Genomic DNA, 243,793 nt, shown 5'->3' with positions numbered 1-243,793 from the left:
ATCTATTCTCAGCACACTGCAGTAAAGTAATGACATTCTTTTGTTCTTCCTCATTCAAAAACATTTTTAAATTTGTATATTTAATCACTATCATTTTACACTCTAGGCATTCTTAGATTACACCATCTCAATCTTTATCATCTATCTTTCTTTGTGATTTCATTTATGCCCTGGCCCTCCTCCCTCTATCATTCTCATATGCAGTTTCATTCAGTGTTTTAACATAATTACATTACAGTTAGGTAGTATTGTGCTGTCCATTCTGAGTTTTTATATTCAGTCCTGTTGCACAATCTGTATCCCTTCAGCTCCAATTACCCAATATCTTACCCTCTTTCTATCCCCTGATGGTCTCTGTTACCAAGGAAATATTCCAAGTTTATTCACTAATGTCAGTTCCTATCAGTGAGACCATCCAGTATTTGTCCTTTTGTTTCTGGCTAATCACACTCAGCATAATGTCCTTAAGGTCCATTCATGTTGTTACATATTTCATAACTTTATTCTGTCTTACAGCTGCATAATATTCCATCTTATGTAAATGTCACAGTTTGTTTAGTCAACTGTCAGTTGATGGACATTTTGGCTGTTTCTATCTCTTCGTAATTGTTAGTAATGCTGCTATAAACATTGGTGTGTAAATGTCCATTTGTGTCCTTGGCCTCGTGTCCTCTGAGTAGAGATAGCATATAGATGGGTCCTGTTTTTTAATCCATTCTGCCAGACTATGTCTTTTGATTGGAGAGTTTAATCCATTAACATTCAGTGTTATTATTGTATGGGTAGTACTTTCTTCTACTATTTTGCCTTCTGGATTTTATATGTCATATCTAATTTTCCTTCTTTTTACCTTTACTCATAGGCTTCCTTTCTACATTCTTCTCCACACCTCTCTCTTCTGTCTTCGTATCTGTCTCTAGTGTTCCCTTTAGTATTTCTTGCAGAGCTGGTCTCTTGGTCACAAATTCTCTCAGTGATTTTTTGTCTGAAAATGTTTTAATTTCGCCCTCATTTTTGAAGGACAATTTTGCTGGATATAGAATTCTTGGTTGGCAGTTTTTCTGTTTTAATTAATTAAATATATTATCCCACTGTCTTCTCGCCTCCATGGTTTCTGCTGACAGATCTGCGCATAGTCTTATTGGGCTTCCCTTGTATGTGATGGATTGCTTTTCTCTTCCTGCTTTCAAGATCCTCTCTTTCTCTTTGACCTCTGACATTCTGATTATTAAATGTCTTGGTGTATGTCTATTTGGATCTATTCTCTTTGGGGTACCCTGCACTTCTTGGATGTGTAATTTTAAGTCTTTCATAAGAGTTGGGAAATTTTCAGTGATAATTTCCTCCATTAGTTTTTCTCCTCCTTTCCCCTTCTCTTCTCCTTCTGGAACACCCACAACACGTATATTTGTGCGCTTCATAGTGTCTTTCAATTCCCTGAGTCCCTGCTCATATTTTTCCATTTTTTTTCCTATAGTTTCTGTTTCTTGTCGGATTTCAGATGTTCCGTCCTCCAGTTCACAAATCCTATGTTCTGTCTCTCGAAATCTACCATTGTAGGTTTCTATTGTTTTTTTCATCTCTTCTACTGTGTCTTTCATTCCCATAAGTTCTGTGATTTGTTTTTTCAGACTTTCAGTTTCTTCTTTTTGTTCTTTCCTTGCCTTCTTTATATCCTCCATCAATTGACTGATTTGGTTTTTGATGAGGTTTTCCATGTCTGTTCGTATATTCTGAATTAATTGTTTCAGCTCCTGTATGTCATTTGAATTGTTGGTTTGTTCCTTTGACTGAGCCATATCTTCCATTTTCCTAGTGTGATTTGTTATTTTTTGCTGGCGTCTAGGCATTTAATTACCTTAATTAGTTTATTCTGGAGATTGCTTTCACTTCTTTTATCTAGGGTTTTCTTGCTGGATGAATTTGTTGTCTATCTGTTCTTTGACATTCCATTCAGCTTTATCTGGACCTTTAGCTTAAGTTTTGTTTAACAGAGGAGAAATTTTCAGTTCTTGTTTTTTTTGTTTCTTGCCCTGCTTGTGTGGTGCCTTCCCCACCACACACTTAGGAAGGTCTACTCAGATATTATAGACCCCAGCCAGATTTTCCCAGGCCAAACTGGCCTCCTATCAGGAGGAAACAGTCACCTGTGTCCGTTTTCCCTGAGGGTGAGACCCAGCAGGTTGAAAGACTTTCTTGTGAAGTCTCTGGACTCTGTTTTTCTTATCCTGCCCTGTGTGTGGTGCTTGTCTGACTGCAGGTCCCACCAGCATAAGATGATGTGGTACCTTTAACTTTGGCAGACTCTCCCTGCTGGGGGCATGGTGGAGACGGAGGAGAGGTTGTAGGCTGGTTTTAATAGCTTCAAATTGCCAAGCCCTGGTGTCTGAATTCCTTGAGGGAGGGACTCCACCTGAGTTGGGCTTCACCCCTCCCCTGGGAAGGCACAGGCTCCAGACAAGCCCCCAAAAGAGCTCACTTCTGCCTATGCCTGAGGCAGTTGCAGCCTGAAAATTCCTGCCGCTGTATCCAGAGGCAGTCAAGCCTTTGTAGATACACAGCCACAAAAACCTGTTTCCTTCTTTTTTTTTTTTCCCCTCTTTTTCTGTCAGTCCTGCCCCCTTGGGGCCGGGGCAAAAATGAGCAACCTATGCTTTGATCAGGTTCACCTAAGCTGGGGGCCTATTTTTAATAGTCAGAATTTGTTAATTAGTTCCACAATTGGCGTTTGATTGTGCCCAGTCCCTGCTGCTGGTAAAGTCCTTTCCTTTCCCCTCTGGGAAGCGGCCTGTGGGGGAGGGGTGCTGGCTGCCATAGCTTTGGGAACTCACAGTTCTGGGGGGGCTTGCAGCTGGTCCAGGTGGTCCAGACTGGGGTACACTGTGTGTCCGGTCACTGATGTGGCTCCAGGAGCTGTTCTGTACTGTTTCTGGTTATTTAGTAGTTGTTCTGGAGGACAAACTAAAACGCGCATGTTGTTAAACTGCCATCTTGACCCCTGTAAGCTCTTATAGCAGTCATTTTTCGTATCAAGTGGTAACTGTTATTTCTAGATTTTGAGAGGCTGTACTATAAATGTATAACCTGGTATTTCCCTGGAACTTTGGGTACCTGTGTGACACCTAAGACTCAGAACAGGAGTTCTGCAGTTCTGAAGGTCAGCATTGCCACATTCAACTCTCCACCCACTCCCTCAGGAAGCGCATTTCCCCGGTGTGCAGAACGCTCGGATCCTGCTTACACATTTTCATGAAGGCCCGAAGCTCGCTCACTTTGCCAGGATCCATGGTTTGGAAGCAGCAGGAAGCAAAGGGTGCGGCCGAGAAAGCTGTGGTCTGATCCCAGGTGGGAGTGCTAGCTCAGAGTGACCGCATAGAAGGGGGGCAGCTTCCTTGAGGCAGAACAAACTAGACCACAATTTTACTTCTAGCAGCTCTAAAATACTGGAGATTAAAAGAGTTATCAATTTAATGATTCCACATTCATATTCATTTGTTAAATCCTATCTACTCTGTATAACTCCACCATCACCTTTGATCTTTCCATCCCTCTCTTTAGGGGTGTCTGGGCTATGGTGATTCTAAATTTTTCCTATTGGAAGGATGTGTCACTAATATGGGGTAGGGAGATGGAACTATCTAATGCTCTGGAGAGGCTGGGGCCAGGTTCCAGGATTTACCTGGATAGGGACCCATCTGGAGATTGTAGGTTTCTGGAAAGTTACTCCAGTGCATGGAACCCTTGCGGAATCCTATATATTAATCCATTTACATTTAAAGTCACAACTGATGATGAAGGATTTTCTTCTGCCACTTTACTGTTTAGTCTTTGTAAGTCTTATGCCTATTTTGTCCCTCACTTCTATTAATGCCTACTTTTATATATATTTGATTGCTTGCATTGTATTATACAGGGAGTGCCTTCTCATTTATATCTGGATATATTTGTCACCTATTTTCTTTGTGGTTACCACGGCTTAAAATTTAACATTCCTAATATACAACAATCATATTTGATTTGATAACCAACTTAACTTCAATAACACGTACATATACATTTCCTATATCCCACTGTCCCCTTCCCATTTTTTTGTACTTTTATCACATCTTCGTATATTGTATGTCACAAACCATAGATTTATCATTACTTTTTATGCATTTCCAATTTAGCACATTTAGAAAGTAGAAAGTGGAGTTACATATCAAACAATATACTACAAATTGGGCCTTTATAATTACCCAAATGGTTACCTTTACTGCTGGTCTTTATTCCTTTATGCCACTTTGACCTACCATTTAGTGTCTTTTCCTTTCTGTCTGAAGAACTCCTTTTAGCACTGCTTGTGGGCAGGTCCAGTGGTAATGAACTCTCTCAGCTTTTGTTTATCTGAGAATATCTTATTCTTTCCCTCATTTTTGAAAGAAGTCTTGCCAGATATAAAGTTCTTGGCTAGCAGTTGTTTTCTTACAGCACCTCAAGTATTTCAGCCACTGCCTTCCTGCCTCCGTGGTTTCTGGTGAGGAATCACGTTCACACTCCTTTGTAGGTAACATGTTGCTTTTCTCTTGAAGCTTTCAGAACTCTCATGGTCCTTTGGATTCAATAGTCTGATCAATATACAGTGGGGCGTATTTTTCTTCATATTTATCCTGTTTGGTATTCTCTGGGTTTCTCTGATGTGTTTTACTCACATCTTTTGTTAGGATTGGGATGTCCTCTTTCATTATTTCTTTGAATAACCCTTCTTCCCCTTTGACTCTCTTTTCCTTCTGGGACTCCCACAATGCATATGATGATGATGTACCAGAGGCGTCTCAGGCTAATTTTGCTTCTTATATTTCTTTTTTCTTTCTGCTTTTCAGCCTAACTCATTTCAAGTGTTTTGTCTTCAAGTTCACTGATTCTTCTGTCAGTGAAGAATCTGCTCTTGAAACCCTCCTGGGCATTTTTCATTTCAGACATGGTGGTCTTCAAATCCAATGGTTCGGTTTGGCTTCTTCTAAGCGTTTCTATTTTTTTTACTAAGTTTCTCATATTGTCCATTCTTCGTTTTCCAGATATCCTTTAACTTTTCTTGGTACTTTGCTTAATCTCCTTGAGCATTCTTAAGACCATTTTTAAAAGGCTTTGTTCAGTGTGTCCATGCTCTTCGTTGGTGTTGCCTGGCTTTTTATCCTCTTCCATTGGCTGGGCCGTCACTTCCTGTTTCTGTCCGTCTTCTGCACTCTTTTGTTGTATATTGCACATTTTAATTTTTAAAATGCTGACTCTGTGATATATTCCCTGAGATGGTTTTGTAACCAGTTGGTGATAGAGATTTTCTTGAGGTCAGCCCTCTCAACAGGAACGCCTGTCCAAGGTGAATACGGTGTGTAGGGTTTTCTCTTTCTGGCCTCAGTCTTCACCTAGACTTTTGCTTGTTAGTTGTTTTGTAGTTCCCCTGTTTACTGGAGTTTGGTTGTCCTCTGTTTCCCAGGAGACAGATTTCCCTCTCTGGGGTGTTTAAAGCAGGTAGCCCTTTGTTCCGGACAGTCTGCCTCTAAGTTTTTACACTCCTTTTGTTTTCTCAAGACTCTTTTGCCTGGAGAGCAAATTCTTAAGAGGAAGGTGCAACAGAGTTCTTTTCTAAGTCAGTCTTTCCCAGCTAGAAAAGGGCCAGAGACCCATGAAGGGGGTGCAGACTGGCTCCAAAGTACCCTGTAGAGGGGTTCAGGAAAGGCACCAAGGGCCTCTCCATTGGCTCCCCAAAGGTGAGCTTTTCTGGCCTGCCCAGAAAATGCATCCTTTCAGCTAATTGTCCCCCACAGCCCCGAGGAAAGGCAGTATCTTTAAGTTTCCAGTGCCAAGCTTGTGTGCAGCAGGTTGAAACAATGGCTGCCCCCACCTTTGTCCAAGGTGGGGTGAAACAACAGTTGCCCTCAAAGCAGGTCCCCCAGCAATATGAATTTGCTAATCAAAAGCCACCATCAATGATCAGCCATGCCTATCCCTGTTCTTGGGGAAGAGAATTTTTACATCCCTTTTGGTCACCATCAGCTAGCTAGGGGCTAGACTCCACAGTGGCCTGCCGTGAGAGCGGGGGGATGGGTGCCAGTAGCCACGGCATGCAGACGGTAATCTGTTCCCTTTTTTATAATCTATCAGCCTCCTCCTCTTGTTCTTCTCTGATTGTTAGTGTTCTCCTGGTTTCTGGAGTTTCAAATGAGTTGTTTCAAACAGCTCCTGCTTGTTTAACTATTGTTTTAGTGAAGGACTAAGTCCTAGAGCTCCCTACTCTGTCATCTTTCCACAATTCTCTCCAGTACATTCTTGGTTACATACGTTCAACAGACCATGGCAGGGTTAGGATTAAGCTACAATAAAATCCAAACGGAATGTCTAGTTGACTTTGGAATATACCATTGCGTGATCTTTTTCTCAGCCGATAACCCTTCTAACAGTGAAGTAACAAGATTGTGAGATGCCACACAACAAAGTAAGAGAGAAGTTGTTTAGAATGTTTTTTTTCTTCTTTTAAAATGTATCCCACTTCTCATATTTAAAAGTACCACAATAGACAGAAATGTGTGCCTTCCAGATATCCCCTCAGGACTGAAGCACTTACTGCCCCACATACATCACACATGCTGCTGGAAATTTTGGTGGCCAACAGTTTTTTTGTTTTTGCATGGGCAGGCACCAGGAATTGAACCCAGGTTTCTGGCATGGCATGCAAGAAATCAGCCTGCTAAGCCACCATGGCCCTGGGTGACAGTCTTACTGAGTTCTCCTGTAAGAATTTTCCTTGACCGAAAAGTCATCGAAGGTCCTACCTCCATCCTGGGACAGCCTGCATCTAACTGCTGGTTACTGTGGAGTATGAATCTGGTCTTCTAGTCTCAATGGGGACACTTCTGCAGCGCCGCCAAGCCCCAAAGTTCCTTCTAACAACACTGCAAACTTCAGTTCCTCACAGATGTTGATCTTGAAACACCTTTAACAAACTCCTGGTACTGAAATCTCCATCTCTTGGTATATTTTCCATGGACCCCAACCTGGCGACAGTCAATGCCTATGTGCTGAGGAAGCAGATTCTAGAATGGGATATTAAAACGGAATGATGTCTGCCATAAAAGGCATGTCTGGGGTCTCAAGCCCTGGCCCTGTGAACACGGTTCCATTTAAACAGGATCTCCTGATGTCACTTCGGTTAAGGTGTGGCCTGATGGACTCAGGTTGGGCTTCAATCCATATTACTGGAGTCTTTTATAAGCAAAATGAAATTCAGACAGAAAGCCACCGGAAGGAGTAAGAAACTCAAGTTGAGGGAATCTGCAATTCAAGATTCCCTGCAATCAAGGGAATCTGCATCCAAGAAGATGCAGCCAAGCACATTGCCAGGTGACAGAAAAGCCAAGGGCCAAAGCTCACCATCAGCCAGCCCGAGGTCAGTGCTCGAGACTGAGCAGATCAGAGGAAAAACGCTGTTGGGTTAACGTATAGACTAACAGAGGTGGAAATAAGCTGAAAATAGTGCCTGTAGCTACACTATAGGCCCACTAAGACAGCAGTGAGAGGAAGGCTTCTCAATGGGCAGTTCCAGGGAGTGCACCTTCTCAAAGGATGAATACATATAATGACTCCTAGGAAATAGTAAATGGCTTGGCCAGTTGATGAGGACCTTGGCAACTTTTTTCATCTGTTCTCTGGGAACTGCATTTGGCTGAAGATAACCACTCTGTACCAAAATCACACCACCTCCCTGCCCAAGGCGGAGTATTCAGGTCTGGCTTGGTTACCTCTAACAGGCCACATCTCTGTGGAGCTTTCCCAGCCTGAGTTTCTTGCAGGACCGGCTTGAGGCCTTCATCGAGACTGCATCAGTTCACTTTTTCTCTTTACACGATAATACTGCATTCACTGTCCCACAGATGCTGATCCTGAAGACTTCTCCCAATAAACTTGCTGCAAGCAAATCTCTATCTCGGTGTATTTCACTAGGAGCTCAGCTTGTGACAAGTACTTAACATTTTTTTAAATTAGCCCTGTGTGGAATGTCTTGCTTTTTGATGAATTTCAGAGTGCTTTTTGATGACAGGGGAATGGGGAGATGTTGTGGTGAACTTTCCATTTCAAGGACAGAAGGGATCAGGATCACTGCAATGGCAAGTTTCAATAGTACCAGGGCCAGACCCGAATTATAACACTCTAGGAAGTATGAGGTAGGGAATAGTCAGCACTGCGAACTACTGAAAATGACAAACCTCTCATTTGCTGGGGTGGCTCACATGGATAAAAGTGTAAGTGCTTAATTGGCTCTGGGAGTGGTAGTGGAGCTCAAATAGGATAATAGAAACCCAACTCCGAGTTCCTGGTAAGGACAGCAAAGGAGTAAAGCATCCCACCTTTACCCTGCCTAAACATGACCTCACATATTTGAGTGACCTTAGCACAATCCATCTGTCAACGGCTGGTCTTTTTTCCACTAATGGACCCTAAAACCATACAGAACTATCCACACTTCCTTTACCTCCCTTTGAGGCACCTACTCCAGATTACATGACTAGCCTCACATCTTAACTTTCATCTGAAAACCAAGGTATCTTTTTTTTTTTTCAGAATTTCAGAAGTCTAGGTCAAGAAACAAAATAGAAGTTCCCTTTTTAAGTTTCACTCACATGTAGCTTCATTTTTCCCAACAATTACTCTTAGGCCACATTCAGATCTCCTTAGAGAAATAAAATCCAGAGTGGTTACTCAAAGGACACACCTTTTTATTTGTTCTTTGATACAAATGCTCTTCTGGGTGACGAGGATGAGTAAGGTTCTAAGCAGTAAACACAGCAGCTAGCTCTTTCTTACTGTCTCCTTCTCCGAGGGAGGAGGAAAGAGGCTAGATGGGACCTGGACTGTCCCAGTCCATTAGCTTCCAGCTTTTCAAATTTATAGCCTGATACTTCTTCAGCAGGACTGCCCCAATAAGGAGGGATGTGACGACAGTTCAAGACTGAGCTGGCAACATGGAGAACTCAACACGGACATGCAGTTCAATCTCATGTGTTCTCTAAAATTCCATGTATGGAACGTCCAGTCAGAGCTGAGAGTAAGATCAGGGTGCTGGCCCATCTCTGCTCCACTGCTTCTCTGACTCTGCTTTGGAGAACACTGGGGTCTCAAAGGCATCTGGCTGCCTTGGAGGGAGGGAAGACTCAGAGCTTCTAAGAGCTGGTGGGGGCCATTCTTTTGGCAGCTTTCTGAGCTAACCAATACTTATATCTTTTGGTCTTAGGCCTCTCAAAGTTCACCACAGACAGAGGTACCCTCACAGTGTCAAGTCCATTTACCTGTAGACAAAACAAGAAGAATCCTCAGAGCTCAACTGGGCAGATGAGAGAGCGACCACCGCCAACCCCAGCTTTCTACTTTGGCTTTTCACCCATCAGAAAAACAGGTAGTAGTGAAACACTCACCGTCACCTCACACCAGTACTCGCCCCACTGTGTGATAGACTCTTCTGGTAACTTTAATGCATGTGGTGCTACCACAACACCAAGCTGAAACAGATCACAACAGAAATGAACTGTTTAATGGCTTCCATTTTACACAACCTCATAAAGTGGATTCTCGAATTTCCTGTACAGGGTGAATTAAACAAGGGAATTTATTCTGGCTGACTGTTGGGCTGACAAAGACCTCCAAAGGAGATGGCAAAGAAATTCAGTTCCTAAGTCCAAAATAACTTCATCCATAAAACTAATAAATTCTCCAGTGACTCACATTTCCACAGCTTTTCTCTAACTAGAGGGAAAATGAAGGAAATCACCATTCTTTCCTTTCAGTCTTCAAATTCTAAGTGACTACTCTTAGTCTTTAGTCATTTCCCTCCCATACTCCTGCAAACCAAGAACATTTTTGATAACTCCAGCCAGAATTTTCCATAACTCCTTTCCTAAAAAAGGGACTGATCCTTAGATATACCCTTAGGGGTGCAGTGATATTTGGTGATCACTCACATTCCTGAGGAAGTGGCGGGCAACTATTTCAGGATTTAGCTCCCATTTGACGTTCTTCTTCATTCCCACCTCCAGGTGACAGGTTCTTAAAAATTTCACTGTCTGAGAGGAATTATAAATAGGAGTTGGGTTAGAGTTCAAATCCAAGGAGAGGAAACAGGTTACTAAGAGAGGCAAGGTCTGAGAGCTCAAAAAAATCACAATTTTTGCCTCACAGCCAAAATAGGGTAGGCTAAATGGGAAGGGTAAAACATTTTTACTGTCTCAAGGCTAAGATAGTGGGAAGATGTTTTAGTAAGACTTTGCAGGGGGATGTCTCATATCTGGTTGCTCCTAAGCAGGGAAAAATGGGACATGTCAAAGTTAGGCCCGTCAATGGGGCCACTGGCTTATCTAAGGATGGAATGACTTTCAAGAACAGTTTTAACCCAATACTTTTGGTCCTGCAATCCCACTCCCACCTCATTAATGGTTCCTCTCTACTTACACAATGAAGTATAGATATATCAGTCCATTATCCAAGATATTTCATAATTCTGGCCCTAATCTCCACACTAGCCATGCTTCTAACATTACACTATATAATTTCTTTTTTAGCTAAACTAATTTTCTATGCTAAAACATGCCTTAAATTTCTACTTAAACTTTTCCTCCCTTAACAACACCATCCTTGACCTTCTCGCTTATCCAAAGCCGACTAATCCTAGGCCTAATTCAATCCCATTTGCCCCACAAAGCCCTCCCCACTGACTCAATCCATTTTGGTCCACATCACCCTCATAACTTATTGCCTTGAGTTTACAGATCACTTTCTCTCGTGTCTAAGTTCTCTCTAAACTGTCTGTAAATATCCTGAGGGCAGAGCTCTCACTGACTGTTTTTCCATCAGTAACCCTGTGCCCAGGATGGGGTCTTCCTTAGCAGGTCAAGACCTGCGAAGAGGTCTCCATACCACTTACAGTGGCCACAACACTTCTCCCACCCTTATGTCTGCGATCAGGAAATTTCAGGACGATGTCCGCGACTCCTGTAGGTGACCAGAAAAGTCTACGTTCTACTCACCGCCTCACCTGCCTTGGTCTGGAGCTTCTCTAATTTTCCTTCTTGTCTCAGCTTGAAAAGAAAGTTAAAGATGAAAAACAATAAAAGAAAAGAAAGCCCATAACAAGTAATATCAAACTCTTACGACTGGGCATGAGAGCTGGGCTTCTGAATTCCTGTTCTAGTCCCTACTTCATCTTCAAATTAAATGTCGATCTCAAGCAAGCAATCCTCTCCTTCTGGGAATGAAGGTGCTCTACAAAGCCTTAAAGTCTTACTCCTCCAAGCTGTTCTGCCTTTCCTTTGCGCTCACCAGTTTCTCCTCTTCAAACAGCTTCTTGTTTTCTGGGGATGCATATACAGCCAGTCCTTGAGACAGGAGCTGATTACGGCCCACAGATTTCTTCACTGAGACCAAGTCACCCCGGATTCCGAGCTCTGCGGGTAGGAACAACAGAGACACTGGATCAGGAAAACCGTGTAGGAGCTCCTGAAGAAACGGAGACGATCAAAGAAAGCAGCATCTCTTAATTCTCTCACAGTGCGTTATCTCCCTAGAAGAAACATTAACTCACGTTCACTAGAAACATCATTTAAGAGACCGCTAAACAGTGTTACGGTCTGATTTCGAGATGCATCATTCCCTCAGCACGTCTGCATCCGCGGGCACATGCTGTCAGGCCTCTCCTCGCACAGTCACGTCCCGAGTCTCCTCGCGGGACGAGGCCGCCACAATCACAGCCCTCTCTCCCCAAATACGGAGCTGGTTACTTCCCAAAGTAGAAAAGACAAGGCGAGCCGGGGAGGGACGAGGGCAGGGAGAAGGTGATGGCGGGGATGGGACGTGCCTGGGCCCGGGGCTTACCATCCACGGACTGCGTGAGGAGGAGCTCCAGGTTGTCCTTGGGCCGGTGTTTCGTGTCCTCCAGCAGCCTGTAAACGCGGTGTCTGCGGCGCAGCCGCGGCGTCCGGCCTTCCCCGGCCAGCGGCACCTGCCACCAGCGCTCCACGATGACCGTGCCCTGGCGGCCGGGAGGCGAGTGAACGGATCTCCGCAGACACATCCCCGCCCCGCACGCGGCCGCCAGTACCTCCAGGGAAGCCCGCCAGCCCCGGGCGGGGCCCAACGAGTCTCAACGCGGCACCCTCCACCCCCAATCCTGGGTTTAAACAGCGCGCCAGGTCCAGGGCTCCTCCAACGCCCACCCTGCCCTCACCAGGCCGTGAGACAGGCTGAAGCTGCACTCCGGGCCGGGGGTGCCCGCTCCCGGTCGCGGCTGGAGCAGTTCCCCGACTCCTCCTCTCAGCGGCAGTGCAGGGTGCGCCCGCCGCAGCGTCCGCGCCAAGCCCGTGGCCGCCATCTTCCCGGCTCGGAGCCCGCGGAAGGCCCCGGCGCGACGCAGGCGCAGGAGAGGGACCGCAGGACGCCCGAGGAAGGCCCCGGCGCGGCGCAGGCGCAGGAGAGGCTCGCAGGGTGCCCGCGGAAGGCCCCGGCACGGCGCAGGCGCAGGAGAGGCTTCTCAGGACGCCCGCGGAAGGACCCCGGCGCGGCGCGGCGCAGGCGCAGGAGAGGTCCCTCAGGGCTGCCCGCGGCGCGCCGGCGCGGCGGGAGGGAAGAGGGGCCCGGCGCCCTAGAGGGGAGTAGGGGCCATGCTGGGTCACGGAGGCCGCCTCGGACCTCAGAACTCACAGCGCCGGGGCCTTGGCCGCCGGGACGGCTAGCGGAGGGAGGTTATGTGCGCAGCGGAGAACACATCTCCGCCTTAGCCTCACCTTTATCTTCAAAATGGGAGCTTTGGTTTAGCTCCTCCGCCGCAGACCTCTCCTGAACCCCAGGCGTGAACAGCCCCCATTGCTGGTCATCTTCCTTTATATGTCTAGTGGTCATCTTCCTTTAGATGTCTAGTGGTCATCTTCCTTTGTATGTCTAGTGGTCATCTTCCTTTGTATGTCTAGTGGTCATCTTCCTTTGTATGTCTAGTGGTCATCTTCCTTTGTATGTCTAGTGGTCATCTTCCTTTATATGTCTAGTGGAAATCTCAAAGTTATCGTGTCCAAAACGGAGCTAACCTGCGCGTGCACACCCCACCCTGCGCTGCCCGCCTGCAGTATTTCCCGAGGAGTTGACGGAAAGCCCATTCTTTCGGTTCTCGGCCTCACGCCCAGCTTCTCTCCTCCTCTCCTGCTCCACCAGCTCTCGGCTCTACCTTTAAGATACAAGCATTCCAGCTCCTCCAGCGCGCCGCCTGGAGTAAGACCCCCTCTTTCTCCTGGTTAGCGCAGCAATCTCCAGCCAGGTCTCACAACAGCTAGGATGGCCTTTCATTTTCAACGGGGCCATTCACTACCCCGTAATTCACAGTGAAAGAAAAGGCCATACAATGAGCGACAAGGCCGGAGTGGCCGGGCGCCTTCCGCTCTTGACCTTCTCCTCTGCCTGCTGCTCACTCCTCTTCCCGACCTGTGCCTCCCGGCTGTTCGCTCACAACTCGGGGCGCACTCCCTACACCTCCTCTTCAGGCCGGGCCTGTGCACTGGCTGTTCATTCGGTAGCAATGCTTTGACCCTCAGGTGTCAGCTTGCTAACTCCCTCACCACCTTCCAGTCTCTGTCGCCCTTTCAATGCGGCCCCCTCGGAAATACCTGTAACTGAGACCCTGTCCCAACCCTGTGAACACTCCTGACGCTCCTTTGTCCTGCTCTATTTCCCACCCCCCCAGAGCAGTTATCTTCTAACATAGTAAATAATTTACTGATGTTTACCGTTGAGGTTTGAGTCACTTAGAAGATAAGTTCCACGAGACAGGGGTCATTGCTTTTCTCACTGTACCCCAAGCACCTGGAACAGCGCCTGGCTCTCAGTAGGCCTTCATTCAATACCTGTTGAAGGGACGAGGTCAAATTGGTGGCTCCAGAGCCAATCTTGCCTATAATGTTCTAATTTCATCAACAGTTTTAATTTTTTTAGAGGTCAAACAATACATATATTTTAATAAAGAGATTAAAAAAATCTGTCTTCCCAGGTTCTGTTAAAAAAAAAAACAAAAAAAACGAATATATTAGAACAGGCACCACAAAATCTGCATTCCTACATGGCAACACTGTATGGAGCCAAAACGTGTCTTGTGTCTTTCTAGACTGAGTGTGGGGTTTCCTTTCTGCTGCATCCCCACTCTGCAGCTCCACTGTTTTTATTAGGTGTCCCAGCCCCTGGAGGCTTATAGTTTGCAGTTCCACATCTACAAGGCAATGCAGAAAGTTCAACAATGCAGCTTCCCTGGTGAAGAGCAGGGATGATAAAATTTCACTAGTAAAATCTGTTGGAACCAACTAATCAGATTAGATGTTGGATCAGGCTCCTTGGAAGCCTCCTGCAGGGTCAGACTCTAACCTTTAGTTGCTGTATTGTGGGGCTGGGGGCGAGGGGGTGGGTCGCAGAGAGGGGCCAAGGCCATGTGGACACGGGTGTGCCTGCAGAGAAATTAGCCAAACAGCACAGTTTTAAAGTGTTTTAACCACTGGTAAAGCACATATGGGTTGAACGTGAGCCTTTGGTCAAGGTGGTAGGATGACGCTGGAGAGCAGCAAACTCCGAAGTGGCTTAAGGCTGACTCCTTGCCCGTGTCATAGTGCCCGCCGGGTCACAATGCACCAGGTTGCTTGAACCCCTGCCTCCCATCTCTGAACCTCACTTTGCCGCAGGGAGGCACTGAACTGAGAAACTGCCTTGTAACAGATTGCACCCCTCTGTTTACTCCCTTTCTTATATCAAGAGGGGAAGAACACGGAACTACCTCTACCCGATCTGGTCTCCATACGCCTATTACCTTTACTGCTACAAGTACCGCGTCACCCTCCGGGAGAAGATGCTGCCTTTTTATAAAAGGTACTTGTTTTCATCTCTATGTGCATTTGTTTATATAAACTGTAAGGAAAAATACAATAATTTGGAAGAGCTTTCCAAGTAACAAGAGATGGTAACGGCAAAATAGAGTGCAAGGCTGGTAAGGAACTTTAGAATTTGTCCACGTCTGGCCTGAGAAAACAGAAACAGGAGCGCTGGCCCAGAGAATATATAGAAAATAGCGTCTGAGTTTGGTTCTGTGGACGTTGGGAGTTGCGAATCTCTTCCCCCAGACCCTGAGATAAGCTAATTTGGGTCTCTTTTCCCAACCAGCATCACTTACAGGGAGCAGGAGGACCTGACGTTGCGGCCGCGCTCCTGTCTCCAGTGCTCCTGAGTCCCCGGCAGGTCGCCAGGTGGGCAGAAGCGCTGAGCAGGGTCACCACGGCCAGCTTAAAGAACTGTACTCGGTAAGTGGCCCGTGGGCTGGTGCTGTGACAGAGGAGCCCTTGCTTGCTGCAGGGATTCCCTGTGGAGGAGAAATGTTGGTTGGAAAATGAATCGCAGGACATTAGAGCTGGATGGGGAACTCTGAGCTCATGTGTAAAAGCTACTTCTTTTATAAGCACAGGATTCTGACCCAGAGATTTACAGACCAGGCCACACAGATGTGGGCAGAAAGCAGGATGGAAAAGGAAGAGGAGCAAAAGTAGAACAGACTCTAGAACAGACTCTCAATGGAGAATGCAGTCTTAATATCCAGGCACCTAAGCCTGTTCAGATGCTGAGCCGTGTGCGCTCTTGCATCATACTGCAGTAACATGCCTGGTTGTGATCTCTGCATTTTAAATGTGAAATGGGAGAATTGAGAGAAAACCCACTTGAAAAAAGTGGAAGAGAACCAGTGAGAAGGAAAATTAAATGGTACAGCTATTTTTTTTTTCACAATCACACAGTCACATTGTGACAGCTGTATCATTATACCATCATCCTCAAAAAACATGGCTACTGGAACACAGCTCTACATTTTCAGGCAGTGCCCTCCAGCTTCTCCATTACATCTTGAATAACAAGGTGATATCTACTTAATGTGTAAGAATAACCTCCAGGAAAACCTCTCAACTCTGAAATCTCTCAGCCAGTGACACTTTGTCTCATTTCACTCTTCCCCCTTTTGGTCGAGAAGGTTTTCTCAAGCCCTTGATGCTGAGTTCCAGCTCATTCTAGGATTTCTGTCCCACGTTGCCAGGAAGGTCCACACCCCTGGGAGTCATGTCCCATGTAGAGAGGGGAAGGCAGTGAGTTTGCTTGTCGTGTTGGCTGAGAGAGAGAGGCCACATCTGAGTAACAAAAGAGGCTCTCTTGGGGGTGTCTCTTAGGCCCAATTTTAAGTAGGCTTAGCCTATTCTCTGCAGGGTTAAGTTTCATAAGAACAGACCCCCAGATTGAGGTATCGGCCTATTGCTTTGGTTGTCCCCACTGCTTGCGAGAATATCAGAGATTCTTCAAATGGGGAAGTTGAATTTTCCCCCTTTCTCAGCATTCCCCCAAGGGGACTTTGCAAATACTTTTTATTCACTGTTCAAATCACTCTGAGGTTTATTGGGGCATCACTCTGTACAAACCTACAAAATCTAAGCCCTATTCAAAGTTCCATGTACATATGATGTTCAATTAAATTATCCATATAAATTATATTAGGAAATGCACTAGTCAAAATATAAATTTTGTACTAAATAAACTTTTTTTTGTTTTACTCTCACACATAAGTTAAAGTTTTAAAATATTACTATTTTCAGCACCCTGCAATATTGACATTCCTTTGTTCTTCCTCATGCGAAAACATTTTTAAATTGGTACAGCTATTTTTAAAAAGAGAAGGCATTCTGTTGTCCGATTTAAGCAAATCTCTGAGGGGTTAGTGCACCCTGAAGCGATGTCAGCAGAGTGAGGTTATCCTGCTCCTACCCCAGATGCTAGACTGAGTTTGATACCAAGGGGGAATCCACAACAGGGATACCGTTAGGTCCTACCTAGGAGTAAAGCTCCCCATCAGCCCCCTTCTTGCCTCCAGGGACACAACCAAATCTGCCTGAGACTGGATTCTGAGGACTAGAAAAACTCGGAAATGGGAGACTACTACTCTGATTTTGCCTTCTGGTTCCTTCCAGGCCGGGAACCTGACGGTGCTGTCTACTGACCTCCTGCTCCACCAGGACCCAGTCCAGTTAGACTTCCACTTCCGCCTCACACCCCAGACCTCTGCCCATTGGCACGGCCTTCTCTGTGACCATCGCCTCTTCCTGGATATCCCGTGTCGGGCCTTGGATCAGGGCAACCGGGAAAGGTGACTGAACCTGGCCGGGACAGTGGGGAAGGGGGAAGGGACTGCTCCCTGCCACCAAGTCACAGTCAGGCGGTGGGTATACTAATGGGAGGGCTGATTCAAGGGCTCCCCGCAGGCACAGCACTCGCAGACAAGCCTGTGAACTGTGCCAGGATCTGGGGTTCCAGGGACAGTGTGGATGGGAGGCTGCAGGACTTGGAATCAGAAGCCGGAAGTGGGGATCCAGAAATCATTGAACAGGAAATGGTTTCCAGCTGTCTGTCTCTCCAGAGCAGCGCCCTCCATGCCCGGTCCAGTGGCTTCGGGGCTAGTCCAGTGGTCGCAGGCCTAGGCTTCAAAGAAAATTTGACCACAACTAATTGACCAATAGGATTTCTTTTGCTCCAAGTAGATGTCTTTTTGGGTTCTGAGTTGGTTAAACATTTCATTAACTGTGATTTCTCTCTTTGGCTTCTAGTCTGACCGCAACACTGGAGTACGTGGAGGAAAAGACCAGCGTGGACTCTGTGTTTGTCAATTTCCCAAATGATCGGAATGATAAAGGTGGGGATCTGCCCTGTCCTTCTCCTTTGCAGGAGACCCTCCTCTCCCACTCCCTCTCTACAAAAGACCCCAAGGGATTTTTGTCGCCCCCCCCCCCCCCATGCCCCAGGGAATCAGAGACACCTAACATTCTGTTCATTCGAGTTACAAATGGACTGTCCGGAAGCACTCCAGGCAGACTGTAGAGGCCAGACTGAAGGAGCACTGATGAAATTACAGACCCCATTCAAGGGATGTGAGTGTAGGACAGACAGGGTCTCAGAGGCACTGGGCACCTACAGCACGAAGGGACTGGGCACAAGGCCAGCAGGAGAAGACTACATTTAAAGCAGATACTTGGAACATATATTATAGAAACTGTAACCTTTCCCCCTCAAGTCATATTCTGCTGGCTGTTAGCCAAAGGATGGTCACCAGTCGTCATTTGTAAGTAACATGAGCTAACTATGCCATCATCACGCTCGACACTTCAAAAACATCCCATTTTGTTTTCAGTCCTGTGAGGAAGACTCTAGACTCTCCATTTTACAAATGAGAAACCTGAAATTCACAAGTCAGAATACAGAATAGTACAGAGCTAGTTAAGCATCACAGACGGGGATAGAGTGTAGGTCTGCGACTTCAGAGCCCGTCACCCTCATGCCTGCGCAGCGCTGTGCCCCGCTGCCGACCCTGGAGGACACCAGCTGTCTGGGGACAGACCCACCGCTCTAACCGCCCCCTTGTCCCTCCACAGGGACCCTGCTGCGGACCTTCAGCTACATCGGCTTTGAAGTGGTGAAGCCAGATGACCCCACCCTCCCTCCCTGGGGCGATGTCATCTTCATGGTGTATCCCCTCTTCAGGGACCCTGGCCCTTTGCCCAGTGAACCTCCCTGACCACACCTACTCCCACGCTGTGAGGGCTGGCAGCCCTGGCACGTGGGGCCAGGAGCCAGGGGCCAGGATGTGATCCAGGACAGCTTCCTCCATCCAAGGAATAAAGGGTAGTGCAATCCTCAAGTCCTGCCTGTTCCTGGGGGCTGCAGTGGAACCGGGTCCTCGGGCGAGCACACCATCCCGGAAATGCCCAATGATAACCTGAACTAGGGAGTTCAGATCCTCTTTGCCTTCTCCCCTACCCCAAAGCCAATTTCCCATTTATTCAATAATCGTTCACTAAGCCCTTGCCAAAGAATTTAGAATAGGGAATCTAGAATAAGCCTTGTTGGCAAGTTTTCAAGATATTTTTTAGTTTAAATTGGAGACAAGTGCAAACTGCTCTGAATGTGGAAGAAACCAGGGAAAGCTTCATGGATCCCTCACTTTTAGCTCAAGGGAAGGATTTCATCAGATAAAATAATAGGTGGCACAGAAAAGGGCATTCCAGGCAGAGGAAAAGGACACTGCAGCAGGAGAATGACACGTATTCCCTCAGAATGGGATGGAAACTGAGAGAAGTTGAAGGTCATGTTAAAGGAATAGACTTTTATACAAAGTAACAAACTGCCTCTAGCAATGACACTACTCCTTTTCCGGAGCATAAAGTCCTGTGAACTCTATCAGGAGACAGAAGCAAAGGCTCCCTGGAGAATTGAGGAAGCTGGGGCCAAACAGCAGGGCAGTGAGGTAGCTCCCATTGCAGGGCTGGGCATGTGTCAAGGAAAAATTTAGTTCCCTGCAGCCAAGGCCTGAAATGTCAAATCAACAGAAGCCCCTCTTTGATTCCTCCAAGACTCTACGAGCTATCAGTACATCACATCTTCTCTTCACCAATGCTTTTCTGTTAATTGGTTCCAAGATATTTCAGGTTATGGGAAAGCATTATAGCTGCTGTGCAGTAAATAAGGAGGCCTTAATGATGTTTGATTTAAAAAGTCCTGCATAAGGCATCTTTATGTGCTAACCCAGTTTACCTTGTTTGATCTTTATTCATTAAGGCTCCTTGTCATAATTCTACCACCCACATTATTCACATTTATAATATTTACTTTCAATTCTCACTGGATCCTCAAAATACCATCAGAAATGGACAGATGCAAGGAAATGAGCTATCTCAAGTTTTACAATAAGTTTGCAGTAGAAAGCTATTCCTGGAATTCAGCCTTTTCCTTCAAATAGTTTAGGCAGGGCTTTTATTTACAGAGCCAAAACCTAAACAGATTCTGATTCTTGTGAATGGTTGACTCTGAAGTAATTTAGAGAAATGAGTGCGTGGGAGAGACACTTGTTTCATAGGTATTGACTCAGAAGATACTTTACCCACAAGCCTGTTTTCACCTTGAAATTCAATTAGCATTTGGCTTTTGATATTTTCTTGAAATCTTTATTCCGTAAATAATCCCCTAAATGATTTAAACAGTTATATATATATTCTTTCTCTCCTATGGGTCTAAGTGTGTATATACATATAGATACTACACTAGCAACATTTTAGTAATATTTCCTGAGCATTCTCTCTCTTCCATCTGTATTTCAACTGAAAGTCTACAGGGAAATAGTTGGAACACTGCTTCAAAAACTTCTGTCTCCTGTAACATCCATGGTTGAGCTTGGGAGGCAGTATTTTCTTCCCAGTTCCCTGGGCTTTTAAATCTAATTATGCCAATTTTTACCTTTGCCTCCTGACTCGCTGCAGTTTTTGTGACCCCCATTCACCACTCAAAAACCTCCCTCCACTGCAGCCGCCTGAGGAGGTGAGTCGGGCGTCCAGAGTCCTCACTTCCAATGACCCAGACCCTGGGTGCTTCCGCCCAAAAGGACACAGCCCGGCAGCACTGTGCATTATGACCAGCACAGGAAGGAGACTGGCAGCAAGCACTGGGGGACAACGAGGCTGTATTCAACACTGGAAAGGGGTTCCGAGGGGTGGAGCAGGGGTGTGTTTGTCTCCTTGTACCCCACACTCTTTCTGGTAAGTCCAGAGGAGCAGACAATGCGTGTGGGCCACGGTGCACCGAGCGCGTGTACACAAAGGAGCGGACAATGTGTGTGGGCCACGGTGCACCGAGCACGTATACACAAAGGAGCGGACAATGCACATGGGCCACGGTGCACCGAGCGCGTGTACACAAAGGAGCGGACAATGCGCGTGGGCCACGGTGCACCGAGCGCGTGTACACAAGGGAGTGGACAATGCGTGTGGGCCACGGTGCACCGTGCGCGTGTACACAAAGGAGCGGACAATGCGTGTGGGCCACGGTGCACCGAGTGCACGTACACAAGGGAGCGGACAATGCGCGTGGGCCACGGTGCACCGAGCGCGTGTACACAAAAGAGCGGACAATGCGTGTGGGCCACGGTGCACCGAGCGCGTATACACAAAGGAGCGGACAATGCGCGTGGGCCACGGTGCACCGAGCGCGTGTACACAAAGGAGCGGACAATGCGCGTGGGCCACGGTGCACCGAGCGCGTGTACACAAAGGAGCGGACAATGCGCGTGGGCCACGGTGCACCGAGCGCGTGTACACAAGGGAGTGGACAATGTGTGTGGGCCACGGTGCACCGTGCGCGTGTACACAAAGGAGCGGACAATGCATGTGGGCAATGGTACACCAAGCGCACGTACACAAGGGAGCGGCCGCATCGACCTCTTTATCACACCTCCTTCCACAGGCACCAAACCCTGTGCCAAATCCTGCCGGAGACACACAAAGACACAAAAAGCTTGAAAGGGCTCAATCTGAGGGCGCGGGAAGCTGCAGGAAAGCAGCTGCAGACACAGGTTAAGGCAGGGAAGAGGGAGGCGAGCACGGCCGTGTGGTCCCCGCTCAGTGCTGCCCTGCTGCCCCAGTGCTGTCCGACAGCTCCACCCCACGGCAAAGCGGAGGCTCCAGCTGAAGCCGACTTCAGAGCAAGTGGTCATCCTCAGGGCTGTCGCTGCCGGACAGAGAGGCGGCTTCTACTGAGCGGAGAGGAGGAAGTGAGGCCCAGCCCAGGCCGGCCAGTGAGGGCCAGGGGAGAGCAGGCCTTTGGCGCTCAGCAGTGTGACTGAGAACCAAGGGCCAACCTCCCTGGTCCGAGATGCCGAGCGATGGTGACCGGCCACTACAGGAGTCCGGGCAGGAAAGGCTGCTGTACCTGACAAGCTGAAGCAGGACGCAGCATGTGCTATTCCCCCGGGGCTCTTGGTCCCAGTCGGCAGGCTGCTTGCAGAGCCGGCTGTTTCTGCGCCCTGTGGGGACGGAACCAAGGAGAACATGCTGGCTGGCCCGAGAGGAGAGGCCGCCCCTGGACCTGGCTAAGGCAGCTGAGTGTGGCTGCTGAGAGGGATGCAGAGACTCCTGTGATCACTCAGTGGAGCAACTCTGAGAGGCCTGAGGAAAATTCTCTGTAAAATATCAAGACTAGGAGCCCTTGTGTTCCAAGGCACCAGGCTTGACCCAAAGAAGCACAGAAACGACGACGATGGCTGACTCACTGCTTCCCGCAGCGCGTCTGGGACGGCTCTGCTCCCTTCCAGGTCTCCAGGAAGCTCGACTGCATATCCTTTACGGACCAATTCCAACCCGATGTCAAGTTTCTGAGAAGAAAAATTAGAAGGGAATAATGTTCTCTCTGTAAGGAAGAGAAAATCTGAGGAAACAGGGCAAAAGGGTTTGGATCAATACTTTACAGACACTCCTGTGGGGTCAGGAGCTCGTCAGCAGGAGTAACACCGTTTAAGAGCTTCTAGGAAAGGGAAGTGGACGAGGCAGCGCGTGTGCTGGACAGAGCGAGGGGTGAGTGGCGCCGCCTCACCTTCCCGCTGCTGGTGTCGTATAAGTCGACTTTCGGCCACATCGAGACCCCGGTCTGCAAGTAGCTGGAGATCTTGGCTACCAGGGGCTTCCAGCCTGCGCAGTGTGTGAGCCTGTCAAACTCGTCCAGCGCTGCCTCTTCCCACTGCTCACCTGGCGGAAGACCGTGCGGGAGGGCTCGGCTCAGCGCTGGGGGCGGCCCGGGGCGGTCAGAGCCACCCCTTTCTCCTCTGTGGGCACGGGCTGGGGGCGGCCCGGGGCGGTCAGAGCCACCCCCTTCTCCTCTGTGGGCGCGGGCTGGGGGCGGCCCGGGGCGGTCAGAGCCACCCCCTTCTCCTCTGTGGGCGCGGGCTGGGGGCGGCCCGGGGCGGTCAGAGCCACCCCTTTCTCCTCTGTGGGCGCGGGCTGGGGGCGGCCCGGGGCGGTCAGAGCCACCCCTTTCTCCTCTGTGGGCACGGGCTGGGGGCGGCCCGGGGCGGTCAGAGCCACCCCCTTCTCTGTGGGCACGGGCTGGGGGCGGCCCGGGGCAGTCAGAGCCACCCCCTTCTCCTCTGTGGGCACGGGCTGGGGGCGGCCCGGGGCGGTCAGAGCCACCCCTTTCTCCTCTGTGGGCGCGGGCTGGGGGCGGTCAGAGCCACCCCTTTCTCCTCTGTGGGCACGGGCTGGGGGCGGCCCGGGGCGGTCAGAGCCACCCCCTTCTCCTCTGTGGGCGCGGGCTGGCTGCCAGGCAGGTTCCTGGCTGTGTCCAGTGCTGGTGAGGAAAAGCGCCTGCGCCCCAGACTTCAAACAGCCTGGGGACGTGACAGGTCCTCCCTGGGTCCTAAGAACACTGTTCCACCCAGAGGCAGGGCCACTAAGCCGTGGGGTCAGCTTACCTGCGGGGGCAACCCGGGCCAGACTACACTCTATGGCTTGAAATGGAAGGCTTAGGAAGTCACTCCTACAGCCAAAGAAAAGACTGAAATTAGAATCCTAAGGCCAAGAAAGGCATTCTTATATTCCTTGCTTTTAGACAAAAACGATCCAGAAAGAATGCAATCATCTGCTCTCTGCAAATACGTGGTCTTCCAAACCCCCTGGTGATGCATGCCAACAGCTCAGCCCCTGCAGCCGGGGCTGAGTCCACAGCTGGGCCTCCGGTCCACCTCCCACCCGCCTCCCACTGACCTGAGAGCTCTGAGGTCCTTCAGTGGGCAATCCCCATTGTCTCCGAAGTCCACAAAGTACAGGTCCAGGTTCCCGTTCTCCAAGGTGCCTAGGACGCGGGCCCGATACCAGGAGCCGTTTGTGGGTAGAGGTGCCGCCACGATGTCTCCGACCTGCACGGGCAAGTCTTCAGGCTGCACACGGGTAGGGAGCCAGGGATGGGCGGGTTACTAAGCGAGTCACAGGCGTAGCAGAAAGAAGAAAGGGGAAGCTGTCCCGTGGGAGAAGAGAGACACCACCACCATGAAAACAACGTGCTCCTTCCGTGAGACCCTGGCCTGTCCCTCTGGCCACTCACCAGACTGTTCTCGTAGTGCTGGGTCATCTCCCCGACAAGCTTGTCCAGCTGGAGGCTGCGGGAGCCAATGATCTGGATCCAGAAGTGGTTGGGGTGCTCAGAGGCGGAGACGTAGACGTCAAGGTACTCGTCGGCATGGAAACTGAAGTCAGGACTGGGGACTGAGCACAGGGACGGGGGTGGCCATGTCAGAACCTCTGGCTGAAGAGAGGAGGGTGCACTGGGGGGTGGGAGGTGCAAGCAGGAAGTGGCTGTCACCTTTTAAAAACCGGCTTGAAGGACAACTGGATGAATCGTATAAGAAATATCCTAGGGAAGGGCACTACACTATTTTCTGTACCTCATAGTAACTGAGTAATAAGAGAACTTACGCTCTCAGTCACGGGCCACATATTCCACAAAGGTGAACCCTCCCCATGCTGGCTGCAGCACGGACCAGCGAGAGATCACACACAGTGGCAGCGGCGTGAGGGGCTCCCCCAGATCCCAGGCCGGCGCCTGCTCCTCTTGGGGCCTGGCCTCCCCAACCACCCCAGCACCTCTCCAGGGACAAGGGCTCGCACAGCCTTCTCATTCTTAAATAGTGAGGGTTCCTAAGAGTGGTCGTGAGACAGGCAAAAACTCAGGCTGGATATTTACCTGTTTAATCAGTGCGTTTGTGTGGAGAAGGGCTAGACGTAAATTCAGTGATGTGGTGTGTGACGACTCACAGGCGAGTTTCCCTATGCCAGCAGACTGCTCTCTCAATCTCCCTTACTGTTAGCTGGTTTGTGTTCAGAAAACTATGACTTACGTTTAGTACTAATCCAAGTAAAATATTATCAGGAGAACATCTGTATGACAGGCTTGTACATAATCAAGAAAGTAGAAATGATTTTTTATTATGTCCTATTTTGAGCCTCCCACAGCTAGTGGGGTCGTTCTGTTACGTACTTTCAAACATGGCCATCTCCGGGCTGGCCTGGGCTCCAGAAGCCTCCTGGAGGTCGTCACCACGCGGGTTTTCCTCCTGCTCGCCGGCCACGTGGCCACCCCTGCTGCGCGGAGGCACGGCCAGGGGCGCCGTCTGCTCCTTGCTGGGCCCAGTGCTTTTCCACACGGCTGGGTCTCCAGCTCCACCCAGGTCTGCCACTTCCTCTCTTCTTACGCTAATGGGCTGCTTGCGTGGGATTCTTGTTTCTACAGAATGAGCGATTCTCTTCCGAAGTTCTTCATCTTCTGAGACTTTCTCCAGGATCAAATGCTGTGGAAAATGAGAGAAGGGATGACACCCGTGTGGCCAGATGCTCTGAGCCAGGGCGGAGTAAATGTTCTTCTCATTCCTAGGTCCAATTCAATTCTAAGCTACTCACCTTGGCTGCTGCCACCTCCTTCTGTGTTCCTGAGATTTTTATCAGTCTTGATAGTAGTAATGTCCCCTCGGATTCTTTGTCGCAAGTAATTCTGGCTCCAGAGGCCTTACAGATAGAACGAATCGTCTCGCCACCTCTCCCTGCATTGAATGATACACAAAAATCTGCTCTTCCCTCCCCGCCAGCCTCAAGTGCCAGAGAAATGACTATTTTGCACATGGGAGAAGAGAGTCAGTTCTCATTTCCAAACTGAACAGGATGCAAAATGTTAAATGGAAACCAGGAACTGCTGAAACCCTTTGTGTGGGGAGGACACTGCCTAATTATTGCTTTTTTCCATGTTAAGCTCTGCACCTCAGCCAGGTTCCATGTTCTGATGCTCAGCACAGCCACACTGTACACCCAGGGCTTAGGGAGGACCTGCTACCTGTACGTCAGAGCTCGAGACCAGGGGCAGGATGCCGCGTGGCCTCTCGGGGACGCCCTACGTCGCACCCTCTGCGGCCACCCTGAAAGACCAGGGGCGACCTCAACTTCCTCCGTGTCCCTTTAAAGCTCTGCTGTGCGGTAAACACCTGGACCTGAAGCTGCTGGAGCCTATTTTCAGGTTTCAGATCATACAACTGCTTGAGGTACTGGACGTGATCTTACCACTGGTTGGTAAAAAAGTAAGATTTGGGTCTCCACATCCCTGTCTTTATCTCTCAGCGAGGTGGATGGGGGAGGAGACCAGGGGAAACCTCTGGGAAGGCGCGGCGAGAAAGGCAGAGATCAGGAGTAAACACAGCAGAGGGGAGGCCGCCAGCGGTACCTATGATCCTGCCCACGGATCTCTGGGGCACGGACAGCTGCTCGGACACGGTGGCGCTCTCCGTCAGGATGTGGTGGATCGCAGCTTTGGCCTTGCACACCTGGACAGGGAAGCCACTGATAAGCAGCACCCGCTCGTCGCCGCCTTCCTCCGTGTCCACGTCAATCCGTGCGCCCGTCTGCTTCCGAAGCTGCGGAGGAGAGGACAGATGGGCGCGTGGAGCACGCGTGGAGCCTGCGTGGAGGCGCTCCCACCTGGGACAGCTAAGGACACTTGAAAGCAAATCCTGGAGCAGCAGATGGAGGTGGCCCCAGCTCTCAGTTAAGTCAGAATGCCAGACTCGGCCCTCAATGAACTCTACTCACAGGAGATCAGTGACGGCAATCCAAATAACCGCCAATTCTCCGAACAGTTTCTCTTTGCATTTAGAACTATCTTTCCCCTACTTTTATTTGACTAGAGACTCAACTATTATGTTTTCTTGATGTTCCAACCGATCACTGGAATGGTAAGCACAAGAAGGCGAGACCTTCCATATGGACTGGCAAGTAATGAGAGTCCATTAATTCCACAGGAAAAAAAGAACAGTTCAAGTCATACAAAGCTGAGACTTGTCCAACCAAAAGCTGATTTCAACCCAAGTCTCCCTTTCTTCAGGGAGCACGAGGACTCCTGTAGAAGGAAAACGGCTTAGTCTGCTCAAGTTCTGTGCTTTTTCTTGTTAAAACAGACATACTGTGGGTGTGTTCTGTGGACGAGAGGCTGGGAGGGAAGATGGAAAACAGCAATACACAGAGCCACCCGGGACAGCCCACCGCCCCGCTGCACACGTGCCTGTTTAATGTTGGCTCCCTGTCGGCCGATGATCAGCTTCACGGCCTCCTGGGGGACCCGCATCTCCAGCTCGATGTCATCCTCCCCAACGAACGTCAGCCGCTCTTCTGCCAGATTACGCGCGTGAGGTCAGACGGGGACCTGACACCCAAAGCCGCGAGCAGCCCTCCCCAAACCTCCCTGCACCGCAGTGCTGAGCTGACGCTCTCAACCAGACAAGGACAAGGAGTGTCTGCGCGGAACGAGATGGTCCCAACCGGAAGACGGGTATTCTCTCTAGGGTGCTTTTGCAGATGCTAAAATGGGAAATGTAATCAGGGCCTGCAAGGAAGTGGTGCTGGGCTTTGGGCAGAATCCCAAGATACATGCAATTTCTGAGAATGAAGCCTAGACGTTGGCTGAGGAGTCACAGAACTTCTGACTGATCTGTACATAAATCGCTTAATTCTCTAGGTCCAGAGTGTGGGGAAACTGCCTTCTACTAGCAACTGAGTAAAGAAAAGGAACACGTAAAAAAGATAACAAAAATGCATACATATACACACAGCACATCCCATCACAGCGCTGATACTGCCAAAGGAAACAGACCAATGAAATTATAAAATGACTTCCTCATTTCCTAGTCTAGCTTTACAGTAAGAACATACGAAAGAAGAAACCAAACAGTTTCAAAGACCCCTCAGAGAAAGCCAACTACAGGCCAACAAACAAAACCAGGTCTGGCAAGGAAGAGTTTTCACTGCAATTCAACATGGCAGGAACGCAGCCTGAACATTCTTCACGCGAGGTGAGGAGCTTACATACCTCGGCTCTCCCTGTACCTGCGGTAGAGGATGTAGGCTACCACGGCACCAGCTGGGATCCCAAGGCCCAGTGCTACTTTCTGAATAGTGGACAGGCTTGTCCAGGAAGACCGTTCGGTGGACATCTTCTGCTGCACGCTGATTACATCCTGAAACAAGCAAATGAGGGAAAAGAGCATTCATCTGACACTTGTGAGACTGGGAGACAGGTATGGGCCTATATTATAATGTTATTGAAAAGAATACTATCCACTTTCTCATTTCAAAAGCTTTGTACGCTCAAAATCTAATTCATTTAAAAGGTCTAAGAATATATAAGAAAAGTTAGCTGAGGGACACATACAACTAAAGAAACATACTTCACTACCCCACTCCCCGAGAAGAAATACAATACACTCATCAATTTTAAAAGACGAAGTTACAAGAAAGGTATTAAATGAATCACACTTTTAAAATAGGTATTTAGATTTCTTAACAAACTGTTTAAAACTCCTCTCTGTGCCCTTCTGTCTCCAGGCCGCTCCAGAAACTGCTGTTTTGGCATGGAACACCATTCGAGGCCTTGCTACTGACATTTCTTGGAAGTACAGTCGTTATATACCCTTGTGACTTTTGATTTCTATTTACTCCTCAATGAACAGTTAAACGGTTCTGCTCTGCCCCTCATATAGGCGAGACTGCACGTACAGAGCCTCACCTCATCCCACCCTTCGGGGCAGCGGGGAGGCAGCCACTCCCCCCACAAAAATCTTTCCTTAGATTCTGTGACCTCTTCTTTTGGCTTCTTCTGTTTCCCTAGGGGAGCCTCTGAGTTTGAGGCGTGTCTTTCTACATCCTCTATCCAACTGCTATTGTTACTGTGTTCTCTCCAGACAACCTCATCCCACCCGCAGCTTCAAAAGCTATCTGTATACTACAGATTCCAAACTGGCCTGACTCAGATGCTTAGCACATCTCAGGCCATTTCGATGACCTTTTTTTCTGGCCTTCCTTGCCATTAGTCTATAAAACTGTGACTTCAGTTTGCTGCCAAGCAAATGTTAACGTCCCTCACCGTATTCCCTTATTCCATATACCTTCTCACCCTCCTAGATCTCTCTCTCAAACCTCTAGCGCCTCCTTCCCAGCCTTACTTTCAACTGATATCCTTGCTTCCTATTTCACTGAGAAAGCAAAGCAGTCAGAAAGATTATCTACAAATTCCCAACACATTTACCCACCTACCTCCATTGGCACCTAAGTCCTCTACCCTTCCTTGGCCACGGAGGAACTCTGCTCCCAGCACTGGCGCTGCTTCACTCTCCTGCAGCGTTACATGAGTGGTTTCTTCTCTCCCGGTTCTTTCCATCGGCGTGCAAACATGCTATTCTTTCTCTCTTTTCAAAGAAAACACTTTCTTGACTCTACTTACTCCTCCAACTACTTCCCATTTCTTTCCTTCCCTTTACAGGAAAGCTCAAGACCAGCCAGTATTTCTGTCTTTAATTTCTCTTCCCGAGTCCACCCTAACGACTTCTGTCAGTGTCACCGATGACTTCTCCCTGCGAAACGCGATGATTAGTTCCCAGTCCTCCCTTTCCCTCCCTCACCACAGCTTCTGGCACAGCTCGAGACGCCCTCTTCTCACACTGTTCTCATCACCTTCCACGGCATCACTCTCTCCTGATTTCCTCCTCCGTCTGGCTCCTCTATCAGTCTTCTTTCCTGGCTCCTTCTCGTTTCCCTAACCCCAAACACTGGAGAGTCAGCTCTGTGCTTCACCGTCTTCTCAGTTCTCCTGCTACCGCTTCCTTGGTGCTCTCATGCAGGCTTATTCATGGCTTGGCTTTAAATCCCATCTATATGTTGATAAGTTCCAAATTCACAGATCCAAGTAGGACCTTTCTTCCGCACTCCAGGTTGCATATCCAACTGTTTACTGTTATCTCCACCAAGGTCTATGAAGCATCTCCAACTTGAAACCTAAGGTCCTCATCCTAACACCTCGTCCTACAGTCTTGGCATCTTTTGGTTGATAGGGCTAAAAAATCTCAGTGTCATCCTCTCTCAAACTGCACATCCAGCTATCAGCAAATCCTATCAGTGCTGCCTTCAGATCATCCAGAATTTGGCCACTCTGTTTTACCTCTCTACTGCTATGACCTACTCTAAACCACAATTATCTTTTGCCTGGATTGTTACAACTGATTCCTAATTATCTTCCCTGCTTCTGCCATTGCCCCTTGGCTTATTCTCAACATGGCAGCTGGTGTTAAGTCAACTGACTTTACTTATCTGCTCAAAACCGTTCAGTGGCTTCCCATCTCATCACCTTTCATTAAAAGCGAAATCATTACAATGGCTACTTCAGTGTCTTCCCGTTAGAATGTAAATTCCACAAGGACCAGAATTTGCTTTTCTATATCCCTAGTGCTTAGCACACAGGAGCTTCTCAATAAATATTTGTCAAATGAATAAATTTCCTCCTCTGCAATTATATTGCCTAAATATAATCTCCTTAATGGTACAAAAGTCTTTTTACATTTGATCTCTGCCTACCATCTCCACAGCCTCATACTCTGGTCCCACCTCTAGCAGTGAACACAATGTGCTTTCTTATATATCCTTGTTCTGGTGCATCACTTCTGTTTTCCTAGTCGTAACTCCTTATCTCATCTGGTTTTGTGGCAAAATTCTACGCCTTCTTCAAGTCTCAGCTCTAATGCCACCTCCTCTTCTGCAGCTTCTGGGATTTCCCCTAAATGACTTAGGACATTCCTTCTCCTGAGTCCATACCTCCCCGCGTCTGATACCTCCACTGCAGCCCGTTTGCACCGTAATGGAATCCATTATGTCTGTGTCTTTGAGACATCACCAGTACAGATCAGCCAACATTTCCCGAGCACTTCTATGTGCTAGATATGACGGCAGCACTAAGGATTCTTAAATAAAGACATATGTATTGAGTAGCTACTGTACCGCACATTTTACATACACGATTTCATTCAATCTCCATACAACTCTGTAGCGTGGGAAATACTGACCCCATTTTAACAGCAGAGCACACACACTCAAAGACCTAATCTCTTGCGCAGAGTCAGGGTTATTTCCTAATTAAAAATCTTCTGAAGTCAGCACAGAAGTCCCCCTCCCCACCTCTTCCCTTTACCTAAACTCTCAGGGGAACAGTACCAAGTATCTTTATTATTTATTTTGATCAACACATTTACTCAGAATGAATATACAAATACTGGTGGAAACCGCTGTAAGTGCTGGAAAAAACTATAAAATAAAAAATAAAAACTATGCAGTTTTTATTTTCATATATTACAATCTAGTAGGGACAAAACACAATGTGGCTTTTTACTAGGTTTGCTTGAAAGTGAGAAAAATGTAATTTATGTTAAAATTTGCCTCCAGGTACAAAAATTCAACTGAAGTGAGTATGATATACCTCCCCTCTCAAAAAAAGTATTTTACCTTAAACACACACACACACACACACACACACACACACACACAAACCTGACTGTATCCTAGTAAGGCTAAAAAAAATACTAATATAGAACTTATTCAGAAACAAAACTTTGGTTCTAAATGGGCATTACTTAAAGCTTATCAGGAAGAGAGTGAAGAAGCAAAGAAGAAGCTTTAGCATCGTACTCTTACTCTGAGGAGCAGGTAAAAACCACAAAAGAAGAGGGCGGTGGATTTCTTACCCCTGTCACACACAAGACCATAATTTGCAGCTGATCGCAGAGAGCTTTACCCACCTAGAACTGAATAATGTTCTTTAGGAAACTGCCAGAAGTTTGCTAACTCTATTATTTCCTAGTGGATAGTTTTAAATACACATTACATCCACCCTCTTTCCAAGCCTCATGGCCTCAGGGGAAAACCAAAATCTCCTTTATTTTGGCTGGGAGCTCTTTTTAAGTGTCCTCTTATAGGAAGTTACTCAGCAGATCCAGTATATCACTTTAAGGACTGAGTCTCAGCTCGAGGGAATCTTTTCCTTCATAAGGAGTAAGAAAAAAAAGTTTAATGTATGTTTGTTCTCAATTATGATGTTCCATTCCTTAAGTCAATGGATAAAAAATTGTTTCTTTTCCTTTTTTTTAAAACAGTCTGTAAATAAAATCTTTCACCACTCTCTGAGAAAGTTAGGGTGACATCATGTAAATATGTCTGCATACAAAGGAAAGGAAACAAATTTGGTTCATGTAGGAAATTTTTTGGTTAAACAATTTTTGAACAGGGACTTCAAACTGCTACTTTTTTACATGAAGAGGTGGTTTATCTGGGGTGTCTAGAAAAGATCTGATTTCTCACATTCTCCTGCTCACTTCATATCTTTTCATATGGTCTTTAATGTACAAAGTTAGTCTTCACTATTAATGTGCCTCAGTTAAATAGTGGTATCTCTTCATCATGGGCTGAGTATGATGGGATGCAAGGAAAAATAAGGATTCTTGTACTGAGACACTCACAATCTAGCAGGAAAGATAAACTCCAAACCAATTACATGGCCATGCAAACCTAAGTGCTTAGTTAATACAGCAGCTGGAAGGAGTGTGAACTTTTTTTCACATGGTACATAGTTGAAAACCACCTCATTAAAATGCAAATCATTTATCTTCTGCATTCAAACCAATAAATATTGATTTGAGTCTACACTTTGTGCATGGCCCTGGGGGACACAACAGTCAAGAAAGATTTTGCTCTCGTGGAACATTTTGTCTAGCAGGGAAGGTCTCAGCCTGATGGGCAGGGGTCTCTATTTGCTCTGCTATAGCAGCCCTTTCACTGTTTCCTTAGAGTTTGTAGGTGTTAAAGGTTTTGGGAAACAAAACCTAGCTCTGTGAAAAGATGAATAATCTGATAACCACTCTAAGGCTGTGTGCTGTTATCACCACCTTTTCTGGTTATAATTCATGCTTACAGCACAAAGCAATCAGAATTTTAGAACTAGAAGGGACCACAGAGATCATGTGATTCCATTCATAGCACTGCAGTAGGGGAAACTGAGGCCCAGGGATAGGAAAGGATGGTCCCAAGATCACAAAGCTAATTGGTCATTACTATATACTGTGGTGTGCCAGGGAAAGAAGTCTGTTTTGAAGGCCAGTGCTGTTTGCCTCTGGGAGGAGGCAGAAAGGAGCAATGGCGTTTTCAGTTCAGAGCTATCAAGACCACGGCAGAAGAGGAGGCACCATGCCCTGGCTCTGCAGCCACCCCCATCCCAATCCTGGCACTCCGCATGCCAGTGGGTCCCCTTCTAAGCCTTCCCTAGTACCCAGACAACCTTTCACAACACGTGCCATTCCCGTAATTCTAGATCCTTCTGACTATAGACACAGATCTATAGTGTTTATGGTGCAGCAGAAGTGGGTACACCAAGGCTGATCTGGAGGCTGGTCCGTGTTGAGATGGACCGTAGATGGGTTAGAGGGAATGTTAACAGGCTGACTCCAGAAGACCCAGCAAGGGGTCTATGGAAAGGCAGACGGTAGAGCCAAGGAGCTGGCTCTCAGGCTTCTTGTTTGAACACCTGGTAGATGCTGCTGCTTGGAACAGAGAATATTAGTCACGTGCTGGTTGTGCTAAAGGACGCAGGAAGGCGTATGCCCAGGACAAGGGTGGATTCACTAGACAACTCCTATTTGAGCCAAAAGCTAAATTTCACTAGCTCCTCTTCAAATGAACTCTGGGCCAACTGAGTTATCAGCTGGTATCTCATAGAATGAGTATCTACTTGACGAATCAAGTACAGTTTTACAATTTACATACTCATTCAATATGTTAGGTTTCTCTTTAAAAACAGAAATAAAAAAAGTAGGAACTATAGTGCAAAAAAAGGGATAATTCAGTACATAGTCCAGAATGCTAGTTTGTGTTTGATTTTTTCTTTCTTTCTTTTTTTTACTTAAAATTGAATGGGAAGGGGCAGATCACCGTGGCTCATGCAAAAAAAAATTGAATGGGAAAGAAGAGACTAAAACTTGAGACCCTAGACCTTGTAGGCAGCAAGGTAAAAAAAAGAGGACACTTGGGGATCATCTCGAAGTGAAAAATGTAGCAAGACAATGGTTTTCAGTAAAATCTAACCTTGACACGGTGGCGATGGCAGCACAACATTGCGTTCGTGTAGTACTGAAATATCTACATGTGAATATATATATATATATATATATGAATGTGGTTAAAGGGGGGAAATGTTAGGTGACACATATGGTTACCGGATAAAACATTTTAAAAAAAGTTCATGGAACTGCACTATGCAATGAATTCCAAGTTAAACCACGGACGACAGTTACTTGCATGATTATAAAAGTGTGCTTTCATTAGCTGTCACGATGCTCCGCACACACGCACGGCGTGGAGAACAGGGTGGTATGCGGGAATCCTCTCCGCCACGCGTGACCGTCCTGTAAACCCACCACTTCTTTAACAAAGAGAAAAAAATTAAAAGCCAGCTGCTAACAACGGCATGACTAAGGTTGACTTCGGAATCGTTCCAAAACGACGCAGAATCCCACGCGGGCTCGGCGCGGGCCGGACCCGCGGAGCAGCGCCCCCGGCCCTGAAACTCGGGCCCGCGCGGGCCGGACGCGGCCGGGTGTCCGCGCGCTCGCCCGGCTCCCGAGGAGCAGGAGCGCAAGGGCCTCCGCCACTCTCGCTAGAAAAAGCGCCCGAAGCCGGTGGCCCGGGGGCGGCCCCCCAGCCCCCGCCGCCCGCACTGCCTGAGGACCACGGGCGACGCGGGGCACCAGCAGAAACGCCAGCTGGTCGGCGGCGGACACAGCCTCCTCGTGGGCGCCGGGAAGGCGCGGCCCGCGGGCGACCGGGCGCTGCTGCTCCTAACGGGAAAAGGGGCCCGAGGCGAGCCTCCACGGCCCGGGACGCGGCCACCGGCCGCGGGCGCTCGCGCGCCTCGTCGGGGCTCCTCCGCGCCCCTTCCCGCCCCCCTGGGCCCGGCCTTTCCCCGCGCCGCGCCCGCCTTTACCGCGCCGCGCCGGTCCGCCCCGCTCCTCGCCCCACGCCTCGCCGGTCCGCCCCGCACCTGCCCGACCCGCGGCTTCGGCCCCCTACTCCCCGCCCCCGCGGCTCGCCCGCACCAATCAGAGCCCCGCTCGCTGGCCGACCAATCGCTTTCTCGGTCACGGCCGAGCTTTCCACCGGCTGCCCTGAGCGACGTGGCGGGTGCGGGTCGACATCCAATTAGCAGGAGGGGATTCCAAAGCCCGCCCACCGGGTGGGCCAATCGGGCTCAGGGGACGCGCCCGCGTGGACGCGGCTCGCACCTGCCGGGAATCCGCAGCAGCGTCTGGGCCGGTCCCCGCGAGGCGCGCTCCGTAACCCTGCGGGAGAAGCCCCTCCTGCGGGCCCGGGGCGGGGAGTGGGACCGCCGTGCGCGCCCCGTTCCTGCAAAACCAGCGCGGCGCTGCCCAGCCGAAGCGGCTCCCGACGCGGCGCCCGCCTCGTCTGCGCCCCACGCGCGGCGGGGCCCGAGGCTTGGACCCGTTTTCCGGGAAAACGTGAAACAGGCCCCTTCGGTGGGGAGAAGGCCCGGGGGGCGCGCGGACGGCCCGGGGCGAAGGCGAGGCGGACGCAGAGGGCCGTGCGCGAGGGACCCCTGCACCGCCTCTCCCGGGGCAGTGCGGGCGTGGGGCCTTTCCTCCCCGGAGCGGGCTGGAGTGCGGGCGTCGGGCCTTCCCCGGGGCTTGGGGGAAGAAACAGCCTGCAGGGCTCAGGGCAGAGGTGACCCACCGGGCGTGCCTGCTGCCGGGCGAGAAACCGGAGGGGGGGTGGGGGTGCTGTTGGAGGCGACGGTTGGCTTTGTAGGTTGAATTCCAGCCCCTCCCCGTCACTCCTCCGCTCCCACCCAGCCCCCACCCCTGCCCCGCGCGGACTCCTCTTGCTGGCCTTGTAACTCCGAGGTCCTTCGCACTGCGTGTCACCGTTCCTGGCACATCGTAAGCACTCAGTAAACGTTTGTTGAATGAAAGCTGAATTGCATCTTAGGTCAATTTAGGGAGATACCTTTGAGTCTCAGGCTTTCATTTTCTATTAATTAGAAAAAACCAAACTATTTTGAATAGAGAGTGCCCATTGCACAGAATTCGAAAGGTGCCAAGAGTTACCGCCGAGAAAGAAATCTCGCTCCTTTCCTTATCACCCCACAGCCCACCCCAGCACCTGTTCACCACCCCAGAGGCAGAAGTTTTACCAGTTTCTTGTGAATGTTTTACGAGATATTCTGTGATTAACAAGCATATATTTTATATATTCTTCCCAATAGCTATTGTAAGGAAGGATTTTATAAAACTTAACAGTAGCTAACTTTTCTTATGTAAAGAAGGATTGTAAAGAAAAGAGTTATGGGCCCCATCAGGCTAAGAAAAACAACCCGGAACTTCCCAGGGGCGGTTGTCTGCTGCCTTTGTTATGCAAGGTTTTCTGCTGCCTTGGTTATGCAAGGTTGTAACTGCCGGAGGAAGTTTATCTAAGAATGCAGCTGAGAAGGTTGAGTAAGGGAGTTTTGCAGGAGACAGCTGCTTCTTGCATGAAGCAGCTCCCATGACTCATGCGCGAAAAATGTTTGTTATCTGCTTCTTGCAAAATGTTTGTTATCTACTTCCTGCATAAAGCAGAACCTATAACTCATGTTCAACCCTCAAACCCCACCCCCTTATCCTGGCCCTCAAAAAGCTTCCCAAAACCCAGGCTCGGGGCTCTCTGTTCCTGCGTGTTCAGTGAGCCCCACGCATGTGTGGTAAATTAATCCCTTGCATGTTGCATGAGAGAACGTCTCTTGGAGTCCTCCTTTGCGTGGCAAAACTCTCGAATTCTTACATTTGGAGGTCCCACTGAGATCGGCTGGAGGCTCCAACAGCTCTTTCTCTCGGGGTAAGTGAGGCCTTTTTGTCTGAGGTGCAATCGCTTAGTCTGTCAGACTGGCAGTGACTGTCGGAGAGTCGTGTGAGCACTCCCCGACCGCAACCGGCAGACGTGTCCAGGGGTTGCAGGTCACTCTCCCGAGGGACGCCTCGGGATTGGGGGACCTCCGGGGACGCCTGGAGGCTTCCTACAGGGCCGACTCTGATTCTGACTGGGGGAGACTCGATCAAAGTCATCAGGCCGGTCTGAGCTGTGTCTCTGAAACTGTGTAAACATGGTGTGCCGGCTCTGTGTGTGTCTGTCTGTATTTGTGTGTTAGGAATTGTTTTTGTTTTACCAAAGATGGGTCAGGGAACGTCGACTCCACTTTCTCTGACCTTAAGACACTGGTCTGAGGTCAGGAAAAGAGGTCAGAATCTATCTCTTATTGTAAAAAAGGCAAATGGCAGACCTTCTACTCGGCCGAGTGGCCCTCTTTTAACGTGGAATGGCCTCGTGAAGGAGCTTTTCATCTACCCTTGATTTGGGCCGTCAAGTCAGTCGTCTTCTGCCCTGACCTGTATGGCCACCTGGACCAGCAGTCCTACATCATGGTTTGGCAGGACCTGTGTGAAAACCCACCTCCATGGGTAAAGCCGTTTCTTACTCCTCTTGGTCAACATGACTCTCCCTCTGTACTTCCAATCAAGGAGCCGGGTCCTTCTCAAGCTCCGAAACTCTATCCTTCCTTACCTCCTGCAGTCCTACCGGAATCCCAATTGGATCTACTCCTCTTCGACGCAGGTCCTTCTTCCCCTCCTCCCTACCCTTCAGCTCCGGTACAGGACCCCCCTTCTCTCAGCTCACCTTCTCCCTCCTCTAGTTCCCTCTCTCCGCCCTCTTCCATTCCCTCTCCGCAGGTTCACCAAGAGACGATCCCAGATGAACCAGGACCGGCACATAGTACACGAAGCAGACGAGCACAAAGCCCATCTGATGTAGCGGTCACTCTCCCCCTCAGACCGTACGGGCCTCCAGTGGATGATGGACACGGGGGAGAAATGCCCGCTCTACAATACTGGCCCTTTTCCTCCTCTGACTTATATAACTGGAAAAATAATAACCCTCCTTTTTCCGAGGCTCCCACTAGGCTGACTGGATTGGTGGAGTCCCTTATGTTCTCTCACCAGCCCACTTGGGATGATTGTCAACAACTCCTGGGGACTCTCTTCACCACGGAGGAGCGAGATCGGATCCTACTGGAAGCCAGGAAGCAAGTTCCTGGACAAGACGGGAGACCCACCCAACTCCAGCATGTCATCGACGATCGGTTCCCGCTGCGCTGCCCTAACTGGGACCCGAACACCTCTGAAGGTAGGGAGCATCTGTCCATCTATCGCCAGACTCTAGTAGCGGGTCTCCGAGCAGCCGCACGCCGGCCCACCAATTTGGCCAAGGTAAGAGAGGTTATTCAGGGAGCGGACGAATCGCCCTCAGTCTTTTTAGAAAAAACTAATGGAAGCATACCGTAGGTATACTCCCTTTGACCCTCAATCAGAGGATCAAAGAGCCTCAGTGGCCATGGCCTTTATCGGCCAATCAGCTCCAGACATTAGACGCAAGCTGCAGCGCTTAGACGGGTTGCAGGACCTAGCCTTGTAAGATTTAGTCAAAGAAGCTAAAAAAAAGTGTTTTATAAGAGAGAAACAGAGGAGGAAAAAGAACAAAGGAGAGAGAGAGAGAGAGAGGAAAAAATTAGTAAGAAAAAAAAAATAATACAGCTAATTAAGGACCAAATTAATTCTGCCCCAAGCAGGCCCATTCAAGTGCGTTATCACCGGCTTCATCTCGCTAACCAAGGTATGAAACCAAAATATCTGACTGCTACCCACCCTCTCGGGTAAGAATCCCCCCTCCTACGGGAGCAGCATACAACTCGAAAATATGCTTCTAGCTTATGCTATGATTGGTACCGCTGGGTGCAAGGCAAAGCACTGCAAAGGAGGGCCAAAACAATTAAAGGCCATTTTCGAGCTCCTTGAGAAGTATGCCTCATCTTGCATAGAGGTTCACTCTGCAAAAATTCCTCTCCCCAGAAAAACAGAGCCACAAACAACCTGGGGGATGAGGCCTCTACTTCCCCCAGCAAAGGTTAATGCCAAAAGAATGCTGGATCAGCATTCTTCCTCCATCCTTTTAAAAAAAAAAACAAAGGGAGGAGATGTTGGGGACAATTAAAATAGCATGTATAAAATCCACCCTCAGCGATGCCGGAAACATGCAACATGGCCGCCAGGGCTGAAACAAAGAACTAGCCATTGTCCACTGTGCTAGCCACCAAAGAGGCTCGGACCCAGTAACCATGGGTAATAGGCGAGCAGATAAAGAAGCAAAAGCGGTAGCATTAAGGGACCCTATAAACTTGGTCCTAATAACCAAAGAAAACCAGCAACCCCCTGAGACACTATCTGAGGTTACACCCCAAGGAGAGTCGGAAGCCCTAGCTTACATACAGCAGGTCCACCAGCTCACTCACCTGGGGACAGGGAAACTACAAGCAGCTCCTGCAAGACCAGAGGGAATTGTACCCTCTGGCAGCCTCAAAAAGGAAAGAACTGGCAGATTGCGTAGCCAGAGAGTGTCAGGCGTGTCAAATCATAAACGCCTACCCCACCAAAGCTCCTAACGAAAAAAAAGACTAAGGGGAACTCGACCTGGGCAGTTCTGGGAAGTCGACTTTACTGAAATTAAACCTGCAAAATATGGACTTAAATACTTACTAGTTTTTATAGACACCTTTTCAGGATGGGTTGAAGCCTACCCAACTAAGAGAGAAACGGCCCAGGTTGTAGTCAAGAAGATTATGGAAAAATTTTTCCCCGGTTCGGTCTACCAAAGGTAATAGGGTCAGATAACGGATCCGCATTTGTAGCCCAGGTAAGTCAGGGTGTGGCCAGGATATTGGGGATTGATTGGAAATTGCATTGCGCATACAGACCCCAAAGCTCAGGACAGGTAGAAAGAATGAGCAGGACAATTAAAGAGACCCTAACCAAATTAGCTATAGAGACTGGCTTGAAAGATTGGACCATGCTCCTGCCTTATGCCCTATTCAGGGCCCGGAATACCCCCTCTGCTCTCTTGTGTCATCTAACCCCTTATAAAATCTTATATGGAGTGCCACCTCCAGTCAAAGACATGTCCTCCATTCTAGAGATTAATAGTTCCCTCCATACCCCCTTGCTTGACAGGCTGCGAGCCTTGGAAAAAGCCCAGCGGTTCCTGTGGCGGCAGCTGTCCACCTCCTACCAGCCAGGAGATAACAGAACTCCGCATCAATATCAGGTGGGAGACTTCGTCTACGTCCACCGCCACCAGGTACAGACTCTTGAACCTCGCTGGAAAGGACCATATCAGGTACTCTTGACCACCCCCACCGCAGTCAAGGTCGATGGCATCACATCCTGGATCCATGCGTCTCATCTCAAACCTGCGCCTTTGCCCTCTGAGTCCCAGTAAAAACTGGAAAGAACTGACAATCCTCTCAAGCTGCGGGTTCATAGGGTTACTACTCCTTCTCCTCCTTCCCCCACGGGAACCCAATTCCAACCCGCATAAGCCTTGGAAATGGACAATAACCAGATGGGATGATGGGAAGACTATAAAAGCTTGGGAGGGAGCAGGGGAGCCTTCTTTTCTCGTGACCCCTTGTAATCTTACCACTCTGGGGAACGAGCCCTGTTGCGACCTGACCCCCATCTACCTATGTCCCGCATCCAATCAGGGAAAAAGTTACTGTAACAGCCCAGGACACTATTACGCCTTGTGACTGGGACAGCGACCATAAACACACCCTGTCTGAGGTTACGGGACAAGGAACTTGTATAGGTAACCCTCCTCCCCACGTTAAAATCTTATGTGCCACCATTAATCAAACCCAAGATAATGATAAATTCCTTCAACCTCCCCCAGGTTTAAAGTGGGCATGTAACACTGGAATTACCCCTTGTGTATCTACAAAGGTTTTTAACAACTCTGTCAACTATTGTGTGTTGGTTTCTATATACCCCCGAATTCTCTATCATTCAGGGACAGAATTAGAAACTATACTATTCTATTAAGCCAAACCAGATACAGAAGGGAACCAATCTCAATAACCCTGGCAGTTCTTATGGGGGTAACCACCGCTGCCGGTATAGGCACAGGGACTGCTGCCATTGTACATAGCAATCAACAAACCAGTCAATTACAGGCTGCGATAGATCAAGACTTAAACGAAATAGAGAGATCTGTCTCAGCCCTTCAGAACTCTCTAACCTCCCTTTCAGAAGTAGTTCTGCAAAATAGGCGAGGACTTGACTTACTTTTCCTTAAAGAGGGGGGACTATGTGCAGCTTTAAAAGAACAGTGCTGTTTCTATGCGGATCACTCTGGTGTTGTTAAAGAGTCCATGACAAAACTCAGAGAGCGCCTTCGTGAAAGACAAAAAGAACGAGAGGCGCAACAGGGGTGGTTTGAATCTTGGTTTACTAAGTCCCCCTGGTTGACAACGCTATTATCTGCTCTCGCTGGGCCTTTAATTGTGTTACTTTTAATAATAACTATAGAACCATATATTCTAAATAGAATTATACAGTTTTTACAAAGGCAGATTGGAAATGTCAAATTAATGCTCATCAGACAACAGTACTCAGTATTAAATAACCCAGAAAATCTCTAAGATTAGAGATATGTACAAAAAGGAGTGGGGAATGTAAAGAAGGATTTTATAAAACTTAACAGTAGCTAACTTTTCTTATGTAAAGAAGGATTGTAAAGAAAAGAGTTATGGGCCCCATCAGGCTAAGAAAAACAACCCGGAACTTCCCAGGGGCGGTTATCTGCTGCCTTTGTTATGCAAGGTTTTCTGCTGCCTTGGTTATGCAAGGTTGTAACTGCCGGAGGAAGTTTATCTAAGAATGCAACTGAGAAGGTTGAGTAAGGGAGTTTTGCACGAGACAGCTGCTGCTTGCATGAAGCAGCTCCCATGACTCATGCGCGAAAAATGTTTGTTATCTGCTTCTTGCAAAATGTTTGTTATCTGCTTCTTGCAAAATGTTTGTTATCTACTTCCTGCATAAAGCAGAACCTGTAACTCATGTTCAACCCTCAAACCTCACCCCCTTATCCTGGCCCTCAAAAAGCTTCCCAAAACCCAGGCTCGGGGCTCTCTGTTCCTGCGTGTTCAGTGAGCCCCACGCATGTGTGGTAAATTAACCCCTTGCATGTTGCATGAGAGAACGTCTCTTGGAGTCCTCCTTTGCGTGGCAAAACTCTCGAATTCTTACACTATTACACATACATATTATGCATACAATTTTGCAACTTCCTTTTATGTATCTTAGAACTCTTTCCATGGCAGCACATTTGTCTCGTAGATACCTGAGGGGTATATAAAGATGCATTTAAGCAGTCCTCTAACATATTGATATGCAATCATTTCATTTCGCTGGTATATGATTTCATCTGTATGATAAATACACATATATGAGGTCAAAAAGGTGTTTTTTTTTAATTTGGTGATACAATTTTGCAAATCGCCTTCCTTCCACTGAAATTGTTCTCATTTTTGTTCCCGCCAGCAATGTTTGAAAGGATTTTGGTAAGCCTGGTATTGGCAGATGCCACAGAAGTTTTACTGATTTTTCTCTCCCATTAGCAGTGTTTAAAAATGACCCGTTTAGAGCCGAGAGGCTACATGTAAGCTTCAGTTAGACTTTGCTACCTAACATAATTTACCAAACCCCAACCAAAACCATTACAGCCAATCCTAAAGAACACCTCGGGCGTCATACAAAAGGTTCCATTGCTAGGGTAAGTTTCCAGAAACCTACGACCTCCAGATGGTTCCCTGGTCCAGATAAGCCCTGAAATCTAGCCCAGCCTCTCCAGAACATCAGATAATTCATCTCCCTACCACACGTTAGTGACAGCCCCTTTCAACATGGACAAGTTAAAATGGCCATAGCCCATTTTAATCCCCTAAAGAGAGGGAGTAAAAAGATCAAAGGTGATGGTGGAGTTATACAGAGAAGGTAGGGTTTAACAAACAAATATGATTGCTGAATCATTAAGTTGATATCTCTTCTAGTCTCCAGAACCTTAGAACAGCTAGAAGGAAACACCTAAAAATTGTGGAATTGTAACCCATAACAAACTCTGAGATCTGTTCTACAGCTAATTGTTGTGCTGTGCTTTGAAATTTATTGCTTTTTTGTCTACTTGTTATTTTTCACAGAAAAGAAAAAGTCGATTGTGATGCTAAAAAAATATTCATTCCTTCTAGCCTCCTATATTCTGGAACAGCTAGAAGAAAAAACCTGAGAGGATCGTATGGTAGCTCATGACAGATTCTGGAATCTGTCCTGTAACTACTTGTTGAAGAGTGCTTTGAAAACTATTGCTTTTTTGTTTCTTTGCTCTGTATGTATGTTATATTATACAATAAAAAAGAAAACAAAAACAAACCAAAAATGACCTGTTAACACCCTTGTACATTATGTTATCAAACTTTTTAATTTTGACAATCTGGTATCTTGTAATTTAAGTTTTCATTTCTAAGTAAGGCCAATCATTCCTTAACTGTGTTTAAGTGGGAATTGCAAAATATTTGCTTTATCCTTTGTTCATATTTTTATTGATAATTGATTGAGTTTTTTTCTTATATTTTTGCTCTTAGCCCACATATGAATTAAAAATATCTTGCTCTTTTCCCAGTTTGTCATTTGTCTTTTAACTCTGGTTTTGTTTTGCTATACAAAACATTGTCTCATTTCTGTCTTGCCCGTTTTGGTCAAGCAAGCTTTCTCAGTCCCATGATGCAGGGTTCCGGCTCATCCCGGAAGTCCTGCCCCACATCCCTGCGGGATTGTTATCCATGAAGAGTCCAGTGGAGCACCCAAAGTTCTCTCCGCTTAAGTGAGACCACGTCTAAAATGGAAGAGAGGGTGGGTGGGGCCAGGATGGCATGTCCTCAGGGAGGCCCCGCCAGGAGTGGGCAGGGCAGAAAAGTGGGCAGAGCCAAACTCTCCTTGAATCTAAAGCAGTTCACAGATTGCTGAGGCTGCTGGGGAAGCCCTGAGCAGCTTCTCTCTAATCTACGAGGCTGTTGAGGTTAGAAAAGGAATGAGGAAATCTGGAACTTCCGCTATTTAACCAGAAGAAAATCTTTGCAGGAAACCAGGCATTTCAGTTTAGTTTACCTGGGGGTATGATACCGATTCTGGGAATTTCTGCTCCTTTATACTGGTCTCTGAAGCAGAGGCAGTAAGGACTTTGGGAGAGGGGAAGAGACTGAGAGAAGGGAATGAAGACAACGAAACCCCTCAACTTCCTGAATGGGTTGGCTGCTTTAGTTACCATAGATAAGGATTCAGCAACTCAGTCCAGGTCCCACTGAAGAGTTATTTAGAGAGCTGGTGGGGTAGAAGATGACCTTCAGCTTTCACTTATCTCACAAGTCAGGTCCTGGAGTGAGAGGCCTTGGGGACCGGGTTATAGGGGCCCCTAGTGACTATAGCAGGGCGGTGGAGAGGCTGGGGGCTTTCAGTTAGACAGCTCTGGGCCGAAGGCAGCTCTCTCACTAACTAGCTCTGGGTCGAAGGCACCTCCCTCATGAATTAGCTCTGGGCACCCCAGCTAATGAACCTAACAACCTTGAGATGCCTCCCTACCTTGTAGAGGCAGAATGGGATTAAACAAGAAAGCACATTTAAAAGCTGCTGACTTAAGACTAAGTCTTCAACAAGGTATTTCTATTCCTCCCTTCTGTCCACCATCGTCCCACCCTGGGCAGAGAGCTCACCCTCATCCCGATAGCTCTCCGTGTGCGCGAGGCCCACGGAAGTGCACACATGCCACACTCACACACGCCCTTAGCTGCCTTCACATACTTATCGCACGCACCCACAGCCTGTCCTGCAGGAAATGACCCGAGGGCGGTCTTCCTGGATGGTAAGTGTGGCATGGGTTCAGGCGTCAGCTTGGCCGGGTGATGGTGCCCAGTTGCCTGGTCAACAAAGCACTGGCCAAGCTGTCACTGTGGGGACATTTCGTGGACTTAAATCATGGTCACGTTGGTTGCATCTATGGCTGATGACATCTGTCGGCTAAGGGGAGCTTCTTCTGCAGTGAGTGACATTTAATCTAATCACCCAAAGGCTCTTAAGGGGACCTCAGAAGAGAGGCTGTCTTTCTCCGCTTCAGTCAGCCTCTCCTGGGGAGCTGGTTGAGGACCTCGTTGGAGCTGCCAGCTCGCAGCCTGCTCTGCAGGTCCCAAAGTCTTGCGACCTCATGGATTCTATAAATCTCACATTCACAGGTGTCTCCTGTTGTTTCCCTGAACACCCTGATGACCCAGTAAGGTACAAGGCGGGCTTGCTGATGACTGGACAGGCTGTGAAACTGTTCACCGCAGTAACCTCAGTACATCCACCTGCTTTGCCAGCGAAGCTTGGGAAAGGCTGTGAAAGGAGAAGAAGGGGGGTAAATGCCGCAGACACCTCCCAGAGCTGAGTGTGCTTCTTGGGGGGCGGGAGGGTATTTTGCTCACCTCTGCCAGGAAGACCCCATCTCTGCGCAGGGTAGAGCGGGTATAACTCTGCTGTCCAGTAGGAGCCTGCTGGCCACACGCCGCCCACTTCAAAGGAGACTCGTGTTACCAAGGAGCGGAACCTCGAATTTACTTAATCTAAATTTAAAAAAACCTGAGACTTGTTTCAGTTACTGGAAAACTTTTAAGTATGTTCGGACAACTTGAGTATCCAACTCTACTTGTCCAATAGTAAATTTTATGAAAGGCACATACAGATCTGGTGTTTCTGGTAAAAATTTAGTGACTGAATTGAGAGGTGCTGGGAGAGTAAAATATACACCGCCTTTCAAAGACTTAGCATGACAAAAAAGAATAGAGTAGTTCATTAATGATTTTTCTAATGATTACATGCTGAAATGTTACATTTGGATGGATTGGGTTAAATAAAATATTAACATCTCCTTCTTCCTGTTTCTTCTTACTTTTTAAAAAACATAGCTACTTGAAAATTTGAAATGACATCCGTGACTCGCATTATATTTCTGCTGGACAATGCTACCTTGAAGACTTTGGAAGCGTGTCCCCGCTTCAGCCCCATGCCGCACGGGCCTCCTGGAGGAGACGGCGGTGCTGCCCTCGCCCTGGCCCGCACTGCAGAGGGACCCCCAGAGACAGCTGCCAGCCCCCTGCCCGTCGGTGCCAACGCACAAGCTGCTGGTGGAGGGTTTAGGAGGGGGCGGGAGGGCCATGCCCAGGGGAAACCTTCCTGGCATCCTACCAGCTGGAGAGGGTAGGTCTCTGGGAAGCCGAGTGAACGCGCGTGCCTGGTGGGGAGGGGGGCTGGAGGCTCAGCGTCACCCCCTTCTCAGGAGCATCCTTGGTTTCCTCCAGCTCCCTCTCCAAGGGGCTGGAGTGTCGCATCCCTCTCTGGTCCCACCCCCATGCCCCCATCCCTGCACCACAAATGAAGTCCAGATTCCTCTCCTCGCGCTGCTCCGAGTAGGGGCTCAGGGGCAGGTGGGAGCTCCCCAGGGTGGAAGGGAAATGAGGACGCCAGGCGAATGCTACCGCAGAGAGAGAAAGGCTCCCCAGGCTGCGTGAGTCTGCTTCTCAGTCCCTTCTCCCGCTCCTCCCTCTTCTTCACGCCTGCCCTCCCGCTGATGCCCGTCCCCTGAGCGCTCAGCCTCTCCCGTTTTCTGGCTCTGCTCTTGGCAGTCAGCCAGCAGCTGCACCTCTGGCTCCACCTCACATCTGGGTCTCAGCTTCCCGGCGGCGCTGCCCTGGACACAGAGGGAGGGCAGCTGCGGAAGGGGAGTGGAAATGAACCCGACGGGCAGTTCCCGCTGCTCCCCTCTCCCCTCTCTACTTCTCACTCCAGCTTGCTGCACCTCATTTCTCCGCCCCTCGCTCCTGCTGTGTGCTGGGGCCTCTCCTTTCACAGCGGCCAATTCTTGCTGCTGTTAGTCATTTTCTAGGAGTTTCTTTCTTGCTTTTCTCCAAGCGCCCTAGGGAGCTCTGATATGGGAATGAGAGGGAAACCCTATCAATGCATGAGAAGGCAAAGGAGCAGGGTATCCTGCGTTGGGATTTCCACAGAGGGATCCCGTGCAAGGCCAAAGGGTGGGGGAAGGCTGGAGACTGGGCTCGCAGCTGGGGGAGCCGTTCACGCCAGGCTCAGCAGACCTTTTTCCGTAAACCTGTTTGTGAGGCTGCTGCAGATGGAGGCAGAAGAGCAATCAGGATGCATGCTCGGTGGAAAGGCAGAAGCTTAGGAGAGAGGAGATTTGACAGAAAGAAGGGGTGGAAATAGATGGAAAGAAAACTCGAGATCACGTTTCGTTCTGACTTCTACTGCCACGGCCTTGTGGCGGCAGGTTTAATGGTCTGACAGCAGAGGGCCAGCGTGGAGACTCACGCAGACACAGCGCCTCCCTGCCCCACATCTGCAGTGGGGCCCTTGGCTCGAGTTCTTGCATCCGAGCAGGGAGCAGGGCAGAAGAGAGAGGGAGACAGCCTGGTCGAGGAGAAGAGCAGACACTTCAAGAAGTCAGTGGTATTTCCCAGTGCAACCTCTGAAATCATCTTACAGCGCTGATTGGCAAGTACTATTGGTTATTAAAGCATGTGTGAAGAGCGCTTAGCGGTTGTTCTAACAGCCAGAGCCTGGACGCCTTGGTTAGGTTTCCTGCTTTGTGTGGGGGGGACGAAGTCTCTGTCCTCAGTGTCTGGGTGCCTGTCGGGGAAGAGCGACGAGCTGTCCCCAGAGTGGCAGAGCCCCGGGAGCCGGGCTGCCAGGAGGCAGGTTTGCCGGCAGGAGACGCTGACCGCGCCGCTTGGACTCGGCTCTGGCCGGGCAGCCTCGCTCCTCTCCTCCCCTTTGGCTCCTGAAGCCGGTTCAGCTGGGTGCCCAGCGGGGAGGGGAGGTCAGAAGAGCTTGGCAGTGACCCGGTTACCCCCAGTGTTCTTATCCCCCGAGGGCCGTGGCGCCACAAAGTCAAAGGTCGTGTGGTGTTTGACCCGGCCCTTGCCCTTGCTCCAGAGGGCAATGAGGCTGAAGCAGAGGGCGACGGAGGTGAGGAAGGGGAGAAAGCCGACCGCCAGCACCACGACCACGCCTCTGCCATCCAGGAGGAAAGGTCCGGGGCCCCCCGGCAGCGTGGCGTTGGGGTCGGAGGAGGTGCCGTTTGCTGGGTCACCTTGGATCACCTCCAGCCAGGCCTTTAGGGAGTCATTGCCGGCTGCGTTGCTGACCACACAGACGTAGGTCCCTCGATCCCGCAGCTGCACCGAGCGGATCTCCAGCGTGCCGTCCGCCAGCACCCGGACTCTCCCGGCCCTTCCCAGCCAAGCGCCCCGAGGCCCCGCCCAGGACACGGTGGGAACCGGGACCCCCTCCCCGGAGCAGGAGAAAACAGCACGCCCCCCCTCCTCCGCCAGGACCCAGCGCGGCCCGGACTTCCGGATCAGGGCTGGCGTGCAGGTGAAGTGCCCCGGGGGGAGGATGTCCGAGAAGTCCCTCAGGCTCTTGCCCTGTACGTGCGGGGGCCCGGCGCAGGCAGGGGGAGCCGGGCCAAAGTCCAGACGCCGGCGGAGCCGGAGCAGCCAGAGGAGGCGGCAGTCGCAGGTCAGGGGGTTCCCGGACAGCCTGAGAGTGACCAGCGCGTCCGGAGAAGGGAAGGCGCGCTCCTCCAGCGTCTGCAGTGCGTTGTCCGCCACGTCCAGTCGCTGGAAGGAGGCCGGGCCGTGGAACGCGTCAGCGGCAACGGAGGTGAGGGCCGCCCCCGACAGGCGCAGCTCCTGGAGCCGCACCAGAGCGCTGAGCCCCCGAGCCGGGATGGCCGAGATGGGGTTCTGGGACAGGTCCAGGACCCTGAGGAAGTGCAGGGGCCGCAGTGCCTGGGAGGGCACCGAGCTCAGGTTGCAGCGGGTGACAGCCAGGCTGCTGAGGTTGAGCCCGGCCAGGCTCCCAGGCTCCAGGAGTGCCAGGGCCGGCCAGCGGTGGATCTCCAGCTCTCTCAGCCGCCCCACGCCCCGCAGCGCCCCGGCCGGCAGCCTCCCGATGTCCAGGTCCCGGAGCCGTAGGGCCACGAGCCCAGGCAGCCGTGCGAGGGCCGCGCCAGGCACCGCGCTGAGGTTGCAGCGCTCCAGTGTGAGGCTGCCCAGCTGCCCCAGCCCCACGAAGGCGCCCGGGGCCACGAACACCAGCTGGTTGTCCCCCACCTCCAGCTGCCGGAGGCTGCTCAGCGTCCCGAAGGTGCCGTCGAGGAAGAGGACGATCTGGTTGAGGCGGAGGTCCAGCAGTGTGAGGGCGGGCAGGCCCGAGAAGGCCCCCGGCCCCAGGACGCGCAGGCGGTTGCCCTGCAGCCGGAGGACCAGCAGGCTGTGCAGGCCGAGGAAGGCTCCGGGCTCGAGCGCAGACAGCTGGTTGTAGCTGAGGTCCAGCTCCCGCAGCAGGCCCAGGCGGGACAGCGCGCCCCGCTGCAGCCCCCACAGGCGGTTCCCACTCAGGTCCAGCACCTCGGTGTCCGGCGGGAGCCCCCCAGGCACGGCCTGCAGCCGCCTGTGGGCACACAACACGGCCCGGGGCTGGGGCCCGCAGTCACACGCCGCCGGGCAGCCGCTGCAGCTCAGCCCCGGCAGCGCCAGCAGGACCAGCAGGCCGAGGAGGGGGCCCCACCGTGGCCGGGTGGGCTCCGGAGTTGTGGCCACATCCATCCTCTGTTCGGTCCTGGAAGAGAGGATGGCACAGCCCTTTGGGGAGGGGGCTCCGGGTAGCCGGAGCTCTGGGCTTCCCTGGCCCTCCTGCAAGGAAGGTGAGCCTGGCCTCTCTGTGATCACGTCCCCGAGCCTCCTGTGGCTACCCTCGGGGGCGCCTCTGTCCCTCTCCCCTCCCAGCCGCGGGTCGCGGCCCAAAGGACCTCCCAGGTGAAGGGCTGTGGGCAAGCCTCATTTCTGCAGGGAAAGCGGTATGCGGGCAAAGGAAGGAAGCGGCAGGGAAGTGACTTGAGGCTCCGTGCAATGCGCTTGCCCCGTGTCTGTGGGACTCAGGGTGATCCAGGTCCCATCTCCCTGATGCCTGCTCTCCCCAGCTCGGCTCCGTCCTCCTGCGTCCCCTTTGCCTCCCGCCACATTCAGTGTGCAGCTGGGATGCTGCATTGCCGCGTCTGCCCATGGCTTTGCCTCAGGCTTGGGTGGACCCTGACCTTGGCCAGGAGTCCCTTCTTGGTGGGAGAGGCCCCCACCTCGACTGCCGTTCCAGCCTGGGGAGCTGCACACCAGAGCTCTGCCTTCCGCCTCCACCTCCACCCAGTGCCCCTCCTCCCGGGGCCAGCAGGAGCCGGTCCCCCCGGGGATGAGCCACAGTGCAGGTTGTGGGCAAGGGCTGGGGAGGTGGGGGCGGAGGTCCCTCTCAAGAGCCCTGAAGTCATAGCCCCAAGAGCAGCCCCTGCTCTCAGGTAAATGAAGGGTGGACTGCGTGAGGGACCCAAGGCTTCCAAAGCTCTGAGTTTTATTGCTCGGCCTTGGTGTCCAGCTGCTCTCAGGCCCCTCACTGGTGGTGTTTGGATTCAAGCCCAGTGTGTGCGCCGGTGGGAGCTCTCCTGGCCTGAGCTGCCCGGGCAAGACATAGGAGAGTTTGGGTGCTGGGGACCCATAGGTGAGCAGAGGCCAGCGGCTGGGCAGTGGGGAGGAAGGAGCCCTCGGCCACCTGCGGACCAGGCTCCCGGGCAGTACTAGGGAGAGGGGGACGCCTGGATGCTGGCTTGGGTCATACAGAAGCAGGTGTCCCCAGCTTGGCAAGGCCTGCCCCGCGCCGGTGGAGACCACAGGGGAGGACATGCTGCAATGGGCAAGTGATGGCTGAGGAGCCAGGGGAGACCTGTCCTCGGCTGCAGGTCTGAGCGCCCCGGGTGGGCCCCACGGCACCAGATGTCCCGGCCCCAGAGCCCGGTTTCCACCACGTGCCCTGCTTTCTCCACAGACCTCAGCAGCGACAACTTGAGAGATGCCTTACTTCCCCTTTCCTTCCCACTCTACGCCCTCTAAAGGAGGGTCTGGCAGCATTTTGAGCCTCTTCAGAGGACTGTGCAGTTGGGACACTGAAGGAGGGCGAGGGAGCAGTAAGAGGAAAGCAGGACAGAGCCCATCCAGGGGAAGCGTTCAGAGGCCCCTGAGTGAGGAGGGGCGGGTGGGGACAGGCCGCCAGCCACACTCCCTCCTGCCCTGTCCCAGCTCACCAGTATCCTCGGCTTGCTTAGATTTCCCCTGGGAGAGCACTGTCGCGGCCCCCTCCTTCTGCCTGTGCCTGTTCTGGGAAGTCCACCTGACAGCTAGCTCTTCGTCACTGCTGCTGCAGTTCCTGCTCATCCTTTTCCCTCTGCATTCAGCAGAGGTGCAGTGAAGCATGTAACCCAGCTTCCCTCCTGCTCCTCCCCAAGCTTCCTCTTAGGCCTTAAAGCCTGCGAGACTGGGGGCCAGGGGCTGGGGGCCAGGGGCTAGGGGATGAGGGGCTGGAGGCCAGGGGATGGGGGATGAGGGGCTGGGGGCCAGGGGCTGGGGGATGAGGGGCTGGAGGCCAGGGGATGGGGGATGAGGGGCTGGAGGCCAGGGGATGGGGGATGAGGGGCTGGGGGCCAGGGGCTGGGGGATGAGGGGCTGGGGGATGAGGGGCTGGGGGCCAGGGGCTGGGGGCCAGGGGCAGGGGGTGAGGGGCTGGGGGCCAGGGGCTGGGGGGCCAGGGGATGGGGGATGAAGGGCTGGGGGCCAGGGGCTGGGGGGCCAGGGGTCAATCCTTTCCTTTCTTTTGATGGTGGCTAATTTAATCACAAACTTTCTTTGCCAATCTCCATGGCTACAGGCCTGGATTCCAGCCACTTTGCAGGAGGAGATGCATGTCAGAACCACTTCTACTGAAGTGGGGTGGGGCGTTATGCCTCAAGAAATAGGGGTCTCTCTTCGTGGTGCCAGACTTGAACGTGGGCACCCTTGTTAAAGAAGGCCTGGCTGGGGCTGAGGACTCGGGAGGCGTGCGGAGAGGGACTTGTTGGGGGAAAGATTTCTGGATCATCCACTCTGGCCGTGAGGGGCCCTGGGGAGGCGGGGGCAGAAGGAAGAGAAGGGAGGTCGCCTGGAAGCCCTGCATGTGTTCAGGGGTGCCTGGGAGTCAGGATTAATGGGGGGCTCGGAGAGGGGCCCGTGCTGGCAGGAAGGGACCTGGATCTGGCTTTACCTCTGAGAATGTCACGGAAAAGGGCAGCCGTGGCTCTGGGACAGGGCTGGGGGCACTTACCGGAAAAGCAGGAGGGCGGCATCCAGCCGGGCACCACGTCTGTCGGGGGCTGGGGGCCCTGGTCCATTCGGCCGCACCTCGGGGCCCTGTGCCTGCTCCGGGTGCCCGCTGCCCGCTGCCCGCCCGCCTGCTGCTGCGGACACTGCTGCCAAGACTGAGGTAGAGAAAAGAGCCAGAAAGCATTTCTTCTTTTTTTTTTTCTCTCCCTCTTTTTAAACCAAGCGAGAATGAGTCTGCAGCAACCCTGTTGGTGCAAAATAAATAAATAAAGCAAATAGGGAGGGCTGCAGCAACTCCCACTAAGGGGTGGCTCCGGTGCCAGGGGAGGGGCTGGGCAATGGAGGTAGCTGGGAAGCTCGAGAGGACCTCCCTGACAGCTGGGGAGCCCCAGGGCTAAGCACAGAGGATGTCTCTGGATCAGTCTCCCAGTTGCAGCAATTCTGTGCAACCTCTTAATCTAAAGGTCCCTGTGGGATCCCTTCCGTGGGGAAGGTTCAGCCCCGAATGTCCGCTGTGAGCTTAATGTGAGGCTCCTCCGATGGGGAGACCTAAGGGCTCATCTCTCAGTTCACAAGGCTGGGGGGGGCTGCTCAGCCCCCTGGGAGAAGCTGTGGGACTTGGACCCTCCAGGGTCATAAAGCTGATGGATTGCTGGACTGGAGACCCGGGTCTCGACGCAGGAAACAGACCGGAGAGCAGGCACGTAGGTGATCTTATTTAATGACGCCCCACCCACCCACCCACTTCTTACTCTTAAAATTATTTTTTAACGAGTGGCACAGGTTGAGGTTTATATTTAACCACGTAATTCCTTCCCCTGAGATAAAAATGAAATAAAATAAAATCCCCCTCCCTATCACTTGTTTATCTCTCAGAAGAGGGTTCACAGCTATTTACAAAGCCAGGAGAAGTTCTGGGGCTAGGTAGGGCCTTGGTCCTTGCCCGGCCTGGAGGGACAGTGGGGGCATTGCGTCTGCTTCCTCTCTCCCTTCCCAGCACAGGGCTGGAGGGCAAGGCCGAGGAAGTTCTCCAGGGGGCCGTCCCTGGCCTTCTGACTGAGCAATGTCCGGCCATCTCTGCTTCTCTTCAGCTTCTTGTGGCTGACGACAGGGTCAAGGGTAGACTTTGGGCCTCTCCAAGTCTAACAGGGTGGCCTGGAGAATGACGGACGTTTCTGGTGACCCTCGGGCTTAGGACTTTCCCGGAGGCTGCTGAGGCCCTCTGAGGGGGCCCCGAGGCCGAGAGCGATCGTGCCAGATGAAATGCGTCTACAGAATTGCATAACTGTAGGTCGAGTCTGTGGCTGGGCTGTGGGTCTGATGGGGCTTGGGCTAACTCCGAGCTTTAAAGTGCACAAAGGAGGCGTGACTTCTGATCCTCCTTTTACATCTGTCTGTGACGCGCTTGGCCTTCGATGCGCCCTATTCCCACCCCCACATCCCATAAAACAGTTCCTCCCCAGCCCTGTGCCCCGTACCTGTCCTCACTCTCTACTTATCTAGGTTTTTGTTGTTGTGGTTGTGTGTTTTTAGACCCCGGGAAAAGGGAAGGGTACCCCACCACTTCCTTGCTGAGCTGGGAGAAAAAGGGAAGGCAGGAAATCCAAAGATCCAGACTCATGTTGTGTGCAGGTCCTTTCAGGCCCAGCCATCAGGCTCTGAGCTCCACGCGCCTCCCCAGCTGGGGCCCACGGGACAGGCAGTGAGGTATGTCAAAGGCCAGTCTTCGCTGCATTCCATTCATTCAGAGCACCTTGGGTTCTCCACATCGTCCAGGGGATGTGGGCCTCCTAGAGGTCGTTACATCCCAGCCCAGGCTTCCCGGCAGCTGGCGGGGAGGGGGCATGGGAAGGGACCAGGGCTGAGGCTGGAGCAGGGCTTCCTCTACCCCACCCTCAGACTCCTGACCCTCTGCCAGGCAAGCCCGTGGCAGAAGGTCCGTCTCGGGACTTGCACACTCCCAGAGAACATGTAGGGTCACTGCCCGGAGGGCATGGGAAAGGAAGAGGCTGGGGGTAGAAGAGAGTCCAGGGAGGCAGGGCGGCGGGCTCCAGCGAAGGGAGAGGGATCCCTCCTCCGGGTCACTTGGGAAGTCCCTCAGGTGCCTCAGTGTCAGTGCTGAAGAGCTCCCTGTAGAGTGGGGGGAACGCAGCTTGCACCGCGATCGGATGGAGATGCTGGAAGGTTTGCAGCTTCTCCACATGCTGACTACACAGGCTCCGGAGCTTCCCCTTGGGCGGCAGCTGGAGAGGGGTTCGTGGGGAAGGTGGGTCAGTCCTTCAGCCCAAGCCACCACCTCTATCCCCAGGGTAAAGAAGTCCCCGCATCCTGCCTGGGCTTGGAGAGTCCCCCTGCGTCCCCCGAGCACACAGCACCTTCGGGAAGACCAGATCCCCTTGGTACAAGTGTGTCTGTGTCCAGGAAACTGGAGAAGTGAGAGCTGACTGGGACACGCACAGGTTTTCTGGTGATGCCCCCAAGTCTTGTTCCTGCTACTCCTAAAATGAACCTTTTTAAGAATCCCTAGCACATACTTTATGCTCTTATAATAGTGAACTTCTATACTCTGTCAAATGCTATCACATGCACCTTTACTTCGTTCATACTGTTCCCCCTCACCTGAAATGCCCTTCCAGCTCTTCTTTGCTCAACTACTCCTTACACACCTTCAAGTGTCACCTGCTCTGGAAATCTTTCCTTAACTCCTCCTGATCTGAGTTTAGGGCTCTTCCTTTGGGTTTCCCTCTGGGTAGCACCTACCACATTGTAGTAAAATGATCCCATTGGTCGGCTTCTCACCCCAGATCTAAGCTCCTTAGGTGGGGTCCCTGGCTCTGTACCCCCTGTACTATCCCCATGCCTGGCACATGGCAGACGCCCAGGAACTGTCTGAACTAAACAGGATTCCTGAGCAGGTGCCCAGCACTGAGCAGTAACCCAGCCCTGCTGACGCTGCCGGAGTTGGGGGGAGGGAAAGCGCTCAGAGGTCTGTGTGGAGACAAGGCTGGGAGACCTCTGGAGAAAGGCGGGGAAACCATTTCTCTCCTGCGGTTTCCTATAGGACCAAATGGGGCTTACAAAGAGCTCTCACCACCCCCTACAGACCCATCCCCGTTTAGTTTCCTAGGAAAGGGGCAGGCAGAGGAGAGTGAGCACAGGCAGCCTGAGGGGATCTCCCGACCAAACCCTCTTTTCATCTCTAAGGCTTTATTTTGCATTTGTCTGGGCTGCTGCAATAGCTCCGTCTGTGCCTTCATTCATTCGCTCAACAAACACGCATTGAGACCCGACTGTGGGCTGGGCAGAGTGGCAGGCTCTGGCGGTACATCCGTGAATAAAATAAAATCTCTGCCTTTATTAAATGCACATTCTAGTGAAGGAGCCAGGAAATAAACAAATGCATGTGTTAGGTAAGTCCTCTAAAGAAAGACAGAGCAGGCTGAGGAGTCAAGGGCATCTTATGGTAGGTTGGCCAGGGAAACCTGTCCTGAAGGAAAGGATGGAGCGAGCCTTTTTGAAAACTGGGGGAGCACACCCGGGGTGGCAGGTGCAAAAGCCCTGGCTCGGGGTGCGACAGGGACTAGCAAGGAGGCCGGTCCGGCTGGACTGGGTGGCTGGGGGCAGGGGGAGAAGCTCAGGGGAGAGAAGAGGGCTTTTGGCCATGACACTGATTCTAGATTTGAGACTAAGCATGATAGGCGGGTACTGGAGAGTTGAGAACAAAAGCCCATGGTGAGGTTGTCTTCTCTAAGAGGGGCATCCAGGGTGCTGAGCGGGGGCCAATGCAGGGCAGACGAAGTCCAACTCGAACAGTCCAAACGAGAGCCGACAGCAGCTGCACCAGGGCGAACAGCGAGGGAGGCCACCTGCTTTAAAGGTGGAGCCAACCAGGTGTTGCCTTCTCACCGCTCTGCCAGTTTCTAGTCTCTCCTCCTAACCAATCCCATCAGACTTGAAGTTCTTTAGGGATCAGGTTGTTGTTTAAGCAATTTTTGTATCCTCAGCACTTAGCCCTGTGCCTGGCACATCAGGAGTGCCCCATAAAGATTGTGCCAGTGATTTACCTACATAAAGGCTCTTACAGGTTCCAGGTTAAATCGCCTAAATAATGGCTCTGTTTCTGGCCTTCCTTTAGCCTTGCAGCTCCACACTGCCTAGAAGTTACAGGCCATTGAAAGTCCTCTTTGATTTGTCCCTCACTTGATTTCCAAGCTTATCTCTGATCCCGTCAGCGTATCCCAGCTCCGAGTCCTACACTACAGTCAAAATGTACTGTGAGCTCGTCTCCGTGTGGACTGTTTTACCTCCTCATTTTCGCTCGTACTGTCCTCTAAGCCTGGAATGCCTGTCCTGTCCCCATGAACGCTTGTCAAAATCTTACACCTTTCGTGGTCTAGTTCCACCTCTCCTTGGAAACACTTATGATCCACTCCTTTTTCACTCCCCAATGATCTGTATGCCTGTTCTAAGCTCTCCTAACATTTCCAAACATCTCTCATTATGGAAATCTGTTGGGAGGCACAGGGGTGTGGCGGGAAGCGCACCCGGGATTACCTCTTGTATTCATAATTTACCAATTGTACAAACTTGAACAAGTCCCTTAAGTGCCCTTGTTGGCCACGGGGAGATTTTCACCCCTGCTCCTTTGACTGGGCTGCCATGGGGCTGCTGGAGAATGTCTGCGGGAGCACTTTGTAAATTGCATTATTATTATATCACACTGAACACTCTATTCAAGTTATTGGTACATGAGTCTCTTCTTCATGTCAGATTGTAAAACTCTCGGTGGGGGCAAGGACCGCAGCTGTGTATCTTACACAGCGCCTTCCACGAGCAGGGGCTGGCTGAGGTTGGGGTGCCAAACTGGAGGTTCTGCGGGGGCACCTCCCAATCCAGGCTCCCTACTTCCCACCTCCACTCGCCTGGTAGTGCCTGCTGGGTGCTTTAGCCCCCCTGCTGCTGCTAGCACGCTGAAGGACGCCGTCCCTCTCTGTGCCTCCAGACCCTGCCCCTCCAAGCCTGGATGCCGCAGAGCTGTCTGGGCCCGTCTCCTCTGCCCTAGGGACTGCTCCTACCTTGGCCAGGATGCCTTGGCGATGAGTCTTGCAGAGATGATGGTGAAATGCCAGTTCCAGATTGTACTGCAGCTGTTCTACTTTCCTTTTATCTTGGAGCCCTGGCCGGTCTGAGGGAGGGGTTAAGACCATAGTGGAAACAACAAAGAACACGGATGTCAGTTCCCATCAAAGGGTGTGTCTTCTCTGGGCATCCGCGCTGGACACAGGCTTTCTCCGCAGAGGACCGGTGTGTGTCTGTGTCCTGTATTTGGTAGTGGTAAGCCCTGGGACCTTGGGCTCAGCAAATGCTCCACAAGGAAAACCAGGGATGAGAGCTCCCAAACTCCCAACTGCGAGCTCCCTCCCTCCCTGGTACCCTAAAAGCCAAGGCGTCCACGGGGAGGTGGCCCAGGGGCGCTCCAGCCCTCTGCTGTGCTTCAGGCCAGCTCTGGGCCCGGCCGGCAGCAGCCTGTGGCCAGTTCCAACACACAGCCACCTCTGCCCCGGCCCCACAACGCAGCCAGCTGCCACCTTCCCTTCCAGCTCCACAGCCCCTCTCTGCTCTTAAACAGCGCTTTTAGGTTTTCTATTTCCAGTTCAAGGGGGCACGTTTTTAGCTGTCTGCTCAGGGCCAGACCCAGAAGATTGATCATTTTGATTTTCCTAGTCTGGTCACAGCTCCCGTCAGCTTCCCCGCATCGTCTTTGAAGACTTCGCGTTGAGCCGGCTCGGCCCAGCCCCGTCCACCCGCCCAGCAGGTTCCTGAGGCTCTGCCATTACAGGCCCAAGGGTTTGAAATTAGTTCACAAAGGGCCCAGTTCTTAACCTTGGCAGTACACTGCAGTCCCCTGGGGAGGCTTCCAGGAACCCTGACACCCAGGCTGCACCCCAGATCCATACGCTGGGATCTCTGGGAGTGGAACCCACAGGCACCGGTGTTTTTTGGCTGCAATGGGTGGTCACAATGGAATCGCTGACCTACGGGAACAGTCAGACGAGTTTCTACCAGGAAGGTGGTCCGCTTCCTCTCAGCCTCACTTCTCCCCACCGCTGCACCCCCACTTTGGGTTGCTCTTTTCTCTCTCGGGTCCCTCTGAACCCCCATTTGAACTCATTTTATTTTATGGCAGTATTGGATGGGGCTCGTTTGGCTATTTAAAGCAACTTCCCAGATTGAACCACATCCTAAGCTCCAGGTTCTCCGATATGTGGTGCGCCCACCTCTGCCGCCCGGAAGTCCTTTTCCCTGGCCCCAGGACACTCACTGGCGTTGATGAGGACAAGGGCTGTGTAGAGCGCAATCTCGTCCTCAGAAAGGCGCAGGGCGCTTAAGGAGTGGGAGAAGTCAAAGATGGAGCTGATGAGCTCGCTGCAGCCTGACGGGGCAGAGACGAGAGCAGTGAGCAAGGGGACGAGGCCGCGGTGCCCGGTGACACCCTTCCGGCAGGGTCTGGTGCCCAGGTGCAGCCTGCCCCGGAGGGCGGGTGCCGGCGCCACGGCGCCTTGTACAGGGTCGCAGTCAGACTCCTCTTGGCCACCCCCCTGCCCCTCACCCAAGGCTCGGAACAGCTCCACGCCGCCGTATTTGCCTTCGAAAAAGACTGTGTGGTTGTCAGCGTTGTAGGCGCGGCACATCCTGACCAGCACCACTTCCATTGCTCCTGCAGAGTGGGCACAGGACACGCGGGGGCAGGGGCGGGGGCAGGGCCAGGGTCAGGGTCAGGGTCAGGCAAAGCTGGGAGCCTGCCCCCGGGAGCCCACCCCCGCCCCCGAGAACCCCCCTGGGCTCCGAAGCCCCTCCCCCCCCCCCCCCCCCCCCCCGCTGTCCTTGGCGTCTGCCCACTGCCCGGCCACGCCCCCTGTCCGCCCGGCCTCCCGGGCACCTGCTTTGAGCAGCACGATCTGGTCGTTCTGGCAGAGCTCCATAAAGCCCACCAGCCTCTTGGCGAACTCCACCACGTACTGGATGGCCTCGGTGAGCCGGTGTGCGCAGCGCTCCCACATGGCCCCCATGGGCTGCAGGGAAGGAGGGGTCCCACTGGGTGTCTCCTAGCACCCGGCCACCCTCCCAAGCCTGGGACGGCCTCAACTGAGCTCCTGTAGGGGGCAGGTTCTGGCTACATTCTGACCACCACCAGCTTTTCTTTCTTTCTTTCTTTTAACATACTCTCAGCACAAATGCGTACTCAGGGATCAATTCTGGTCAGTCAGCCGCACTCTGAGCGCCTGCCGTCTGCTGGCACTGACTCAGCTGTCGGGGGAGTAAAAAAAAAGATGAGAAACAGCTTTCCCCTCAAAGCATTTGCATTCCTGTTGCGATGAAAAGGATGTACCCAGGGGTCTTAACGACCTTGAGAGGCAAGTGGTAGGTGCCAAACGAGCGCTTTTAGAGCAGGTGGCATTGTCAAAATGCAACCGAAGAGAAAGCCCCAACTCTGGAGTCCGATGGATCTGAATTCGGCTTTGACTCCGCCACACTGCGGCCTTGAGTCGGCCTGCTAACCCCTCTGAGCTCAGTGTCCAGGTCTGTTCAAAACAGGAATGAACGCCAACCCCGTAGCTTGGTTGTTTCAGGAATCGAGAGTAACTGCTGTGAAGCAGTTAGCACAGTGCCCAGCAGACAAAGGGCATTCAACAAATGGCGGCAAGGATCGTGATTGCTGCTATTATTGATGGGGGAAGAGGAAGGAGAGTACACTAAGGTTTGGAATGAAGGCAGGCGCGAAGGAGAGCTCTTATCCATCAGCTGGGGTGCAGACACACACACGTGCACACGCGCACACAGGCAGGCGGGTAGGTGCACACCGCTGCTGGCGGGCCCGTGCGTCTGCAGTGCTGTGCCCTGCCCAGCCCGGTGCGTGCAGCCATCCCTGGGCCCCCCCAGGGCCTCACCTTCCTCTGGTAGCCAGTCACCTCCTCCCGGGAGAAGAGGCTGGAGCGCTGGCGTTGCAGGTCCTCCAGCCGCAGCTGACACGTCTCTCGGTGGGACTTACAAACATTCTGTGCCAAGTCCTCTGTGGATGCAGGGGAGCTGCAGGCTCAGCTTCAAGCAGCCCCCACCCCTGGCCACCTAAGGGCCTCCTCTGCCTGGGCAGCCCCCTGCTTTGCCTCTTCCCTGGGCCTTTTGCCCAGGACCCCCCACCTCCTTCGGGCTTATGTTTACAAGGGTCGCTGGCCGACGCCCCCCTCTCAGAAGCCCTTCCCTCCCCCCACCACGCTGTTCACCGCCAGCGGCTCACCGGTCTCCGTCAAGGAGGCATAGGGCACCTCCGGGGTTCTGCGGAAACTGGGGCTCCAGTAGGTGTCGGGTGCCTGCCCTGGTTCCCCAAGCCCAGGATGTCTGGGTCCCTCAAAGCAAAGTCCACACTTGTCAAGGGCCAGCTGGCTGCCCGGCCTGGGTGCGCTCTCTCTGCTCTCAGCCTTGCCCCGCTCAGAGCTGTATTCAAGGTGGTAAGAGGCCCGGCTGAGCCCCGCCTTGGCCGAGTTGTTGGAGAAGGAGGGCCCAGAGCCTGGGACCTTCAGGAACCCAGGGGGACAGGCAGAGGCCTCAGGCAAGGCGGGCGAGGAGCCCAGGGGCAGCTGCCCGTCAGGGAGCCCCACGGCACAGGTGAGGGCGGCCGCCCCTCGGGTGCCTGCCACAGGACTCTGGGCCACTTTCTCCCATCGCTGCTGCTGCTGCTGCTGCTGCTGCAGTTGCTTCTGCACTTCGGCATGCAGGCTGTCCCTCTGCTTCTTGGACATGCGGCCAAATTTGACAGCTGAAAGAGGTCCAGGGGCCAGGAGGGTTTTTGTAAGGTAGGAGAGCATGGTACAGGGTAGGGTCAGCCAGCATTTTGACCACCTCAGGATTAACTTGCCAGCTCCTGGATAGCTGGCTCCAAGCAGAGCTTCCCTAGCTTTGCCCGAGACCCCCTCTCCGGGGAAGTGATATTCAAGGCCCCCCACCTCTCCCTCTTGTATGCTTCAGGAATCTGCCCACCTCTGCTCTTGCCATCTCCTGAGCTCTAGATGAGCTCTTCACAGTGGCAGAATTTAAGGAATGAGCCTGAGCTGGGGGGTCTGGCCTCCTGAGTAAGGGGTTCTCGAGCTGTATTGGGGTCACCTCGCCTTCGAGGAGGGTCGGAGGAAGAGGAGAGCTGAGACCACAGGTCTCCTGTGGTCAGGCCTGCAGGCTCCCTGTGACCTACATACTTACCACAGCCCCCCCCAGCTCCGCGGCTTGTTTCTGAACATCCTCTTCTGCTCTCTCTTTCCTGCCCTTGGACCCCCCCCCCCGCCCAGGTGTGGGGGCACAGCCCCTCGCCCCGCCCGCCCCTTTGCACCCGTGCGTGTTTCCTTTCGCTTTGTTATTTTGGGCACTGAAAAGTGCTGACGGGCTCCTTCAGGCTTCCCATGGCTTGCGCCCGCCCCCCCCTCCCCCGGCCTGGCCCTGGGCTCCTGCGGTGACAGTGGGTGGGCAGGCAGTGGGTGGGGGCGGGCGAGGAGCTGTTGCGGGGGAGGTGGATGAGGCACCAGGAGCACCAGCCCTCCCTCTTCCCCCTGCCTTCTGGGTTGTTCTCAGGCCGACCCTGGCTCCACTCCTGGCTGCAGCCCTGGGTCTTAGGATGGGACTGGGGAAGTAGGAGGGCACGGCGATGGGAGCTATGGAGCAGGAGGGAAAGGTTCGGAGACTGGGTGGGATCTGGCCCAGAGAGGAGGCAGAGCGAAGGGCATTCGTGCCAAGGAGGAAAAGGCTGATATCTGGGGCTTGGGGAAAGGAGGGTGGTTCTGCACAGGCCTAAGGCTGGCGACTCCAAGAGCCCTGATGGGGTGAGCTGCCCACCTCTGCGGTGGGGGTTGTAGGAGGGAGGGGTGGAGGGCAGGCCTCGGGAAGGGCATCTCTGCTGGTTGGGGCTCCATCAGCGGGGCAGGCCAGGCCGCACCATGGAGACCCCAGGGAGATCCCCCGACACTGCCCACGTGGCCTCACCGTCTCGGGACATGCCCAGCGCCAGGCATTTCTGCAGTCGGCAGTGCTGGCAGCGGTTGCGGCTCGTGCGGTCGATGGGGCAGTTCTGCTGGCGGGTGCAGGAATAGACCACGCTGCACTGCTGGCTGCGGCGGAAGAAGCCCTGTGGGGGCAGAGGGAAACTGAGGCAGCTCATCCTGGCCCGCCTCGCTCAGCCCCGAGCGCCTCCAGCCCACAGGTAAAAAAAGCTCTGCCTCCAGCTTTTCCAGGTCCTACAACCCAGTTTTCACGCCTACATTTCTTAGTGTAATTGCAGTTTGTCCTTCTGCAATGGCTTCCCCAGCGTGAGACGAGGCCCTCCTGTGTGGCAGGACCCTCAGGTGAAAACACCACCTCAGGCAGCTCCCTTGCTGCTTCCAGAGAACGCCCTGAGTCCCTTCTCCATCTCTAAGGAAACCGTATGAGTGTGAGCATGTGCATACAACCCCCCGCCAAGGCACGCACACGCCCGCAGCTCACCTTGCACCCCTCGCAGGTGATAACACCGTAGTGGATCCCAGATGACTTGTCCCCACAGATTTTGCAAGGAATTACTTCAATTTGTGCTGGATGAGTGAAGGAGAAGGAGGTCAGCCCAGGAGCGCCTTCTGCACCCTATCACCAAGTACCTGAGCTGTAATCACCCACTATTCCCAAGTACTGAGCTCCAAGTACCCACTATTCCCAAGTACTGAGCTACAAGTACCCACTATTTCTAAGTGCCCACTCTGCCAGCTACTCCGGCTTGCTGCTTCCTCCTTGCAACATGGAAGGAGAAGTGAAGCTCCAAATGCCGCTCAGAAAAGGGGGCCATGGAGGCTTTGGTTTGGTTTCTTTAGAGGGGGAGGGGGAGGGTATTGAGGAAGGCAGCCAGGAGGGAGTTGTATCAATCCTACGGGGGCAGGAAGGCAGCTGCAGAGAGGCCACCTGCTCAGCCCTTCAAGTGGAGAAGCCCCAGCGGCCTCCCTCCTGCCTTGGCACGTAGCTGTCCCACTCCTCACGACACCTGCTTCCCGCCCAAGGGGTTTCCTTTGTGCCTCCTTCCCCTCCCGGGGTCCTGTTCGCAGGGGCAGAGTGTGGAGCAGGACAGAAAACTCAGACCTGGGTCCTCACACAGGCAGAGGGGGCTCGGGGGTGGGGGGGGGGCTACACAGAGACACAGGGCAGAGGGCAGGGGCCGTGAGTGGGGGCCAGGGAAAGTAAGAAGAGACAGGTCACGGAGCCTGGGAGGATGGAGCCCCGCAGCCCAGCTCCTGCTGGACGCCCAAGCCCAGGGAGAGAACCCAACAGGGATGCCAGAGGGTGGCTCGGGACCCCGCCCGTGAGAGCGCGTGTCCTTACACGTCTGCGCCCGAGTGGACCAACATCAGGACTGTGAAAACCAGCTGGGTCTCGAGAGCACCCCATTTCACCTCTTTCCTTTATTTTACAGAGGAACAAGTAGACCAGAGGCCCAGGTTCACACAGGTAGCCTGCTTCAGAGCTGGGACTGCACCCATGTGTCCCAGGAGCCCCATTACACTGTCCTGTGCACGTGGCTTTTGGGGTCTACACAGCCGTGGGCCTTGTCTGAAGTCGTGCTGGTTGGGCGTGTGCACAGATGAAAAGTGCATGTGATTTACCCGCCAGCGGGTTTGTCTTCCTGTGCCAGTGTGCACACCCGCGCCTCCCTGAAGGTGCCATGTCTACTCACTGGGCACGGGGGCCCCGTGTTCACCCTCGCACTGGGCACATGTCATGCCCACTGCTCTCCGCCGAGGCTCAGGGGCCGTGGGAGGCCTGCCCAGCCCGCCTTTGAAGGCGACCTGGGTGAAGCTCGGGGTGCCTGGCTGCTGCGGCTGTTCTCAGCACTTCCAAGACTTGGGATGTCCTCTCTGCCGGGGCCCATGTTCCGGGGCTCACTGCCAGCCCCAGGCTCACCCCTACCACCCGAACACCGCTCCCTCCCCTCGCCTTGAGTTGGTCCTCCGGCCAGCCTTGGGCTGCGTCAGGGGCCGCAGCTGCCTCGTGGGGGTCCGGGGCTCTGGGAGCTCAGTTCTCCCCCCAGCACCTCCAGCACCCCCAGCACCCCCAGCCCTCGCGCTGCAGGCTTGGCCGTCAGGGCTAGGGGCCGAGCGGACCTTCTCAGAGTCTTTCCAATAAATAAAGAGCAGATTTCAATGCACAGAAGCAAGAGAGAAACGAGGTGAACTGGATACCTAGAAGAGACACGGAAGGCAGGAAGGGCTGGGGCTGGGGGGGTGGGGGTGGGTGGGGGCACCGGCTCTTGAGCCCCTTGACTTCTCCACGTCTCAGCTCTCTCATCAGTAAAGTCGGGATAAAAACACCATTCCCTGTCCGTGGGGCGGTGGCAGGAGGTGCAAAGTGACTCAGTGAGGCCACCCGTGGGCGGCGTGTAAGCAGTGACGGCTGCGTGCTCGCGATAGGGGGGACCGAGCCGAGCCCCGCGCCCCGAGACCCTGCTCTGGCCGGGCCCACACCCGCCCTCCACACCGCGGGGCGTCTGTCTCCTGGTGGCCGGTGGCCCAGAAAGGGGAGAAAACCAGCAGGGTCACCCGCCGGGCGCGGGGGCAGGGGTGGGGGCTCCAGGTCACCACCGACCGCAGGCCTCCGAGCCGCTTCCCTTCTCCAGGAGTCACATCCGTGTGCGTGTGTGCGTGTGCGCGCGTGTGCATGTGCGCTGGCCACACGGTGACCCCAGACACAGCTCCCCACCCCTCGCCTGACCCCCGCGTCCACCCAGGCCCTCAGAACCTTCTAGCAGGGCTGCCGAGCCCCCTCGTAGGGAGATGGAAAGCTGGGGACCCCTGCCTGAGGACTGCGTGGGTAGGTGGGGGGTGATGCCAGGGCCTCGCCCACCAGCCGCCCGGTCCACCACCCTCCCCAAGGCCAGGAGGCACAGCGAGGCAGGTACACAGAAATCAGGGTGGTAGAGCTACGGTGCCAGACCCTCTAGCCTCTCCCAGGGGCTGGGAAAGAGCGGGGCATCCAGCCAGAGATGGGGAGAGCTGCGGAAACCCCCCTCATGTCCCGCCCTGCACCCCAGCCCTGCTTCCCTCGGCACTGTCAGGCCCTCTCATCCCACACCCCCTTCCCTGCCACCTGTGCACCCTTCAATACCACCGACCCGAAACCTCAAAGAGAGAATACTGGTGCGAGGGGGGGACCTGTGGAGGAGGGGATGGGAGAGAAGGGGAGGAGGGGGAGCGGCAGGGGAGGGGGTGCCGAGCGGGAGCCGAAAAGCACCTCGGATCACTCACCTCCCAAACCCAGCCCTGTCCGCTGGCTCCGAAGCTGCAGGTGTGGGAACCCAGAGTGGGGAAGGGGCTGAGTAATCACAGGATTACTCAAACTGCTGCCTGGGAGCCCGCCTGCCAGGAACTCAGCGTCGAAGGGCCTGACTGTGCCAGGAACTGGAGCCAACCAAAGGTCAGGAGCCCCCGGGCCGGCCACCTCGCCTCACCCCACTCCCGCGGCCGCCCCAGCTCCGGCCGGGACCTCGCCCGTCCCTGGGAAGCTGCTTGCCTCTCGCCTGCAGCGCTTCCACCCTGGCTCGCTCCCGGGATCCTCAGCCTGCTTTCCTCCTCGAAGGAAAACCCCTCCAAAAGGAGAGAGAAAGCACAACAGCTCCTTAATCCTCTAGCGAAGGGATGGCTGCGGTCTGCTGCACTTCAGACAAGATCACACGGGAATCTTGTTAAGATGCAGGTCCCGACTCCGGAGGCCTCAGGCGCGGCTGGGGGTTCTGACTGTATTTTAACACGCGCCAGGTTCTCAGCCCACACATTGAGAACAAGAATTCAGTCCCCTTCCTACTTTTGACCAGGCTGTTTCTCCTTGGGGACGGGGTGGGGCTGTCCCCCAAGCTCATTTGTCCACCTTTCCCCCCCGTCCAGCCTGACCGCTAACACATCGTTCTCGGACAGAACTAGGAAAAATGAACGGCTCTCTTCGGGATTGCTTTACCCAGAGACTGAAGGATGCCCAGGGAGCATCCCAACCCTCCTATATGGAGAAATACGGTAGACTCAGCAGTGCCGCCTCCCCTGCCTCCACCTGCTCTAATCTCATCCAGCGCACAGCTGTGAGATTCACTGATAGTGCTTCGTGAAAGCATCCAGAAGCCTGGCCCCCTGCCACCCTAGGAGCCAGCCTTAGGCCCTGTCCAGGTGCCCCATACCACAGAGAGGAAGTGGTGGGAGCAGAGGAGGGGCTGCGACCTCCAGGCCCCCCACCCCCAGCCACCCCAGTGGAGAACAGACTCAGACGGAGGCTCTCTGGGGTCCCCTGCTCCCCTCTCAGCTGCAGCTGGGCTGGCCTCTCTCTCCCCTTTCTCTATCCCTTCCCTCCGATGGCCACTGATTAAGGAGGGACAATAATGGCAGACATAAGCGTCACCCCATGTCCTTACACTGTGACAGCCACTTTACATACGTTGTTATTTAATGGCCTCAGCAACCCCATGAAGTTGGCACGATGAGCACTGTCCCCATTTTACAGAGAGGGAAACTGAGGCCTGGAGAGAATAAGTGGCGAGGCTAAGTTTACACAGCCCGAAGTGGCAGACCCGTGAGCAGAGCCCATTCCCTCACCCACGAAGTTGCACACCCCGTAAGGAAGGGACGCTGAAGGCACTAAGGAGAACGAGGTGGGGGCAGAGTGTTGGCTGCAAGGGAAAAGGGATGAAGTGAGGGGCGGGCTAGCAACACCATCCACGGGACTAAAGGCAGGACTCGTGGCTAGCACACAGCCCCAGATGGTATTATTCCTGCTGTCACAGCTCCTCCTCTGTGGCCCCTGCCCCTCCTGCACCCATCTCTCGCGGGCAGGCTCCTAGAGTCCATGGGTAACATGCGCCCGAGCAGGGCTTCTGGTCTGAGACTGCTCTGGAGGACCTCGGCTCCTGGAGGCCTGGATGGGGCTTCACACATCTAGGTAGGCCTCCCTTGTAGGAACGAATGAATGAATGAGGAACAGCAGTGCACCCCTTTTCTCAGCTTAGGCCCCTGCACTCCCCAAAGCCAAAGCTCAGTCTCTCCCGCCACCGCGACCACAGCTCCTTCCAGGGGTCCCCTGTGCACCGAGCCTGTCACCAGCCTCCCGCCTCTCTCGGCTCTCAGTTCCCCCAGCTTCTGCAAAGCTGGAAACCAAGGTGGTGGGTGCCGCCACAGGGGGCCGGGGGGGGGGACAGGAGAGGGAGGGGGGCAGGAGCGCCAGCCTTCTGCCTGGTGAGCCCTCCCCCCGGCCCCTCCCCCAGTGCATGGCAGGATTTTCTGCTGATACACCCAGATCCCAGGGCTGAGAAAATAGTAAAGCTAAAACTCAGGTGGGCGAGGGAGAGTCTGGGGTTTTGAAAAGCCACGAAAGACAGCCAGCTACCCAAAACCCCCTCCTGGTGCCCCCGCCTCCCCCGCAGTCTGGGACAGGAGAAAGGAGGAGAAAAAAAGAATCTCGAGTGAAAACAACCAGTGAGTGAGTCGGGGGGTGGGGGGGATGAATCACCGTGCGGAAGCTTTGAGGACTGGGAACCCAGAAGCCACCAGCAGCGCCTTCCCGCCTCCAGGGCCAACCCCCCTCCCAGAGCCTCTGCGCTGCTCGCTGCTCGGGAAGCCCAGGAGACCCGGAAAGACCCCCCTCTGCCCTCGAAGCACCGTCCCCCAGGCAGACACCTCGGTCCTTTCTGAGCCCTGGGGAAAGGGCTGCACTGCAGCAGTGGGAGTGGAGGTTAGACTGCAGAGGGGACTAGCCCATGGGGGATAAGAGTAGGAGCCCGGGGCTTCCTTTCTTGGAGAGTCCTTCACACAGGAAAGTCCTTGTTTCCTGTCATCTGAGTCAGGGGAGCAGAGGCAGGCGAGGGGCAGGGTGAAGCCCTAGCAGGAGCAGCGGTGCCGACGCAAGCATTTCCGCCGCGGTTGGACAGGCTCGATTTCTCGAGCTCCTAGTGCCCTGGTCTTGGGTCATTTGGGATTTCTGTAAGGAGAGGGAAGGAGAGAGGGGAAGGCGTGGGAGTGATGCAAGGAGGGCGGGGGTCCTCTATAGGCCCAAGAGCCCTGGGTGAGATCTGTGCACCCTGGGCTGGCCTCCTCCTCCTTGCCTACTGCTCCTAACCACTGCAGGGACAGCCGAGTCAGGCGTGTGCCTGCACCCTCGACCCCCACCACGGCCTAACGCCAGGGTGCATGCCCCCCAGCTCCACGCTGGGCGCCCCTTGGGGGGTGATGGCTGGGCGCCCTGCCTCTGGCTAATGGTAATTTCCTCTCTAAGCGGCAGCAGCGGGTTCCCGTGGCAGGGAGCTTCTTCCATCCTTGTCAGGAGGCCACAAAACCCACGCTCCAAAACCCATCACCGACCCAGGCTTCTCTCCTCTCCGTGGCTCCTTGCCCTTTGCCTTCTGCACCCCAACGTGTTTAGGTCTCCCGATAACTCTCCATTTATTCCTCCATCTGGACAGAATCTCTCCCCATGCTTCTCATAAATCTTTCTCTCTTTTGAGTTTTGGTCTCTGCGTCTGTTTACTTTTTTTTTTTGCATGGGCAGGCCCCGGGAATGAGAACTGGGTCTCGGGCATGGCAGGCGAGAACTCGGCCTGCTGAGCCACCGTGGCCCGCCCGTTTGCTTACTTTTTGACCCATTTCTGCTCCTTGTGTGTCTGGCTCTCGGTTTTGGGGTGCCTCAAAGCTCTGAGCCCCAAGTGCCCCGCCTGCCCCCCTGGTCCCGGTTGGAGAAGGTGGTGGGGCTGGCGCTCCCTGGGGGGGTCCAGGGGAGAAGGGCCAGGGCTCCGGAACTCCAGGTTGGAGGAGCCCCTCTCCCACGCCCCAGCTGGGCAAGCCGAGGGGGTGCAGGGTAGAGCCGCCCGAGCATCTCTCTCCGCCAGGACTGGGACCCCCGCCCCCCGCCCGGGCTCTGCCACACACCCCAGGGGGATTCTGTCATGCCTTCCCAGGGGGATTCGTTGAGCTGAGGCCACTTCTGGAAAGACCAGCCTACCACCTTCGCTGCTTATGGGAGAAGCTAGAAAAGAAACTAAAGCTCCAAGAGCCCCTGGTTCCTTTGGGATTTGTGACTCTGTCCCCACCACTCCTCCTTCACCAGCTCTGCGGCCGTGGAATGCAGCTGCTGCTCCTTTCCTTGGCTTTCTCTCCCTCCACCCTGGACAGAGATGTCCCTTCCAGCACCACAGGGGACGCCCCGCCCGGGGCCCAGGCTCTCTCCCTGCTCCTGGGCCCTCAGAACTGGAAGCTGCTCCAGAGCTGGTTTGTCGTTTTGTTTTTAAACGCAGATCCCCTGTTTGGAAGACGAGGAGAGCAGGGTGCAGTGGCCTGTGCTGGCCTGTGGCGGAGGTGGCCGCACCACCCGGCCTTTAGTCCATGCCTTTCCAGCCCCTGACACGGCTCTCCTCCTTCTGTGGCCTGTGGGAAAGGTCCGGGCCGGGGCAGGGGCTGCCTCAGGCCTCAGGCCGCAGCCGCACGGGCTTCCCCTTTACCTCCTCAGCCCTCTGTCCAAGGCCTCCCTGGGTGCCCTGCCCTGGACGCGGGGGCGCTGTCTTGTCCCCCCCCTTGCTCTCTAGAAGGCCCAGAGACACCGGACATGTGCCCAGCAGCTGTGGGCCTGTGGCCCCAGGCCACCAAGGGGGTTTGCAGAGGCTCAGGTGGACACGAGCCTGGGGGACCACTCAGTCACATGCATGGCTCCCGGCTGGGCCCCCTTGGTCAGGCACCTCTCTGGCCTGGGCAGGAAACTTAGACCCAAGGCCAGACGCGGGCCGTCTGTACCGGCCTCGCCCTCTATACGGCCTCGCCCTCCTCTCCGGCCTGCGCCTCCGCGTCCAGCACCATTCCCTCCAGCCAGCCTGTGGGGATCTCCGCCGTCCAGGCCAGGAGGCGACCTCCAGGCCGCTCCTAGTCACCAGCCTCCATCCCCTGCCCGCTGTGCCGTTGCGGCCAAGCACCCAGCCCCTGGGTGCCGGTCTCTTTCTGTAAAGTGAGGGCTGGGCACTTGGACACCCCGGAGAGCCCTTCCAGAGTCTGAGGAAGAGCACCCCAGCACCCCTTCACCATGAGGGACTGTGTGGGGACAGCGCGGCGTCCCAACGACCGCACCCATCTCCCTGGTCGACCTCGACCTTGACCTTGTCCGGGACAAACCCTGCCAGGGAGAAGCTTTCCCCGCACCGCTCCCAGGTCCCGGGACAGCTGCCCCCACCTCTGACTCTGCAGAGATCCCAGGACCTCAGGGGTGCCGGCAGGCCCAGGCCCTCCCTGTGGGCTCCAGGCGCCCCCCCACTTACTTCTCATGACGGAGCCGTTGGCTTTGCCACCTTGGCTCCCTGTCCTTCTCAGCGGGGTGTCCAGGGATGGGGGGCTCAGCCGGCAGGGGGGACCAGGGCCCTCACGGCAGCCTCAGCCCACAGCTGTGCACCCAGCTCTCCCCGGGGCTCTGCGCAGGGGGGTTTAAGCTCCGTACCACACAGGTGGCCCAGGGACGGCCCCCCAACTCCGCCCCTCGGGGTGCACCGGGTAAGACGACAGGCGCCCCGTGTGGCCAATCTGGGCCAGGGGCAGGGGTGGGGGCCACGGGGGAGGGCGTGAGGGGCGGGGCGCCCCGTGGCAGGGGGCGTTGGAAAATTCCAAAACCACATGTGACAGCCACAGGCGCGGTAAGGGCTGTTTCCACCCGCGGGGGGGTCCTGGCTGGGGAGCGGAATGGAGCTGTCACGGACCGGCCCGCGTCCTGCTGCCCCCTCCTGGGAAGCCCCCGAGCCTGCGCTCCCTTGCCAGATGACCGCAGGGCAGGGACGCGTCCAGAGGTGAGTCACAGAGGTTGGCCGCGGGTGGTGGCACGTGCCCCCTGCCTGCCCACAGCCCTGCCCAGCGCGGTCCTACCCTGGAGGTTGTCCCATGGCCCACTGGGCCCCGTCCCCGCCCCTTCAAATGGGACTGTGCCCCGGTCCAGGGGAGAAAGGGAAATAACCTCAGGAGCAATCATCATCAGGCACGCCCGCCATCCACAGGAGATGTGGGCCCAGTTTCCTCAAGAGCAAAATTGCTGAAATTGGAGCACAGATGAGGATAAATAATAATCATGATTAGAGTGGCATGTGTGCCAGAAGTGGTTCAAAATGTCACACAGATCATCTAATCCTCACAAAGTTATTCCATGAGGTAGGTACCATTGTCCTCATTTTGAAGATGAGGCAAGTGAGACACAGAGAGGTTAAGTAACTTCCCCATGGTCACACAGCTAGTAAGGGGTGGTGTCAGGATTCAAGGCCAGGCAGTTTGGCCCCCGAGGCCACCTGAGGACTAGGAAGGTTCCTCTGATTCAAGTCTACTCTTGGGGTCTCCTGGCATGTGGGGCTCTCTGCAGTCTAAGTTCTCGGCCTGGAGTCCCTTCTTGAGGGGTCAATCCATTTCCGGGACCCTTTGGCCTCACATCTGTTCTATGGGGTATCTCTGGCTTGGGGTGTCTCCCAGGGCTCCTCAATGTCAGTCCCCTCTTGGTCTGGGGTTTCTCATCTCACATAACACCTCGCAGCTGTTGGCATGTAGGGGCACTTTTCAGAGTCTCTCAGCCTGGGAGAGTCCTTATTCTCTTCCGGATTCTCTGGGCCAAACCCTAAGAGATCTCTGAGCTTGCTGGGCCTCTAGCAGCTCTCCTGCTGGTACAGGCCTTTCTGGCTGGGCTTCCTAGGGCTTGAAGGAGCTGGACACCCCGGGCAGAGCCTGCTAGCCTGGGCTCCCGCGAGGCCATGCTGGGATGTAAGAGGGATGGACGCAGACGGCCAGCGGACCGGGAAGGGGACAAGGGACTGTGGTCCCGGCCAAGCCTTCTGTGCTAAGGGGTTAAGAGTAGGGTGGGGTTTAGCCTCTCCCAGCTCCAGCCACCCCAAAAGTCCCCCTTCTCCCCCCACCCACAGAAGGCCCTGACCCCCTCCCCCAGCCATCCGCGTCACTCCCTGACCCGCTTTCCTCCCAGGTCCTGCTCAGCATTTCCGTGGGGCCCTGTGGCGAGGGCCGGGCGAGGCTGCTCAGGACCAGGCTGAACAAAGCAACCCCCTCAGGAGGTTGGAGGATTCGGATGCACCCCCCTCAGGCCCCGTCTTTCTGGCTCGGAGTGGGCTGCGGTGGCCCTCTGGGAGCCGCCCGCTTGGAACAGAGGCTCGGGGCAGTGTGGGCAGTGGAGGGAGGGCAGAGAGCTCTTAGGAGGAGGAAAGGGCAGGCAACCCGAGGAAGGCCATGGAGAAAGGCAAGTGGCCTTTCCTCCTCCGTGTTACGGAGGCCCTGACCAGGGTGCGGTGGATGGCGCCGTTGGATGTCAGTCTTGGGAATGAGGGGTACAGGCGCAGGTTCTGGGGGAGTAACCTCTCCTGCAAACTAGGGGCTTGGATGTGAGGTGCTGAGAGACCTCTAGGGAAGATGCTCATTTGGTAGTGAGCATCGGTTAGTCCTTCCTGAGCTCTAGCCTCCTTCTCACATGCTGCAGCCTCAGTCTCGCAGTACCCAGGACAGAGTGTCTTGTCCATTCTGTTTCTCACAGAGACAAAGTCTTTCCTGCTCTCCAGCCCTGCCCAGCCTGGCTTCAGCCTTGTTTGCATTTCAGAATGCGTTAAACGTGGAGATGACACTAAGTCCAGCTCTGCTGCCGTGGGACCTGGCTCCCTGGCCTCCCCGAGCCGCACTGAGTTAGCCAGGCCACCCCTGTCTCCCCAGGCTCCATTTCCTCCACCCGTTCTCCCCCTGTTTCCGGTGCCTCTGTCCAGCAGCTCCGTGGTTCCCCTTCCCTTTGTTCTCGCCTCCCTTCTTCAGGGCGATGTTCTCCCCTCCTTCACCCTACAGGCTTCCTTCTTACCTTCCCCCATGGCCCCCGCCCCCTCCCCCTCCATCCTCCCCTCCCCCTCCCCTCCCCTTCCCCTCCACCCGCCCCCCTCCGTCCTCCCCTCCCCCTCCACCCGCCCCTCCCCTCCCCCCTCCGTCCTCCCCTCCCCCTCCGCCCGCCCCTCCCCCTCCGTCCTCCCCTCCCCCTCCACCCGCCCCTCCCCCTCCACCCGCCCCTCGGCTTTGCTCCCGTTTTCCTGGGCCCCGCCTTCTTCAGGCCCCACCAAGCCTGTCTCCTCCATCTCTGCCCCCTTCTCCCTCATGAGGTCCCCTTCCTCCAACCCCGACACCGCGCCTGCCGCGAGCCCCACTCACAGGTGTGGGTCTTCTTTGCAGCTGGCAGCTCTGTAAAGAGGAGAGAGAAGATCAGAGTCAAAAGTCAGAGGTCACGGCGGTGGGGCCAAGACCTATCCCAGTCCTGGCCCCAGCCCCGAGTCCCCGCCCCCTGTCCCTAGCCCCCAGTCACCAGACCCCGGCTCCCGGTCCCCAGCCTGCAGCCCCCGGCCCCTGACCCCCAGCCCCCGGTCCCCGCCCCCGTCCCCAGACCCTAGCTCCCAGCCCCCGGCTCCTGGTCCCCAGCCCGCAGCCCCTGGCCTCTGACCCCCAGCCCCCAGCCTGCAGCCCCCGGCCCCCGGTCCCCTGACCCACGACCCCTGTCCCCCGGTTCCCTGGCCCCCAAATCCCAGTCCTCAGCCCCTGGCCCCCGCCCCCGTTTCCCCAGCCCCCGGTCACAAGACCCTAGCTCCCAGCCCCGGCTCCCGGTCCCCAGCCCGCAGCCCCTGGCCTCTGACCCCCAGTCCTCAGCCTGCAGCCCCCGGCCCCTGACCCCCAGCCCCTGGCCCCTGGCCCCTGGCCCCCAGCCCCCTGGCCCAGCCCCCATCCCCTGGCCCCCGGTTCCCCACCCCCTAGCCCCCAGAACCCAGACCCTGGCCCCCCAGAGCCAGCTCCTGGCCCCATAGCCCAGATCCCGGGCCCCTGTCCACAGCCCCCGACCCCCGACCCCTGACCCCTGGCCTCCAGCTCACAGTCCCCGGCCCCAACCCCCGGCCCCCGGTCAGTGCCTTTCCAGTAGGACCTGGCATCTGCCAAGAAGGTGGGGCCCCCTCAGCAGCACCCCTTCCTTCATCCTCTGCCCTCCAGCCACTCCAGCCACATCTTCACGGCCTCGGGGACTTCCCACAACCTCTTCCTTCTGCCTGGAGTACCCTTCCCTCCCACAGCCCTTCCTCCAGCCAATTTCTCTTCTCAGGCTCGGATGATATGCCTCTTCCCTGGGGACGCCTTGCACGCCCCCCCGCCCCTTCCCTCATGCTTTCACACTCACAGCCCCTGTATTTGATTTCCTGGCACTCACCACATTGAGTAACCACCACAGTCGTGCCATTCCCTACTCAGCCAGTCTCTCCCGCTAGACTGTGAAGCAGGGGCTGTGTCTGCCCTGTCCATCTGATTGTCCCCAAGCCTCAGTGGTGCCCGGCCCACCAGAGGCGCACAGCACATAGCCTGCAGCCAGGGCAGTCTCTGTGGGTGCTTGTCTGTGCCCGGAAGCAGCGGGGGGTTCCCAAGGCTGGGGGTCGGGAGGAGGCTGGGGAGGGGCTGGAGGAAGAGGAGGGGAGACTGCAAACACAGAGGTCCTCTCTGGCCCCCAGGGCCCTGGCTTCGCTGCGCTTGGGTCAGGTGAGGAGCAGGTGGGAGGAGTACGGGGACGCTGACGGGGGTGGCAGGGACTCATGCACCTCCAGAAAGGGCGGGGGGCGAGGGGACAGCTCAGCCGGAGCAGGGGTGGGCTGCTCGCGCACACGGTTAGCATGTACTAACCATCCCCCAGGGGTGCCCTGGGGGGCGAGGTGGCCCTGCCAGCTCCGAGCCCACGTGCCCCATACTGGGCCAGGGCTGCGCTTGGTCCCAGGGAGCCTGGCATGCCTCCTGCCCCTGGCAGCACCCCTAACTTCTGTCCTGCCCTCCTGTTTTGTTCGTTTTCTTTTTCTTTCCCTCTGTGCAGGAGGTGCTCCCGCCGGCAGGTGTCCTCCAGGGCCAGGTGGAGAATGGACGGGGCTGAGGGCAGTGGCCTGGGGCGGGCAGGAGGACTCCCGGGAAGGGGAGCGGCTCCATCCGGCCCCCCCCCCCCCCGCCCCGCCTCCCGCGGAGCCTCCCTGGCCCCACCCAGCTTCCTCCCCGACTTGACACCTGGCTGCCCGGGTGGGGGATGGGGGAGCGTGCTCCCTTCGGCCCGTGCAGCAGGGAGGGCCTCTTGCTCCTTGCTCCCCCAGTGGCTGCACACACTCCCCGCTCAGCTGGCAAAGCCCTGAGGGGGTCCCTGAGTCACCCATCAGGGGCCAAGGACCGCCTGGCTCGCCATCCCACCCTGTCCCCAGCCTGGGGCCCCCATTCTCTGCAGAAGTGACACTCCACGCTCTTGGCAGGTGCCAGGCTAGGGGGCATGGCCAGCCAAAGGGCCATGTTACTGCCCCACCCCCCGACTGTCACTTCTTCAAGGCAGGGCTGAGTGGAAAGAAGGTGGAATGGCCACTTCCCGGCCACCCATTGCCAGGGACCCAGCTGCTGAGTTGTCTCGGGGGCCTCGTGCCACCCCCAGGGGCACAGTCACCCCGGAGGGCTGTCCCGCAGCCCCTGCTCTCATCCCCCGACCCGGCTTTTCCTTCCACACTTCCCCCTCTCTCTGTCCTCTCCTCCTCTGTCACTCTGCTCCTGCCTTTTCTCCAGCCTCTTCTCCTGCTTCTCCTTCAGTCACCAAACTTGTCCTGCCTCGGCCTCCCACCGCCCCCTGCCAGTCCACCTCCCTCTCTTCGTCCCGGGCCCCCCGCCCGCCCCCACCCGCCCTCCTCTCTTCGGGCCATCTCCCCTGGCCTCCACCTGCCTGGGGGCTGTGGGCGCCTGCCCCGTGAGGCTCGCTGGTGTCCCTGTGGGGTCCTGTCCATGGGCAGCTCCCCGGGTGTCGTCCTGGCCACCGGGCTGCCCAGGAGGGCAGGGAGCAGGGCGCGGGGGAGGGGAGGGCTGGGGAGGGAGGGAGGGAGCACCTGGACCGGCCGCGGGCAGGGGAGAGGAGTGGCCGGCAGAGTGTCCTGCGCCGGGAGGGGCCTGGGAGGGACCAGGGGCCCCGAGTGTGGGGACCCCAGGAGCAGCAGCGTACTTGGGGGGGTGAGTGAGCACCCGGGCCCTTGCCAGATACCTTACCCACAGCCACGGTTTAATTCCATCCTCACGGCACCCACCAGGAGACGAGCAGAATCGTTTCAGGTTTACTGAGAGGCCAGGTGAGGCTCAGAGACATTATCAATCACTCACCTCGAATCACAGTCAGCTAAGCGGCGGAGCTGGGATTTGACCCACGTCTTTGTGCCTTTGGAACTGGGTGCCCTCCACCAGTCCAAAGTAGGTGACAGGAACGGGTGAGAAGGGCGGGGGAGGGCATGCTTGAGGGATCCTGCCTCTTCTCCAGGATGGGGTCGGACTGGCGCCAGCAGGCCCTCGGTTCCTCGGGGCCTCTGCCCGCGTGGCGCCCGCCCCTCGCCGCCCCTCCCTGGGAGCGCCTGGCCCCCTGATGTCCCTACATCCCCTGATCTCATGGGGCTGGGGCAGGTCTGGGGGAGCGTCCAGAGGTGGAGGTGCAGTGGCGGGGGGGAGAGAGAGGGGGGACACTAAGCTGATTCGTTGGGAGGGAGGAGGGAAGGAGGGTCCCCCAACTAGGTGGACCCCCGCTGTGGCCTACACTGACCGGCCCTGGGACGAGGCCCCCCTGGAGCCTGGATGCCACGGCTGTCCTGCAGCAGCCTGGGCCAGCGTTTGATTAGCTGGGCCTGGTTCTCCTGGTTACCCAACAGGCTGCTGGCCAGGGGCCAGGCTGCGGGCGGGGGGGTGGGGGGAGCTCCTGGCACCTCCTCCCACCCTCGCTCCCAGCTGGTAAACAGCGGTGCAGGCGCCAGCCACGCCACCGCCTCGTGACCTGCCCACTTCCCCCACCTGGTGCACGTGGAGAGGGCAGGCCGCCGGCCCTTCACTCTCCGGCCTCCCATCCCACCATCCTCCCCTCGCACGGTGCTGCCACCAGCGCCTCCTATTCTGGGTAGCTCCCAGAATCCCCCACTGGCTGCAGCTGGAGGGACAAAGGTTAGACGTGGAGAAGGACTTTCGAACTCCTAAGGAGGTTGACGTTGGGATGCGGAGTGGGGGACAGTGGTGTGGGGGCTCTGGGGGACCTTCCTGTACTGATCAGACAAGGGTCTGACCCTCTCCATGCCTTTTTCCAGGCCAGGTACACTTCTCTGTGCACAACAGGACACCAGTTGTCTTGGGGGTGCTGCTCCTTGGGCAGGTTTGGAGTGTGAAGCAAAGCTCTCTGCTGCAACCCCACCCAGCACACTCAGGCTGCAGGGGACAGGGTGCGGGACACATAAATGGACAAGCAGAGCCAGCCAGAGCAGAGGGATGGGGGTGCCGGCACGGGGCTCCTGCTCGCCTCCCCTGCCCTCCTCCTGCGCCTCGATGCAGGCAGGGTTCTCTCTCCCCCCCTTCAATTCCTCTGACTTTGAGTCTCTCCCAGTTAGCCCCTGCCTGTCTCTGTGGCTCTTCTCTTCTCTGGGTCTCTCCAGCTCTCCGCTGCTGTTTCTTCTCTTTAGGCTCTTTTTCTCTCTGACTCTGGGTCTCCTAAGCCCCCTCCCCAGCCCTGGATTGCAGGCACAGAGTAGAAGTCACAGGGGGTGTTGAGGGGTGGGCATCTGGCCCTGCCACTGTGCCAGGCAACCCTGCCTGCCCAGACACCGCAAATGGCTCCCTCGCCCAGCCGGCCCATGGTGTGCCACTGTGCGGGCTGGGGGGGAAGTGATTGGGGTTGGGAAAACAAGGTCCTGGCCTCCAGGCCTCACGAGTCACCTGCTTCCTAGACAGTCACAGCTAGCCGTGCCCTGCCCTCAGCATGAGTGGCTCCTGTTCCTCCTCCCCAGGGTGAGAAGGTGCCTTGGCCATCCTTTTTGGAAGTATTGCCCCATACCTAATCTCGCTCCCTCTTGCTGCAATCACAGCCCCACTTTGGGAGAAATCAGCCCTTTCAAAGCAGATCAGTGGTAATTTCCTCCTCAAATACACTCATATTCTTATGCAAGAAAGAAGCTGATAGGGATCAGAGAATCATTTCACCCCCTTGTGCCCAAGTCCCCTTATCAGGCCGGGGAATCTCAAAGCAGTGGAGCTGGGGAGCAGTCACCACCTTCTCCTCTTCCTCCTGACCCCCAAACCACAGAAACCGCTTAAAGCTCCGCTCAAGCCTGCCCTTCCAGGGGCTGGAACGTAGGAGGGCCTGCAGTGTGAACCCCTGCCCAGCCCCACCCTTACCCCTCTGGGAAGCCTGAGCCAGCAACCAGGGACCACCTTTCTTGGGTCCCGGTGAGAAGGCGTCCCTGGAGACACCTCACCCGCCTCAGTGACCCAGGGTCACCCATGGTTAGGAAAAGGCACAGCCCAGGCTGGGTGAACACCTGCAGCTCTCCACTCCCACGGCCTCCACCCTCCCTTTCTTGTGACAAAGGTCACTGAGGGCGCAGGACCGAACAGTAGGAGTTTGACCCCAGCCCCCGGCTCTGAACTTTCTGTGGTGACCAGGCCTATACACTCAGCTGTCAATTCCCTTTTTTTTCTTTTGTGGGTGCACGGCCTGGGAATTGAACGTGGGTCTCCTGCATGGAAGGCGAGCATTCTGCCACTGAACCACCCAACTTTTACAGCTGGGTTGGCTGGGAGGCAGCCGGGAGGGCTGAGAAGCAGGAGCTCTGGGTTTTAGACCCAAAAGACCTGGGTAAGGAGGTGGCCTGCCATTTATTAGCCACGGGCCCTGAGGCAAGTCCTTGAGCTGCCCAGTCCCCAGTGGCCACATGAGCGAGAACCAAATTCCAGTGCTCGAGCTCACGGCTGTCTGTGCACCCAGGAGGGGCTCTGCGGAGCTTGGCTGACCCCATGCATGTATCTGTGGCTTTAGCGAGGAGCTGGGGGGCCCCATCACAGCCCTGAGTGCTGCGAAGCCTGAGAGACCTTCTCCTGTGTGGAGTGGGCTTGGATTCCATCTCATATCCTCCCCGGGGCTACAGGATTTGGGGGTGGGAAGTCGGTGGAGCTGCAGTGAGAAACCTTCCCTCTGCAGCCAGATGCCCAGGCTGCACACATACTTAACCTTTCCAGTCTATTTCCTCTCTAAAATGGGAATAGTAACTCCTGTCTTGGGAGTGGTGTGACGCTGAACTGAGATAATGCAGATAAAGTATGGGGCCTGGTACAAAGTACTGTGGCTGAAAAAAAACCTCTCCTTTCCTTCCTCCCTCCTTTTCACTCCTTTATTTTTCCCTTCTTCTCTTTATCTGAACTCCTGTTCCCACCTCCCTTTCCTGCTTCACTCTTCTCCATAACGTACATCACCTAACATTCTTCACAGTTTCCTTATTTGGTAACTTGTCTGATCGCCAAATCTGTCTTGATCACTGCTCCAAACAAAGCTGGCACCTCAGAGGCCCTTGCTAAATATTTGTTGAAGGTTCAGCGACCTCTACGTTTCCTTCTAGCCTCTTTCAAACAGACATCAAATCCAGGGGCTCACCTAAGGATCTGGGGGCTGATCCCCAGTCCCAGGTGTAGAGTGAGAACTATGGGTGAGCTGCCCAGAATGTACATCTGTGGAGAGAGTGGGGCGCAATCATCTCGGGGAGAGAGGAGACCCCTTTCAGAGCGGCCTGGCTGGGGGGCTGCGGCTGGGCAGTGGGACTTCATAGCGCGGTGTTTCACAGCCTGGACTCCAGACTGTCTGGGTTCGAATCCTAGTTCCACCCCCGGCCAGCTGCATGCCCAGCGTCGCACTGAACGACAATAACACAACTTACGGGGTCGCTGGCAGGAATGAATGGGTTGGCTCGTTGGAACGGTCCCTTCAGTGGGATGATCTGCTTGTCACCACTAGCACTTAAGTTTCTTTTGTGAATGCTACCACCTGGTGGGCATGTGGAGCAAACGTTCCCTGGCCCAGGCTGGGCTGACCCTAGGTACTCCAAGGGAGAGAGAAGGCAGCAGGGAGTGTTTGAGCTGCACGTGCTGGAGTGCCCGCGACCCCGTAAGTTGTGTTATTGTCGTTCAGTGCGACGCTGGGCATGCAGCTGGCCGGGGGTGGAACTAGGATTCGAACCCGGAGAGTCTGGAGTCCAGGCTGTGAATCACGGCGCTATGAAGTCCCACTGCCCAGCCGCAGCCCCCCAGCCAGGCCGCTCTGAAAGGGGTCTCCTCTCTCCCCGAGATGATTGCGCCCCACTCTCTCCACAGATGTACATTCTGGGCAGCTCACCCATAGTTCTCACTCTACACCTGGGACTGGGGATCAGCCCCCAGGAGAGCCCTCGTGGGCAGTGAGAAGGGCCGAGGGGGCGGGGAGAGGCCCAGAACTCCTGCAAGCCTGGCCTGTGCCAAGAGGAACCAGCTCCAGGGAGAGGAGGGGGAAGTGCTGACGTCAGGGACACTGAGTTAGGAGGTAGAGAGAAGCTGACCCACTGTTATCCATCGCCAGTCCCCTCCCTCTCCTGGGCTCGGCACCCCGAGCTCAGCCGTGCCTTCCGGCAGGACCCCTCCTACTCCCAGATCTCATTCCGGGGGCACCTTATGGCTCCGTCTTTCCGCGCCCAAGTGCAGCGCTGGTCCTTGCTCACCGCAGTCCCGGCCCCCAGGGTCACACGGTGTGCGGGGCCAGGACTGGGGGAGGGCCCAGGAGGCGCAGTGGGTCACTGCGAAAGCCCTTGACCCACTCCAGAGCCCGGAGTCTCATCTTCAAGACAGATATGAGTGGGAGTGCGGGACCGGGGCTGTGGGGAGGAGAGGGAGCCTTGGTGTTAATTTCCCTGCGCAGCCTCAAGGCCCCCCCCCAGGGCAAAGGAGGCCTGTGCTGGGTTCAGTCAGAGCTTTTTCCAGAGTAACTCAGTGGTTTGGGGGCTCCCCGGACAGGTGCGGGCCTTTCTGAGCAGGGCCTGTCCAGCCCAGACCTACTGAACCAACACCTCTTGGTGATTGGAGCCCAGAATTCCACATGTTTAATGAGCTTTTCCGGGACTTCCGGCACCTGGTCATCTGATGCTCACTGAAGTTTGAGAAGCTGCTCAGACAGTCTGAAGGAGCTCCACGAGCTCTCCCTCCCCTGTTCAGGCCAGGGCAGAGGGCGGGGCGGCCGGGCCGGGCTGCCGAAGGTCCGAGGGTGCAGGCTGCCAAAGAAGAGGGGCCCTCCCGACCAGAGACCGCCGGACCCTTTATTAACAAGACTAAATGGGTGCCGGGCGGCCTGCGGACTCGGGCAGCGGCCCTCCGCCTGGAGCTGTGATGGGTGGGCGCCAGGCAGGCTCCAGGGCCCAGCCCCCCACCTGGGGGGGGAGCAGCAGGGCGGCCGGGGGCGTCTCGCCCTCGCCCACGGGCACGTCCCTGCGCAGCACCTGGGCGCGCAGACTGCGGGCGGCCAGCTCCGGCAGGCCGAGCCCGTTGAAGAAAAAGTCCGCGTTGAAGATGGGGCGGGCGCTGCACTTGACCGCGCGGCCTCAGCCCAGCACCACGCAGCCGCCGTCGCCGCCGCTCCCGGGCCCGGCCCGCAGCCGGGGTTAGGCCCTCGGCGCTCACCAGGTGCAGCCGCGGGCGCGCGGGCCCGGCCTGGTACTCGGCGGAGAGGCGCAGCAGGCTGTCCCGGGCCGGGCGTCCAGGTGGAAGAGCCGCGGCGCGCGGGGCCTCCTGTGCGCCGGGGACAGCCTGGGGCGGCGACCGGGCGGGGTGGCTGGCGGGGGCCCGGCAGAGCCGCAGGTCCGGGGCGGAGACGTGCGGCCGGGGCGGGGGCGGGGGCAGGGGCGGCGCGTGGCGCAGGGCCTCGCGCCGGCGGGTGTGCGGGCTCTTGGGCGGGGAGGCCCGGCCGGCGCGGCCCGCCCTGGAGCCGGGGCAGGATGAAGAAGTGCGGGGAGCCGTCGGGGGTGAGCACGTGGGGGCAGGCGCGGGACGGCGGGCCCGGGGCGCGGCGTCTGGGGAGCAGGCTGGACGGCGCCCACCGCGCCCCGGGTTCCGCGACGTCCCCCCAGTAGCCGGCCTTCCCCTGGAGCCCCAGGCGGCGGGGCGGGGTGGTGGGAGCCGGCCAGCGAGAGTCCCGATCCGGAGTCTCGGCTTGGACGGCGGGAGGCGCTGGGCGGGGGGCTGAAAGAAGAGGAGCCGCAGCTGGGGGGGCGGGAGCGCCCCGGGAGGTCCCCCGCCGCGCCCCCCGCCCCCCATCTGAGCAGGAGAGACAAAGGGCGGTGAAGCCGGGTGAGGGCGGATGCCAGGTGGCCACGCTCTCAGAAGCAGGCCTCAGCCACCCGAGGACACGGACTGTCCCACCGGTACTGAAGAGCCCCCCTCCCCCCCTCCAGGTGCGTGGGCACGGGGCACCCCTCTAGAGCCCAGAGGCAGAGCGGCGGCCGCGGAGCCCACGGCTCATAGGCTCGCCCAGGGGCTTGGCTCTTACACCCGCACCCCCGGAAGGCACGCGACCCACCCCCTTCTCGCCGCCCCCTGAGACTCCCCGGCCAGTCCCTCGGGACCGCGCCACCCCCCCCCCCCCCCCCCGCCCGGCCCCACCTGCCTCCTCTGGCTCCTCCCTCGCCTTCCGGAATCGCTTCGGCCCAGAGGCGGACCATGTGGGCGCAGAGGGCCGGCCCGAGGGGTCGCGCCTCCCTGGGGCGCAGAGCCCTCCCCACCCTCGCCCTGCAGCCCGCCCGGCCCCTCCCGCTCACCGCGTCCCGGGTCTGCGGGCGGGCCCTGGCCCTCGGCCGTTCCTCCTGCGCCTCCTGGGGAGCCGCCAAAAACGAAGGCGGCATTGATTCCCCACCCTCGTCCGAGGCCCCTCCGGGAGGTTGCAGCGCGCCCACCCAACCAGCTCAGCTCGCCCAGGGCGCGGCGGTCCCAGCACCCCCCCGTCGGCGCCGTTGGGTGCTCGGGGCGCTGGCCTCACCTGCGGGCCGCCACTGGGTGCTGGCCTCTGGCCCGCAGGCTCTGGAGCCCCGAGGGGAGCAGCTTCCTCTCCAGCCCGCTCCCCCAGCCCTGGCTTTCAGGGAGGAGCTGGCCGGGGCCTCTTTTCCTGGATAAACACAGCCCTGTCTCCCCAGCCATCGGCCCGGCCTGCTTAACTCCTTCCTTCAGATTTCTGGTTTCTATCAGCAAGCCTGGCCTTTGCCCCAGCCTCCTCTCCTGGTCTGGGCTGCTTGGGAGGTGGAAGGGAGGGGGTGCAGTACAGAGGGAAAGGGCCATCAGTGGGCGGTGGCTGCCGTGTCCCTTGCTGCATGGACCTTATTCCAGCCCTTTCGGTGGAGCTACAGCCGTGGCCACAGAAATAAGCGTCTTCTGCAAAGCCCTCCTGGCTGGAATCCTGCCTTGGCCTCCATTACTTGGTTCTGGAGCCTGTTGCCAGGCCACCCAAATAGACCCCATGCAAGGAAGGACCCCCGGGCTGAGAAGTTCTGGACAAAGAAATACTGAAGACAGAACTGGTTCTCTCAGTGAGTCAGGGTCAGGCTGGCACGGGCTCCGATCTTGGGCAGAAGGCTGTTCATCTGTCAATAAGGAAGATGTCCATTTTGCCCCCCCACCCCTGTTCCCCCCCCATGCAGGCAGGTCCTGGGAAGCCCAGCTCACCGAGTGACAAGATGAGCCCATTAGCCGCGGACACGTCCTTCAGGCTGTCGAAGGCAGCAAGCTCATGCTCTTTAGGAGTTTGGCATGGCTCTCCCCTCTCCTAGGGCCACTCTTCCCCTTTATCCTTCCAATCCGGAGGCCCTCACCCACACCCTCCCATCGGAATTAGGGGCCCCTCTTGTACACTGCCACTGCACCCTGGACTTTTCCTTCATGGTGTTGATTACAGTCCCCCCCGCTTATCTGTGATTATTTGTTTAATGTCTGCCTCCTTCGTTAGACTCTAAGCATTGCACGTGCACAGCGCTTAGCACAAGGCAGATAGATACTCAGCCGGGATTTGTTGAATGAATTAATGACAGGGGCCTGGAGAGGAGCAGCAGAAGTGAAGGGAAAGCACTCTCGGCGTGGCCCCCAGCATTTCTGGAGGGGCCTCGGTCTGGGGATTGCTCTGGGACGTGTTCGATGCCCACAGTGGGGCGGGTTACTGTGGGCCTGAGTGGCAGCTTCGGTGCGAGCAGGCGGGTTGAGCCTGCATCCGTCTGTTCTCTACCCACTGAATGCTGAGATTGTGCCAGGTCCTGTGTCCCAGGGATGCAGGTGTGGGGAGCAGTCTAAGGGGAGAGAGACAGTAAACATGCCAACAATAACAAGGCGAATTGTGAAATACAGAAAGCAAACAAGGTGAAACAAAATAATCAGTGCAATGATTATTTTGACATCCGATTCCTGAAGGTGGTTGTTCTAGTTTGCTAGCTGCCGGAAGCAATATACCAGGAACGGAATGGCTTTTTAAAGGGGGAGTTTAATAAGTTGCTAGTTTACAGTTGTAAGGCTAAGAAAATGTCCCAATTAAAATAAGCCAATAGAAATGTCCACTCCAAGTCATCCATCCAAAGATACATTGGTTCAAGAAGGCTGATGATATTCAGGGTTTCTCTCTCATCTGGAAGGGCACATGGTGAACAAGGCGTCATCTGCTAGTTTTCTGTCCTGGCTTCCTGATTCATGAAGCTCCCTGGGAGGCATTTTCCTTCTTCATCTCCAAAGGTTGCTGGCTGGTGGACTCTGCTTCTCATGGCTGTGTTGCTCTGCCCTCTCTGAATCTCTCATCCTCCAAAATGTTTCCTTTTTAATAGGACTTCAGAAACTAATCAAGACCCACCCAAATGGGTGGAGACGCGCCTCTACCTAATCCGGTTTAACAACCACTCTTGATTAAATCGCACCTCCAAGGAGATGATCTAATTGCAGTTTCAAACATACAGTACTGAATAGGGATTAGAAGAAATGGCTGCCTTCACAAAATGGGGTTAGGATTAAAACAGGGCTTTTCTAGGGGACACACATCATTTCAAAGCAGCACGGTTGTGATGGAACCAGTGTTTTGTGGAAGTCCCTGATGTCCTCCAGGCCCCCGTCCTGTGGTTCCTGACTCAGGCTCAGCCCAGCGCCCTTTGTGGGGGTGGGCGTCTGCGTGGAGCTTCGGCATCAGTCATCTGGGCTGAGAATTGGGTCTCTGTGATTTACTGGCTCTGTGCCCCTGACAAGTAGCTTAATCTCTCTGGCCTTCACCTTTCCCACCTGGGAAAATGGAGGAGATATACCCAACTCTCAGAATTCATGTAAGGATTAAATGAAAGAATGCATAGACAGCTATGTATTCTGTGACTTCTGTGGACCGTAGAAGGAAACAGCCTGACTCACGCTGACATGACAATAGGGACATTTTTGGCTTCCATATAAAGAGTCCAGAGGTAAGGTGGGATTCCGGGCAGTTTAATTCTGTGACTCAATCCATTCATTCAGCCATATTTATTGAGCACCTACTATGTTCTGGGCTGACAGCAGTGAGAAAAAGACAGAACCCCTGCCCTCATGGAGTTTTATTCTTTAGTAGAGGAAGAAAAACAATAGACAAAAGCAAATTAATGACATACATAGTTTATTAGGTGGCAATAAGTAGGGAAGGCTGCTAGCATGTGTTAGGAGAGTAAACCATTTTAAATAGAGTGGTCAGGGGTGGCCAACCTGAGCAGGTCATATTTCACTAGCAGTAGGAAGGAAGGAGGATGGGCCCTTGCAGGATGTCTGCGGGAAGTACATTCTAGGGAGAAGGAACAGCCAATGCAGCGGCCCTGTGGCGGGAGCCTGCCTGGAGCCTTCCGAGGCAGCCAGGCCAGTGCAGCTGGAGCAGAACGAGTGAGGGGGCCTGTTGGGGGCATGTTGGGGCCAGCCATGGGGGCTTGTTGCTACTGTAACGGTTTTGGCTTTAACTTATGGGGAGCAGAGCAGTGATAGGAAACGGTTTCTGAAACAGAAGGCCGTTTTCTCAGTGAAACAAGAAGCCAGGCTACCAGCTGGGAGTCAGGATGGGGCCGGACGAGCAGGAGGTTTGAGTGGAGGGGAGCAGGTTTGAGACCAGGGGACAGCCAGTGGTCCCGGGGATGCTGGCAGCACTGAGCAGCCCCCTTTAGGGAACTGACCAGGACTTTAAAATGTGGCCGGACAGCATGGCTGTGTGTTTTCCCACTGGCCATGCTCAGCTGTGCAGAGTACTGGGAAAAGGGGGCAGAGACTGGGAGTTTGCCAGGACTGTGTTCTATAATGGTCAGTTTGCTTTCCCTTCTCCCCTTCTTTCTCCATTTCCTTCTCTCTGGATATTAGGCTAAGGCTGCACACGAGAGTAGGTAGCATCTGGGCTCGAAAATGATCTGGTCGTATTAATCAGTGTCTGGCCAGGGAAACAGCGCTTCCCAAGTGGTTTTAGAGGGAATTTAACCCAGGCCCCTTGTTACAGAGGCGGTGAAGGGGCTGAGCTGGCACAGAGACTAGGGAGGGGTGTCCGGCAGACGCTGCCGCCAAGGAGACACACCGCTGCTTGAATCACCTGAAGCAGAGAGAAGGGGATGTGTGCCTTCACTTCTCTCTTTCACCACCTTCCACTCTGCCACCGGAGCCGCCCAGTGCCCACTGATAAGGGAGACTGGAAATATGGTTCGTAGGCACCAGCCTCTGAATTTAAAACAAGGTAGAATTAAGAGAGGAACGAGCACAATCAGGGATCTGGCGGGCTGGTGGCCACGTGTCGGCTGACCCGAGCAAAAAGATCGTCACATCTGGAAGGGACTTGAAGGTCGCCTCATCCGACCCTCTCAGATTCCAGGGCAGGAAGCAGACCTGGTGATGTGTCAGCCAGGTGCAGAGGTGAGCCTGCAGCCCAGGCCTCCTGTGGTTCTCGTACCCCGTGGGCTTTCAGATTTGAGCAGAGCTGCTCCCTTGAGCAGGGTGTGGGGTGGGGAGCCAGAGCACTGCCTGCTCATCTTTCCCGGCACTGCTGCCGCCACTGTCCCAGGGTGTCCCAGATGACACAAGGGCCGTGACCTCCTTTCATTTGCTGGTGTCATTGTGGGAGAATACTCAGAGGGCTGGGAAGTACAGAATGCTTTCCTGAGTTCAAGCCAGATGGAAGAGGCAGGGACAGACAGGCCTTTCCTCCAGCTGCACGGGCAACTTCTCCAAGATGCCCTGGGCTTTTGGCCCTTTCTCAGCTGTATGTCCCGCGGCCTTGGGCAGTATGACTTGGCCACCAGTGTCCTTTGCAGGTTCTGGGAGGTGACGGGGTTGGAATGTACTGTTATCTTGCAGCTCTGGTCCTCACCCAGGACCTGCAATGAACGAGCTAGCTCTGTGGTCTCAGTTCCAGAAAGGCCTTGGGGCGCGCTTTCTTTGAGAGCTGACATGAGCTGCAGAAGTTCTTGAACCAGTTGATCTTGTAAACACTTTGTTCACTCTTGGTCTTCTCTTGGCACTTGACTCTGGCATCTGGAGAGTACACATCCTCTGCTTCAAGGCAGAATTGGCTGCCATAGGATCTTGAATTCCCTACTGGACTCTACCCCATCTCCCTCTGCAGTAGTTACATTCTGGATAAGTACATTCCATGTGTGGGTTTGCATAGGCGGAGGCAGCAACTTCCCTGATTTCTGTCTGGAAGGCCTCCTGGGAAAGAAAAGGTGTCTGTCAAATCCCTAGATTCTGGGGCTGTTGATGACCGTGTTTCTCTTACCCAGGTCCTGCCTGCTCGCCTGGCCTTGCCTGGCATTCCCCGCCTGGCTGTGGGGCCTCGCCTGATACTTCCAGGGACTTCTACCCTGGGCCTGTATCTGTTAAGAAACTGATCTTATGCTCAACTTCCCTGGCTATTAGGGAAGTGCAAATGAAAACCACAATGAAATATCATCTCACACCCACCAGAATGGCCATTATCATTAAAACAGAAAACGACAAGTGCTGGAGAGGATGTGGAGAAAGAGGCACACTTATCCACTGATGCTGGGAATGTCAAATGGTGCAACCGCTGTGGAAGGCAGTTTGGCGGTTCCTCAGGAAGTTAAGTATAGAATTGCCATACGACCCAGTAATACCATTGCTAGGTATCTACTCAGAGGACATGAGGGCAAGGACACAAATGGACATTTGCACACCGATGTTTATAGCAGCATTATTTATAATTGCCAAGGGATGAAACAGCCAAAATGTCCATCAACAGACGAGTGGCTAAACAAGCTGTGGTGTATACATACGATGGAATATTATGCAGCTGTAAGACAGAATAAAGTTATGAAGTATGTAACAGCATGGATGGACCTTAAGGACATTACGATGAGTGAGATTAGCCAGAAACAAAAGGACAAGTGCTGTATGGTCTCACTGATATGAACTAACATTAATGAATGAACTTGGATAACTTCAGTTAAGACTAGAGGTCATCAGGAGATAGAAATAGGGTAGATATTGGGTAATTGTAGCTGAAGGGATACAAATTGTGCAAGGGACTGATTGTAAAAATTCAGAAATGGATAGTACAATGCTACCTAACTGTAATACAGTAATGTTAGCACGCTGAATGAAGCTGAATGTGAGAACGATAGAGGGAGAAGGGCTGGGGGCACAAATAAAATCAGAGGAAAGATAGATGATAAAGACTGAGATGGTATAATCTAGGAATGCCTAGAGTGCATAATGATAGTGACTGAATGTACAAATTATTTATTTATTTATTTATTATTATTTTATTTTTTCAAAACTTAACAACATACAAACAATGAATATTCTTTTTTATGTACATAATTATAATAGACTTTATTTTCTTAATTGAGCAGAAAGGATAGAGTTCTCTTTCTTCCCCCTCCACACTTTTCCCTCTTTTTTTTAAAATTTATTTTATTTTTTTAAATGCCAAAAAACAAAGCAAATGCAAACATTCCTATTTTGATCATTCCGTTCTACATACATAATCAGTAATTCACAATATCATCACATAGTTGCATATTCATCATCATAATCTGAATGTACAAATTTTAAAATGTTTTTGCATGAGGAAGAACAAAGGAATGTCAATACTGCAGGGTGTTGAAAATAGACAGTAATTCATATTTTAAAACTTTAACTTATGTGTGAGACTAAAGCAAAAAATGTTTATTTGGTATTTATATTTTGACTAGTGCATTTCCTAATATAACTTAGGTGGAAAGCTTAATTGAACACCATAAGTACATGGAACCTTGAGCAGGGCATGAGATTTTGTAGGTTTGTCCAGAGTGATGCAAAAAAAAATCCTAGAATGATTTGAACAGTGAATAAAAAAGTATTTGCAAAGCCCCCTTGGGGGAATGGTGAGAAAAGGGGAAAACTCAACTTCCCCAAGTGGAAAATTCTTGATATTCTCACAAGCAGTGGGGACAACCAAAGCAATAGGCAGAGCCCTCAATCTTGTGGTTTGTTTATATGAAACTTAACCCTGCAAAGAATAGGCTAAGCCTACTTAAAATTAGGCCTAAGAATCACCCCCAAGAGAACCTCTTTTGTAGCTCAGACGTGGCCTCTCTCCAGCCAACAGAACAAGCAAACTCACCACCCTCCCCCTGTCTATGTGGGACATGACTCCCAGGGTTGTGGACCTTCCTGGCAACGTGGGACAGAAATCCCAGAATGAGCTGAGACTCGGCATCAAGGGATTGAGAAAACCTTCTCGACCAAAAGGGGGAAGGGTGAAATGAGACAAAATAAAGTGTCAATGGCTGAGAGATTCCTAACAGAGTCGAGAGGTTATCCTGGAGGCTATTCTTATGCATTAAATAGGTATCACCTTTTTAGTTAAGGTGTAACAGAGAGGCTGGAGGGAACTACCTGAAAATGTACAGCTGTGTTCTAGTAGCCATGTTTCTTGAAGATGATTGTATAATGATATAGCTTTCACAATGTGACTGTGTGATTGTGAAAACCTTGTGTCTGATACTTCGTTTATCTACCTTATAAACAGACGAGTAAACATATGGGTTAAAAATAAATAAATAATAGGGGGAACAAATGTTAAAATAAATTTAGTAGATTGAAATGCTAGTGATCAATGAAAGGGAAGGGTAAGAGGTATGATATATGACTTTTTTTCTGTTGTCTTTTTCTTTCTCAATTGATACAAATGTTCTAAGAAGTGATCATGATGATGAATATATAAAAAAATTAGCGTTCCCTGTTTTCAAACATGCTAGTAGTTTAGTTATTTTAATTATGTGAAAAGCTTTTAAATGTATTTAGATGTTGCTCCATTTGCATTCTTAGGATGTAGTAAATAAACATGTCTTTAAAACCAAAAATAAATAATAAATAAAATAAAAAGAAACTGATCTTAACAGAGAAGTGGCAGGATGCATTCAACCTATTTTAATATGGAAATTCAAACTCAACTGTTCTGTTTTTCTTCCTTTATTTGATTTTACTGCAGCTCTCCTTAACCTCAAGGGGACGGCAACAAGTTTGTCGGTGCACAGTGAGTCAGGGTTTAATAGATGGTCAGGGGCAACCGGGAAAGAACAGCAGAGGGTTTGGATGGGAATATGTGGGATGGATAGTTGGTTGCCACAAGACTTCTGCCTGTGACCTCCAGCACATCTCTAGCTTTGGGAGGGTGCTGGGCAGGGGCCCTTTGGCTCTGTGTCCTCTTAGTCTTTGCTCAACATTCCAGACTGATGGCTGAGGAAGTACGTGATCCGGCTACTGGAAAGAGAGCCTAGTCCACCACCCTCACTGCCGCTGCTGGATCTGTGCACGACCCACTGATTTTGTTCCTTGCCACAAAGGTTTTCTCTCTTCGCTGCTCTGATCCAGAAACCCCAGTTTGGACCTGAAACTGAATCCTTTACTCACCAGGATAAGGGTTCGGGCATGGATTCCTCCTTTCCCTGATGACCCTGTTCTCAAATTGAGGCAGCGGCTGATGTTTTTTCACCAAACCCATCTCCCTTACTTCCTTAACATGTAGTTAGACCACGTCTTTTAACCAGCTCCCCTTGCAGCTTGGCGGGACCTTCTGACTGCCCCTGACCCAAGGAGTGTGGGCAGAAGCTGCTGTGTGCCACTTACATGCCCGGCCCCAAACAGCCTCCTTGTGCTTCTCTCCTCTCTCATCTGGAAGCTGATGTCAACACCCAGAATGGGTTTGGAAGTTTGTGCTGAAGATGGTAGAGCTTTTCTCAGTCAAGTTCCTGAATGCCTCCTAGCCGCCCCAACTGGACTTTATGCAGGTGCGAAGAAAATTCTATTTAGGATAAAGGTTAAGCTATAAGGATTTAAGTGTCTGTCTGTTCCAGCATTTGGTTTTACCATACTTAATAATAAACTCCTTTATAATATGTCCCTTGGAGCTCCCATTCTCTGGGAAAACTTCCCTAATGATTCACTTCTTCCCTGACCATCCCTCCACTTACCGGCCTTAATGGAACTGCAGCTATCCCAGTAGAGATGTCTTCTTCCGCAGCCCTCCCCGTAGAAGCTGCTCAGTTCCCAGCCCTCACTTCCCCAGGGCCAGAGGAGGGACGGTGCTTCTTCCAACCCATTACTCTCCCCGGTATGCCAACCTCTACTCCTTTGAAATGTGCACCTCCTAGCCAGCTTGTTCTCTTTTCTTCTTTACTGCCGTTCTTCCCGGCTACTCAGCTGTGGCCCCTGGGGATTGCTAGCTGGCTCACACCTGCCTCTCACCCCAGACTGGGGCCACTCCACATGCCCGTTTTCCACCAGGGCCCCGCATGTCCCTGTTCAGTTTGTTTTCCTCATGCCCGTGGTGACCCTCCCATATCACTGCCCCTTCTCCAGGCCTTTTTCCCTATTGACGGCCTGGCTGCCGATTTTGCTGAGAAAGTTGAGGTGCTCTGGGATGAATTTCCTCAACTCTGGCCCTTCTCTGCACCCTCCCTCTCAGTCTCGGAATCACATTTATGCCCTCCTGTGACCCGTCTCCCCCTGTGCTCTTAGTCCATCTCCTAGACCAGGAAGCTGCTGTGTTGGTTGATCTCTCTCCTAGACCCTCAGCTGCTCTCCCCTGGGTCCTCCTAAAGCTATCCATAGATACGGCCAAAGATCTTCCTTTAAAAAATAGCAACAAAACTCCTAGAAAGAATTATCTACACCTATTTCTTCAATCCCCATTCATTTTCTCCATCCATCTGAATCTGGATTTTGCACCTACCTCCTGAAATTGCTCTGCTACAAAAGACCACCGCCATCCTTCTCTCCAAATGCAAAGGCCTTTTTTAGTTCTCATCTTCCCTGCCCTCTCTGCAGCGTATGATACTACTGATCTTGCCTTCTTACTGACGGCCACTCCTCTCCCCTTCTCAGCCCCCTTAGTAGGTCTTTGTTCCTTTGCACCCACCATAAGCCTCAGTGTGAGCCAAGGTTCTGCCTCTGACCCCGTCTCCTCTCCTCCTTGTCTTTACCCTCCCCTCTCATCCTCACGCTCTCACTCCCTTGCTTTTTCCTCACTTCCACTCGGCATCACTCGCTCCCATGGGTTTCCTGTAGGTTTTATACTGGCAGTTCATTGATTTCCACGTCTCGCCAGGACGTCACCCGTGAGCTCCAAATCCCGATCTCCAGGTCCCTGCTGGCATCTGCCATGTGGAAGTTCATGGGAGGGATGTCAAGCTCAGGACGTGTGAGACTGAGCTCGTGATCACTGCAGACTTGCTCACTCTGTACGCCCAGTGGTGCCATCTGGAACCCCAAGGTGGAAACTCCAAGTCATCGTAGACAGCTCCCCCTTCAGGAATCCAAACAGAATGGCGAAGTTGGAAGGCCATCGCCTGGCACCTCTTTTGCTTTAATATTTCTCATCTTCGGTTCTGACCCATGCCAGGACCTTCCTGTTTCTAGCTTGGAGCCCTGCAGGGATCTCCTAACCAGTTCTCCTGCTGTAAGTCTTTCTGACCCCTTACTGCTACCAGAGTCATCTTCCTAAAAACCAGAACTTTATGTCCCTCCCCAGCCCAAGCCCCTGAAGGGCTCCCCATTGCCAACAGGACAACATGCCAGCTTCATAGCAGGATTTCGGAAACCCTCCACTGCCTGACCTGCCCACCTGCCTACTTAAGCTCTCCCTCAGCTTTTGCCTTAGTCACACCTTGTTGGCCTCCTGTGTCACCGTGCTTTTCCACCCCTCTATGCTTTTGCTTTTACTATGCCCTCTGCATAGGATTTCCTCCTTTCCCCTGCTGCCTGGGGAATACCACTTAACCTTTAAGAGACAGCTCAAAACACAGCACCTTCTATAAAGCCTTTGCTCTTTCATGAGCAAAATTGGCCCGTCCTGCTTTGAGCCTCTCCTGCCCCCATGGTGGGGGTGTGGTTGGTGGAGCTGATGGGCACTTGGTTCCTGACAACCCCCTCCCCACCGAGGTGTGTTCTGAGGCCAGGGGCCCCGTCTTCCACGATCGTGTGCCTGCTGCCTCACCCTGCGCCTCGCAGGTGCTCAGTTAATCTCTCTCGGTAATGCTCAAAGGGAAGCTGGGTAGGCTGCAGGCTCTGGAAGGATTGGGATTCTCAACTACAAAAGGTCTTGGACTGAGAATGGGGCTGAGACTTTATTTATTCAGAGGAAGGTCCCCACTCCCTCACCTTTCCATTCACTACCTGGGGTCCCTCCCTGCTGTGGGTGGGCCCCAAGTGGGCAAGGTGCCCCATGGTAGGTGCTCCTGCAGGCGTAGTGACTGTCACGGAGACGACTCTTCTTCCAGCTGCCGCTGAAGGAAAACAGCTGCAAGAGAAGGGCTAGAGATGAGTGGGGACAGCCGGGGCTTGGCTGGATACTCTGAGAACTTTGCTTCCAGTTGCCTGTCAACTGGATCCTGCTCTGCGGCACAGGCTGGGCAAACCGTTCCTAGAGAAACCCGACGGTGTGCCTTTGCACTTGGGCCGTGTCTACGCAGGTGCCCAGCCCCATCCGCAACAAGCCAGACCAGCCTGAGGCCGGATCCTTAGCATTTTCCCTCCTTTCCATCTGTTCTGGGTGTGGTGGCAGTAGGACAGGGCATGGGACTGCGCGTGAGGACTTCTTTACCTGAGGACTTGGCATAAACCGTCTGCTGGTCTCTGCTCTGGGCGATGCAGGAAACGTAAACCTTCTGATCCTCAATCTTTTCCACCACAACGTTCAGCACAGCCAGAGAGCCCACGGGGATGGGCCTGGGGGAGGAGCCAGCCGAGCTCAGCCTTCTCTGAACCCCTGTCCTGCCGTCCCTCCACCCTTCTACCCTCTGCCCTGCCCCCCCCCCCCCCCCCAGCTCCACCTCAGGGACTCCAAAGTGGCCCCATATGCCGGCAGAGGCCAATTCTGTCCAGGACTTGCCCGGGATGGGGCTGGGCGAGGAGAGCGGCAGGCGAGGCCCTCATACCCCTCGCTGACGGCCACCCCTCCCTGAAAAAAGTGGCCACAACTTTGGCCAACACCCCAAGGATTCAGACTTACTTTTTGAACCTGATATTGAAGCTTAGTGTGAGCAGCCCCTCTCCAGCCAGGTAGGCAATTTTAGAAAAGGTCTCGTCCATCATGGCCGCCAGGGACCCCCCGTGGGCAAACCTGGGGGGGTGCAGGGAGGAAGGCTCTGGCTGTGGCTGCCGGGCTCTAGGTCTGAGCTGGGAGCACCTCCTGCCTTGCCCCTCCCCAGATCCCTCCCAAGCCAGATGTGCAGCATCAGGGCAGCCAAACAGGAAAGGAAACCGAGGTGGTCCTCTGATCAAACCAGGCAAATCATCCAAGCTTTTCTCCTATTTTGCCCTGGCGTGTGCTAGCATCCACTGGTACAATTCTGTTTCTTTTTTTTTTTTATCAGGAAAAACATGTTTTTCTGATTCATTACCTAATTGCTGGCAGCGGTTGCCAGTATTTGGGAGTGTGCATTCACACCGGGAATGAGAAACTCCCTGAACTGTCTCACAGGTCTTGGGAGCACGTCCTCGGCCCTCTCACCTCCCCAGTGACTACTGCAAGTGCTGAGCCCACGTTTTCAAGGTGGTTAAATGTGAAACGTAGCTTACAACCTATGAAGTGCTGACAAGATGGACACCTGAGCAGCGCTACCTGTGGGAAGGAGAGAGCCCAATTCGGCAGGACTGCTGCAAATATTTGCTTTATTTAAAGTGTATAAAATTCTTGTTCTCACTCGTGCGACTGACCTTGATGCCAAAGCGACGTCACTGTGGGTTAGTTAGGGAAAGTAGAAAGGCACCCAACTTTAGAGTGCAAATAACCGAAAACAGTTCTCGGTACCTGACTGTCAAAAGCACAAGCCTGTTTCCCCAGCGGCCACGTGGGCTGCGCCCTCCTGTAGGCCCCCCCAAGGCAAGGGCAGGGGTCACGGGGCCAACCGGTCTGCTTCACCTCCGCGCTCTGGGACTCACGACCTGGTACTCTGGAGCGAGTTGCTAAAACCTTTCTGAACCTAGCTTTTTGAAGTCTGAATTGTGAATAAAAGAATTCCTCTAGCGCTGGATTAAATGAGCTCATTTGCAAAGCCTCAGGCACACTTCCAAGTGCTCCCATCCCCAGATCGCCTGAAAGAGTTTGGGCAAAGGAGTTGAGGCCAACCCCCCCAGTCGGCTCTTCCCTCCTTGTTCTCAGCGCTCGGGCAGGAGACCCACTGGCAAATGTGTGGATTCTGCAGGGTGGCTTCTGGCCGCCCAGCACCCCTCTCCGTTGCCTAGGGGCTGGGGGACCCCAATCTCCTCTACTGCACCCCAGCACCAGCTGCCCCCCTGCAGGACTACCTGGAGAGAAATAAGGAAGGAGGAGAAAACAATAACCACGGACTCAGTGGCCCAGTGGCCCCAGGCAGTAAGTCCAGAGCCAGCCTGATCTCCCTTGTGGATGTATAAGTTCAGCTTGAGCCCCATCCTAGGTCTCTCTCATGTTTGGAAGCTCAAGGGTCCAGCAAAGACAACGATGGACTTGGTGTCCTAACTCCCACGTCAGAGTCCTGCATCTCACCTTGCCTGCGCTACCTTGGGCAAGTTACCGTCCCTCTGCGTGCCTCAGTTTCCCCATGAATAAAACGCGCAGTTTGGATAGATGGTACCTGCTATTTCTGATGTGCTTTATGGCTCATGAGCACATGCAGGTAAGCCCATGCTGCCATACCTCTCAGCCAGCCTGGCAGGTAGACGTTATTTCTCCAGGCTTCAGCAAAGGACACCGGAGGCCAGGGGTTAAATTCTTGCGTGGAGGCCCAAGGCCAGCAGCCGCACAGCAGGGCTGGAGGCCAGATCTCCACCCAGATGTGCACCTCCTCCTTCCCCCAACGGCCTGAAAGGCCCCCCCTTGCTGGAAAATTCTGAGACGGTAATGAGGACTCTCTGCCTTGCCAGCACAGTGGGTCATCCAGTTGGTGCAGGATGTCCTTTCCAGCTCCCCAGAGAAGGGGCCTCTGGGCCCAGTGGCTCACCCATCCTCCCTGCTGAGCCAAGCCCAGGGGGCAGCCAAGGACACCTGCCCTGGCCTGCTCTGGCCTTACCCTGGGGGACCTTCCAGGTAGGGGCCTGGTTGGAAGAGACAGATGGCTTTCTTCTCAGCTGGGTGGAAGAAGATGACGTACTCGAAGCCTTGTCCTTCCTCCTCGATGCACCTGGTGAAGAGGCGGCAGTCGCTGGCGTCTGGGGAGAGAAAGGCAGTGTGGCAGCCGCGGCCGGGGGCAGGGTTGGGGGTGGGGGGGCGTGGGGCCCGACAGCTGCAGCTTCGGGGACTCACCAGGAGCACCACGAGGCCGGCCGTGGGCGAGGCCCAGGGAAGGGGAGCGAGGCCCAGCCCCGCCCTCAGGGGGCACGCCGTGCAAGGGGGGCACAGAGCACCTGCCTGAGGGGAGCCCCAGTCTGGCGGGGGTGGGGGGGCATTGATCGCTGAGCCCCATCATTCTGGAGGACAGAGCGCGGCCGCGGCCTGAGGTGGGGGTTGGGGGGGACAGGCTGTTCCGGGCTGCAGGCAGCTGGGGCAGCTGGGGGGGCCAGGGCAGGCAGGGGCCCCCACGCATTAAGAATTGAGGCTGGAGCCCCTGGCGCTGGCCCCGGGGCTGGCGGCGGTCAGGACGGAAACAGGCCTGAAGGCGGAGGCGACAGAAGAGTCCACCCGAGGCCGAGTTTCTTCCCGAGACAACTGCAGCGACCTGTCAGTCCTTGGTGTTGAAATATCCATGTCTTTTGAAAGATTATTTTGGTGCCGCTGCTTTGTTTGCATCGTGAACCCGAGGGCGTCTGCCCGGTGTGCGCACCCCGAGCTCGCCGGGTGGGAAGACCGAGTGCGTGGCAGAGACTAGAACACGCGGGCGCGCCCTGCACGCGCAGCCGAGAGCGCCGGGGCCGGGACGGTGTGCGGGGGCGGGCGGGGCCTGGGGGGGAAGGGCGGGGTGCGGGGGCGGGCGGGGCCTGGGGGTGCCGCGCGGGGGGCGGGGGTGGGCGGGGCCTGGGGGGAAGGGCGGGGTGCGGGGGCGGGCGGGGCCTGGGGGTGCCGCGCGGGGTGTGGGGGCGGGCGGGGCCTGGGGGCACACATGGGGACTGTGGGTGGACTGGTTGGGGGGGACACGCGGGGCCTGGGGGAGCTGGGGAAGGAAGATCTCGGACCGGCCCCGGAGCCCGGGAAGAGTCAGCGTGGTGGGAGCGGCGCTGGCAGGGGCGCTGGGCAGTGCCCACCGGAGGGGGAAGACCCTCCCGGGGCTCGGGGACTGCCCTTGCACGGGGGTGGGGAGTGGTGGGAGAGCGCTGGGAGGAGCCTTGGAATTGCCTCGGGGGGGCGGGGGGCTGAGTGAGTGCGGGGCGGCCCTGCTGGGGACGCGGGGTGCTGGGCAGGCCCCGGGGTGTGCGCTGGGTTCGCAGCGGGGCTCACCGGGGGGTGCTGCCAGCCCAGGCGGGAGCCTGAGCCCCCGAATGTGCTCCCTGTTGGACCGGAAGGAGGGCACCTTCACCCAGCCGCTGCGGCGCTTCTCCACGAGCTCTCGGTGCAGGCGCAGCATGTCGGGGCCCCAGCTGGCATTGGGCACCGCGTGGTCCTTGAAGCGCGTCTTCTCCGGACAGAATCGGGAGACCTAGGCCCGAGAACCCGGGGGCTGGTCAGCGTCTCGGGAGAGGGCAGGCCGCTGCTCGGGTGGGAACAGCTGGCCAGAGTCTGTTCCTGGGTTCTTGGGGGCCTCCGGACCCTTCCCCACCCCCTCAGGGTTGCCTCCAGGGAAGGGTTCAGCTTCCTCGCAGGGGTCCAGGGACCCATGTGGCTGACTGCGCAGTGGGACCCCAGAGGAAGCATTTGGGGCCAACAGGGAGGCTGTGTGCACAGTGCAGTACAGTTGTCCTGTTCTAAAACCCCTGAGCAGCATTTTGAGGCTGAGAGCTGCTGTTACTAGCTCCATGCTACAGCACTGCCACATACAGCAACTGTCGAAGAAACTGAAGAGGAGATCACCTTTCTTTAGAGATAAGAACCAAGCCAGTTGGTTGGGACTGAGGTGAATCAGCATATAGGGCGAGGAGGGCATTGTCTGTATTTTAGAACTTCACCTACTGTTTGAGACCAAAGGAAGAGAGTTTATTTTGTCCAAAACGTGAACTTTCTGTAGCACATAATCTAACTTAAAGAGTCTGCATAAATCATTAAATAACCCAAACACATGGAGCCCGGAAAGGGACTGAGGGCCTTTAATCCTGCATAGCTTAATGTAATAGCTGTATATATCCCAGAGTATGTTAAGCAGATAATTAAAAAATATGGGCAAAGTCCCTTGAGGGACCGGAGAAAAAATATGGCACTATTAAGCTTTACCACTGGGGAATCCCCTGATACTGTCTCAAACATTAGGGACCCCCAAGTCAATAGGCCAAGCCCTTGATCTTGAGCCTTGCTTTTGTGAAGCTTATTTATGAGAGGAGAAGCGAAGCCTACTCTAGTTATGCCTAAGAGTTTCTTCTGGGAAACCATTTTTGCTGCTCAGATGTGGCCTCTCTCTCTCTCTCTCTCTCTCTGTAAGCCCAACTCTGCAAGTAAAACCTTTACTCTCCGCCCTACTTGGGACATGACATCCAGGGATGAAATCTCCCTGGCAACAGGGGACATGGCTTTCAGGGACAAGCCTGGCCCTGGCACTGTGGGAATCAGTGACTCAGAGCCTGCAAATCGAGTGGAGAGGCTATTCTGGAGGCAACTCTTACACAAGCTGCAGCTGGATATTGCTAATTACCATGGTTTGCCAACCCCCAACCCAAACCATTTCTATCAACCCAAAAGAACACCAAAGACTCTATCTGAGATTCTACAGAAGTTTCACATACCAAGATTACTTTACAGAAAATTCCAATTTCCAGGTGGGTCCCCAGGCCAGATAAGGCCTGACTCTCGGAAGGCTCAGCCTCTCAAGAACATCAGCCAATTCCGTCCCCCATTCCTTGTTATCAACAGCCCTTTCCAACATGAAAAAAGAAGGGGCAGACCCAAATATCCTTACAGAGAAGGAGGAGTTATAACAGAGAAGGTAGGATTTCACAAATGAGTATGACTGCTGAGTCATTATACTGATATTTCTTTCAGTCTCCAGTGACTTGGAGCAGCTAGAAGGAAAAACCTAAAATTATGGAGCGCAGACGCATGCCATACTCTGAAATCTGTTCTGTAACTCCTTGTTGAAGTGTACTTTGAAATTTATTGCTTTTTTGTATATATGTTATATTTCATAATAAGCAATGTTTAAAGAAATAAAAACAAAACCATTTCAGACCGGTCCTCAAGCGTCCTGAAGGTTTTCACCTTGGATCTGGACCGCTTGGCATCCCGGGGGCACCTTCCCTCTGCCAAACACATAGGTCCCTCATGCACTGCCTGCTGCCTCTGGCCGGAGCGGGGAAGGGGAGGTCCGGGGTGCCCTTTAAGCCCCAGGCTCCGCAGAGGGGGGCTGCCCACCCACCCGGTGGAGCTGGGAACTCACCAGGGAGTCTGTGGAGGTCCCACACGCTGAGGCGGGGTTGCGTCTGGGCAGGGCCCCGGCTAGGGCGGGGCGGGCCCTGGGGTGGCCGAGGCCTGCCGCCGCCTGGAAGGCCTTCCTCATCTGGCTGAGCGCCCGTCCCACCGGCCACTGGAGTGAGGTGGGGCACAGCAGCTGTGCTGTGGGCACCCCAACAAGCCCCTCTCCTCTGGCAGCAAGGCTCCGCAGCAGAGAGGGTGTTTCTGCAACTTGGGCAGGGCTGGGCAGGTTTGAAACAACACCCAGAGATGGGGAAACAGGCTGGGAGCCCCAGCGCAGGGCCCTTCCCGGTCACCACCCAGAGTTTGGGAGGGGCAGAGGCTGCCTGGCTGCTGGGGGGGGGGGCGGGAGGTGGGGGGAGACCAGCGCTCTGCGGAGCCAGGAATGAGTATGTAGGAAGCACAGAACACAACCGTGAGGGGTCCATGGAATCCTGGAGAGCAGACTTGGGTTGTCTGCAGAGATCACTGGGCAATGTCTGTGTAAGGCACACAGCCCGGGAGGCCCAGCGTGTGCGTGTGTGTGTGTATGCACACGAGGATGGGTAGTGGGGTGTGCAATGGTGGTGGGCGATAGAAAATCATTTGGGAGGAAGCAGCTTAACGGGATATTCTCCATGCTTCGAGAACCCCAGGGAGGGCTCATGGCAGATGGTGCTGGGACAGAGGTGGGGGGTGGGGCAGTGGGCGTTCTGTCACGAGCAAACTGGCGAGCCTGGAAAGAGATGGCTGTGGGTGGGTGGATGGGGGCACTGCTCCACAAGCCCCTGCAAGACAGTGGACTTTCTTTTAGCTTTTAGAAAGAGGAATTCAATAAGTTGCTAGTTTACAGCTCTAGGGCCATGGAACAGTCCAAACTAAAGCACCAATAAGAGGCCTCCTTCACTCAAGAAAGACCCATGACGCTCAGGGTTTCTCTTTCAACTTCGAAGGCACATGGCGAACATGGCGGCATCTGCTAGTCTTCTCTCCCGGCGTCTCGTTTCATCAAGCTCCCCCAGGGACGTTTTCCTTCTTCATCTCCCAAGATCTCTGGCTGCCTGGGCTCCCGTGGTTCCCGTGGTTCTGTTTGCTCTCAAGACTCTCTCCAAAAAATGCTTCCTCTTTTTCTTTTTCTTGTCCTCTAGGCACACACAATCTTTTTTTTTTTAACTTTTTTTTTTATTGTATAATATAACATACACGTAAAGCAAAGAAAGAAAAAAGCAGTAGTTTTCAAAGCACTCTTCAGCAAGTAGTTACAGGATCCCCGAGTTTGTCATGAGCTACCATACCATTCTCTCAGATTTTTCCTTCTAGCTTCTCCAGAATATAGAGGCTAGAAGGAATAAATAGTTTTTTATCATCACAATCGACTTTTCTTTTTTTTGTGAAAAATAACATATATACAAAACAGCAATAAATTTCAAAGCACATCACAACAACTAGCTGTAGGCCAGATTTCAGAGTTGGGTATGGGTCACAATTCCACAATTTTAGGTTTTTACTTCTAGCTGCTCTAAGATGCTGGAGGCTAAAAGAAACATCAATATAATGATTCAGCATTCATACTCGTTTGTTAAACCCAACCTTCTCTGTATAACTCTGCCTGCATCTTTCATCTTTCTCCCCACTCTTTGTGGGTATTGGGCTATGGCCATTCCAATTTTCTCATGTTGTAAGGGGCTGTCAATAATTTGAGGTAGGGAGATGGACCTAGCTGATGTTATGCATCTTTGGACTTATCTGGTCCAGGGATATACCTGGAGGTTGTAGGCTTCTGGAAAGTTACCCTAGTGCATGGAAACTTTGTAGAATCTTATATAATGCCTTAAGTGTTCTGTAGGATTGGCTGGAATGGTTTTGGATGGTGTTTGGCAAGTCATGATACGTAGCAATGTCTAACTGAAGTTTGCGTAGGAGTGACCTCCAGAGTAGCCTCTGGACATTATTTGAATTCTCTCAGCCACCGATACTTTGTTACACTTCTTTTTCCTTTTTTGTGAGAGTTTATTTTGTCCCATTTCTCTCTTCCCCCTTTTGGTGAAGAAGGCTTTCTCAATTCCATGATGCCAGGTCCCAGCTCACCCCCCGGAATCAGGTCCCACTTTGCCTGGGAAATTCAGGCCCACGTAGGGAGGGGGATGCATCTTCATTTTCCTGAGGTAACCGTCGGCTGGAGCTGATGATTTGTGCTCCCTTCTACTTACCAATGGGTCTCCCCTGGGACCGCCTTTCCTTCATTCATTTGCTAGCATCTATGTGTGACCCTTGATTTGGAAGATAGGGCTTGAGGAGGAGGCAGGAGGGAAAGAAGAATCTTTGGAAGAGCAGAAGGACTCAAGAGGCGCCGGAGGAAAGGGGAATGGGGAGAAGGAGGCGCTCAGCAGGGAATCTTGAGAACTGGGAGCCAGTCCCAGCTAGGTTGTCCCCGGAGGAGGAAAGGGCCCTCCCCCCAAGAAGAGTCAGTGGGTGAACGTGGGAAAGGACGTGGTTGTCTCATTGCTGGAAACCCACCTAGTAGCTGGGATGTCAGCATGCACAGCCAGGCCTTCTGTGCAGGAGTACTTAGTGACACCCTCCCAATCTATTTATTTCAGAATCTTTGGTTAAATCAACTTTCAAATATTTCTATCATTACGATTATGTAAATTTTGTTCCCAGCCTTGCCATGTAATATAGAATAGTTACTTTTCTTTTCTCTTACAACTTTCATTTCCTTGAGTTGATAATTGCCAATTATCCCAGCGTGGTCCAGGGGAAAACAGGGGCATTGAAGGAGGGGGTGAGTGGCTGACCTGACCAACCACAATCTCCAAGTCGGGAGGGAAGAGAGACCAGGAGGGAGAAAATAAACGAAATGAGGATCTAGTGAGGTCTATAATATTAAAGAGTAGATATAATGGGATCAAGGGCAAGACAGATAGAAGGTAATTAGGAGAAAGACATATTAAGAGAGCATCTGCAGTGGATGGCAAAACCTTGGATTTGGCCCCAAATTGGGGTGGCTGGAGTAGAATGGAGAAGATTGTCTAAGCCCATCGAGGAAGAGAAAGACCAGGGTTGTGGAGAAAGTCCTGCTTTTCCCTCTTTCTGACTCCTTTTCCCACCACCCCACACATCTTGTGGATTCTTTCTGAAAACGGAGCCCTTCCTAGCTGAGTTCTGAATGGTCAGCTCTCAAAGAAAGCGAAAGCTGCTTGGCATGGCCTTGACTGTGCCTTGTGACAATGTGAGGGCTTTGACCTCTAACCAACTCAGAGAAACCAGAGAAAACTCAGCTCAGAAAAAATAAAACATCTTCCCAGACTTGCACTCTCTGGAGATACAACTAGAGAAAAAGAGGGGAGTCAGCAAGCTTCGGCATATTTCAGAACTCCTGCTGGATTCGGTTTAGCTTGTTGGCTGCCTGGTTCCTTTCCAGCTTGAGGCCCACGAGTGGATCAGTCTGGGGACTTATCTAGATGAGATGTGACCAGTGTCAAGCCCAGCCCGGGCCTGACCGGACAGGTGATCCAAAAGAGCATCAGCCGTGCTGTGACGGCAGATGTTTAAGAACCGGCACTCTGGGGTGGGGTGGAGGGGCGGTGCACTGCCACAACTCTGCCTTGTGGCCGCTGCCAATTTCTGTGGTGTAAATGCTCCCGCGGAGGCTGAGTTCAGTGACCCCGACTGTGAGGCTGGGAGGGGAGGTGTGTGTGGGGCCTTGCGAGCTGGTCCCCACACGGCACACCAGGGACTGCTTTGGCTTGGAGTGAAACACACACCAGGGGAGGCCTTGGGAGGCTCCGAGGATCACTTCTCATCTCCGTGTCAGCCTCCAGAGCCAAGCTCTCTCTGGCTGCTCCCGCTGTGCGGGTCCCCTTCCTTACAAGACTGGAATAGACCTGGTCTCCCCAGCCTGCCTGCCTCCCTTCCTTGCCCCTAAACAAGTTCAAAGGTCAGTTGTTGGTTAAAGATATTCACTTTAACCCCTAAGGGAAAGCAGGAAAATGATTGAAAGTGCTCCTCATCTGGGGTGGCTCCCGAAGGCCGTCTCAGAGTCTCTGGGCACACGGCAGAGCTGCCCTGCAGCTGGCTCCTCAGGGGAGCCTCTTGTTCTCTGTCTCTCTCCCTCCCTCCATCTGTCCCTGCCCTCCCCTCCTGTCCTCCCCTCTCCTCCCCTTCCCTCCCCTCTCCTCACCTCCCTTCCTCTTCCTTCCTCTCTTCCCCTCCCCCCTTCAGTTTTACTGGAGAAGTTGCAGGTTTAGAGAAAAGTCACATGGAAAACACAGAGTCCCCTCGTGTCCCCACTCTCAGGGCTCTCCCTGCCGCTAACACCGCATGCATGTGGGACGAAGCTTGGCTTCTGACCTTCTGCTGAGCACGTGAGAGGACGCACTGGGAGAGGGTGGCTGGGCCAACGCGGGGGCTCTCAGAGGAGCTCTGTGCGGGAACCCAGGCCCGTTGCCAGTGCTAATGAGTTTTCAAGGAAAGACAGCTGCTGATTTAAAAAATATTGTGTGGGCTAAGCCAAACGTCTGTGTCCAGTCTTGTCCCTGTGGGTAGCTGGTCTAAACTCGTCCCTGGGGCTTTAACCTGGGACCCCCTTCCCCGGGGCTCCTGCACCGGGTCCGGTCCCTCTGTTCCACATCAGCCCGCCGTTCCGTGCGCCCTCCTGGGCCCCGAGTTCATTGTACAGCTCGGACACCGAGGCGGGGCCTGTGGGAGGGACAGTCCCTGGCACACAGTGAAGCCAGCGAATCAGCAGCCCCTGTGCTGCCTCAGGGCTTTTGTGTGTTGTTTCAGCAGGTTTCTCAGGGTGCCTGGCCTTGGCGGTGGGTGGGAGTGTCAGTGGGCAGCCCGGGGCGGCGCTGGACACGAGCCAAGGCCAGGGAAAAAGGCTTCCTGACTAAACCCTGGGCGCGGGCCGAGACTCTGCCCGGAGGGGCCCTGGGGGTGGGCTGGTGAGGGGCCCTGAGAGATGAACGGCCCCAGGTGGCTGGGCTGTGGCAACCAGACCTTGAGTGGGGGCTGGGGGCCGCTGGGGGGCAGGCCTGGCTGCAGGCCGGGGGGTGCGAGGATGGGGTGGGGGAGGTGGGGGGGTACACAGCACAGAGGAGGGGCTGCAAGCCTTGGGGGGTGGCAGGGCATGGGGGAGGGGCTGCAGGCTGGGGGGGTCAGGACATGGGGGAGGGGCTGCAGGCTGAGGGGTCAGGACATGGGGGAGGGGCTGCAGGCCTGGGGGAGGGGCTGCAGGCCTGGGGGAGGGGCTGCAGGCAGGGGAGAGCAGGGCATGGGGGAGGGGAGGTCCTGCTGAGCCTTGAGGATGCCGCAGGGAAATGCTGGACCCCTGGAACTCAGTTCCTATTTGTGATACACAGGTTTTTTTGGGGGGTGGCTCTAAGCTCAGAAAGCTGCAGGGGAGGATGGAGTGAGGCTCACAGGAGGAAAAACTGCCAGGCTTCAGGACTAGGAGTGGGGTGCTTGCAGGGTGTGCCGGTTTGAATCTGGGTGGACCCCAGAAAATCCGTGTCCTTTAATCCTCACCCAGTATCGCTGGTGGGAGCTTTTGGACTGTTCCCATGGAGATGTGACCCACCCAGTTGTGGGTGGTAACTTCTGATTAGATGGTTTCCGTGGAGATGTGGCCCACCCAGTTGTGGGTGGTAACTTCTGATTAGATGGTTTCCATGGAGATTCATCTCTACCAAAGGTGGGGTTGCTTATGGAGTCCCTTAAGAGGGAACCAGTTTGGAAGCAGCTTTAGGGCTGAGGAAGCCCCCACAGCCAGAGAATTTCAGAGATGCCGAAGGGAAACACCCCCAGGGAAGCCTGATGAAATGTGGAGAGAAGGTTCGCATGCAGTGCTGGGGGCCCTCCCAGCGGATGGAGGGGCTCTGAACAGCATCAGCCTTTCTCGGGTGAAGGTAACCTCTTGTTGGTGCCTTAATTTGGACATTTCCATGGCTTTAGAACTGTAAACCTGCAACTTAATAAATTCCCTTTTTAAAAGCCGTTCTGTCTCTGGTACCTTGCATTCCGGCAGCCAGCAAACTAGAACACTGCGTGATTCGGCTCCCAAGTGCCTCCCAAGGGGCCCTTGGACAATGTCCCTCACAGGGGGGCCACCCATGGATCTCCACCTCAACCCCCACTCCTGTGCTCTCAGGTAAGGATCCCTCTTCCTTTTTGGGCAATTTCCCCACTAAATCTCTGCCCTTCTCTACCCTCCCCGGCCAGGCCTCAGATCTCCTTTTAGTGGGGTGGAAGAATTCTCCCAGTCTCCCATGAGAGCACATAAATAATTGAAAAACTGGTTTCTCCTTTCCTGCAGGCTGTTGGGGCTCATTTTTCCCTCGTCTGGAGGAGGAGGTGAAACCCTGGCATTCTACTCTCAGAGGGCCATGAAACGATGGTTTCACACTAACCCGGTCTGACCAGGGGTTTCCTTCCCTGAAGCCAGGCTGCCCCGTGGCTCGAGTTGACAGGGCTGTGTCCTGGCCTCTGCCTATGGAAGCAGAGACAGAGCGCGTCGGGGGCGCCTTCCTTCCTAGGGCCGGGGCTCCTGACCCTCGGCGGGCCAGGGGAGAGTAGGAGATGTGCTGTCCTTGGAGGGGCAGCTCTCCTGTCCGCAGCCGGGCACGCATCGCCTCTGAGCCCTGGCGCCGCTGCCAGCCGAGCACAGCGCTGTCGCTGCTCTGGGTAGAGTCCCGTGTGAGGGCGAGAGAGGGCCTTGCACCCAGCCCCGTGCCCTCATCCTTCGCACCGCGGGCTTTACTTCCTGCCCCAACCTCCGGCACCTGCAGCCCCAGAGTTACCTGCTCTGTTAGCGCGTGCGCGCGCGCACACACACACACACACACACAGGCAGAGCCACATATACACACACATTCATACACGTAGCACACACTGTCATGTATACACACAAACATATATACTCACATATGCATATGCGCACACACAAATGCATACACAAGGGTGTGATGGACACAAATACACAGATGCAGACATACTTAGAGACACAAACACACGTGGCACACTCGTATACATCTGGACATACAGTGTACCCACAGGTGCTTGCACACACAAGTACACACACACTCACATATGCCTGCACAAGGCATTTGTACACCCCACACCCATACCTGCACACCGACTCACACAACACCACACATAAGCAAAGGGCACGCTTACGCACACTCACACATATGCGCACAGGTGCTTACACATGGCCGTACTATCTGAAACGCGGGAGAAGGGAAGGAGGAAGGTGTGTCTGTATCTCGTGGGCGATATTTGGAATGAGTTCAGGGAATTATGATAGTGACAGCTACGGACCATGAATTGTTCATCATAGTTTAAAGCTTTGATTCTCTCTCTCTCTTTTTTTTTCTCCACTGCACTTTTATTTGAATGTAATATTTGGGACAATTTTCCAAAAGAGCCAATATTTCCCAATTTAGTCTGAGTTCATAAAAGAACATCAACAAAACAGTATTTGGGATTTCAGTTTTTCACCCTTATCATTAAGACTCACTGCCTCCCATCATCAATATTTATTGAGCATTTACAGTGTACTAGGCACAATAGAACATACAGAAAACATTGTCCCTGCTCTTGAGGAGCTTACATTCTAAAAGAAAAAAAAATACACCTCTTATTAAAATGGTATTTTTGTTTGGTGTTTTCTGCAAGGTACTGAGGAAATAGTCTGAAGGGTGAGCTTTGGGTATAACTTAGCCCCATCATTATTTAGAGAATAGAGGAAGAAGGAGTTAAAGGCAGACAATGACAGACCATTCAAGATAGGTAGGGTTTAGAGGGAGATAAACACAATCTCATCAACTAAGGAGAGATCTGCTGCAGTAAATAGGATGAGGGAAATAGTTTGTGGGATGCAAGCAAAGGAAGTAGGGTGGTATCTTGGACATTGAGTGGAGCCAGAAAGATCATGCGGCCTTTTTCCAAGTACAAAGCCACCAAGTAGGAATGGTTGGTGACGAGACAGAAGGCTAAAAAAGGAAGGTAATCCTGTGCACCCAACAAATAGAAGGAATAAAGGATCAAAATTGAAGGCAGGCTACAAGAGTATCAAGAAATTCTTAAAAACCAAAAGTGGAAGCACAAAACTTACAGTTAATGCTACCCAACATCATGATGGGCCAAGAACATTGTGGCTTCTGAAGTTAGAAAATGCCATATACCAAAAATTTAAATGAAACACATTACTTTTATCCACTTGACAGCCCCCCCACCTCCCTACAAGAGAAACTGATTTGAGGGTATGGGGTGGGGTAGGGAGGAAAGGAGGGAAAGGAGAATGGGACATGGTTGGGAACAGTAGTTACATGAGTAGTATTTTTGTCACAATGATAAACTTCTTATTCAAACTTGGTAAAAGCCCATTAGCTGCCAAAAGGGAATAAGGAATTAATTTCCAAAAATGTACAATTTCTTTTAGAGAAGTTTCAGAACCAAAAGACTAATTTACATGAAAAACTGTAGAGAAATTAGTTGAAAAGTCCATTCATAAAACTTTTATTCCACTTACATAAACTTAATACACGTTCTTAACAATTATGCTTGGATTGTTCATGAAAATTTCATAAGACATTAAACAAAGCTAGCCATCATCAAGTTATTTCCCTGTTAACTATTTTTACAGCACATGCATGTTAGGCAAGTATCAAAAAAAAAAATCACAAAAGCAAAAAACCTAAAAAAGTTAAATACATGGGTTTTTTGTTTTACTGCTGTGCTTGATAAACATGAAATAATGAATATCAAGCAACTCATTTTTACTGCGTAGTTACTTGCACATTTGTTCTTAGGTTGCCTAAAACATTTAAATACAAATAAAATGAGTGTAGCAAAAATAATGAAAGCAAACAGCAGGTAACTTTACAAACAACGGAATGTGAACCGTTTCTGCCCTTCTCCAGAGTAAACTGGGTCACGACTTTGTCTAAAGGAACACTTCTGCAGCTCTAGTCAAAGGTGTGCACATTGAGAGTGTGTCTTCCACAGATACACATGGTTAAACACGTATCATCCATGGGTTATCTATTTCTACCACAGCCCTGAAAGTGCTCCAACCTTAAAGTACCCACAATAACTACACGTGTGACTGGAACCAAGTATCCCTTTTATCCTCCACCAGGACAGACCAATATGCAGTAGGCAGTTTTCTTTGCTTAGACATGGAAGCAGTTTTAACACTGGCCCCTGTGAAGCCGCAATGTACCAAAAGTACTATAAACATTTATAACTTGTATAAAAATTATACATCCCCACATTGGCCATCTCAGGATGAAAACAGATAACTCTCTAAATGTTAACTGGCTCTACTCCCCTAAATTAAACATAAAAACCACATGGGAAATACAGAAATTCAAATAGAAGTAACATAAACCTGTCATAAATCGTAAACAAAAAACTATTTGTGGGACAGCATGGATGACAAATGGTCTGCTGTGTAAATTTTAGATGAGGCAGACAAAAGTTGGAAGGCCGGTTAGTTTTCCCTCCTTCTCCTGCTTCAGCTTCGTCTCCCTGGGTATCCGATGTCCACAATGTCAAGTTATCTCTCGGTAACTGCATTATTAGCGTGCTGTCTTTGTATGACTCTTCACTTATGTATCAAGTTCAGCAATGGCTTCATCAAAAGCTGTCTTTGCAAGAGAGCAGGCTTTCTCCGGAGAGTTCAGAATCTCATAATAGAACACAGAAAAGTTAAGGGCTAGACCCAATCTGATAGGATGTGTCGGTTGCATTTCCTTTTTGCTGATTTCAAATGCCTCTTGATAAGCTTGTTGTGACTGATCCACAATCCCTTTCTTGTCATCACCAGCAGCAACTTCAGCCAAGTAACGATAGTCGTCACCTTTCATTTTCAAATAGAAGACTTTGCTCTCCGCTTGTGAGGCATTAGGGATCAAAAATTTTTCCAAAAGAGACAGTACATCATTGCAGATATCTCTCAATTCGGTCTCAATTTTCTCTCTGTGTTCACGAGCCATCTGCTGTTTTTTCTCAGCACCTTCCGTCTTTTGCTCAATACTTGAGACGACCCTCCAAGATGACCTACGAGCTCCTACAACATTTTTATAAGCAACAGAGAGAAGATTCCTCTCCTCATTGGGTAATTCAGCTCCTTGCTCGGTTACAGACTTCGTGCAGGCTGCCATGTCATCATATCGCTCAGCCTGCTCGGCCAGTTTGGCCTTCTGCACCAGCTCATTTTTATCCATGACTGGATGTTCTGGATGGCAGCAACGGGCAAGGCCTCGGCTCAGGCCTTCTCCCTCCCCCGGAGCAGCGCTGCGGCCCCCGGCCCCTCCCCGCTGCCTGATTCTCTTTTAAAATGTAAATATTCCAGGGTGCACAGGTGGTTCAGTGATCGAATGCCCACCTTCCATGACGGAGGCTGGGGTTCGATTCCTGGACTACGGATCCAAAAAAAGAAAAAGGTAAATATTCCTAGGAAGGCTCACAATCGAAACAGTTAGCTATTTTACTTAGATAGGAAGGGAGAAATGGTGACTAAGGGGACAAACCTAGGGCTGAGATTATGGAAGAGGAATTTCCCTGGATGCACAGTTTGGCCAAATAATCTCTCCCTGCAAAGGCACGGCTGGACCAGGCAGGCTGACTTTGCGTGGAGGAAACCCCACCGAACCCTCAGACGCAGCTTAGAGGTGACTGGCAACCTTTACACAAGCAAAGGGAACTTGAGAGGGCTGGTCCTCAAGCCAGCAGGGTTCTGATGAGTGAACACAGGGAGGACGGATGGCTAAAGACAAAAAATTAAGCCCAGGACTGTGTCTTAGCAACAGCCTGGAAGTTTCTGCCCCGGAGGTGAACAGAAACAAATGAAGAGGTCAGCCCTGCTGGGAAGGGGTGTTTAGCAAATCATGGCAAGTAGCGTTATTTAACTGAAGTCTCTTGACTCCATTTGATCTCTCTTAGCCACTGATGCCTTATTTATTACATCTTTCCTTCCTTTTGGTCCAGAAGGTGTTGTCGATCTCACGGTGCCAGGGTTAGACTCATCCTTGGGGGGTCACGGTGCATGTTGTCAGGGAGGTTTACACCCCTGAATGTCATGTCCCATGTAGTGGGGAGGGCAACGGTTTTCCTTGCAGAGTTGGGCTTAGAGAGAGAGGCCACATCTGAGTAACGAAAGAGGTTTCCTGGAAGCAATTCTTAGGCCTTGTTATGGATAGTCTTAGCTTCTCCACTACAGAAATGTTTCCTCAAAATCTAGGGCTTGCCCTATTTTCTTGGGAGTCGGCAATGGTTGAGAGGGTTCTTGCGGTTTCCCTGGTGGGAAAGTTCAACGGTTTCTTTTTTGTCCTTTGGACCCTCAAAGGACTCTACCAGTACTTCTTAATTATCAGCCCACAATAGTCTGAGATGTATCCAGGTATTACATTAAACTATACAGAATTACAAGGCCTTTTTCCTGTTCTGGACTCCAGGAGTTTGGGTTGTTTAAATGAGCTATATCAAGAGAGGTTGATTTAGATTATGCGTTACAGAAAACGTAGGTTCTCGACATGATAAACCTCTCTGTCTTTGGTCTCGCGCAGTACTGAAGGTCTACAGAGCACACACTCTCGGCTTTTACCCTGCATTCTCACGACCTTAGACTCGGTCAGAGTGGCTTCGCTTTAAATTCTGATTGAGGCCTGATCTCTCTCTCTCTCTTTTTTTTTTTAGGTGCATGGTCTGGGAATCCAACCTGGGTCTTTCTCATGGAAAGCAAGCATTCTAGGCCTGATCTCTTCTTTGGTTACTTTAACTGTTATTGTATATAGCTATGCTAACTTTCAGGGCTGCAGAACTGCATTTCTGGGTCCTCAGTGTCACAGAGCTACTCACAGTTCCAGGGAAACACCAGCTGGTCCACACAGAGCTGAGTGTCTCAGAATCCTGAGCTACAGCCACAACTTCACACCAAACCTGGCTGCTCGAGGGCCTTACAACTTGGCATGCATTTTCTTTTAAGTATTTTCTGAGAGAGACCTTAGCATATTTGTTCTTTTGTTTCTGGCTTATTTTGCACAACACATTATCCCCAAGGTTTATTCAGCTTGTTGCGTGCCTCTCCACGTCCCTCCTTTTGGTAGCTGCACCACTTTCCATGATATAAATGTGTCACCATTTGCCACTGTGCTTCTCAGTCATTGTACCCTTCGGCTCCCTCCATCTATTGGGCATCATGGATAATGTACAAAAAAACAAACCATGTTTATAATATCTTCACTTGGTCTATAATCAGCGGGATTCTCAAGCTTCAGCAATTTTCATTGGTTCATAAAGACAGAACCAGCAGACATAACATCACCAACTATCAAATCAAACCTACCCCTTATCACATTCCCTCCTCCCCCGATTAGTTGTGCTGTTGCTTTCGTCCTGCTACCTATTGGCCCCAGCATGCATTTTAGTTTCCCCCTATATCCCTGTGCGATCGACTCTTTGTCCATGTTGAGCCATTGAAATAGTTCATGCAAGAACTTATGATCACATTTTTAGACACTGATATCCTAGGGCTCTTCAATGGGAATCTCAGCTTTCCCTTGCCTTACTAACTCCAACCAAAAATAGAAGGTCTTGGATTTAATATGAGTAAAATAGATTAAAATTCAGGTTACTGTTCTTGAAGTAGAGACTTTTAAAAGAACATCAGAACCAGTTATTCATGGTATGGCTTCTTCATTAAAAAATAAATCTCAGCAAGCTGGGTATGAATTAGGCTACCAACTTTTGCATCCAGTATCCATTTCAACATTTATTGTGTTCTTATCTTGTGAAAAACACTAAAATCGTTACAGAAGGGAGTAAATTGTATGGCCACTATCTCCAAGGAACTTGGAATGTAGGAGTCAATTTGCCTGGAAATGAAGACCTCAGGCTTTCAGGTCAGAGAGTCCTGAGTTATAATCCAAATTCTTCCTGGAGCTGTTTAACCATCAGTGTTTCCTTAGCCTCTCTGGGCTTTAATTTTCTCATCTTTAATCAAGTTGTGGAAATGGGATGAGATGATGCATATAAAACAATTAACCTAGTGCCTCATACTTGATAATGCCCAACAAATACTGAACAGATGGGGCGGTAATAGTGATGGTGGTGGTGGTAAAAAAAGAAAGAACATTTATAATTGTAAATTTAATCAGCAGGACACATGGCACTTCACATCCCCTTATAATCATAGTCACCTTCAATATGGCAGTTACTTATAAATCTGCTAATTAATAACCATCACTTCTATCCGCCCCCTTGTATTTAGAAACAAGCTCTTCGGCAGCCTTTCCTCTGGCTCTCGCTTCTGTGTGCCTCTAGGTCTGCTATGTTCTACAGTGTAACCTTTGAGATGACCTTTGCCAGAGCCATAATAGTGAAATCACACAGTGTCTGACTTATTTCACTCAGCGTTATGTCCTCAAGGTTCATCCACATTGTCATATACTTAGGGGCCTCAATTCATCTCACTGCTGCATAATATTCCATCATATATAATATATATATGCCACATTTTGTTAATCCACTCGTCTGTTGATGGGCACTTGGATTGTTTCCATCCTTTGGCAATTGTGAATAGTGCCATTATGAACACTGGTGTGCAAATGTCTGTTCGTGACACTGCCCTCAACTCTTCTGGGTATACACTGACTATCGCTATTGCCGGGTCATAGGGCAACTCAATATTTAGTTTTCTGAGGAATCGCCAAACTGACTTCCACAGTGGCTGAACCATTTTACATTCCCACCAGCAGAGAATAAGTGTCCCAAATTCTCCACATCTTCTCCAGCATTTATAGTTTCCTGCTTGCCTATTGCAGCCATTCTTGTAGGTGTGAGGTGATATCTCGCTGTAATCTTAATTTACAATTTCCTTATAGCCAATGAAGGTGAGCATACTTTCATATGCTTTTTAGTCATCTGTATTTGCGCTTCAGAAAAGTGTCTATTCATTTCCTCTGCTCATTTTATAATTGGGTTGTTTGTTCTTCTGTTGTTGAGCTGTATAATTTCTTCATGTACACAGGATATCAAGCCTTTATCTAATATGTGGTTTCCAAATATTTTCTCCCATTGAGTTGGCTGCCTCATCACCTTTTAAAAAAAGTCCTCTGAGGCACAGAAACTCTTGATCTTAAGGAGTTCCCATTTGTCTATTTTTCTTTTGCAGCTTGTGCTTTAGGTGTAAAGTTTAAGAAGCTACCTCCTATTCCTAGATCTTGAAGATGTTTCCCTACATTTTATTCTTACATAGAAGTCTTATGGTACTGGCTCTTACATTTGGGTCTTTAATCCATTTTGAATTAATTTTTGTATAGGGTGTAAGAAAGGGGTCTTCTTTCATTCTTTTGGCTATTGAAAACCAGTTCTCCCATGCCCATTTATTGAAAAGACTATTCTGTCCCAGTTCAGTGGATTTGGGGGCCTTGGCAAAGATCAAATGTCCATAAACTTGGCGGTCAAGCTCTGAACTCTTGGTTCTATTCCACTGGTCAGTCCTTGCATCTTTGTGCCAGTACCATGCTGTTTTGACCACTATGGCTTTATAGTTAGCTTTAAAGTCAGGAAGTGCTAGTCCTCCCACTTTGCTCTTCTTTTTAAGGATATCTTTAGCTATTTGAGGTCTCTTTCCCTTCCATATAAATTTGATAATCAGCTTTTCCAAGTCTTCAAAGCAGGTTGTTGGGATTTTTATTGGTATTGCATTGAAACTGTAGATCAGTTTGGGTAGAACTGACATCTTGAGGATATTCAACTTTCCTATCCATGAGCATGGAATATCTTTCCATCTGTTTAGGTAATTTTTAAATTTCTTTTGGCTTTTTTTGGTAATTTTCTGTGTATAGGTCCTTGACATTCCTACTTAGGCTTATTCCTAGATACCTGATTGTTCTTTTACTTAAAAAAATTTTTTTATTAATAAAACTAATCAACATACAATATGAACATTCTTTTTTTATCACATAGTTGTATATTCATCATCATGATTATTTCTTAGAACATTTGCATCAATTCAGAAAAGAAATAAAAAGAAAACAGAAAAAAAATTCATACACACCATACCCCTTACCCCTCCCTTTCACTGATCATTAGCATTTCAATCTACTAAATTTATTTTAGGATTTGTCCCCACTATTATTTATTCATTATAAAAGAAGTTCTTGAATCTACCATTTTATTCTTTGGTTTTTCTTTGCCAGATCTATATGTTCCTTATCCCTTAAATCACTGTTACTGGTACTGGTCCTTTAAATTACTTTTCCTGGTATTCTTCAATTCTGTGCCCTCCTTAGACCTCCCTCTCCTGTCTTTTTTTCTTTCAGCTGACAGGACTCTCTTTAGTATTTCTTAGAGGGAGGGTCTCTTGTGGACTAGTTCTGTCAGTCTTTGTCTTTGAAGATTTTAATCTGTCTCTCCAGTTTGAAGGAGAACTTTGCTGGATAAAGACTTCTCGGTGGAAGCCTTTCTCCTTTGTCCACTGCCTTCTCGCTTCCATGGTGCCTGCTGTGCAGTCTGAACGCAGCCCTGTGTGTTCGCCCCGGTATGCGGTAGGTCACTTTTCTCATGCTGCTGACAGACTTTCTGGTTCTCTTCCACATCTAACAGTTTGATTAGCATGTGCCTCGGAGTAGGCCTGTTTGAGTTTATTTTATTTGGAGTTTGCATGGCCTCTTTGATTTGCGTACTTATGTCTTTCATACGGGTTGGAAAGTTTCCCCCAGTTACATCTTCAACTAACCTTCTCAGACCTTTACTCTTCTCTTCTCCTTCTGGGACACCAGTGATTCTTATATTTGCACGCCTCTTGTTGCCCATCATTTTCCTAAGACCCAGTTCCATTTTTTCCATCTTTCTTGCCATTTGTTCTTTTGTGCGCTCTAGTTCAATTGTTCTGTCTTCTAGCTCACTTATTCTTCCTTCTGCTTCTTTGAATCTGCTATTGTGTGTCTCTGGTATATTTATTTATTTATTTATTTTGAATTTTTCTGGTTTATTTCTAATTTGGTCCACTGTATCCTCAATCTCTGTCTGATCTGCCATTATTCTATTTAATCTTTTGAATTCTTCTTTATGCTTTTCTAGTGTTTCTTGATAGCCTTTATTTCTTTACAAATAACTTTTGAGTAGTTGTTCCATAGTCTGTGTCCCCTCCAGATGTTTGATGTGGTCTTCCGCTGGGCCATTTCTGCTTAGATCTTCATGTGCTTTGTGATTTCCTGTTGTGCTTGGGGCATTTGATTATCTTGGTAGGGTTATCTTGCAAGTGGACTTCCTTCACTCATCTAAAGTTTTAATTTATTTGGTTTTGCAGTAGGCCCCAAAGTCAGAAAGAGATACCCCAAGATACACTGGGAATGAACTGAGAGTGGTGCCCACAGAAGGAAAAGGAAATAAAAGCAAATAAATAAGTACCTGAAACTGTTGAGCTGTGTTCTAGTAGCCTTGATTCCTGTTTTTAATTTTTTTAATTGTGCAGTATAACGTATATACAAAGCAAAGAAATAAAAAAGCACTAGTTTTCAAAGTGCTCTTCAAAAAACTGGTTACAGGACAGATCCCAGAGCTTGTCATGGGCTACCATACGATCCTCTCCTATTTTTCCTTCTAGCTGCTCCAGAATATAGGAGGCTAGAGGGCTTAAATACTTTTTTATCATCATAATTGTCTTTTTTTCCTTCTTTTTTTGTGAACAGTAACATATATACAAAAAGTTATAAATTTCCAAGCATAGCACAATTAATTGTAGAATATATTTCAGACTTTGACCTGGGTTACAATTTCACAATTTTAGGTTTTTACTTCTAGCTGCTCTAAAATACTGGAGACTAAAAGCGATATCAATTTAAGGATTAAGCATTCATATTCATTTGTTAAGTCCTATCTCCTGTGTATAATTCCATCATCACCTTTGATCTTCCCACACCTCTCATTGGGGGTGTTTGGGCTACAGCAATTCTAAATTTTTTATATTGGAAGGGTCTGTCACTGACATGGGGTTGGAAGATGGAACTATCTCATGTTCTGGAGAGGCTGGGTGAGGTTTCAGGACATATCTGGACCAGGGAACCATTTGGAGAGTGTAGGTTTCTGGAAAGTTACTCTACTGCCTGGAACCCTTGTGGAATCTTATATATTGCCCCAGCTGTTCTTTAGGATTGGCTGAAATAGTCCTGGTTGGGTGGGGGTTGGCAGGTTATGATAGGTAGTAAGATCTAATCGAAGCTTGCACAAGAGAAACCTCCAGAGTAGCCTCTTGACTCTATTTGAATTCTCTCTGCCCTGACACTTTATTAATTACACTTTTCCCCCTTTTGGTCAGGATGTAATTGTTGATCCCAAGGTGCCAGGTTTGGATTCATCCGAGAATTCTCTCCCACGTTGCCAGGGAGGCTTTCACCCCCAGATGCCATGTCCCAGGTAGGGAGGAGGGCAACGATTTCACTTGCGGAGTTGGGCTTAGAGAGGCTGAGGCCACATGTGAGCAGCAACAGAGGTTCCCAGAAGTAACTCTTAGGCATGCCTGCAGGTAGTCTAAGCTTCTCCACTACCTACATAAGCTTCACAAGAGTCAGCCTCATGATCGAGGGCATGGCCTACTGATTTGTGTGTCCCTAGAGTATGACACAGTATCAGGGGATTCCCTGATGGTAAAGTTTCAGTTTCATAGTCTTTCTCCCCTCCCTCAGGGGACTTTGCCAATACTTTTTGATTATCTAGTAGCCTTGATTCTTGAAGATGATTGTATAAACATACAACTTTTACAATGTGACTGTGGGATTGTAAAAACTTTGTGTCTGTTGCTCCTTTTATTCAGGATATGAACAGATGAGTAAAAAATTATGGATGAAGAATAAATAAATAATAGGGGGACAAAGGGTAAAATAAATTGGGTAGATGGAAATACCAGCGGCCAATGAGAGGGAGGGGCAAAGGGTATGGGATGTATGAGTTTTTCTATTTCTGGAGTGATGCAAAGGTTCTAGAAAATGATCTTGGTGATAAATACACAGCCATGTGATGATATTGGGAGCCCTGATTGCACACCATGGATGGAATGTATGTGTGGGAAGATTTACCAATAAAAATATTTTAATAGTGACATACAAATATAAATATGTATAAATAAAAAATAAAAATGACAATAATACTCCCAAGAAAATATATACACATAGAAAAAATAGATTTAGAAAAACAAAAATTCCTAGGCAGGTGGGAAGTTTCCCAGCCTGTCCCTGCTGCCTCCTCCCAGCAGGTAGCACTCCAAAGCCCCCGCTCCCACTGGACAGCAGCCCCCAGCTGGGAAGATGGTGGGCAGGGCAGGGGGTGGCCCTTGCCCAGGATGGCTGGGGCGGGTGGGGGGGGCAGCTGATCCATAGCACCCGTGCCCGGCGGGTCTGCTGCCCACCATGCCTGACAGGAAGGCCATCATGGTGTCTGGTCGGGTGACGGCCCCTAGTGCCTGGGGACGTGGCTCTCTCGGTGGACGAAGGTTTCCTCAGCCAGCAGCTGGGGCCGAGGGCTGGCGGGTTCCCCCAGCCCAGCACCTCCTGCTACTGCCAACCCTGGGGGGCCACGGCCAGTCCGCCTGCTCTTCCTGTCCCCACCTCCCTCTTTCTCTGCTGGGACTCTCAGACGTCGAGAAACGAGAGGCAGGAACAAAACCCACTGCCTAATGTTTGCATGGATGCCTCAAAGACATTTTCACCAGTCTCAGCCCCTAACCTTCAGTGGAAACGCTATCTGCACGTGCTGTACAGAGCAGGCAGTGTGGAGTGGCTCTGCCGGGTGACAGCAGGCCAGGGACGGGGCGGAGCTCTGACCACCTCCCTTCTTTCTGGCTATTCACCTCTCTAATCTAACCTACTTGTCATAATACAACCTGGTGAAGGCAAGAAAGCTGAAGGGCTTGGCCAGGTCTAGAAATACAGTCTGCTGCCAAGCAGGAAAACCATCTTCCCCTCATGGGCGATGGGGAAACTGTGCAAACAGCTTCTGAGCTCATCCTGGGTGATCTCCCCCACGAGGCTCCGCCATGTGTTGCGATGCGCCAGAGCAAATCAGTGTGAGAATCGACGTGAAAGTGACAGAAAGGGAGCCTTAAGCATATTTAAAGGAAAGAACAAAACTGGTCAGCTAGCAATCATCAGGTAGGCTCTTTTGCCTGGATGAAGGGCCTGATCCGTGTTAGCAGTTCTGCAAACCTGTTGAGAAACATGATGAAAGGGAGTCTCTTCTCCGTCTAAACTTCCTTTTACACGTTACATGAAGTTGGACAGGAGTGCTGGCTCATTCCTTTGGCCTCACATTTTTTACATGCCTAATTTCCATGAAAAGCAAGCTGTGAGATGGCGCTGCTGTAAGAATCTCTCTGCAGCTCCAGGGTTAGTTGGAAGGAAGAGGGGGAAGTGCCGGCGACTTGGCAGGCAGGTGGCTGCAGCGCTGAGCCCGCCACCTTCAGGGCACTTTTGCCCTATCAGAGTTTCCAAGGAGAAGGAGTTGCCGCTCCATCTCTGCCGGGCCCATCTTGGGTGCTGCCCAGGGACACCAGGTGGGCACTCGAGCCAGACCTTCCAGGACCTGGCTCTTCTTTGGGCTTGGCCATCCCAGGGCCAGCCAGCTCAGGCCCAGGAGGCCCTTCTGATCTCCTGGCCGTGGAAGGATGACTGGGTAGGGTGTCACAAAGGCTATCCCTAACTTACCAGGTCGAGCCAGAGGAATTGTCAACATTTGCCCATTGTGACCGTCAAAAATGGTGACTTCACATGATTCAACCTAAACTTCCAATAAGGGGAAAGAAAGGCAAGAAATGAAGCCCAAAGAAACTGCTGCCTGCATTTGGGAGAACATATTTCCAGAACATTCGTCCACCAATTCACCGTTAGTCTTGTCTAAGGCTCCTTCTGGCAATGAAACTGGATGATGCTACTGCCACTGCACAACAGCACAGACTCTGTTAAAATGGTCAGCGGTTTAATTCCTAGAAGCCCAGACAACGGATTTGAGATATCCATTCATTTAGGAACTAGTTGTGTTTTCTAATCTAGCTGAAAAGGTCTGCTTGTAGAGATTCAACAAAACAAGCTACGTAGCTTATAATGCACACACACACACACACACACACACACACACACACAGACACACTCACGTACCCATGTATTTATTCCTTCCTTTGTTTTCCAGCATTTCCAAGTTTGCAGTAACAGTTTTTTAATTCTTTTTTTTTGCAGTAACAGTTTTAACATGAACTTTTTTGCCAGTCTGCAACGGGGCAGATCTCAGGCTGGTGCAATCCTAATGAGTTTATTAAAATCTCAGGAGACTCCTACACTAATCCTGAGGAGACACAGAGTTGCTTACACTCTCACAGAGAGGGTTTCCATATGAAAACATTTAGAAGGTGGAGCCCGAGCTCCATGAGCAGACTCAGAAGACGGCTGGGGAAGGCGAGCACCAGCAGGCTCCTCCCTGTGGGACGCAGCGGGCGCGAGCAGAGCAGGTGTGGCGGCACCGGCTTCCTGCAGGCGAGGGAGAGCCGCGGGCGGAATGGTGTGCAATTCAACAGAAGCTCTTCTACGTCAAACATTTATGCGTATCCAACTTTACAAATACGCCTAAACAAACAAAATAATGGAAAATTATTTTAAGTCAACTGACTGCAATCTGATGGGGTTATTCAAATGGACAATTACATAAAAAGATTCAAATTTGTACCTACTCTTGTCTGTCTGCCTACTCTCGGTTTTCAGTCAAATTATGGAATCAATAGTTGACACTCATCACCCTGGACTGCCTTGCCCTGTCTAACCGAGGCCTCCATCCCTTGGCCATTTCATGACTCACGACCACGACAGGAATGTGAAGGGAGATGAAAGTTCAACTGAACTCTCCGGCACCTTTATGATATCGAAAGGTTTAGTGGGACAGGAGTGCAAACCACAGCCTGGAATGGAGTTCTTATATCGACCGTGGGTTGAAATTCTTCATGCTCATTTTATCCATCACTCCTGCACACAACTGATCCTTAGGGGAAAAACGAGCTTCTTAAGACAATCTCTTAAGGAGATATGTGCAACTTATATACCCAACAAAAGGACTGATTTAATGTAAAAATATAAAGATACAACAAAATCAGTAAGAAAATGATTATAAATAAATAGAAAAAGAGGCTGAACAGGCAGAAAATTCACAGTATGGGAAATGCATATTGTCAATAAACTAATGAAGGGACACTCATGACCACAGGTGATCAGGGACACACAAACCAGACCACACGGACACACAATTTTTTAGCCATTTGACTGGCAAAAATTAAGAAGTCTGCTTTACCGATTACTGGTGCAGATGGGGATCAAAAGCATGCCATGCCTTGCTGATGGAAGTGGAGTTTGGTACAGCTTTAGAAACAATTTGCCTTCCCCTGTAAAACTGAGCACTCACAGATACGGAACCCAGAAATTTCCCACATCCCAGAAATTCCATTCCTGGAAACATGCTAGGCTCTCGCCACGTGCACCGGCAGGAGGCGTGAACGAGAGTGTTCCCAGCCGCCGTGCTCCTAACAGCCGGACCGGAGAGGAGGGAAGTGCACTATGCCACGGCCCAATGGATCAGCACCCAACAGGGAGAAGGAGACAGCCCCACGGCCGGCCGAAGCACCGGGGAACCTTCCTAATGCAAAGCTTAGGGAAAAAAAAATCAAGTCCCAGAAAAGCACATGCAGCACGAGATCTTTTCTATAAGGTTCAAACACAAGTGTAACTAAACGATGTATTTTTAGGTGTCTCATTTTTTTAAACTACGGGACGCCTCATGAATTTGTTTGTCTTTCTTGTGCAGGGGTCATGCTAATAAATTTAGTATGTACACTGCTGAAGTGAGTACAAGTTATCTATCTATCTTTCTATCTAGTTATCTATCCACCTATCTATCTATTATCTATCTTTCATATATTTTTGATAAGACTAAAAAAAATAAAAAGGCACAAAGGAATGAAAAACATGGAATCTGGAGTTTTCTCTGTGGGAAAGCAGGAGGATCAGATGAATATCAGGAAGTAGGCAAATGACAAATATTAAGATTTTGGTTCTTGTTTGGGGGTAGGTTCCAGGGCATTCATTTACTATTGAATTAAAAAATACTTTAGTTAATGAATAAATAAAAGGCAACCATTCATACGTCAAGGATTATGATGGATCTGAACTGTGCATCTGAGGAATCTATTCTGATCTGGTAACTGGAATACATGGACATTTCAAAATAATTTTTAAAAATTTTCAAACATTTGAATATAGTTATTAAATTCCTGTGTTTAAAAATCTCTGAATCTGATGTTATCTCCAAAAAATACAGATATCTAACTTGTAACCTGAAGCTAATGAAGGTGAGAAGGTCAAGGACCCTCACTCTACAAGGGGCCAAGAGAGCTGGGAGTTGAGAAATGCTGCAGGTGGGGGCCAGTGAGGAGGCACCGCTGCTAAACTGCCCGTAGAGATCTCAGAACGGAGGGCCCGAATCTCTAGTCCCGTCAGCAGTAATACACTGTGATATCTTTTCTCATTTTAAATACTGACATTTTTTGTAAAGCCCAGTTTTGCATTCTTTTTCTTTTTTAAATTTTAATTAATAAAGCCAATCAATATACAATTTGAACATTCTTTTTTTTCCATCACATAGTTGTATATTCATCATCATGATCACTTCTTAGAAGATTTGCATGAATTCAGAGAAAGAAATAAACAGAAAACAGAAAACGATTCATACATACCATACTCTTTACCCCTCCCTTTCATTGATCACTAGCATTTCAATCTACTAAATTTAACATTTGTTCCACCTATTATTTATTTATTTTTAATCCATATGTTTACTCATCTGTCCATAAGGTAGATAAAAGAAGCATCAGACACAAGGTTTCACAATCACACAGTCACATTGCAAAAGCTGTATCATACAATCATCTTCAAGAAACACGGCTACTGGAACACAGCTCCACATTTTCAGGCAGTTCCCTCCAGCCTCTCTGTAACACCTTAACTAAAAAGGTGATACTTATTTAATGCATAAGAATAACCTCCAGGATAACCTTGACTCTGTTTGGAATCTCTCAGCCACTGACACTTTATTTTGTCTCATTTCCCTCTTCCCCCTTTTGGTCGAGAAGGTTTTCTCAATCCCTTGATGCTGGGTCTCAGCTCATTCTAAGATCTCTGTCCCACATTGTCAGGAAGGTCCACACCCCTGGGAGTCATGTCCCACGTAGACAGGGGGAGGGCAGTGAGTTTGCTTGTTGTGTTGGCTGAGAGAGAGAGGCCACATCTGAGCAACAAAAGAGGTTCTCTTGGGGTGACTCTTAGGCCTAATTTTAAGTAGGCTTAGTCTATCCTTTGTGGGGTTAAGTTTCATACGAACAAACCCCAAGACTGGGGACTCAGCCTATTGCTTTGATTGTCCCCACTGCTTGTGAGAGTATCAAGAATTCTCCACTTGGGGAAGTTGAATTTTCCCCCTTTCTCACCATTCCACCAAGGGGGCTTTGCAAATACTTTTTTATTCCCTGTTTAAATCCTTCTGGGATTTATCAAGCATCACTCTGGACAAACCTACAAAATCTCACGCTCCACTTAAGGTTCCATGTACTTATGGTGTTCAATTAAGCTGTCAATATAAATTATATTAGGAGATGCACTAGTCGAAATAAAAATTTTGCACCAAATAAACTTTTTTTTTGCTATAGTCTCACACGTAAGTTAAAGTTTTGAAATATGAATTACCATTTTCAGCACCCTGCATTATTGACATACCTTTGTTCTTTCTCACATAAAACATTTTTAAATTTTTACATTCAGTCACTATCATTGTATGCTCTAGGTGTTCCTAGATTATACCATCTCAGTCTTTATCGTCCATCTTTCCTTGTGATTTCATTTGTGCCCCCAGGCCTCCTCCCTCTATCATTCTCACATTCGGCTTCATCCAGTGTTCTAACATTATTGTATTACAGTTAGGTAGTATTGTGCTGTCCATTTCTGAATTTTTACAGTCAGTCCCGTTGCACAATCTGTATCCCTTCAGCTCCAATTACCCAATATCTACCCTATTTCTATCTCCTGATGTCCTCTGTTCTTAACTGAAATTATCCAAGTTCATTCATTAATGTTAGTTCGTATCAGTGAGATCATACAGTATTTGTCCTTTTGTTTCTGGCTAATCTCACTCAGCCATCTGGTCCTGGACTTTTCTTTTGGGGAGCTTCTTAATGACTGATTCAATTTCTTTACTTGTGCTTGGTTTGTTGAGGTTGTCTATTTCTTCTCGAGTCAATGTTGGTTGTTCATGCCTTTCTAGGAAGTTGTCCATTTCACCTACATTGTCAAGTTTATCAACATAAAGTTGTTTCTAGTATCCTCTTATTACTTCCTTTATTCTGTGGGGTCAGTGGTTATGTCTTGCTTCCATTTTATTTATTTGCATCCTCTCTCTTCTTTTTGTTGGCCTCACTAGGGGTACATCAATCTTATTGATTTTCTCATAGAACCAACTTCTGGTTTTGTTGATTTTCTCGATTGTTTTCATGTTCTCAATTTTATTTCTGCTCTAATTTTCATTATTTCTTTCATTTTGCTTGCTTTGGGGTTAGTTTGCTGTTCTTTTTCTAGTTCTTCCCTGTGGACAGTTAATTCCTTGAATTTGCTCTTTCTTCTTTTTTGATATAGTTCTTTTTGGGCAATAAATTTCCCTCTTAGCACTGCCTTTGCTGCATCCCATAAATTTTGATATGTCATGTTTTCATTTTCATTTACCTCAAGATATTTACTCATTTCTCTTCTAATTTCTGCCTTGACCCACTGGTTGTGTAAGAGTGTGTTGTTGAGCCTCCATATATCTGTGAATTTTCTGGCACTCTGCCTATTATTGATTTCCAACTTCATTCCTTTATGATCTGAGAAAGTGTTTTGTATGACTTCAATCTTTTTAAATTTATTGCGACTTGCTTTCTGACCCAGCATGTGGTCCATCCTTGAGAATGATTCATGAGCACCCGAGAAAAAGTATATCCTGTTCTTGTGGGGTGTAATGTTAAGTCTAGCTCATTTATTGTATTATTCTTATTCTCTGTTTCTTTATTGATCCTGTCTAGATGTTCTGTCCATGATGAGAGTGGGGAATTGAAGTCTCCAACTATTATGGTGGATGTGTCTATTTATGTTTTCAGTGTTTGCTCATGTACTTTGGAGCATTCTGGCTCAGTGTATAAATATTTATGATTGTTATGTCTTCTTGTTGAATTGTTCCTTTTATTAATACATAGTGTCCCTCTTTGTCTCTTCTAACTGTTTACATTTGAAGGCTAATTTGCTGGATATTAGTATAGCTACTCCTGCTCTTTTCTGATTGTTATTTGCATGAAATATATTTTCCCAACCTTTTACTTCCAACCTATGTTTATCCTTGCATCTAAGATGTGTTTCCTGTAGACAGCATATAGATGAGTCCTGTTTCAATCCATTCTTCCAGTCTGTGTCTTTTGATTGGGAGTTTAATCCATTTAGCATTATTACTGTATGGGTAGTATTTTCTTCTACCATTTTGCCTTTTGGATTTTATATGTCATATCTAATTTTTCTTCTTTTTACCTTTACTAATAGTCTTCATTTCTACACTCTTCTCCACACCTCTCCTTTTTGTCTTTTCACATCTGTCTCTAGTGCTCCCTTTAGTATTTCTTGCAGAGCTGGTCTCTTGGTCACAAATTCTCCCAGTGATTTCTTTGTCTGAAAATGCTTTAATTTCTCCCTCATTTTTGAAGGACAATTTTGCTGGATATAGAATTTTTGGTTGGCAGTTTTTCTCTTTTAGTAATTTAAATATATCATCCTACTGTCTTCTCAGCTCCATGGTTTCTGCTGAGAAATCTATGCATAGTCTTATTGGGCTTCCCTTGTATGTGATGGATTGCTTTTCTCTTGCTGCTTTCAAGATTCTCTCTTTCTCTTTGATCTCTGACATTCTGATTAGTAACTGTCTTGGAGTATGTCTATTTGGATCTATTCTCTTTGGGGTACGCTGCACTTCTTGGATCTGTAATTTTAAGTCTTTCATACGAGTTGGGAAATTTTCAGTGATAATTTCCCCATTAGTTTTTCTCCTCCTTTTCCCTTTTCTTCTCCTTCTGGGACACCTACAACACATATATTCGTGCGCTTCATGTTGTCATTCAATTCCCTGAGCCCCTGCTCATATTTTTCCATTCTTTTCCCTATATTTTCTTTTACTTGTCAGATTTCAGATGTCCCATCCGTCAGTTCACTAATCCTATCTTCTGCCTCTTGAAATCGGACACTGTAGGTTTCCACTGTTTCTTTTCATCTCTTCTACTGTGCCTTTTATTCCCGTAAGTTCTGTGATTTGCTTTTTCAGACTTTCGATTTCTTCTTTTTGTTCATTCCTTGCCTTCTTTATGTCCTCCCTCAATTCATTGATGAGGTTTTCCATGTCTGTTCGAACATTCTGAATTAACTGTTTCAACTCCTGTATCTCATCTGAATTGTTGGTTTGTACCTTTGACTGGGCCATATCTTCAATTTTCCTAGTGTGATTCATTATTTTTTGCTGGTGTCTAGGCATTTAACTACCTTAATTAGATTATTCTGGAGATTGTTTTCACTTTTTTTACCTAGGATTTTCTTGCTGGATGACTTTGAGTCTATCTGTTCTTTGACATTCAGTTCAGCTAATTCTGGACCTCTACCTTAAGTTTTATTTAACAGAGGAGAATTTTTCAGTTCTTGTTTTCTTGTTTCTTGCCCTGCCTGTACGGTGCCTTTTTTTTTTTTTTTAACCCCCTTAGGAGGGTCTACTTATGTATTACAGACCCCAGCTAGATTTTCCGAAACCAAACTGGCCTCCTGTCAGGAGGAAAGAGTCACCTGCATCAGTTTTCCCTGAGGGTGAGACCCAGCAGGTTGAAAGACTTTCCTATGAAGTCTCTGGACTCTGTGTTTTTCCCAATCTGCGTGATGTGTGGCACTTGTCTGCCTGAGGGTCCCACCAAGCATGTGATGTGGTACCTTTAACTTCAGTAGACTCTCCCTGCTGGGGTGTGGTTGAGACAGAGGAGAGGCTGTATGCTGACTTTAATCCTTCACTTTTCCAGACCCTGGGGTCTGAACCCCTTGAGGGAGGGAATCCACCTGACCTGGGCCCCACCCCTCCCCTGGGGAAGGCACAGGCTCCAGACAAACACTCAGACAAGCTTAATTCTGCCTATGCCTGGGGCAGTGGAGCCCGAGAAGCCTTGCAGCTGTATCCAAAGAACAGTCAAGCTGTAGAAACACAGCCACCAAAACAAAAGAGAAAAATTCTTTTCAGAGCAGGACCCTCATTCCTCAGGTTTGCCAATCAAGAGCTTAAGTTGGTACGTTGCTCTGTGTATCTCCAGGTCCTATGTGCCCCCTCCTTTCCTTCAGGGCCCAGAACTTTTCAAATCCAAAAAACCCTCTTTTTTTTTTTCTTTTTCCATCAGCCCTGTGCCCTCTGTGCTGGGACAAAAACCAGTGACCTCTGCTTTTACTCGAGGTTCAGCTGAGCTGGGGGCCTGTTTTTAGTAGTCAGAATTTGTGAATTAATTCCACAATTGGCGTTTGGTTGGGCTCAGCCCCTGCTGCTGGTAAAGTCCCTTTCCTTTCCCCTCCGGGAAGCGGCCTGTGGGGGAGGGGCGCTGGCCGCCGCAGCTTTGGGAAACTCACAGTTCTGGGGGTGCTCACAGTCGGTCCAGCTGGTCCACATGGGGGTACACTGTGTGTCTGGTCACTGATGTGGCCCCAGCAGTTGCTCTATACTGTTCCTGGCTATTTACTAGTTGCTCTGGAGGACAAACTAAATCCCACACCTCGCCAAGCCGCCAGTTTGGCTTTCTTCATATCATTTCTCTGCTTAAGGCTCCCAGTGATCTCCTGAGACAGCTAAAATTAGTCTTCACCCTGACTGAGAAAAGCCCACCTACCACAGCCCCGACCACCTCTCCAACCCTCTCTCCTCCTCCTATTTCTGCGTTCTTTTTCTTAAAATGGAGCTTCTGAAATTGTATAAACTTCACAAAACCTAGCTCAATGCTTGGTGATACACTGACCCTACCACATTCAAAAAAGTACAGAAGTAAAGCTGGATCCCCCCCTCCCCAGGCCCTTCCTGGAGACAACCAATGTTAACGTGACTTTCCTGAGATAATCTATGTGCACAGAACCATCTACCCATACACACATATATACACATCCATGTAACCCATCATTTTTGAATTTTGAAGTAATTTCAAACTTACAGAAAAACTGCAAGGATATTACAAAAAAAATGATTTCTCCCTGAATCATTGGAAAGTAAATTGGTAAAATATGTGCAAAACGACAAAAGTTATTCATTAGAGCATTATTTAGAAGACAAAAAGATTGGAAAAGCATACACGTCCAATTTCCCCAGTTCCAATCCACATCACAGGGTTCATCCTGGTCTCCTCTTTCCATAGCTGTGACTCCCACTACGACGGCATATCTCCCTACTTACCCATCCTCCTGGATGCCTCCACCCCTGCTGCCATCTCGGCAGATGCCACCTTACCTGTGGATATGGGCACGGGCACCTTCCCTGCCCACCTGGGCTCCAGCATCACATGCCGGGCCACCTCGAATGGCCATGCAACTTGTCCTGGCCCGGCTCTGGCACTCAGCGATGGGCCTGGCTACGTGCAGATGATGTCCTTCCTCTGTGCTGGCTGTCGCAGCCACCGCTCTGCTGCAGCCTCCCCTTAATTCCTGAGCCTAACATGCCTGATCCCATAATTTACAGCCTTGGGTACAAATTATTCAGGAGGGAAGGAGAGGGAAGGACACCTCCACTTTTTCCATACTAATGAAAACTCATTACAGTCATTGTCCTCCACCTAGCATTTTTCATTCAATACATATTAGAGATCACTCCATATCACAGGCAAATTGTTTTTGTAATATTCTATTTTATGGACGAACAGTCGTTTTTTAACCAGTTTCCTACGGATAGAGATCTAAGTTTCTGCAGTCTTTTATTATTGCAAATAACATTGCAATCAGAGACTCAATGGCCTGAATCTTAGGGTAACCTCATATGTTGTCTACTTTTCACAGGTTAGTGTACCTGTGGGATCTGGTCCTGGAAATGAGTCAACGGGTAAGTGACTGGACTTTTGCTAGACACTGGCATGACAGGGAGCTAAACATTTCTGGTCATGTGTGGGTTATAGAACCAAAGCACTAACTAACTAACAACTAACTAAATAGCTCCTTACCTGTTGCCTCTGAGTATATGGTCTTCTCATCACTACTTTGGATGCTGCAGGAAACAGAAATTTTCCTTTCTTCAACTTTATCAATCTGGCTATTTATCACAACAACAGAACAAATGGGAATAGGTCTGCAGAGGAAAGAAAAGGGAAAAAAAATCAATTTTATAACATTGAGATATGACTCAGTACATGACAAGGGGTGGAAATTCATGCTATGCGGTGTCCGTGGGTGCTGACCGCCTTAGATAGAACGTTCCCCGAGGACACTTACCCGCTCATACCCTGCTTTTCCCAAGCATTGCTCTTGGATGGCTCCTGGGCTTAGGGACTCAGACTGCCTTTTGGGTTGGGCTCAAGGAGATCATCAGGGATTCCAGCTCTGTGAAGGCAGAGGCTGTCCCATCTGGAGACCCAGGGCAAACTCTGAAGGGAGCGGAAATCCTTCAAAGACGTGAAAACAGGCCTATGTACGACCCCAGTCAGCTTCTCTCATTCCCTCCATCTCAATCAAAGTTCCTCACCCAGTATCCTTTAGAGTAACTGTTATCACAACGTCACCTAACAATAACAAATTGAAGGTAACAAGTATAAAACGCTAGGCCAGTGCTGTCCAAGAGAACTTTCTGTGATGACGGAACTGCTGTCCAATATGGTAGCCAGTGACGCTGATGTGAATGACAATCTGAATTGTTAAATTTATTTAATTTTCACGGTGAAGTTTCAGTTGGATGTAAAGACGATGTCGGGCAGGAGGACTGCTTCACGCTTCCCCAGCACCGCCATGGATGAAGAACGGGAGGGAGGAGATCACCGTGACGAACCCTCTGTCCGTCTTCATTCCTAGGTCCTTTTAATATTTCTGCTCCATCCGTCTTTCCGGAGCCTCCAGATGGAACAACTAAGTTTGCTCTTTTGTTGAGTTGATCCAAGATTTACTAAGATCCAGGGGAGCTCCTGCCTGTCCAGAATCTCCCTTTTCTCCTAACACTACTGCCTTCATTTGTCCGTCCTCTAACCCTCACCCCTTTTACACACCCATACATCCCTTCCTTTGCGGAATCACCTTTCCCACTGTTAGCCCATCTAGAGTGACTGGTGCTGACCTCCTTCTATTCCCCGCCCTCCTTCCCCATCTCCACCCCCAAGGTGACTGGCTGGGGGTAGGTGGGCATAGGTTGAACCAGTCAATCCTGGCACTTGGCTGGAGCCCTCAGGGCTGAGTTCTTTTCCTGCTGAGCCTGGGGGGCTGCACTGCGCATGTGGGGAAGGTCACCCGGGGAGGACGGGGGGCTGCACTGTGCGTGTGGGGAAGGTCACCTGGGGATGACGGGCCTGGGGCTGCACTGCACGTGGGGAAGGTCACCCGGGGAGGACGGACCTGGGGCTGCGCGTGGGAAAGGTCACCCGGGGAGGACGGGGGGCTGCACTGTGCGTGGGGAAGTTCACCTGTGGATGACGGGCCTGGAGGGCTGCACTGGGTGTGGGGAAGGTCACCCGGGGAGGACGGACCTGGGGCTGCGCGTGGGAAAGGTCACCCGGGGAGGACGGGGGGCTGCACTGCGCGTGGGGAAGTTCACCTGTGGATGACGGGCCTGGAGGGCTGCACTGGGCGTGGGGAAGGTCACCCGGGGAGGACGGACCTGGGGCTGCACTGCACAAGGGGAAGGTCACCCGGGGAGGACGGACCTGGGGTTGCACTGCACGTGAGGAAGGTCACCCGGGGAGGACGGACCTGGGGCTGCACTGCGCGTGGGGAAGGTCACCCGGGGAGGACGGACCTGGGGTTGCACTGCGCGTGAGGAAGGTCACCCGGGGAGGACGGACCTGGGGCTGCACTGCGCGTGAGGAAGGTCACCCGGGGAGGACGGACCTGGGGCTGCACTGCGCGTGAGGAAGGTCACCCGGGAGGACGGACCTGGGGCTGCACTGCGCGTGGGGAAGGTCACCTGGGGATGACGGGCCTGGAGGGCTGCACTGCGCATGGGGAAGGTCACCTGGGGAGGACGGACCTGGGGCTGCACTGCGCATGGGGAAGGTCACCTGGGGAGGACGGACCTGGGGCTGCACTGCGCATGGGGAAGGTCACCTGGGGAGGACGGACCTGGGGCTGCACTGCGCGTGGGGAAGGTCACCTGGGGAGGACGGGGGGCTGCACTGCGCGTGTGGGGAAGGTCACCTGGGGATGACGGGCCTGGGGCTGCACTGCGCGTGGGGAAGGTCACCTGGGGATGACGGGCCTGGGGCTGCACTGCGCGTGGGGAAGGTCACCTGAGAAGGACGGGGGGCTGGGACATGGACAGACTCCTAAGGCCACTGAACACTTGCATCCAGCCACACTTGACTGTTCAATCACACAAGCCGGTACATTCTCTTTTTTGCTTAAGCTAGTGTGATTAAGAGCTCTAAATCTTGTAACAGAGAGTCCTTTGTTAACAGGCTAAGAGAAAGATCTCAGAAAACATAAAATGATATAATAATTATGTTAATAAAGTATAATTTTCTAAATGTAACTAATATTTAGGCATAGGTTAGCTTGTGGGCATAAAAACAGGCTCCGGATCATTTTCCTTAATCTAGTAAATCTGAAAAGTGTTAAGAAAGATAAGTTCAAAGATAAAAGAGAAAACATACAAAAGTTGGCTTTCTGAAAAGACGAATAAATTCAACATTGTACCATAAGTTCTAGCTAGAGCAATCAAGCATGAAAAAGAAATAAAAGGCATCTTAATTAGAAAAGAATGAAACTTTCATTATTTGCAGATGACATGATACAATACTTGGAAAATCCTGAGAAATCTATGACAAAGCTTCTTAAGCTGTTAAATTCAGCAAAGTGGCAGGATATAAGATTAATGTGCAAAAATCAGTAATGTTTCTATATATAAGCAATAACCTAACTGAGGAGACAAAGAAAAAATTCCATCCAAAATAGCAACTAAAAGAATCAAGTATCTAAGAATAAACTTAAGCAGGATGTAAAGGACCTGCACACAGAAAACTACACAACATCTCTAAAACAAATCAGAGAAGATCTAGAAAGGTGGGAGGACATTCCCTGCTCATGGAGAGGAAGGTTAAATGTAGTGAAGACGTCAATTCTACCCAAATTGATCTACAGTTTCAATGCAATACCAATCAAAATTCCAACAACCTACTCTGAAGACTTGGAAAAGCTGGTTATCAAATTCATCTGGAAAGGAAAGAAACCTTGAATAGCTAAAAATATCCTAAAAAAGAAGAACAAAGCAGTTCCTGCTTTTAAAGCTTATTATAAAGCCACAGTGGTCAAAACAGCATGGTTTGGAAATCACGTATTGGATAAAGGTTTGATATCCTGTACGCATAAAGAAATCATACAACTCAACAACAAAATAACAGCCCAATTATAAAATGGGCTAAAGGTATGAACAGACATTTTTCCGAAGAGCAAATCAGATGGCTAATAAACATATGAAGAAATGCTCATCTTCATTAGCTATAAGGAAAATGCAGATCAAGACTACAATGAGATACCACCTCACACCTATAAGAATGGCTGCTATCAAACAAACAGGAAACCACAAATGTTGGAGAGGATGTGGAGAAATTGGGCCACTCATGCACTGCAGGTGGGAATGTATAATGTTACAGTTGCTACAGAAGACAGTTTAATGGTTCCTTAGAAAACTAAATATCGAGTTACCCTAGGATCTGGCAATACCACGACTCAGTACGACACAACAATCTTCATAGCAGCACTATTCACAATCGCCAAAAGATGGAAACAAACCAAGTGCCCATCAACAGATGAGTGGATAAACAAAATGTGGTTATACATGTGATGGAACATTATGCTGCAGTAAAGCGAAATGAAATATGTGTGTCAGTGGGAGGGATGTAAAATAGAGGGAAATATTTCCTGAAGAAAGCAAAACACGCAAGTGACCTCGCTTCATTTTTACCAACTCAACCTCCAGGGATAAGATCAGGGGTTGGCAAATTATGGCCCACTGACCAGCTGCTTTCTTTCATAAATCAAGTTTCATTGTTATACATTAGTGTCCGTTTGTTTAAAATAACGTCTATAGCTAGCTGCTGTTGTGTTAACAATGACAGAGTTGAGCTGCTGTGACAGAGACTAAAACATTTACTGAAAAAGTCTGTCAACTCCTGAAATAAACGAATGAAATTTATTAGAGGGAAGAGTTCTTTCCTAGAGAATTCCCTCAGTGGGATATGCCTGGCTCAGGATTACTTATTATATAAACTGAGAATCTATAATGCGTGGCTCCTGGAAGACTGTCACATGGCCACGCGACACTTTGGGATAGGAAATGGAGATGTTTCATGACTTAAATGCTCCCACTGGGTGAGGGAACCATGCACAGAACCTCCCCTGGAGACCTCATCCTTTGGGCTCTCTGCTCTTGGGCAAAATTGTGCCCCGTTGCTCTCTTTCTCTATTTCTGTGCCAGTATCCACATCTCGTTTTACTGCAGGGTAAAGCGCTGTGGTTGAAGAATTAAGTAAGGTCACCCTGAACTTTGCTTTTGGTGGATATCAAACTTATCTTGCTGCCCTTTTATTCCTCTGTGTGAAGTTATATGAAATCCATGATAGTAGATATTGGGGCTCTGCACACATCCCCTCGGATCCTATCTTATTTTTGTTGTTGTTGTTGCTTTCTTTGGATTCTGTGTTGCTCAAACATAGAGAGCCACTGGAAATTTATGGCCCCGGGAGGGCCTGACCCTGTGACAGACACGTAAGAGAGTACGAAGACCTAGTGCGCTGTCCTCAGGGCCAACTCTGAGGACAGTCTTGTTCCAGAGTTCCCTCGAATGGTCCGATGATGCGGGACTTTGAGAGCCCAAAGTCCCCTTCACTCGCCTGCCTCCCCATTTCCTCGCTAGTGTCCTTAGCACTCCTTAATAATAATCTGCACACAAATCTTCATCTCAGGGACTACTGCTGGGAGACCCAACCTACGAAATGAAGGAGAAGTACAGAGTTCCTATGAACTATGAATTTACCTCCTGTAATTGATGTTGAGATTGGCAGTCATGGCCACTCCCTCAGCTGCGAACACACACATGCCTAGAGTCGTGTCAATCATGGTTGCGATGGCACCTCCATGGAGGAATCTGGTTATAACAGGGAGGGAGAAAAATGTTTCCATAATGTCTGAAAACAAAGAGCCTCTCAAGAAAGAGAGAGAAACTATCTACGCATCTCCACACGTTTTACTTATCAAAGGGCCACTTGGTCCATATTCAGTGTATCAATGTAAAAAACAAATCCATGTCCCCAAATTTATTTTATTCATAGCATAACAGTGTAGTCTTAAGGATGTGTAATAAATCTGGAGCTTAAAGGTATTCAGGTCACAAGCAAGCAAAGAGCTAAAATATAATTTGAAAACTTATGTTTTTAATAAACAAACCCTATACATTCATTGTTTAAAAATTTAGGAAATGCAGATAAGCAGAAGAAAAAAGAAAAAGGAATTATTAGGCCCATAATCCTACACCTAGTGACAACTGCCATTAACATTTTAATGACACTCTTTCAAAGTATACTCTATTGCCCAGAACCTTCCTATGCTTTTTTCCTTTAATAACATGTTATAAACATCTTCCCATGTCAATAAATAAACAACCGCATCATCAAACTTGATTGCCTTTACGATAAGAAGAGGGGTGCTTTAAGATACACCTGAGGTCGACACTTCTCGGTTGTCCTCACCCAGGCACTCCCTGCAGGTAAGGGCCTCCTTGGAACAAGCAAACAGTCCTTTTCTCATCCTCATTATGGAACATGACGTATTCAAAACCTAGGCCATCCTCAAAGCTTCTCGTGAAGAGCCGTGCCTGTGAACTTGGTCTTCCTTCCTTTGAGTCTGTAGGGAAATGAGCCAATGGGAGACAGGCTTGAGAGGAATCCACGAGGGAACGAAGCACCATACCCTGCTAGAACCACAGGTCAATGGAAGATGGATTAAAATATCAGCTGGATTGGGAAATCTGGGTGTTTGGGTGGGGAGACACGTTGCAGTTCTAAATGTCGTTTCTTAGCTATTTTTTTTTATTAAACAAGCTGTATACATTCATTGCTTAAAAATTTAGGAAAGGCAGATAAGCAACTTTCCTGTAAGCTTGCAATTATTATTAAAAAAAAAATGCAGCTGGGTTTGGTGGGCCCTCAAAAAGTTAAGCATAGAATTACCATCTGACCCAGCAATTCCATTCCTTGGTAAATATTCAAAAGAACTGAAAACAGGTACTCAGATACTTGCACACTAATATTTACAGCAGGATTATTCACCAGAGGCAAAAGGTAGAAACAACCCAAGTATCTAACAACAAATGGATGTAGAAACAAAAAGCTGTATATACATACAATGGAGCGTTATTCAGTCATAAAAAGGAAATTCTGACACATCACAGCATGGATGAAGCTTGCTGACATTATGCTAAGTGAAATAAGCCAGCCTAAAAAGACAAATATTGCATGACTCCACTTATGTGAAGTATCTGCAATAAGCAAATTCACAGAGATATAAAAGGGGATTAGAGGTTACTGTAGGTTGGGGGAGAGGAATGTGGAGTTACCCTTAACAGGTAAAGAGGTTCTGTTTTGGGTGATAAAGGCTTGAACAGTGGATGGTGATGGTAGTGCTACACTGCTGACGTAATTAATACCACTGAACTGTACACTTAAAAACGGTTAAAATGGGAAACTTTGTGTTACATATGTGTTACCACAATGAAAAATAATGTCATCTGGGTGCAAAACTGCAGGGAATGGAAGGGTCCACAGAAAACCAGAATACAGGATCTTTCCCACTGGGGAATTCACAGTATAACAGGGGCCACAGTAAACATAAATGAGGTCAAAGTACTTACCCACACATGGCAGTCAGAAAATGGAGTATATAAGCGCCGACAGTATACTGAATAAAAGAGTAAAGTTCGGATAGAAACACTTCTTGGAATAGGAGTGTTTAAATGGGATATAAGGAAAATGAATAATGTCTCAATAGGGAGAACATTTTCCTGGAAGAAACAAGTTTAGCCTGAGCAGAAAACAAACAAGAAGATACATCAAACCATTCACATTTTTAACTTAGAGCAGAAGTTGAAAATTTATGCATTTTGAATCACTGCCAGCTGGGCGGAAGGAGGGATTTGAAGGTGATAAGAATGGAGGCAGGAGACGAGTTAGAAGATCCCTGCAACACTGTAAAACCACAATCACCAGACTTATCCGCTGGGTAAGGGAGTTTTCTCCAGCAGTGCTCGGCTATGTGCGGGCCTGTACAAACCCAACAGCTGCCTGGAGGCATCCAGAACTGGAGTTCTCCTAGATAGGTGGGCTGGAGAGCTCTAATAGAAGAAGGTTAGGGGACAGAGAGAGTAGCAGACTCAGTGGGCTGAAAGTCTGAAAGAGGTCAAAGAATTGTTTCTGAGGGGTCCCTGAGAAGTAAGCTGGAAGGAGAAAAGACTGGTCAGAAAGCAGGACGTCCAAATCTGTGGGTTTTGAGAACGTGTAGTTTTTGAAGGTGATAAGGCTTACGATGCCCATGGGAGTGTGTGGCTGGGGTGGGGGGAAAGAAAAGTTCATAGAAGGCAAATGAACTGAGGAACCAGGGTGTAGCATGCCGAAGTCGCTAGAAGGATGGACAGAACTGAGTAGAGGGGAAGACGGTTAACCGGTTGCTAAAATAGTCAACATATGAGGGAGAGGTGGGTAGGTGACAGCAACAAGGAGAGGGAGGAGCAGAGGGTGATGAGGCGGACAGTGAAACCCACAAAGGAACAGGGCATTTCCTAAACGGAGCGGGGAGTAATGGTTTGGAAACAACCTTGGGGAGAGCAAGGAGGACTCAGACCCCTGATGCTGAGAGGGTCCGATTTCAGTAAAGAGGGGATGCGTAAGCGGGATGAGGGAATGACAGAACCATGTAGGAATGAAACCCTGGAATACGTTAACATTTAAGGAGCAGGGGGGAAGAAAGAGAGATGGAAAATTGGTCAGAGAGGTTTATGAAAGAAAATTTTTCAAGGAGAAAGACATAAAAACTGAAGTCCAGTAAGGGCTGCAATTGGCACTTAGGTAACTAGTGGCTTAAGTGAAGAAATCTCAGTAGAGCTATTAGAGTAGACTGCAGTGGGTTAAGGACATTCAGTCACTTGTGTGATACAGCAAATAGAATGGAATTAGTAATGCAAATTACTATTTTTTCTCTTCATTTGAAAAGTAGTGTAATTCTTATTTCCCTATATTGGGGAGTCTATAAAGAAATTTACAGAGTGTACCACATCTCTTGGTTAAGGTAGATTTCATTTCATTTCCTTTCTTCATTCAACAAATATTTGAAAATCTCCCATGAGGAAACTGAGACACGAAAGGTTAGGTAACTTGCCCAAGATCACATAGCTTGGAAACAGAATTGGAACCCAGGTACTAAATTTCAATCATTAAATTGAATGAAAATTTAGGAAGTTGTCAGCTTTTTGGATGGTGAGGCTGGATGAGATTATCAGTGGAGTGCAGAGAAGAAAGGAGTACTAAGGACCATGGCTTGGGGTGCCCTAACGTTAAGAATTTGAGGATGAGGAGGAATTGGCAAAAGGAAGTGACAGGGAGGGATCAGTCAAGTGGGAAAATGTGGTGTCCTGGAAGCCAAGTTCAAGGAGAAAGGAGTCACTGGCTCTGCCAGGAGCTGAGAGGGGCACTGGCTTCAGCAGGGCAGAGGCGGTGGTGCTCCTGAACGGGTGGTTTTGATAGGAATGGTGAGGATGGAGGTCTGGCTGGAGTGGGTTAAAGAGAGAACAGGAGGAAAAAAAGCAGCGGTGGCATGTTTGCATTCTGATGGGAAAGATTTAGCAGACAGGGGCTGTCCTGAGTAGGCCAAAGGTAATGGGACACGGTGCACAAATGAAGGCTTGACGTCTCCTAGGAGTACGGTCAGTTCTTTTCTAACAGGAAGGAAGCGGAAGGGCCTGTCTCCAACGGCAGTGGCTGCTGAAGACGGGGCACCTGGTCTGGGTTCTTTTTCACTATACTCATGCCTCACGCTGTGCGTGCCTCACAGTCAGCGGTCAGCAAATCCCTGTGTACGGCAGAAGGCCAGTTAATCTCAGCGGGGAAGGAGGAGGGAGGACTGGAGCCTGAGACACTCCCTTGCGTGACACTGGAGGCCCCTGCACCTCCAGGATAGACGATCTTCTGGGTCTCAACCCTTGGAACCCAGAAATTGATTTACCCAATGAAACTATTGATTAACCCAATTAAATTCATTTACCCAATTAACCTCTTTGTTTCAATAACTACCCACATTTGTCAAACTCTTTAAACTGGTGGCTCCTGACACAGGGTCTCCTTTGAAAATCTTATGAAAGTCACTGATCTTTCCTTAGAAAAACAGCCATCCCTTGGGGCTGAGAGCTTATCTGAAAGGATGGTAAAAGTTTTGCATTTTCACAAGGGCAGGTTGCTACCAATTTTGTTTTCTTCCCCCAATACTTAGAGCTTAATTAGGCATTATAGCACTTTTTAAAATGGCAGATAGAGATGGACACTACAATTTCCATTTAAAAGGAGACAAAATCAAAACTGAATTCCTACCAGGATAGATTTGGAGGTCTTCAGCTGTTCTCCAAGACAAAATGTTATATGAAGGCAAACGTTCCCAGGAGCCGCCTTCACATTTCTTCATGAACTTGTCAAAGAGGAACTTTATGTCCTTGCTCCAGCTAGGTTTTGGGAGAGAATGGTCCGTCTGAATGACTTCCCTGGAGGAAAATGGCCTCTAAAAGACAAGAGGAAAAGGGGAGTAATAGGAAGTGCACCCTACTTCGTGACCCATTCCTCGACTTTCCAAGACTATCCTACTGTGTTTTTTTTTTTTTCTTCCTAGAGACTTGTCATTTAGGAATGAAAGGAAGTTCCAGGGATCTCGCGATCCAAACTCTTTGGGAGAAAACGGGAGCTCGAGAGAGGATAAGTGATTTGCTCAGTGTCATCCATCTACCTATTGGCAAAGCCAGTGTCGACCCCAGGCCTCCGGATTCTGCTCTTTTTCAAGCATTGTTCAAGTCAGGCACTGGAAATACAGAGAAGGAAAGAGGCTTTCTCCACGTGGAAAGGGCTCCTGGGGCACTAAGCACTAGAAGCCAGAGCACCGGGGAGGGGTCTTCATCTCAGGTTAAGGGTTCAGGGAGAGGTTCTTTGACGTGAATCTTTTTCTCGTTGTTGCTAATTTCTTTTTTTAATTAGAGAAGGTGTACGTAGAGCGAATCGTCATGTAGAAAGTACAGAATTCCCAAATACCCCATTCATATCCAGTTTTCCTTAATACTAACATTTTGCATTAGCGTCTATCTTTGTTAAAACTGATGAAAGAACATTGTAATAACTGTAGTGTAAACTAAGGTCCAAAGTTTACATTAGGGCACGCTGTACTGTACAGATCTATGGTTTTTAATATTTCTTTATACCTGTAACATATAAAACATAAAAGTCCTCCTTTTAAGCACATTCAAATATACAACTCGGTGGTGGTAATTACATCCACAATGTGGCACCATCACCGCCATCCATTAACACTTTTCCATCCCCCCAAACAGAAACTCTGTACCAATTAAGCCTTAGCTCCTCGTTCCCTACAAGTCCCTGGTCCCTGGGAAACCTGTATTCTAGTTTCTATTCTATGAATTTGCATAGTCTAATTTTTCATATAAGTGAGATAATACAATATTTGTCCTTTAATGTCTGGCTTATTTCATTCAACATGATGTTTTCAAGGCTTATTTTTGTTGTCGAATTTATCACAACATCATTCTTATGGCTGAATAACATTTCATTGCGGGTATATACCACACATTTGTTTATCCATTCATCTGCTGATGGATACTTGGGCTGCTTCCATCTTTTGGCAACTGTGAATAATGCTGCTCGGAACATCGGTGTGCCTTCAGTGCTTCGGGGTATATAAGTACAAGTGGGATTACCAGCTCGTATGGTAATGCTAATGCCATGCTTAGGCTTTGGAGGAAATACCAATTTTTTTTCTATAGTGGTTCCACCATTTTACATTTCCACTAACAATGAACAAATGCTCCTATTTCTCCACATTCTCTCAGTATGTTATTTTCCACTTTTTAAATAGTAGTCATTCTCGTAGGTGTGAAATGGTATCTCATTGTGGTTTTGATTTGCATTTCCCTAATGGCTAATGATGTTGAGTACCTTTCCATGTGCTTATTGACCATTTGTAAATCTCCTTTGGATAAAGTATTTGCTTATTTTTTAATTGGTTTGTCTTGTTGAGTTGCAGGAGATCTTCCTATATTTTAGGTGTTAAGCCATTCTTGGATATGTGGTTTCCAAATATTTTCTCCCGTTCTGTAGCTTGTCTTTTTACTTTCATAATGAAGTACTTTGATGCACAAAAGTTTTAAATTTTGATGAGGTCCCATTTACCTATTATTTCTTTTGTTGCTTGTGCTTTTGGTGATAAGTCTAAGAAGCCACCTCCTAATACAAGGTCCTGAAAATGCTTCCCTACATTTTCTTCGGAGTTTTATAGTTTTGGTACTTATTTTCAAGTCTTTGATCCATTTTGAATTAATTTTTGTATTTGCTAGGGGTTCACCTTCATTCTTTTGCAAATGGATGCCCAGTTTTCTCAGGACCATTTGTTGAAGAGATATTTTTCCCTCACTGAGTGGATTTCACACTCGTGTCAAAAAGCAACTGGCCACAGATGTGAGTTCATTTCTAAAATCTCAATTTAATTCCATTGGCCTATATGTCTGTCCTTCTGCCAGTAACATGCTGTTTTGATTACTGTCCACTTGCAATAAGCTTTAAAAGTCCGAAGTGTGGGTCCTCCAACTCTATTTCTTTTTATATTGTATTAAGAAATTAATGCAATTTAATCACAACCAATTTACTTTCTAGGTTAAGTTATATGAAGAGGTAGTGATTTTTCTTTGAAACTTACAAGTACAATGTCTATAGACATGATTTTGAGAATAATTTTGAGAATAACTTCAAGAGACTGCTATAGTCTAATATCATCATTTTAAATTTAAAGAAATGATTCCTTACAAGACTAAAATAACCCACAAGACCATGAAGTTAGTTTTCCCTTTTTTTTTTTTTTTTTAAATAAATGTGCACCACGATGTTTCAACAAGTAAGGCACATGCCATGAATGTCAGCTGTCGTTTGTGACATAGCACGTCTAGCTCCCTGGGGATGTGCCTCATACAGAAGTGGGATTCATGCTAATTAAACAGTCAGGGAACAATATGACAGGTTAGCTTGACGCATCAAAACTATGCATTTAACTCTCTTTTTTCTTAATGATCAGAGTTTCCACATTGTCTCCAGTCTTTTCCTTGTGTTTTGTGAGAACCATCACAGACGAGGATCTTCTCGAACTTGCAACGACAGAACACAGCTCTACCTCCCAAGCCCTCCAGGTCAAAAGCAAGTACTACCTTGGGGCTGTCTTTCCGGACGTGAAGGTTCACTGCAGCTTTGCTGAGATGATCTACATAAAATCTTTTGCAGGCTAGATAACCAATTGCAAGCGCGCCAGCAGCAACTGTAACTGCTGCGATCCATTCAGCTTGCACGCTGGAACCGCAAGTCAGAGCGGGGTGCTGCTTGCAGGGCGTGGGCCCAGGATTCCGAGCAGAGCCGGGGCTGGCTGGGGCAACGGGGTCAAGGCGGAGAGGCCAACACGGGCACGGACACACACCGGGCGGCCACTGCGCAGGCGCCACCCCGCCTGCAGAAGGACTAAGTGCAGTCAAAGCTGTAGAGCACTCACGCTGCACCAGGCACCATTCTAAGTGCTGCACGAGCGTATCAGCGTCATGTCTGGTTTCGGACTGCTTTAAAAACAAAAACTCCCACCGACGGCCTCTCATCTCAAAATCGCCTCTAGACTCAGAAGCCTGGGGTTTGAATTCCAGCTCTGCCACTTCCATTTGCTGCATGACTTGGGAAAGTTACACAGGCAAAGCGTTGAGTTTTCCTTTCCTTGAAAGGACTGATGCCTGCCCTTAACATGAAACAAAAGCTGCTTCTACTTCCTTTTTCTTGACACATTGAATACGTACATTTTGAAAAAGCAAAGGTCTGCGTTCTTGTCCAAATTTTGCTTCACAGTAGCCACCTCTGCAATCTCTTCCGACCAGATTGTGAGGCTGAGGTTTGTATGGGTCGCTGTTACCAACGTGATTGTCACTTTTCCTTCTCCATAATAGCTCATGACTTGGGTAGAGGGCTGCTGTCTGTGCTGTGCTCTCTGGAATGCTGCCTGCCAGCGATCCCTCCATCACATTTGCATCTAAAGCACCTGCCCCTCTGCCTGGGGTGCTGTTATCTCTAGGTGTGGGTTACAGGCCCCCAGGCAACCCCAAGGTCCGAGCGGGGGCAGCAATGCCAGGCAGCCCGTCAGTCAGGCGGCCGCGGAACCTCCCTGACTTCATTCTTTTTAAAGATGGTTTTGGTTGTTCCAGGCCTCTTATCCTGCTGTACAAATCTGATAATTGGCTTTTCCATTTTTGCAAAGAAGGCTGTTCAAATTTTTATTGGGATTGTGTTGGATCTGTATACTGCTCTCGGGAGAACTGACATCTTAACGATATTTAGTCTTTCAATCCACGAACACGCAGTGTCCCCCATTTAGGTAGCCTGCCATTTCTTCCAGCAATGTTTTATAGTTTTGCATGTAAAAGTCCTCTATATCCTTGGTTAAATTTATTCCTAGATATTTGATGTTTTTGGTTGCTATTGTAAATGGAAATTTTTTCTTGATTTCTTTTTCAGATTGTTCATTACTAGTGTAGAGGAACACTACTGATGTTTGCGTGCTGCTTGTGGACCCTGCCACTTTGCTAGATTCATTTATTAGTCCTCATAGCTTTAAAGCTGTTGTGGACTTTTCAGGATTTCCTATGTATAGGATCATGCCATCTGCAGACAGGGAACATTTTACTTCTTCCTTTCCAATTTGGGTGCCTTTTATTTATTTTCTTCTTGCCTAACTGCGCTGGCTAGAACCTCCACTAGGAAAAATGTCCCATTGTGAATGGGGACAGCTGTCACCCTCGCCTTGTTTCTGACATTAGGGGAAGCTGCCAGTCTTCCCTCCCCGAGCATGTCAGCTGTGGGCTCTTCACATAAGCCCTTTATCACAGTGAGGAAGCCTCTCTGAAGTCCTAGTTCTCCAACATTTTTGTCAAGAAGGGGTGCTGGATTTTGTCAAATGCCTTTTCTGCATCAACTGAGATAATGATGCGTTTTTTTTCCTTCATTTTGTTAATGAATTAATTGATTTTCTTGTGTTGAACCACCCTTGAATACCTGGGATTAAACCCATTGATCATGGTATATAATCAATTTAATTTGCTAGTATTTTGCTGAGGGTTTTTGCTCTGTATTCATAAGGGGTATTACTCTGGAATTTTCTTTTCTTGTTGTATCTTTATTTAGCTTTGGGATGAGGGTGAGGTTGGCCTCATAAAATGAGTTAGGAAATTTGCTTTTCTCTACAATTTGATGATTTTGAGCAGTACTGGTGTTAATTCTTCTTAGAATGCTTGAGAATATTCCCCTGTTAAAACCTCTGGTTCTGGGCTTTTCTTTGCAGGGAGGTTGTTGTTGTTTTTTTTTTTTTTGGCACGCTCTACGGCGGAGTCACGTTTCATTCTTCTCCTTTGTGAGTATCTTGTTATTGCAGCACCATTTGCTGAATTTTTGTTTGTTTGTTTTGTTTGCTTGTTTGTTTTTTAGGGGAAGTGCATGGGCCAGGAATCGAACCTGGGTCTCCCACACGGCAGGTAAGAATTCTATCACTAAACTACCCTTGCACTCCCGTGTAGGGAGGTTTTTTATTACCAATTCAATCTCTTTAGTCATTATTGGTCTGATGAGATCTTTTATTATCTGAGTTAGTGTAGGTAGTGTCTAGGAACTTGTGCATCTCATTTAGATTATTCAACTTCTTGTTGAACAGTTGTTCATAGTATCCATATTAGTCAGAGTTCTCTAGAAGAATAGAACCAACAGGAGAAATCTGTAAATATGAAATTTATAAATGTGTCTTATGCAACCATGGGAATGGAAGAGTCCAAAATCCGCAGGGCAGGCTGTGAAGCTGGCAGCTCCAATGAGGGGTCTGGATGAACTCCACAGCAGAGGTTCACTGAATGAAGAAAAAGTGAAAAATTCTCTCCTCTTCAAAGCCTTCAACTAATTGGATTATCTCATTGTGGGAGGCACGCCTTAGTTGACTGCAGATGTAATCAGCCACAGATGCAATCAACTGACTGATGATTTAATATGCCACCCTTCTGGTTTATCAAGCAGCCACAAAACATCCCTGCAGCAACAGGCAAGCCAGTGCTTGCCTGACAACTGGGCATCATCATTTGGCCAAGTTGACCCCAGAACCTAACCATCACAGTCTGTCCTTTGTCAATTTGACAGCTATGCACATCACCTTGAAACACACTAAATTTCCAGACAGAACACAATACAGACATATGTTTTGCCTAATACTCAACTGTCCTGTGTACAACCGAAAACACGTTAACTACATCTCTCCAGAATAGTCTGCAAGTCCTTAGGTAACATTCACTCTTAAACTTTATATTCTATAACTTAAATGAGCAATACAACTTATGTCCTATGATAAGAGGAAAACAAGATATTTGCTTATGTACAAATGCAAACATACACCTAACAAAACAGGGAGGAAATTTCATGCAATCACAGTCCTCGGCCCTGTAACTGGTCACGTGGTCTCAGATCATACTGATCACTACCTTCTTCCACTACCCATTCCATGTTCCCTTTCCCCTCAGCAAGCACTTCAGCTGGCCGTGGTTCTTTGCCTGGTGGGGTGACCCAAACCTTCATTCCTGAAGTTTCTGGGCCATTGGTAGTCCTGCCTGGATTGGGTTGTTGTAGTTTTCCATCGACTCTAATCGCAGGCATGGTAGTACTAAGAGATGCCCCAGAGGATCTTCTGCATTCCAGGAAAACTCGTCCTCACCTCCATTGTGTAGTGGGAGTCCTATTTCCCTCTGATAGTCAGGATCAACCGCGGCAGACAGAACAGTAATCCCCTTTCATGCCTACTGATTCAGTGGCATGAGAAGCCAACGTGGCTGGGTGGCAGTCTTAGCTTCCACTTCAAAGGAATCACTGTTGTGTCTCCTGGTAGGAGCACTTCTCCTTTTGGAATTAAGACCTGTAGAAAGGCAGAGCTTAAGGTTTCAGGGGACAGGAAGCAAACATTTTCCTAGTGGATCACTAGGGGTGATAGTGAGTAGTGCCACTCCCATTTCCACCTCTTGGTTCCTGGACCCATGGATCCCGGCCATGGGAGAAATAACAGCACAGACTGGACATTGATTTAGGGCATACACAGCCTCCTGGAGATCACTGCCCCAGCCCTGCAAAGTACTGCCACTTAGGTCTTCAAAAGGCCATTCCACCATTCTATCAATGCAGGTGCCTCTGCATGATGGCGAACATGATAAACCAGACAATTCCACGACCATCTGACCATTCCTGTACTTTCATTTGCTGTGAAGTGTGTCCCTTGATCAGAAGCAATGCTGTGTGGAATACCATAACGGTGGATAAGGTATTCTGAAGTCCATGGATAGTAGTTTTTGTAGAAACATTGCATGCAGGAAATGTAAACCTACATCTGGAGCAGGTCTGTATTCCATTTAAAACCAATCACTGCTCCTTCCATGATGGAAGTGGTCCAATGCAATCAACCTGTTTCCACAGAGCAGGATGATAACCTTGGGAAATGGTGCCATACTGGGGGCTGAGTGTGGGTCTCTGCTGCTGGCAGATTGGGCACTCAGCAGTGGCTGTAGCCAGGTCAGCCTTAGTGAGGAGAAGTCCATGTTGCTGAGCCCGTGGGTAACCTCCATCCCTACCACCATGACCACTTTGTTCATGAGCCCAATGGGCAGTGGCAGGAGTGGCTGAGGAAAAGAGGATGATTTGTATCCACAGGACAGGTCATCTTATTCACTTGATTATTTAAACTTCCTCTGCTGAAGTCACCCTCTGGTCAGCATTCACATGGGGTGCAAATATCTTCAAGTTCTTTGCCCAATCAGAAAAGTCTATCCACATACTTCTTCTCCAGACCTCTTCATCACCAATTTTCCAATCATACTCCTTCTAAGTCCCTGACCATCCAGCCAAACCTTAGAACATCCCCTGGGCCAGTATACAATCACACCCCCGGCCAGTTTTCCTTCCAAGCAAAATGAACAAGCAGGTGCAGTGCTCGAAGTTCCACCCGCAGGGAGGATTTCCCCTGACCACTGTCCTTCAAGGACATTCAGAATGGGGGTGTAGTGCTGCAGCTGTCCACTTCTGGGTGGTCCCTACCTATCATGCAGACCCATCTGTAACCAAGGCCTGAGTTTTCTCTTTTTCAATCTAGTGACTGTAAGGAACGCCCCAAGAAGCCATAGCTCTTGTCTGGGAAAGAGAAGGTAATGTGGTAGGTGTAGGGGCCATGGGCATTTGGGCCACTTCCTCATGTAACTTACTTGTGCCTTCAGGACCTGCTCTGAACTGATCTTGTATATATCACTTCCATTTTACAATGGAGCGCTGCTGCCCACGCCCAACTTTATGGCTTGGTGGGTCAGACAACACCCAGCTCATGATAGTCAATTCAGATCTCATGGTAACTTGGCAGCCCATGGTTAAGTCTTCAGTCTCTACTAAGGCCCAATAACAGGCCAAAAACTGTTTCTCAAAAGGAGAATAGTTATCTGCAGCAGATGGCAAGGCTTTGCTCCAAAATCCTAAGGGTCACGAATTTACCTTCACTCAAGAAAGGCTGATGGGCCTAGAACAGCTCTGTCAGCTGGGCAGTCAAGTGGCTGGCATCTGCTGGTCCCTTGCTCCTGGGCCCTGTTGCTTTTAGCCTCCGTCCCTGTGCAGGTCCCTCACTTCGCTTCTCTGGGGTTGGCTGTCATCTCTTGGCTTCCCTTAGCTCTCTCCAGGTTGTGACTTGCTTAACATCTCAGGGTGATGTCTGCTGGGCTCCAAACATCTCCAAATATCTGTGTCTCTGTTCTCCACGTGTCCACATCTGTGTCAGCTCTGCTGTGAAGTTTCTCTCAGCTCTGAGGCATCTGTCATTTCTCTCGTTTGGGTCTGCTCTGTCTGCTCTGGCCTTCTCCAAAATGTTTCCAGTAAGCTAACCAAGGCCCATTTGCATGGGTGGACACACATCTCCAGCTAATCAAAGTTAATAACCACAATTGTGTGTGTCACATCTCCCTGGAAAAAATCTAATCAAAAGATTCCAACCTACAGCACTGAATAGGGATTAAAAGACATGGCTACTTTCACAAGATTGGATTTGGATTAAAACATGGCTTTTCTGTGGGACATAACAAATTCAAACCAGCGACAGTGGACAACAAAACCAATTACTGAGAAAGAGAATATACGAGAAAGAGGAGACAGAGGTTCAGGGGGACATGCTTTGGTAGCAGAGTAATCATGTGCTACTTCTCAGTAACAAGCACGCCACCACCCCAGTGCCCGGGCAGTAACTGCAGGGTTGCAGGGCCCTGGTGGAGCTAGGAGAACAAAGTGAGTGCTGAAAGGCACAGGAAAGGAAAACTGGTTCTTCTGACCTCTTCAGAAACCTTAGAACATTTAAGATCACAGAAGCCATCAACTCTGCGGCATTCTATTTCCAGCCACTCACATCAATTCATTTGGAGTCAATGTACCTGAAACACCCGGATTGCCCCCGAGACCAGAACAGGTAGACTGCAGCTACTCTGACGGAAGAACCTGCCTTCCACTGACAACAGCGCTGGCTCTGATCCTGGCACGACAGACAGGGAACCTGTCTCAGGAACTCTGCAGAATTAAAAACCTCCTGGATGAACAAAAGGGTGTCCTGGCTTTGTGGTACTGGAGGGGAGTGGGGATGTGAGCGGAATCAAGATCACTCCACCCCTAGCCTGGGCTTTGTACGTTTGTTTTCTTTCCTTTGGTCTTTACATGGGTTTCCCCCTTCAGAACTCAGCTCACAAAATTTAGGAAAGAAAATAAAAATGAACAAAATCCTCACACACTATTACTTCATTTTAATATGACCAAAGGTAAAATGTTGATGAATTACCTCTAAGCATTTTTTCTATGGAACTTTTCTTCATATACCTGTAATCTCTCCGTAAGAAATATAATTTTGTTTCCTGCATTCACAACTTAAAATTATTTAGTATTCACTTTCTCATGTCCTTAATCTTAAGTTATCACTATAGCCAACAGCAGAGAAACAGGCCTTTAAGTTGTCGTACTAAAATTTATTTAATCATTTTGCTGGACATTTAAATTCTTTTCAATCTTTTGCTACTGTAAATGAAAATGTGCATTAGAACATCATGAATATACCGTTTTCTCTATTTGGGATGGTTTCCTTAGAATCCAGCCCCAGTCACGTAACTCACAGTTCATGAATTCTGGGAGTGACCACTAGGCACAATTAGTCACAAATTAGTAAGTACTGACCAATGCACGTCAACTGATTGTGGGGAGTCACTGATTATGGGGGAAGAGAAAATAGAAGAGTCTTGGATGATTTGAGTTGCAGCTTTGAAGTTGGGGCGGAGAAAAGGTAAAGAAGGAGAAGGTTTTTGTTAGTTGCATGTCATGAGGAGATGCGAGACTTTTATTTTGGGGTATGTTGAGTCTGAAACCCCAGGAGGACGTTATGATATCGTGGGAAATAGGAATAGTAAAAGTTTTAGTTCAAAGAGATGAGAACTAAGAGACACCTGAAACCCAGTGTAAAGGCGCCTGTAAACACGCAGGACAGACTATTTATGCGGGATAAATGTTAGGGATAATTATTACCTTTTGTTGCCTGGAATAGAGGGAAGGTCTTGTTTGATCTTTATAAAGTGGGACTTCTTAAGCCAAGTTATGACTTTTTTTGTGTGTCTCCTTTTAAAATTAAGGTACTGAGCAGAAAGCATGACTAATAAAGCCTATAAATACTAAAACTTAAGTATACGCAAGACATATTACAGGGCACCAGTATATAATTAAAGGAACACTTCAAGTTTGCTAGAGATGCTACACGTGTGTAAATTACTCAAGTTTCCTTTCAGTTGGTGCTCGGTACGGAGCTGCTCCTTCTCCTGCGTTCCTCCAGTACTTTATTATGACACTGTACATATTTTAAATTTGCTATTGCAAATTTCTCCTTAACTAGACTTTCTCCTTAATTGGACTGCGAGTTCCTTGAGGAAAAGAGTAGTTTCTTACTCATATTTATATCATAAACGGCTAATAAAGTGTGCCATATTGTTGGGGATTAATCAATGTTAGAGGATAAATCAACAGAGCAAAACATAGGGACATAAAAACAGGCGATATGTGTTTATTACGTTGTGCCAGGCACTGCGTTAAGCACGTAATCTTCTCGTTTACTCTTCCCAACTTCTAACAGTGCCCCTCGGGACCCTGTTAGTCTGGAGATCAACAATGTGGATTTTCCTTTTCCTGCTGGCACTCCAGGCCTGCCCTCCCCCGCGCACCCCCACCCGCAGCCCGCCCGCCTCCCGCACGCCCCCACCCGCAGCCTGCCCGCCCTCCCCCGCGCGCCCCCACCCGCAGCCCGCCCGCCTCCCGCGCGCCCCCATCCGCAGCCCGCCCTCCCCCGCGCGCCCCCACCCGCAGCCTGCCCGCCTCCCGCACGCCGGGTCCGCAGCCTGCCCCGCCCTGTCGCCGCCGACTCCGCCCACCGCGTGGCGGCTCTGCTCCGCCCGGTGGCGACCCGCGGCCCTCTGCCGGCAGCGCGCGGTGGAAAGCGAGTCCCCTTTCGGACCGATTTCCCCTGTGCCGGGTAGCAGGACGGAAGAACTCCGGGGGCCCTGTCCGCGCCGGTCGGCTTTTATTCCGAGATCAGTCGCTCGAACGCGCGAGGGCCAGTGTCACCCCCGAGCGCGGCGCTGAGGCCTCGCGCCCACCCCCACGCCGCCCCTCCGCGCACTCACGGGTCGCTCCGCCGCCGGCTTCCCGCGCAGGGTCCCGGGCGCGCACAGGCGCGACACCAGGCGCCTCAGCATAGCTGCGCGCGGTTCTGGGCTCCGGGCCGCCTTCCGGCTCGCTGCCGAGCGCCCAGCTCCCGCCGCGGAACACCCTCGGCGCGGCCACCCGGAGGCGGCGGAGGGCGGAGCCGAGGCTGAGGCGCCGTCGGGGCGGGGCGGCCTCCCCACCGCCTTTCGGTCCGGGCTGTTCCGCGTGGCTGACCTTCAGCCCGCAGCGCGCGCCTTCTCGGCCGACGCCGGGAGCGGAGGGCGGGCCCGCGGCCCGGGCGGCCCGGCTTCCGGCCAGCACAGCCCGGTCCTCTCCCGGCCCGGGTCTCCGGGGGGCGACGCCGCCGCAGGAGACGGACGCGTGGTTTTATGAATGCGGTGGCCTTCCTGGCCCGGGCCCCGGCGCGGCGTCGGGCTGACGGAGGTGACGGCAGAGCCTCGGGGCGAAGGGCTCTTGCCCGGCTCGCCCCGCCCGGGCCCCAGGCGCGCGCGTGCTGCGGAGGCCCCGAGGGCTGTGCGCGGAGCCGAAGCCCTTATGTCACACTTTGCCCAAAGAGAAACCGCAGGACACTTGCAGGATGCGCGGGCTCACCGCCGCCTTCCCGGGGCCCCTCCGGAGCTCTGGAGTCAGAGCGAGGTCCCGTCTGTACCCCCCGCGCGTACCGTACCCGGTATCCGCCCGGGGCCGCTCCTGGCCCTGCTGCTTCCGCCTGACGGCGGGTGTCGTGGGCGCGGACAAGGCCATGCGTGGATTGCGGCGTTGCTTGGACTTCCTCTTTTACTCGTGGAGCCATGTCAAAAGTGTCATCCCCTCGCAGGGAAAGTGCTCCCCAGGACCCTCGGGAGCTGATGTTAGACAGTTCTTAAACACTGCCGTTATAAATGAAATGATGTAAACGTAACAAATTATATTAAGGCACAGGCAGTAGATAATAAACGTATTATTTCCTAATTATTACTATTATCTATGCTTTTGTAACAGGAATGAAATTATTTTGATTATTGAATCATTATATAAATGTCCTTTTCTTACTTTTTAGTGTATTGTAGAATACGCAAAAGGAAATTCCTGAAATTCCTGAAATCCACGCAATTGCAAATTGTAAAATCCTCATGATTGCCCCACCTCGTACCCCCTTCTCCTGTTTTACAGCTTTAGTCTTATAACCACGAAGACAACCGTCTGAGCTTAATGGAGGGGCTTGAGTTGGCACAGGACTAACCAGACTTGTAATTGTAAAGGTTCCTCTCTTGGAAAGTTCTAGCCTAGCTCCACTCCTTACCTTTGTAAGCTGTAGCTGCTTAGACTTGTTATTGTAGTGGTAACAGCTCCACCCCTCTGCTTTGAATTCATGAGAAGCCCTAGGCTCCTTAGACTCCGGGAGAGATTGTTAGGCTGAGAGGCCATCTGATTGCCTTGCATTCAGCAATAAGCTCTCTTCTTTTGAAATCAGTGTCTCAGGAATTGGTCATGTGAGCACATCTGGGCAGAGAACCGCAGGATGGTTGATATCAGTTTGGTGACACTGGTGGAATCAAGAACCCTAAGGAGTGAGGAGTGTTTCTGAAGCTGGGGAGCCCCTGCAGGACAGGTAAGCACTGTGATGGAGCCTTTTGCAGCCACCAGACCCTGTTAGTCTGGAGATCAGCAATGTGGTTTTTCCTTTTCCTGCTGGCACTCCAGGCTCTTCGGTGCTTTAACGCTCTGTTCTAGTTTGCTAGCTGCCGGAATGCAATATACCAGAAACGGAATGGCTTTTAAAAAGGGGAATTTAATGAGTTGCTAGTTTACAGTTCTAAGGCCGAGAAAATGTCCCAATTAAAACAAGTCTATAGAAATGTCCAATTTAAGGCATCCGGGGAAAGATACCTTGGTTCAAGAAGGCTCACGACGTTCAGCGTTTCTCTTTCAGCTGGAAGGGCACATGGCGAACACGGCGGTGTCTGCCGGCTTTCTGGGGGCTCTACCTGAAGGGCTGTCTCCAAAATGTTTCCTCTTTTAAAGGATTCCAGTAAGTGACTCCACCTTCAGTGGGTGGAGACATACCTCCATGGAAATCATCTAATCAAAAGTTACCACCCACAATTGGGTGGGTCACATCTCCATGGGAACAGTCAAATGCTCCCACCCAGCAATATGAATGAGGATCAAAGGACATGGCTTTTCTGGGGTCCGCCACAGATTCAGACTGGCACACGCTCCAAAGGGAGAAATAGTTTCCCCTTCCGAGTCTGGCTATCAGACTAGGCGAGTGAAGGTAGAGGTGGGCTGCGGAGTTCATACAGGGATGTGAGGCCTGGATCCCAGCTTCAGAGCGACCGCCCTTACCCTGACCTCTACACCTTTCTGTTTTCTGAGAACCGTTCCTCATGGGGTTCAGGGGCCTGACTGAGTCTGTCTATTGAGTATACACCTGAAATACATTGTAAAATAAGTAATCCAACAATTTTTTGGTATTTAATGAAATTAAATGTTTAATATCAATTTAATTGTTAATTGGTGTGTTATTTTAATACAGTAAACTTTAAGTTTTTGTTTAAATTATTAGTTGTGTAACTGCATTTACATTGTTCAACTGTTCCTAATTGGTTTGCTAATTACTGAAACTCTGGAAAATTTTAACAGCACTCCTGAATGTTGCACTTTGAACTGTATTTTGAAAAATTGGAAAGGTTTTGGTTGCATGCTTATAAAAAAAAAAGAATTTATTTCTGTAGTATAGTCTGGCCTCAGTATGATATAATCAGAAGAGAAATGGCCCCAGAATGGGTCTATAGAAAAGAAAAACACTGTATTAGAATTAGATTTGTTCTAATTACAAAAGGAAGCAAAACGGGATGTGAAAATGTATATTCAATCCTTTATTTGTCTCTCTCAAAAGTCAGTGTTAATGAGGATCTATAAAATTTTACCTGCAGGTATTAATGGAGAAAAGAAAATTGTTCTTGCTTTTTCAAGTCCAGAAGATCTGATAGGGCCTTTATTAACTGCTCCTTTGTATATTGAGAGTGAAAGGTCTCCTGGTCTCATACCTGTCAGGGCACCCAGTTTGCCTAGGGCTCCTTCTCTAAAACCAGCAGCTGAGCTACTGGCAAAATTTCTGCCCCTCTGGCAAGTGCTTACAGGAATAGATAAACAGGGAAACCCAAGAGGATTTGTATGTATGCATACCCTTTTCTCCACATCAGATTTGTATAATCAGGAAAATAATACCCCACTCTCATAGAGAAGACCTAAAGAAAATGGAAAACTTAACTTAGTTCAATATTAGCAGCCTAAATTTGGCTAATAGTCAAGCATAGATAGTATAAATTAGTACTCCTAGAGTCCCAGCAATCAGGAAAGCTGAGCTTCTAGTGCTTGTTTAAATTTATAATACTCAGACCTTCACCAATTAATTTATAGGACTGCTGGCCAAAATCTAGATAGGTAAAAGTAATTGGGGGGAAGAAAAAAGAAAAGAAAAAAAGAGAAATCCTTCCCACCTAAAACAAGCAGCCACCTAAGACCAACAGGCCATCTAGGCACCCACGTTCAAGGATTTATAGTACCCGTAATTACTGTAACAAAAATTACATTGAAAAGAAACCTCTGCCTGGATTTTCCCAAAGGCGGCAGAGGGCTGCCTTGGGAAACAGCAAAGACTTTTCAGATTATCTTTGTCATATTTAGGCAAAATAGACCTAATAATTGGAAACAGCTAAAAGAAGGGCATAGTAATTCATCAATACTAAGGCTACCTTATAGGTCTTAAATCCCACTGCCCTCATTTAAAAATTTTAATTTAAAACCAAATTCAACAGACCAGGCTTCATTCTTTCTGCCTCATTCTTTAAGCCTTGGCTGAGTACGAATGAGCCAGTTAAAGCAGCTCTGGGGAAAGGATTGGGTGCAGAAATATGGGGTGGTGTGGACGTGGTTTAGACTTCTCTCTACTGGGCCTCTAGTGGAAATGGGAAGCACAGGGGAAATGTTGGGAAATAGGCCATATTCTGAGTGAATTCCCAAATTTAAAATTATTTTTTTCCAATAATACTTTTGCAATGGTAGCTTTAGTAAACAAATCGTTATTAAAACATTTACAGCCTATGGAAAAGTTTTCCTGGATTTATGCTTAGGACAAATTAAGCAATTGTATTTTTCAGATTCGGATGCTTTTGAAGTTGTTACTAATTTTAGGACATTATGAAAACAAGAGATTTTTTTTAAACCCTAATAGAAAAAAAAACAAAACAAAATACAGCTGCAAAAATGCAGTGACAAAATCTAGTCCTATTCCTGCTTTTATGATGACTTTGAAGCCAAATAAATTCTATTCTACTTGGGTATTGTGCCGGTTTGAAACTGTTATGTACCCCAGAAAAGCCATGTTCTTTAATCCTGATTTAATATTGTAGGGTGGGGTCTTTTTGATTACGTTGCTTCCATGGAGATGTGACCTACCCAATTGTGGGTGGGATTTTTTATTAGGTGATTTCCATGGAGATATATCTCTGTCAATTTAAGATGGGTCTTCATCCACTTACGGGAGACTTTTAAGAGGAAACCATTTTGGAAAAAGCTTCAGAGCCAACAAGAGACCCAGGCATTTGGAGATACAGAAAGAAAATGCCTGTGGGGAAGCTGTTTGAAACCAGAAGCCAAAGGGCCAGCAGATGCCAGCCATGCCTTCCCACCTCACAGAAGTTTCCTGACTGTGCCACTTTGAAGCTGTTAGGTACCCCAGAAAAGCCATGTCCTTTTTCCTGATCCAGTTTTGTTGGGGCAGCCATGTTTCTTTTAATAATCGGTATAGTGGGGTCGAAACTTTGGATTGTTTCCATGGAGATGTGACACACACAGCTGTGGGTGGGACCTTTGGTTAGATAGAGACGTGAATCTGCCCATTCAAGGTGGGTCTTGATTAGTTTGTCAGAGTCTTTTAAAAGGAAACATTTTGTTTTTCCTTCAATTTTTTTTTTTTTTTGCATGGGCAGCTACTGGGAATCGAACCCAGGTCTCTGACATGGCAGGCAAGAACTCTGCCACTGAGCCACCACCGTACCAAAGGAAACATTTTGGAGAAAGCTCAGAGCCAACAGAGATACAGACATCTGGAGATGGCTGGAGGGCTGACAGAGAGAGCAGATGTCACCATGTGCCTTCCTGTGAGATGCTAAGCAAGCCAGAGCCCAGAGTAGTGTCCCAGAGTAGCTGAGTGAGGGCTGGTTAGAGAGGAAGCCATTGGCATCAGAAGCTGGAAGCAACAGAACCTGGAACCAGGACCAGCAGACGCCAGCCACATACATGCCTTCCCACATGACAGACATCGACTTTTCTTAAGTCGAGGTGTCTCTCTCTCTGGATGCCTTAGTTTGGACATTTTTATGGCCTTAGAACTTGTGCTGGTTTGAAAGGATGTGTGTCCCCTAGAAAAGCCATGTTTTAATCTAAATCCCATTTCATAAAGGCAGAATAATCCCCATTCAATACTGTATGTTTGAAACTGTAATCAGATCATCTCCCTGGAGATGTGATTTAATCAAGAGTAGTTGTTAAGGTGGATTAGGTAGAGGCATGTCTCCACCCATTCCAGGTGGGTCTTGATTAGTTTCTGAAGTCCTATAAGAGAGGAAACATTTTGGAGAATGAGCGATTCGAGAGAGCAGAGCAGAACGACATAGCCTCGAGAAGCAGAGTCCACCAGCCAGTGAGCTTTGGAGATGAAGAAGGAACATGCCTCCCGGGGAGCTTCATGAAACAGAAAGTCAAGAGAAGAAACTAGCAGATGATGCCGTGTTCGCCATGTCCCCTTCCAGATAACAGAGGAACCCTACCCGTGTTCACTGTGTGCCTTTCCAGATGAGAGAGAAACTCTGACTGTGTTTGCCATGTGCCTTCTCACTTGAGAGAAAAACCCAGAACTTCATTGGCCTTCTTGAACCAAGGTATCTTTCCCTGGATACCTTTGACTGGACATTTCTATAGACTTGTTTTAATTGGGACATTTCCTCAGCCTTAGAACTGTAAACTAGCAACTTATTAAATTCCCCTCTTTAAAAGCCATTCTGTTTCTGGTATATTGCATTCTGGCAGCTAGCAGGCTAGAACAGATTTGTAAACTTGTAACTTAATAATTCCCTTTATGAAAGCCAACCCATTTCTGGTATATTGCATTTCCAACAGCATTAACAAACTAAAGTAGGTATGTTCACCTTATACCAGTTTACTGATAAAATAAACTAGCATTATGTTTGTTAGATCTTTAAGATGGTGAAAAATATAAGTTTGTGTTTAATGAAATCAGGTAATCATTTTGACAAACTTTATTTTAAGAATAATTATGTTTTGTAGGATGTTTAAAGACAGTATCACAAGTCTTTTTAGTGACGAGGTATGCAGATACATAAATGTGGAGACCCAGGGCCTGGTGCCCCTCCATATTGGGAGTAAGTTATTGCATGTGGCCACGTACATGTCCTGAAAAGAAGTTGAAGGTCAACTGACCTCAAGGAGGAAGAAATCTACAGATAGCATCACACTTACTTACCACTTATCTTGTAAAGCATCGAAACGCCTTTTCCCTAGTATGTTGATAATAAACCTCCAAATCCCTGTGTCATGAGACCCTGCTGAAGCTCATCTACCTCATGGAATGTCCTTGTCATAAACTCTTATAAGCTGTCCCTTGCACCTCCCCCCTTGTGGAGTGCTGACTTCCATTTCCCGAATGGCTACTATTGGGAAGAATCTTCTCCTGCTCATAAGTCCTAATAAAATTCACGTTTAGCTCTGTGCCTGACGTGTTTTTTGGTCTTGAGACTGTGCCGGCCCATGTACTTCAAGAGTTGGATTGGAACGGTAAAGTATGCAGAATGTGTTTTGTTAAGGAAAGTATAGTATTGTCCTTGAGAATGTGTAGGACAGAGGAAAGTTGTGGAAGTTTATGAAAGTGAGTTTTGTTTGTTGGGGTCAGTGCTGACTAGAATGCGATAAGCTAATTTAAGGGACTATGGTTTTGTCTTAAGGTAAAACGGTTAGTTTTAATATGTAAGATAAGACCTCAATGGGTATGGAAAATTGTAGAATGTTTGTGAATGTGAATTTTGTCATAATCAGTGCTGACCCAAAATTTGATAGGCTTGTTTATAATATTTTTTAACAGCTTTTGTGTCAAACTATTCACACAAAACTGGAGTTTAGTTTTCTCTCAATTAAAATAATGTGGATTGTTGGTCTGCTCTTAATGAAAGCTTATAAAGTTTTTCTTAAACGTCTGAGTATTTTATCTAGAGAAAAAGGTCTATGTCATATCAGAATATTATCCTTGTTGATGTGACCTTATCATCCTTTATTTTAGAAGATAAGTCTTCTCACTTTTAAAGGAACCATGTCTTTTTCTTATATTCCTATTAACTCCTATTTTACTTTTTGTTGTCACTTTAAATAAGGAATGTGGTAGTTAGGTTCAGGTGTCAACTTGGTCAGGTGATGGTGCCCAGTTGTTCTCTTGCTGTGGACTTAAATCATCAGCATGTGACATTCATCTATGGCTGATCATGTCTGTGGTTGACTAAGGCATGTGCTTTCCGCAATGAGTGAGGCTTAAAAGGAGAGGTTGGAAGCGAGAGAAGGAGCTCAGCACAGCCTAGTACAGTGCAGCTCAGAGTCACTCAGACCCAGTTGTTTGGAGGTGCAGAAAGGAATCACCCCGGGGAAAGCTGTTTGAACCCAGAGGCCTGGAGAGAAGGCCAGCAGACATCTCCATGTATCTTCCCGTGTGACAGGGGAACTCAGATGAAAGCTACCTGCCTTTCCTCCGAAGAACTGTACTTTTGTAACTAAATAAATTGCCTTTATAAAAGCCAGTCCATTTCTGGTGTATCGCATTCCCGTAGCATTGACAAACTCAAACTGTGGAGCCTGCAGCTGGCTGCTGTAACGAGCCATAGTCAGCTGGCAGCCATTAGCCCTGAGCGAGGCAGTCACCGCACCAGCTGGAAAGTCCCCGCTCGTGTGTAGTATAAAGGTCAATACATCAGTTACAACGTGTCTGCGGCTTTAGCCCCAACTGTGGTTATCATCTCTAACTTGCCTTACAATGGGGTCCATGATGCCTGAACAGGGTGTTTATGCATTCTGCTTTGTATAAAACCTGCAGCGGTTTGTCCTTCCTTTGTCCTGACTCATAATGGCACCCACAGAGCTTTGTGCCCTGCTGTGCAGCACAGTGATTTGAACCTGATCACTGGTGTCGCATCTTGTTTTGGAAGCTACTTGGCTGAAGGCTGTGCCCTAGCACCAGGGGTGCAACAAAACAAGGAACCAAATGTTTTTTTCACAATAACCCATTTTCCTGCTAAACACGAGACATTTTGCGTTCCCCAAATCAAACCTGAAAGGATATCTTTTTATTTCAAACTGTTAAAAGAAGAATTGTTCTTTCACCTTGTGAATGTGGGGTGCTGATTACTTCTGGGAAGATGGTCCACTAGAGTAGAGTAGCTCGAGATTAGCCCTGCTCCATGGAAAAGTTAGAGAAGGGATGGAAGGGCAACTGACCTGGGAAAGCGTCTGCACCACATGCGGCAGCCCTGGTTGCAGAGGCCGAGGAACCGAGAGGCAGGAAGCTGGAGCCTGGAACAGGGGCGCGGAGCCCACAGAAGTGCACAGACAGGAATGTGGGGCTGGGAAGTAAGCCAGGTCACATTTCCTTGGGCACTGCCCTTACCAGCGCAGCCCTGTGACCAGTGACTCACCCCACACCTCATGCACCTGAACCCTGTCACCAACTCCCATTTGCCGGGCTCCAGGCACCCCCACTCACCCCCCCCCCCCAGTGCACGTACCTGCCCCCCACCCCCACCTCAAGTGCAGCCTGGCCCACCTCTCCTGCACCCTCCTGAGCACTATCCCCCTCCCTGCTCCCTGCAGGCTGTGGCCAGTGCATAAAGGCTGTAGGCACTGACCTCCATACCCAGGCTACCCCTGCCCCCACCCATAGTGTCGCACAGCCTCATCCTGCCCTCCCTGAGCTCAGCGCATCCATTTAGGGCACTCCAAGGCCCACGCATGCGCATGGGCCCCCAGTCATGTCATTCAGCTATGGGAACTGCACTTTACAGCAGTCTGAGAACCACGCATGTGCACAGCCCTCAGCCTCACTCCCCAGCTCTGAGAAAGTGCTGGCCTGCACAGCTGGGTCACATCTGCCCCCAGTCCATGAAGGTGTAATGCCGACCTGCTGCTCCAGCTCTACACATGTGCACAAAGGGCCCCGTGCCTTAGACCAGCGCACACCAGGGTAACGTCCCCCAGACCCGTGCACCCGCACAGCTCCATCCTCCCTGGCCACTGGGCGCCCACGTCCACAAGCACCAGCATAATATCCCCAACCTGCGTCCACACCTGCCCTGAAACAAATCACCGCACTGAGTGCCCACTGTGCCCCGTACAACCATCCCGCACACACAAGGCCTTAGACTACTGAAGGAAATCAACTCCCAAGGTAAATCAGTCAAGATATTTACGTGCCACGAAGACAGCAGAAGATCACTAAGCATATCACAATGCAGACAGATACAGCCCTGCCTGATGACCAAATTACACCAGAGGAGCAGAGACGTTGGAACAACTAATCAAAGATGTTCATACAACGCTACTTAATAAAATAGAGTTGGGAGGCCGTTCTGGAGGTTACTCGTTTGTAGGTCTCAGCCAGATATTGCAACACTTCCTGAAAACCTAAAGGAACACCTTGGGTTCTATCTAAAATATATAAAAAGTTATTTCCCCAGTGTAACGTAGTTATAAGTCACCTATCATAATCCTGCTTTTATTTAAACCTATAATTTTTTATGTACTTTTTATTTTTTAGAGACTTAAAGCCTCCGGACTGTCCTATACCAGTTAAGCCCTGAACTCAGAGGTAGCAGTCTCTCCAGGAATGATAACCAGTTTAGTTCCTCCTCCCTGTAATGTCAACACCCATTTTCAGTAAGAAGAAGTTCGAGTGGGTGTCGCCCAGATATCCTTCAAACTGAGTAAATGGACAAACAAGAGGGAGAAGCTGTAACTGAGAGTTAAGAATTAACAAATGATTTTGATTACTGAATCATTATATAGATGTCTTTTTTTATTTGTTTGTTTACTTTTTAGTATATTGTGTAATAGCTAAAAGGAAATTCCTGAAAACCACTCAGTTGCAAATTGTAAAATCCTCATAACTGGCCCTTTCTTATGCCCTGTTCTTCTGTTTTACAACTTTAGAGTCTTATAACCACAAAGACAACCCCATAGTGTAAATGGAGAAACTGAGTCAGCACAGGACTAACCATTGACTGGTAAAGGTTCTTCTGGCTTAGTTCTAGCCTAGCTCTGCTCCTCACATTTGTAGACGATGGTGGCTTATACTTGTTACTGTGATGTAACAACTCCATCTCCTCTTGTTTGAATTCATAAAAACACTGACCTCCACAGACTCTGGGAGACAAATTGTTAGGCCGAGAGGCCATCTGATTCTCTGCCTCATGCTTAGAATAAACTCTATCTTCTTTTGAAATTGTGATGTCTCAGGAATTGGTCGTTTGAGTGCATGGGGCAGAGAGCTCTGCATTTGTTCAGAATCACGCTTGAGGTTATTTATGGCTGTTGTATTTGTATGGTGGAAATACTGTCACCCATGTCCTGCCTCATGTCTCTTCCCGCTCTACATTCAGACACATCACAGTGGTAGTTTGAAATGAGCTGTGCTAGTTAGGGTTCTCTAGAGAAACAGAATCAACAGGCAACACTAGCAAATATAAAATCTATAAAAGTGTCTCACGTGACTGTGGGAATGCAGAGTCCAAAATCTGCAGGGCAGGCTGTGAAGCTGATGATTCCAATGGAGGGTCTGGATGAACTCCACAGGAGAGGGTCGCCAGCCGAAGCAGGTAGAGAGTTTGTCTCTTCTGAATCCTCCTTAAAAGGCTTCCAGTGATTACACTGAGCATCACTCATTGCAGAAGACACTCTCCTTGGCTGATTACAAATGGAATCAGCTGTGGATGCAGCTGACGTGCTCATGATCTAATTCTATGAAATGTCCTCATTGCAACAGACAGGTCAGCACTTGCCCAACCAGACAAACAGGTACCACCACTTAGCCATGTTGACACATGAACCTGACCATGACAGTCCACCCCTTGTCAGCTTGGCAGCTACATATATCACCTTAAACCATGCCTAATTTCTAAATAAAAAACATTAAAACACACATTTTTCTTTCACCTAACAATACTCAACTGTCCTGCATGTAACTGGAAACACATTAACTCTCTCCAGAATAGGGTGCAAGTCCTTGGGTAATATTCATTCTTAAACTTGATATCTTACAACTTAAATAGTATAACAGGAACAAAACAACATCTCAGTCCTCGTTTCTATAACTGATCATGTGGTTGTAGTTCATATTTATCACTACCTTCTTCCACTACCCATTCCATGTTCCCTTTACCTTCAGGAAGCACTGCAGCTGGCCGTGGTTCTTTACCTGGTGGGGTGACCCAAACGTTCATCCCTGAAGTTTCAGAGCCATTAGTAGTCCTGCCGGGATTGGGTTGTTGCAGTTTTCCATTGATTTTAATCACAGGGCATGGTCATACTAAAAGATGCCCTAGGGGATCCCCTATATTCCAAGAAAACTCTTCTTTACCTCCATTGTGTAGTTGCAGTCTTATTTCCCCCTGGTAGTCGGGGTCAATCACCCCAGACAATAATGCAATCCCTTCTTGGCTTGTTGATCCAGGGGCATGAGTAGCCCAAAGTGACCAGGTGGCAGCCGTAGATTCCAGTTCAATGGAATCATTGTTGTTTCTCCTGGTGGAAGCACTCCCCCTTTTGGAACTAAAACCTGTAGACCAACAGAGCTCAGGGTAGCAGGGACAGGAAGCAAAGATTTTCCTAGTGGATCACTAGGGGTAATAGTGAGTGGTGCCATTTCCACTCCTTGGTTCCTGGACCCATAGATCCTGGCTATGGGGGAAACAGCACCATACAGCGAACGCTGATTCAGAGCATACACAGCTTCCTGGAGAACATTACCCCAGCCCTTCAAGGTATTGTCACATAGTTGGCACCGTAACTGAATTTTCAAAAGGCCATTCCACCGTTCTATCAATCCGGCTGCTTCTGGATGATGGGGAACATGGTAAGACCAGAGAATTCCATGAGCATGTGCCCATTCCCACAATTCATTTGCTGTGAAGTGTGTTCCTTGATCAGAAGCAATGCTATATGGAAAACCATGACGATGGGTAAGACATTCTCTAAGCCCACAGATGGCAGTTTTGGCAGAAGCATTGGTGCATGGAAAGCAAACCCATATCCAGAGTATGTGTCTATTCCAGTTAGAACAAATCATTGCCCCTTCCATGAAGGGAGTGGTCCAATGTAATCAACCTGCCACCATGTAGCTGGCTGGTCACCTCAGGGAACGGTGCCATATTGGGTTGGTTTCATTGGCTCTGCTTCCTTCAGAGGCTTTTCTCTGGTTTTCACCTCTTAGCTTCTCCTGGTACTTTTTTCTCTCTTAGTTTCTTCATGTCTGTCTCCCTGTGTTTTCTGTCTTTTATTCTCTTCGTAGAGAACCAGTAAAAGGAGTAAGATCACTTTGGATTGGGTGGGTCACATCTCCATGGAAACAATCTAACCAAAAGGTCCCATCCATAACAGGTCTGCTCCCACAGGGATGGGTTAAGAGAACATGGCCTTTTCTGGGGTACATAGCAGGGTCAAACCCGCACAAGTTTGTGTAGCGTTGGTATTTTTCTTTAAATGTTTGATAGAATTCACCAGTGGAACTATTTAGACTTGGAGTTTACTTCGTGGGAAGGTTTAAAAAAATTTTTTTTATCGTGGTAACATGTTTACAACATAGAATTTCCCAGTGCCGCGTCCTCTTTTTCCTCCCCGGTTTGACACGGTTCCCTGGAAGGAAGGGCGGTGGCAAGGCCTTCAACGCCCCAAAAGAGGACGAGGCATAAAATGGTGTAATAGAAAAATACTGGGATTAACGACACTAATTGTGTGTTCCTTGTTGCTGGTTGTGCTCCAAGCATTATATCAAAACGAATTACAATAAAGATGGCCATAGAATTGTAAATGTCAACGGTAGGCAAGTTAGATTTAACTCTTTATCATTTATAGAAAAACTTAGAAGAGCAAGCCCCCCTTGGTGTCTTTTTGGGGCCTAAAACGAAACGAGATCTTTTACAACAGTTAGTGAAATCACAGTTAAGATGGAGTTTAACATGCTGCCCCTGGTTCAGGGAACCTGTCCAAAAACTTCAAGAGGAAATAAAAAAATAAAAAAAACTGATACCTATCACCACCCAATCTCCCCCACCACGGCGCCGGTCCATGCTAATGAAACAATAAAAAATCTAAGTAGACAATGTAACCTTTTAATCATAAACCAGATTAAAATAGGTCTTGACATATTGCCTCACCTGTAGAATAATAGGAACAGAAAGTCTAAACTCAGAAAACTGCAAACACAATGTCTGCGGTTTAAGCCAATATCTTGCTGCTATTGAGATCTTGTGTAAATGTTCCTAAGAAAATCAGAACGTGTACTTTCGCTTTGCTTCCCTGAACCTGTAACTTTACCTAAAAATGTAAGCCATGACACACCATGATTCTGTGATACCTGTTTTCTTGCCAAAAATAAGGGTATAAAATCAGTTAAGCAAAAATAAATCTAAGCAACTCTTCTCAGAGAGAAATTCTCTAAGCTGTCTCTTGGTGTTCTTCTCGCGCCGACGGCCCTCCACACCTTCAAGCCCGTTCCCTCTGCTGCGGCTGGACCGCGGCATCCCAGTTTAATCACTTCCAAGTACACACTTCAGTGGTATTAATTACATTCGCAGTGCTGTGCTCTCGTCACCACCAACCATTACCAAAACTTGTACATCACTCCAATCGGAAACTCAACCTGTTACACAAAAACTCCCCAATCCCCTCTCCCGTGGCCCCGTCCTTGGTACCCTATTTTCTATCTCTATGAATTTGCATATTCTTATCATTTTATATAAGAAAGATTATACAATGTTTGCCCTTTTGTGTGTGGCTTATTTAAGTCAACATGATGTCGTTAAGCAGTTATCAGATCTCCATTCCTTTTAGTGATTGAATGATATTCCATTGCATTCTATATACCACGTTTTGTTTAGCCATTCACCCACTGACGGGCACTTGGGTTGCTGTTATGTTTTGGCCGCTGTGAGTAATGCTGGTTTAAATTCTTTGGGGTATATGCCTGGAAGTGGAATTGCCAGTTCATTTGATAATTATTGACTTGATAATTATTGACTTTCTGAGGAACTGCTGAACTGTTTTCCGTAGTAGCTGCACCACTTCACAACCCACCAACAATGCACGAGTGTTCTTTTCTGTGCACGTCCTCTCAAACACTGTGCTTTTCTGTTTTCTTTTTTTCAATAGTAGCCATTCTAGCAGGTGTGAAATGGTATCTCATTGTGGTTTTGATTTGCATTTCCCTAGTGGCTAATTATGCCGAGCATCTTTTCGTGTGCTTTTTGGTCATTTGTATATCTTTGAAGAAACTGCATTCAAGTCTGTCCATGTTTTAATTGGGTGGTTTGTCTTTTTGTTGTTAAGTTGTAGGATTCTTAGTATATTCTGGATATTAAATCCTTATTGAATATGTTACTTTCTAAATATTTTCTCCCATTCTGTAGGTTGTCTTTTTACTTTCATGATGAAGTCCTTTGATGCACAAAAATTTAAACTTTTAATAAAGTCCCATTCCTCTATTTTTGCTTTTGTTGCTTGTGCTTTGTGCAAAGTCTAAGAAATCCTTTTCTGGGCTGCAGCCTGGAAAGTCTCTTAAGTTAATATTGGACTGTCCTTATTTGTTCCCTGTCTTTCAGGAATCACTAACCTTCATTGCCTGATACAGTGTCTTGAAAATTGTTGTTTCTTACGTTTTCTCTTTTGTTGTTGTTTCAGGCGGGAGGGTAATTGCGGTCTCTGTTACTGCTTGTTGGCTGCAAGCAGGTCCTTTAACTTTTAACCTTGAACTGGGTGCCAATTTCCTGTTAAACTTTTATATTACTTTTTAAAAAATTGTGTACTTAGACTTTATATTTAAAAATATCAGAATGAACATGAACACAAATGTCAGCTACCTTAGACATTCTTGAAAATTAAGTTTCAAGACCTTAACAAATCTCCAAATTTTCGGTATTACCACAACATATTATTTCTCCCTGTTTTGATTTGCTCAGGCTGCTGGAATGCAATATACCAGAAACGGGTTGACTTTTACAATGGGGATTTACGACTTTAAAAATTTGCAGTTGTAAGGCCACGAAAATGTCCCAATAGGGTGGCACCTTCTCTGAGAAAAGGCTGCTGGCATCCAGGGTTCCTCTGTCACAGGGAAGGTGTGTGGCCAGCATCTGCTGATTTTTCTCTCCCAGATTTTGTTGCTTTCAGGTTTTGGCTCTTTTGGTTTCTGTGTGTCTTTACTGCTCCTGAGCCTTTTCTCTCCAAGCTTTCTGGGTGTTTCTCTTTCTGAGCTTTCTGGGTTTTTCTCTCTATCCTCTCATAAAGGTTTCCAGTAAAAGGATTAAAATGCACTTTGAATTGGGTGGGTCACATCTTAATGGCAGTAGCCTAATCTGAAGGTCCCACCCATGACAAATCTGCCCCCACTGGAATGGGTCAAGACGGCATGGCCTTTTCTGGGGCACACAGCAGCTTCAAACCAGCACACCCCCAAATGCAATTAAGTATAACTGAAGAATATAGATGTTACCCCACGAAAAATGAGCTGTGAACATACATGAATTATATGTAGACCCCATTCCAAACTTATATTTTCTGGTTAGAAATCTGGACATCTTCCTGGACTTCTCCTTGTCCCCTCATGTCAGTCACCAAGTGCTCTTTCATTTACCTTTTAAGTTTTAAGCCAGTGTCTTCACAATTTTTTGTTTTTTGCTAATGCCACCTTAAAATGAGTTTGAAAATCCGTGCATTCTCAGACATTTTTAAGTTGATAATTTAAAAATTTCCTCATAAATTGAAACAGTAGCAAGTTTATAATTTTTTGTGATTATATAATCAATATGTACTTTAAACGTACTGCAGATTTTGCACATTCAAGTTTTAGTAATGTTTGCCAAATGAATTACTTGGCAAAGTCAATCCTTACCGGAAAACCAGTCAGCCAAATTGGACTTCCTTTCGGTTAGAGAAATAGTCTGTTATTTTTCAATTCAAATAATGGTGTTACTAGGTATCCCTGTGAAAACCATTTCACTTTTTGAATTTTAAGTTAATTTATATGTGCCCTGGATGACAGTAAGATGCTGCCCCTTTAATACCTTCCTGATTTGCTGTCATGGACCCTCCCTCAGGAAGGGGCATCTGGAGTTGTGCTATCCAGGTCGGTGCACCAAAGTGAGTTGGGCCAGGGGTTTGCCTCTCCTTTGAGTGGGGGGAGATAACCGGGAAAGGGGAGGATAGAAAGAGCACCCCCCGCCTGCCGGTCCATTTTCAGGCAAATGTGATTCATTTATGTCATTACTATGACCTCGATATAGTATGGAACTATTGTGTGGTTCTTACTATCATTTTAATCACATAGACTAAATGACTTAGAAGAAGGACACTTCCACCTTGGACGGCCGTGCTGATGGCACCTATCACTAACAGGCACATGCTTTAGCCACTCACATCAGCTCCTGGAATACTCTAGGCTCTTTCCTGCTTGGACTCCTTGAATGTGGCTCCTCTGCTTGGAATGCCTCTCCCTGCCCCCACCCTGTACACTTTATCTGACTAACTCCTCTAATCCTTTGGTGCCCTCATAATTGCCACTTTCTTAGTGAGGCTATTCCTGACCAAAGTGTTACTATGCGTCAGATGCTATGCTAAGTACTTTATATATATTATCTCATTTAATCTGAGATAATAACTTGATCTCATTAAGTTCTCCAAATAGCACCTCCTACTTTTCCTTTAAAGTGTTTATCATAGTTTGAAATTAAATACATATTTGTACGTTTTGTGTCTTAGACCACTGTGAACTTTTTCCATCAGAACAGCAGCTATGTCTCTGGCTCACCTCTGAAGCCCGAGTACCCAGCACAGTAATAGGCAGATAACAGATATTCAAAAAATAGTCCTTAAATGAAAAAAATGAATGAGAAACACTTGGAAGGAGGGCTTGGGTCTTCTTTTCTCTTTCACCTCTCCCTTTCTAGGTTATCTCATCACTTCCCATGGATTTAAATATACCATAGATCTGTATGCCGATGATGCCCAGCTTTTCATCTCCAGTTCAAAGTTCTCTTCACTTAGTCATCAGGATAATTGTGTGAGATAATCATTATTATTCCTATTTTACAGATGAAACACTGGGAGAAAATATATGTTTCTGGGCATCAGGTTTCTTGGATGTTAAGATGCATTCCTAAGAAGGTACTGTTGTGTATGGCTCTCATCACAGAATGCTGGCTTGACCTTTTCAACACTGCTTCAGCTGGGTTCAGAGTTAAAGACCTCTGTAGGTCTTTACATTGCTATATAAAGACACCTGGATTGATGTACGTACTCAAGCTGATAGATGGAGATTCTGGCAATGAATGGGATGGGCTCAACTGGATAAGCAGCCTCTTTACAGAATCCTGGCTTAAGGAGGGTTGTTTTTGTCTGGGTATGCCCCTGTGCAATAAAAAAAAGCACCATTTGTAAATACTTACAAATGCTCAATTCACATTTTAAGGCACAACTTGTGACTGCAGTAAGAAATCCACTTCTGTAGTTGTCAGATTATAGTGACTCTACTTCCTTTATTACTGTGTAAAACCATTTAATGTTAGACTAATCCAAATAAGAGTCTTGACATGAAAAGCTACAATAGATTAATAGTGAAACTGTCCCTGTGTGAGTTACTAATCTTCTGAGTAGGTGAAGTCTGAGCTAAATCCAAAAGGACCAAGAGGAGTTGGCTCAGGAAATGAGGCAAGAGAAGGCGTTGAAGATAACGGGGCTTGGAGGAGATTCTCCAAGCCAAAGAATAATATGGAGTTGTTCAGCAAGTTCAGGGGGCTACAGAAGGTTCCTGTGAGGTTTGGGCCTTGGTTATGTGGGGAAATGGTGAGAGATGAGGCTGGAGAAGCAGGCAGGGCCTTCAAGATCCTGACCCTGTATGTGTGTGGTTTACTCTGAAGACAGCAGGGAACCACGTTTTGGAAAGATCGCGATAGAAGCTGTATGGAAATTGCATTTGAGGGCTCAGAGAAGAGTCCCTTCCCTGCACTGAGTGCAGGGACTTGGTAATGGATGAGATATGGGGCATGGGAAGCAAAGAGGAGCCAAGATGTCATCAGCTTTCAGAGTTTGGATAGGGATGGTGGGAGCTGCTCTCCAAAGAGGTAAAAGAAGAGCAGTTTTGTTTGGGGGCAGAGAGAAGAAAGGTGAGTTCTGTTTTAGATATAATCAGTTGGAGGTACCTATAGAGACATCCCAGGGGGCAAATAGATATAAAAGCTTAGACCTTGAGAGAAAGAGCTGAAAGGTACCTGTGTTGCTGCACAGGATACATTAGAGACTTCCGCAAGAGCTGTTTAGGGGGAGAGGTAAGGCTGGAGGCCAAAATGGAGGGGCCTGAGGAATGAGTGGGAGGTGAACAAATGGAAACAAACAGGGATAAACTGACCACTCTTCAGAAGCCTTGCTGTGAGGAGGGGAGAGGATGGCACTGGAGTTGAAGAAAGAATTGATTTTTTAAAATGAGATTCTTGGGCGGGACACGGTGGCTCAGCAGGCAGCGTTCTCGCCTGCCATGCCATAGACCCGGGTTCAATTCCTGGTGCCTGCCCATGAAAAAAAAAAGGTTCTTTTTTAAAAATGTAAAACAGAAAGTACATATAAAATTTTTCTCTTTGACTCCTACCCATACATTACCCCTCCTGTGTGAGACAGGATATTTGTATAATTTATATATGGAAAGATTTATTATAATAAATTGGCTCACATGACTGTGGAGGTTGGTAATTCTGAACTCTGCAGGGCAGGCCAGAGGCTGGAAATTCTGAGAAAGGTGATATTGAAGTCCTTTCTCTCCAGGCGAAGCTGACTGGCTAGAAATTTTGGCAAAAGCCATTGCTGAGGTTGAGACATAAATGACTCTTCTGACTTCTGAAACCCTTAGTTCTAATGTTTATGGCCTTTACCTGATTAGATGAGGAGTTTACCCACGTTACTGAGGGCAGTCTACACTGTTGATTGTAGATGCAAATACCGTTTGAAATACCTTCACAGTAGCAATTAGCCCAGTGTTTGACTATACAGCTGGACCATAATCTTGCCAAGTTGGCCCACCATACATCCTCTTTTTAAAAATAGAATTTCAACTGTACAAGATAAGAAAAGTCCAGTCACACAGATGTTATAAAAGTAAAAGTAAAACCTCAGTCTATTTCTTGACCAGATTTCTGAGCTGTGGGGCCTGGACACACCTAAGCACCACTACGTCTGGCTCCTGTCTGCTTAAATAGTCTTAAGCCTCTTGAAAATTAGATATCATATAAAATCCAGAAGGCAAAATAGTAGAAGAAAGTACTACCCGTGCAATAATAACACTAAATTTTAATGATTAAACTCCCCAATCAAAACATAGACTGGCAGAATGGATTAAAAAACAGGACCCATCTGTATTCTGTCTCTACTCAAAGGACATGAGGGGAAGGACACAAATGGACATTTGCATACCAATGTTTACAGCAGCATTATTTACAATTAACAAGAGATGGAAATAGCCAAACTGTCCATCAACAGACGGGTGGCTAAACAAACTGTGGCATATACATACGATGGAATATTATGCAGCTGTAAGACAGAATAAAGTTATGAAGTATGTAACAACATGGATGGACCTTAAGGACATTATGCTGAGTGAGATTAGCCAGAAACAAAAGGACAAATACTGTGTGGTCTCACTGATATGAACTGACATTAGTGAATAAACTTGGAATACTTCGTTGGTAACAGAGACCATCAGGAGATAGAAATAGGGTAAGATATTGGGTAATTGGAGCTGAAGGGATACAGATTGTGCAACAGGACTGAATATAAAAACTCAGAAAAGGACAGCACAATACTACCTAACTGTGATACAATTATGTTAAAACACTGAATGAAGCTGAATGTGAGAATGATAGAGGGAGGAGGGCTGGGGGCATAAATGAAATCACAAAAGAAAGATAGACGATAAAAATTGAGATGGTATAATTTAAGAATGCCTAGAGTGTATAATGATAGTGAGTAAATGTTGAAATTTAAAAATGTTTTTGCATGAGGAAGAACAAAGGAATGTCATTACTGCAGGGTGCTGAAAATAGATGATAATTAATATTTAAAAATTTCAACTTATGTGTGAGACTAAAGCAAAAAATGTTTATTTGGTACAAAATTTATATATATTTGTATTTTAATTTTTTATTAATTAAAAAAATTACAAGAAAGAAACACAAACATTCCCAAAGCATGCTCATTCCGCTCCACATATACACTCAGCAATTCACAATATCATCACATAGTTGCATATTCATCATCATGATCATTTCCCAGAACATTTGTATCAATTCAGAAAAAGAAATAAAAATACAACAGAAAAATAAAATGAAAACAGAAAAAAAGATTATACATATCATACCCCTTACCCCTCACTTTCATTTACCACTAGCATTTCAAACTAAATTTATTTTAACATTTGTTCCCCCTATTATTTATTTTTATTCCATATCTTCTACTCGTCTGTTGATATGGTAGATAAAAGGAGCATCAGACACAAGGTTTTCACAATCACACAGTCATAATGTGAAAGCTATATCATTATACAGTCATCATCAAGAAACATGGCTACTGGAACACAGCTCTACATTTTCAGGCAGTTCCCTCCAGCCTCTTCATTACATCTTGAATAACAAGGGGATATCTACTTAATGCATAAGAATAACCTCCAGGATAACCTCTCGACTCTGTTTGGAATCTCTCAGCCATTGACACTTTGTCTCATTTCACTCTTCCCCCTTTTGGTCAAGAAGATTTTCTCAATCCTTTGATGCTGGGTCTCAGCTCATTCTAGAGTTTTTCCAAAATTTATATTTTGACTAGTTCATCTCCTAATATAACTTATGTAGATAGTTGGTTGGACAACATAAGTACATGGAACCTTGGGTAGGACATGAGATTTTGTTGGTTTGTCCATAGTGATGTCCCACTGAATCTCAGAGTGGTTTGATCAGTGAGTGGAAAAGTATTTGCAAAGTCCCCTTTGGGGAATGGTGAGAACAGGGGAAAATTCAACCTCCCCAACTTGAATTCTTGATATTCTCACAAGCAGTGTGGACAACCAAAGTTATAGGCTGAGCCCCAAGTCTTGGGGTTTGTTCATATGAAACTTAACCCCACAAAGGATACGTCAAGCATACTTAAAATTAGGCCTAAGAGTCACCCCCAAGAGAACCTCTTTTGTTGCTCAAATGTGGCCTCTCTCTCCAGCCAACACAGCAAGCAAACTTACCACCCTCCCCCTATCCTCGTGGGACATGACTCCCAGGGGTGTGGACCTTCCTGGCAATGTGGGACAGAAATCCCAGAATGAGCTGAGACTCAGCATCAAGAGATTGACTAAAACTCTAGAATGAGCTGAGACCCAGCATCAAGGGACTGAGAAAACCTTGACCAAAAGGGGAAGAGTGAAATGAGACAAAGTGTCATTGGCTGAGAGATTCCAAACAGAGTCTAGAGGTTATCCTGGAGGTTATTATTACACATTAAGTAGATATCACCTTGTTATCCAAGATGTAATGGAGAGGCTGGAGGGAACCGCCTGAAAATGTAGAGCTGTGTTCCAGTAGCCATGCTTCTTGATGATGATTGAATAATGATATAGCTTTCACTGTCTGATTGTGAAAACCTTGTGTCTGATGCTCCTTTTATCTACCTTGTCAACAAATGAATAGAACATAAGGAATAAAAATAAATAATAGGGGGAACAAATGTTAAACTTAATTTAGTTTGAAATGCTAGTGATCAATGAAAGGGAGGGGTAAGGAGAATGGTATGTAAAAATTTTTTTTCTATTCTCATTTTATTTTTCTGTTGTCTTTTTATTTTTCTGAATTGATGCAAATGTTTTAAGAAATGATCATGATGATGAATATGCAACTATGTGTTGATATTGTGAATTACTGATTATACATGTAGAACAGAATGAGCAAATACTAAGAATGTTTGTATTTCTTTCCTGTAATTGTTTTTTTTTAATTAATAAAAAGTTAAAAAAAAAAAAAAAAGAAGTACTGGTAGAGTCCTTTGAGAGTCCAAAGGACAAAAAAGAAAACTGTTGAACTTTCTTTAATTACTTTCTGGTAAGAGCTTGGACTCTGGAGCTAGTTGGCCTGAGTTCAAATCACACCATGTCCTTTCCTGGCTGAGTGAGTTTGGCCACGTCACCCACACTCTGTTTCTTCATCTATAAAATTGGAATCATAATAATACCTCCTGAAAGGGGTGTTGTGAAGGTCAAATGAGGTGATACATACAAATGCTTGTCCTGTAGTGCTCATTCAATAAGTTTTAGTAATTACTGTAAAGTGATAGCATCACTTTAACTGTCACCTAAACATTGCTGGCTCAGAATTTATTAAGAGAACAAACTACCTTTTTTACTTCTGACTACTGCCTTCTCTCCTCTTCATGGTCATATTTTTTTTTTTTTTAAAACTTGTGGTACCATGTACATATAAAATGTAATATTTTCCATTTAAACCATTTTAGGTGTACAAGTCAGTGGTATTAATTACATTCACGATATTGGGCCATCATCACCATCTATTACCAAGATTTTTTCATGCCCCAAACAGAAACTTTGCACCTATTAAGCAAAAACTTCCTACTCCCTCCTCCGCTGTCCTGTCACAGGGGAAGGTAACCTTTAATCTACTTTCAGTTTCTATGAATATGCTTAGTTTAAATATTTCTGTAAGCAGAATCATACAATATTTGTCCTTTTGTGTCTGACTTAGTTCATTCAGTAGAATGATTTCAAGACTCATCTGTGTTGCAGCATGTACTAGAAGCTCATTCTTTTCACTCTTATACTATCCCATTGTGCATATACACTACATTTCACCTTACATTCTCGTCTGTGGGTGGACGTTTGGGTTGTTTCCACCTTTTGGCTGGGATGACGCTGCTATGAATATTGGTGTAAAAGCATCCGTTCCAATTATGGTTTTCACATCATTTGGGTGTGATTCATTAGGAGTGAATCAGCCAGTCCTATGTAATTTTATGTTTAACGTTTTTGAGGAAGTGCCCCATTGTTTTCCACAGCAGTTGTACTGTTTTACATTCCCACAAGCAATGTGAGAGTGCCACTTTCTCCTCAGCCTCTGCAACACTTGATATTTTCTGTTTTTCAATTTTTTTTTGTATGCTGTATGGTGAGGTCACATTTCATTGGTTTTCCATGGGACTATCCCATCATTGCAGCACCGTTTGTTGAATTTTTGTTTTGCTTGTTTGTTTGTTTTGCTCTTTGTTTTTGGGGAAGTGGATGAACCTGGAATTGAACCTGGGTCTCCTGCATGGCAGGTGAGAATTCTGCCACCGAGGCACCCTGGCACCCCGTGTTTTTAAATTTTAGAATAATAGCCATCCTAGTGGGTGTGAAGTGGTATCTCACTGTGGTTTTGATTTGCGTTTCCCTAATGACTAATGATGCTGAACGTCTTTTCATGGGCTGTTGGCCATTTGTATGTCTTCTATGAGGAAATGTCTACTCCAGCCCTTTGCCCAAATTTCGTTTGTTTTTTTTGTTCTTAGTTTTTTTTTTTTTAGGAAAGTTATAGGTTTACCGAAAAATCATGCATAAAATACAGAGTTCCCACTGTTTTAGTTTCTGGAATGCTCAAGCAAATACCATGAAATGGGTCAGATTAAACAATGTATTTGCTCACAGTTTTGAGATTAGGAAAATGGTTGAAACCAAGGCAATGCTTGCTCCCCAAAGACTGTGGCATCCAGGGTTTATCTTCAATAATGTACACATAGACTGTTCCTATATCTCTCCATCCCCCACCTTCTTTTGTTCTTGTCACAGATGATACCTTTGTACGTTGTATGTCCAAAACCATGAATTTGTCATACTTTTTATGCACTTGCATTTTAGCACCCTTATGAAGCAAGAAGCGGACTTACATAACAAAAATACAATACGGTAGTACTTGAATTTTCAATTACCCACCTGGTTATCCTGATCAGAGGTCTTCATTTCTTTATGCTGCTTTGATTCCCTGTCTAGTGTTCTTTCCTTTCAGTTCAAAGAACTTCCTTTGGCATTGCTTATAGGACAAGTCCAGTGGTGAGAAATTTCAGCTTTTGTTTATCTGGTAATGTCTTATCTGTCCCTGGTTTTTAAAATGGAGACGTGTCATATATTCACACACCAGGTACCCATCCAGAGTGTATAACCTTGGTGCATAGGGCCACCATATAGCCCTGCGTTCATCATCACACTTCATTTGTGAGCATTGCCATTGCTTAAAAAAAAAAAAGAACAAGATAAAAGTAAAAAAGAATACCCCAAACATCCATATTCCCCATACCTCTATTGTTTATTTATTTTTCTCTCACTCATCTGTCCATATACTGGATAAAGGAGTGCAGTCACAAGGTTTTCACAGTCACACGAACACAACTTAAAACTATAGTTATTCAATAATCTTCTAGAATCAAGGCTATTGGATTATAGTTCAATAGTTTCAGGTATTTCCCTCCAGCTGCTCCAATATGCCAAAAACTGGAAAGGGATATCTAGATACTGTATAAGAATAACGTGCAGAATGGCCTCTTGATTCTATTTGAAATCTCTCAGCCACTGAAACTTTATTTTGTTTCATTTCTCTTCCCCTTTTGGCCCATAAAGCTTTCTTACTCCCACATTGCCAGGACCAGGCTCATCCCTGGGAGTCATGTCCCATGTAGGGGGAGGGCAGTGAGTTCACCTGCAGAGTTGGCTTAGAGAGAGAGGCCACATCAGAGCAACTAAAGAGGTTTTCTGGGGCTGACTCTTAGGCTTAATCATGAGTAGGTTTGATTTTTCCTCCTAAGGAGTAAGTTTCATGAGGGCGAATCCCAGGATCGAGGGTCTGGCCCATCCAATTGGCAGTCCTGATGCTTACGAGAACATCAGGTCTTCCCCAGGTGGGGAAGTTTAACATTTCCACCTCTTTCCCAGTCCCTCAAGGGGACTTTGCAAATACTTTTTCATCTTCTGCCCAGATTACTCTGGGATGTATTGGGGCATCACACCAATCTGTACACACCAACAAGACCTCACTTCCTAGTCAAGTTTCCATGTAATTATGGCATTTGAATAAGCTGACCAAATGAGTTAAATTAGACAGTGTGCTACTAAAAATATAAATTTTGCACCCCCCAAAAAATATCTCTTCCTTTGGTCTCACATAGAAGTTGAAGTTTTAAGATACTGTAAATGTCATCCTTTACTCTTTAGTCTGATTGACCTTAGTCCTACCCAGATCAGCTTCATTCATATCTTTAATTGAAGTCTGATCACTTTTTCAGTATTTTTAACAGTTTCTCTGTGGGGTAATGCTGACTTTTGTAGCTATAGGACTCCAACTCTGAGTTTAGATGCCATACAAATACCCAAAATTACATGGAACAACCAAGTTATACACAGAGAGCTCAGCATCTCAGAATTTAGAAATAACAGTCACAACTCTTGAATAGAGGCTGTAAGAGATGACAATCTAGGAACCTTTACATTGGGCCCTCACCTGCTAATTATGCTCTTGAAATCAATTCTTAGCATCTGTACATCAGTGTTAGTCCATGTTAGTGAAGTTTAAAAATATGTGTCTTTTCATTTCTGGCTTATTTCACTCAATATACTATCCTCAAGTTTCATCCATCTTGTTGTATGACACAACTTCATTCCTTCTTGCAGCTACTCAATAGTCTGTTATATATATGCACCACAATTCCCCCTTCCATTCTTCAGTTGATATATCCTTAGACCACCTCCATCCACTGTAAATCACCAACACTTGGCCACCATAAACATGAGTGTGTTACGTGGGACAGGACTCCTGGAATGAGCCTGGACCTGGCATCAAGGGATTGGGAAAGCTTTCTTGGCCAAAAGGGGAAGAGAGAAATGAGAGAAAATAGAGTTTCAGTGTCTGAGAGATTTCAAACAAAACCGAGAGGTTATCCTGAGGGTTATTCTTATGTATTATATTGATATCCCTTTTTTAGTTTATGGGGTATTGGAGTGGCTGGAGGGAAGTACCTGAAACTGTTGAGCTGTGTTCCAGTAGCCTTGCTTCTTGAAGATGATTGTATAATGGTATAGCTTTCACAATGTGATTGTGTGATTGTGAAAACCTTGTGTCTGATGCTTCTTTTATTCAGGGTATGGACAGATGAGTAAAAAAATAAGAATAAAAAATAAATAAATAATGGGGGATAAAGGGTAAAAAATTGAGTAGATTGAAATATTAGTGATTAATGAGGGAGGGGTAAAGGGGTATGGGATGTATGAGTTTTTTCTTTTTATTTCTTTTTCTTGAGTGATGCAAATGTTCTAAAAAATGACCACGGTGATGAATACACAACTAAGTGATAATATTGTGAGCCATATATACTTCACTGTATGTGTGTGAAGATTTTTCAATAAAAATACAAAAAAAACACCCAACTTCATGCAGATGTCCATTCGTGTCCTGGTCTCAGTTTCTCCAGGTGTACCTGACTACGGGGTTGCAGGATCCTATGGCAGCCCCACCCCTAGCCTCCTGTGGAACCACCACACAGCTCTCCAAGGGGCTGCACCTCTCAGCTTCCCTACAACAGTGGCTAGGCACAGTTCTCTCTCCACTTTTTCTCTAGCACTTGTATTTCTCTATTCATTTTTTTTTTTTTTTTTTTTAGAGGGAGTAGGTAAGGGAGGCAAAAGGCCATAGACAATGTGGGGCCATTTGCTTTTTAAAAATATATATTTATTGAGATATCTTCACCATACAGTCCATCCAAAGCAAACAATTAGTGGCTCATGATTTCATCACCGTGATCATTTTTCAAACATGTGCATCGCTCCAGATAAAGAAAAGAAAAACAGGAAAAAACCCCAATACATCCCATACCCCTTACCCTCCCTCTTTGATCATTAGTATTGCAATCTACTCCCAATTTTTAAAAACTTTATCCCCATTATTTCTCTTTATTCATTTTTAAACAGTTTTATTCACACATCATACAATCCCACTTCAGTAAAAAATCAGTGGTTCCCAGTAACCATAGCCATGCCTTCACACCACAATCTATATGAGGACATTTCCATTTCTTCCCTGAAGAACCCCATACCTCTTCCTGTATCCCCTGCTCACTAACGTTTAGTTTTGTCCTATTACCTCTGTTAGATTCGGTGGAAGCATGCTACTATGTCACTGTTAACTCAGCCCCTAGTTTACATTGATTGTATTTCCCCCACCCCCATACCATCCCATTTTCAACACCTTGCGATGTTGACATTCATTTGTTCTCCCTCATGCATAAACATTCTTATATTTGTACATTGACTCACCATCTCTGTCCACTCTGGGCATCGCTGAGTTATCGTGTCCCAGCCTTGAACGTCTGTCTTTCCTTCTGGTGTCACACGTGCTCCCAGCCCTCTCCCTCACCGAGCTCACACTCAGCTTTGTTCAGTATACCTGCAATACCGGGTACTGTTGGCTATCTGTTTCTTAATCTTTGCAATCAGTTCTGTTGAACATTCTGTACTCCAGTCTCTACCCGCTTTCTATCTCCTGATAACCTGTGTTCGCAGCTTTAACTTAAAGTTCACTCATTTATGTTAGCGTATATTCGTGAGACCATACCGTATTTGTCCTTTAGTTTCTGGCAAAAACGCTGTGCTCATCTCACTCGGCATAATGTCTGCAAGGTCCATCCACGTTGTTACAGGCTTCCTGACTTTATTCTGTGTTGCAGCTGCATAGTATTTCATCTCTGCTTATGCCACAGTTTGTTTAGTCACTCATCAGTTCATGGACATTTGGGCTGTTTCTCTTGGCAGCCGTGAATAAAGCTGCTATAAACAGTGATGTGCAAATGTCCGTTTGTGTCCTTGCTGTCAGTCCCTCTGAATATATACCTCGTAATGGGGTTGCTGGATCATATGGCAATTCTGTGTTTAGCTTCCTGAGAACTGCCAAACTGCCTTCCAGAGCAGTTGCACCATCTGCATTCCCACCGACAGCGAATGAGTATACCTCTTTCTCCACATCCCCTTTCGTTTTCTGGGTTCTTTTTTTTGATAATGACCATTCTAGTAGGTGTGAGATGATATCTCACTGTGTGTGTTCTTTCTGTCTTCTAAGTTAGTTTTCATTTATTGATAATTTAGAAACGTCTCCTCCCACTTCACAACTCATGATTTGTAATGTCTTGCCAATGTTTAGGATTCTTATCTCACTTGGGAAAAGCTGTACCACATTTCTTCATATGTGAACTGTGAGATTTCAGGGCATGAGCAAGTTTATTTCTGACAGGAGAGAAGCTTCCAGTTGACTGAACTGAAATCTCTGCCAACAGTTTTCACAGCAGTTTCATAGAAGTGAAGTGATGTGAAATGGATCAGAATGGATCAGAACATTCCACAGATTAGCTTTTGGTTCAGTATTTCAAGCCCTGCTTCTCAGGGGGGCCACGGTGACTCAGCAGGCAGAGTTCTCGCCTGCCATGCCGGAGATTCCTGGTGCCTGCCCATGTAATAATAATAATAATAAAAAAAGTCAAGCCCTGCTTCTCTTCCAGTACCCCTGTACTTCTGGTGCCAGCTATGACAGGACATGCTGATAGAGCAATACGACCTCGGACTCTGCGTCTTCAAGTCACAGTGTCAGGTAAGCCAGCGCAGTGGACGGTTGGAGAGTGCCCTGAAGTCACTCCTACGTCAGGACAGCGAGCAGTGACGTCATCATGTACAGAGCGCCTGCAAACCACATAAATACATCCCATGCGACCTTCACTCCAGGTATCATCCAACTCAACTTGCCTTTAGCCATATCCCAAAAGTGCCTGTGGGCTCTAAGTAAGACCCTATCCGAGTTTTACTTATTTCATTTATTTTTTTAAACTTTTAAAATTGTATACTATAACATATATACAAGATAAAGAAAGAAAAAAGCAATCATTCTCAAAGCACTGTTCAACAAGTAGTTACAGGACAGCTCCCAGAGTTTGTCATGGGCTACCATACCATCATCCCAGATTTTTCCTTCTAGCTGCTCCAGAACATTGGAGGCTAGAAGGAATATATATATTTTTATCATCATTTTTTCTCCTTTTTGTGAAAAAATACCATATACACAAAAAAGCAATAAATTTCAAGGTGCAGCACCATTAGCTGTAGAACAGATTTCAGAGTTTGGTATGGGTTACAATTCCACAATTTTATGTTTTTACTCTTAGCTGCTTTAAGATACTGGAAACTAAAAGAAATATCAATATAATTATTCAGCAATAACTCGTTTGTTAACCTTTTCTGTAAAACTCCATTGTCACCTTTGATCTTTCTGTCCCTCTCTTTAGGCGTATTTGGGCTATGCCCATTTTAATTTTTTCATGTTGGAAGGGCTGTCAATAATAAGGGGTAGGGAGATGGAACTAGTTGATGTTCTGGAAGGCAGGGCCCTCTAGGTTTCAGGACCTTTCACCTGGTCCATGGACCCATCTGGAGGTTGTAGGTTTCTGCCCTAGTGCATGGAAACTTTGTAGAATCTTATATATTACCCTAGGTGTTCTTTAGCATTGGCAGGAATGGTTTTTTTTTTTTTTTTTTTTTTAAACATTTTCTTGTTTTATTATATTTTGTTTGTTTGTTTGTTTTTTACATGGGCTGGGGCCGGGAATCGAACCGGGGTCCTCCGGCACGGCAGGCAAGCACTCTTGCCCGCTGAGCCACCGCGGCCCGCCCGGCAGGAATGGTTTTGGTGGGATTTGGTAAGTTATGACAGGTAGCAGTGTCTAACTGAAGTCTGCATAAGAGCAACCACAAGAGTAGCCTCTCGACTCTATTTGAACTCGCTCAGCCATTGATGCCTTATTTGTTACACTTCCTTTTCCCTTTTTGGCCAGGATGGAATTATTGATCCCACGGTGCCAGGGCCAGGCTTATCTCTGGGAGTCCTCTCCCACGTTGCCAGGAAGACTTTCCCCCTGGATGTCATGTCCCATGTAGCCGGGAGAGCAATGATTTCACTTGCAGAATTGGGCTTAAAGAGAGTGAGGTCACATTTGAACAACAAAAGAGGTCCTCCAGAGGTGATTCTTAGGCACACCTATAGATAGGCTAAGTTTTTCCACTGCCTACATAAGCTTCACAAGAGCCTCAAGATCAAGGGCTTGGCCTATTGATTTGGGTGTTCCTAATGTTTGACACAGTATCAAGGATCTCCCTGGTGGTAAAGTTTAATAGTTCCCTATTTTTTCTCCTATTCTAAGGAACTTTGCTGATACTTATGATTATCTGCTTAATATATTCTGGGATATATCCAGGTATCACATTAAGTTATACAGGACTAAAGGCCCTCATTTTTATTCTGGGCTCCCTGTTTTGATTGTTTAAATGATGCATCTGGACAGGATGAGTTAGATTATGTGCTACAGAAAATTAAGGTTCTGGACAAAATAAACCTTTCTTTCTTTGGTCTCAAAGGGTAGGTGAGTTTCTAAAATATAGACAATGTCTTCCTTACCTGTGTGTTCTGAGTTACCTTAATCTTGACCTGATCACCTTTGTTCTTATCTCTGAATACCTGGCGATACATATATAAAACAACCTCTAAAAATTCAGAAATAATAATTACCACCCCGGACAAAATGTGACTGCTATAAGAGCTTACAGTCCAGGCCCCTGTTTTCTTATAACCATTTTTTTTGAATGAGACCACACAGTAATTACTCTTTTGTTTCTGGCTTATTTTGCCTCACCCAAAGTCCCACAGGTTCATTCACAATATTGCATGCCTCACAGCTTTGTTCCTTTTTGTAGCAGCACAATATTCGATCACATGTATACACCATCATTCCCCAATCTACTTCTCAGTCAGTGCATCCTTCAGCCATCTCTGTTCATTAGGCATCGTGTATGATGTCCAAAGTCCACAGTCCATCAATACTCTGGATTTTAGATAATTTCACTGTTCCCAAGACAAAGATAACCAACAAACACACTCTCACAAATAGGAAATCTAAACTTCCCCTTAATTCCTGCCCCGCCCCCATTATTTACTCCTGGTGTTGCTGTGGTAGTGCTGATTGTTTTCCTGTTAAACGTAGCCCATGGCATGCAATACCAATTCCCCCCATACCCAGGACTTAAACACTTTTTTTGTACAAGAATCATACTTTTGAAGTAGTTCATGTAAGAACTTATTTATAGTTGTAGTGTTAATCAGTGGGACCCATAGGTTATACAACCCCTTTCAATCATGTTTACCTTCAATATGGTGATATTACCTATAGACTCATTAGTGAACCACCTTCACTCCTATCTATTCCCTTACCTTTGAGTTCAACCTCGTTAGCTAACTGTTCACCCATCTCTAGCTTCTATGTCTCTCTAAGTCCCCTATATTCTGTATTATAAGCCTCTGATTTTTACCATGGTCATAAAAGTAGACTCATACAGTATCTGTCCTTTTGTGTCTGACTAGCTTCATTCAGCATTATGCCCTCAAGGCTCATCCATCTTGTCATGTGTTTCAGGATGTCGTTTTGTCTTACTGATGCATGATATTCCATTGTATGTATATACCACATTTTGTTAATCCACTGGTCTGTTGATAGGCACTTGGATTCTTTCCATCTTTTGGTGATTGTGAATAATGCTGCTATGAACATCGGTGTGCAAATCTCTTTTTGTGTCACTGCTTTCTGCTCTTCTGGGTATAAACCGAGTAGTGCTATTGCTGGGTCATAGGGCAACTCGATATTAGTTTCCTAAGGAACTGCCAAACTAGTCTTCCATAGTGGTTGCACCATTCTACATTCCCACTGGCAGTGCATAAGGGTCCCAGTTTCTCCACATCCTCTCCAACATTTATAGTTTCCTGCTTGTTTAATAGCAGCCATTCTTATAGGTGTGAGGTGATATCTCATTGTAGTCTTGATCTGCATTTCCTTTACAGCCAATGAAAATGAGCATCCCTTCATGTGCTTTTGAGCCATCTGTATTTGTCTTCAGAAAAATGCCTATTCATATGATTAGCCCATTTTATAATTGGGTTGTTTGTTCTTTTGTTGTTGAGTTGTATGATTTCTTGGTATGTACAGGATATCAAACCTTTGTCCAATGGGTCATTTCCAAATGTTTTCTCCATTGAGTTGGCTGCCTCTTCACCTTTTTGACAAAGTCTTTGAAGGTGCAGAAGCATTTGATTTTGAGGAGTTTCCATTTATCTATTTTTCCTTTTGTTGCTTGTGCTTTGGGTGTAAAGTTTAAGAAGCTACCTCCTATTACTAGGTATTGAAGATGTTTTCCTGCATTTTCTTCTAGAAGCTTTATGGTGCTAGTTCTTATATTTAGGTGTTTGATCCACTTTGAGTTAATTTTTGCATAGAGTGTGAGGTAGGGTCCTCTTTCATTCTTTTGGCCATTGATATCCAGTTTTCACATGCCCATTTATTGAAAAGACTATTTTGTCCCAGTTTGGTGGATTTGGGGGCCTTTATTATGGTCAAAAATCAGTTGACCATAATAAAGTATCAGTGGCTGAGAGAGTTCAACTAGAATCAAGAGAGTACTCTGGAATCACTCTTTCACAAGCTTCAGTTAGATCTTGCTACCTATCATAACTTGCCAACCTCCAATCAAACCATTCTAGCCTATCCTAAAGAATACCTAGGGCAGTATATAAGATAACAACAAAAGTTCCATGCACTAGGGTAACTTTCCAGAAAATGGCAACCTCCAGATGGGTCACTGGACCAGATAAGTCCTGAAATCTAGAGGGCCCAGCCTCTCCAGAACATCAGCTAGTTCCATCTCCCTACCCCATATTATTGACAGCCCCTTTCAACATGAAAAAGTTAGAATAGCCATAGCCCAGACACCCCTAAAGAGTGGGAGAAAGATCAAAGGTGATGGTGGAGTTATACAGGGAGGGTAGCATGTAACACACAAATATGATTGCTGAATCATTAAATTGATATTTCTTTTAGTCCCCAGTATCTTAGAGCAGCCAGAAGTAAAAACGTAATATTGCGGAATTGTAATCCATGCCATACTCTGAAATCTGTGCTTTGAAATTTATTGCTTTTTCATATATATGGTGTTTTTCAAAAAAAAGAAAAAAAAGTCAATTGTGATAATAAAAAAATATTCATTCCTCCTAGCCTCCTATATTCTGGAACAGCTAGAAGGAAAAATCTGAGAGGATGGTATGGTAGCCCATGACAGACTCTGGAATCTGTCCTGTAACTACTTGTTGAAGAGTGTTTGAATACTGTTGCCTTTCTCTTTCTTTGCTTTACATATATGTTATATTATACAATAAAAAAGTTAAAAAAACAACAACAGTACTATTAAGAATCCAGTTCTACATTTGTAGAAATTAAGCAGCTGCCAAACGTCCTAAAACAAGTAAGGGCTGAGACATTGCTTGGAACCCTGTAAAGATGTTTCAATTTTTCATTCTTTCTGGTTCTCAACCATGGGTGATTCTGGGCCCCTCCAACTTATAAGGCAATGCCTGGGATATTTATGTTTGATCAGCAGGTGAGGGAGTGGTCTAAATGTCATCCAGTGTGTAGACAGCAAGGATGGTGCTAAATGTCTTGCAATTGTGGCAATGATATATTTAGTTCAAGCAAAATCTTTCTGAGGTGCTTATTTGATTTTTTTGCTTGTATGTTGTTAACTGAATTATTAATGGTTATTTTTATTGTAGTTACATATATGTACATGTTCATGCAACAGAAACTTTGACATCTTAACTATTTCTAGGTGTGAAATTCACTGACATAATTTACTTTTAGCAAGTTGAACTACCATCTTCACCTTCCATTGCTAAAATTATTAATCATCATTACAAGTACCTTCTATCTATTAAGCAATAAATCCATTATCCCTGAGAAAAATCAGTTGACCATAGATTTGGTGGTCTATTTCTGCACTCTCAACTTGATTCCATTGATCAATACTTCTGTCTTTGTGCCAGTACCATGCTATTTTGACCACTGTGGCTTTATAATAAATTTTAAAATCAGGGAGTGTTAATCCTCCCACTTCGTTCTTTTTTAGGATGCTTTTAGCTATTCAGGGTCTCTTCCCCTTCCAGATGAATTTGTTAATTAGCTTTTGCAAGTTTTCAAAGTAGGTTGTTGGAATTTTTATTGGTACTACTTTGAATCTGTAGATCAATTCAGGTAGAATTGGCATCTTAACTATATTTAACCTACCTATTCATGAGCATGGAATGTCTTTCCAGCTATTTAGATCTTCTTTGGTTTCTTTTGGCAATGTTATGTCGTTTTCTGTGTACAAGTCTTTTACATCCCTAGTTAAATTCATTCTTAGGTACTTGATTCTTTTAGTTGCTATTTTGAATGGAATTTTTTCCTTAAGTGATACCTCAGGTATTGCTTATGTATAGAAATGTTACTGATTTTTGCATGTTAATTTTATATCGTGCCACCTTGCTGAATTTGTTTATTAGCTCAAGTAACTTTGCTGTAGATTTCTCAGGATTTTCCAAGTGTAGTATCATGTCATCTGCAAATAATGAAAGATTTATGTCTTCCTTTCCAATTTTGATGCCTTTTATTTCTTTGTCCTGCCTGATTACTCTAGTTAGAACTTCTAGCACAATGTTGAATAATAGTGGTGACAGTGGGTATCCTTGTCTCATTCTGGACCTTAGGTGGAAAGCTTTCTATCTCTCCATTGAGTACAATGCTGGCTGTGGGTTTTTCATATATTCCCTTTATCATATTGAGGAAGTTACTTTTGGCTCCTATCTTTTGAAGTTCTTTGATCAGAAAAGGCTGCTGAATTTTGTCAAATGCCTTTTCAGCATCAATCGGGATGATCATGTGATTTTTTCCCTTTTGATTTGTTAGTGTGCTGTTATTACATTAATTGATTTTCTTGTGTTGAACCGTTCTTGCATTCCTGGTATAAACCCCACTTGGTTGGCTGTTTAATTCTTTTAATGTGCTGTTGGGTACGATTTGCTGGTATTCTCATTGTTTTTTTTTTTTTTTTTTTCTTTTTTTTTTTTGACATGGGCAGACACTGGGAAATGAACCTGGGTCTCTGGCGTGGCAGGCAAAAACTCTGCCACTGAGCCACCATTGCTGGCTCTCATTGTGGTTTTGATTTGTGTTTCCCTCATTGCCAGTGAGGTTGGGCATCTTTTCACATGTTTATGAGCCATTTGGATTTCCTCTTCTAAAAAGTTTCTACCCATGTCTTTTGCCCATTTTAAAATTTGGCTGTTTGTCTTTTTTTGTTGTTGAGTTGTAGAGTCTGTTTATATATTCTGGATATTAAACCCTTATCTGATATATGATTTCCAAATATTTTCTCCTTTGCATAGGCTGCCTTTTTATTTTCCTGACAAAGTCCTTTAATACATGAAAGTGTTCAACTTTGAGGTGACCCCATTTATCTATTTCTTTTTGCATTGCTCGTGTTTTGGTGTGAAGTCTAGGAAACCACCTATTACAAGATCTGTAAGATATTTTCCTACATTTTCTTCTAAAAATGTTATGGTCTTAGCTCTACATTTAGGTCTTTGATCCATTTTAAGTTAATTTTTGAATAAGGTGTGAGATATGGGTCCTCTTTCATTCTTTTGGATATGGGTATCCAGTTCTCTAAACACTATTTATTGAAAGGGTGCTCTGTCCCAGTTGAGTTGGCTTGACTGCTTATCAAAGATCAGTTGTTTGTAGGTGAGAGGGCCTATTTCTGAACACTCAATTTGACTCCATTGGTCAGTATATCTATCTTTATGCCAGTACCATTCTGTTTTGACCATTGTAGCTTTGTAATGCACTTTACAGATAGGTAGTGTGAGACCTCCCACTTAATTCCTCTTTCTCAAGATAGTTTTAGCTAGTCAGTGTCCTTCCTTTTTGATAAGAAGTCTTGATATAAAATTCTTTGTTGCCAGTTGTTTTCTTTCAGCACTTTAAATATTTTGTACACTGTCTTCTTACTTTCATGGTTTCTGATCACAAATCTGTATTGAATCTTATTGGGATTCCCTTGCAAATAATACATTGTTTTTCTCTTGCAGCTTTCAACACTTTCTCCTTGTCTTTGACATTGGATGATTTGATTACTATGTGTCTGTGTATGGTTCTCTTTAAAGTTTTACTGTTTGGGAAGTTTTATACCATAATTTCTTCGAATATTCCTTCTGTTCCTTTCTCTCTTTCTTCTCCTTCTGGAATTCCCATAATATGTATATTGGTACACTTAATGGTATCCCAAAAGTCTCTTAGGCTCTGTTCATTCCCTTTTTTATTCTTTTATCTTTCTGCTCCCTAGCCTGAATCATTTCAGTTGTCTTGTCTTTGAGTTCATTGAACCTTTCATCTGCCACCTGCAGTCTGCTGCTGAAACCATCTAGGATATTTTTTCATTTCAGTTATTGTGTTCTTAAACTCCAGAATTTCTCTGGAGAAATACCCATATTGTTCATTCATTGTTTTCCTCATATCCTTTAGCTCTTTCTCCGTGTTTTCCTTTATCTCCTCGAGCATTGTGCTGGTTTGAAGCTGTTATATATGCCAGAAAATGTCATGTTCTTTTAATCTATTCCTGATGTACAGAGCTATTTGGGTGAGTCCTTTTGGTTAGGTTATTTCTATTGAGACCCACTCCATTCAAGGTGGGTCTTAATCCTTTTACTGAAGTCCTTTGTGACAGATAAAAGACAGAAGAAGTGGAGAGAGCTTAGAGAGAAAAGCCCCAGAGAAGCTGGAGAGGACCCACAGGAGCTCAGAGAAGAGGCCACTGGAACCAGAAGCTGAACACATGAAATCCTGGAAGAAAGGACCAGCAGACACTGGCCAGGTGCCTTCCCATGTGACAGAGGTGTCCTGGATGCCCACAGCCTATCTTTAGAGAAGGTATCGTCCTGTTGATGCCCTAATTGGGACATTTTCACCATCTTAGAACTGTTTATTTGTAAGCTAATAAATTCCCAGTGTGAGAGCTGCCCTGGTTCTTGTCTAGTGCATTCCCAGAACAAGCATATTGAGAATCATTATTTTAAAATCTCCATCTAGTAAATCCAAAGCCCGGTCCTCTTCACTGATCGATTTTGGATTTTCATCTTGTTTATTTGGATGGACTCTCATTCCATTTCTTAGTATTTACTGTACTCTTTTGTTGCACATTTTCATTTGATATTTTGAAGTATTGATTCTTGGATTTAGTCTCGGGGCTGTCCCTTAAGTTTGTATCCAGCTTGGGATATGACAGAGAATTTCTTGAATGCCAGGAACTAATCAAAACAAATAAATTAAGGCAGAAAGCACCTTTCACTCTCTGTAAGTTGGCCATGCTTTGGCTGGTGATGCCCTCCAGAGTCTAGCCCTCCTGTCAAATGGATCAGTTCAGGGCGAATGGGAAGTGCAGGGTCCTTCCTGTCTCATCTGGGTCTGCCTGGAGCTGGAGTCAGGGAATCTGCTTCTCCTGGACCTGTGCTTACTGGGCAATGGAGGCCATCAGCAACCAAGCGAGCGTACTAGGCTCGACTGCCAGGTGGGAGTGACATCGATACCAGTTTTGCTCGTTAGCAAGTTTAGGTGTCAGGCTTTGCAACAGTAAAATATGATCATTCTCCCAATTTTTAGGGACAGTTGAGCAATGACCATTCTAACTTCTTTGTGTTGAGAAGAGGTGTTGACATTATGGGATAGGGGGATGCAATTCGTTGATGGAGAGACTGGTAATTCTGGGTTTCAGGGCTTATCTGGTCTAGGAACCATCTGGAGGTTTTAGGTTTCTGAAAAATAAACTTAGTAAGTGAAACTTTTATAAATGCTCACATAGAGCTCTGGAAGTTAAGAATACTGCTGGTTGGGGCGTGGCATACCATGGCAATTAGCACTATTTAGTTGAAAGTTATTTATTTTTAAATGAGAAATAAAATAATCAAGTTTATGTTAAAAAAATACAAACAACATCAACCAAATCCTTTACTGATCATATTAAAAAATATAGGTCCCAGGCCTCCATCTTGGAGGACATCAGAGCCTGTGATTAGAGCTTGTCTCCCTCGTTGCCAGGGCCGGTCCACCGTCTGACGTCATAGCCATGGCAAGAAGGGCACCCCTGACCCTGTCCGGATGCTGGGCATGCCTGGGAAGGGAAGCCCTTGCAAAGGAAGCCCTTGGGCAGTGCCTGGATTAAGATGTTCACCCTCTCCTAGAAAGTATTGTAGTCAAAGCTAAAATATGCCTGGTCCCCGAAATGAGGGAGCTGCAGAGACCAGCAGGGAATCCAAGGGGCTTCCCACTGGGTCAGCACAGCCACTACCCTTGAAAATTTCCCAGCCTTTTGCTTTCTCCATAGTATGATTTGGGGAAGACAGAAAAACTGTCAAGCTCATTAACCTGATAGCAGGAAAGGAGACATTCTAGGTGGCAGAGATGGAGAAAAGAGATCATGTAAAGAGATTATGCCCTTCTTTTTGAAGGCGTAACTGGAAATTGCATACATTATTTCTGCTCGCATACCATTAACCAGAATTACTCCTTTGGTCTCTCCTAGCTGCAAGGGAGGCTGGGAAATGTGGTCTTTATTCTAAGGAGCCATTCATCTGCAGCAAAAAATTCTGTTCTTCTCCCGTAGAGGGGATGGTAGATACTGGGAGAAAGTTGTCAGTCTCTGCCCTAGGGTGCTTACAGATCACTGAGAACCAGGCCAGCTAACTAGATACGCATTTATTCCGTGAGCACCTACTCTAAGCCAAGTACGGTGTTAGGTGCAGAGGAAACAAAGATGAATGAGACGTAACCATTCCCCTAGAGTGGCTCACAGTTTAGTGTGCCTCTCAGATTTGGCATCCTGTTACAATCACGTGGAGAAGATTTTAAATATACCGATACTCAAGTCTCACATCTTCACAATTAGATTAGAATTTCTGAAGGTGACTCTTCAGAGTTTTAAAAACTCCTCAGATGCTTCCAATGTGCAGCCAATGGAAGGGAGAGATGGGTTAACAATAGCTCCAGCACAAGTCAATAAATGCTCTAATAGAGAAGGGGCCAAACCATTGCCGAACACAGTGAAGTGTGTGACTTCTGGCACATGTGAGGGCGACCAGAAAAGCCTGCACAAAGGACGTGATGCGAGAGCAAGGTCTGAGAAGGCCAGCGGCGGGCTGCCCGGTGAGCACAGCTGGGAAGGGCATTTCCCATAGAGAAAGAGGCACTCACAAACACACGGCGCTAGGAGTCATTTTCGGAAATCTAAAATAAGTAAAAATCTCTTCCCCAAATTAAACTAGACTCTAATACATGAAGCCATAGATCAGAGTTCTGCTCGTAGTACCTGAAAACAACTTTAATTGGCATGCCTGGATTTTCAACGGACATGAGAGAGGTCCCTGTGCTGGGCCAGAGCCGGTGGAGGGGATAACAGCACGAAAAGAGCTAATGAAAGTGAAAACAGATGTGCCCTGGCAGGTCATGGCAAAGACTTCAGCTCTTATTCTGAGTGAGATGGGGAGCCACTGGGGGGTTTTGAGCAGAGGGGAGTCATGTCCTGACTTACAGGAGCTAACTTGAAAGTACTAACCTGGCAGCTAACTAGAGGAGAGACTGAAGGGAAACCTTTCTTCCCTCTACCTCCAGACCAATCCCTTCTCTCCTTCCCGTTTCGGAGATCAGCCTCCTGCATCCAAGCCCAGGGGACTGGGTAGCACCCTGACCCTCCTTCTCTCCTGAGCCTCCTGTCCACTCAGTGACCGCCAATCAGGGAGACCAGACAGAGGCTGCTGCAATAATCTAGGTGAGAGAGGACGGCGGCGTGGAGCAGGGTGGGAGTGATGGATGGAGTGGTTTTAGATACACTCTGAAGTCAAAGGCAATAGGATTTGCTGGCAGATTGCAAGCGGAGTGTGAAAGAAAGAGAGGATTGAGATGATACCACGAATTTTGACTGAGCATCTGGAAGGCTGGTGCTGCTGATAAGTGATACGGATAGACAGTAAGAGGAGCATATTCCAGAGGGGAAATTCCAGAGTTCGGTTTTGACCTGTGAGGACATGTTAGATTTAAGATAGACAAATAGACCAGGGAAGCAGAATACATACCTGGAGACAGTCCCGTCCACGTAAGGGCATCTGATTTACTATGAAGACGTTACTGCAGCGTGGCGGGGAAGACACAGTCTGTTCAGGAAATGGTGCTGGGCCAGCTGGAGAGCTGACGAAATAAATAAATCTTGACCCTATCTCATGCCATACACAAAATCAATTCCAGATGGAATGTAAACATAAACATGAAAGGTAAAACAATAAAACTTCTAGGATATAACACGGAAGAAGATTTTCATGACCTTGAGGTAAAGCGATATTTAACAGGATGACAAATCACTAATCATAAAGAAAAAAATGGAAAATTTGGACTTCCTAATAATTAAGAACGTTTATTCATAAAGAGATTCTAATAAAGGTGAGAGGCAAGCCTCGGAGTCATAGAAGATATTTGCAAAACACGTATCTGACAAAGGACGTCCATCCAAAGTACAAACAGTCAGACAACCTAATTAAAAAAAAAAACAGATTTGAACAGGCACATCAAAAAAAGATGAAATCCCAATGGTCAATGAGCAAATAAAAAGGTTCACAGCTTTATTAATCATTAGAGAAATGCAAACGCACCAAAGCACACCCATCAGAAAAGCTAGTTTTGAAAGATGACAGCACCACGTTTAGGCGAGGACAGGGGACAGCTGGACTTCTCATACTCTGCTGGTGAGACGATAAAAACCTCTTTATAAATGTTTGGCAATATTTGCCAAGGCTAAACATATGCATTCCCTAAAACAGCTCTATTCCTAGGTAGGTACTCAAAAGAAGTGAGTGAAAACTGTACAAATTTTAAAAACTGTTTTTGCATGAGGAAGAACATAGGAATGTCATTACTGCAGGGCGCTGAAAATTGATAGAAATTAATATTTTAAAATTTTAACTTACGTGTGAGACTAAAGAAAAAATGTTTATTTGGTACAAAATTTATATTTTGAGTAGTGCATTTTCTAATATAACTTATGTAGACAGCTTAATTGAACGCCCTAAGTACATGGAACCTTGAGTACGGCATGAGATTTTGTTGGTTTGTCCAGAGTGATGCCCTGATAACTCCCAGAGTGATTTGAACAGTGAATAAAAAAGTATTTGCAAAGTCCCCTTCGGGGAGTGGTGAGAACAGGGAGAAATTCAACTTCCCCAAGTTGAATTCTTGATATTCTCACAAGCAGTGTGGACAACCAAAGCTATAGGCTGAGCCCCCAGTCTTGGGGTTTGTTCATATGAAACTTAACCCCACAAAAGATAGGTCAAGCCTACTTAAAATTAGGCCTAAGGGTCACCCCCAAGAGAAACTCTTTTTTGCTCTCTCTCCAGCCAACACAACAAACAAACACACTGCCCTCCCCTGTCTACGTGGAACATGACTCCCAGGGGTGTGGACCTTTCTGGCAACGTGGGACAGAAATCCCAGAATGAGCTGAGACTCAGCATCAAGGGATTGAGAAAAACTCTAGAATGAGTTGAGACTCAGCATCAAGGGATTGAGAAATCTTTCTCTACCAAAAGGGGGAAGAGCAAATGAAGCAAAATAAAGTGTCAATGGCTGAGAGATTCCAAACGGAGTTGAGAGGTTATCCTGGAGGTTATTCTTATGCATTAAGTAGATATCACCTTGTTATTCAAGATGTAATGGAGAGGCTGGAGGGAACTGCCTGAAAATGTAGAGCTGTATTCCAGTAGCCATGTTTCTTGAAGATGATTGTATAATGATATAGCTTTCACAATGTGACTGTGTGATTGTGAAAACCTTGTGTCTGATGCTCCTTTTATCAACCTTATCAACAGAAGAGTAGAATATATGGAATAAAAATAAATAATAGGGGGAACAAATGTTAAAATAAATTTAGATTGAACTGCTAGTGATCAATGAAAGGGAAGGGTAAGGAGTATGGTATGTATGAATTTTTTTCAGTTGTCTTTTTATTTCTTTTTCTGAATTGATGCAAATGGTTTAAGAAATGATCATGATGATGAATATGCAATTATGTGATGATATTGTGAATTACTGATTATATATGTAGAATGGAATAATCATATGTTAAGAATGTTTGTGTTTCTTGTCATATTTACAAAAAAAGAAGTGAGTAAAAAAGACAAGGAAAAGAATATCCAGAGTAGCTTTTTATTATTAATAGCCCAAAGTGGAAGCAACTCAAATGCCCATCAGCCGTAGAATGGATAAGTTGTGATAAACTCATACAACTTCTGTACTGTAATGATAAGGAATGGAGTATATCTCACAAAATAGCCTGGGTGAATTCACAAACATGAGTGAAGAAGGCCGAGCACATTTAAGAGTCATTTATATGACTTTCAAAAACAGGCAAAACTAATTTAAAATGATAGAAGTCAAAACGTATTTACCTTGGGAGGTGGCGGTTGCTATTAGGAGGGCTCGAAGGAGTTTTTCAAGGATGCTGGTGATGCTAGTTTGTATAAAATCGTGGAACCATGCCCTCAAGATTTCCCTCATATTCTCAATGTCCTTTGTTTTGAAATAATAGGCTACGATTTTGATCCATTTTGTGGTATGCTTTCATTATGTGTAGGACTGTTATACTATTCCGTATTCTCTTTGCTACTATAATTTAAGATAGAATAGTGAAGATTCTATCTTAAATCCTTTACTGGTGCTCATTTTCACGTGAAACTAGTTTTCTGAGCTTTTAGAATGCGGCAGGGTTCGGTAAAGCTTTTATAACTTCCTAGAGTTCCCTCTGCTGTTCTTTTGGTGTAATGGCAAAAAATACAGAAGCTTCTTTCTGGGATTTCCGGGCTCTGTTTCCTTCCCTGATGTTGATCTAGATCTTTGTGTTGTCCCTGCTCCACTCAATTTTTATTCCAATCCCTGGAGTTTCTCCCCAGCAGGGGGAAAACTGTTCTGGAAGGAAACTCTGGCAGATGAGTCTTGAGACTTCCCAGGGACCAGTCTGTTCCAGCCCCTCAGTCCTTTCTGGGGGCCCTTTGCCTTCACCCAGCATTGCAGAGAGCAAAACTCTCTCCAGCTAGCCTCCTTTGACTTCTGTGTGTCTGTTGGTTGTTCTGTGGTTTTCCTGTTTTTTCGGTCCATCAGAACTCCCCCCCCCCCACCATTTTCTTTCTTCTTCTTTCTTCCATACTGATGCTAATACGTACAGGCTTTGTGTGGTGTTGGGAATCTCTCCCCATTTGCTTACATGTGGGGGCTTGCGGAGGTACTTTATCTTCTAGCTGTAAATGTCCATGAGCTTTTGGTTTTGCTGTCTAGTTTCTTGTCTGATTTTTATGTGGGGATTTGGGAGAGAAAGAAGAAATATGCAGCTGCCCCTGCTGCTACCATTTTCCAGGACTCCCCAGCACTACAGGTTTGTGCGCTTTGCTGTAGGTTTACTTTTCAAAGAGTTGAAGGAGGCAGAGGAAGAGGAGAGGAAGGAGAGCCACGGCCCACTCCTCACCCCTGCTTAGAAGCATCATATTCCTGTTTCTGGTGCTGAGAACTTAATGCATGAACCTTCGCAGAGAGGACTCCAGATAATGCAGGAAATAACCACCTCAATGTCTTCTTTATTGTAAAGACAACAGCCAGTCTCACTCAGGACTTCGCCATGGAAATCCCTCAATACAAACCGAAGGCGCCACAGCTCAGTGGAAGCGATTCAAGAGAAGCGGAGAACCCAGCAGGGGAGGAAAAATAATATAGTTTGTATAGTACAGGTGTACAGCTTTATGAAAATCTGGCTTAATTCAGAGAAAAAAATGTAACGGGGCAGGCCACGGTGGCTCAGCAGGCAGAATTCTCGCCTGTCAGGCTGGGGACGCGGGTTCGGTTCCTGGTGCCCGCTAATGTAATAATAATAAAAAAAATTTAACGAATGAATTACATATGCTTCAGATAATCCTGCCTAAAGGGTTTGGCAAATACCGAGAAGTAATCTCAACATTATAGATCTGTTTGTTATTTTTTCTCAAAAGTATGTCATTGTCTTGCTTGAGACATTGAAATTCAGGGTTCTCAGGCTGATAGTCTACGTGAAGAGAATTCTCCATGGTATTCTGCATGGTATTCTCCATGATATTCTCCATGGTATTCTCCGTGATATTCTCCATGATATTCTCCAGGATATTCTCCATGGTATTCTCCATGGTATTCTCCGTGGTATTCTCCGTGGTATTCTCCATGATATTCTCCATGGTATTCTCCATGGTATTCTCCATGATATTCTCCATGGTATTCTCCGTGATATTCTCCATGGTATTCTCCATGGTATTCTCCATGATATTCTCCATGGTATTCTCCGTGATATTCTCCATGGTATTCTGCATGGTATTCTCCATGATATTCTCCATGGTATTCTCCATGGTATTCTCCATTATATTCTCCATGATATTCTGCATGGTATTCTGCATGGTATTCTCCATGGTATTCTCCATGGTATTCTCCATGGTATTCTCCATGGTATTCTCCATTATATTCTCCGTGATATTCTCCGTGATATTCTCCATGATATTCTCCATGATATTCTCCATGATATTCTCCATGGTATTCTCCATGATATTCTGCATGGTATTCTCCATTATATTCTCCATGGTATTCTCCATGGTATTCTCCATGGTATTCTCCATTATATTCTCCATGATATTCTCCATGGTATTCTCCATGGTATTCTCCATGGTATTCTCCATGATATTCTCCATGGTATTCTCCATGATATTCTCCATGGTATTCTCCATGATATTCTCCATGGTATTCTCCATGGTATTCTCCATGGTATTCTCCATGGTATTCTCCATTATATTCTCCATGATATTCTCCATGGTATTCTCCATGATATTCTCCATGGTATTCTCCATGATATTCTCCATGGTATTCTCCATGATATTCTCCATGGTATTCTCCATGGTATTCTCCATGATATTCTCCATGGTATTCTCCGTGATATTCTCCATGGTATTCTCCATGATATTCTCCATGGTATTCTCCATGGTATTCTCCATGGTATTCTCCATGGTATTCTCCATTATATTCTCCATGATATTCTCCATGGTATTCTCCATGGTATTCTCCATTATATTCTCCATGATATTCTCCGTGATATTCTCCATGATATTCTCCGTGATATTCTCCGTGATATTCTCCATGGTATTCTCCATTATATTCTCCATGGTATTCTCCATGGTATTCTCCATGGTATTCTCCATGGTATTCTCCATTATATTCTCCGTGATATTCTCCGTGATATTCTCCGTGATATTCTCCGTGATATTCTCCATGATATTCTCCATGGTATTCTCCATGGTATTCTCCATGGTATTCTCCATTATATTCTCCGTGATATTCTCCGTGATATTCTCCATGATATTCTCCATGGTATTCTCCATGGTATTCTCCATGATATTCTCCATGATATTCTCCATGATATTCTCCATGGTATTCTCCATGGTATTCTCCATGATATTCTCCATGGTATTCTCCATGGTATTCTCCATGGTATTCTCCATGATATTCTCCATGGTATTCTCCATGGTATTCTCCATGGTATTCTCCATGATATTCTGCATGATATTCTCCATGATATTCTCCATGGTATTCTCCATGGTATTCTCCATGATATTCTCCATGATATTCTCCATGGTATTCTCCATGGTATTCTCCATGATATTCTCCATGGTATTCTCCATGGTATTCTCCATGGTATTCTGCATGGTATTCTGCATGGTATTCTGCATGGTATTCTCCATGGTATTCTCCATGATATTCTCCATGATATTCTGCATATTCTACATAATAGTCTCCATGATATTCTGCATGCTATTCTCCGTGATATTTTCCGTGATATTCTCCGTGATATTCTCCGTGATATTCTCTGTGATATTCTCCGTGATATTCTCCATGGTATTCTCCATGATATTCTCCATGATATTCTGCATGGCTGACAGACCCATAGCGTGTGGATAAATGCATTAGGAATAGCATCAGATTTCTTGCAGCTTTTTATTTCCCCCCTTTTGTGTTTTTGTGTAGAGCTGTTTGCAGCTGTCTTCCATAAAGTGTGGTTTTTATCCTTCTAATTAGACTGTAGAAACTCTGACTTGAATTTCCCTCTTTCTGAAAAATGTTTTTCCTTCCATTTCTTTTGAAATTAATGGTAGCACTGACTACACACAAAGAGGACATCATGGCACTTGCTGACCATCACCTTTGGTTAATATCTTCTCCCCAGAACTCCAAGATGGCCTGATGTGCATTGGACCTCCCCAAGAGACAGGTTCTTACTTTTAATACATGTTCTTGAGGATGTGAACCCATTTGTAAATCGGACCTTTTGAAGTTGCTATTAGTTAAGGTGTGGCCAAATTGAATCAGGGTGGGTCCTAATGTATTAACGCGGCCTTATTAAGAGAGGAAATTCGAATGTGGTCCGTCAGCAGAAACCAGAGAGACCAGAAATCGGCAGTCAGGGAATACCAGCAGAGCAGACGCAAGGGTAGAGAGGGATTGCCCCGTGACAGAGAATGCCCATGGCCAGGACACTGCTGCCTCCCGCAGAGAGCATGGCCTTGTGACATCTTGTCTCCAAATTGGGAGCCAATAATCCTTGTTGTTTAAGCCAATCCATTTTGAGGTATTTTTCATAGCAGCTCTGGCAGACTGGGACACCTGAAATGGGCAAAATCGTGTGTATTAGCATCCTATTACTGCTGTAACAAATTACTGCAAGTTTATTATCTTATAATTCTGGAAGACAGAAGCAGGTCTCATGGAGGTTAAAGCCAAGGTGTTGGCAAGGTTGTGTCCCTTCTCAGGGCTCCAAGGGAGAAGGTGTGTCATTGCCTCTTTCAGCTTCTAGAGTCTGCCCACCTCCTTGGCTCATGGCCCTCAGAGAATGGAATGAGGCAGAAGCATCCTTCCATTCTCTGCATCCGCAATGACATCTTCTCTGCCTCCTTCTTCCATGTTTAAGGACCCTTGTGAGCACATCGGGCCTTCCTGGGTACCCCAGGTTAGTCTCCCTATTTCAGGACCCAACACTTAATCACATGTGCCGAGTTCCTTTTACCGTGAGGAGTACTATAGTGACAGGTTCCCGAAATCAGACTGTAGCATCTTTGAGGGGGCATTTTTCTGCCTGTGACACTGTATTTTTATAATCATCTTTTTCTTCCATGTAGTTTTACGCTGAATCTTCTGAGTTTGTGGTCATTAGATAAAATTTTTGGCTCTTACAAGCACCTTTGAATAACTAGAAAGATTTTAGACGTCTTTAAGTTATTTCCCAATATACTTTCAGGCTGACGCTCTTCAGTAAGCTAATAGAATTGTCCGACTTAATACCTAGTAGTCTGCGCCTTTAACTGATGATTAAAATTCTAAAAAAATCTTAAAAAGATGACGCTGTCTTTATTAGGGGCTCATAAGAACTTCAAAATTTAGTCTGCTGGACCTTACAAAGTGATGTTATCTATTCTTTTGGCTTCCAAATTGGGTATAGTCATATAAAATGGACTATAAATATAAAACACATATAAAATAGGACCAGGGGACTTCCAATCTTCTATAAAGTGAGGGGTCAGACACTCCCACATACCTCTCCAGTTCTCACATTCCCTCACAGGCCTAAATGTGCCTAGAGGACAATGAAGCTGAGTGATTCGAAACAGCTCAGAAATTGCAGCCCAGCTCTCCTTGAAACCTGGACTGCCGCGCTTACACCGTCAAATCTCATCAAATATCAGAAGGGCTAAATATTGAGTTTTGCTTTTTTGGGTATTTTTCTAGGTAGTATTGGAAGCAGACACATTAAAAATGGCTAAAGAGCAATACTGGTGTCCCCCTTAGAGGGGGATTGTTGTAATTATCAAAATTTTTTGCGTGCTTCGTCAGCATCCGCCTTCCTCTCTGGCTCAGCTCCCTGCCTCGGCGCTGACTTCAGTGTAGCTCGTCAGCAGTTTTCCAGCTCCGAGGCGTAGCCCCGCTACAGCCCCCACTGCTGGGCGCCACCACAACCCCCTCCACGCGCCACCACAACCTAGCTGGTCCCAAATGATAAGCCGGCCATCCCTACCACCTTCAGAACCCAGTCCCTTTGCCCTTCAGTGTGTGTTTGCTTTAAACGGACCACTCCTGGTTCCCGTCAAAGTCTAAACTCTACTCCTAGACAGAATCGAGGCCCAAGCCCACGGGCTCCTCTCTTTCTCCGTGTGTGCTGGTTGAACCACTTGAGCCAACTGCACTTTCCGTCAGTCCCTGTGGTAGTTTGGTTCAGGTATCAACTTGGCCAGGTGAAGGTACCTAGTTCTGTTGCTGTGGACATGAGCCAATGGCATGTGAACCTCATCTGCTGCTGATTTACATCTGCAGTCGGCTAAGAGGTGTGCCTGTTGCAATGAATGATGTTTGATTTAATTGGCTGGTGCTTAAATGACTCAGCGTAGCACAGCCCAAGCAGCTCAGCATACCTCATCTCAGCACTCGCAGCTTAGCCCAGGCCTTTGGAGATGCAGAAAGGAATCACCCTGGGGAAAACTGTTGGAACCCAGGGGCCTGGCGAGAAGGCCAGCAGAGATCACCCTGTGCCTTCCCACATAAGAAAGAACCTCAGTGGAAAGTTAGCTGCCTTTCTTCTGAAGAACTAACAAAATAAATCCCCTTTTATTAAAAGCCAATCCATCTCTGGTGTGTTGCATTCTGGCAGCTAGCAAACTAGAACAACCCCTTTCTCCCTGGAAAGTGTGAGTAGTAGACTCTTTTTATCATGCATCATAGCCTCAGTTTCCCATTGTGTTATATCTGACCTCCACCTGGACCCAGATTTAAAATCCAATTGAACAACTCAACGATAAAAAGACAAATGACCCAATCAAAAAATGGGCAAAAGATATGAGCAGACATTTTTCCAAAGAGGAAATACAAATGGCTAAAAAAAAAAATGTGAAAAAAATGCTCATTTTCACTAGATATAAGGGAAATGCAAATCAAAACCACAGTGAGATATAATTTCACACCTACTATAATGGCCACCATTAAACAAACAAGAACCTACAAGTGTTGGAGAGGCTGTGGAGAAATAGGAACACTGTTTCACTGCTGGTAGGAGTGTAAAACAGTGCAGCCTCTCTAGAAGACCGTTTATTGGGTCCTCAGAAAGCTAAGTAGAGAGTTTGTCCTGCCATCTGACAATCCTGTCACTTGGAATATACTCAGAAGAACTGAAGGCAGGGACATGAACAGACATTTGCACACCGATGTTCAAAACAGCATCGCTCACAATTGCCGAAAGATGGAAACAATCCAAGCGCCCATCAACGGAGGAATGGATAAACAAGCGGGACACACCTACAATCGAATGTTATTCAGCAGTGAGAAGAATGCATTCCCGATGCACACAACAAAATGAAACTTGAGGACATTATGTTGCGTGAAATAAGTCAGACACAGAAGGACAAATATCGTTTGATCTCACTGATGTGAACTGGTTATAATATGCACACTCCTAGTCATCGAATTTGGAATATAGGTTAGGGAGATAGAATGAGGCTAGAGAATAGGGAGTGGCCACTTAAGACGTGCAGAATTTCTAGCTGGGTTGAATTTATTTATTTATTTATTTTAAGATGTAAGAAAATATGTTTATTTATTTTTTCATGACAATACTATGGTAAAATTGTTAAATACATGCATGTTTTAAAAACAGACATAAGTAACATTGTTAGAGTTTACAGCCAAGCATACTAGCTTTACATCTATGGCGTCTTAGTAAGAGGTTACTTATATTCTTCGTCCTTGCTATAACCATATTTTCCAAAAGATATGGAAACGAAAGTCTGAAATTATACGAGGATATAAAATGTCCAAATTTTCCATTCTAACAGCAACAAAATCTTTGAACTTTCACAAGACAGAAAATACCTGTTTTCATATCTGTAGGTAGAGCTGTTTTATTCCATATTAAACTTGGATTTCTGCGAATCAGACGGAATTACACCAATATTTCAATCTATAATTTATTTCCAGTATATTTAATAGTTTTCTTATATGAATTTTAGGAATAAGATTTTAGAGACAGCACATCACAATTAATCATTCTGTTTAGGAAAAAAAATCTGTAGTGGTAACATTTCAGGAAATTTAAAAGGGAAGTTTTGTATCTGCAGTTTCTACTCATTTCTGTTACATTTATACACAATTGACCCAACAAAAACTAGCAGTTACTAGTAATTGTTAAAAAACTGAAAATATTTAACATATAATAGCCCCTTTAAAAAAAAAACACTTATTCTACAAACAACCTTATAAAAGACAAAATGCATCTGTTCACAGTCTGTGTATTTTGAAAACAGTAATTCACTATGATGCAATTTTGAAAGTGAAAAACAGGAATTTCCTAGCATTATTAGGACCTCTGACTTATGGCAAGTTAATGAGAGAGAAGAAAAGAAACATTCCTACAAGGAAAATTGATTTACCTCTGGGCACAGTGCACACCTTTAAGAAGGTACTATTGCAAATTAGGATGTCATCCCAGCCAAGCCTATAGTATTCAAGCAATTTTGAATTTAAGTGTATTTAAGAAAAAGCCATGCTCCTTTTTGAGAAAATAACAGGATATCACATAATACCTAGTCTCCAAAAAAAAAAGGAACTGTATGGGGTTTCTTTCTGTGTGTTGCCTTCAATCACACAATTCTCAATGGCATTTTCTTTTCCCAAATAAAACTATCCTAGAAGGGAGACATTAAATAGGAGATGACACTAGATTATGGTACATTAGAAACAATGGGGAAAAAGTATTTAGAATCAAACTAGAGAGGGAACAAAAAATAACTTTATAAGAAAAATAACTTTGTAAGAACCATCAAACTGTGCTCTTTTCTATGATTAATCACAAGAATGCTAACGTTTAATCCGACAGTGAATTTATCAAAGCTTTACACAGGTATTACCAGCTAGAATCGTTTGTTCTTTTACTTTAAAAAAAAAATGCTGAGGAATAAATTGAGTTCAGAAATAGAAAGCTACGCATTTAAAAGGAAATAATTCTAAAGGGAAGTACATTTTAAAGAAAGAAAGGAATTCACTAAATTTGAGTGCACCAGCTGGGTTGAATTTAAATGCGTGGAAAAGGGTAGGTGACGGTGGCACATTATTGTGAGTGTAATTCACGGTGCTGGATTGTTTGTAATGTGGTTGATAGGGGACGTTTAGAATCACATGTGTCATCAGAAGGAAAGCGAGAGGTTAAGCCCTGAGGCTGTATAACCCCGTAACCGTTGTGGGGGAGGAAGACTGATTAACAGTGCCAATACAATTTCTTCCATGAATGAGAACAAATGTATGAAGCTATCACCAGGAGTTAATATTAGACTGATATATGGGAAAATGCCCCTGTTGCAGGCTATGGACTAAAGATAACTGTAACATCTTTATACTCTTCCATCAGTGGGAACAAATGTCCCACACCAGGGCTAGGGGTCAGTGATGGCGCTGGGGGGTAAGGGGTGTGGGACGTTTGGGTTCTCCCCCTTTTTTCCTTGGAGTAGTGGGAATGTCCTGACATTGATTATAGTGACATGTGCACAGCTACGTGATGGATGCCGCGAGCCACCAATGCGTCCTGTGGATGAGTTGGATGGCGTGTGAAAACGTCACAATAAAATTGCATTAAAATCCAATTTAACTAATCCCAAACAGGAATTAAGGTCGGAATAAGGAGGTTTCGAGACACAGAAATCCGTCATATGAAAAGTTTGAAAGTGGATGTTCTACAAAGTTTCTAGGGCTGCAGGAATAAGGCGCTATGAGTTTGAAGGGTCACCCCGGAAAACGGGAGTAGAGAGCTTCGCACAGGGGAGTCCAGAAGGGCGGGTGGCAGGGCAGAGCCGGCGCTGCAGGATGCATGGGCTCAGCCCGTGGGACTTCTCACTTCAGACCAGAAACCACAGAAACGCAAAGCCCAGGCATGGAGGGATAGGTTAAAAAAGAAGAAGAAGAAGAAAAGAAAAGTGAATAAAGACTGTGATCAAGGATATAGAGCACTTCACAATATGTTTTTCCTTTTGGAATGATGTAATAAAAGCTACCACTTATTGAGGGGCTATAGGAACCAGATATTGAAAGAGGCACTTTATACACATAGCATCTTGTTTAATTCTCATAGCACTCAGATGAGGTATGTGTTGATATCTCCATTTCACAGGCGAGGAAACAGATCAGAGAGGTTAACTCACTCTCCCAGTGTCACACAGCTAATAAGTCATGAATCAGAACTTCAAACCCTGCTCTCTCTGACAAAGGTCATGCTCTTTAACTCAAGTACAGAAAACGGCACCACCGTCGTCTTATGATGGATGGTGGATTCTCTCATTTCATACATATGGGGAATGCCAAAGCATTTATCTCTATATCGTTCCCAGAAACAAAGAACTGTTGAAACCAGTACTTGTTCTATCTCGTGGTTGGACCTAGATTTCTAGAAAAAAAGGCCAAGCATCATTTCTCTACTAGTCACACAGAAAAAGAGAAAGCAAGTTGCTTTCTAGGGCCTGCAGGGGGCATCCGACGTCCCCTGAACCTTGTGATCGGTCAGTGAGAGAGGCCCAAGGGCCTGGGGCTAGGGGCATCGCTCAGGTTTGGGGCATGTAGGACAGGAACAAAACTAATTGAAGCTTCCAGACAGAAAGGGGGAATGTCCTGCTCTATTTCTCCTGTTCTTCACACACCTTGTTTTGCTTTTTCTGTGGCCTTTCCACTTTCTTCCTGCCCCTAACCCCCATAACTGTACTTTGCTTCTTACCTTAACTTAGTTTCTTATGATTCACTCTCTTCCCTACCCTTTTTTCCCCTTCCCTTAAAATTTCCCCCTTATTTCTTAGAATCCCAAATGTGCCTTAAAACATATTCATTTAAAACTACCTCTACATATGTAAACAAAAGTGACATACCAGCATCACCAATCACATAAAAATAAGTAATTACCACCAAGAGGAGAGAACACAAGTTGGTGCTCACTGGTTTATTTATTTATTTGACTACTGAATTAAAACTAAATGGAATTGAAAGTAACAGCATGAATATACCTTAGTTTGGAAAAAAAGAGGAAAGTTTAACACTTGCTTTGAACTGAGATAAATTGAAATTGTGATTTGCTGCTTCAGACAAACTTTTTTCAGGGATCTAACAACTTTATATCATTGCTTTTTGTAAGTCTAAAGAAATCATGAACTCAGGCAACTTCACACGCACATAAAAGGTAGTGAACTTTTATTTAGACCCATGGAATCAGGGAAGGTCAAAGCTGAATGGGGTCTCAGTAAGCATCTAGCCACCCCTCTTCTCTTCCAGACAGACTGACAAGCTCCTTGAGACCAAAGACAGTGCCTTATACTTGGACCCCATAAAGCCCTGCTCAGAGACTAGTCGGTAGAAAATACTCTGTAAAATGTTACCTGAAGGAGAAAACCCAAGGTCCCAAGAGATGACTGCCTCTTCCACCTTCATACAGCAAAGCTGGTTGTGGGACTGGATTTGCAGCTGGGTTTCCAAGCACTTGTTCTCTGGTCTGGCTGTCCCTCTCAAGTCACAGCAGCTGCTCCACACTGTGCATCTACCCATCTCAGTTGACACTCAGCTGCAGGCAGTGTGAGTTTGGTGTTTTTCTGAATTCTGATTGTTTCATCTAATGATGTTTCATATGCACATCTTCAGTATATTCGTTCTCTGTTGCTGCTGTAACAAATTTCGCAGCATAGGCAACACACGTTTGTTGTCTCACAATTCTGTCGATTAGATGTCTGAACTGGGTCTTCCAGGTTCGTAGCGTGCGGGCATGAGTTCTCCTCTTGGGGCTCGGAGGAAGAATTTGTTTCTTTGCCCTTTCCAGTTTCCAGGGGCTGTCCATGGTTTTTGACTCAGGGCCTCCTTCCCCCACCTTCAGAGCCCGCTGCATTGCATCTCTTCGCTTTCTTCCAGTCACATCTTCTGACTCTCTACTCTGCAATCCTCTTTCACTTTTAAGGACACTTGTGATGGGTGCACGGGTGGTTCAGTGGTAGAATGCTCGCCTTGCATGCGGGGGACCTGGGTTTGATTCCTGGACCATGCACTCCCCCCCAAAAAAAGGACACTTGTGATGACATTGGGCCACCCGCATAATCCAGGACAATCTCTCTGTTTTAAATGAGCTGATTAGCCATCATCATTTCATCTGCAACCTGGATTCCTCTCTGCCATGTAACCCAACATATTCACAGGTCAGAGGGTTGAGGGAGGGGATATCTTCGAGGGCCATTATTCTGCCTACCATGTATTTAAGTGGTTAGAGGAGAATTTAGTTGTTTCCACAACCTGTCAGCTAGGTAATTCCCTTTTCATTGCGGTTTGGGGTGAGGACAGTGAGGCTGTGGGATCTACAGTTCTTCCATCTGGGCAGGTAGCGCTCAACCCCATCAGATCCAATATCCCTTTCAAAACAAATACTTTGTAATATCCCCTTGGGTCTCCTGAAATTCGTAGATAATGTAATTTATCTATGCAAATAATTTAAAAACCGATTTAATGCCCCAAATTGCTATTCAAAGGAAAAATGAAAAGGAAGTAATTTAAATAAAATGCCATCTATTCTCATACAGAACTGCTCAAGCATAGCTACTCCAAAAGACATAAGAAAAAGGTGCAATGAGAACTGTGCAAGCACTGACGGAATCACAATGGTTCTGATAGCGGTGATACAGGTGTGTTATTTTGGTAACTCAGATGTGTTTTCGGTGACTTACTTTTCCAAAATGTGAAAAGCTCTTGAGAAATTTCCAAACAGCATGAAGTTTAGCTTTACTTGATTTGTGTGATAGTAACATTCCTAGAAATTCAGTACATAGTCAAGCTGTGGAGGAACTATTCTGTATTTATGTATGAAACAGAATTCAGTTCCAGGTTCAGATGGTCATCGACAGGTTTCCTACCTGCATGAAGCCTGTGAGGAGACATGTCTGGAGTTATTTGGGCTGTTGGGCGATTCACTGTTGTACTGATGCACACATCGCGGAATGTCTAGCATCCTTGACCCCTGCCTGCTTTGTGCCGCAGAGACCTCCAGTCACATGACAACTGAAGCACACACCCGCAGATGCTCCAGACGCCTTCCAGAGGTGATGCTGTCTCTAGTCGATGGGGCCAGCATCTTTGATTTCCCATGGTTTTCAACAGCAGAGATGATGTTAATCGTTGACATTTGTTACACACTTGTACATTTTAATATTTTAATGTGTTAATTCTGGAATTTAGTCTCCAAGGTGTCTGTTCCTTAAGTTTGTATCCAGGTAGTGATATGACAAAAACTTCCTTGAATGCCAGGAGCTAACAAAACTTAATAAAACAAATGAAGACAACTTTCACAGATGTGCGGGTCAGCTCCGTGTCGTCTGGTGTTCTCCTTCAGAGCTCCTCCCTCTGTCCAGGGAACCTGGAAAACAGCCTGAGGCGGAAGCTCAGCGCCCTCTGCCGTCTTTTCTGATCATTTGTCTTGTCCTGAGGGTGCATTCCTGGTTGTAGGATTTAATTCCCTACACAGGCCCCATTGTTCCCTCTTCTCCCTATGGAACAGTCTTTCCTCCCAGTCCTGGAGACTCTATTGTGTCTCCAGCGAAGCGGTAGTCCTTTGCCCTTAGGCCACTGTGACGGCGCGTAAGCATCTGCTGAGGGTAGGGCAGGTACGGGGATGCCAAGATGAGTGTCCTGCTTCAGCCTTCCAGGCTGCCCCTGGATGGATTGGCACAGACAAACTTGCATCCCGAATGTACACACAGGTTACTGTGCCCACTCTGGAGCTGGGACCAGGGATGCGTGCTGGAGCACAGACTGGCTCCACACATAGCTGGGGAGAGGCTGGGGGAGGGACCAGCAGTGGTCGCCATGGGGATTTTCTACCCTCTTAAAGTTCTTTTTCCTTGATTCTGAGCTTGCCCACTTCCTGCAACCCTTTAACTGTTTTCCAGAGCTTGAGAAAGGTGGTTCTGCCAGTTTTTGTGAGGTGCTTGAGATTCTTTGGGGGTTGGAGCCCTGGAGCTTCTGTCCCTGCCATCTTGGTGACGCCCCTGCTCTGCTGACCTTTGTTACGTACCGGTTTTGTGCCATGCGCTGTTCTAAGTGTTGTATCTATTTTAACTCACTTAATCCTCACAGCAATCCCATGATATAAAGTCTATTATTATCCTCAATTTAGAGGTGAGTGAATTGAAGCTTAGAGGGATTAAGTAATTCATCTAAGAAAACATAGCTAATCGGTGAAGAAATTGGGGTTTAAACCTAGGCATTCTGGAACCAGAGCCTATGTGAACAGCCACTGCGCTTCTTATGGTAGGAGATGGTCACACTTGAATCAGTCCCCTCAAAACACATGGGATTCTATTAAAATTTATCACATTATCCTAAATTAATCTAATTAAGCCTGCTGCTGGGAAAACTGGTCAGATTGGTTGACTCCCTTTCAAACTTTTGGCTGTCCTACCCCTTTTGTCACACATGCACACACCCATTCACACACTTACAAACACATATACACATATTTCTTCCCCTCTGGCACACTGAAAGAAATGATGACGTCATAGCTCACCATCAATCTGTGAATGATGCTGGTAAGGACTGGTGGAAATGAGTCAGGGCCATTCACCGGAAAGATTGTATCTGTATGAGTGTGACTGTGTTGTCTGTTGGTCTATTGCATTTTCAGCACTGATGTAGTAACTGGGTTACGGTTGCTTAGTAACTCTACACTCTTGTAGGTAATTTTTAAAAACTGGCACCAGCTCTGGTAAATGCTCGTACAGATTCTCTACCGCTTTTACAACTGTTAGTTCTTGTTACTATAATGAGAAGGCAAAAATCCAGTAATCCTCCATGAGTCCCCTTTCCCCTCATCCCTCTTTTGGTTGGCACCCACGCACAACACCCTTTTTGCTTTTTCTGAGTCACAAACTGGGATCCATGGGTGGCACAAATTGCCTCACCGTGGTTTTTCAAGTTACTGTTTTCAGATATTTATTGGTAAAACTCCAACACTGCTCTTCGCTTTGCACTGAAGGAGAAGAAATAAATACATTTTGTATTTGGACGGGTCGACAACTGACTGCACTGAATTTGAGTGGATTGCCAGCCCCTGCTCTGAGAGGTAGGCTCCCTGGAGACATGCTAATCTCAGCATATTAGGGCAGGACCAGCTGGAGGGGTCCTACCCTCCTTTACAGGGTCTCGCAGCCCCACTACAATAAACCCGAATGCATACTTGCTGTGTGATCTTGAGTGAATCACTTAAACTCCTCGAGACTCCATTTTTCATCTGTAAAATGTAGCTAATTCTAGTCCCTAGTGCATAGCGTTGTTGCAGGGGATGGGAAGACATGATGCATGTACAGCAGCCAGGCTGGCCATTCACCCTGGCTAAGGAAAAACACGGGGCAAGCATTGAATATCATCATGCTCCGAAGTCACCAAGCCTTTAAAGTTCAGAAGCAAATGCGCTAGGTGCCCTTAGTGGCCAGAAGTTGTGAATTAGTGGCCTGCACTTGTTTGATTGGCCATTCAGTGTTTCAGAACATTTTATTTGCCAACATTGACAATCAGGAGATTTCACACGAAAAGTAGAATCTCTGGCTTCTCTTGAAAATAGGGGGAAGTTTGAAACTACCCCGACCTCTTATCTTCAATGGTCGCAGAAGTGTGGCCCTGAGCAGGGACTGCCCTAAGGGCACTTCCTCTTCAATTACTGTGATCAACAGCTTGAAGGCATGTGAGTCACCTGCCACCTGGCCCGTGCCACGCCTTACCCAGTGCCGGCACTGAGCAGCAACGCAGCCATGTGCGCTGAGCCCTCCCAGTGGGGAGATGCCAGGAAAGCAGGAACCAGGACATGACAGTGACTGACCACATCAGCCAACGACTGCTGACCCTGACCCCGAGTGTCAGTAATCTCACCTAATTCCCCTCCCTGGGCCCACTCATCAGATACATTCAAGCTAGTGGCAAGAACGCACTCACACGCCTGCCATGTTGGGGCACTCAGCTGGGAATTCAAAAGGAAGTTCTTGACTCAGGAAAATGACTCTGGTCAAAGAGCATTTCTATGGCTTGTCTTTCCCCTTTTCTAATAAATCTAGGGAAACCCCAGTTTGATACATTCCGGGGTGCCTCAGTGATCTCAGTGGAGAAGGGGATGGAATGAGAATGCAGGAAATGCTCAAAATTATGTTAAAACATAGTTAATGCAAATCCTTGATGCCATTGAGAGGGGAATGAAAGAAGTGGCAGTAACCAGGGGGTAATTTGGGGGGCTTCAGTCCCTCATTCCCCTCATGAGCACCTCCCATAGGACTCCCCAAATAAATGTGCACTCTAAGCAAAATAATATTTTCTGTAATTGCAAATGAAGCTGCAAGACAAGTACACATGGCCTCCCCTGAAACTGTCACCCCTAAGACCTTCCTCTTTAGAAATTCCTGGGGTCCCATGGCAGGGCTGGAGGCTAATGGCACCCTGTAACCCTCTCCAGAGCTGGCCACCCTGTACTGGTAGATGTACAACAAACAAGGGTGCCTTATGGCTTGTTTTTCTGAAATCCATTTGACTCCTCCTTTTGAACTTGATCCAAGGGCTTGGTTGGAACTGTGACCAGAATTACTTCTAAAAAGCAATTGTGCTTTACTGAGCCTGATTAGGGCTCTAACATCCCCGTGAGCATATGTAAATACTGTACAAAAACTGAACATGAGCAAGGAGAGACAGATGAAGTTAACAAGGCTTTTTTTAATAGTGGTGTCCCAGTTAGCAAGTAAGCTGTGATTCCCCACATACCACATTTTGGAAGGGAGCTGAGGTGGAAATACAATAGGTTCAAAGAATGGCATGTTCTTTAGTCCAAGGCTGAGGGATGTAGCAGGATGACAGAGCCAATGTATCGGGTACCAGGTCTGCTGCCCTTGACATGAATTAGTTTCTGTGATCTGCACAACAGCCGTAAGAGGTAGGAACTACTATACTTGAAAGCAGTTAAAGAGAAATTTTATGTTGTCTGTATGGTACACACAGCTAGCTAATGGCAGAGATGGAATATGAGCCCAGACAGCCCAGCTTTGCAGAGTTTGTCCTCTGATGATAAGTCACTATTTCTGACAATCACTCTTTGTTGATTGAGGCAGATCTAACATGATGACCAGGCCTTTTGCACCCACTTTTTGTGGCATGGTGGTTTTGTTTCATGACATAGTATAACATACAGCGAAATGCTCTAAGTCTAGAGAAATGTCATGCTACCTTTAACAACCCTAATTAGATCTAAGAAAATTGCTAGCATCAATGGCAGAATACTTAAATCATTTCAATGCCTAAAAAAGATTGGTCGAATTTAATTTTCAGTTTGCTTTTGAATTTAGGTTCAAGCAGACCGCTACACCTATCTTTGCATTAAATGTAGTCATAGCCTCCTTTTGTTATCCCGAGTCTCAGATAACGGCTTTGGACTCAGAGCTGAAAACCTAATAGTTTTCCTTAGTTCAAGCAATTCAAGCCTCTGATGGGGAATTCTGGCCAACGAGGACATTTTTGAGGGGATAAGGCCTCCCTTGGCAATCCTGGGGGTCCTGTCAGTGGGATGGAGTCTGTGATCCTAATGATGATGGACTTGTGTGGTGGGGGAGGGGGGTGGGGGATGTGGGAGTGGCCTGGCCAAGGTGGGCAGAATTCTCGGCCATGAAAGAGGGAGGCGCTGTCAGTCATGATGAAGGGATCTGGTTGATTGGTGCCACATCCAGAACCGGCCGTGCCTCTCCATGCATCGGGGTGTGGACTGTTTCCATCCTCCTGACCAGGGCTCAGCTTTGGCACTCTCACTTTTTGCTTACTTAGCAGTTAGTTGTCAATTTTGACATCCATCCTGTTTTTTTAAATTTTTATCCGGGTAACATATATAACATAAGATTTCCCATCTTAACCACTTTCAGGTATACAGTGGAGTGGTGCTAATTTCAGTCACGAGGCTGTGCCACTATCACCACCATCCATTACAGTCCATCCTGGTTTGGTCTTCAAAGCCTTGATGTAGTTTAACTGTTATCAGAAAAAAACACCCCGAAAAATATAACCCAACTTGGGAGGGTCTTCCTCTCCTTTAACCTGAGGTAACCATATAAAGTGCTTAAGAGAGTGGGTCCCTGGAATCAGTCTGCCCTGGTTGAATACTGGCTCTGCTACTTACCAGTTGGGTGACCATAAGCTTCAGGTGTCTCATCTGTAAAACAGGAAAATAATGAGTGATGTGGTGAGGAATAAGTGTACCCATAACGAGACCCAGTAATTGCCATTATCCCTGTATCCCATCATCCTCAAGTTCTTCAGGGTCGTCTGTGACTAAAGTCACAACAAAGACCTATACTACCAGCAGCTATTAATAAGAAGTAATGGTGCCATTTTTTATCTTGCCTTTTTCTCTTTGTTTCTTACACTGCTGTATGACAGCTCTAGGGTACCAAATGGCCTCTTCCTGTGATGAATATTTCAAATTTATTTGAAATACTCAAGCAGATACAAAAAAAAAAAAGCGGTAGTACTTTGGTCTAACCACACCCGGGTGACTGCTGAGCCCAGGCTGTTGCCATAGGGATGCACAGTATTTTGTAAAACACTTGGCCTGGGGACAGCCAATGAGTCATACTCGAGGCTGGGTGGGGAGAGGGCAACTGCTTTCAATTAAAACCGCCAGACCAACAGTTGAGTTGGGAAATTTCCCCATGGTTTCTGTAAGAAATCAGAAACATATCGGATCGGGGTTTGGTTGCATACTTAGTTCATTTGTTGTGTGATCATTTCTTTCCTGTTTTCTTCCTCTGAGTAGAGGGAGCTATAGATATACTTTTGTTCTCCTGTCTCTATCAAGAATTAATTCTGATAAAATAAGTCTTGAGTGAAACTTTCCCTATAAATCTTGTTATAACCAAACCTTAGCGAAAGGATTTTTGTGAGCCCCTCCTTCTCCCATCGCCTGTCTCTTTGCCCATATTTCTGATCTTCTGTAAGCAAGGTACTGTGAAATACATTGGTCTGCTTTTTCGTTTATACATGGCAGGACATTTTTCAGATAGAAGTGTTTGAACAACTACAGGGGGCATGGTTTCAGGATGGAAATCTGCACCAGATATGACTTTTCTGGAATTTACTGGCTGGTTGTAGTCAGTCAATCTGCATCAAGCAAATCAAGCAGAAGCAGAGTTATAGGCTATTTCCTGTATCATAAGCCCCAAGTGGTTAGCTTGGATTAATGTTGCTCAATCCTCATTTACTACTCATCACATATCAGTGGCAGCAGGATAGACATGCCCTCTAGTTTGTGTCGAGATAATAGAAGTCAAGCACTCAATCACTTACCTGGCTGTTATTGAACTATTGCCATGTGTAGATCACGGAGTCATGCCATAAACAGGGATACAACTCTGCAAAACACTCCTCTTGCTCACTAGCAGTTTATAATCTAAATGAGAGAGAAAATTAAAAAGCAGGAAAAAAAATAACTAGAAATAATACAATCATGCGGTACTAGAATGAGCAGCAGCAGCAATGGGTGGCCTGTGCGTGGAAGAGGGAGAAATCAGCACAGGCTGCTGTGGTGGAGGCAGGGGGGGTCTGAGGTTGGCCTTGAAGGGTGGGCTTGGTCCCTGTAGGGATGGCGGGAAAGGCCAGGGGATGGTCAGAAACTGGGGCCACCTCATTGGCGGGAGGTAGTCTTAGCACAGATGGGTGAAGGGGGTTATTAGCACGGGGTGTAGTGATTGCAGAGCCAAACAAAACCAGGAGAGCTACGAAAAATTCAAAGGTGGGGGATGGGGGGCGACATTTAAAATTCATGAGTCATGGTCTTGTCATTCAAAGACAAAAAGATATGAACTTTGATCAACCCAAATGATGCTATAAGGTTTCAGGAGTTTATTCCACAAGATAGGAAGGGGGCACGAATTGGTATTACGGCATTAAAGAGATTTTTGAGCCAGGTGAGAAGGTCTTATTAAACCAAAAGACATTTTTAAAATAAAAGTATACTAAATCTGTAGGTTCAGTTTTAAAGTGTTGAAGGGCATTTCATGAACTTGAAAAGGCCCTCCTTAAAAGAGATTGTTGAATTTTGCTTGATTAATAACTAGAATAGTAAGGCATACTTAAAGATGCAGAAAGATTAAAAGCCTGAACTTTTTAATTTGACTTTAATAAACCAATGTTAATATTAAAAAACGATTACTATTATAGCTTTTACTATGCACAACCACTGCCTTCAAGGACAGCGAAAACCTAAAACTGAGTGGGGCAGTTTTCAGTAGCAGACTTTCAGAGGTGTTCTAGTTTGCTAGCTGCTGGAATGCAATGTACCAGAGATGGGATGGCTTTTAAAAAGGGGAATTTCATCAGTTGCTAGTTTACAGTTCTTAGGCCGAGAAAATGTCCCAATGAAAACAAGTCTATAGAAATGTCCAATCAAAAGCATCCAGGGAAAGATACCTTGGTTCAAGAAGGTCGATGAAGTTCACGGTTTCTCTCTCATCTGGAAAGGCACATGGCAAGCATGGAGTCATCTGCTAGCTTTCTCTCCTGGCTTCTGGTTTCATGAAGCTCCCTGGGAGGCATTTTCCTTCTTCATCTCCAAAGGTCATGACTTGTGGACTCTCTGCTTCGTGGTGCTGCTCCCTCTGAATCTCCCATTCTCCAAAATGTTTCCTCTTTTATAGGACTCCAATAAACCAATCAAGACCCACCCAAATGGGTGGAGACATGGCATCACCTAATCCAGTTTAACAAACACTCTTGACTAAATCACATCATCCAGGGAGATGATCTGATTACAGTTTCAAACATACAGTATTGAATAGGGATTATTCTACCTTTATGAAATGGGATTTTGATTTAAACATGGCTTTCCTAGGGGACATACATCCTTTCAAACCAGCACAGGAGGGGAGGGCGGGAAGGCAGGTGGGCTACTGCGGGAAGGGCTGGCTGGGGCGGAGGTGGCCGGAGGCAGGGTGCAGCGGTGAGCTGCAATGGAAGGCAGAAGGTGGTCCAGGCAGGCAGGTGGGTGTCTGGTTAGAGGAACTGTCAGCTACTGGGCCTGGGATTTGGGAGGGATTTCAGTCCCTGGTGGCATTGAGAGGAAAAAGAAACAAGGATAGTATAGGATTGGGGGCAGGAAATGGAGTCAGATGTCAGAAATGTTCAGTGGCAAAAAAATTCTCTGTCACAAGGTAAACAGGCACAGGAAAAAGAAAACTTTCAGGAAAAAACAGTTGAAAGTCAAGTGAAATATCCCGCCTTTACTTTACAGTAATGAAAACCTAGAGCAACCAGGAATAAAACTTGCATTGCTGCCCTTGTTATAGGGCATTTATTGTCATCAATATGGACCTTTAAGTAGAACTGAGCATTTGCTGAGGGCAGACTGCAACTCAGAGATGTGGTGTAAAGCACATTAGTTTAGAGAGTTTTTGAAAAATAATACTGGTTTGGGACTTACCCTAGAGCCGTTGAATCCAAATCTCGGGAATGAGGCCTTGGCATTAGTAATTTTCTTTAAAAAAAAAATTAAAAGTTCCACCTAAATCTCCGTGGAGTGAAGGCTAGCATCTTTCCTGCATGAAATTCCTGAAGACTGAGAGGCCCAGTGGACTGTGGTTTGCGGCAGGGCAGTGTCTGAACCAGAAGGCATGTCTCCTCCACGGACTGCAGAGGGTTAGCGCTCGTTGGGGCCTTGGGGTCCTATAGGCCAGACTCCTTATTTTATGGTTCAGGAAACAGATGCCCAGGAGTTTAAAATGACTTCCCGAGGAGCACATGGCGAGCTGTTTAGGAGCTGAAACTCTAAACTGGCTTTTGGCTTCCAGTTCAGGGCTTCGCTTATTGCACTGTGGTTCCCAGCTCTGTGCATGCATAGAATCATCTCATAATAAATGCCCAGTATAGGTGGTTAGGAAAGCAAAGGACACAAACAAACAAACAAACAAAAAACATAACAAAACCAGTCTGACTTCTCTTAACTTGCCTGTATACTTGTTTCTAAAGTGAAATTGGCCAGGCAGAGAGTAATTAATTCTCAGACACATGTTCATGACTTATTATTAGTTTTCTGTTGCTGCCACGAGAAAATACCACAAACTTAGTGGCTGAAACAAGATACATTTATTATCTTATATTCTATAGGTCAAAAGTCTCACTGGAGACACGGTCTCGCTGAACTAAACCTAGGTGTCCAGAGGACTGCATCCTTTCTGGAGGCTCTATAAGACAAGATCTGTCTCCTTGTTCACTGAGGTTGTTGGTAGAATTTACTTCCTTGTTGTTGAAGGATTGAGAGCCTCAGTTCCTTCCAGGCTGTCAGCTGAGGGCCATTCTAGACACCACAGATTGCCAGCAACGGGCTGAGTCTCTTCAAATCTACCCCCTTTCCCATCATCTTACCCAGCTGGGAAGGGTTCTCTGTTTTTAAGGCACATGTGATGTGATTGGGCCCATTTAATAATCCAGAATAATTTCCCCATCTCAAGGGCCTTAATCTTAATCACATTTCCAAATCCTTTCTGCTGTGCAGGATAATATAGTTACAGGTTTCAGAGGATGACGTCTTTGGGGGACTATTTCTCTGGCTCCCACATGCCTCCAGGAGAAAAATTTTTAAAAGATAAGAAACAGGAGTGTGGGCGGGCCATGGTGGCTCAGTGGCAGAGTTCTCGCCTGCCAGGCCGGAGACTCGGGTTCGATTCCTGGTGCCTGCCCTTGCAAAAAAAAAAAAAAAAAAAGAAAAAGAAACAGGAGTGGGTGTGGTGCCTGATGGGCCATAGGTTTATCTTCTGAGTCAATGGATATTGATCCTGTAGGAGATGATAATGCTTATGGAAGACAGGTGATTTCACCCAGGTAGTTAGAATTGTGGACACTGACAATGCTAGATCTTTCCTTTCTTTTCGGTTCAGGGATAAGAAAACGGTGTGTCTAATTCTTTTAGGATATACTCTTTGAAAACAACCTTCCTTCTGGGCCAGAAGTTTCATCCTTGACCCGAGAAAGTGTGGCCCTGTGGGTCATGTTTAATCTGCTTCCAGTTTGTCTTCAGCACTAACAACATCAAGAATGGAATTTGGGGCATTAACAAGAATGAAAGAGGACACGACAGCCTCCAAAAAAGTTTAAAAGAATTTCTGTTGTTGGGGCCCTCCATTTACTTAGGCTCTGAACTCCAGGTGGCACAGCTTTAGACTCTTAATTTAGGAATGATGAGATTGTAGGGTGCCTGCTATGCACAAGATATGGGCAAGTCAGGTTTCTGAGAGGAAGAGGCAGGGTGCTCCAATCAAAGCGGTTATCTAGCCAACCCCATGTTCCTACTCAAGGGCTGGCTCTTTCTATTTTGGAGTCTGTGCACCTCCCACAATTGTTTAGTGATAGGACAGGAACCCAAGTCTCCCTAGAGTTATGTGCCTTTAGTCAATTAATTATTCAAATGATTGTTTCCACTTTTTATTTATAACTGGAGGAAAAAAGATACTGTCTTTTGACTTTTTCTTAGCCCATCTTAGGAACAATTTTTTTCTGGCAGGCCGTGAAACAGAGAGGAAACAGATTTTGTTTTGAAGAGGATGGAAGTATTACATTCCAACGCTTTCCCCTCTGGTGGTTGATTCTGATAAGCAGAATTTGGGAAGTGTTGTTGGAAAAAATATTGTTTCCAATCTTGCATTAACATGGAACAGGAATGTGAGTGAAATAAGCCAGACATGAAAGGACAGTGTGTGATCTCATTTATATGAAATAATTAGAATATGCAAATTTATATAGTCAGAATCTAGAAAACAGGTTTCCCAGGGACCGGAGATTTGTGAGGAACAGGGAACGAATGCTTAATAGGTTCAGAGTTCGTCTGGGGTGACGGAAGTGTTTCAGTAATGGGTGGCGATGATGGGAGCTCACTGCGCATGTCCTTATGCCTCAGAATTGTACGTCTGAACGTGGTGGAACCGGGAAATTTTATGTTGTATGTATGTTACCCCAATAAAATGTAAAAGCAAAAAGGACAGCATAGAATGATATAACACAGACAGAGAACCCTAAGGTAAACTATGGACTTTAGGCAACAATGTGATTCTCATAATATGGGTTCATCAGCTGTAACAAGTGCACCACACTGATGCAAAGTGCTAATACTAGGGAAAACTGTCTTTGGGGGAAGGGATATGGAAACTGTACTTTCTGCATGATTTTTCTATAAACCTACAACCATTCTTAGAATTTTAAAAAAATGATGTATATGACTTTGCCTCTACATTGATTTAAAAGCATCTCTGATTTGAGCAGTTTTCCTCTACGGAGAGAAACATTTCAGTGCTGGGTCTGGCCGTCCGCTGCGGTGGAAAGAGCCCTGACAAGGAAGCTACACAGGCCTGGTCCCAACTCAGTCCTGACCCTGCTTAGCTATGTCTGACTTTGCAGGTCATGTAGCCTCTCTAAAGCCTCAATTTCCACATCCAGGAAATGAGATAACATCCATCTATATGGGTCAAAGCTCTTAGTTTTTAAAAACAGAAACTATGCAATTAATCTCATGTTTATTGTACATGCGAGCAGAAGAGGAATTTACTGAAAGGATACGGGACAGTTCTGGAATCTCTAGAATGGAAAATGCATGGGACCAAGGGGAGCCAGGCAGTCTCTAGGGTTCCAGCCGAAAGTATGCTGTGACGCTGGCAGGGTGGAGAGAGTGATCCCTGCAGCTGGACCTAAGTGCTGTCGGCATAAGACAGTGGGTGCTCATTGCCACCTTGCCATCTCTGCCCAGGGAAGTCCAGGGTTTCTGTCCTGCCCTGTCTGACGATGCAGGTTTGAAGTTAACTAGCTCATCTTACATAGAGCAGGAAAAAGAGGGAGAAAATCAGTGAAAATATGTAAATATGTACGTGACGGTAAGAAAGAAGATATAGGTAGGTTCTCATTCCTTGCCTCTGCATCAGGTCACAAGGCCATAGTAAGGATTTTTTACTTCCCTTCTTCATTCCCCACTCCGCATACCTTTACCCTCAGCCTCCACCCTGGGTGACTTCGGTTTCTCACCCAGTGATATGACCCAAACCTCCATTCCTGGGGGTTCTAAGTCCTTGGCAATTCTACTCACACATCTTTTAATTTTGACCTTGGACGTGGCAGAATTGCCCCAAGGACCTCCTGGATGACTCACAATCTCCTCAGCCTCACTGTGGGGCAGCAACTCGGTTTGTTCGTGACGTTCAGGAAAATTGATCTCAGACAGCACTGTAACAGGCAAAATATGAGGAGTCTGTAGGTCTTAGTTTCTAGCTGAACTGAACAATTATGACTCCTCTGGGTAGGATTAGTCATCCTTTGGACACCGATACCTATGAAACAGCAAAGCTCAGTATCATAGAGATGGAAAAGGGTCAGTATCCACAGAGCAGATCACAAAATGCCTATCTGTTCATAGCAGTTTCTCCGAGAATAATAACTTCAGGCAATCGTTCTCACAGGAGGTAAAGTCTCACATTCTGGGCTCATTTTTAGAGGACCATCTACATACCTTTCTCCAACTCCCTCCTCATTACTCTTACAATCTTGTAACTTCAAAATCCTTGACTATCAGAAAAAACAATTAGTCGTTGCCTGTGGACCCATGCGGGCCCTTATATAAGACCATCTCTTCTTTCCGGGAACAGCAGACCATGAGCTGCATGGCTCAAAGCTATGTCCCAGAAGATTTCCGTTCCCCATTGTCCTTTAGTGCTACCCCTGAGCGGGGCTAAAAGGATGCTGCATCCACTCCTGGATATTGCCCAGAGACATCCATAAACTAGGCTCTGCTTTCCCTTCCAGACACAGGAAATCATTTCATCATGAGTGAATTTAAGTCATATATTTTCCTTCTCAAAGAGAGGAGCCCATGCACGCCATGAGGTTGCAGATGTAGATTGAAGGAGAGGGGATGTATGGCCTGGGTAGGCACGCTCAGAGTGTGAGCTGCTGATAATGCAGTTTGCTTGTGTTTCCTGGGGCCTGGTCTGGTTTCTCCCACTTCCATTTTATAAGAGTGCTGCTCAGCATTTCTGCTGTTTTGGCCAAGGCGATCAAATAATTCACGCTACAGTTAGGTTACATGGGTGCTTTTGTATTCAATGGTGAGTTTGACCAGACCACAAAGGCTGGACTAGATTGCAGGTTTAGTGAGGATGAGAGTACAGACTTGGCCGAGGATGCTCTCCTTTCGGTGTACTATAAAGCCAGCAAATAATAATCCTGAGCTCAAGGGTGGTGACATGGGAGAGATTACTGCTCCTTGGTGCCTCCCCTGTTTTCCATGGAGGTGTGTCTGCCCTGCAGTGGTCTCAGCAGTGCATGCACAGCGGGATCCTCAGTGATAGAGAAGAGCCCAGAGCTGCAGGCTCTCTGGCTTTTATACCGTTACAGGCTGGAGGGTGATGCTTCATAAGCATTCAAGGATCCAGTGTGTTGGCATCTTAGCAGTTTCTTGCTATACAACAGTTATAGAACTTGGTTACTTTCATTTATGTGTATTACTGCATAATTGGACGCAATCAAGGACTTGATGCTGCAGATCTGCCATGCCTTATCATACACGGCTTTTTTTTTTTTTTTTCAAAATGAGAGTAATACCTGGCTGAAAAGAGCATGGATTTGTTTAAAAAACATAGGCGATGGCACTGTGACTCTCCCATTGGGGCTTGCCACAGGCGTCATAAATTTATCTCCAGCATCCAGTTCGAGGCACCTTTAAATTCGCAGGGTCGTAAGGACGCGTGCCAGGGCTGCTCGTACTGCAGCCGGGAGCAGCTAGAAGAATTCTGCTTCTCTGGGAAACATGCAAAGCTGTCGGTGTCTGGAGTTACCCTGTAAATGGGAAAGAGCAACACATCCAGTCGTGATACATACTGCCTCCCAAGTCCAGAGAGAATTACTGTGCCAGCCATCAATTTATCCCCCGAGCTCCAAATCCATCCCTAATGACCCTGCTCTGTGTCTTAGCTGGACCCCGTGAACATCCGTCCCTACTGGCTGGCACAGCGCTAAGCTTTCTCGGTAGAGGGAGCTGAAGAGACACAGCGGGAAGAAAGGGCTTCTCCGCTTCCCGTGTGCTTTCCTTGTGTGCACCCTAGCCACATGTGGTCACCTAGTGGCATCCAGCCCTCGCAGATGTCCACAGCTCTGGGACAAATTCCTGCAGCAAATTCCATCAGCGTCCAGCAAGTTGGCTTCCCAGGGAGTTTCACTGTTACCCTGGTGGGGGGATCCCTAGAAATAACAAGTAAGTCTTGCAGTTGCTTCCCAGGGAGCCCCATCAGTGCCCTAGAGGGAGGCATCCTACTCGCCTGCCCCAGCCTGCGGCAGCTCACTATTTCCCTGCCACCCAGGGGTCACAGTCACACACTTGCCAGTGAGGTCCTATCGGCAGAGCGGGGCTGAGCCAGCTCTCTCCTCTGCTCACTGCCTCAGCCCTGGGTACAGCAGCGGCTCCCTGTGTCTGCTACATACAGAAGCATCCTTAGAGTTCTCTTTACCCCTTAGCTGTTAATCTCCTATTACCAGCTAACAATTCTTTACATCAAACTTTCTGCTGTGTGATTTCTGTCTCCCCACTGTATCCTGATATGATCACCACGCACTGAGCATTTTTCTTGGTAAGAAGGGTAAGATGCAATTTCTTATTTTTCACTTTGGCGTGGGTACCCTGATACGCCTCGGCCATTGAATCCCCACTCCACGTCGTGATTCTCTGAGGTGGCAGGTCCCGGTTTCCTGTGGTTTCCCAGAATTTCTCATTCATCCTCCAGCGTGCACGTGTTCTACCAAAGCCTCAGGGGTACCTGCTGCTTCTTGCTCTCGGGGTCTTTTCAGCTTCATATCGTGATGGCCATGATCATGGCATGTGGTTTGGTGGAAAATCAAGACCCCTGAAGGTGCCACAGTGCCAGAAAACGGACAAAACCTGAGATTAGAGAGTCAAAGTTTACTGCTATTCATAACAGACAAAAGCAACTGGCTCCTGGTATTCTTTGCTTATTTAGATGGAGATAAAAGGAAAAGCATTTACACGGCCAATAACTACGTACTAGGTGCGAGGCTTATATTGATTTCCTCTGATAAGTACCAGTTTCTGCAACAGCTGCTGCAAGTGAAACCACCGTCTAGTTAAGCTAAGAATTGTCCATTATAATTCTCAGAGACCTATGCACTGGCAACATTGGAGTTAAACAGTGATATTTCTAGTCTTTAATGGTAACCTTAATTTCTGTGGCCATTGTAGGGGTGTGGATATTGCTTTTAATTTAGGATGTTGTTTGGGAGTGGGTGCTCCAGAGAGTCCACTGGAGATTCTTTATTTCTTTGGCCTAAGAGCCAGTGTGAGAATTCTGCTAATTTCTGAGGCCATCCAGTCCTGCTGCACACTAGAACAGAAGTAACAGTCAGTGGGTGGATATGGGGTTTCCATTGATTCCACTGTGAGGCAGATTGAAATCAAAACTCCATTACGTATTTTTTTTGTGTGTAATCATAGTCTCAGGGTGTGTTTAAAAAGGGGAGCTCCTTGCCTTTTAGAGTTACACTCTGAAATATTTACGGATGAAGTTATTCTGTCTGAGCATTGGTCCAAAATAATCCAGGGAGGTCGCCCTGTTTTTAAAAGCAGTTGGGTCAAGAAGACCCCGGCCAGCTGGCAGCCTGCACGAGTGGCTTTAGATGCCGCCTTCGAGCCCACACCAGAAGGCTTCGACGCTGCACGTGTCGCCGGCGCTGCTGCGTCCTGCCTCGGTGTCCTGGGGACCTCGCTCCCCCGGTGTACCTGCTGGATTTTAGAAACTCTACCTTTCCCTGTGACACACACTGCGCAAGAATGTGGAAGTGGCCCAGCTGTCATCCCTCTCCCAGTTTTTAAGTTCTTTGTCTCAGGTCAGTCACTATATTCAAAGGACGGTAGCTTTCAACCCCAAACAAGTGACAAATCTTTCAAAAATCCTAGAAAGGCCAACAGATTCTTCCCCAGGTGCCAGGGCTGCAGTAATTCCATGAAGCGAGGCAAAGAACAGTCACCTGCTCGCGGGGCATCTTGCCTGCACGGACCACCTACCCCCACCAGGGCTGACCGCCTCCCCTTGCCCTTGATCGCCTGGTCTCGTGTTGTCTGCCCGCCCCCAGCGCTGCCGCAGGTCAGCAGTGGTGCCTGCGGCCATTGGAGGAGTTGGCCCCACAGTGAGCTGTCAGGTTTCTCCCACCTCCTTCACCTCCTACCCTCCTCTGCCTGGAAAGCAGAACCAATCTCAGCGGATTCTCAGCTTTGCTTGTCCTCTGTCCTGGGCACACTGATAAAGCCTGGCTTTATCTTATCAAGGTTTGGCTAATGCCCCAAGAGAGGAGCTCAGCTTCCAGCTCCAAATGGAAGCTCCAAATGGAAGGGGGTGGCACCACCTCCACCCCAGCAGGGCTGCTGCCCCCAGCCCCTACCCCACCCTGGCCCAGCCTTCCACGGCAGGGCCTGTGCCCCCACATTGGGCTGAGAGTGGTACAGCCTTCCCAGCTGCAGGGAAAAGCATAATCTGTGATGAATTTGTCTTTGCAATTTGAAGGACAAGCTGCTGGGCGACTGTACGCTCTTTCCTCCATGTTTGCTGTGTGCATTGGCCATTTGTGAGCAGCAGACCCTTTCCCGGGATCTGATAGGAGTAAAGCTGTCATTCTGTAGGCATTCTGAGGTTAAAATTTGATTGTGTTGATTAAAAACGGTCATCTGTGTTTTGCAGTTCAATTTGATGATAAAATAAAGTTTCTTTGGGAAGGTAAAAAAAAACATCTGGGGAGGGCGATGAGGGTAGGGGATGTGGAGGAAATAAGATTAGCCTTGGGTTAATAATTGCTGAAGCCACGGGTACATGGACAGTCATTATTACTCTATTCTTGTACGTTTAAAAAAATTCCTACACTGAAAAGTAAAAACAAATGACAGCATTCTCTGGAATTGCTTGCCTTTCAGTTATCATGCTATGAATATTCATAAAAGAAAAAGCTCCATTAATCTCTTGCCCCCATAAGGCAATGAAATTCAGAGTCCTCAGGACTGTCTAAAAAGTTATGCTAGTAAATGAGGGGGTGCAAAGGTCGTTCAGTGGTAGAATTCTCGTCTGCCATGCGGGAGACCTGCGTTCCATTCCCGGTCCATGCACTTCCTCAAGAACAAACAAACAAAAACCAAACAAACAAAAAGTCAAGAAATGGTGTTGTAATAACGGGACACTCACATGGAAAAATAATGAAATGTGACCCCACCATACAACAGACAAAAAAAAAATGTTATGCTAGTAAATGACTGCAGGTCCCATTGGGGAGAAGTAGGGAGAAAATTTACAGCATGGACTTAAGCTCTTATTGCACAGCCCTTGCTCAAGCGTACCTGACCTCCCTTCATTGAAGGGGTGTGCATTTGAGAGAACATGTAATTTGGCGATCCACCCAATCAAACGCTATATTTTTCCTTTTTTTTTTTTTTTACTATCTCAGTATTATGGATGTTAGAGATTAGTTTTATTTTTAAGCAAAGTATACAAAGGTCTGGGGGTTGACTTAGGGCCAAAGACGCATTACCACTGCCACTCTGTTTTTTGGGACTTGGAATGTTTTCAGTTATACATGTAAAGTTGAACTATCTGGCTTTGGAAACTTATGATTAATAAAGATGCTGCTACCAGAGATCTCTTTGGACAGACAATTCCAATAGCCTTGTTGGCCCAGTTGTCCATGATGGCCAACTGGCCTCTGGCAGTAAAGCCTTGTTGTTTGGCTTCTGCAGTCCTGAGACCCTAGTCTTCTCACTGAAATCAGGGAGTTCATTTCACTGCGACATCTCCCACTAGGTTTTCTGCAGACCAGTCACTAAGATGCTTTACGAGACCTGTAGCGCTTCCCTCACCGCAGGCCTGGGTGAAGGGATCTCTCTGAGGGACGGTCTTAAGGGCATTCATGGGCAGGTAGACCCCCAAGAGCAGAAAGTTGCTCCTTCACCTCATTTAGCATGACCACCATGAGTCCAAATTTCAGTCAATCAACTGACCAAACAATTAGAACTTCTGCCAACTGCTCATGCAGTTGAATCAATTGCTTGGATTCAATGTTGAATCAGAAAAATAGGCAAGGTCATCCACATCGATAGACTGGACTAGTCTAAAGAACTTATAATACCATTTCTATATATATTTTCCAGTTTACCCCCTGTGCTGGCTTGAAAGGAAGCATGCCCCCTAAGAAAAGCCATGTTTTAATATAAATCCCATTTCATAAAGGTAGAATAATCTCTATTCAATACTGTATGTTTGAAACTGTAATGAGATCATCTCCCTGGATGATGTGATTTAGTCAAGAATAGTTGTTAAACTGGATTAGAGGATGACATGTCTCTACCCATTTGGGTGGATCTTGATTGGTTTATTGGAGTCCTATAAAAGAGGAAGTATTTTGGAGAGAGAGATCCAGAGAGAGCAGAACGATGTAGCTATGAGATGCAGAGAGTCCACGAGCCAGCAACCTTTGGAGATTAAGAAGGAAAATGCCTCCCGGGGAGCTTCATGAAATCAGAAGCCAGGAGAGAAAACTACCAGATGACTATGCCATGTTCACCGTGTGCCCTTCCAGATGAGAGAGAAACCCTGACTGAGTTCGCCACATGCCTTCTCACTTGAGAGAGAAACCCTGAACTTCATCAGCCTTCTTGAACCAAGGCATCTTTTCCTGGATGCCTTTGATTGGACATTTCTATAGACTTGTTGTAATTGGGACATTTTCTTGACCTTAGAACTGTAAACTAGCAACTCATTAAATTCCCCCTTTTAAAAGCCGTTCCATTTCTGGTATATTGCATTCTGGCAGCTAGCAAACTAGAACACCCTCCAATATAAATGAGCAAATACTTCCCATTTCGCAGGACGTAAGCCTTCTCCTTGGTTTGACTTTGTCATTGGCTCCTAGGGCTTGCTGAGCGCTGACTTTAGTTAAGGGTCCAGAGACAACGAGTGGGGATATGGGTAGCATAAGTGATGAACTGGCTTCCCCTACTCGACACCTCCCTCAGGTGATGTTGTAGGACCTTCAGGCGGGGCTGGAACAGTCCCAGCAGACAAGGAAGGATGGCAGCTTTGGTTGCGAGAAGGGTTCAGTGAGGGCTGGGTTTCTGAGTGTGCTGAGACTGCCAAATCCTACAGTACTTCCCAGTTCTGGTATTTGGGGTTAAACTTCTTCCTGATCAGTAATGCCCTACATCTCACATAAAGATCTTACAAGGCCATGGATAGAACATATAATTTGGCGATCCACCCAATCAAACTCTACTTTTTTTTTTACAATCTCATTATTATGGATGTAAAAGATTAGTTTTATTTTTAAGCAAACTATACAAAGTTTTAGGTTCCAATCTATGTTGTGAGAGGAAAATTTAAGCACTTGAGCTTGTTATTCTCTCTCTTTGAGTTTATTGTTCTCTTTCTTTATATATCCAGTAACACTGGAAGAAACCATCCTACTCCACAGTCCTTGAATTTCCCATGCTATTCATATTGGATTTTGATTACTTTGTCGCCCAAATCTTCCCTTCGGTGGGTTTTTATTTCAGATGACCCCCTGGGGTCATTTAGTTGGGATTCTGTGCATAACCAGCTCCTGATTCAACCTGGATCGATCTGATGCTGGGACCCAGGCCTCAGGTCAACTTCTTAGTTGTAAGAGAGTCTTGGGAAGTGCGTTCTTGGCCATTCAGCCTTTATAGAGGGAGACAGACTCAGCCTCCATAACACTCAAAAGGTGGAGAATTCCTCAGATGTAGGATTGAAATTCAGATGCTGGGCTGTCTAAATCCTGCCTGAGGTCTGCTCAGCTCCTTATGGGGTTGAAAGGAAAATGAAATCAGATGACATATGCAAAGCACCTAACATAGTACCTGGTGCATAGTCCATCCCAATAAATGCTGTTTCCCAATGTACTCTTGGTTAAAAACTTAACAGGTAATCAAATGGTATTTAAAATAGCATTTAATATATAGAATCTAAGAAATTCTGATATCTATATCTGAAGATTTTTTCCTTCCTTGCTTTAATTTTAAATTGGTTTATGAAACATATTGAACAAACAGGCTTCACAATGATTATTTAGATATTTTATTTAAATGTGCCTATGGATAAGCTAACCAGGATATCCATTTTAGGTGGTCAAGATTTTTGTATGTTAATTGTAAAAATATTTGTTATCTTCATATTTTCCTAAAATCAAGAAAATGTTTAGTAATATAGGTCATTACTATAGCAATGTAGATATTTGTAATACTTTCTACTTGATATTTTGAGAACATTCACAGTTTTGACAGCTGATCAAATGGCATTTAAGTTAGAGTTTAATATTTAGAATTTAAGAAAGTCTGCTATCTGAATTTGTAGATTTTTTCCTACAAGACAAAGGTGGTTCAGTGGAGAAAATGGTCAACTGTGGTTGAAGGTTTCACAGAAGAAGAGAGACTTGAGCTGAACCCTGAAGGGTGTCAGAGGTGAGCTCCAGGAAGAGGGGAGAGGGGCATCTCGGTTAGGACATGGCACACACGCAGGCATGAGACCCTTGAGGGTTTGGGTAACTGCAGGCAGGTTGGAGCACAGACTGGGAGGGAGCGGCAGGAGATGGGGTTGGAAGGTAAGCCAAAGGCAGAGCTTGGAGCGTCCTTGAGCCTGACCAGACAAATTCACACTTCACCCTCAAGGTACTGGAGAGCCATTGGCAGTCTTTAAACAGGGAAGATTTGAATTTAGAGCCACAAAATTGTGTGATCAATTGGCAGTGGATATGAGGGTGGAATGGGTGAAGTTGAAGACAGAGAGACCAACTCGAACAGAGAATATTACACTGTCTCTGTGAAAGAGATTACCAATGTCCATTTTTGACTCTGTCTCCATTTGCTATGACTAAGGGGTTATAACTGCAAGGAATCTCAATTCTCTACAGAGCACTTCAGTTGCCTAAAATAAAATAATTCTCACATCAGTGGGGAGAAATTCAACTTCCCCAAGTTGAATTCTTGATATTCTCACAAGCAGTGTGGACAACCAAAGCTATAGGCCGAGCCCCCAGTCTTGGGGGTTGTTCACATGAAATTTACCCCCACAAAGGATAGGTCAAGTCTACTTAAAATTTAGGCCTAAGAGTCACCCCCAAGAGAGCCTCTTTTGTTGCTCAGATGTGGCCTCTCTGTCCAGCCAACATGACGAGCAGTCTCACCACCCTCCCCCTCTCTGTGTGGGACATGACTCCCAGGGGTGTGGACCTTCCTGGCAACGTGGGACAGAGATCCTGGAATGAGCTGAGATTCAGCATCAAGGGACTGAGAAAAACCCTAGAAAGAGCTGAGAATTAACATCAAGGGATTGAGAGAACCTTCTGGACCAAAGGGGGAAGAGTGAAATGAGACTAAGTGTCAATGGCTAAGAGATTCCAAACAGAGTTGAGAGGTTATCCTGGAGGTTATTCTTATGCATTAAGTAGATATCACCTTGTTGTTCAAGATGTAGTGGAGAGGCTGGAGGGAACTGCCTGAAAATGTAGAGCTGTGTTCCAGTAGCCATGTTTCTTGATGATGATTGAACAATGATATAGCTTTCACATTGAGACTCTGTGAATGTGAAAACCTTGTGTCTGATACTCCTTTTATCTACTATATCAACAGAAGAGTAGAACATATGGAATAAAAATAAATAATGGGGGAACAAATGTTAAAATAAATTTAGTTTGAAATGCTAGTGGTAAATGAAAGCGAGGGGTAAGGGGTATGGTATGTAGAACCTTTTTTTTCTCTGTTATCATTTTATTTCTTTTTCTGTTGTCTTTTTATTTTTTTCTAAATTGATGCAAATGTTCTAAGAAATGATGAATGTGCAACTATGTGATGATATTAAGAATTGCTGATTGTATATGTAGAATGGAATGATACCTTAATGTTTTGTTTGTTGTTAATTTTTTTAAATTAATAAAAAAATGACAAAAAGAAAATAATTCTCACATCAGAGTGGTAGAGGCAGCCAGCTGACCCCTGGGGGTCCGCTGCCCTCCCGTGTGTGGGCAGTTGTGGGGAGCAGCTGCGGAGTGAGGAGCTGCCTGCCCTGCCCACCCCACTGGAGTAGGGGCTGCACCGGTGCGTCGTGGGTCCCCCGTCCGGCCACAGCAGAGGCTTTCAGCAAATGGTCCCTTTACACTAGCTCAGTATAAGGAATCCAGGAGGGGCAAATACTCTTCTTGCCACACAGTACCAAGGGTCCAAAAGAGCAGGGAAAGAAATCCCATTACTGCCAGTCTCTTGGGGGGCCAAGATCTGCTCTGGGTGGGGGTTGCTGGGTGGCAGCTCCCTGTGCCCCATTTCACGAAGGAGAAGAGAGAACAACCTATACCGTTCGCATTTGGTTTCTATTCGCTTCAGGGGGCGGGGGCCCTGCCACTGAGAATTCCTGCTCTGTTGGGTATCTGGGGCTGCTTGCTCCCAGTTTCTGGGTTTAAGATCTAGCTGACCTTTTCAGTAGACTTAACATCTCCCCCAGACTTTAGAATGACACTGGTAGAAAAGGAGCGGGCGGCAGCAGGAGGCTGGAGGCTGGCTCATGTTCCTCAGCTCCCCAGAGAAGGAGGGAGGGTAGCTGAGGTCTGGGCGATGGCCTCGTACCTGGCACCGATGATTTCCCTAGCGCTTCCCGCCTTGCCTCCTAGCGGGGCCAGGTGGCTTTAGTGGAAGGGACCTGTTAAGTTCAGGTCTAAGGCAGATCAATACCAGGCGGGAGCTCCTTTTACACTCTCCTGTCCCCTGCACCTACCTCCCCACCCCAGGCTGGCTGGAAGTTCCTGAGTCATCACTGAAAGGAGAGTTGCCTGACCTTTTTGGACATTGTTGGACTGTTTGACTCAGCAGTTCACTTACTCTGATATGGCCTGTCCTGTTGTCAAATTACAAAAATGTGTTATTTGGCTTTGAGGATTTGCTGCTAAATTATTAAGGCTAATTCTAAATCGGCCCTTGAATTCTGAATTATTTTGGCAGTGACACTATTTATAGGCCTATATGGTTTGTGCCATTTTTATTGAAAGCTATCTCCATGATTTCTAGAGTTGACTAAGTTATGCTGTAACTTATCATGTTCTTTCGTTTTCGTTTCCACAAATAATTTTTGGCACTATTATATACCAGGCCTCTTAATGCCTGGAATGTTGCTAGATTGTCACAATGCTATAACACCCATGAAAGACATGGTCCCTGTGTCCTGAAACTTTCAGAGTGCTGGTGGAGGCAGAGAATTAAGGAACCATTTACACAATGATGTGATAAGTGCTATGTTTGGGGAAGAAGATGCTTTGAGAGTGGATAGGTGAGTTATGAGACCTGAACTCGGGGATTTAAGAAGGCTTCCAGGAGGAAGTGGCATTTAAACTTAAATTAAATCAGGGTTGAATAGGAGTTAGTCAGATGAAGAATAAAGGGGCAGAATATTCTAGGAGGAGAAAAATGGTGTCTGCAAAGCTCCAGAGGAGAGAGAGAACATGAAAGGAGCTGGAAGAAGTGCTACGTACTTCAAGAACAGAGTTCAAATTGGGGAGTGGCAAGGAATAACGCTGGGAAAGGAAGCAGGGGACAAATGATGAAGGGTAAGCCATGTTCAGGGAATTATCTCAGGTTGGTCCTAGGAAGCAGGTACGGAGGCAAGGTTTGGGCAGGTTTACCTGCAAGGTGACCCCAGGAAGCAGGGTGAAGAATGGGGGAGCAAAGAAGGCCCATGAAGCTGTGTTAGTAGGCAGGTTACTGCTCTGGGCAACCGGAGCCCGTCCCGCGGGCGCCCCTCTGAGGCCTGTGTGGGGCCTGGTGTGCTGAGTCTGAGGAGTGGGGCCTGTGCCAGCACTCTCATACCTCCTTGGCCGAGGGTGGCTCCTGGAGGTCTTAGTCCCCTGGCTCTTCTGCCTGCCCTGAGCTCCTCGAAGGTGACCATCAGGCGGGGAGACACAGGGAGCGACGCGTGCCTGGGAACCCTCCCTAGGGGACGTCCAGCGGACAGGGTGCTGGCAGCAGCTGCTCAGGGTCTGAACTTTGTCCTAAGAACTAACAGAATCCATTTCAAGAATGCGTTTTAGGAAGTCACCTCCTGATCAAGCGGATGGACTGGACTGGGGTAACATTAAAGAAGATGGATGAATCAGGGGCTATTTTAATAACTTAATGCCCATTATGTAAATATAAAAATGAAACATTAAATTAAAAAATGTAAAATTACGGGAATATATATATACATTTCCCATTTTAACCACTTTCAAATATAGAACTCAGTGGTGGAAATTACATTTACAATGTTGTAGCACCATCACCACTAGCAGCAATATTTTCAAAGCTCAACTCCTTACAGAAAGTGCCCAGAGAATGATTGAAAATTAGTTGAATCCTTGTGATAAGACTTGAGGAGCCAGAATGCAGTGGCCTTTTACTGGAATAAGCATGAAGTGCCAATTTGGTAGAGTTCTAGCAAAAGAGCCTGCCCTTAATTAATGTTTGACCAACTCTCTACCAAAGTTCTGACTTTGCTTCCTGGCAAGATTTTGAAGAATTAATAGCTTCAATCCTGCGTGTGGCTGAGATGCCCAAACCCGCCTGCTGTAGTTACATAATCGCCTCCTTTCTCTCTGCCCCACTGTCCTGCCAGGCAGTCGCTGCTGTGTCTGTTCTTCAAATGAGAAAACCAAGGCTCAAGGAAGTCAGGCGGTTTACCCAATACCGCAGTGGTGGGGAAGCAAGAATTTAACCCACGTCTTTCTGACTCCAAAGCTTTTGATCTTTCGACAAAACATTGCTTTACACAACTGACCAGAAACAAGGCCCAGCTGGGGGACCTGATGACTAGCCCATGAATTACGAGGTTTCACATCTCTTGGCATAGAACCTGTCACCCAAGATCTGCCTTTCTTCTTTCAACTTCTTGAGCTTAGAAGGAGCTGCTGGACTGTTAACAGTCAATACTTGCCTCATGCTGACTATACATTAAACGCTGTTCTAGGGCTGAGGGTATAATAACTTAATCCCGACGAGGTAGGTTCTATTACCATGTCCACTTTACAGAGGATGAAACGGATGCACGCAGAGGCTAAATAACTTGCTTATTCTGTGTAAGTAGCAAAGCCGGAGCTTGAACCCAGCAAGTCTGGTTCCTAAGTCTGGGCTCTTAAACAATTATGCTCTGTTGCCTCTCAGGAAGGGTCTGGTGGGCTCTCATGAGGATTCTTGATTCTCACATCTGATTTTCTGACTTCTCCGTCTTCTCAATAGTTATTTGGTTAAGGGCATGGACTTTGGAATTAGATCAAAAGTCGTGTGACCTTGGACAAATAACTTGGCCTCTCTACAGCTCAGTTTCTTCATCTGTAATGTGGGGACACTAAGAATACTTACTTCAAAGAGATGCCGTGAGGATTAAATGAAATGAATATCGGGGGGCTCAGCAGAATGCCTGGTCCATAGAAAGTGGGTGGCTGATGTTACCTGTTCTGGTCAGTATGTTTAGAGTTGAGAGTGAACGGGCAGGATTTGCACGTGGGTCAGCACTCTGTACCCACCACTGAACCGCTGTGCACAGCGCCTCCTGACCCTCTCGTCGCTGGCATCTACAAACCCGTCTGGATTTCCTGGATGTTGTCAATGGACCTCGCAATCTTCAGTCTACTCAAGAGTCAGGACTCGGGTCTCCTTTGGCTCTTCCCACTTCCTAACCCACTGGGATGCGTGGTCAGCGCTGAAGACAGAAGCGGGGTCAGACTCGGGGTTGGAGGCCAGTGAAGCCTGGGCAGGAGGTCAAAACCTGGCCATGAAGCGAAAGTGGAGGCCGCAGACGAGGAAGGGCCCAGGGCCTGGGTGCATGGTGCTCCTGACAGACCCCGGCAGGAGATGTGCCAAGGCTGTGAGCCAGCCCGTGCCCAAGTCAGCATTTGGTTTAGATTTATTTCATTTAATCCTCATGGCATCTCTTTGAAGTAAGTATTCTTAGTGTCCCCACGTTACAGATGAAGAAACTGAGCTGTAGAGAGGCCAAGTTATTTGTCCAAGGTCACACGACCTTTGGTCTAATTCCAAAGTCCATGCCCTTAACCAAATAGCTATTGAGAAGGCGGAGAAGAAGTTCTTATAGGAGGACTTGTCAGTTTCATCCTCTGTAAAATGGAGGTAATGAGAGAATCTTCCACACAGAGTTGTGCCAGGCATTATGGCCTTAGACCCAGGGGTCAGGCTTGCATTGATTCTTAAGGTGCATCGACTACATCTGCTTACCATCTATTTTCATTGGTTTTTGAGTCCTATTACTTCTTTTGTGTCCCGGTCCTTAGATCTGTGTCCTCTGAATGCTTGGTGGGAGTGCCACTCTCCTGAAGTCTGCAGGAGGATAGAAGTTTCTAGATTGGGCTTGGAGGGGATGTTTCCTCGGGGTGGTTTGAGAAAATAAAGATTGTGGGGAATCAGGATGGTGCTTAAGAGAAGTCAAGCTGGTAAACTGGGGGTGAGTCAGGTTCAAAAGGCGAAGGAGGGTCGTAAATACTAGAATAAATAAAAAGCCCAGAAGCTGGGAGGGCGTGAGCTGGTCAGACACTCAAGAGCCCAGAAGCTGGGGTCAGTGCACCGGTCCAGGGGCAGTTGAGGTGCAGTGATGCTGGAAGCTTCCCTGTGGAGTAGATTGCATGGCCTGGGTGAGCCCGGCTGCCTGGCGCAGGCGTCTCGATCATTTCCTCCCAAATGCCCCTTCCAGCAGGGGCAGTGAATGCCTCCCCTCGCGTGGGCATGCAGAGAGTACAGCCAAAAGGCCCACCCCGGGGAAGGAAACTTTCTTTGAACTCTTTTCTCCTGAAGCTCCATCTGTTTTAATCTAAAACTGATTTGAACGTTGCCATCAGGAAACGTGGGTGCTCCAGGAAAGTGTTTGCCGTTCATGAAAATGTTCCGTGTCCACGCTGCAACTTCGGTAAACGCTGTCACTGGCACTCAGCCCCTGAGCCCCACACCACAGTGTGAGAAGTGGGGGCTTAGGGGACCCTGGAGATGAAGTACTTTGTATCCAAGTCACTCTGAAGTTCCTAGTCCACAAGATTATGACAATGCGTGAAAAAACCTTTACAAAATAGCATTATGATGCAATTGTTAAAGCAATACAGTTTACTATAGGCAGGAAATATCTAAAAATATTTTTAAATGCAATGAGTTATTCTAAAATTATAACGGTTGATTTTTTCCCCCATATTTACATGGATTCAAATTCTAAAGGTAGAATAGGGCACATAAAAAAAATGCCCTTTTCACTTCCTGTTCCCCTGGCTATTTCTGTTCCTTCCGGGAATAGTTTCTTGTGTATTCTTCTGAGATCTGTTTGCATATTTAAGTAATTGTGCACACATAGATTCTCCACTATCATTTCCCCCGAAATGGTAAATAATATACATACAAATATCGGCACAGACAGATACTTGCCGTTCTAGTCTTTACGTTTTACCCTAACTTTGTTTCTTGGTGATGACTCCAAGTCAGCACATTGAGATCTACTTCAGTTTTTTTCATGACTGTACAACGAGCAGCAGATTCTTAACTCTCTAGTCTCCCCCACGTCTGCCACTGGGTGTCAACCCTTTGTTTAAACCTGACTGTGCCCCCCGCCCCCCATCAGCTGCACATCAAACCCACACCCGCCCTCCACCTAGCAGCAGTGCCTGTCCCAGCCAGGTGAGCTTCTCAAGGCTCCCCCAGGACCCTGCTCAGCCCTTCTCCCCTGGGAATATTTGTTCCTGCCTGCCCTCCCCACCCTGTCCTGCTCAAAGTGCATCTCCTGCTCTGCCCTTTCCTGCCCAAATCCTTCCTCAGAGCTGCCACCAGCCTTTACCACTCTCCAAAGGCATTTCTTGATTGTACATGCTGTCACATACTGTCACTTTGACGTGCATAGCCCTTGCTGTCCTGGATGGCGAACTCTCTCCGTGCCAGTGACCACAGTTTCTGTGTCATCTGCTCCCTCCTAGGTGCTTTCAAGCACATCGTTGAATGGAAATTTCGTTATTTGTAAATGTGCAACAAGAAGGTCAAGGAACTCCGCTCTGTGCGTGGACTCACGCGGGCGTCCAGACTGAGGAAGGCTAGCGAGTCCTCCCTTGTCCTTGGAACACAGCCCGCAGGCCGAGTGCACCCAGACGAGGCAGCGTGGGGTTGCTCGCTCAGCTGCTTTGCAGATCTGGACAAATATGACTTTTAAATCGAGCAGTACAAGTTCTGCGTCCAGGAGCTAACTGAAATTTTTTTGTTCTCCCCTTTGTCACTTACTGAAAGGATGATGCAATAATATTAAAGAAAACTTTAACCCATACGAACATTTCCACTTTCACAGAATCCTTTCTAGACTTTGCCCATTTTCCTGCCTTTAAAAGATATTTAATGGAAAAGTTTTGGTGAGAGATGGTAGTGATGGTAGCACAGTAATGTGAAATGTAATTAACAGCATTGAATTACTGCTCTGAATGTGATTAAAAGGGCGTAATTTTAGGTGTATACATGTTACCAGCATAAATATATATTTTTTAAATCCATGGAACTGCACTGCACAAGCAATGAATGGCACCTAAGGTAAACCTTGGACTATAGTTTAGTAGTGCAATTATAAAAATGTGCTTTCATCAATTGTAACAAATGTACCTCACTAATGCAAGGTGTTAACAATAGGGCTGTATATGGGAACCCTGTATTTTTTTTATTGATGCAAATTTATTTTAGTCCAAATGTATTATCTTTACTCATTATAACCTGAAAAAAATAGAAATAAGAGGTTGTTTTGAAATTGGAGTATTAGATGACAGTCACATTTTCTATCATCTTTTTTCTTTTCTTTTTAGAAACTTTATTCAAGCTTTATTTTTTTTCTTTTATCATCACAATCAACTTTGTGTGTCTGTGTGCGAAAAGGAACCTTGCATTTTATGCATGATTTGTCTGTAAACCCACAGCTTCTCTAATAAAAAAAAGATAAATGGTAGTTGCAGTTAAGGCAAACGTGCCATTTTGCAGATAAGTGGAAATCTGGGTACGAAATAAGACGAGTTAGTGTTGTAGGGAGGGGTGGCTCTCCTGTGGACCCAGTGGCCTTCCTATTTTGGTTTGTCCCTCTCTCGGTTATGTCAGGGATCATTTTTTTCTTCTTCTGTTTTCAGCCCTTCCCAGAAAGCTAGCTAGGAATTCCCACCCTGTGTTATCTTTCCTGGCGGGAATGTGATTGCAATGTGAGTGCTGGAGGAAAGTGGGTTGAGTATCCTTAGGATCGTGTTTACTGCTTGGCGGTCTCCCTTTAGGCTGAAGAGTCAGCTCTGTCTCCCGAGTAGGAATAAACCAGCTCGGAGTTTCAGTGTTTTTAATCAAGTGGCTTCACCCGCCGCCTCCACGCATGAGCTCACTCGCCGCCTCCTACCCGTCCTGTGCACCCGCGCGTTTCCGGGAACACAGCCCACGGGAGCCCTGCGGGCCTGCGGGGGCCTCCGGGGCACGTCTCCTCCTGGCCCTTCCTGCCGCTGCCCCTTCTACCCGGTCATCCCCACGTCGGGGGAACGTGCTGGGGAAGATCTGCGATCAGAGCCTGCCCCCACCACGTGCCAGCTCTGGGCTTCAGTCGGGCCCCTGCAAAGTGGGGATACGGGCGGCCTCACCCACAAAGTGGGGTTATGGGTGGTCTCACCCACGAAGTGGGGTTACGGGCGGTCTCACCCGCAACGTGGGGACACGGGCGGCCTCGCCCGCAAAGTGGGGACACGGGCGGCCTCGCCCGCAAAGTGGGGATACCGACGGTCTCACAGGGCGAGAGATTGAGTTAAGGCTTTTAAGGCTCTACAACAGAGCCTGCTATTGTAGTAAGATAATAGCTACTATTTATTTCTTCAAAGACCAGAGAACATTTTTTTGGGGGGGCGGTGCTTGGGCCAGGAATCCAACTCGGGTCTCCCCGCATGGCAGCAAGAATTCTACCACGGAACCACCCCATACCATCTTACCTCCTACAGAGAATCTTCTCTGACCAGTCTTGCCCAGCCCACCATGATCTCTTATTCTTCTGTAAGTATAAAATGTGGTTATTTGATATTTAATTTACTCAAACTAACACTGTGTAGTGCAGTATGATATTAGAAAGAAATACAATATCTGGGTTCAAATCTTGGCACTGCTACTTACGGTGACTTTGAATAATTACTTGAGTCTCAGTTTTGTCATCTGGAAAGTGGGTACTATAATACCTTAACGGGATTATCATGAGGACTAAATAAGATAACAATGAAGAGTCTCACGAAAGTCCTGATTCATGCTAGACTCTCAATAAAAACACATCGTCTTTTAAAAATATTAGAGTTTTGTTTCAGGATTGTCAAAGTAGAGATTATTGTATATAAAATTTAAGTAATATAGTAGGGTGTAGAGAAGAAAATTAAAAATAAACCCATAAATTCATTCTCTGAGATGAATTCTCCAGCCAGTAACTTCTATCCTAGACTCTAAACACAGTTGAATCCATTTCATTTAGTCTTTTTCTTTCCGTGTGTGTGTGAGAGAGAAGACACACATATTTAAAAAAGAAAGGAATCCCACTGTACACCAATTTTGTAGGCTGATTACATCGACATTTCGCATCCCATTTAATATTCATCAAAATCATGCACAGAGTACCGCATGTGCATTTATATATAACTTATTAAACCATAACCGTATTGGACAATGAAGGTTTCTTTTCAGGTTTTAGCTATTCTTAAATAATGCTTCATCAAATATCTTTGTGTATGAGTATTTGCCTCTTTGATTACTTTCTTAAGATAAATTCCTAGGAATAGAAGGACTTGGTCAAAGAAAACATAGTAAAGATTTTGGTACATATTGCCAACTTTTGCTTCCCCCAAAGACTGTATACATTACACTCCTATCAGCAGTAGCCTTGGTGCCCACCACAGCTCCCTCTTGCTGAGGCTGCTGGGTTGCTATTTACCTTTCTATTTGCTTTATCTATTATCCCCCATTCTAGATTGTAACCTTCTGAAGCAGGCGCTGCGGACATCTGCTCCTTTAAACCAGCCCCAGAACTTTGCTTGGTGCCATTTACTTACTAGCCCCTGTAAATATTTGCCAAAGGAATGAATTTCTATCCACAACTGTCCCTCCAGGGGTAAAAGCTGGAGGCGATATTTGAATAATCACTTTCAAGTTGGTCAAATTGAGAGAGAGGTTTAGGGACGTGCCCTCAGCCTCCCAGTGAGATGGGGTGGGGAGTGGCTAGAAAAATGTTGAATCGCCGAGGCTGAAGGCACACTGATAAAAAGGAATGAAAGACGGCGTTTCAAAAGAAAATGAAGGTTTTTCAGGGTCAGCTCTGCCGCCTATTTGAAAACGCCTTTCTGTGCTGCTGTCCATTCTTCCTTCCTGACTGGGTGTGGACAGGGGCGGGATCTGCTTTTATAACTCAGCCGTGCAGCAGAATCGGTGGAATTTTCCAGATGGTTCCTTTTGGCTGTTGGCCTCACTGCAGCTTTGCCCTCTGGGAGCCATTAAGCTCTAGCCTCTGAGTCCTAGATGGCTGCTTCAGCAGGTTAGATTGTGGGAGTCATGTGTTTTCTTTGGCAGGGAGAGCCAGTAAGATTTGAAACCATAAATGCAACTTGTATTGTGCTCGCTCCCTACTAAGTGCTTTGAACAAGGAGGCTGAAGTGAGGAAGGTATACCCTCCCCAACCCACACCCACACCCACACCCACACCCCTCAGATACAGCTACAGAGATCCAGACCATCGTTTGGCAATTTTTCCAGAGGGCCTGGGGCTAACATAGAGCTTCATAATTTTTACCAATCTACATAATCACTGTGACTTCGAGGTGGTATTTCCTCTCCCCTCTCTCCTCCAGGGAAAGTTCTCTTTCTATTTTCAGGAACAGAGACTGAGAGTGTGAAAGCTTGCCATGGTTTTTTGGGGACAAATGAGCCCATAATGATGTCTCCCTGTCTTACAACTTGACCTGCCCATTTATGAATTGAACGTAATTTCCGTAATGCCCAGTAAATAAACAAGTTTGCTCCAGGAGGCAGGTGGTGTGAGCTAAAGGGGGTGTGAACCGGTATACCTTTCGCATGGGCAGAGATGGTCTGCCTTACTGTGATGGGGCAGCTGGTTTCTCTGCTCCTCGTGGCCATCCAAAAGATTATCTCCAGAGCCCTCCTTTCCAGTACTGCTTTAGTGCACAGGCTGGAAGACTTCTCTTGGAATTAAGATTCATCACGGTGGTGGGCGGACCCACATTCCGACTCATTCTAGGGTGCAGAGGTTGGGAAATGTAAGATTTTATTTCCCAGACTCCCTTGTAGTTAGTGTTTAGATGAAATTAAAGTCCTGCCAATAGATGTACTTCCATGAGACCTGGAGGGAGACGGGCAGGAGGTGCCCGTTGGCGCTGTGGGCTGTGCAGCCCTGCGGCTGGCAGCTGGAGCAATGGCTTACCCAGTCCGGGGGCAGCTTCTTGAGCCAGCAGCTCCCCAGGCAGCCCAGTTCTAAGCCAGAGCTTTGGGAATTATTCCTAGATTCAATCTAGAATCAGTCTCTAGCCAGCCAACTCCCCTCCTTCATTTAATATCCTGTAATAAACCCTTTTTTGTAAACTTGCTGATCTAATCCTATAGCTGTAAAGCTATGAATTTTTTTACCTCGATTATGTGTTGGCTAAGACCAGAACTGGAGAAAAAAGGTTGGCGTTTTACCCTCAACCTTGATTTTATTACAGATTTCTTCTCCCCAAAGCTAATTTTGGACTAGTCTGTTCCCTTTTGCTTACTTTCCTTTACTATGGTAGATGACCTTATATTTCAATTTTTCCCAGAGTCATGCTCATGGGCTCATTCATAAACATTCCGTTTCCATTTTCACTCACCTATTTGATTGGAACAATTTCATGTGCCAATTCGTGGAATGACCTATATAGAGAATACTGTGTTAATAAGCATATAAAATGTCATGGTTGTGACATATTGAAGTTACAGGCCTAGAAAGAGCTGGGAGAAATGTTTTGCTATTTATGAAGATAAACGTTTGGGTGTTTCATTTCTAACCAAAAAGCACTAACACACAGAAGCAGTACCTCGCATTCTTCCCGGCATCCTAGAGTCACTCAGTAAATGTTAATGTGACATTTATTGAGGCGTCACACTAGAGTCTCTCTTTCCTTATTAGTTCTCTCATGGACTTACGTTTTACCCTAGAGTTTGCTGAAACTTTGCTATGAAATTGAACTCAGACATCTCTGGCATGCAGAGGGTGTTTCAAAAGACCGTGCTGGCTGGTTACAAAATCCTACTATCGTCCTAGAGTGCCCCTCTCAGTCCTCGGAGCTTTGGGCCTGCACACAGACAGTGATCAAGGGCAGCCCAATTCGAGAAGTCAGACTCCAAGCCTGAATGGAGAATGCGTCCCCATTTTACATGTCCTCTAGAAGCCAGCTGGGCCCCGGCTGACCAAGGGCGTTTGTGAAATGAAGGATGGAACAAGCATTTCTGAAGAAGGAACAAACTTTCTGTCTCAAATTAGATATTAAAAAAGAAATTGGTTTATTGAGGGCAAGGAGATGCAAACAATATAAAAACTGAAAGCTTATCTGGCATTTAATTGACTTTTCTTTCACTGCCTGTCCAATGGGAGCTGGATTTTATTTGTACATTTTCTAAGGACCCAATCTGTTTTGAAATCCTTCTGCAAAGGGTAGCTGTGGGGAAGATTCTTTAAGCGACTCTTGGGATAATTCTTATGAGGGCAGGGTGTGGGGTGCAGAATTAATTCCTCAATTCTGTCTACTTCTTTCCCTTCTGCTTCATGTGTACTACGAAATAGTCATTGCACGCAATGGTGAGCCCGGCAATTAGTGAAAAGAAGCTCTGGAAGCCCACTTTGCCATCTCGACACTGGTCCAGATCCTTCATTATTTTGTCCACAGCCAGAGGGTCTTTTTGATTCTGAAAGAAACAACAAAGGCAAGGAATATCAGTCAACGGCTGCAACGAGGAGCTTCTCTGATTTGTACTGCTGACAACCATCATCAATCGCCCCATTATTTGACCTCTTGTTTTAGGTCACAACGGTCATTTGAAAGTCATCTAAACGTATTTTTCTGTCTTTAGGGAGGATTTCAGTAAATGCATATTTATTTTAAGTTAGAAAAAAGGTTCCTGTGCATTCCTGACCTCTTAGGTTCTTTCTCATAATTGTAGGAGCCTTAGAGAGTGCCTATTTCAGAATGCTAGAAAGGAGATTGGGCGTCAGGGAAGCTAGGCCTGTCTCATTCTCAGCCCAGAGCTCTTGCCACTTAAAACCCTGCATGGCCCTCTGACCTGCTTTGCTGCAACTCAACTGTTGGCACAACTTTCAAAATCACAAGATTCTACCAAAGAACTCTTGTGAATCCCCCATTTTGTAGTTTAAACCCTCTCTCAATATGCTTTTACTCCCAGCAGCATGGTCAAATTCCTGAAAAAGGAAACTCCTATGAAAATATTTCTTAAGATTATTTAGGGAGAAAGTTTTCAGATCATTGTCCTGTGAACTTGAAGGAGATGCTGAAGATGTCAAGAGATGTTTTTAGTTTTTTTGAAGGTGGACAGACAGCCCTCCTTTCTCCGTGGCACAGCCGAGGTCAGGGTGACCCCGACCTAGTCATTTAGCTTAACGGGCCTCAGCGTGCCAGGTACGAACTGAGGGGATTCTCAGATACCTTCCGTCCTTCAGGGTGGATAAATCTGGGCCATCTCACACTCTTTGCTGGATGCTACCGATCAGACAAAAGGAGCTACGTGTGATGCAGTCTTGAACTCTCCTGGCTGCCTGATGCCTGGTGTGAGCACTTGGGAATGAAATGGCAGGCAGGACTCTTTGCTTTCATCTTGCTTCCGTGGTGACTGGCTGGGCCATGCAACTGGGAAAGTGTGGTTTCTTCTCTAGATGCCAGGTTATCAACCAGACAGAAAAAGGGGACCCTCTAGAGGTTATTAAAGGGCTCAGATAAAAATTTTTTTTTAAATTCACATACCATACAATCATCCAATTTTTACAATCAGTGGTTCACAGATTCATCATATAGTTGTACATTAATCATCACATTGATTTTTGAACACTTTCCTACTTGAAAAAAATTAAAATAAGAATAAAAGTAAAAAAACTTAAAAAGAACACCTAAAACATCCCATGCCCCACCTCTGCCCCTATTAGTCATTATCGGGGGGTGGGGGTGGCATTTTTTTTTTCTTACTTGTTTTTTCCATATACTGGATAAAGGAAGTGCCAGTCACAAGATTTTCAGAATCACATGGTCACACCTTTAAATTACTGATAATCATCAGAATTTTTTTTATGATTTCCGGTGACTATGTACACGAGCAACTGTGAAGTGACACACAGTGTCCCACATGTGCTGGGTATTTAAAAACTGTGCCCAGAAATCCTTTAAATCGAAGCAGCAGCATTTCCTAAGCAAGGACTGCAAACCCTACCCTAAGCAATCAACGAAAACCTGCTCTCGGCAGCTCTCTCTGCTTTTGGCGGATTTCAGCTAATTCTCGCCTTACCCCCAGCTGCCTGGCTGTGGTCAGAATGAGTGAAATTTGGATGACCTAAGAGATCAAGCTTAGAAACAAGATCCCGCATTAATGCAGCGAGCGTGGGCATGTTGGAAATGTTGACCCCCAGGCCTGGAATAAGTTACCTGGCTATGCTCAGGACTTCCTGCTATAAAACCCTTCAGGTTCCCATGCCACAAAGCTGTCTGGACAGAAGGGGCCAGGTCTTATGTGATGGTCAGCCTAGCTCCTGACTTATGCAGAAACACAGCTGACGTGATCATTGTATCGAGGAGACCTCTGATCACGCCAGGGGCAGGCGTGATGGGATGACCACGTTTTGCCTGCATGCTTTATCTGCCTTGAAGCATCACAGAAAAGTGAAAGTAGCCTAGAGATAAACATGCTCAGTCCTCTCATCTTACAGAGGCGGGAACCAGGACCCAGCAAGCAGAAGCACGTGCCCAGTGTCAGGGCAGAGCTCGACCACAGGACTCCCCCAAAGCAGAGCATCCTTTCCTGGGATAGCACTGCAGCGACTGCAGCTGAGAGAGCATAGGTTATTTGTATTTGTTAATTTACTTGGCATCGATGGCATTCAAATCAGTGTACTCACTACGAAGCCCATGTTCACTGATGCCAGGAGTCAGGGCTTTGGCTCCCATGCTATTTGCCAGGCAGATGACAAAAAATCAGGACCCAGCTTTTCCCCATCACCTCCCTTCTCCTCTTGAGGCCAATGCATTACTCTACACAAGCAAATAACGATCATTTCAAGGGATTTCCATTGTGGCAAGGAAGGCAGGGCTTCCATTTCAATCCAATAGTTTGTCAAGCAATGCTTCACCTTCAGTTAGATTCACAACCAGCTCTTGAAGAGCTTCAGTGTAAGGACAGCTGCGTCCCCAGGCCTCATGCCCTGCGTGAGGGACCCGAGCTGGCAGCGAGAGTTCTCATCTTGTCTTTCCGGATCTCTTTCTGTGGGTCAGTGCTGAGAGGCACAAACTCCAACTGCGCTCCCGTGTGCTCACAGTATACTCAAAGTGAAAAGCAGTGATTTCTGGAGTGACACTTAGCTCTCATTGAGTGGATGCTTAACACTGTTCCTTTATAAATTAGAGTTGGGTAAAGAGAAAAAAAATCCCTTCATGTGCAGGGCATTCTAAAGGTGGTTCGAGCTGTTCAGAGCGGAATGCGGCCGGATGGTGGCAGCTCCACAGCCGGGTTCACGGACCCGAGGCAGCTGGTCCCTGGCAGACAGGGTCTTGTGCAACGCCTTCTTCCAGCAACTCTGCTCCTCCTGTCATCCCCACGGACACAAATCATCCTAGACGGAATTCTTCTGAGGCACCTGCACTGTGGTTATCTCTGCACAGTCTTCGTGCTGGTCTGAGACTCTCACGTACCCCAGAAAAGCCAGGCTCCTTTAATCCAATCTTGCGGGTGCGAACGCATCGTGAGCAGGACCCTTTGATTAGATGATTTCCGTGGACACGTGGCCCATTCAAGGTGGGTCTTGACCAGTCTACTGGAGTCTGTAAAAGCGCTCATGGAGAGAGAGCGTGAGCTCAGAGCTGACGCAGAGAGCAGAGACCAGGACACGGATGTCCGGCGACGTAGAAGGCGCGTGCCCCGGGACACACCAGCGCCGAGAGCTGTCTGAAACCAGACACCAGGACAGAAGGCTGCAGACATCGCCGCGTGCCTTCCCAGAGGAAGCCGGGACAGCATCGGCCTCTCTTGAGTGGAGGTAGCCTCTTGTGGAGGCCTTATCTGGACATTTTCATGCCCTCAGAACTATAAATTTGTAACCTAATAAACTTTTTTGTAAAAGCCAATCTATTTCTGGTATGTCGCATCCTGGCAGCATTAGCACACCAAAACAGTCTTTTTTCACCTCCAGATGGTAAGCTCCTTGAAGGGACTGTGTCTTCTTTACTTCCTGTTTCCCCTATAGTATCTTAAAAACAGTAGCACTCAGTAATGCTTAATAAATAAATGCATGGAATTACCTTTCTGGTAGTGACCTCCACAGGGAAAGGACAGAATGAGGAAGGGAAAGGAGCTGGGGCCTAGAAGCCCTAATTTTTTTTTTTTTCCTCTGATTCTTTCTGAGTCTTTCAATACTTACTTCCAAAAATCCAGGGAACTCCTTTTCCATGAGCACCCTCAGGTCCTCCTTTGTTAAGTAGCCTTTATCCCCCGCAAATTTGTGAAACGTAAACATCATAGTTTCCATGGCGTGCTCCATTTGAGATGGCATTTTGGTGAGGTCTGTTGAAACCTGTTAAAGGATGTAAAGAAACAAGGTTTACATTAAC

The 243,793-nt window shown here is 47.9% G+C and overlaps 9 protein-coding genes, 2 long non-coding RNA genes and 2 pseudogenes across 24 annotated transcripts in view; 2 read left to right on the top strand and 11 right to left on the bottom strand.

Moving 5' to 3' along the window:
* Positions 1-8,732: 8,732 nt before the first annotated feature.
* Positions 8,733-12,436, bottom strand: MRPL9 (mitochondrial ribosomal protein L9). Its single transcript, XM_077155998.1, has 7 exons — positions 12,251-12,436; positions 11,899-12,055; positions 11,347-11,471; positions 11,055-11,105; positions 9,993-10,094; positions 9,450-9,533; positions 8,733-9,323 (listed from the first exon to the last, which is right to left on the bottom strand). Exons 1-7 carry the CDS (start codon positions 12,392-12,394, stop codon positions 9,198-9,200), a joined length of 789 nt encoding a protein of 262 aa, XP_077012113.1. The 5' UTR covers positions 12,395-12,436; the 3' UTR covers positions 8,733-9,197.
* Positions 12,437-12,614: 178 nt separating this feature from the next.
* Positions 12,615-14,715, bottom strand: LOC143679746 (uncharacterized). Its single transcript, XR_013173923.1, has 3 exons — positions 14,425-14,715; positions 13,797-13,913; positions 12,615-13,240 (listed from the first exon to the last, which is right to left on the bottom strand). It is a non-coding gene; the product is annotated as an uncharacterized LOC143679746 (long non-coding RNA).
* A 31-nt stretch (positions 14,716-14,746) lies between these two features.
* On the top strand, positions 14,747-18,769 carry OAZ3 (ornithine decarboxylase antizyme 3; the record flags this gene model as incomplete). Its single annotated transcript, XM_077156746.1, is given in 6 exon segments — positions 14,747-14,919; positions 15,211-15,271; positions 15,273-15,347; positions 17,049-17,224; positions 17,682-17,767; positions 18,504-18,769. Coding segments are annotated over 6 exon segments (714 nt in total), but the record flags the coding sequence as incomplete, so codon positions are not given.
* A 2,518-nt stretch (positions 18,770-21,287) lies between these two features.
* TDRKH (tudor and KH domain containing) lies at positions 21,288-35,633 on the bottom strand. Of its 8 annotated transcripts, none has more exons than XM_077155995.1 (13): positions 35,541-35,633; positions 27,793-27,940; positions 26,989-27,095; positions 26,155-26,344; positions 25,344-25,483; positions 24,925-25,234; positions 23,992-24,152; positions 23,655-23,827; positions 23,363-23,427; positions 22,489-22,640; positions 22,169-22,270; positions 21,829-21,922; positions 21,288-21,652 (listed from the first exon to the last, which is right to left on the bottom strand). In XM_077155995.1, the coding sequence occupies exons 2-13, from the start codon at positions 27,914-27,916 to the stop codon at positions 21,597-21,599; spliced, it is 1,674 nt and encodes a 557-aa protein (XP_077012110.1). In that variant the 5' UTR covers positions 27,917-27,940; positions 35,541-35,633; the 3' UTR covers positions 21,288-21,596. The 8 variants fall into 8 exon arrangements, with proteins under 8 accessions (XP_077012110.1, XP_077012111.1, XP_077012112.1 ...); XM_077155996.1 differs by lacking the exon at positions 35,541-35,633 and adding an exon at positions 35,075-35,139; XM_077155997.1 differs by lacking the exon at positions 35,541-35,633 and adding an exon at positions 34,834-34,910.
* An 11,997-nt stretch (positions 35,634-47,630) lies between these two features.
* LINGO4 (leucine rich repeat and Ig domain containing 4) lies at positions 47,631-52,192 on the bottom strand. The gene is given in 3 exon segments (XM_077155672.1): positions 47,631-49,450; positions 52,010-52,084; positions 52,086-52,192. Coding segments are annotated over 3 exon segments (1,986 nt in total). The 3' UTR covers positions 47,631-47,646.
* Positions 52,193-52,761: 569 nt separating this feature from the next.
* On the bottom strand, positions 52,762-75,916 carry RORC (RAR related orphan receptor C). Of its 7 annotated transcripts, none has more exons than XR_013173922.1 (11): positions 75,805-75,916; positions 73,242-73,271; positions 62,533-62,618; positions 62,035-62,176; positions 60,305-60,823; positions 59,958-60,079; positions 58,949-59,081; positions 58,619-58,726; positions 58,287-58,441; positions 57,084-57,193; positions 52,762-54,138 (listed from the first exon to the last, which is right to left on the bottom strand). XR_013173922.1 is itself a non-coding variant. In XM_077155988.1 (11 exons), the coding sequence occupies exons 1-11, from the start codon at positions 75,863-75,865 to the stop codon at positions 54,090-54,092; spliced, it is 1,584 nt and encodes a 527-aa protein (XP_077012103.1). In that variant the 5' UTR covers positions 75,866-75,916; the 3' UTR covers positions 52,762-54,089. The 7 variants fall into 7 exon arrangements, 4 of the variants coding, with proteins under 4 accessions (XP_077012103.1, XP_077012104.1, XP_077012101.1 ...); XM_077155988.1 differs by having other exon boundaries at positions 52,762-54,251; positions 58,331-58,441; XM_077155989.1 differs by having other exon boundaries at positions 58,331-58,441.
* Positions 75,917-76,630: 714 nt separating this feature from the next.
* On the bottom strand, positions 76,631-82,047 carry C2CD4D (C2 calcium dependent domain containing 4D; the record flags this gene model as incomplete). The annotated part of the gene is given in 9 exon segments (XM_077156745.1): positions 76,631-77,040; positions 78,276-78,340; positions 79,528-79,601; positions 79,729-79,783; positions 80,571-80,663; positions 81,028-81,332; positions 81,335-81,553; positions 81,555-81,870; positions 81,872-82,047. Coding segments are annotated over 9 exon segments (1,713 nt in total), but the record flags the coding sequence as incomplete, so codon positions are not given.
* Positions 82,048-82,101: 54 nt separating this feature from the next.
* Positions 82,102-88,658, top strand: LOC143679741 (uncharacterized). The gene is made up of 3 exons (XR_013173919.1): positions 82,102-82,342; positions 83,288-83,467; positions 83,579-88,658. It is a non-coding gene; the product is annotated as an uncharacterized LOC143679741 (long non-coding RNA).
* A 4,849-nt stretch (positions 88,659-93,507) lies between these two features.
* THEM5 (thioesterase superfamily member 5) lies at positions 93,508-100,158 on the bottom strand. Its single transcript, XM_077155985.1, has 6 exons — positions 99,896-100,158; positions 97,813-98,011; positions 96,452-96,590; positions 94,411-94,521; positions 94,003-94,127; positions 93,508-93,699 (listed from the first exon to the last, which is right to left on the bottom strand). The coding sequence occupies exons 1-6, from the start codon at positions 100,013-100,015 to the stop codon at positions 93,656-93,658; spliced, it is 738 nt and encodes a 245-aa protein (XP_077012100.1). The 5' UTR covers positions 100,016-100,158; the 3' UTR covers positions 93,508-93,655.
* Positions 100,159-109,421: 9,263 nt separating this feature from the next.
* Positions 109,422-118,216, bottom strand: LOC143679739 (14-3-3 protein zeta/delta pseudogene; annotated as a pseudogene).
* Positions 118,217-120,060: 1,844 nt separating this feature from the next.
* On the bottom strand, positions 120,061-150,458 carry THEM4 (thioesterase superfamily member 4). The gene is made up of 6 exons (XM_077155983.1): positions 150,301-150,458; positions 138,839-139,022; positions 134,954-135,107; positions 134,242-134,352; positions 129,233-129,357; positions 120,061-120,530 (listed from the first exon to the last, which is right to left on the bottom strand). Exons 1-6 carry the CDS (start codon positions 150,370-150,372, stop codon positions 120,490-120,492), a joined length of 687 nt encoding a protein of 228 aa, XP_077012098.1. The 5' UTR covers positions 150,373-150,458; the 3' UTR covers positions 120,061-120,489.
* Positions 139,067-142,224, bottom strand: LOC143678818 (CDGSH iron-sulfur domain-containing protein 1 pseudogene; annotated as a pseudogene).
* An 88,992-nt stretch (positions 150,459-239,450) lies between the features above and the next one.
* S100A10 (S100 calcium binding protein A10) overlaps positions 239,451-243,793 on the bottom strand; it is a 10,269-nt gene continuing 5,926 nt past the window's right edge. The window contains exons 2-3 of the mRNA XM_077155982.1: positions 243,604-243,756; positions 239,451-239,876 (exon numbers count right to left, since the gene is read on the bottom strand). Coding sequence (XP_077012097.1) covers positions 239,715-239,876; positions 243,604-243,735 — 294 coding nt within the window. The 5' untranslated portion in view covers positions 243,736-243,756 and the 3' untranslated portion in view covers positions 239,451-239,714. The remainder of the gene's footprint in view (positions 239,877-243,603; positions 243,757-243,793) is intronic.

The sequence above is a fragment of the Tamandua tetradactyla genome, chromosome 4 (assembly GCF_023851605.1).
Source record: "Tamandua tetradactyla isolate mTamTet1 chromosome 4, mTamTet1.pri, whole genome shotgun sequence".
In the NCBI taxonomy this organism is placed as follows: Eukaryota; Metazoa; Chordata; class Mammalia; order Pilosa; family Myrmecophagidae; genus Tamandua; species Tamandua tetradactyla.
Note: the sequence above shows the minus strand (reverse complement) of the source record. Positions and strands in the feature narration are given on the sequence as shown.

What these genes read in the sequence shown, in the direction of transcription:
- THEM4 (XM_077155983.1), bottom strand. Translation starts at nt 150,372, where the DNA reads ATGCTGAGGCGCCTGGTGTCGCGCCTGTGCGCGCCCGGGACCCTGCGC. An exon ending in TACCTGCAGGGAGTGCCTGG is followed by an intron (nt 134,353 to 134,953) that starts GTGAGGACAACC and finishes TGTTATAACCAG; the next exon opens with ATTCCTCCATGGAGGTGCCA. An exon ending in CTCAACATCAATTACAGGAG is followed by an intron (nt 129,358 to 134,241) that starts GTAAATTCATAG and finishes TTTCCTCTGCAG; the next exon opens with ACCTATTCCCATTTGTTCTG.
- RORC (XM_077155986.1), bottom strand. Translation starts at nt 75,865, where the DNA reads ATGGACAGGACCCCACAGGGACACCAGCGAGCCTCACGGGGCAGGCGC. An exon ending in GGAGCTGTTCCGAGCCTTGG is followed by an intron (nt 58,442 to 58,618) that starts GTGAGGGGCAGG and finishes CTGCCCCGTCAG; the next exon opens with GCTGCAGCGAGCTCATCAGC. An exon ending in CCTTGTCCTCATCAACGCCA is followed by an intron (nt 57,194 to 58,330) that starts GTGAGTGTCCTG and finishes CCCCTCCCTCAG; the next exon opens with ACCGGCCAGGGCTCCAAGAT.
- MRPL9 (XM_077155998.1), bottom strand. Translation starts at nt 12,394, where the DNA reads ATGGCGGCCACGGGCTTGGCGCGGACGCTGCGGCGGGCGCACCCTGCA. An exon ending in CCCGCCACTTCCTCAGGAAT is followed by an intron (nt 9,534 to 9,992) that starts GTGAGTGATCAC and finishes GATCTGTTTCAG; the next exon opens with CTTGGTGTTGTGGTAGCACC. An exon ending in AGTACTGGTGTGAGGTGACG is followed by an intron (nt 9,324 to 9,449) that starts GTGAGTGTTTCA and finishes TTTTGTCTACAG; the next exon opens with GTAAATGGACTTGACACTGT.
- TDRKH (XM_077155990.1), bottom strand. Translation starts at nt 34,115, where the DNA reads ATGAAAGCACACTTTTATAATCAT. An exon ending in AGCACTACGAGAACAGTCTG is followed by an intron (nt 23,828 to 23,991) that starts GTGAGTGGCCAG and finishes ACCCGTGTGCAG; the next exon opens with CCTGAAGACTTGCCCGTGCA. An exon ending in GTCCTGCTTCAGCTTGTCAG is followed by an intron (nt 21,653 to 21,828) that starts GTACAGCAGCCT and finishes CTCTCCGCTCAG; the next exon opens with TAGAAGCCGCCTCTCTGTCC.
- THEM5 (XM_077155985.1), bottom strand. Translation starts at nt 100,015, where the DNA reads ATGAGGAAGGCCTTCCAGGCGGCGGCAGGCCTCGGCCACCCCAGGGCC. An exon ending in TGGGCTGGCAGCACCCCCCG is followed by an intron (nt 96,591 to 97,812) that starts GTGAGCCCCGCT and finishes TTCTCTCCCCAG; the next exon opens with ACGCCAGCGACTGCCGCCTC. An exon ending in TTCAATATCAGGTTCAAAAA is followed by an intron (nt 94,128 to 94,410) that starts GTAAGTCTGAAT and finishes CTCCTCCCCCAG; the next exon opens with GCCCATCCCCGTGGGCTCTC.